We start from the raw sequence: 283,237 nt of genomic DNA, 5'->3' as shown, positions 1-283,237 counted from the left end.
GCAGAGTGCCAGATATTCCCCTCCCTCCCTTCACCCACATCTCCCCACGTTGGACACTTTTTGTTGTTGGCATTTCCTTTCCTTGCCTCACTATTCAACAAAACCCCCTGCAGGGACCAGAACAAGAGTTGGACACCCATCACTGACACATTGGGCCTGTTGTATGGGGGAAGATCCCATAGCCCAGGAGCTAAAGGCCTCCATGGAGGTTTCACCAACCCATCCTGACTGATATCTTTAGCTAGAAATGCTACAGATAGACTATTTACATCCATAATATGTATTGTAGCATCATACCCAGACACCTTCTGATGGTGTGTGGGGTGGGTGTCAAGCTGGAGCTGCCCTCAAGCTCTGTCCCTTTGTCCTGCCTAACCCACCCTCTTAATTAGTGTGTGCTTCAGTTAAAGCTTGTTAGTGGATCAGGGGAAGGAGCTGTGCCTGCAAATTAGCGTTGCCTGGCCCTTGGGGTGTTTTAATTCCACTCTAAAATGGGATGTTTTGCCAGGTAGGGGTGTGCTGGGGTTAAATTGTCCCCTGGAATGCAGCCAAACACCTTTAGATGGTAAATGCACCATCCCTTTCTGCATGGTCCTTAGCTGAGGAGAGGAGCTGAGCCCTTTAGCACTGCCCTTGCTGTCTGCTGATGGAAACACCCAGCTCATACAGGGAAGTCATTGCCATTAAGCCCAAAGGTTTGGCACCACTCTGTTAGCCAAGGAAGAGCAAAAAGCCAGCCTTGGGCTGGGAGAATCACTGTCAGCTTTGTAGTGACCTGTTTGTGAGGTTGTTTTGACCTCCCAAAATCAGCAGCACTGGGAATGATGTCACTGGAGTGAAATCTCACTGCAACCTCACACTCAGGGATGTGTTGTGAGCACAGCACCACATCAGGGAGGGGGGAGAAAAAGTCATCCCAGCTTATATTAATGGGCAAACTCAGGTGAGCTTGTGGCAAAACAATAGCTGCAGATGGCAGAGGTGAGTAACCCCTGCCACTGCTCACATCACAGTCTGAGACCAGCACAGCTCCTGACTTATTCAAGTGAGGTGTTTAAGCCACATTTTAAAGGCCTTACAAGTTATCCAAGAGGAAACTATGGTGCTCAGTGCTTTGGGTGCTCATAAGAAGGAGGAGATGAGACTTGCTTAGTGTCAAGTGTCAAAACCCAGTTACCTGTGGAAGGGGCAACCTGGCAGAGGACATTAGGATCAGCCTGGAAATGATCCATCCCCCCATTATAAATGCTTCTAGTTGTTATTAACATGTTCTTTTACATTTTCCCATCTTAATCTAGAAAACCTGGCAGCCCTTTCTATTGAACAGCACACCTTTGGTTTAGTCCTAGAGCACATCAGCAGGAGAAGCATGCCCAGAATTGGTTTTAATGTCACCAATAACTTCAGCTGAGATATTAACCTGGGTAGGGAAAAGCAGTTTATCAGCAGTTGAAGCTACTTGTTTTACACTGAGGCAAAGAAGTGTGGTGTGGTGAGTGCCCTGGGGAACATCATCTGCAACAGCTCCTTGGGGATGGACCAGGTTTGCTCTCCTGTTGGGTTTGAGATCACAGCTGAACTGAGTTTGTAGGGTCTCAGCTGTAAAACTTCCAGCCTGAGCTCTGGCAATCTCCCCTGCTTTCCAGCCACGAGATCACCTTCCCCCTGCATCTGAAAGATGAAGGAGAGGCAGGTTCTGAGCTCTCATTAACTGCCTGGGTAAAAGCAAAGCACTGAATACTCTGACAAGAGTGACAATGCTCTGGATTTCGAGGCATCCCAAAGAGCCTGTCTCTCTTTTTGTCTGCAGAGAGGGGAATGTGCCAGAAATGACAACAAAACACCCCAAATAAGCTCAAGAGACCCCTTGGTTTTGCTTCCTTCCATCTCCTAAAGGGGAGCACAGGCATATCTTCCAGCATCTTATTTCTAGCTGGTAGCCTACCCACCCTGCAGATGAGCCCTTGTTAGAGAAAATGGATTGAAGGAATGCTCCTGAGCTCCAGTTTCCACCCAGGCATGGTCAAGGGGGATCTCTGGGACTGAGATATTGTGCAGGTCTGGCTTTGCTGGGTGCTTGAGGAGATTTGAGCTTAGTTTGGGGCTTGATTTGTTCTCCAGCCACACTCAACAAAGCACCTTGGGCTTAGCTGGGGAATCCCTTGCCCTGTAGCCACCTCTTTGTGAATGCTCAAACAGCTCCTGCAGCAAAGCTTTGCAGCCCTGGCCCTGAAGGGTGGTTGCAGGGAGCCAAAAGCATGAGAGGCTTGTTGTTGTTATTATTTAAACTGCAAAGTAATTAATTGTAATTAAGAAAGGTAAAACTTGAGCAGGGGAAGCACAGCAATTCTGCTGCAGAGTGCTGGCAGCAGTGCCTTGCCTGCAGAACAAGGGTGTTTAATGCAGCTGTAATTCCTGGCTGGAAGCTTTTAACTCCAGGGAAGATGTGCTTACCTGCAATCATGGGCATCAGCTCCCATCCTCCCAGGGCAAGGGAGGGGATTATACTTCACCAAAAGGCACACAGGCTGGTCTTACTCATGGCATGTTACAGGAAGATCATAGAGTCATAGAATTGCTGCAGTTGCTAAAGCCCCTGAAGCTGCTGCAGTGCCAGCCCTGCCCTCACCCTGCCCAGCCCAGCACTGACCCACAGCCTCAGCACCTCAGCTCCAGGGCTTTTGGGATCCCTCCAGGGGCTGGGCACTCCCCCAGCTCCCTGGGCAGCCTGGCACAGGGCTCACACCCCTCTCAGGGAAACAGTTCTGCCTCAGCTCCAGCCTCAACCTCCCCTGGGGGCAGCTGCAGCCCATTTGCCCTTGTCCTGTCATTCATGGCTGGGGAGCAGAGCCCGACCCCCAGCTCCCTGCAGCCTCCTGGCAGGGAGTGTCAGAGAGTGCTGCTGGCTGCCCTCAGCCTCCTCTTCTCCAGGCTCAACACCCCCATTCCCTCAGCCCCTCCCCAGCCCCTTGTGCTCCAGCCCCTTCCCCAGCTCTGTGCCCGGCTCTGGCCACGCTGCAGCCCCTCAGTGTCCCTGTGGCAGTGAGTGAGGGGCCCAGCACTGACACAGCCCTGGAGCTGCAGCCCCCTCAGTGTCCCTGTGGCAGTGAGTGAGGGGCCCAGCACTGACACAGCCCTGGAGCTGCAGCCTGCCCAGGGACAATCCCTGCCCTGCTCCTCTTGTCCTGTCACTCAGTCCCCTCATCCAGACCATTGATAGAGATGCTAAACAGCCCAGGGCCCAACACTGAGCCCTGGGAAACACCACTGGAGCCAACAACTGGCTTTAACTCATTCCCCAGCACCCCCTGGGTTCAATCCTGACAGTTTCCCACCCACCAACATACCCACTGCTGCATCAAACAGGCAACACTTCAGCCCAACTCCAGCACATCCTTCCTCTATGATTTTTTTGCTTTTTTTTCTTTTTTCTTTTTTCTCTTCTTATTTTTTCTTTTTTTCTTTTTTTTCTTCTTTTTTTTTTTTTTCTTTTTTTATCTTTTTTTTTTTTTTTTTCTTTTTTTTTTCTTTTTTTTCTTTTCTTTTTTTTTTTTTTTTTTTTTTTCTTTTTTTTTTTTTTTATATCTCTTTTATTTACCCCCCCCTTTTTCCCCTTTACCCTTTTCTGCTTTCTTTTTTTTTTTTTTTTTTTTTTATTTTTTCTTTTTTTCTTTTTATTTTTTTTTCTCTTTTTATGAAAACCAAAGGTCTCTAGGAAAACCCCCAAGGCACAGAGCAGCCTCCAAAGCATCCCCACACCCAAACCCCTTCCCCCTGAGCTTCACTTTGAGCCAGGTACCTCCCTGCAAAGCCTCCCTGTGCCTTTAAAGCTGGCCCCAGCTGGGTTTGCCACCCTGCTGAAGAGGGTGCGAAATTAAGTTCGGTGAGGTTCCTGCAGCTGAAGCAGATGTGACTAAAAGCAGCCTCTTTATGTATTCATGAGCTGTGTGGAAGAGAAATAAAAGGATTCATTACCACGCAAAGTGGGTACTAATGACATGATACCTGGTGCCGAGCACCTCTGGAAATCTAATGCGACACACTAGAGGAGAAAATGTATTTGCTTCTCAGAGGCCAGCACTGAATGGAAAATTTCCCCTCCTTGGGCCCTTCCTCATTCTGCATTCACTCAAAGCAACATTTACAATTCTTCTGCCATTATGTCCTACCAGGGCCTCTGAGCTTTTTGTCACGACCTTGATATTAGCTGAAATTGGAAATTGGCTGGCATAGCAGAGGGTGGGGAGGGGTGTGCTCTGCCTTGTGGTGTGCCATGCACTGGGGGAGAGGGAGAGAAGGGGGAAGAGAGGGAGAGACAAAGGGAGAGAGAGAAAGAAAATGAGAGGAAGGAAAAGAGAGAGAGAGAGAGGAAGAAAAAAGAGAAAGAGAGAGAGAGAGAAAGAGAAAAGAGAGAAAGAGAGAAAGAAAAAAAAGAGAAAAGAGAAAGAGAGAGAGAATGAGAGAGGAAGAAAAAAGAGAGAAAGAGAGAGAGAGAAAGAAAAGAGAAAGAGGAAGAATAAAGAGAAAGAGAGAGAGAAAGGAGAAAGAGGAAGAAAGAGAGAAGAGAAAGAGAGAAAGAGAGAAAGAGGAAGAAAAGAGAGAAAGAGAGAAAGAGAGAAAGAGGAAGAATAGAGAAGAGGAAGAGAAAGAGAAAGAGGAAGAGGAAGAAAAAAGATAGAGAGAGAGAGAGAAAGAAAAAAGAGAGAAAGAGAAAGAGAAGGAGAAGGAGAAGGAGAAGGAGAAGGAGAAGGAGAAGGAGAAGGAGAAGGAGAAGGAGAAGGAGAAGGAGAAGGAGAAGGAGAAGGAGAAAGAGAAAGAGAAAGAGAGAGAGAAAGAAAAAAGAGAGAAAGAAAAAGAGAGAAAGAGAAAGAATAGAGGAAAGAGAAAGAGAAAAGAGAAAGAAAAAAAGAGAGAGAAGAGAGAGAAAGAGAGAGAGAGAGAGAAAGAGAAAGAGGAAGAGAGAAAGAGAAAGAGAGAGAGAAAGAGAAAGAGAGAGAGAGAGAAAGAAAAAAGAGAGAAAGAAAGAATAAAGAAAGAGGAAAGAGAAAGAGGAAGAGGAAGAAAAAGAGAGAGAGAGAGAGAAAGAGAGAAAGAGAAAGAGGAAGAGGAAGAGAGAAAGAGAGAAAGGAGAGAAAGAGAGAGAAGAGAGAAAGAAGAGAAAGAGAGGAAAGAGAGAAAGAGAAAGAGGAAGAGGAAGAGGAAGAATAAAAAGAGGAAGAGGAAGAGGAAGAAGAAAGAGAGAGAGAAAGAAAGAGAAAGAGAAAGAGGGAAAGAGAAAGAGGAAAGAGAAAGAGGAGAAAGAGAAAGAGAAAGAGAAAGAGGAAAGAGAAAGAGAAAGAGAAAGAGAGGAAGAAAAAAGAAAGACAGAAAGAGAGGAAGAAAAGGAGAAAGAAAGTGAGAAAGAGATAGAGAGAGAAAGAGGGAAAGATAAAGATAGAGAGAAAGAGAGGAAGAAAGACAGAAAGAGAAAGAGAGGAAGGAAGAAAGAGAGAAAAGAAAGAGTGAGAAAGAAAGAAATGAAGAGGAAAAGAGAGAAAGATAGAGAGAGAAGAGTGAGAAAGAGGAAGAAATAGAGGGAAGAAAGACAGAGAAAGAGTGAGAAGAGAGGAAAAGAGTGAAGGAAAGAGATAAATGGAGAAAGAGAAAGAGGAGAGAAAGAAATTAAAGAGAGAAAGGGAGAGAGAAAGAGAGAGGAAGGAAGGAATTGCTTCTAGAAAAGTCCTCCCCCTTTCAGAGGAGCTCTGCCAGACACCCAGCACGGACATTTGCTCACCCCAAGCTAATTCCAGACTGCTTTGCTCTTCTTTCCCCAGGCCTGGCTGCTCCCAGCTGTACTTAGGGGTCAGTCAGAGGCTTTCTACAAGGTTGGCTCATGGGTGGCTGGTGCATTCTTCAGGTAAGGGCTGGTGTGGGACTCTGGGGAGTGTGAGGAGGGATGGGAGTGTCAGCAGTGCTCACAGCGTTCCTTATGTCTGGGTGTGGAGAGTAAATGCCCCCAGACAGAGGAGAAGGGGCTTGTTAGGTCCTGTTCCTCATATCCCTTGACTCTCCAGAGTCTCCAGTTCCTTCAGATAGGTCATCACCAATGCTCATAAACACGCAAGGGCTGTGTGTCAGGAGGATGGGGTGACACTTCTCTGTTGTCTCAAGTGGAAGGACAAAGGGACTGTGCTGCAGCCTCCAGGTTTTCTTGTGCCAGTGGGAAGGGGCTGCTCTGCTGCCATCAGCCACTGCCTTTGCCAGGGACTGAAAGGAAAGCCCTTTTTCCCTTTCATCCTCCTCTCCTCTCCTCTCCTCTCCTCTCCTCTCCTCTCCTCTCCTCTCCTCTCCTCTCCTCTCCTCTCCTCTCCTCTCCTCTCCTCTCCTCTCCTCTCCCTCTCCTCTTCCTCATCCCCATCCTCTCCTCTCCCTACCTGTGCTTCCCTCACCCCTCTCCTCTCCTCTCCTCATCCTCATCCCCATCCTCTCCCTCTCCCTACCTGTGCTTCCCCTCACCCTCTCCTCTCCTCTCCTCTCCCCTCCCTACCTGTGCTTCCCTCACCCTCTCGTCTCCTCATCCTCATCCTCTCCTCTCCCTACCTGTGCTTCCCTCACCTCTCCTCTCCTCATCCTCATCCCCATCCCCATCCTCTCCTCTCCCTACCTGTGCTTCCCTCACCCTCTCCTCTCCTCTCCTCTCCCTATCTGTGCTTCCCTCACCCTCTCCTCTCCTCATCCTCATCCTCTCCTCTCCCTACCTGTGCTTCCCTCACCCTCTCCTCATCCTCATCCTCTCCCTACCTGTGCTTCCCTCACCCCCTTTTCTCCTTTCCAAACCTCTGGCCCTGCCTTCCTCCTTCCCTGCCTCTCCCTCACCAGCCCCATCACTTGTCAAGTTGCTTCTTATCCACTTCATTAGCCCTCTCTCCCTTGTTTACCGAGAGGCGTTTGTATTAGTTGGAGAGCTTTCTAATTTAATCAAGGTTAGAGATGCAATTCCAAGTCTTGTTTGCCCAGCATGCTGGCCCTGCTCTCTGATTAATTCACAGGGCGTCAGATGTGCTGTTCTGCTTTGTTTATCATTCCTCCCATCACATCCCACTCCATCCTCCCTACTCCAGGTGCACAGGGCTGGGAAAACACATTGCTCAGGATGAGGAGAGCAGACTGCACCCAAGCACACAAGGACAGGGCTGCTTGAGGGCTTCTGCCTCCCCTGAGGTGCAACAGCTATTGGAGGCAGCTTGAAATGAAGCTGGTGTAGAAGAGAGGAATATGGGACTCCTTGGTTAGGACTAAACTTGCCTCCATGGCACCTCCATGGAAACAAACCCTTCTGTTCACCTCCCTCTGTGGCAGGGGGGTCCATCCAAAATGGGAAACTGGGTGTTCTGAGATGTGAGCAACAAAGATTGAGCAGGGGAAAGCCATGGCTGAGAGTCTTGTGTGAGAGATTGGGCCAAAAAACCCCTCCTAGGCAAAAGCCAGGAGAAACAGAATCAGTTGCTCTCATACTCTGCAGGTCACAAGTGCCTGTTCTCCCCTTTGTCCCTCTCTTCTCCTCATTTCTGTCTGTGCTTCCCTTATCTCTTCTGCTTCTGTCTCCCCAAAATGACCAGCTGCCTGGACTCAGTGATCTAAAAGGTATTTTCCAACCAAAATGATCCTATGAATTACCTTTTCTAACCCAGCTTGTCTTCCTTGTGTGCAGGGAGAAGAGCTGGCTGTGAGATAAAGGGTCACCCCCATCACTGAGGGCTCCTCTGGGGAAGCCACCCACCCTCCCTGAGCCCACTGCAAAGACTTCTCCTCTTACAAGAGCAGGGTTGAGGTCCTCAGCAGCTGCTTCCACCTCTGTTGCTGTGATGTAAATGCAATTAAATGCAATGAAGGGGAACATAAATCTCCTGCAAACCACCTCTCCCAAGCTGAGCTCAGCCCACTGGCCTTCACAGCATCATCCTATTGCCTTCCCCCCCCCTCCCATAGCAGGTAAACTGGGGAGGGGAAGAAACTGGGTCTGCTGTGGTGTTGGTGTGTTTCACACATCAAAAGCAGGAGCAGGTTCCTCCTTTCTGGGTTGGTTTGATGACATCCAGCCCTCTCAGTCTTTGCCCCCTTTCTGCTTATCCCAAACACCAGCCAGACAGAGAGGGGAGAAGTTAATAAATAAATGCCTTGTGTCAGGGGTGGAAGAAGGGAGCTGGCAAGAGCATCACAGCTCTGATTCCTGTAGCATTTCACAGCTGTTAAAAGCTGCCTCCTCCTATTGTGGTGATTAAGCAGAACAGCAGCTTCCCAAACAAGGTACCACCATGGTTACCCTGCCAGGAGATGGGGGAAGGAGGCATCCAGCCCAGCCTGGGTGCTTTGGAGGAGCTGGTATCCTCTCTTTGGAGGAAAATCATAGAATAGAAAGGTGCAAGATCTCATCTCCCCCCAAATCCTTGAGGCTCATGTGACAGCAGGCAAAGGAGAGAGCAGAAAGCAGCTTCACCACAGCACCTGTGAGCCTCTAGTGCACGAGTGGATGGAGTGATGGTTGGTAAATAGAGAAGGAGGCTGCTGAAGAGCTCAGGCTTTGTCTTGAAGTTGCTATTTCCTGGCCTGAGAAACCTCCCTGCACGTTTCTGTCCCCCACCACCAAATTTATTGATAGGGTTGGGTCACAACTGCTGGGTAACAGCCCTCAGCTGTGTCTGAACCTGAAGCAAACCCTGAACTCTGTATGGTTGTCAATCCAAGCCTGAATCAAAGCCACACAAGTGAGGTTTCCCAGCTGTGGGTCTTTCCCATCGTTGAAACTCGATGAGTTGGGAGGGAGTTGTGACAAATTGCTGCTCCAAATCATCCACCACATGGGACTGAGATGCACATTTAACACTCCTGCCAACAGTCTCTGCTAGAGAGAAGGTTTAAACCTGGAAAGACACCCCCCCCAAGCCTCCTGAGCAGCCACCTCCCATCCTGTAGAAGAAAGAAAAGGAGGGAGAACATATATAAGAGGAAGAAGAGGTGAGTTATCTCAGTAAAACACAATACCACTCAATCTCCTTCCCAAACTGCTCAAGCTGGACCCTCTGTCCCACACTGTCCACCCCAGTGGGATGCAGCCACCCTTGTGTATGGCTGCTGAGTGCAGCCTGGACAGGACTTCATGCAGTGTCCACATGAGATGGCTTTATTTCCTCTTGGCTGCATCTTGTGGTGCAGCTTTCTGCAGTCCCAAATGGCTCTAAAGCCTCAGCACCCCAGTTAGGTGGCATTTTGCAGAAGCCTTTGGGGAGAGAACTGGGTCCTTTTGTTTGCCAAGTATTACTTTGCACAAAGAGCAGAGGAAAAGCATCACCTGGAGGTGCTGACAGAGGTTTCAAAGTGTTCACAGTCCATTTGCATGACCTATTTTGCATGCATTACCTGGGGATGGCTAATGCCAGAGAGTGGAATGTTAAATATGTGCAGAACTGGGGAATGTAGTTTGAAAACAGCAGCCCTGGCTGTCCCCTCAGCTCCCTGCTTGGGAACTAGAGCTGTGCACCATGGTTTCATGCCTGAACTTACCAAAATCACTCTCTGTGATGTGCTGGGGCAGTTCCTCAGTGTGAAACCAAGGTACCCAGTGGCTCTGGGGAGCTGTAGGAATTAGGTTCATGCCCATTGTGCACTCTATTGCACCAGCAACCCTTTTCACTTCAGTCCCTCATCTATAAACCAGGCACAAAGAACAGTTTGATCTACCAAGGAGGAACAGCATGATGCTACTGAAGACTGAGATGTCCTGATAGACCTAAGTGTTAACTGGGAGGTCTCAGAGATTCCTACCTGTGGGCTCTTTACCTGGGCATTGCAACCCCAAAGAACTCTCAGAACCTCTGCCCAGCAGCAGGAATGGCCTCAAGCTCACCTGGTTGGCATGGTTGCAGTGAGGAAAGGAGAGTGTGAGTTGAAGGACTGGCTTGGAATGGTTGGAACTGCTGTTTCCCCTCTCCCCAAACAAGGGGAAGGAATGGGTTAATGTTTCTAGGGCAATTGGATGTGGTGTGGCTAGGGCACTGGTGGTAGGGGATGGGATGGGTGGGCTGGTCTCACCATTAATGAGGGAGGAAGAGTGCTGGATTTAAGGGCTGTGTAGGTTTGGGTGAGAAAGAGGAGGGGAAAGGAAGGGGAGAAGGAAAGAGGGGGAGAGTGAGAGAGTTGGCCACTTGAATTTCAGGGCTCTCAGGGAAAAACCAGAGCCAGGAACTATTTTCCCAGGCTGTGAGAAGGCATCACAGCTGCCTTTCCCCCACCCCCAGCCCAGGACAGGAGGGAGAGTCTGAAGTGATGCCAAAGTCTTAGTGTTTGTAATGAAAAAGGGGGGTGGGGGGGTTACAGGCAGCCTCTGCCTGGCTGCAGGAGAAAGATGAGACTTTCCCTCCATGCAGCTGCTCACCACATTGCCCATCCAAGGCAAGTAAAAAAACCCCAGTGTCAAGAGGCTCTGACAAGTTATCAGCTGTGGTTAAAGGGAGCTGACAAGTCAGGGAGGTGGGCTGGGCAAGCAGAGCACAAATGCAGGTGTTCCTGAGGAATTATCACCTTCCCTGCAGGCTGGGCAGTAGTAAATCAGCCCTGCTGCCATGTCATCTGGGGCTAAGGATGCTCAGAGCCAGGGAGGAGTCTTGGTCCAGGATGTAGATCCCAAGTGATGCTCCTTGACGTGGATCACATCCTCTTCAGGGGCTCAGAAGGCATCTACAGCCTCTAAGAGGCTCAAAACATACCAGCTGGGGAAATAAAACCAACCCAGGCACTTCCCATGAGTAACCAGAGCAGAAGGAAAGGACAATGAGTTCATTCCCTCTTTCTCCTTCCATAGTCAGTCAGTCTCTGCTTCTTAACAGGGAACTGCTCCTGCTCCAAGGGCTGTTTGTCTACTTGATGTTAAACCTCCTCCCTCAGTCCTGTGCAGAGTGGAGAGAGGGATGGTACCCAAAAGGTGTGGGACAGGGCAGGCAGCTGGGCCATGGCCAACAAGCTCTTCTTGTTGGTGTAGACTAAACCCTTTAGTTGATGGCTCTGAGTCACAAGTAGATCAGTGAATGGGGAGGTTTTTAACTGATTCCTGCCCCCCACCCATCCCTCCAGCCCTCAGAAAGGAGGAAAATAGCCATCCTGACATCATGGTGACACAACATGTTTCTGTTGGAGTGACTGAGAAGCAACACAAAGGACAAAGCTCCTGCCCTAAGGAAGAGAAGTTGGCAAGTGTCTGTCAGCACAAATGCCCTGTGGGGCAAGAGCTCTGTGAGAAAAACAACAGCACAGTTGGCTAAACAAGTAGCCAGGGGAAATGAAGTTGTTTGCTGCCATCACAGAACTTGTGTAACTCCTCCCTAGGCACAGGTCACCTGCACATCAGGTCCTTCAGCTGCCCATCACAGTTATTAAGAGGGGTTTGATGCTAAAGAAGGACTCTGCAATGCACCCAGGGGAAGATGACTGCCAGGCATTTGTGCCATACTTCTCCAGCCAGTTCTGGAGTCAGCCTCTTGGCAATCAGGCCAGTTCCTATTTCTGAGGGGATGGGAACTGCCTCCAGCTCATCTCCCTTCACATGTTCCATTTCTTCCTTCAGCAGGTTTATTCATTTCTAATGTGCTGTTTGCTGGTGAGATCTCACTGAACACAGTGGGGCTGCAAACCTCAGCCACCTTTGGCATCTCAAAGAGTTGTGCCAAGAGAGCTCAGTCCCCTGGAGCATCCCAGGAGCTTGCCTGCACCTCAGCCTCATCCCTCTTCCCTGTGTTCACTCCCAGCAGAAGCTGTCACTTCTCCAGGTGCTTCCAGCTTTGGGAATCTAATCCCTAATCAGCAGCCCATCAGCCTGGCATGGCTGGGCTGTAAATAAAGTCCTTGAGGCCTCCTGAATTCTCCTGGTCTCAATAGCAAAGCTCCTCTTCCCTCTGTGGGGAGGATGCTCATCCCTTGGGGAGAGCCACAAAGCCCCCAGAGCAAGGGAACAGCATCCCACAGGGGAATGATGGCCAGGAACAAGCTTCCCCAGGAGAAGGGAAACAAAAGGACCAGGACACACTTTCTGAAGCCAGAGCTGGGCTTTGAGCTTCACAGCAGCAGAGTTTCTCGTGCCCACACTCAGAGAAGTGACTGGTGCAATATCTGTTTGAGCTGCAAGTCTGCAAATGCACTGGGAATAGTCTGAGCCCTGCAGCCAGGGCTGGGAGATGAGCAGAATGTGCAGCCCTGCTCCTGTTTGCTGCTGGGTTTTGGTAAGCCTGGGGGAGTGTGTAGCTGTGGGCTGTGTCTGGTGAGGGAAGGAGCATCTGTGCATGTGCTGCCTCTGTGTGTGGCACCTGCTTGGGCTGTGGAGCTGCTCAGGAGTGAGAGGAGGGTTTGTAGCCTCATTCAACAACACTCAGAGCTGCATCTGCAGCTTCAGAGGCTGAGGGGAGATAATCCCAGGTGCAGAGTAGCCAGGGCTGCTGCAGCATCCCAGCCCCAAGAACCCATCACAAGGGGTTAAAGACACATTTAGGCTTCTCCTTCCCCTCCCAAGGCAGCAACACTGTGGCTGCCAGGCTGAGCTTGGGTTTCACAGGCAACTCTGCCTATAAAATATGATCATGTCTCCTGCACTGATTGATGGTGCCAGTGAAAACATCAGGCACATTGGCCCAGAGGGGATCACATTTTCTAGGGCACAGGCAGCTGACATCCTATCCCCCTCCTTGCAAGCCCAGCAGCAAGCTGGGACCACTTGCAATCATCCCACTTATTACCCAGCCAGGGCTTGGGGGCAGGGGGGATGGAAAGGGAGTAGAGGGGAAGCAGCATCTCTCTGGGGTTTGAACATCATGCCCAGGTGGGTTATTTCTGGTCAGTCTCAAGCCATTAGCAGCAGTTTAAGGGAAGAGGTTGTGATGTCCAGCCCTGGGGCATGGGAAATGCTCTTACAGTGCAGCCAATTTGGGGTGCCAGTCAGCCTGCTATGGAGAGCTGCCTTCCCACTTCAGCCCAGCTGTCCCCTGTGGTGTTCCCAGTATGTGTGTGGCTTCCCTGTGGTGTCTACTCTAAAGAAAGCCCTTAGCCAATCCATTGAGTGTGCAGGGAAACCAGCAGCAGAGGTGCCAAGGTACAAACCCAGAGGAGTTACCAGGAGCTGGGAATCAACTGTTGGATGGAGCAGAGGCTACTAGCACACCTCCCTTCATGTCAGCATCCTTTCTTGGTGCAGCCAGACTACCCTGAGCCTTGTTTTGCTGGATGATGTTGATATATAACCCCTAAGCAGCAGCAGCCAGGGTTAAGAGCAGCAAAGGGAAGAGAGGTGAGGGGTTCAAGCACTTTTCTGAGTCTCCATCTCATGCAGCCAACAGAAACTTCCTTCCTTCCCTCCTTCCTCCTATTTTTGTTCCCTTGCTTTGAGGCACCAGCAGCTGAGACTTGGGGCTGAGGAGTCTCACAGCTGGATTCTGGGCAGCTGTGGAAGGGGATTGATCAGGGCAATGCCACAGGATGGTTGTGTGCAGCCCAGTGTCTGTGACAAGCAGGGACACTACCTGTGTGCCAGCAGTGGGGTTTCTGGGCAGGGATGGCTGCTCCACACACTTACCATCACAGAATCACTTTGGTTGTTAAAGCCCTTGAAGCTGCTGCAGTGCCAGCCCTGCCCTCACCCTGCCCAGCCCAGCACTGACCCACAGCCTCAGCACCTCAGCTCCATCCTTTGGGATCCCTCCAGGGCTGGGCACCCCCCCAGCTCCCTGGGCAGCCTGGCACAGGGGTGACACCCCTCTCAAGGGATAAGTTACAAGAGTCTTTCTCCTCAGGAACCAAACCACTCCCTGGAGCTTTGGCAAGCAGAGGGTCAAATCCCCTCTGCAAGCAGAGTTAAGGAGTGTATGAGGAGCCTCTTCTCCCCCCTCCCTTCCCCTGCAATCCCTTGCAGAAGGACTCCTTGGCCAAGGGAAGTGTCTTCATAGCTGCTGGCTGATGTCAGGGTGGTGGGGGGCCGGCACAGCTGTCTGCAGACATCCCACTGCCAGCCCGGATTAGGGCCAGAGGAGAGGGAGGGGGGGTCACATTCCTGGGGGATGGGAGTCACTCTGGCCCTCCTCTCCCTGCCTGGGCTTTTCCCCATTGATTGCTCTGTGTGGGTTTTAGCCAGAGCCCCTTCCCTCCCTTCCACTGCAAGCAGCACCTCTGCCCTCCCCCTACAACTTGCTCCAGCGTGGAGCTTGGCTGGGTGGAGAGGAGCAGGGGGTAAGAGCCCTGGGGAAGGAATTGGGGTGTCACCACTGCACAGGGATCTCAGTCCCAGGTTTTAGGCTTTAGCCCCTTGCCAGAGGACCCTTTGTTTGCCCATCACCATCCACAGCCCAACAGTGAGGGCAAGGGACTGGTTAGCTCAATGAGGGTTAGTTCTTGCCCAGGCTGGCTCCCAACTCAGCATCCCCAGGCACTAAATGGGATGGTGACAGCAGCATGCTGGAGTGAGCAGGGATTGTCTGCAGGAAGGGCTTTGGGGTACCTCTGGGGATAAGGAGCAGGCTCTGGATGCAGTCACTGCAGCCAGTCCCCTGGCAGAGACCTCAGCTGAGCATCCAGCCATGGCACCTAGGAACCAGGCTGCACCTTCTGATGCTCAGGGTCATTTTCACCCAGCAAGTCTCTTTGGGAAGCCCAAAATCAAGTGGATGCTGTTCCCTACAAGCCTCCAGACTCCACTGTGTGCTTTCAGGCAGACACTGGGCTGAGATCCCTTCTAGTTGCACTGTCTGACCCTCACCTGGCTGCAGATGTGACTCTGGAGATCCCACAGACCATTCCCACAGCCATCCCAGTGGGCACCAGTTTGCCCATAGTCAGGGCATTGTTTACTCCACTGTGACCCTATCATTTGGTCTACTTCAGGCTGACTCCTTCCCTTTCCCCCTCTCCTGGAGCAGGGATCACAGAATCATTTTGGCTGTTAAAGCCCTTGAAGCTGCTGCAGTGCCAGCCCTGCCCTCACCCTGCCCAGCCCAGCACTGACCCACAGCCTCAGCACCTCAGCTCCAGGGCTTTGGGATCCCTCCAGGGCTGGGCACTGCCCCAGCTCCCTGGGCAGCCTGGCACAGGGGCTGACACCCCTCTCAGGGAAACAGTTCTGCCTCAGCTCCAGCCTCAACCTCCCCTGGGCCAACTGCAGCCCATTCCCTCGTGTCCCATCCCTGTCTCCTGCAGGTGCTGCACAGCAAGACCTTCCCAGCTCTGTGTGGAAGTTTGCACAAGCACCTTAGATTCAGAGACTCATTTGGGTTGGAGAAGCCCTTTAAGATGCTCAAGTCCAAGCCTCACCCTGCCCAGCCCAGCACTAACTGACCCCCAGCTCCCTGCAGCCTCTGTCAGGGAGTGTCAGAGAGTGCTGCTGGCTGCCCTCAGCCTCCTCTTCTCCAGGCTCAGCACCCCCATTCCCTCAGCCCCTCTCCAGCACCCTCCTTTTTGGGGTATCACATTATTCTCCCAGGCTGGAGGGGGAAGGAAAGCAAGGAGCAGGGAGCTGCCAGAAGGGCTGATCCAGCAGCTGATTAAATGTTTTGGATGGCACCAGGAGACGACGTGGGGAAAATCGATTGTCGCCGGTACTTCTGCCCGCCTGGCATTGTGAAGCAGGCACCAAAATGTCAGCTTTGTGATCTCCAATCAGCCAGCACTATGAGGGGAAAGAGCAAACAAACCACACACCAAAAGGTGGGATGGAAGAGAAAAAGCTGCAGCAAAAACAAGGCCAGAGCTGGGGCTGCCTCTGTGATCACGTTAATGATGAGGCAAGGGGGGAGCAATGCACAGGAGGAGGCTGCTGTTTGCAAGGCATTTTCTGGGTGCTGTGTACATGCAGATGCCTTATCACTGAAGGATGAAAAATAGCAGCTGAGATGGTACTGCAGATACATTTTAAGCACCCAAATGAAGGGCCAGGGAGGGGGAGATGGGTTGTGAAGCTGGGAGGGTGAATCGCTGAGCAGAGGCTGCTGCTGAGGCTGGGGGGTGGGTTCTAGGGATGTAAGGGATAAACCACCCCTCTCAGGAGAGGGACTGTGGGTGCAGGTGGCCTTGGGGGAAGAAGAAATGGTGATGGAATGGAAAACTGTCCCTGAAGCCAGGGGGATGAGGTTTGTGCTTTGCTTTGGTCTGGAGGCAGAGTGGTGGGGATGGGAAGGGCCCTGCAGAGCTCATCCAGCCCCTGCTCAAGCAGGTTCCCCTGGCTCAGGGGGCACAGGAACGTGTCCAGGTGGGGTTGGAAACCTCCTGAGAAGGAGCCTCCACACCCTCCCTGGGCAGCCTGGGCCAGGGCTCCCTCACCTCAGCACCAAAGGAGCTTCTCCTCCTGTGCCAGTGGAGCTTGTGTTCCAGCTTGTGCCCATCACCCCTTGTCCTATCACTGGAGACAACACAATAAAGTGTCCCCCCATCCTCCTGACAGCCACCCTTTAGGTACTGATGAGTGTTGATGAGATCCCCCTGAGCTCAGGCTTCTGTTCCCCAGGCTGAACAGCCCCAGGGCTGCAGCCTTTCCTCACACACATGTTGCATCCCCTCAGCATCTTGCTGGCCCTGCCCTGGCCTCTCTCCAGCAGTCCCCTGATGATGGTGCTGCTGTGCCTGGACATGGGGATACAGCTATTTGCAGGATGGTCCCCACACTCGAGGTGAAGGGAGCAGTGAATTCTCCCCCTATGCCACGGAGCAGGGGATGGACTCAACTCCCTCCCTTGGGACTGGAGCTGCTGCTGCACCAACCACCTCACTCAGGGTGGAAGATTGGGCTTCCCCCTGCCCCTACCTCTCCCCCCATCACTCAGGAGCTGCTTTGCCCACACCAGGGAGGAGCTGGAGGCTGCAGCTGGCTGGGGAAAGGCTGAGGGAGGCACTTGGCACATGCAGAAGTTTGCTCTTAATCCCAAACCACCCCTGGGCCAACTCCTCTGTGCTGCCAGCAACCCCAGTTCTTGTCCTCTGGAGCCAAGCTCGAGGCTGTCAGACAACAGTGAGTGATTTATCTCCTTGGGGGGAGACATCCCCAGAGAGCCAGAGGAGGAAGGAGCCGTGGAGCCAGACCCCGCCGGCGCCCGCCTTCACCTGTTCCTCTCCTCAGGCAGCCTGGCTCCAAAAGAATTCAGCCTCCCAGACAAGCCTTCCCTGGGGTAAACTGAGAAATGCAGGGCTAGGTACAACCCTCACCCCCCCTGCCAGAGCTGCAGAGCTCCCACCAACACATCCTGAGGCCAGCTCGTGCCTCTGAGGGCTGAGGGAGCCGAGGCTGGGAGGAAGAGGAGGAAGAGGAGCCCTGGGGTGCTGTGGGGTGGAGGATGCTCTCCTCCACACACCCCCCAGTGTAACTGCACAGGAGATGGGGGGATGTGGAAAGAGACACTTTCTGCCTCCTGGTCTCTTGATTTGCTTTGTAAGGTACTTTGTAAAGGGCCAAAAGAAGAGGGGGAAGCCCATCTCCCAGCTTTGCTGTGTGAAGCTCGTCTCTGTTTGAGCTGGAAGCTGACATCCTGCTGGATTCTCATGACTCCAGGACTTGGGGGCTTTAGCAAAAAAATGCTAACTATTAGAAGACTGTGTGTAACTTTGCAGCATTTGTTTGTAGGGGATGGGACTTGCTACAGCCCTGGAAACCACCATTTGTTTGTTGAACAAGCCACACACACTCCAACTCTCTCCTTCTTGCCAATGTTTCTTTGCTCTCTTTCTCCCATCCTCACTGTGGGAAAGTCTGGCTCTTGAGCTGAACCCTGCAGCCCTCTACTTTCTCCTCACCACTTTAAATCCACCCTCTTGTTCTCCCCCAAGCCAGTTCCAAGCTGTTCCTCCCAGTCCCAAGCCCCTGTGGCTGAGCCATCCCCAGGCTGGGAGCTGTGGGGGTGCCTCTGGTTTTGGTGGAGAATGGGATAAAGACCACCATCTGCTGCTAAGTCCTTGTATTGCAAACGGCTCCTCCTCACACCCCTGAGGATTTCTCTGCTCTCCTGAAGCCACAAAACACTGGTGAGAAAGGGAAGGAGATGCCTCAAGCAGAAAAAGCAAGAAGGGAGTAAAAATAGAAGGTAGAACTAGAGAAGGGCCAGGTCAAGGGGGTCTCCATCCCTCTAGGAACCTGTTCAAGATGCTCAGGATTCCTGGCTCTCCCCTGTGTTGGGGTTTTTCTCTCTCTTGTCATTCCCCCTCCCCCTGCTGCCTCTTTTCTCCTCATCATCCTCTTTTGCAAGGGATGGAAAACCAGAAGGATGTGGTTCATGCCTCAAAAATCCATCCCCAGAGGTGTGGTGGATGATGCCAGGCTGTCACTACCCCAGACCCTAAAGCCTTGTGCAGGGAGGAATGTGAGGGGGGTATTTTTGAGGGATGTGAGATGTGATTAGGGGGATTTGTAAAGCTGAGAGCTGGTTTGGGCTCCTCTTTAAAGGTAAGATAGTCCCTTTATCTCACAACCATCCCCAGCATCCTACACAGCCCTTCACCCCTGTAGCATCTGTATGATGAGTTTCTTCTGGCTGCTTCTTGGGAAACAAGGTGAACACACATACCCCAAGTCAGAAACACTCATCCACATCCCCCTGGGTACCAGTAAAAGGTAAAAGCAGCCTCTGGGATTGCATTTAGTACCTGCTTCTTTATCTACAGCTGCTGCAATAAATGCACCTCATTTATTGGATCCTCAGGGAGGGAGGTAAGGGCTCTGCTCTGGTCACACTGAGCCAAATGTCACTCAGCACCTCTGCTGGGGTTTAGTTTTGGGTTTGTGTGCCGTGCTAGAGGGGGAAATTGATCCCCATCATGCTCAGGATGTGAGCCAGCAGCGTGCCCAGGGGGGCAAGAAGTCCAAGGGCAGCCTGGCTGGGCTCAGCAGTGGGGTGGCAGCAGGAGCAGGGCAGGGATTGTCCCCTGTGCTGGGCCCTGGGCAGGCTGCAGCTCCAGGGCTGTGTCAGTGCTGGGCCCCTCACTCACTGCCACAGGGACACTGAGGGGCTGCAGCGTGGCCAGAGCCGGGCACAGAGCTGGGGAAGGGGCTGGAGCACAAGGGGCTGGGCAGGGGCTGAGGGAATGGGGGTGTTGAGCCTGGAGAAGAGGGGGCTGAGGACAGCCAGCAGCACTCTCTGACACTCCCTGACAGGAGGCTGCAGGGGGCTGGGGGTCGGGCTCTGCTCCCCAGACATGAATGACAGGACAAGGGGAAATGGGCTGCAGCTGCCCCAGGGGAGGTTGAGGTTGGAGCTGAGGCAGAACTGTTTCCCTGAGAGGGGTGTGAGCCCCTGTGCCAGGCTGCCCAGGGAGCTGGGGCAGTGCCCAGCCCTGGAGGGATCCCAAAGCCCTGGAGCTGAGGTGCTGAGGCTGTGGGTCAGTGCTGGGCTGAGCAGGGTGAGGGCAGGGCTGGCACTGCAGCAGCTTCAGGGGCTTTAACAACCAAACCAATTCCATGATTGTACAGTTCTATGACACGGTGCCTGAGCTTTCCAGCCCACAGCCTGTCCTGAGCTGCAGCCACCTGCATTAGAAGAGGAGGAACTGCAGGTGTTCCCTTTAGAGAGTTAAACCTTTATTAAGAGGAAGAAGAAGGGGAAAGGCAGCAAAGGCAGTGCAGGGACCATCAGGGCAGCAGTTGCCTCAGCACAGCCACAGCCTCACCTCTTCTGCCTCCGGGAATCTCACGTTGCCCAGCTATCCAGGAGCACACTTGTTTAACCAGCTGGCTGTTGCTGTGCCAGTCTCTCTCGCCGTTTATCCCTCAGTGATGACCAGATCCGAGCTGCCTCCTTTTTCGTGCTGTGCTTTCAAGCCGGCAGCTCGCTGCCCGCCCATCCCCGCAGCCTCTGGGCGGCTGCTGTATTCTCAGCCCGGCTTGTGCTCCATCACCCCCCCCCTTCGTGCCTATTTACCTAACGCGGGGCAGCGGAGGGTTTGATGCCCCAACGAGCCCGGCTGGAGCCGTGTGTCAGCGCACAGGGATTCTGCCCCTTCCCCGGCGCGTCGGGCTCAGCTTCCCTCCCCCCTCCCGAAGGCTTCGGGATGCGCTGGATCCCTGCCGGGGATGCTTCGAGCTGTTTCCCCTCTGATGGGGTATCACACAGACTTCCCTCTGGCCTTCCCCATCCCCTTTTCCCCCAGCCTTCCCTCCTTCCAGCTCCCTTTGCCCCATCTGAGCAGGGAGGGGATGGTCCAACCCCCTACAGATGCGAGGAAGGCAGAGCCCTTAGTGAGATGTGAATGAGCTGATGGAGCAGCCTGGAGAGGGTTGGGGATGCTGTTTGGAGAGTGGGGGGTTGATCCCAAGCTGGGAGCTGCAGGGATACCCCAGGGACATGACCTGACCCCTCCTGCCCCAGGGGTTCAGAGACCAGCCTGCAGTGGGGGTGGGTCCTGCCCTTTCCTCCCTGCTGTGGGATTTGCTTTGGGGTTCTCTTAGAGCTGAAGTAGGCTCCTGGGTGCATGTTGAGTGTCAGCACCAGGATGCTTTGTAGCAACTCAGCTGACATTGAATTAGGCACTTGCTCAGTCATTCCTGCCCATGCAAGGGGAGCATCTCATTTCAGCAGAAAGCACACAGCTGGGGGCAGGTATTTGGGGGGTTTCCCCTCCCAAGCACACAGCTGGGGGCAGGTATTTGGGGGGTTTCCCCTCCCAAGCACACAGCTGGGGGCAGGTATTTGGGGGGTTTCCCCTCCCAAAGAAAGGCAGCCAAAGGGCTGATTGCTGAGGTCCTCTGCAGCGTGTGGCAGCCCTGCTCTGGCTGAAGCTGAGAGCAGAGAGGTGTGTTGTAACAGATGGACACAAGGCTTGGTGGGTGCAACAGCAGCATGAAGGAGAAAACCTGCTGTCAGGTCCCAAACTGAACAGAGCTGCTGGGACAAAGGCTGTTGAGAGCTGTAGTTTTGGGGAGAGCCTTATTGTTCCTGCCTTGCACTAAGGGCATGCTCAAGCTAGCTCTTTATTTGGCACCAACGTGAAGCAATAATTCCTACAAGGCCACAAAGGGATCTGTGATTTATTTCATTGCAGATTTGCTCAGTTAAAGCAGGATTCACAGGTATTAATGCAACTTGTCCGTGAGCTGCATGAGAAACACCCAGCCAGGCATGGGCAAGATCAATAACTTAATGCTTATTATAGCAGCCTTACCAGGGTTATCCACCCTATCTGCAAATCCTGATCACTGAGCACTTATTAATTGGGGGTATTACAGATGTATGCCTTTGTGAATGAGAAATGATCCTGGAAGGATGCAAGACTTGTGTCTAAACATCCCTTTCCCTGCAGGACTCTCTCCTGGTGAGACTTTGCAAAGCCCACAGCAACCCACCTCCACAAAACTCAGAACTAATTCAACTTGGCAGCTCACAGAGCCAGGGGAGGGATGGGCCATGGCTGGGAGCAGCTTCCCAGGAGCTCAGAGGGGTCCTGTACAGGGCAAATGCATCTTGCCTGAGTTACTGCAGCCCTCCAGTTGCTGACCCAGCACCTCCAGCTAATGTTGCAGCTCCTTCTTTGGGGTGCTGAGGGAATTGCAGCCACCTAAGCAGCTTGTGCAGCAACATCTCTGTTACTGACACACCTCTGAAAACCTTTCCAGGGGCCAGGCAAGGATGGGAGCAGTGAAAGCAGCTGACAATGGATGGGATGCACCAGAGGTAGCTTGGCCTCTGGTAACAAAACTAAGGGACCAAGTGGGGTGTTGCTGCTGCCCATTCCCGAGGCCTGAGCACCCCTGGGACCAGCTGCAAGGTGCCCTTGGCTTCAGAGGGGTGAAATAAAGCACTTCAACTGATTTCCAAAGCATCCCAGCACTCGCAGCTGCCCTCTCCTGGCACAACGTGCCTCCTGCTGGGCTCTGTCAAAAGCATTTGGGTGTGTTGGAGGCTTTGCTCTTGTGTAACAACAGGAAGAAAATACAACCCAGGGTTCTGGCACCACGTTGATCTCTGGTTTCAGAGAAGACAAGCTTCCCACTGCCCCAGGAAGGTGGCTACAGGCAGCCCCCAACTCCCAGGTGATGCTCTGATGGGACGAAGGAGGCTTTGGGGACAGGGAAGGGAAGGGAAGGGAAGGGAAGGGAAGGGGAAGGGGAAGGGGAAGGGGAAGGGGAAGGGGAAGGGGAAGGGGAAGGGGAAGGGGAAGGGGAAGGGGAGCACATTGTTTTGGGTAGTGACTGGGACAGTGACAGCCTCTCACTGCCCCTCTCTCCTAATTCCAGCACACTCAGCCCTGCTGAGAGAAAACTGTAGTGGAAACAATGGAGGGAGAAGACAACCTGGAGTCCAAGTATGTTGTGAAAGCAGCCCTCCAGCCCCCTCTGAATGAATGAACACAGCACTGGCAAAAAGCACATGGATTGATTTGTCTTTTCCTTTTTCATTTACAACTTAACATCAGAATTCTTCTCTAAAAGGAAAGCCTAAGGCAGGCCAGGGTGAGGATGAGTAGACTGCAGTGCTTTCTCAGGAGGTGGCTGTGAAGCCCCTGTGTGTGTTGAGGGGCAGTGGGCAGGAGGCATCACTGCATGTAGGAGTAACGCCAGTCCTGCAGGGGCACGTGGCTCTCTTTGATGGCCTGAGGGGATGTCCAGCGCAGGATGTAGTGGGGGCCACCAGGTTTGTCGTTGGTACCTGTTGCAGAGGGAAAGAAAAGCTCTGGTGACCATGAGATGGAGGATGAGGGACTTGGATGGAGGGGGATGTGGAGGTGGGGAGGGTTCTGTAGAGCTCATCCAGCCCAAGCCCCTGCTCAAGCAGCTTCCCCTGGCTCAGGGGGCACAGGAACGTGTCCAGGTGGGGTTGGAAACCTCCTGAGAAGGAGCCTCCACACCCTCCCTGGGCAGCCTGGGCCAGGGCTCCCTCACCTCAGCACCAAAGGACTTGCTCCTCCTGTGCCAGTGGAACTTCTTGTGTTCCATCACCCCTTGTGCCCATCACCCCTTGTCCTGGCACTGGGCACCACACAAAAAGTGTCCCCTCATCCTCCTGACACCCAGCCTTTAGGTACTGATGAGTGTTGCTGAGATCCCCCTGAGCTCAGGCTTCTGTTCCCCAGGCTGAACAGCCCCAGGGCTGCAGCCTTTCCTCCTCACACACATGTTCCAGCCCCTCAGCATCTTGCTGGCCCTGCACTGGCCTCTCTCCAGCAGTTCCCTGTCTCTCTGCAGCTGGGGAGCCCAGCACTGGCCACAGGACTCCAGCTGAAGCCTCAGCAGGGCAGAGCAGAGGGGCAGCACAACCTCCCTGGCCCTGCTGCCCACACTGTCCTTGCTGCCCCCACTGGCCCCTTACCCACGAGGGCACATTCCCAGCTCAGGTTTAACTTGTTGCCCACAACCAGTGTGTTTCCAGGCCCAGAGAGGAGGTTTTGCCCTCACCTGAGCTGCGGGAGCCTCCAAAGGGCTGTTGGGCCACGACGGCTCCTGTTGACTTATCGTTGATGTAGAAGTTGCCGGCGGCGTTGCGCAGGAGCCTTTGGGCTTCCTTGATGATTCTCCTGCAGAGAGACACAAACAGCTGCAAAACACAACAGCAAATACAAAACTCCTGCTGCAGAGACCTCTGCTCCTCCAGTGCCATGACAATCCTGCCAAACACAGGCTGGTGTTGCTCTGCACACATCTCCGGGGCTGCACAGTGCGTTGCCATGCTCTGAAGAGGGGGGTGCACACTTTGTTACATGATGCCAGCTTTGCTTCCTTTTAGTTTCTCTTTTGGTGTTAGAAAAGGAAGGTGATTATAACCAAAGGAGGGTCCCTCTGAGGTGACACTGCTCTTAGCTTTCATCCTGCTTCAAGGGGAGGTTCTTGTGCAGAGAGTGTGGCCAGAGCCGGGCACAGAGCTGGGGAAGGGGCTGGAGCACAAGGGGCTGGGCAGGGGCTGAGGGAATGGGGGTGTTGAGCCTGGAGAAGAGGAGGCTGAGGGCAGCCAGCAGCACTCTCTGACACTCCCTGACAGGAGGCTGCAGGGAGCTGGGGGTCGGGCTCTGCTCCCCAGCCATGAATGACAGGACAAGGGGCAATGGGCTGCAGCTGCCCCAGGGGAGGTTGAGGCTGGAGCTGAGGCAGAACTGTTTCCTTGAGAGGGGTGTCAGCCCTGTGCCAGGCTGCCCAGGGAGCTGGGGGAGTGCCCAGCCCTGGAGGGATCCCAAAGCTGTGGAGCTGAGGTGCTGAGGGCTGTGGGTCAGTGCTGGCTGTGGCAGTGCTGGGGGATAACTGGACAAAGCAGCACTCTCTGACACTCCCTGCCAGGAGGCTGCAGGGAGCTGGGGGTCGGGCTCTGCTCCCCAGCCATGAATGACAGGACAAGGGGCAATGGGCTGCAGCTGCCCCAGAGGAGCATGCTCCAAACATCAACTGTGGGGTAGTTTCTCACTAGAAAAACCAGCACTTTGGGGATGCAAAATAACACTTGAGAGGCAGAAGGGGAGATAAAAGCCATGAGAAACACTTTCTCCTTCCCTCCTTCCTATCCAGGGCAGGGCTGTGGGGAGCAGGGAGCTGGATGGCTCACCCCAGGAAGGGAAAAGCATCTGGGGTGGGTGTGGATGAAGGGAGGTGCTGTGGGTTTTGGGGACTCACTTGTCCTGGGCGTAGATCGCCCCCGTGAGGCCATAGGCCGTGGAGCTGTCGATGAGCTCCAGCACCTCCTGGAACCGCTGCTCGGGGTAGACGTAAACGGTGAGGACAGGGCCGAAGATCTCCTGTGTGTGACAGCAGAAACAGACACGTGCTCAGCGGGGAACAGCCTCCAGAAACAAGCCCTGGGTCCTTCAGCACCTGGTTCAGTAAACCGGGATGAAGAGGAATGTGGTTGGGGCTGGGAACTGCTGCAGGGAAAGGGCCTGGGGGGGTTGGTGCCAGGGGCTGAACAGCAGCCAGCAGCGTGCCCAGGGGGGCAAGAAGGCCAAGGGCATCCTGGCTGGGATCAGCAGTAGGGTGGCAACAAGAGCAGGGCAGGGATTGTCCCCTGTGCTGGGCCCTGGGCAGGCTGCAGCTCCAGGGCTGTGTCAGTGCTGGGCCCCTCACTCACTGCCACAGGGACACTGAGGGGCTGCAGCGTGGCCAGAGCCGGGCACAGAGCTGGGGAAGGGGCTGGAGCACAAGGGGCTGGGGAGGGGCTGAGGGAATGGGGGTGCTGAGCCTGGAGAAGAGGAGGCTGAGGGCAGCCAGCAGCACTCTCTGACACTCCCTGACAGGAGGCTGCAGGGAGCTGGGGGTCAGTTAGTGCTGGGCTGGGCAGGGTGAGGCTTGGACTTGAGCATCTTAAAGGGCTTTTCCAACCCAAATGAGTCTCTGAATCTAAGATGCTTGTGCAAACTTCCACATAGAGCTGGGAAGGTCTTGCTGTGCAGCACCTGCAGAAGACAGGGATGGAACACGAGGGAATGGGCTGCAGTTGGCCCAGGGGAGGTTGAGGCTGGAGCTGAGGCAGAACTGTTTCCCTGAGAGGGGTGTCAGCCCCTGTGCCAGGCTGCCCAGGGAGCTGGGGGAGTGCCCAGCCCTGGAGGGATCCCAAAGCCATGGAGCTGAGGTGCTGAGGCTGTGGGTCAGTGCTGGCTGTGGCAGTGCTGGGGGATAACTGGACTGCAGCAGCTTAAAGGGCATTTCCAACCTCAACCACTCAGTGCTTGTACAACCCCTGCACTGCCTGTGCATCTCATCTGTAGGTGTGCAGCAGACACTTCAGCATGGGGGGTTGATGGCTCTGCCCCTTCCCTGCAAGCTGCTCTCACCTCTTTCATGATGGGGTCCTGGGGGTCTTTGCTCTCCACGATGCAGGGCTCGATGAAGTACCCCACGCTGTCGTCACAGCCACCCCCTGCCAGGATGCTGAGGCTGGGAGACTTCTTGGCATGCTCAATCCAGCCCTTGATCCGTGCAAAAGACTGAGGAAAGGAAAACAACACCAAAAAAGTGTGGGTTTAGGGGTCTAAAAAGGAAGCTTGGGCAAGCCCTTAGTGCTCCTCCAGCTCAGAAGGAGAGGTGGGAGTTGGAAATACAGCCCCAGGCACTGAGTCTTAAACCTGAGAGAGTTTCTCAGCAAAAGAACACAGTTTTCAAAAGGGGCAGTGGCTGAGGCACACAGAACTCTGGGAGGGAGCAAGAGAAGGTGGATAAACAGCTCCCACTGATGACTGATGCTCGTGTTTTGCTGTAGGCAACACAAGGCTCAGCTCAGCAGTGTCACCCTGTGCAGGAGTGGGAAAAGGACAGGGCTGAGCTCACCTTGGCATCAATCACCGCTGAGAAAAACGTCCCAAAGTCCTGCACAGGCTGTGGGAGAACAGAAAGGAGTCAAAAAAGAAGCAAATGCTGATCAGGAGGAGCTGAGGCTTCCCCACAGAACCTTTCCACCCCTCTTGCAGGGCTCAAGCTGCCCCTTTTCAATTAGTCTGCAGCATTCAGCCATCCACAAGCCTCCCTGCTACAAGTTAATTTCTAGCCACTCAGGGAAAGAAAGATGAAGGGAGGGTTGGGAGGTGTGTGTGTGGGGGAGAGAGGATGGAGGGGTGGTGGTGCTGGGGAGAAGCAGTGGATAAAAAGCTCAGTTCAATAGGAATTAGTAGCCAGTTACCACAGTCTCTAATCCCATCAACCACCCGCTGAGCTGCAAAGCCCTTCAGCAGCCCGGCAGCTCTGCTCACGTCTCCCACTTTGATCTTCCCGTGCTCCTGCAGCAGTTTCTCTTTGATCTGAGGCCACAGAGAGGCCGGGGCGTAGAGGCGAGAGCAGGCTGAGCATTTCTGGCCGCCGTACTCGAAGGCTGAGCGCAGGGTCCCGTTCACCACGCTGCCCACGTCAGCGGAGCTGTGCACCAGGTGGAAGTTCTTCCCTCCACACTCTGGGGTCACATAAAGGGAGGAAAAGGTGTAAGGGAGGTGAAAAGGATAGGTGCCTCACCAGGGGCTTGGGTAGCACTTGTCCTGTGTGGTTGGAGCAGCTCAGGGAACAAGGACCATCAAGTCCTGAGCTGGAGTAAGCTCAGAGAACTCATGGAGAAAGGATGGGGCTGAGCTCCCAAAGTCATTGTGGAGGCTCTGTAAGCCCAGAGCATCACTCTCTCCTGCTCAGGTTCAGCTTCCCACTCAGAAACCCAGGCTGAGCTCCCAAAGTCATTGTGGAGGCTCTGAAACCCCAGAGCATCACCCTCTCCTGCTCAGGTTCAACTTCCCACACAGAAACCCATCCTGTGCCACTGGCAGGTGATGCCACGGGCTCCCCCACACACCCAGATGAACCAGCTTCTGACAGAGAGGGTGAAGAGGACACATTTACTGCATCATTTCATGAGCACTCTCTGACACTCCCTGACAGGAGGCTGCAGGGAGCTGGGGGTCGGGCTCTGCTCCCCAGCCATGAATGACAGGACAAGGGCAAATGGGCTGCAGCTGCCCCAGGGGAGGTTGAGGCTGGAGCTGAGGCAGAACTGTTTCCCTGAGAGGGGTGTCAGCCCTGTGCCAGGCTGCCCAGGGAGCTGGGGGAGTGCCCAGTCCTGGAGGGACCCCAAAGCCCTGGAGCTGAGGTGCTGAGGGCTGTGGGTCAGTGCTGGGCCCCTCACTCACTGCCACAGGGACACTGAGGGGCTGCAGCGTGGCCAGAGCCGGGCACAGAGCTGGGGAAGGGGCTGGAGCACAAGGGGCTGGGGAGGGGCTGAGGGAATGGGGGTGTTGAGCCTGGAGAAGAGGAGGCTGAGGGCAGCCAGCAGCACTCTCTGACACTCCCTGCCAGGAGGCTGCAGGGAGCTGGGGGTCAGTTAGTGCTGGGCTTGGCAGGGTGAGGCTTGGACTTGAGCATCTTAAAGGTCTTTTCCAACCCAAATGAGTCTCTGAATCTAAGGTGCTTGTGCAAACTTCCACACAGAGCTGGGAAGGTCTTGCTGTGCAGCACCTGCAGGAGACAGGGATGGGACACGAGGGAATGGGCTGCAGCTGCCCCAGGGGAGGTTGAGGCTGGAGCTGAAGCAGAACTGTTTCCCTGAGAGGGGTGTCAGCCCTGTGCCAGGCTGCCCAGGGAGCTGGGGCAGTGCCCAGCCCTGGAGGGATCCCAAAGCCGTGGAGCTGAGGTGCTGAGGCTGTGGGTCAGTGCTGGGCTGGGCAGGGTGAAGGGAGGGCTGGCACTGCAGCAGCTTCAAGGGCTTTGACAACCCAAATGATCCCATGATTTTCTCTCTGTTCCCTTCACTTCCTGAGCAGGGGACAGACTGAATCCCCCACCCCTTGCAGTCTCCTCACCCAAAGCAGGGTGTGAGCAGGGCAGTTACCTCCAGCCAGCCGGGGGAAGTTGCGGTACAGATCCAGGTTTTCCGACACCTGCTTCCAGAGGCGCTTGAAAGTCCTGCAAGAGAAAGGAGCTGCTCAGCTCACTCTTGCCCCTTGCACAGGGGATGGCACTTGGAAAAGGCACATCTGGCTGATGTGCCCTGCTGAAGGGGACCTTGAGTCTATCCCCAAAAGATGGGATGTCTGTAAGTTGTCAGCAGGAGCAGGGAGCTGATCATTGCCCTGGACTCAGCTTTGGTGAGGCTGCACCTCCAATGTGTCCAGGTTTGAGCCCCTCTCTACAAGGACATGGAGATGCTGGAGAGGATCCAGAGGTGGATACCAAGCTAGGAAAGGATTTGGAGCACAACTCAGATGAGGAAGGGCTGAGGGATCTGGGGCTGTTGAGCCTGGAGAAAAGCAGGCTCAGGGGAGACCTTCTCTCCCTACAACTACCTGAAAGGAACCTCCAGTGAGGTGGGGGTGGGTCTGTTCTCCCCAGTAACAAGCAATAGAACAAGAGGAAAAGGCCTCAAGTTGCCCCAGGGGAGGTTGAGGCTGGATGTGAGGAGGAATGTCTTTGGTGCCAGGGCTATCAGGCATTGGAAGGGGCTGCCCAGGGAGCTGCTGGAGGGGTTTCAGAGCTGGGTGGGTGTTGCACTGAGGGCAATGGGCTGGTGGGTGACAGGGCTGGGACAGAGGCTGCACTCCATGAGCTTAAAGGTCTCTTCCAGCTGAAACCATTCAATGATTCTATTCTATAAGTGGAAGAGGAGACTCTAAGCTGAGAAATGAGACCAAAGCAACAGGCAACCCCTGGCTTTAAAACACAAGTTGCAGTGTCACAGGGCAGAGCCCAGCAGTGAGCATCCAGCAGAAGTTTCTCATCTTCCCCTTTGCCCCCCCTTCCCTTCCTTTTGGTCCTTTACTGTGACAAACCCCTTGGCTGCAAAACAATAAAAATGCTAATGGCCCCTCAGCAGGAGGCACAGCCACTAATACTAATTTATGAGCTTCCCACCGGTGCTCAGCAGACCATGTCCTTTGCCTGAGGAGCTTAACAGCCCATTGCAGGGGTGCTAACACACCCCAGGGCATGGGCTGGGCACGGGGCTGCACACCTACCTGCATCTGGCATTGGCAGGGAGTGAAGCCAAAGCCAGGGTGTCCCCAGGAGACAGGGCAGTGGCACACATGGGTTTGTCTGTTCTCTGTGCATCGAGTTTAGCAACAGAGGCTCCCTGAAGCTGAAACCCTGGTTAGATACCTGTTAAAATCAGTTCTAAACACTTAATGACATGGTGTAAGGATGGTCAGTTGTCTGCCTGCTACACATCTGGAGTCCTGTGGCCAGTGCTGGGCTCCCCAGCTGCAGAGAGACAGGGAACTGCTGGAGAGAGGCCAGTGCAGGGCCAGCAAGATGCTGAGGGGCTGGAACATGTGTGTGAGGAGGAAAGGCTGCAGCCCTGGGGCTGTTCAGCCTGGGGAAGAGAAGCCTGAGCTCAGGGGGATCTCAGCAACACTCATCAGTACCTAAAGGCTGGGTGTCAGGAGGATGAGGGGACAATTTTTGTGTGGTGCCCAGTGCCAGGACAAGGGGTGATGGACATAAGCTGGACACAAGCAGTTCCACTGGCACATAAGGAGAAGCTCCTTTGGTGCTGAGGTGAGGGAGCCCTGGCCCAGGCTGCCCAGGGAGGGTGTGGAGGCTCCTTCTCAGGAGGTTTCCAACCCCACCTGGACACGTTCCTGTGCCCCCTGAGCCAGGGGAACCTGCTGTAGCAGGGGCTGGGCTGGAGGAGCTCCAGGGGACCCTTCCAACCCCCTCTCCAACTCTGGGATTCTATGAAGGGAAATGAAACTGGGAGTCAGGCTTCCTGGGAAGAGCATCACTGATTTGGTGGGCTGCAACTGTCAGGGTGTCCCCTTCAAACACAGCCCAGCAGCCCTGGCTTTCCCTGGTTGGGAACTAAAGGGCAGTGGGGGAAGAGGGGTGGATGTGATATGCCCCAGCACAGGCTGTGTTTGCCTCTGCTTGGTGCACAGGAGACATGGTGGGATGGGGATTTGCAGGAGGTCACATGTGGATGTGAACACTTGTTCTGTGTGAGAGAGGTGACCCACGAGCTGCATCCCCTCTGCTGTGGCTGCTGCATTCATCCCATCACAGAATCCTTTTGCTTGCAAAAGCCCTTGAAGCTCCTGGAGTCCAAGCCCAGCACCAACCCCTGGCCCTCAGCACCTCAGCTCCAGGGCTTTGGGATCCCTCCAGGGCTGGGCACTGCCCCAGCTCCCTGGGCAGCCTGGCACAGGGGCTCACACCCCTCTCAGGGAAACAGTTCTGCCTCAGCTCCAGCCTCAACCTCCCCTGGGGCAGCTGCAGCCCATTTCCCCTTGTCCTGTCATTCATGGCTGGGGAGCAGAGCCCGACCCCCAGCTCCCTGCAGCCTCCTGTCAGGGAGTGTCAGAGAGTGCTGCTGGCTGCCCTCAGCCTCCTCTTCTCCAGGCTCAACACCCCCATTCCCTCAGCCCCTCCCCAGCCCCTTGTGCTCCAGCCCCTTCCCCAGCTCTGTGCCCGGCTCTGGCCACGCTGCAGCCCCTCAGTGTCCCTGTGGCAGTGAGTGAGGGGCCCAGCACTGAGCACAGCCCTCAGCACCTCAGCTCCACGCCTTTGGGATCCCTCCAGGGCTGGGCACTCCCCCAGCTCCCTGGGCAGCCTGGCACAGGGGCTGACACCCCTCTCAGGGCAACAGTTCTGCCCCAGCTCCAACCTCAACCTCCCCTGGGGCAACTTGAGCAGGGGCTGGGGCTGGATGAGCTCTGCAGGACCCTTCCCACCCCACTCCCACCACTCAGGGACTGTGCAATACCCCTATTGATGGTGCCCTACACAGATGAGCAGGCAGCACTGTCTCAGCCAGCATCTCCTCCCTCTCCCCTGTCCCCACTGCTGCCCCCAACATACGGCACGCTGCCGGTGAAGTTGAGCCCACAGAAGTGCTGGGAGCTGGTGACAGTGTCTCCAAACACGGGTCCATCTGCTGGCACGAACTGCACAACGCTGGGAGGGAGCCCAGCCTCCAGGAGGATCTTGTAGACAGCATAGCTGGAGAGCAGAGCTGTGTCACTGGGCTTCCACAGGACCACGTTGCCCTAGGGGTAAGGACAAAGCCAGCACATGAGGTTTCAGCACGTGGCACCTTTGGATGCTTCACACCTGCCTTTTCCCCTGAGCACTGGGTTTCAAAAGCATTGCTCTGGTTAGCTGAGGGCACACAAATCCTCCCTGTTCCCCTCCCCTTCCCAGGCTGCTGAGGCAGCTGCTCACATCCCCTTGCAGGGACACACTTTTGCCTTCCCCAAGAGGAGCCACAAAGCAGGGACATGTCCCACATCTCAGGCAATGGGACAGTGCCACTAAGTGCTAATGACACATTCCATAGGTTGAGAGGGAGTGGAGATCTGTGTGAGGGCAGGAAGGGGCTGCAGAAGGCTCTGGCCAGGCTGGAGCCATGGGCTGAGGGCAATGGGATGAGGCTGAACAAGGGCAAGGGCCAGATCCTGCCCTTGGGCCACCCCAAGGCCAGGCAGCTCCAGGCTGGGGCAGAGGGGCTGGAAACTGCTGCAGGGAAAGGGCCTGGGGGGGCTGGTGCCAGGGACTGAACAGGAGCCAGCAGCGTGCCCAGGGGGGCAAGAAGGGCAGCCTGGCTGGGCTCAGCAGTGGGGTGGCAGCAGGAGCAGGGCAGGGATTGTGCCCTGTGCTGGGCCCTGGGCAGGCTGCAGCTCCAGGGCTGTGTCAGTGCTGGGCCCCTCACTCACTGCCACAGGGACACTGAGGGGCTGCAGCGTGGCCAGAGCCGGGCACAGAGCTGGGGAAGGGGCTGGAGCACAAGGGGCTGGGGAGGGGCTGAGGGAATGGGGGTGTTGAGCCTGGAGAAGAGGAGGCTGAGGGCAGCCAGCAGCACTCTCTGACACTCCCTGCCAGGAGGCTGCAGGGAGCTAGGGGTCGGGCTCTGCTCCCCAGCCATGAATGACAGGACAGGGCAAATGGGCTGCAGCTGCCCCAGGGGAGGTTGAGGCTGGAGCTGAGGCAGAACTGGTGAGAGGGGTGTCAGCCCCTGTGCCAGGCTGCCCAGGGAGCTGGGGCAGTGCCCAGCCCTGGAGGGATCCCAAAGCCGTGGAGCTGAGGTGCTGAGGCTGTGGGTCAGTGCTGGGCTGGGCAGGGTGAGGGCAGGGCTGGGACTGCAGCAGCTTCAGGGGCTTTTGCAGCCAAAACTATTAAATCAAGAAACAAGCAAATAACCAAGTTGCATTTCCCAGCTGCTTGAGGATTTCTCCCAGAGTTTGGAGCAGAAGCATTATGTGGAGGTGGGAAGGAGCTTTCTCCCTACAACCAGACAGACTCTGCAAACCCCTGTCCTGTGCCTCAGTGTGACAGGCACACAGGGGAGGTCACTGAGCCCTGTGGCTGTGCCTGGAGCCAAAGGTTGGATGGTGGCCCAGAGCCAAGGGGGTGGAGAGCTGCTGCCACCATCTGAGCTCTGTGTTTTCCTGCCAGTTTGAGATGTTGGTTGTGCACTGTTAATCCCTGCCAGGGTTTTATTTTGCTGCTCTGGGTGACACAAACAGAGGCCAGGCCATGAGCAAACCCAGCAGCAGGGAGAGACAGCACTCAGTGCTATGGAGTCATGGAATTGGTTTGGTTGTTAAAGCCCTTGAAGCTGCTGCAGTGCCAGCCCTGCCCTCACCCTGCCCAGCCCAGCACTGACCCACAGCCCTCAGCTCCAGAGCTTTGGGGTCCCTCCAGGGCTGGGCACTCCCCCAGCTCCCTGGACTCAGGGAGTGTCAGAGAGTGCTGCTGGCTGCCCTCAGCCTCCTCTTCTCCAGCCTCAACACCCCCATTCCCTCAGCCCCTCCCCAGCACCCTTGTGCTCCAGCCCCTTCCCCAGCTCCAGGCTCTCAGTATCTTTATGAGAGACCCCAGGTATTTGTGCAGCAACTGCTTCAGTCCTGAGGAAACAGCACTCACTGCTGTGAGGGCATTAACCACACTGACCCCTCTTGGCTGTTTAGGCAAGAGCAATATTTAATCCCCTGGGGTACACTCTGTGGTGCCTGAACACTGGGGCTCTAATTAATATCCACTTATTAAGCACCATTTCCTGCTAAATGTAACTCCAGCTCCCACCCACCCCTGTCTGGGCTCAGCAGGGGGGGTTCAGAGCACCACAGTAGCTCACTGGGAATTCATCCTCACCCTCCAGGAGGGAGAAGCAGATGCCTCACAGGATGCCCAAACCAGTTTGCCCAGACCTGCCAGCACAGGCTTGCCTCATCCTGCCAGGACTCACCCACTCTGGCATGAGTTTATCACCAAATGCCTCAAAGCAGACAACCTTCCTCAAATCCCAGCGTGGACACAACTCCCTCCCTCAAAAGAACCTCCCAGCTCCAAGTTTGCTTCACCCTCTTCCTTCCTCCTTCCCCTAAATCTGGATGTTTTGGACCATCTTTCATGTCTGTGGTGATCCAGAAAGTGTCACCCAAGAGGAACCCTGAGCCATCACACACTGATGACACTTTTCATGTCCAACAGCACCCAGCAAACCCAAGCCCACGTCCCTGCTGTCCTGCAGCACTCTGACCTCCTCTCAACCCAAAACCCAGCCTGGAAGAGAAAAGACACCTTGCTTCAGAACAAAAAGCCCAGCACAGTGGCTTTTCCCTTTTGTAACACTTCCCCTGGCAGTGGCTGGGTCTAAAGCCCATCCCAAAAGCTCCCTTCGTGTAATTAAAGGCAATTTCAGTGTAACTGCAACACAGCTGATGGAATTCAAGGGGAGCAGAGAGGCAGGACCACATCTGCTCCTGATTGATCCTTATGGATCCCAGGCCAGGCAAACCACAGCCTCACAGAGAGCAGATCCCCCTCCCAGCCTTTCTCCAGCCCATCCTTGGCTCTCTTTAAACCACCCCCACCACGACACTCACCATCAAGGCTGGAGTCCCTGCCAGGTTACCACCGATGGCCGTGAAGTTGAAGGGAGAGATGGCTGCAACGAAGCCCTGAGAGGAGGGAGAGAGGAAAAGGACTGGTGGGAACACTGTGTCTCCTGTTCCTGTGGTGGAATGATCACCCTCAGCCTTTCTGCTCACCTCCAGCCCCCGGTACACCATGCTGTTGGTGCTGATGTCCACGCTGAGGGGTTGGCTCCTCTCCAGCTCCAGCGCGTACTTGGCGTTGAATCGGAAGAAGTCGATCAGCTCTGCAGCAGCATCGATTTCTGCCTGGATGATGGTCTTACCCTGCCAGGAGAGGTGGCATCAGAGAGCTGGAGGAGTGGGGGTTGGTCTCTTCTCTCCAGTAATGAATGACAGGACAAGGGGAAATGGGCTGCAGCTGCCCCAGGGGAGGTTGAGGTTGGAGCTGGGGCAGAACTGTTTCCCTGAGAGGGGTGTGAGCCCTGTGCCAGGCTGCCCAGGGAGCTGGGGCAGTGCCCAGCCCTGGAGGGATCCCAAAGGCTTGGAGCTGAGGTGCTGAGGGCCAGGGGTTAGTGCTGAGCCCCTCACTCACTGCCACAGGGACACTGAGGGGCTGCAGCGTGGCCAGAGCCGGGCACAGAGCTGGGGAAGGGGCTGGAGCACAAGGGGCTGGGGAGGGGCTGAGGGAATGGGGGTGTTGAGGCTGGAGAAGAGGAGGCTGAGGGCAGCCAGCAGCACTCTCTGACACTCCCTGACAGGAGGCTGCAGGGAGCTGGGGGTCGGGCTCTGCTCCCCAGCCATCAATGACAGGACAAGGGGAAATGGGCTGCAGCTGCCCCAGGGGAGGTTGAGGCTGGAGCTGAGGCAGAACTGTTTCCCTGAGAGGGGTGTGAGCCCCTGTGCCAGGCTGCCCAGGGAGCTGGGGGAGTGCCCAGCTCTGGAGGGATCCCAAAGCCCTGGAGCTGAGGTGCTGAGGGCCAGGGGTTGGTGCTGGGCTTGGACTCCAGGAGCTTCAAGGGCTTTTGCAAGCAGAAGGATTCTTTGATTCGATGGATGCAGCAGCCACAGCAGAGGGGATGCAGCTCGTGGGTCACCTCTCTCACACAGAACAAGTGTTCACATCCACAAGGTGTGACCTCCTGCAAATCCCCATCCCACCATGTCTCCTGTGCACCAAGCAGAGGCAAACACAGCCTGTGCTGGGGCACATCACATCCACCCCTCTTCCCCCACTGCCCTTTAGTTCCCAACCAGGGAAAGCCAGGGCTGCTGGGCTGTGTTTGAAGGGGACACCCTGACAGTTGCAGCCCACCAAATCAGTGATGCTCTTCCCAGGAAGCCTGACTCCCAGTTTCACTTCCCTTCAGAGAATCCCAGAGTTGGAGAGGGGGTTGGAAGTGTCCCCTGGAGCTCCTCCAGCCCAGCCCCCTGCTACAGCAGCTTCCCCTGGCTCAGGGGGCACAGGAACGTGTCCAGGTGGGGTTGGAAACCTCCTGAGAAGGAGCCTCCACACCCTCCCTGGGCAGCCTGGGCCAGGGCTCCCTCACCTCAGCACCAAAGGAGCTTCTCCTTATGTTTCAACAGAACTTGTTGTGTTCCAGCTTGTGCCCATCACCCCTTGTCCTGGCACTGGGCACACAGCAGACAGACTGGCCCCATCCTCCTGACACCCACCTTTTAGGTATTTACAGGTATTGATGAGATTCCCTCAGTCTTCCCCAGGCTGAATGGTCCCCCCTTAGCAAAGAGGGAAGGATAAATCTCTATCTCCTCATGACACAGCTACAGGCACTTCTAACATGACAGCCATCCCATTGCCAAAAAATACCTAAGCAGCTCCTCCTGACATATTTCCCTGGCTGTCAGCTCCCCAGATCCTCCCCCTTCACCCCAGCTCTCTGCTGGGTCAATCCCACACCCCTCTGACCTGTCCAATCATGGTTTTGGCCAACACTTCTGCTCGCCTCGGGCCACTCAGCATGTCAGCTGCCTTCAGAAAGATCTGAGCTCGGTCTTGGACAGGTTTCAGGTCCCATTCCTTCCTTGCTGCCAAAGCAGCATTAATAGCTTTGTTAATGAGCTCCTACAGAAGAAAACAGGAAAGGCACCAAGGATTAACATCCCTTCCCAGGCACAAACCACAGTAGCTGCTTTCCCATCACCACACCAAACCTGCAGCTCTGATTTGGTCCAGGAGCCCTGGGGCTTGGGAAGCCAACACCCACCCCTGGAGCCACCCTGCTCACACTTTGTGTTTCACCCAGGACTTCTCAGAAGCCACCCCAAAGAGCATCACCCCACAAGCCCTGCTGAGCTTTGTTTAACCCAGGTGAAGTGCTGCTGCTTCCCTCAACCTCGCCAAGAAATGAGAGGCAGGGCAGTGAGGTGCACTCACCTTGTCAGCATAGCAGTACTTGGCCACCTTGTGTGCATGGTTAAACGGCTGCAAAGAGAAGAAAAAGCCTCTGTAGCTATCAGTCTGACAGATCTCCTCCCTTTCTCCTAGTGGAAACCATCCCTTGGGGCTGTTTGCTTTGATTGGAAAGAGCTTTTCCACCAAACCTCACCGACAGCTGGTACCGCACCGTGGATGTCCACACCTCCTGCCCCCCGATCACGCAGGGGATCGACTCGGTCTTGTCCTTCAGGTCAGCAAGTGCCTAAGAGAGAGGAGGAAAGCACTGTGCTGGGACCTCTACCAGCCATCCCCCTTCTCCACCATGAGCAAAGGGGAAGCTGGGGGTAAGGGGATGAGCTTCCTTTGGTCCCCTGGGTATGGGGCTGGATGGAGCGGGACAGGAGTTACAACCATCCCAAAGTGAAGGAGCAGACACTGGGCCAGACAAGGCTTCTCCTCACCACAGGAAGAGTCTGGGGCTGCAGAAGCACAAACCAGGACCTTAAAGACCCCCAAAAAGGTTGATTTCCCACGGTGGTACCTTCTGAAGTGCTGCTCGCTCGGGGCTCCCGGGCTTAAACTCGAGGATGGGCTCGTTGGTCACGTCGATGGCTGAGCCGTGCTGCCATCTCCGCCTGGCAGAGGAGCAGGACACAGGCTGAAACCCCAGCCCCGACCTCCCAGCACCGCGTTTCACCCCTCCCTGGATGAAACCCCCTGCTCCCCATCCCCTCAGACGACGCCAGAGCCGGGACCCGAGCCCAGCCATCGCCCCCGGGCACGGAGAAGGGATTTCTCGGGGATGAAGCGCAGGAAGGGCTCCGAATCGATTCGGTTTGACACTCCGAACGTTCTCCTGGCAAAGTCCAGGGGGCAAAAGCCGGGCTGTCCCGCTCCAGCGAGCCGCCGGACCTTGGCAGCTTCGGGCTGCGGGTTTCCCAACCCCGCTGGAGCACGTTTGCACCCAAAACGGGGTAAAAAAGGAGGGGAAACTCCAAAGAAGGGGAAGAAGCGCCTGGGCACGGCGTGGGGGAAGCTGCCCCGCAACAAGCGAGGGAGGGCTGGGCCGGTGAGAGCGGATAAAGGCAACGCAACGCGAAGGGGACCCGCACCCTCGAGTTTCCCACCTCCCACCCCCCTCCACGCTTCAAGACCGGGGTTTGGGGTGGGGTTCGGCCGCTGCCCTCGCTCCGCAGGGCAGGGGGAGCGGAGCGGGGACGGGGCTCAGCGCTCCCCGCGCACTCACCCGCAGCCCCGCAGCCTCCGCAGCGCCCGCCACATCCCGGCCCCGCCGCGCCGCCCGGCCGCGCCCCAACCACCGCGGCGCCCGGGGGAGGCACGCACAGAGCCGGGCTAGTCAATAATTGATAACCCACAAGAGAGGTGGCGAGGGAGGGGTTGTTCTCCGAGAGGCCGCCACACAGCCTCTCGCTTTCCTCTAATGGGAGTGGGGTGTCCCCCCTGTCCCGTGGCCGCCACACCCCCCTCCCCGCACACCCCCCCAGGGGACAGTGGTTGCGTCCGGGCCGGGGGAGGGGGAGCGCGCCGCGGCACGCGGGAGGGGGCGTGGCCTCGGCGGAGGGGGCGTGGCCTCGGCGGGAGGCACCCAAAAACAATCAACAAAGTTGAAAAAGCCCCAAAACAGCGCAAAACACAAACTCAAGGACAAGGATTGCGGCCGGGGAAGGGAGAAGGGGGTGTGGGCAGGGCAGGGAGGTGCGGGGGGCAGAGAGAGAAAAGCAGGTGGGATTTAGGAAGTGAAAATATCCCCAAAAAAAGAGGATTTTAACCCAAAATAGGGGCAGGGGGTGAATAAGGGAGCGGTGGTGCACAGAATACTTTTCTTTGTGTAAAGGATACTGGCCTCTGAAGCGGGCCTAAAGTTTTAAGGGAGCTGGGAGGAGTATGGCATCCTCTCCTCCAAGTCACTTTTGCCCTAAAAGGCATTTTCCAAGCCCAGAATTAACACACAGCACCATGAACCAGGAGTTTGGTCTTTATTTTATAGGTTTTTTTGTGTGTTTTTCTTTTCCTTGTAACCAGAGAATGACCAGAACCCGTTTTCATCGAGAAGCCCCCACACACACACACACTGAGACTCCCAGGGAGGGGGGTGTGTGTGACCAGGGGGCGAGCGCTGAAGGACGAACCACTCCGGAGGTGCTGAGGATGGACACGTGGGATGGGGAACCAGAACAGTTTATACATGAACATGAAGAGCAGAGCTGGTAAGGGTTAGAATTGTAGGGTTGGTTTTGGCACTAAAAAAAGGAAAGTGGAGATAAACAAGGTGGAAGTGAGAGGAGTGTGAACGCTTCTGCCTCTTGCCCTGGGTGTTTCTCAGTGCCCACGCTCAAGTGGATTAGATTTCCAAAGCCTTTGATGGTCCAAAGTCCATGGCCAGTTAAGTGCATGTACCATTTGGTCTGCTTGCAAATTGCCAGGAGAGACTTCCAGCCAGAGAGGAAATCGATGTACAGCTCAAGCCTGGGAGGCTGGTTCATCCTTTGTCCTTTCCTCCCCAGAGCTCACCATTAACATCAGCATCAGTACAGTCTTTTGTGGGGTTGGTTTTTTTCCTTTAAAAGAAGCTAATATACAGAATATAAAGCACAATATTTACAACAAGTAAACAGGGTCATTTCCACACTGATCAGTAGTCTGTTTTCATGTGTATAAAAGAAATTCTGACATGACCTAAGAGAGGAGGCTGACAAGAAGTGACACAGCATGAGGAAAGAGTCATCAATACCCTCCACTTAAACATGTTAAATAATAAATAACCAAGGGTGGGTTTTTTTGGCAGAACTCAGCTACACACACTTCAGCTGCAGATAGTGTTTTGAGGACTGAATGGTGTTGTCTCTTTTGGTGAAACCACATCACACACAAAGTGTGTCTAGTGACAGAGCTTTTAATCTTCTACCCCCTCTAACAGAAATAGAATCAGAGGATTTCAGGTGAAATCTGGTCAGGGGTTGCCAGTTTGGGCAGCTCACAAGCCACAGGTGCTGTGGCACAGCGGTACCATGGAAACAACATAGTCCTGAAGTCACCTCAGGGTTTGGTTTAAGCATTGACATCATTTCCTCCAAAGATAGAGGCAACCAGCCCTGCAAGCACCACCTTTGCTTGCAGAAATGCTTTGCTTGTTGGAGTGCCTCAAATTAGGAGGGAATTGTGATTTCTAGAAGTATCAAATACCACCCACTTCTTACACACAATTTGTTGCTTCCTCAAAAGAGAAGCTCCAAGAGGCTCCTGCAATCGCAGAAGGGTCTTTAAGACACTGAACTACACACACAAAAAAAACCCCAGACACAGAGAAATAATCAAGTGTTTCTTCCCTGCTCTGCCCAAGACTTGGTTTTGAGCCTTCAGTGCTCCCCTCTGTAGAAATGATTTGGCAAAGGATTGAATTAAGAATGTGGCAGGTAGTGTTTCTAGTCCACCTGGTTATTAACACCAGGATATTGTGTGTTGCCTACATGGGCAATTTCTTTCCTCATTTAAAACTCAAGCTCACAGAAGTGACACTCTACTAAAAGCTTCAAAATCCAGCATTTGGGGTGATTGATGGCAAAGATATTGAAAGCCAGGGCTAAAACACCACACCTGCGTGTTTCTCCTGCAACCAAGTCCTGGAGCAGTGCAATAGAATAAAATGAACCCCCCATAAAGTCCTTGAAGCACAATTTGGGCAATCATCCTCAGGGCATTTTTACCCCACACAAGCACTGTCATTTCTAATTCAGCTGTGGTAAATCCTGCTTTAAGCATCCAGCTCTACAATGAAACACACTCACAAATATTGCAACTCCCTTTTCCTCCCATGCTCCAACACAAACATTCTTCCACCTCTTTTTGTTTTGTCCAGAGCCAAAAGAAATAAGAAGGAAACAGCTGCTTTGAGAGTGCAGCACCGAGGCAAGGCTGTGAGCACCCACTCACCACTGTGGCTTTTCCTTGGCCAACCTTGGACTGATGGCCCTGCTTATGATTTTTGCTGGTTATGCAATAAAAGTCTCCTGCTAGCAGCTTGAGAGAGCTATATTCAGGCACAACTCTGATCTATTATTGTGTTGTCGTCAAGCTCAATCCAATGGACACAGCTGTAGACAAACATCATCTCTCTTACAAGCAGGCAGAAGACAAAACCCACTGAGGGGCATATTTGGAGGCCCCTGTGCTGCTATTACCCCCAGTATTTTGAGGAGCTGAGGGCATTAACTTCTCCAGCAGAATGCTTTGCCAGCAGGAGAAGGTTAAAACACACCCAGCAGTAACTCTGCTGTTAACCTGCTGTACTTTCCCCCCCTCCCTTTGCTCCATGGAAGCAATGAGTGAGTGCTTCACAGCCAGCCCTGTTAGATTTCTTTCAGCCTTGTAGCTTGAAACCAGTGGAGAATTTTGGAGCCTCATCAGAGCAGAAGATACTTTACAAGGGAATACATTGCCACAAGAATTCTGTTTGCACTTTAGAAACCCTCTAGGAAAGTTAGAGTATCTACTGTGTCTTTTCATAGATAGATCACACATTTAGCTCAGATGAGTTTCATGACATTCCCCCACAATGTGGCTTTGTTTTTAAAGGATTTTGTTCTTTCCATGTGTGAACTAATAGAACAATTACCAAGCCTTTGAAAGAAAACTCCCCAAACATTTGCAGCACATTATTCTTTGGGCATTTTTGAACAACATGCATCCACAAAAGCAATTGCCATTTGTTTACTGAAAACAGCTTTTGTACAAACTCAGTTTTGTCTTTAGGAATTTCCTCTATTATTCCACTGAGACCAAGCAAAACCAAAAATCATCTGCTCCCTTGAAATCCCCCCTTCTGAAAAATGAGAAACAATGAGGAGGGTTTTGTTCTGATTGCAAGTCTAAAATAAAGTGTCAATATGACACCGCTTTAAGAATAGAAAACAACAAGAAAGTATTTACAGCTTTACAAAGGAGGGGGAAAAAAAGAAGAGAGGTCATCAAAATCATTTTCCAGCATTTTCACCATGGGGTTGTTCTTTTGTCTGGTGATTTTTGTGATCTGGCTTTTCTACAGAGTGGTTACATGCACACAGAGCAGAACCACTGTCAGCTACATCAGCAGCATTGCTTGAAACTCAACCCTCGAGGGAAACTAACAAAAGACCTCTTAACTCCCAAAATGGTTCATCTGCCCAGTCCTGTACAGCCTAAAATGAAAATAAACCCTCAATCCCAAGTAGGAAAACACCTTTTTGTTCTTTAAAAAGAATGGATTACATGTGGTTATAAGGAACAGACACCAACCACCACGGTAGTTCACCGGCTTACACGTCACCTCCGTACACGTATTTCTATCCCCTCTACTATAGACCCACAACTCTTACACTTGACCAACAAACACAACCCTCTTACAGATGCTCCCTGTAGTTATGGCTGAAAGAGAAACTGTAGCTTACAGTTAATTGAGAGCTGAATTTCTCCATCCTCACGTAGCTCTCGCTGTCCAACCGAGGATATTCTTTCCTACACCCTCAGATACCAGCTACTAGTTTCAAGACCACTCAGCCTTTCTCCTACAAGGACACTGAGTCTTAAAGGAAAAAAACCCAATCAAAAAAACCCAACAAAACCCCAGCAGCTCAGGCAGATGGCCTTTAAAATTGCTCAGTTCCTCCAGTACCAGTTTTGTAATGGAGGAGAGCTGAAGGACAACCTCCGAGGAGGCCAACTCAGTGTGCAAGTAGTTTGCTTAACAACATCTCCACCACCCTCACTAAAGCATTACAAGACATTCAGCTTTGGCAAATGGTTTCTCAGCCTCCTGAGAAACTACTTAGTAGCAGCTGAAGTTCCTACAGGCTTGAAAACCTTAAAGTGTACTTGATTGAAAACATGCAGTCCCAGCCCCTTCAGAAAAAATATCCCATCTCTTGCCCCCCCACCTCAACCCACCCACCCCAACTTGCAGCCTTGTGAATGTGACATTTACCACTTTGGCCACCTAAGAAATAACAGGAATGAGCACTTTGGAATCAGGTTTCTTTTCCAGAGAAAAGTTATCTACATTTACATGATGAAATAGGCTTTGAAAAAGCCCCCAACCCCCACCACAGGAACCAAGCAATTGCCAGCTACTCTACAAATCACTGCACTGAGTATTTCAATCAGGAAGGAAACCTCAAGGATATCCATGGATCTGTTTTCTTGGACAGAAGCTACTGACTGTGGATCATTGCCTCCACATTATGGATCCAGAGGGATCATCCTGGTCCTCCTCTCTACTCTGAAAAGCACCATCATGTCCAAGCAGGAAATGGATCTGAATGGCAGCAAGGCAGCAACCTCAAAGCTGAGAAGATGTGACTGTACCCACAGTCACAGTGGGGATAAAAACCCTCTGAGGTGCTGCTCTTCTCCATGGCTGTGAGACAAGTGGCACTTCTGCCTTGGAATGTGCCATTTGGAGAGACACTTGTGCTCTTTTTGGAAGCAAGCAACACTGATCTACACTGGCTGGATGCTTACAATGCTGATTTCAGATCAATACCTAAGAAAGGATGGAAACAATACTCAGGAAGCTTAAAAAGACTGGCCAGCTGGCCTTTACATAACACTGAGAGGGTGCTTAAACTGGGTCTTTTTCCCTGTCCAGTCCTAGCACTGCTCCTACAGAGCAGTTTCTAAGCTTCCTGGCAGGGGAAACAAAACCACATTTGGTATTTACTTGCAACTGCTAGTTAACTACACAGTGACCTTTAGGTAGGATTAACTACACTTCCAATCTTGGTCTAAAAACCAAAGAAATTATTGTCTGAGGTTTATACCCTGTTTTAACCTGGCTGAGGTGCTACAATTCCCACTGCTAACCATGAACAGCTTGATGATGCCAGAGTTTCCTCAAATACCACCAAGTGATCTGACTTTTGATGTTGCTGTCTCCTGGGCAAAAAAAACCCAAAGAATACAGGAAGATTGACAAAGCCCAGGTCTTCTCACTTTCTCACAGAGAAAGCACATGGCTGTTCTTCCCCAAATCTAGGGCAGCAGTAGCTTGGGATTCATTTTACTGCTCCCTAAACCAGTGAAAAACAGTAGTCTGGAAAAAACTCTCCCCCATGTCACGTCTCAAGCCTACATCTGTACCACAGCATGTCAGTTCATCCTGATGCTTCAACTATCCCTCTCTAAACATCGTGAAAGCAGCATAAAATGGGAGTTTATCTCCCTGTCAGCAAAGGAAGATCTGCAAACACTGTGGCTTCCAAATTAAAACCCTGGAACAGAAGAAAACACAGAACCACACAGGAAGGATGGATTCCCCCTCTTAATCCAATCACTGGAAACAAAGGCATTGTAAGACATTCTTCCTCAAAAGAAGCTCTACAGGTAACTAACATGTGCAAATGTGGGTTTAGCTTTCCTTTCCTCAAGAGATAGCTGTAGCCCAGCAGGGACCAAACATTCCATATAAATAAGGCCAGCTTTTTGTTGTTGTTTTGCATAGTAGTTTGTCAGTGATAGTCCCACCCCACTGAACCCTCCCTCTCTCCACCTGCTTTGCCACCGAGCTGAGACCTGCTGCTTCAGATTCTGGAGTCTAGCAGAAAAAGCTTGTACAAATCTCAAAAGCTCCCTTCACCCAAGAAAGAGAGAATGAAGAAATTCCTTTGACTGTTGTATAAGTGCTTAATCCTAAAAGCTGCCCTTAAACCCACTATTATTTTTAAGTGTTTACAGTTCAATTTGGAGACATTCTTTTTTTTTCTTGTGCCAGACATTGGTAATTGTCCCATAATTGTCTTGGGTTCCTTTCTCATTTTGCCAGAGTTCCTTTTGCCAATCAGTGCAGCAGTTCAATAAAACCAGGAGCTTGTTGAAACACCCAGAGCCTTTGCAGCACCATTCTCTGCTGCTACCAAATTCATTTTGTTTGTTTAAATAATATATATTCTTTTCAATATAAAAACACCTGCTATTAATATTCCACTGGAGCTCAAAGTGGCTCAGCTTGGGGCAAAGGCACAATTAAAAGACTGTGTTTTCTTACAGGACTCTGCATTTATGATTTGTATAACAATAGAAGTTTACAGCACCAATCCTTGGGTGGGGTGGGGATGGTGTAGGAATGAGTCCTCAGAAACCCTTTAGTAAGGGCTCACAAAGTCTTTTTTGTTTTCTTTTCCCCCCCAACAGTGTATTTTTTTCATCTTTTCTTATCTTCCCTTTTATTGGAATGCTCCAGCTTTGTATCAGCTGACCATGGGCTCCACATCCGTCTCTCTGTCCAACTCATCCTGAATTTCATCTGTGTTTCCTGAGTCGCTGCTGGCTACAGAGCTGGGAGATGGAGAATTTCTGCAGAAAAGAATTCATCAGAGAAAGGAACTGTTAAAGGAAATGGTCACCTTCACTTCCTAAAACACTTTATATCCCTTATTGCCATTCAACTTTGGGTTTACTGTACATATCAGGAGTGCACTTGAGCATCCCACGTGCTGCCAACGCCACCCTTGCCATCTCCTACACAAAGAGAAAGGGGAAATGGAAACCAAGTCCAACGAATATCCTACAGAGACTCGCATCATCCACATCCCTTACAGGCTTGGAAACTCAAAATTAGGTTTCTCTTCTTGTTCTTTTCAGCCAGGATTTGTACTGGGGGCAAGCAAGAAGTAAGAAAAATCCCTCACAGTACAGAGTTCTTAACACACGAGAAGATTAAAAGCCAAAAGTTCTTCATCTAAGTTCACAGTGAAGATTCAATTTGGGCTGTTTAAAGTTCTAGGTCTATGATAAACTCAAAACTCCTTGGTTTTACCAATAGGTGTTGAATCCTTTGAAGTGTTAGTGTGTGTGAGGCTGTGCACTGTTCCAGGGTTCCTCTGAAGACTGATATTTGACTCTGAAGAAAACAAGATTACCTAAAGGACAAAGCTTTAGGACAAAATGATACTGTTGCCTTTAAAACAACTTGGCAGGAAACAAGAGCAAAATAAACTCTTGAAGCACCCCTGGCAGAAAGGTTAGATCTTATTACCTGTCAGCTGAGCCTTTGATAAGCCTACGACAGGTTTCCATTTGTACATCCAGGCCCCTTTTCATACTACACATTTCCATATATTCATGGAGGTGGCGATTCATGTCGCTCTTGGCTGTGGCCAGTTCCAGCTGGAAGAAAGAAATGTAACAAAATAAAGAGTAAATCATTAACCTAAAGTGAGTTGCTAGCAGCTTCTCTCAATTTGACATCCTGGTGAGGATGCTAAGGCTGCCCAGAGCCAAGACAAAACCACCACGCAGCACATGCTTAACCTCAGGGTTGTGTACTGCCAGTGTATTCATCAGCTCATTTTAATCAGAGCTCAACACTGTTTTTAAACAGCCCTCAAGTTTTATTTTGCTGCTGCTTGGCATCTTGTTTGTCAACACACAGTAATTAATGAAAGCATATTCTAGGCAGGGTAAAGACTTGGAGAAGCTACAGCTGTTGTGTCTGGCAACCTCCAAGGTCATGTCTGGTAAAGCATTTCCCAGTGTGATGTGGATATGCAAGACAAATAGTGGGAAGAAGAGTAACAGTGCATTTTTAGTCTCTTTGTTCTGAAGGTTCTGTCTCCACCTGCTACAGATTTATGCTCAGTTAATAACAGTGCTGTATGGAGAATGGTATTGAAAATCCCAAGGGCACAGCCTTTGGCTTTCTAGATATACAGACATCCCAACTTTCCTCTGTGGGTACAAGGGACCAGAATGTGTTTTCACCCTTTAGAAACAATTGTTACTGTACTGTGCCACTTCCTCACCTCTATCTGCCCTATTGTTTCTTGGTATTCCTTGTCTCTCGTTTTAAAGAAAGACTCTGTTTCGTTGATCAAGTTTCCCAGGTTCTCTTCCTGCAGGAGAAAAGAGGACAGAGAATCAGTAAGAGACTAACAAGGAATGCAGTAGCAGACTGAAGATTTTCTTATTTAACCTCACTCAGAAGTGTAAGCTGTCATGTAAAGATTTGGTTAATACATTTTTACACAGACAAAGAATATTCTGGTTCTTGAAATCAAGAAACACATGGTACCATGACCATGGCTTTGGAAGCACAAAGATAAAGTCTCTGTTCAAGCAACCTACAGAGCAGGGCTGCAGCAATTAAACAGATGCCCAATGCATGCCAGAGAATGCAAACCAGGGCTCTTCCTGAACCTTTCCCAGTCTGTGGCAAGGACCCTACAAGGACTTTTTCCTTGCAATAACCACATCCCAACTTACAGCTTGGTATGGGAATTCCCAATTACATATCATTTCAAGTCCTTTCCATCTCCATTTGCTCACATGTATGCTCTGCATGCATTGGTTCCTGCTGAAACTCTTCACTGCTGCATAAAGCAAGCTTTGGAAACTCATGGAAACACCACCCCCAAGAACACATGCTGTCCCAAAGGAAACATCCTGCCAGACAACAGCTCCTGTGTCATCACTGCTTTGGATTGACAGTACAGTCTGGCCTACACCACATTTAGTACTACTTCATGCTTGAAACATCATTGTTCTCTCTTTTATGTTATTACCTATCCCTCTTTTCCAGCTAAAGGAAAATAAAACATCTATTTAACACCGTCACACTGATGAGGTTTAATTATGTTTCCATCCTTTGGCCACACATCTGTGGCAGCTTTATCAGGATCACTGGTATCAGTGGCAGGCTAACCAGTCTATAGTTACAAGAATCATTCCACTTATCCTTTTATATGCAGAAGCTCTTTAAGGAGGAAGGTCATAAAAGAAGGTAGCTCGGGCACTGCGTAAGAACTTGAAAGGAATAAAGCCAGTGCAAGGAAGATTCAGGCATGTAAAGCACTATGTTAAAGACCAGGCACAGACAGAGCAGTCTTTATTCTGAATTTCCATCTACAAGCCAAATCTACCCTTTTCCTTGTATAATTTTCATTTAGAAGGATTTAAGCTTCTTAAAACCTTTAGAGTTTTCGCACGGAAGGTCTGAGTTCGGCAATATTCCTCTGATAGCTGGTGCTTAGACATGCACACATGGGTATATGCAAATCAATCTGTCACTAATTCCAGCACATGGCTACACATTATCACTCTCCCTGCTCCAAAGACGACGTGGAGCTAAGCACGCTGCTTTCTGCACTCCCAGCACTCCTGAATAATCTCCAGAGTTTCAGAGCAAGGCCAGATGATACATAAATGGGAAGATGTAAATTAACACACCCCTGGCAGTCAACACAAGAGAATGTTGAGGAGACTGCTGCCTCAGCATCTTTACACTACAGAGATGATGGAAGGAGGCAGGATTATTTCTTACCTACTGCTGTCGTGCTACTGAGTAAAGAAATAGGAGAGTCACGTATGAGACCTCTGGCACAAAGCCAGACTTTGCCATTTCAGTCTCCCTTTAGGCCTGCTTAAAAAAAAAGCTCAGGAGTCACTGAATAAGGCAGGATGCAGCCATTAGCTTATTTTATGTGGGATCTTAAGGATTAAAGGCAAGCTGTTTATTATCCCCTGACACCAGGAGATTCCTATTGACTGGGAAGATGGAAGCACAAGATTCAGGGGTTCAGAAGATCCCTGGGGCTTGATGCAGTCCTGCAACCACAGCTCCTTTGTCTGGATGGGGTACACAGACATACTTTCAACATCTTCCACAGGATAAAATAACTGTGCAATTCCATCCCCCACACTGTATGTCCTATTTTGGTAGCTGAAGTGTGAATGATAATCTACAGAGAAAGTGAGATGCTGCGTGGCAGATACAGGGCTTGAAAGAAACGACTGCTTAGGGTGACAGATTGCATGATGCTCCTCTAACAGCTACATACATTGGATCTTTTGACACTTCACTTGGTACTTTTAAATACTCAGTTTGAAAGAGCAGAAGAAATGAAGTTTGGCAAATAAACTGATTGCACGGACTGAGAAGCAGCCACAGAGAGAAAGCACTAAGAGGATTTTAATATCAAAGCGAGTTTGCGTGGCAAACTAGATCACCAGTCAAACATCCAAGGGCTCAAATGGCTAAAAGAGCAGCTGAGGGATATAGTTTCTGCAGAGAAGAGTTTGAGAAAATAATGGAAACAAGCTCACCTCTCCTTGGAGGTCAATTGAAGGATTGCAGTTTGTGAAGTCTTCCCAGAGAAGCAACGTTTCTTCATTCTCCTCCCACGTTAAACTATCACAGTCGTCATCAAAATCGAATGTCTCACGACTGTTAAGGTAAGAGAAAAGGCATTAGTGAAAACCACTGCAGCCCCACTCCCTCAACCCTTTAATTAATCTTCCAGGAAAACAACAACAACAACAAGGGACTATGAAACTGAATGAAGGAGACAAGGCAGCAGCTGAAAATCCTCAGTTTTCCCAACAGGCTTTGCCACTGTCCAAGTCCCTGGCTCCTGGGCTCTTTGCCACCCCAAAGCAGAAGAAAAGCTCCTTGTTAGCATTCCTGGTTGCAGCACACAGTCCTAGCTCTGCCCTCCAGATGGTGCTGCATATTAGTTTCCCCCCTGTTGGCAAAACCACCAGAAAAAAATGTTTTAAACTATTCTTTGTTATACGTGGGAAAATGAGCCCAAACACAGATTGAAGGATTGTACCAGAAACAGCCACCAGAAAACTCCCTGGTGATTTTCAGTGGAAGTTCAGCCAACATTTTCCCCACAGCACTGACAAACATGATTCTCAAACTGTGGAGAAAACAAAAAACTGAGCCCCTAAATGATGTGCAGGTGAGAATAAATACTTAGCACTGACCCTGATCACACTACAGCCACTTGAGACTGAGAACAAACAGTGGCAAGAGTGGCCTTTGACACTGTTATTTGGTCAAGCCCTTTTAGCACAGCCAGTTGTGCAATAAAGGAAAGTTTCAGAAGTCCCTTTTGGTTTGAACAGCAGCAGAGTGAAACACTAGTAGCTGTTTCTTGTCCATCTTAAGGAGGGCTGACAAAAAAATGTGAAATTGCTCCCAGAAGCAGGCTGCTCATTTCACACTGATGCATTTTTATCACTTTAGCTCACTTCCTTTGTAACAGATAACATCTCAGGCAGGAAGCTGAGTCCCACAGTGTCACGGGAGGCTGAAGGGTTTGGTAAAAGAGACAGGCTGTTTGTCTATACATAGCAGGACTTCCACAAAAATCATTACAAAAACCCCAATAAACTTGGCCATCCATGACTGTGCCTTTTGCAATTCAACTTCTTCAAATCAGTTTCCTTTCGCAAGGGCTTTTCCTTGTCAGAGCACCGAGTCTCCCAGTCCTGGCTGCTGGTTGCTTCAGACCCACACACTGCTTCAAGTCAACTGCCTTTTTACTACTAGACCCTCAAAGGTTAAGTTCCTTACAGATAAAATGCAAGCTGCTTTCAGTTTCTGTTAATAAGCTATTGAGCTATCTGTAAAGTATGACTTTCTACCTCACAAAGCCCCCAAACCCAGACATCCTTAGAGATGTGTTGCCTTCCATAAGCCACAAACACTGTTCTCAACCCAATTTGCACGTATCAAGATCCCTGCAGCACTCAGTGCCAAATAAGACAGGACCAGGAAAGAAGAATTTCATTAGCAGCACCAACACAAACTGGGTATCACAGGTTTAAGAACAAAACAAGAACCTAAATGCATTACCAACCTAGCAGCTACATTTTATCCTCTTGCTGTTCTCTAAACCCCACACTATCTGCCCTCACACTGAGTTCTAGCAGTGGAGAAGTCAAAAGTCTATATTTACTACACTGAATATTACTAAGGGCATAAAAGGCATCTAAACCAAGAGGAGTTGCCTACAACTTCTGCAAGAAAACATGCCCTCCTGTACATGAAGTTCAGGCAGACACACATCCTGAGAACAGAGCCTTTGGCAACAGCTGACAACAGAGAAGCTGGTGCTCCTTAGAGCATACTCCTACATATTAAATACTGTCCTACATTGTGTGGGAAAGCACTGGGAATATCTTCCCTCTGCAGTCACTGCAGAAGCTGGCAGAACACACTCATATTTAAATGCTTGGACAGTCAGATCTATGGTGCTTGCTGAGGCTTTCCTCTGGCCAAAGAAACCAGCAGAGACCCTCTAAAGTCTCACCAAGCTGCAGCCACAACTATCATTTCTAGAAGAAGAGGATGAGCAGAGCAGAGTACCTGAACTCTCTGAGTATCTCCCTGAACTGCTTTGTTCAAGGTGAAGAGTCTAATCACAGCTTCCTAACACTCCAATCTGGGGTAAAGTCTCAGGCAAAATAGACTGCAGTTCTTCCAGGTGGGGAGGATCAGAGCCTGTGGCAAGGCTTGTTGGACTCTATAAACTGTTGTTGACTGCTCCATCTTCTGGACAGATCCATCATTATCATTTCCCTTTAGCTCAGCTGAAAAATCATGTAAGGTATTACAGAAGCTTGTATCTGTTCTGAGCTTTCAGCAATGTTGCCAAATTCTACCCAGCCCCAGCAGCTGCAAAGTTCTCATCAAAACCCTAAAAATACACTATTCAAATATACAGAACCAGTCCAGTTTTGCACAGGGTGGGGTTTTTTGGTATGTTCTGGGTTTTTTCTTCCCCCCATGTTTCTTCTTTTGCTATTGTTACAACAGCATATAAACATCTGGGTTTACTACTGTATTCTCTGTAGTCTCTCCCTACCTAAGGGAGGAGCTAAAATCAGTTACTCTTATTTGAACTTTCAGAACACCTGAGTATGCACCATCCTGGCAGCTCAGGTTCAACTCAGTGAGCACCAGCTGGCAAAAAATACTACTTTTGAAAGCACACAGAAGTCAAGTATTGACTGTGGGATTAAGTCAGTTTTCCCCCACGGTGTCCACGATACTCACAGCTGATTAAACATACGCTTCATTTCATCTGTGATGTTCAGTGAACAGCTGACCTCGTCATCAGAGAACCTGCCATTGTCTCCATCCTGTTCTGAAAGGTCGTCATCAGACGTGAGCTTGCGTTCTTTCTTCTTGGAAGCCACCTTAATTGGAGAGAAGAGCAGTAACTAGAAGGTTCAACTGAGGTGCTGTGCCATGAGGGGCAGAAATAAAGAAGGAGAGTCATTAGGTTTGAGGGAATAGAATTGTTCATCAGTTCCCAGGCAGTTTAAGGACTCGTATTCAAGCCAGGAATCGCATCTGTTAATGAGTGGTGGGGACAGAGCACAAGGAAGCAGTTCAGAACGGCGCAGAGCAAAGCAAGCTGCAGGCTGCCAGAGCTCTACAGATGTTCATCTGTGCACTGCCACAAGTCTATGATCTGCCAGAGAACATGCAGAGGTTAGAATGATACAGGGTAAAAGCATAAGCTGGCAGGAGTGCCCAGGCAGCAGGCTTGAGAGCAATGACAGAACTCTCCCTCTCCTGCCACCACCACAGGCTGTTGCTCCCAAGGTTGAACCACCAGGAAAGAATAGACAGGAAACTTCTCAACAGCTTTCAGTTCACTCCCAACCCACAGCAGCAGAGGCAGGCTGCTAATCTTCAGGTTGACAGAAGAAGGGTTAACTGAACCATGGAAACACCTGGTCAGCCTCAAAGAAATGAAGTGCATTGATGTGCAGAGAACTCAAGGGATACCCCTGCACAGGGCACAGAGGATCACTTCATCTGAGGGCTGTGAACATAGAAGTTACTCACAGATGGTGCCACACAGTCACAAACACACAGTCTGCTCCAAACCTACTGTTGTTTTTCCTCTACTTGGCTTATAAGCCATCCCTTATGGGCATTGTTCTCCATCATGATCATTTTAACCAGTGCATGTTTGACTAAAGGGGCATTTTGCAGTTACCTTTGAGCAGAAAGACACTGCAATTCTACTCAAAGACCAGAAGGAACCACTAGCAAAATGCAATGGCTCAACATGCTAGAAAAAGAATTGTCTCCAATAGAGAGATTTGAGTCTTTCAGGAAAGACAAAAAACCCTCCATCAAACATTCAGGCAACTTCACTACAGCCAGAAAGCACAACCAGTAGAGACCACAAGGATCTTGTACATTGGTTTTGTACAGCATCACTATACAGAGAAAAGCATCAGACTTCTGGAAAGACTGAACAAGACACATATAGATCAAAGTAGAAGGGAAGCTGGGTTAATCACAGTTGAAAGTGCAGTTATGACAGAAGACCAACTGCATTGGGAGTTACAGGTTTGCTCCAGGCAAAGCTGTAAGTGCTTGCTTTTGGAGCAAATTAAATGATTTTCCTCCTAGCACCAAGGAGCCACAACAGCTCAAGGAAAGCAACTGTAGTTTCTAGTCTCACAAAGCAGTCATAGTTCACCACCCCAGAAGTGTTATTTCTGGCCATGGAGTTTGAGCCAGAAATAAGAACATCTCCAGATGACAGTTCTACAAGCTTAAAACCTCTCACTTGTGAAGGGAACAAATGTGAGGAAGCCATTTACACAAAACCTAAACCCTGCTTTCTTCCCCTGCATTGATTGCAGGCTAGCATCAGACTAACAGCATGTCTCAGAAGTCATCCTGAGACACCTTTTAAACTCCCTTTCAATGTTGTGCTCTACAGCAGCTTCTGCAGAAGAGCGCTCACACTCCAAGACCAAGTAAGAAGAAAAGAGGTCTACACAGGGAAATTTCAAGAAATGGCAAACTGGACCACACTCCTTGACACTTCTCCCTCTTGTACCCTCACTTCTTGTCCTACCCTATGGAAAATTCATGGCCTAATCACCTGGAATATCTTGGAAACGTCTTCAGAGTTGCGCTGCTGCGCTACATCACACAGCTTGGCTGTGATATCGATTCGTCGACAGATGTCCATGTCCACCTTCATGGCCTTTTCTTGAATCTTTGTGTCCAGGTCTGTCATGGGCTGCAGGAAGGATAGTAGTGATTATCTTCTATTATTATACAGTTTAGGAAAGAAGAGATACCCCATAGTATCTCTCTAACCCCAGGGTATCTCATGTTTAAACAGCATCACATGTTGTTCTCTGGGAGAGGCAGTACACACACAATCTGGACAGACTAGACAGCTAACAATTAACATTCTAATTCCAAGAAAATCTCAATTCAGGAGTCATTTGTCACCAAAAAACCTATACCCACCTGAAAACAACTGCTAGATGTAGCAGCAGTAAACTGTTATGAGTCAATAAAGCTATGAAAATGGAGGGAAAAAGCCCTGTTGGGCATGTGCAGAATAGAATGAAATCAAAAACCTAATGAGTGTGCAACACTTCCTCCCCTTTCAGACATAAAAGGTGAGCCTGCAAGGAGAAGTGGTTTTTGAAAGAGAAATCAGGCTATTCTGCAATTTTATATGTATGAAAAAACCCCATCTATGAAAACCTGAAATCAGGATTGGATCTAAAGAGATCCACAACAGCTTGTAACACAGCAAACACTCCTCGTTGGCATTAACCTGGCTTCCAGCCTAGCAAAACTTCTACATGCAAACTATTTTGTCTTGCCTCACTCTGGGCAGTAACTATAAACACCATTTAGAAGAGATACTTCCACTCAGACAGTACAGCTGGCTCCTTATGAAGAAACATTGTTCCATTTAAAGCATATTTTCCAGCCTTACTCTGTGAGGAAGTACCACTCCAATGGCTAGGCAATACTTCCACTTTGATCAGAAAGGCAAAAATCTCTTTGCAGAGCAATTCTTAAATACCAAGTGCCCTTTTCAAGCAGAAAGCTTTGGCCTTGGGTTTGGTTTTGTTAATTATTAGACAAGATTTCTTTTCCAGTCCCTAATCAACCACCTTTGGACAAGACAGAGATTTTTATTTTCTATACACAGTGAGCAAACGAAATCTCTACGCACTAACATATTCTAAACACAATCTTATCAATTCAACAGGTACCAGGGATTCTTATCTGCAGGAAAGCCCCATCTCACATGGCAACATCTTGCATTTCTCCACTCGAAATATTTACACAGTAGGATTGAAAACAAGCCTTCTCATTGCTGTCCTTTGGCTCTTCTCCCTTACACGGTTTGCAAAGCCTAAAGCAAACTTTCACTCAAGTTGAGGAGGAGGATGTTTGCATTCATACCTTCTTTGTACACAGGGAGAAACCTTTCTCCCTCAGCAAAAACAAGTCAGGGTGATGCAGCCCTAACAGGTTTCTCCCTTTCACACTGCCTCTAACCAAGCATGCCTGGTCTCGATTAAACACCCAAAACAAGAGCCAGTTAATTGCCAGATTTCCCAGTAACAGATCTAGTGGCCCTGAGAGAATGTATTTGACACCAGGGAGCAGGTTCTGCAAGCTTATAAAGAGACAGAAGGAAGCAGCTGTACACAAAATTACAGAACAAATAAGCATAACAGGACATATTCATTAGGCAACTGGCATCAGCACTAACGCAGTCTTAGAGGTACCTTACTTCATGTACACTTGGCTTATCTTTCTAGATACATACTCTCAGTGTGTCTAAGAAAAATTGCTCAGCCACAGTCTAAAAAGCCTTTGAAAGAAAGTCAGGAGCAAATCCCTGAGAAAACAAAATGCTCTGGATTTTCACTATTTGTTAAATTTAGGTCAAAGCAGCACTGGAAACAAAGCCAGATACCTCAACCACTGATACTGGGTTCATCTCTTCAGAGCTTTCATAGAGGGAGTTGGGAAACATATATAGAGTGTTCCTTTTTGAACGTGACTTGGAGTGATTCAGAGCTCAAACCCCCCTTTCAGCAGCACAAAGTGCTGCAAGGTGATGAACCCTTTACCCTAACCTGCGGGTTCTCCAATATTTTTTCCATGGCTGCAGTGAGGACAATGGGGAAGGGAGGGAAGAGTCCAAGTTATGGGCTAAGCAGCAAGTTAATGCATCTCTACACAGACCAGACAGGAAGCAGGGGGGAGGGTGATCTGTCTGATGCATTAGATCATAAAGCAGCACTCACTAAGACCATAACCTTTTTTATGAATGAAGCCATTGGCATGACACACACATTTCACAAAGGCAGGGGGGAGTTGGCCACTCTGCTTTCCAGTGTACTTACATCACTCATCAGACCCTTAAAGACCACAAGTTCAGCTTTCAGTCTCTCAATCTTTTCATTTAACTCCTCCTGGAGAGCTTCTGCTTCCTGCGCCTCCTGCGAGAGAAAGCACACAAAGAACTAGGATGGAACAAAGCGACATTTGCTTCCTCACTTCACCTGAACATCTCACCATCCCCCACATTCCACTGCCAGAAAGATTCAGCACCTTCCTGCTTCAGCTTCCCAACATTAACACAGTTTCCCAGCACACAGCAATGCAAGTCAGCTGCTCTGGCTAGAAAACAGTTTAATTAATGTCAAATAATTACTTGGGTAATAAAAAGTGCAGAGGAATAAAAAGAGATTCCTTTCAATACACACTCCTCCAAACTTACCTCTCGCAAGGTTTCCACCATAGATTCCAGACTCATTCTTCTTGTCAATTCTTCTTCCCATCTGAAAGACAAGATTTGCAAGTGTTAACTAAAAAAAAAACCCCAACTTGTTTTTTTCCCCCTTATCACAAGTCTTCTGATAGCTGGAGGATGGTGACAGTTGTATGAAATGTAAAGCAGATGGTCCCCCTCACTTGTACACCCCCAAACCAGCAACATTAAGTCTGTCAGAGAATAAAAGCTAATTCCACTTCTATTGGGATCTCTTCTCTCCTGTGCAATATTTGGTGGGAAGTTTTCAGTGCAAAAAGAATGAGCTGAAGGGACCTGAATCAGGGGTCTCACTATTTATCTGTTCAGTCCAATCAATTCATCTGCTTCTGAGCCTTCTATACCAAAATCCTTAACAATCTACATGCCTCAGTCACTTCACTGCACTAAAGGGAATTCACAAACTGGATAATTAAACCTCAGGCTACCAATATCACTATGTTTAAGTTCACTAACAGATTAAGGGTAAAAAATATTCAGCAGTTCCTTTTTCTAATCACCTAAACCCTTTAGAGAGCAAATCCCAGTATCTGACACTACTAACTCAAAAGGTAACACTTGAAAATGGTGATGACACAGATACATATGGGTTTGGTTTGAGGTTGGGGATAAAGTGCAATGTCTATGGTAACAAGAAGAAAAGAAACTTTGGATACCACAGCATTAAAACCAATCCTGTAAACACCATCTTTGATGATCTCTCTTGCTACTTCACACTTCTTCTAGTTGAACTGAAAATGGCAAAGCATGGGGCCCAGAAATCTATTAAATCCTGGCTGTGTCCACTCTTTCCTGCTATTGTGGTGCAGAATATCCAATGTAACAGCGTGTGAATTCTCTGTCGTACAGCTGAGGTTTGATCTATACAGCAAGACTTGTGCATCCTTCTACCAGCAAAGATTTACTGCCAAGCAGAGTAAAATATTTAAGCTGATATCTGCATTTGTTACCAAATGTTTTAGCTCCTGTTTCCACCTCCTGTTTGGTGTTTGACTACTAATTACATGTACATTAAAGTTACTATTTTTAATATTCAAGTCAAGAAGGTGACATTAATTAAAGCAGTCAATTACATTTGCAATCTGTAAGATGCTCTCCTTCTGTTGCAGGAGTGTTGCATGCTTGCAATCATTCCTCCTGGTCTTTCTACCAGCAGGCTGTCATTTATGGATGGAAGTCGAGCAGACGCTGCAAAAACTGATATGCTGCTTCTCAACGTTTTAGACTGTCAAAACGAGGAACACTGGCTGCACTCAGGATATTCTGCTGTATTATTTGCATCCCCACAGTGCACTGTGCATCCTGGGAAAAACAAAGGGATGTATTTTTGGATACATATCTCCATATTTTTACTGACTATGCCAAAAGCCATGGAAAAGGATTAGCAGCATTCCTCCCGAGCAGTTCAGCCCTTCTGGGCAGCTGCCAAAGTTACACATCTCAGAGTCTGCTCAGACTAACCTTCCTCATCCTGCAGAAATTCCTGTAGTTCCATCTCTTTCCTTTGTGCCAGCTGAAGTGTGTTTTGCAGAAGGGTGAGATTTATAGCCCTAATTCCCTTCCATCAAACTCATGGTAGTGTCTTCAGGAGAAGAGGAAAAGGATGCCTTCTTTCACACACATGCATTTCCCCTCCCCCACTTTTATGTTACTCTTAATTACAGGAATAATAAAGCAATTGGGTAATTTTTAACCCCAAAGTTCATGCCTAAGAGAAGGAAATTTACACTGGACTGGTATCAAGGGTCCTGCTAACCATTAATTCAGAGCACATTTCTCCCACCCACTACCAAGCTGATTAACCTCATTTAAGGGCTAAAAATGCCAATCTTACTTTCTCCTTGCACTTGAACCTCAGAAGACTATTTGTAGTTAAGAGAGAAAGGAGAGGGATAGGAAGGTAGAGGATAACAATGGAGCAGAGGATTAAATCTCCATTTAACTTCCAAGGAAGTGAGACAATAGGAAGATTGCTCATTCATACGATCATCCTGTATTTGCTGTAACACACAGGGCTTTAAAAGGGACCTTGGCAGCTGTGCTGCTCCAAATCCAGCACTGGGAAGATACTAACTATGGCTCTGACATCTTTAATATTCAACACACACTAAATTCTTGTCCCAGTAATCAACGTCTTTCTCTTCAGTTAAAAGCAGAAGACTTAGTCTTCCCCAAGTCTTAACAGCAGCAGGCTGCAGAGGCTCTCTGCTTCTCAGCAAACAGAACCAGTGATGTCACACGTGTGTGAAGCTTAAAGCAGTGCTTTAAGTGCTTTAAGGGACCAGAGCCTGCTGCTCCCTTCATCTCCAGGAAGGGGGAAATCCCACCAGATTAATCACCTCCACAGCATAAAGCAGGGCAGACAGGTAACTCCTTTGCTGCATAACCACAGGAGAAGCAAGCAGCAGGAATGATGTGGACTGTAATACCCAAAAGAGAAATGGTTGTAGGCATTATAGGCTAAAAATCCAGCAGACTTCACAGATTTGCTGCAGGATATTAACTAGACTGCTGCTGCTCTCAAACACACTTATATCTTGGCTCAGATGCATCAATTGCTATGATTTCCAGCTGTATCCAAAAAGCTTGCTTTCTGACCCAGAAAGGCAAATGTTGCCATCTAAATCTGTTAGACTTCAGGGTTCCTTATTGATTTTTTCAGTTATTGCTTTAAAAATAAATCAGCAATATGAATTTCAAATCTAACCAAGGTTTTTCCTTCTTCCCCACCTTCCAAGGATGTTTTACTTTCAGCCATCACCTTCCCAAGCCCTCAATAAAGGGCTAGACTGAATTTTAGAAGCTATGGATCTATACCCCTTTTACCAGATGTGAGACATTACATTCCAGCTGCATTCAGTCATTGCAGCTTCAGGCCCCAAACTCCTTCTGCAGTCGTGTCTGACATAGCTTAGAGGAGAACAAAGGATGCTGGCTTGCTTTAACGGGAATAGCTACATCACAAGGATATTAGACAAACAAAACACATGAATAGTCAGCTAGGATTAACGTTGCTTAAAGCACTGTTCTTGTAAAGCTGAGTCACTCAGCAAACTTGTGTGGTTCCTTTGAAATTGGAAGAGTAGCTACCAGTTCAGTGATACTAACATCTTTCCCTACACTGAAGAAAACTAATAGAGACATCTCAAGAACTTCATGATGTCCTTTAAAACCTTCTCTAAGTTTTCAAGCCTTAACCAAGCCTCAAACCACTTTCCCACCGGCGTCAACAAATGTACATCATCTTTTCTTCTCTCCTACTATCATCAAGTTGAGGAATACTGACCAGTGAAGGCATTTGCTCACTGCAGCAGGGCCACAAAACCTCTTCAGAACAGAAAAGGTAGTTTTAGAAACGTCTGCCTTTCCAAAAATTGTTCAGTAATGTTCTTTGAAACAAGCCAGGATTTTTAGATGAGTATGGTATTACTTAGACAACAAATAATGTGCTTACAAATCTACTCTGTTAAATATGGTTTTGCTCAAAGCAAAAAGGGACAAGTAGAACAGTTGATAGTTAGCGATGCCTGATGATATCAGCTGCACTATTTCTTCCATTAAAAATATCCCTCCCTCAAGGAAACAAATATTCCTCCAATAACATTTAACAACACATTTTTTTCCCATAAGAAAAACTCTTTGGGAAGACAAGACCCTTCTTCCTGATAGTTTTATACAGAGTCATACAGAGCAGAAAGCACCAAATAGCTGGTCTAAGCCTCTCCCCACTATTTGCTCAGGTACTGACTCTGAAACTTTTCACTCCATTTGTTGGAATGTTTCCCCACCAGTTTAGGAGATGAGCAGCAGTAGAATGGAAAGCCTAATAGTTCAAGTGCTTAAGGCCACAACAAGAAACTAAAGTGTTAGTTTGAACAATGACTGTAAAATGCTCACAAAAGCATTAACAGGCAACACTGAAAATGGATGGATGAACTACCAGTACTACTTCAGGGAACAGTACAGTTATTTTTTCATGCACTCTAAGACACCACTGTTCCAGTTTTGGCAGGAGATGCACCCAGCCTTGCTCAGCTGCTGGAAATGAAGCATCTGAAATACCTTCTCTGATGTACCACACCTGCACACAGATGGAAGTAACCCAAGTCATTACACCTCCAGTGCTGCCTGCCATCACAGGTTAGAGACACAGCTTTGTGCTCCTGCTCCTCTGCAGCAGCACTGCTTGTTCTTTTGGGAGCTGAGATCTCTTTTTTTTCCTTGACGCCCATACATTGTTTACAGGAACTGCAAATGGCAAAGCTGCTGCACTGCTCACCAGCACTGGCAGGAGATTTAACACTTCACATGCACAAGCCTAACTGATGTAATCATTTCACATTACTCACAGTCATTACATGCTGCCTCTCACTGTGGGTCTGTACTAACATGCCCACTAATCCCCTCTCCAACACCTAGATAATAACTATCAACATTACAGTTTATAACTCTGGTTATTATACACTGACTTCATTCGAGTTGACTGAACTCGATCAGATGTACAAACTTATATTCCCACACAAAAGGATCCACAGCATAAGCCTGTAATAGGCCAAGACAGAAATTTGGGCAAGGCATGCTGCTGGGGAGAAACATACTGGTGTAGTCTGGGGTAAGAAAACATCATGTTCAAGACTTTCAGGACACAAGTAGGGAAACTGCATTTCTGCTGCAGTGTCATACAATTAGAGAGCCACAGAATGGTGGGGGTTGGAAAGGACCTTTAGAGCTCATCCAGTCCAACCCCCCTGCTAAAGCAGGTCCCACCTAGATCAGGTCACACAGGAAAGTGTCCAGGAAGGTTTGAAGACCTCCAAGGAGCCTCCACACCCTCCTTGTGCAGCCTGGGCCAGGGCTCCCTCACACTGAGTTTTTCCTTATGTTTAAAAGGAACTCACCGTGTTCCAGCTTCTTCCCATCACCCCTTGTCCTGTCACTGGATACAACAGGAAAAAAGTGCTGCCCCAACCTTCTGACACCAACCATTTAGACATTTGTAAATATTAATGAGATCCCCTCTCAGTCTCCTCTTCTCCAGACTTAACAGCCCCAGGGCCCACAGCCTTTCCTCATAAGGAAGATGCTCCAAGTCCTCTGATCATCTTAGTGGCCCTGCACTGGACTCTCTCCAGCAGTTCCCTGTCCCTCTGGAGCTGAGAAGCCCAAATCTCTATTTAACCATTTGCAATGCTGTTTGGTAACTGAGAGAACCACCAACATCTGCAACCTCACCAAGGCATTCCTGACACAAGAAGGTGGTTTGGGATTGTAAATACAAATAGCCCAATCTGCACCTTTTCAGCAGCTCAAAATAACTGGACCATGCAAGATGGACTGTGTTTTAAAACCAAAAACAATTTATGGAAGCTTCTTTATTTTGTTAAGGAAAAAAACAGTGCTGCACCAACCTCTTTGCTTTTAAAATCCTTGCTTAAGAGATGATTTTCCTATCCAGTCTTTGTTTTACACTAAATTAAATCTAAGGCTGAATTAAGCAATTAGCTTATTCACAAATGCTACCTCTTGTTTAAGTGAGCATTTTTAAGATGCTGTAATACAGAGATTCTTCCAGATTATCCCAAGCACAGACCATTTTGATCCCACATGCCCTGACTTCTTATTGAAGCAAATTAAATGTTTGTTGATGGGCTCCATGTAAAACGTATTCATTCAACGTGAATGTCTGATTCCATTAAAGCCTGGCTGTAACACAACAGCAGCAGCACTCTTAAACGAAGTCATCTGTTGCTTACAGAACCTCTTTGCTAGAGGTCAGTCACTGCAGCATCAAATTTCCCAAACATCAGAGCAACAGAGGAGTTTGGACCCTTGAACCTGTAAGCAATGGTTTAGATGAGACAGGTAAATTCATTGCACAGCAGAACTTGTACCCTTTGCACTGTTAAAACTCCGGGGTTTCATTATATAGGAAAGGTTAATATCAAAAGCCCCGCTCTAGACTTTTGCTCAACTTAAAACAGCATGCAGCCCTTTGAACAGCAGCAATTGCTTGTGAAGAGAACTCTAAAAAAGAACTTACAATACAGAAAAACATTGCCTAATTGTGCCTCCTGATTACACACGCCTGGAAAGATGCTCCGGCCTGTTACTCAAACCACAATAAAAATCATCGGCAAGTTCATTTGTGTTTTGCTCCTGACCACACGAGGTGTTTAAACAGAAGCCATGCATAATGTCACAGGAGTTCAATGACTTCAAGTAGAAGCAACAGCCACACTTGCATTCCTTTCTAAAGGAAATTATGGTGTTTTTAATACAGCAGGAGAATTCACAGGTAATTGTGCAGTATTCACAGCAACATTAAACACATTTGAAGCTACACAGCTATAAGTCATATGGTCCTGCATGACTTAGTTCTTGCAAGCAACACTGCACTAAATAAAGGGCAAGTGTACATCTAAAGTGTCTTTTGATATTTGGATAAGCTGTGGATCTCTCCTTTGTACTTGCACCCAGCCCCAAACACAGAAATCCATCAACAAAGACAAGTGAAAATACATACCTATATATAGATATATAGATATATACACACACATATATATTGAAAATAGGTCTATCACAGCAGGTGAGGCTGCTGTCAGGTATCTTCACAGTATTTTATACAATGTCCTGACAGAGAAAGTACCTAAGAGATCTCCCGTCCTTGCAAAAGAAAAGCAGCAATTAGAAATGAGTTGTTCTCAATCTCCTAGCTAACCAAATGAAGAAAAATGCTTCAGTCTTCTACACATCCAAGTAGTCTATTTCCAGATCACACAGTAGCAAATCCACAGTTCCCCTAAAAGAAATAATGTTGTTTTTTACTGTAGGTAGATTGAGAAATAGAGTAAAACAGACAAAGCCACCAAGCTCACTGATGCCCAGCTTCCACTTTAAGTAATGTCAAGTTAAAGAGAACTGTCTCCCCCAATTGTCTAGCTGCTCTCGACTAAAGAACTTGAATTCAGCTTGCTCCCAGAAAACAGAGGTGTTAAGAGCTCTGAACTGAACAAGGGTCATGCAAGGAAGTCCCTTGTTTTCCCTTGTCTTTGTAACCTGACCAGTATCCAGGTTTCTAAGCTGTTCTGCAGGAGAGTCCAGAACTATTTTAAGTAGATAAGCTACTTTCACTGGAAAGAAAAGCTTTGTACAGCTTCCTCTTTCCCCACATACTGCCCACTCCTAAACCCACTTCATGTTCTCCTGAAGAGAAAGATCAGGCACGAGACAACATAACCCAAACCTACATATCACTGAGCTGCAAATGATTTCACACATGGTTAAACCCACGAGAAGTGTTCAAAGCCACAACTCCTACCAGCAGTGGCCAGGAGCATACCTTCATGAAATGAACCTGGTCAGGTAATTCTTTACAGTATTTCATGCAAGCTTGTAGCATCTTTACATTTCTGTATAGTTTTTTTGCTATTCCCATTCATGTCAAGCACATGAAACTGGAACTGCTTTGGAGGAATGGAGCTGTTGCAGCTTCAGGAGCAAAACCACAGAAGGCCTCTCCAGTCAATCTATAAGGAATGCATATTGTAGATTCAGAGTATAACTAAAAATCACATTTAATCACCAGTGTCCTCCACACCTTAATCCATTGTGCTCATCACAGGAACACAACCACTTCCTGCAGAGAAATGGATTTCTGGTTAGTCATAAACTGTTTCAGCCGATACCTTCAGATGGCGAGTTCTCAGAGCCAGGCTTATGATGTAACTCACGATACAATAACTAACACAAAGTAAACTAAAACACTGCTTTCTGTTTCTCCTCTTATGTTTACCGGCACGTCACAGCAGATTGACAAATTCATGCCCAACCTGTCCCAGCAACCGCAAACACATGAAATCATAGAGATCAAGCTGCATTCACTTCTCTGCAGCAGAGCGTTGCAGGCAGAACTAACACCCCTCATATTCCCCTCAGCACCAGCAACTTAAAATTCATTTTTCACTCTTGTCAAAATCTTCATGACAGCGTTTACAAGCCCTGAACAAATATATGTCTCTTAAGCACGTGCAAATAATTCTGCGGCACTGACCTACTGCAGTTTTTGACAGCTGAAATGCAGTTTCTTTGCTAGGTACAGCATACTCCAGGGAAGGGGAATTTGTTCAGTAACATGAGAAAGCAGGGATTGCCTGCCTTCCATTTTCCAGTAAGCTTAGCAGTGACTGAAACCAGCCCAGAACTCTTTCTAACAAAAGGGCCTTGTGAAGAAAGCGACTCTGGCGAATGCAAGGCCTACAAGCTTGGCCTGTGGGCTTGCTTTGGGGGAGGTCAAGGATTTATGCTGTACAGTAAGACTGAAGCAGCCAAGAGAACAAGATAAGGACAAAACAGTCTACAATTAGAAAAGTACCAAGAGCTCAAGGCTAGGCAAAGATTTATGAAGCAAAGAGGGGGAAAATGTGCAACACAAAGAAGAGGAACCACTCAAAAGTCTACCTCTGGGAAGTCCCCAGTGCAAAAGGGAAATGTTAACCATGAACTTTAAACTGCCAATTACTGAGATTAGCCCTTGGTTTTATTGAGACAGCCTTACAGCTATCAGAAACGTATCACAGATGTGTGAGCTGCAAAACAATTAAGTTAGCTAGGATATCAACTTCTAGCAAGCTGCTATCATTAAGACACACAATTACTATTCCCTTTGCCAACAGAATACTCAGTTTCTACAAGTGGTCTGAATTCAGCCAACTGCTGGGGAGTGGGATCTTCCAAGTGCCAGATCTCTGTGCCTCCAAGATACCTGCAGCAATGTTTGATTATGGAAGGAAAATGCCAGACAGTTAGTTTGCTTGACAAGCCAGCTCTGATTCCAGGAATATGATACAGCCCACACATGGCAGAGTAAATATGATTTGGCCTAACTACAAAACATCTGATAAGATTTATACCCAAACATCCATTTGACATAAGTCAGTATAGCATGACACTTTTGGCAAGATAAGAATCAGAGCTCTGCATCTTGGGGCTTCTTTTTAGCTCGACTGTTCAGAATTAAGTCATCTCTGTAAATATTTTATTGTAGCTTAAGTAGCTGGTACACCAGCCTTCCTGGGACACACTCAATTGATATGAGAGAGAACTGAGAATTTAAGTCCAAGGCATTTTTGTCACTTAGTAGGTATGTTTGCTTACTTTTTCTCCTTCTATATATATATATATATATATATATATATATATTTCTATTAACAATAAAAAGGAAATTTAAGACCATGGTCACATCCTGTTTTCACTGTATTGGAGCACTACATCCTATTTTCAAGGCTGTTTCCCATGCTGCTTATTCTTATTTACTTCTGACAGGCATTCATTGTGCCAGCAACCCACCAACAAGCACAATGAGGAACAGGAGAATTTGAGCAACGAATACAATTGGGAAGGGATCTCACGTCTGTAGAGATCACGCCAGGGGTCTCAAAAGCCACCATCCTCTGCTCTCATTTTCAGGTCGTATGCTTGTGTCAGTTCTGTCTGATCAAACTGTTTTCTAGAAAATAGCAGCACTGTGCTCACTTCTATACATTAACACTCCAAACTCTTATCTTGTTTGCCACTGAAGTACACAGAAGAGCTCTGTGTACTGCAGGCCTGCAGAAGTTACATACTCCGTAACTGCAAGCGCAGCTTATGAAACAGCCAAAGCAAAGAACATCCCATTCCTATAACACTGTTGTTGCAAGTGCAGATAAAGTAATTACTCTGACTCATTTGGAAACAGGTAATCTGAAAAGCACAGGATTACATTATAGTGCTGCTAGCTACAAGTTAATTATCAAACACCCTATTCCCATGTAAGGAAATCTCTAGCAAACATAAGTACTACAAACCTCATGAATTAAACACAGCTGATCGTGTATATACATTTCTTTCACAACCCTGCCTATCACAAGCTGTAATTTTGTGGTATTTAATATGTCAAACACTCAAGTGTTTTGTACTAACACTTTGGCACAGGCATATGTGTAAAACTGCTTTAAGATTCAGCTAACTCAGTCATCCTCATGACCATCCTCTTCAAAGAAAATATTACTGAAACACAATGAGGATGCTATAAAACGTAAGTGAAGGGCAGAGAACAGAACAGAAATTAGAAGACCAAAGAAAAGCACTGATTTCAAAAGAAGTTGGGGTTTGTTTACTTCCTGCAAGAGTCAAAAAGTTGCCCATTATTCTCTAACCCCTGAGAAACTCCTTTATGTTTATCTACCCACCTACACTATGGCAGGGGGATTAAATTTCATTCTGTGGGTCTGACAGACACATACAAGCATCCCTGAACAAATGAGAACCAGAAGTTGGGTATCTTGAAGTAGGGTTTTTTTTGCTAACCCTGCAACAGCAGGGCAGGAAACAGTAGCCCATCCAGTGCTTCTAAATCCCATTGCAATTACTTCATAGACTATTCATCATCTCAAATTCGTTTGGTCAACATACAGAAATAGCCTGGTACAAGTGCTAACGTGAGAAACTTGTGGAATTGCAGTCTCCTGCACTGAAAAGGTCAAAACAAGCTTTCAGAGACCCTGTGTAGACAAAAGGGAGTCTCTGCACAAGGAGGCTGAACTGGGGAACACAGCGTGCTATTATCCCGGTGTCCCAGTAAAGCCATGTGATTCCTTTGGACAGCTCATCTCCAACATCCACATCATTACTGGAATAAATACAGGCTGCAGTAGAACAGAATGGAGTGAGAAAAATTTCTGCTGCAAATTGGAAGTTGGGTTGTTTATAAGGGAGTTACCAACAATACTTTAGGGCTCAGGTTCAGCAACTGAAACTACAAGGGGAAAAGGGATTATTAGAACTGACTCATGTAATAATCACAGCAAAAATCCATCCATTGTTTAGGGGAAACTTTCTAAATTCTTTAATGCTCTTAATTTAATCATATGTATTTAAACAGCACAAGATAGGCACCAGCATGCCTGTCCCACAATCTGAAGCTTCCCTGGCTTAAAAGAAAAAAACCACAACAATGTAAAATCAAGATCAATCTTATTTCAGGCCTTTAATAGAGTTTTAACAGTCTGCTAAGATGCAAAGCTACTGACACGGGTAGTTCAGAAAAAAGAAACTCCTCCATGTCATTGTAAACTGCATGCTAGGTATGTAAAGCAAATATTTGCAATAAAGAAAAGCTTTCTGCAGCCTGTTACCAAATACGAGTTTCAACTCCTATCATCCCTGCTAAAAATGTAACTGGGGATCTGACCTTGCTCTGTTGTGGTTTCTAAAGCAAGTGGATACCATTCCCGTTTCTTTTCTCCTCAGCACGCTCACTTTAAACTCTTAGTCCTCTACCTCCACTTCAGCGTGTTTATTTTGGCATATAAAATACCCATTCATAAATCTAACAGGTCAGTAAAAGTTACCAGCACGGATGACCACGTCAGCCTTTGACGTGACTTGTTTCTGAAGCCAAGCACTTCAAAACCCTCACAGCTTCTACAGAGAAGCCATTACACAAGACCTGAGCTGATTTTCAAGGTTCTCCTCCTAGTATTCAGCAGCACAAGAACAATCCATATTTTTCCACAGACAGCTGTATTTCCCTTCCCCCTCCTCCCAAATTCTCAGTTCTCTTCCCTGTTTTTTTATCCCCAGAACACAAGAGACGATAAAAATATTAGTACGGAGGAGGGCTTTTGGGTGGGAGGAAAAAAGAACGAGAAAGAAAAAGGCTACAATAAACCAGATTTGAAATCTACTTTGAGTCAAGAACACTTTACTGTAACAAAGGCATATAATTCTATATGGTCCTAGCCTTGCAGCAACTTGAAAAAGATGTAACAGAAGCATGCTCTAATATACACCATCATTTAAAAAATACATTTGTATTTTTATGGTGCTCAGCACATCTCACTTGTCACTTCTCGCCTCCTACTGCTGCTAAGGCCTCTTAAGCAAAACGCAGACACCTTGCCAAAAGTCTGGCAGCTGAGGAGACAAGTAGTTACACAAGAGATTTAATGCCATAATAAGATCTAACTCTAAGCTGTCGGAAAGTACAGGCAAACTTCTGTGGCATGAATTTCCTTTCTCTTTTCTATAAACACCTAATGAAAGCTTTCATGAATGTCCTCTTGGAGGCTGCCAAGTTAAAATAGTGCATTATCTCAGCTGATGCACATGACTAGATGGAAGATTCTTACATCACAGCTTCTGAGCGAAGTAATCTAGCAGGAAATTTTTCCCATGTAGGGTGAGGATTATTTCTTTTCAGGACTGCCTTATGACTTCTGTTATGGAGAGAAAAACCTAGATGTTTTGAGCATTGCTGGTGCACTGTGGGTCTCCTGCTGTCCAGACAGAGCAGGGATTTCCTGGCACTGGAACGGTTACGCTCATGTTGTGTCTGTGGGCTTCAAGTTGAGCTCCACCAGTCCTCTTGTGAAGAGCAGTTTGAACAGTAGGGCAGCACGAAGCCTTGGATTACTCCAGAGAGCAAAACAAGGATGTCTGCCTGCTTTCCACACTTAACAGATCAAGAAAAAACACCAGTTAGACTGAGAGCCTTTCTGAAGGGTTGCCTTCAGGAATACATCAAACTAAAGAGCACGTGTCACATTTGGGCTAGCTGGTGACCTTAAAAGAAATACGTCACTGGCACAGCACAAAGTGATGAGAACATTATGTTCAACACCTACAGCAATCAGTATATTAACTTGTAAAGCCCACCTTCTTTTCAACAGATAGTCCCATCTTCTCTCATTTCAGCATTCAAGCAAATAATCCATTTTGGGGAAAAAAACCTAACCCATTTCTGTAAAGAAACACTGAACTATGTAATGAAATGTGCAACTAGCTAAGCTTAGCTATTAGAATGTAACCTAAGAATGTACTAAGTTCAAGAGACTGGTATTTTAATATCCTCTCTCATAAAAGGTCTTCACTTGACTTACTGATTTCATAAGTAAATGCCTCCTCCACTAGCCATGTTGTAACCACCCTGCTGTTATCACCTCACACTAATTCTGAAAAGCTCTGATAAGATCGAGCGATAACAGACCTGGATCACTCTCCTGTGGAAGGGAACCAGAGATCCTGCTGGAATGTATTACCACAACATTTTCATTCACTTCTGCAGTTCTTCAGCCTGAACTGCCAAGAATAACAAGAAGTTACTGCTAGAGCTATCACTGCTCTCTTAAGCTTGTCTTTGGGTTTATCTCCATCTGCCCTCCCCTCTTCCTTTACATCCTTTCCTGCAGTTTCAAACCTGAAAGCTAGAAATAATCTTAATCTCTGCCCCAATACTAAATACTTTTACTGGACCTATTCAAGACCAAGGAAACTGTTTATTAAAATGAGATAATGCTTATCTGCTTTCAGGAGCAGGGAGGCAGGTGGGATACATACACCTAGGATTAGGCACAGCCTCCCACTAGTGCTCCTAGACATCCATTATCTTATCTACATTTTAAGGGGTTTATTACCTTTGTAAAGGTAAATATACATAAGTGCAGCTTTTATGTGCACTATCAGGATTCTAAGAACATGAGTATTAACAAAGAGTAAGCAATAAACTGGGCTTCAAAGGCTCCTGTGACACTTGAGGAAATACACAGTACTCCTCACATGGTCCTTCAAGAACTAGAAGAATGCTCACACTGTTTAAGCTCCTTTAATCACTTCTACTACAATGGGCAGATTAATATAGTTTAGTATTCCTAGTTAATTATGGTGACTAGCCTTTTGCAGAATTACCATTAAACCACAATACTATACCATTTAGATGGAAGTGAATTAATAAAGATGACAGCTAGGAGGATATAAAATTCAAGATTAGGCATTTTTAAATATGTGTACAAAGGCAGATGAGCCTTAAATTCACACAAACACAATCGTTGTTTTTGCATAAAGCCCCAAGAACATAATACTTGAATTCACAGGCAAACAATGAAAAAAACCCTGATGAACACAGGCCCACACTGGAATGCCCTCAAAGATTCCAGTCCCAGACTTACTGAAGCCTCATCTAGACTCAAAGGGAGCAGGCTCAGCTTGCCTACTGTTGCAAAGAAAGCTGAAATTGCTCAAGAAAACCAATTTTCAGCCAGTCTGAAACACTGCAAATTGTTATTGTGGGGGGTACAAGCTACTGGCAGCAGCAACCCTCTGCTATTTATGGAGGGGAACAGATGGACAGCAAGAGTTTCAGGGCAAACTTGGGTTTAATGCAGAAGGCCAGTGAAAAGGAATAGACAGTGACCTCATTCCCCTGCCTTTCCACTGCCCTACAATTACAGGAGAATTGGGCTGAGTCATGGACCCAAATTCCACCTAAATGAAAGCCCACTCAAGGACAGAGACATGCTCACTCACCACGGGGAAAAAATCCCTGCTCATGAGCCTAGAGCTGTATCTCGCCATGAACTTTAGAGGAGAAAGATCAAACAGTAATTAATGCTTCACTGAACACTGGAGAAAGAAAAAGGCTGTACATTTGGAAATAGGATGACACTCTCAGGGCTGAAACAAAATGATACTAGTTCAGTGCATCAGCATTGAGTTCACAGCATTGATGGCAATATAGTCTAACATGACACGATGCCTGTCAGGCTCCTACACAAAATGAAGTAGAGAAGACAGTAAATTCCTTCCAGCCATGGAAATTTAACAAGGGAAGAGTCTAGCTGCATTGCCTGTAACTGGATAGAAGGCTCTAGCCCAAAAGGGGAAGGGAATCTACAGAGAAATATTGGTTTCTTTGCAGATTCATCACATGCTGCCTGGGAGCTTGCTGTCCTTCGGGGACAGCTATCACAACATGAGCTTACTTACATCCATAGCTATTCTTGAAAGGACAAAATTCTGTAGAGCATCTCTGCAAGTGAGACTTCATTCCCAGGGTCACTTTGTCCCTTTTAACAAGAAAAGCTGGTCTCCCACTGACAACAGGCTCTGGTTAAGAATACAGATTAGTGGAAAAAACATTTTCCAGGGTATTAAGGAGCTCTTAAGTGTTTTGCACTCATTTTTTTCTCCCTTTGAAACAAAAAGGAAGAGAAAAAAAAAACCCCAGAGGTTTCAAAACTGCATGGATGACAAATAATCAAAGGTGAGACTCCAGTGTAGTTTCTTAGAAAAACAAACAGAAAAGTTAAGAACAGAATACAGATTGCCCAATGCATCATCTAGTCAATGCCTTACTGAAAAGTGGAGAGAGGGAAAGAAAAGTTTGGGGTTTTTTTGTACCTGCAAGAGGGAAGTTTTCCTGTAGCAGTTTTAGTGGCAACAACTTTTTGAAATATCAAGATTCCATCACAATGCAATTGTTAATGCACTCGTGCCATTCTACAGCATTACACACACCAATACCTAGTATTCTTTTGAACTGGATTTGACTTGTCAGGGCTTGACTGCTATGATTGAACAGACATGGGCCTGCTAAATTGAAATTATCTTCTCTGTATCAGAGAAAGCATTAAAAAAAAATACATAGCAGCTCTATTTTCTACTCTCAAGAGACATACAGACCAATTCTACCTGTAAGAATCCACAGGCAGAAATTCATTTTCCATCAAAACCATTGATTTGGAATAAATACTGAGCCAGATTCCCTTTGATCTCTAATTCCAGCATGAGTCACTGCATGGACTAAACACATCTCCTGTATTTAAGGGCAAAGGGGGATCCAATCCTATTATACATCACCACTTCCTTCTCTATCCCTGTTCTCTGTGTTAATGAGCTATTGTAAATTAGTGAGTTTTCTTGCCCACATGAAGAGGACTAAGTTAATTCCTGCTCTTTTTAGTACAGGAACTGTGAGCTGTCATGTCTTCAAACCAGAATTGATCTCTGCTTACTCCCATCCATTTCAAAGCAAATAAAACTGGGTTTGTAATGCAGTGGGTACCGATAACCATACAGTACAGAACTTAATCAGAGGTTTACCTCTTCACAAAGGCTTTGTAATTTCTATTCAGATTCCTGAAGCCATTTAAGATAGGGAAATCAAAACATTTGGCTTTCCATAGCACCAAGAGATTTGTGAAGTTACACGGAGTTTAGGCTCTGGCTGTAAAGCCAAGTTTTGCTTTCAAATGTATTTCGGTGCAAATTCAGAATAAATCCACTGAAATTAGCATCAGATTGAAGATTAAACTCAGAGCCCCATTACTAACAGTAGCAATACAATCCCATCCCTTTGATCACACACAGCCAAAATCCCTCTCTAAAGCAACACACACCAGTGGTTTCCAGGATAAAAAAAGTCAAAAAAGGGACAACTGAATGTTTCTCCAGTGAGAACAAGCTCCAAAACTGCAGTAGTGGGTTTGTATTTGAAGCCATGACACACAAAGCAGACGTGACTAGGTTCAGTCCCAAATTCAACTTGGAAGAGGATTAAAATTAACAATCTTTTGGGGGAACCAAGATACATGGAGCCCAGCAGAATGCTTCCAAATTGAGTCCAGTAACCACCGAGTCACGTGTAGATGAGTTGGAGTGTGGAAACGCCTGAACAAAAGGCTGAAGAAATGCATCATCTGTGATTCACTTTCACACAGTAACAATGCAACTAGTCCATGTTCTGTGTCATTAACAAGGAGGATGCATCATTAATGGGCACAGAGCAGCATTCTCTCTGAGCTCTCTTGATGCTCTTGTTATTGAAGTCGATCCAGAGGCAGGGTTGATGTCATTTTTTTTGTACATGGCTCAACACCACTCACGGTGAATAAAACACAAGAGAAAGATTCCCACACATTTTAAGGAGGTGGGTTTTCTTAAAAACAAATGCAACTCATTTCATTTGTAAAAGGCTTTTGAAACTAAGCACTTTGTTAATCCAGTTGTGGAGAAAGTAGATGCCTCCAAGTTGCCAATTTCTGCAACAGTGTCAGACTAAGTCTGACATTTTTGCTGAAGCCTATCAGGACCTGTGCAATCCAGGTAACACATCAGCAGGCACTGCTACACCACCTCAGCTTCTGTCAAGTCTAATTTGAAACAAAGATCTGATAAGAACTGTTTTTAGACTAGGGGTTACGAAACACCATACCCATGACTTACTTCTTTGGCCTCAAAACCAAATCCCACCCTCCTAAATGACTCTTCTTTCATCAACAGGCATGGGCATCCCTAGGTCACTACACTCGTTCCTCTCTAACCCCAAACCAAGGCATTTCTACAAGACATTTGAAATTCAATCAGCTAGCAGTGTGTCCAAGCTATTGCCATGCTACAAAGAACTTATTTTTGCCTCCTGTACTAAACACATAATAAAGCAGAGGCAACTTCCCTCACTTCAGATACAAAAATGAGAGGTACATGCATCAAAACTTGAGAAATAGGGTAACACCAGCATGTGAAAACAGATGCAGAGAATCCATACAAGACAGTAAAACACAGAAAATAGCCTACAGAAGCCAGCTGTATGGTGGGGCAGAACAGAAAAAGGTTTGAAAACTGGTTTAAAAGCACAGCTGGGCACTATGATTTTCTTGTGCCTTGTTTACTAAGCAAAAGCTTGTCCCATTTATTACTTATTGGTTCTGGAAACGAGATAATTTTTAATCCAGTGAGGTCACAAGGCTGCAGAAGAGCTTCAGTTAACCTAAACAGCATATTGATACATACTGCTGAGTTTTTAAACTTCATTTAAAAGGCCAATCTGGAAGAAATCTCTTAATTTCTTGTACAAACAAAAAGGTTGGTCTTAAACGTTAAGATGGAGACTTGAACCATAAAGAACATCCCGTGAGTATTTCTAGCAAACTGAAAAAAAAATCCCAAATTTAGTCACAGAAAAGAACATGCAGGAAGCCAACATAAGACCTGGCAGAGCATTACCACAAAACCTTCACCACAAAAAAGCAGCTGCTGAGCAAAACGTGGGCTCAGTGCTTTCTTTAGCTACAAGCCCAGCACTCAAACTGCATTACTGCAACAAAAGCCTGCGATTACAGGTGATGAAGAGCTCGAAATAACTTGTTTCTGTGTTTGTTTTTACCTCAGCCCCAACTTGCAAGGGTCTCCAGATATTATTTGGGTTTAAGATCAAAGGTATTTTGAGGGGGGGAGATGTGCTCCCAGATTTACTCCAACACTTACACTGTGCTCTCAAAGTCTGCTTTCCTGGCTTCAAAAAGTCCAAAGCTTCCCACTGTGAGCCATGGGAGGAACCAAAAGGTAAATTCGAGATACACACTGAAAGTCCTGTGGTTCTCTTGCAACAGAGGAAGCTGTTCTTTGAAGAATACAGCACAGATCCCAACCAGAGTTTCTCCGAAACTCTCACCACAACACGACGTGGTGATTTTTCTCTCCACCACATGCAATCTGGTTCATCTGTGAATTCATTACTTTAATTAGAATTCAGAGTTAATAGCCAAAGATAAAGTTCAGAATAAATAACTAACTTGCACAGCCAAGACAGCTATTTCAAATCAGTCACAACATACTTTAGTTTGCTCCTATTAGAAGAAAGCTTAAGCAAGGCACACACAGAGATTTATCTGCTTAAATATTAATTAAGTATAGCCCCAATCCCACTGTGGAGCAGTGGTAGACAGCAAGATCAAAGGGAAGCATCCTCCCCTCCCTCCAAAACTTCTCCTACATTACAACAACCCCACAAGTCCCAGTTTCTGGCTACACCACGGGAAAAAAAACCAAATAAATCAGAGTTAGAGTGCTGCAGATATTCACATATATTGTAAACACGTGTCTTTGCAGCAGTATTTTAGAAGCAGAGATGACATCATTTAAACAAAAATCCCTGACACCCAAACAAACATTAGTCTTCTGGTGCTCACCAAGCTTTCCAAGCAGTGCAGCTTTCCAACCAACAATTATAAGGGATGTATATTTCTGTTCTGCAGCCAAGTTTCCTCACATTAGGCAATTTTATCCGTTCTTCACAAAAGAAAACTTAGGTCCTCTCAGTGCAAGGAGGGGGGAAAAAAAGCCTTTTCAACACACAGTCTCAGGTTTCACCAGAGAGAGCATTTAACATCAGACTTCATATCTTGTAAGGAGTAGCCAAAAAACCTTGAACACCGGGGCTGCTTGAGAAGCAGCAAGGGACATCGAGTTGGAGTGAAAAGCCACATTGAAACATAAAAAGGAAAACAGAAATACCAGAATTAAATATATATCTAGATGGCTTTACACAGAGCCTGCATTATTCCCAGCTCTGTAACCAATTGAAGCGTGGACAGAAGTCTAGCAGGCTGCTGACATTCTTCTGTAGGGATCAAAAAATTATTTGTTTTTTTATTGGGTCTATGAGTAACATTTGCATCTTGTTACCACTGATGTTTTAGCTTGAAAAGTTTTCAGACATTCCTCCAGGGTTTATCTTAAGCACACTTTTATTAAGTTCCCTTCTTTCAAAAAAAACAAGAGCCAGCTAGTTTTGACACACGTTGCTTCTGACAATGATAATCTTTGTCCTTTCCAGCTGCAGCAAATTTAAAGGTAATCTCTTTTTCAAGTGGACTTTATTAATCTTCCAAATGAAATACCATCCTGAGGTAAAACAATTCTTTCCAGTTCAACCCTTAGTAACAGTTAAGTCTCTGCTGGTAGAGACGACTAACATCTGGCAGGCTCAATATCTGCACCAATTAAGAGCAATTTTGAAACCATAATATACAAATCTATTCAAGTGTTCAGACTAAAGCTCTCCACAGACAGCTCAGCAGCCTTGTTGCAGCTAAAAAGAAAAAAAAGAGAACAGGGAATGACTGCAGAAGGTTTTCCTCAAGTCAGCAGACTCAGCTGGCCACACACAGCAATATTTTGGCTGTCGTAACACACAGCGATGTGTTTAGATCTTCAGGGGAGATCTCTGTGCAAGCCTGGAAGCCAAAAGGTGAGACAGCTCGCCTGGAGGAGTGGCCACTCACTAGATCTCTGCACTGTCCCTCTGCATCGCTGCCTGACATACTCCCTGTGCACCCATTTTGAGCTCCTGCCTCAGCCAGAAGACAGATCTTCAGCATTTTGTTTGGCAAAGTAACTTGACTATTTGGGGGGAGAAAAAGCACATTTGTTTCCCCCTTTCCCACGACAGAGTAGATTTCAATACCTGAGTGCACGCTCAACAGAGGAAATATGGGGCATCATCTTTCATTTGAGACTGAGGCCCCATTCAGCTCAGCTGCCTGGAACCTGAAGGAAGGACCTCAGAGCATGAACATACGAGGATCAGGCAGTTCCATGATGAGGGTCCATGCTGGCTTAACAGCCCCAAGCCCTCTTTAAAAAGCAGATCACGGTAACCCCAAGTCCCTCGCAAGGCAGCAGCACCATCCCATGCCTGCAGTTAAACCTGTTTATCCCCCTCCAAGAGGCAGGTTACCCACAGAGGGAAGGACAGGTCCAAAATTCAAACACTGGTCATTTCAAACCCCAAAACTGTTTAATCTCACCTTAAAGGAGGCAAAGCAGACACCTCCATTTTCAGACAACTGTCTCTGAAACTATTTTTATTGAGTTAGCTTGGCTGACAAGAAAGTGGGCAATTTTGTCTTCTCTTGTTAAAAAGGTAGCACAGAAAAAAAGTTACAAGGGATATGGAATCAGATCTGTGGCCAAAAGCTCTTCTAAAAACTAGCACAGAGAAACAAAAACTACAACACACAAAAGAAAGTGAATTTTACATTCATTTTTCCTGTAAGGCTCCTCCAATTTCTAATTCCCATAGCTAAAATCCTGAGATTCTGTGAAGTCATAATCCACAGTGTAAAATCATGACCATTACCAAAAAATACCATAAGATTAAGACAACATGTTAATTAGAAGAAGACTGAAATATGCACACCATTTCTGTAAAATAACATCACCTGAGAGAAAATAAAAGCAGCACAATTTTAATCTGAATTATCTGCTGGGCTCCTTCAGGGAAACATTTTCTCTTTTGTACTTCAGATACAAACAAAAATGTGAGTAAAATATGGTCTGGGTGCTCTACTGGCTCTGCACCCTAATACCTTTTAGACCTCAGAACTTGATTTTTTGTGTTAGGATGCCTCAAAAAATCAATTAGGTGAATGAACAAAGAAGATGAGAATATTTTCCTAAAATGAAGCTTTTGGTAATCCCCACAGGCAGAATTTCATTGGAAAGAGCATCTTAGATGATCTTCCACTATTACTTTTTAAGGTAAAAGTACCTTTAAAAGAAAGTAAACAGAAAGGATTATGGCACCTCTGAATTGCACTGTTGCATTTTTTGATTCCCAGGTATGACATCAATGAGTTTGTGTCATCAACAACAGACACACCACATATGAGCTCTGTGTCTTTGGAACTAGGTATTCACTTGAGCAGTATTCACTGACTTCACAGAATCAAGGAGTCTTAAGGGTTGGAAGGGACCTGGAAAGCTCATCCAGTCCCAACCTCTCTGCCAGAACAGGAGCACCTAGAGTAGGTCACACAGGAGCTCGTCCAGGTGGGTTTGAATGTCTCCAGAGAAGGAGACTCCACAGCCCATCTGGGCAGCCCCTGCCAGGGCTCCCTAATCTGAAGAGGGAAGAAGTTTTTCTTTGGAATGTCTTCTGTTCCTCTTAGGCTCTCCAGCAGCTCCCTGTCCTTCTTGAACTGAGGGGCCCAGAACCACTCACAATATTCCAGATGCAGTCTCTTGCTATCTGCCTGCTGTTTTCCTAGTTAGCTCAGTATTTCAAATAAGAAACATTTGGTAGCTGTGACCTTCCTTAATCAAGTGGTCAGCCTGGAAAGGAGAAAAAGCCTCCATTGTTTTAGGGCATAAATGTAACACATCACTATCTGCTTGTACCTTCTTGCATCTGAAGTCTGCAGTTTCTAAGCCAGATTACAAAGCCCAGTGGCTTCAAATAGGTCAAGCAATATAATGATTTTTCTTGGTGTGAAACAACAACAGCATATGAAATCCACTCTGGTACACCTTACAAACACATGGTGTTGCCAACACAAAGGTACCTGCAGTCTGGATCATACCATTTCCAAAGCCCACCCACCTGCTCAGGGAAGGGGCTGCCCCTCACTCTGTTGGCAAACACCTCTGCAGGAGGATCATAAGTCTTGAGTTAGAAACTTGTGCACGTGCTGAACTTTCTGCAGGCCTCAACAGCACCATCAGGAGATGGGCATGAGGCTTATTTTCCACTTGGAGCTCCTTTCCCTACATGAAACTCTATCAAAGTTTTACATCAAGATAAGGTAAACCCAAAGTGAGTATTTATGTACACAAACATACACACAAACATGCCATGACAGAGAGTACCTTCCCTGCAAAAACAAACAAGAAAACATTGCTACTAATCTTTACAGGCTTGCTGACAAACACTGCAACACCCCATTAGTTGATGGTAATGAACTCAAACTGACTAATGTCCTCTGCGAGAATTAAAACCAGCACAGTGTTGCTCCACAAGCACACAAAAGCACACTCAAGGCCACACATGAAAAAGCCAATCTACCCCAAAAGAGCTTCATGTGTGATGTCCACCAGATGACTGAAGGTCACAGAGGAGAGGAATAATCATTCTAATTCCACAGTAAGGAACGTGCCATAAAGGACAAGCTGCAGATATACAAGTGTGATACATGTTGATGTGTGTTTGTTTTTATTTGCAAGCATCAGGAGAAAAACCTGTTTCAAGAGCAGAAAGGGTGGTGAGATATTAAGTTGGTGATTGCCTACAGAGAGGATGCCCAAGGATCCTTGGCTCCATCAAATTTCTTTGGTTTACCCAATCCCCAGGAGTATGCAGGCAGTCACACCTCACTACAGACTCTGGTGTGAAGATTAGCTGTACACAGGCAAGTGAAAGCAGAACATAACAATCAAACTCAGGCAGCTCTCAAAGCCTTCTGTTCCCCCAGCATGAAAAAATAAATCACATACTCATTAAAAAGAAGTATCCTCAGCTTTGGGCAACGTAAGCCACACACAACACATATCTTCCTTAACCAAGCCACCACCAAGTGCAACTTCCCCTAAAGCATCACTGCTCCCATCTCCTTGGTGCCAACCACAAAAACACAAACAACCCCATGCCACGATGGCAGCCACTATTCTGGACTGAGAAAAGAAAGAGAAGCCAGCTTCTTTTTCCATCCACGTTCAGTAGGTGCTCCAGCCATGAAGTACAGAGCAAGCAAGACAATCTTTAAGAAGATGCCCTCAAAGAAAACAGTACTTTAGTTAAACAGGCCAGAAATGACTACTTGAACACAAATGCCTGTCTAGAAAAACCTCTCTAAACAGAGTTAATTCACAAGGTATGTTACAAAAGCTGATGAGGTATGCAGGGAGCACACTGCAGTCCTGTTACCCTGGACAGAAGAAATTCAGCTACGCTTCACAGGCCACTAAGCAGAGAAACACTGTCTGCCTCCAAAAAAAAACCCCTAAGAAAGGATTAAAATTGTTCTGCAGAAAAAAAAGACAAGGCTGGGAAAGGAGGAAATGCATTTTAAGCCTAAAGATGACCAAACGGGAGTGTCCACAGCAGCCCTAACGGACAGGCAGCTCATCAGACAATGCAGGAATCTCCCTGCAGAATCACAGCTACCTTTTTTTTTCCCTCCTCTGGCCTCCATCTCTGCCACAAATACACTGGGCAGGATAATACAGCAAACCAAAGGGAACACTATCCATCACCAAGGGGAAAGAACACCCTTTAAAACCCAGGGCTTCCCAGCTGGCTAAGAGATGCCTCCAGATGACCAGAGTTTACACAAGCTATCATTAGGGGTTTTTTTTTTGTTTTGACTAATTCAGAAGAATGTTTTGGAATGCAAACCTTCCCCTGCAGTATTTGCAACCCAAATATTGCAGCACTGAGCTAATTTCAGAGACCTGGCACACTAAATCGACTACTAGAGTGGTTAGTCCAGAAAATGAAGGCAAGCTAAATTTAGGAGTAACTATGCAATGCAATATTAATAACAGATTATTTCCCTTCTCCAAAAAGCATGTTTTAAATAATGTAAATTATATTTTTCAAGTCAAGTTGACAATGTTGACAATGCTCCTTTTAAGATCAAACCTCTCCAGCCTCCCAGAGAAGGGCCCTACAATTTTCTGGACCACAAGCTGAGGTGCAACCCCCTCCCTCCCTGATGCAGAGCTTGCCCTAAACCCATGGGAGCATCCCGGGAGTGACGGAGCCCTGGGGTGGGGAAAGGCCTGTCCCCATGGCTCTGTCCTCGCCCAAAGGACTCTCGTTTCCCCGCACTGCAGGACCAGGCGACCCGCATCCCTCCCCTCCCCATCCCCGCAGGCTCCCGTCGCCCTCCCCCGCCGCTCACTTTCTCTTGTACTCATCCCGCTCCCGCTTGACTTTGGCCAGCACGTTGTAGAGGGCGCGGATCTCGGGGGTGATGGTGTCGATCTGCACCCCGACGCCGTCCGGATGGACCCAGGAGACGCCGGGCCCCTGCACCGTCTCTAAGCCGCCGCCTCCGGTACGCCGCACCTGGGTGTAGCTCCAGATGGTACCCGGCAAACGGCTGTAGTGCAGCGGCGAGGCCAAGGCAGCCGCGGCCAGCCCGTGGCCGGGACCCGGCGGCGGCAGCAGCGGGAGGCTCCCGGAGTCGGTCTGCACGGCCTGGTCGCGGGAGAAGGTCTTGTAGCGCAGGCGGCGGTCGCGCTCGCTCTGCTGGGCCGCCAGCTGCTTCTCCAGCAGCCGGTTCCGCCGCTCCAGCTCATGGACCTTGGCCAGGAAGCAGCGGAACCGCACGTTCAGCCCCTTCAGCAGGTGAATGTTGGAACCCAGGTCGTTCCGAAGCGCCGCCGTTACCGGCGGACCCCCGGCCGCCGCCGGGCTCCCGGGGCCGCCACCGCCGCCGGGGCCCAGCGGGCAGGAGGCGGCCGCCGCGCCGGGGGAGAAGGCGCGGGCCATTTCCCCGAAGAGCAACGAGTTCATCGGCCGGCCGGCGCCGCAGCCCCTCAGGTGCGGGAGGCGGGGGAGGGGGACTGCGGCCGGAAGCGCTGCGCGAACGGCCCCGCGGCTGAGGCGGAGTGACCGCGGCGGAGCGCGCGGGCCGGTAAGGGCGGCCGGGGCGGGCGCTGAGGGGCGAGGGGAGGGAAGGGGGAGGAGGGGGAAACACGGGCACCGGTGCCGCCGCCGCCTCCTGCACACGCCGCTGCGGCTGCCGCCGGCCCGGGCACTGAGCGGCCGCCGGGGCGGGGCAGGCCCGGCTCCGCCTCACCGCGGCCCCGGCGCAGCGGCTGAGGGACGCGCTGCCGCAGGCCCCGCCCCGCCCGCGGACACGCACGTTTCCCCACAGCCCTGTCCCCTCACAGCCCTGTCCCCTCACAGCCCCACACCCTTCCCCACAGCCCTGTCCCTTCACAGCCAGGCATGCTTCCCACAGCCCTGTGCCCTCACAGCCAGGCATGCTTCCCCACAGCCCTGTCCCTTCACAGCCACGCATCCTTCTCACAGCCCTGTCCACTCACAGCCAGGCATGCTTCCCACAGCCCTGTCCCCTCACAGCCCTGTCCCCTCACAGCCAGGCATGCTTCCCACAGCCCTGTCCCCTCACAGCCCTGTCCCCTCACAGCCAGGCGTGCTTCCCCACAGCCAGGCATGCTTCCCACAGCCCTGTCACCTCACAGCCCTGTCCCCTCACAGCCAGGCATGCTTCCCACAGCCAGGCATCCTTCCCACAGCCCTGTCCCCCCACAGCCCTGTCCCCTCACAGCCAGGCATCCTTCCCCACAGCCCTGTCCCCTCACAGCCAGGCATCCTTCCCCACAGCCCTGTCCCCTCACAGCCAGGCATCCTTCCCGCAGCCCTGTCTCCTCACAGCCAGGCATCCTCCCCACAGCCCTGTCCCCTCACAGCCCCACACCCTTCCCCACATCCCTGTTCCCTCACAGCCATGCACCCTTTCCACAGCCCTGTCCCCTCACAGCCAGGCATGCTTCCCACAGCCCTGTCCTCTCACAGCCAGGCATCCTCCCCACAACCCTGTCCCCTCACAGCCCCACACCCTTCCCCACATCCCTGTTCCCTCACAGCCATGCACCCTTCCCCACAGCCCTGTCCCCTCATAGCCCCACACGTTTCCCCACAGCCGTGCTCTCACACACCCTTCCCCACAGCCCTGTGTCCTTACAGCCACGCACCCTTCCCCACAGCCCTGTGGCCTCATAGCCCCACACATTTCCCCACAGCCGCGCTCTCATGCACCCTTCCCCACAGCCCTGTGCCCTCATAGCCAGATGTTTCCCCACAGTCGTGTCCTCTCACTTCCACGCACGTTTCCGCACAGCCCTGTCCCCTCACAGCCACGCACGGTTCCCCACAGCCCTGTCCCCTCACAGCCACGCACAGTTCCCCACAGCCGTGCCCCCTCATAGCCCCTCACGCTTCTCCATAACTATGCCCTGATAGCCCTGCATGCTTCCCCACAGCCCTGTCCCCTCACAGCCCCACATGCTTCCCCACAGCCCTGTCCCCTCACAGCCCCACACCCTTCCCCACAGCCGTGCCCCCCTCACAGCCATGCATCCCCACAGCCATATCCCTCAGCCACACACCATAGGAGGCCTCACTGAGGGGGGGATGTGTGGTGATTTTTGGTGGGTGCCCGGATCCAACCACCTTCATAACCCCTCCACATGCCCCCAGATCAACTGTCTAACATCAAATAAAGGAGGAAAGCCTCGCTCTGCTTCCAGCTCTCAGGGAAACCACCTAAATGGATAACATCAAATTATAAGGGGCAAATTTTGTTACCCGAATGTAGAGTCCCGCCTAAAGTGGGAAATAACATTGATATTATAATAATTAAGTTATTTAATAAGCATCTCCCAAGTGCTGCTCCCAGGCCTCTGAGCCACGCAGCAATCAAAGGATATTGTTTAATTGAATTATGTGATTACTCCCTTGCACGGCCATGGGTTGGAATGATGCGCAGTGAGAAAGTGAAGTACACAGAAAACCCTCAGTAACAGTGTAAAGCTGTAGTAGTGCTCTTTACTCAGACTGCTTTTGAAACAAAACACCAAAGCTTTGCCAGGTGATATTTATATTCAAGTAAATGGGTGATATTTGTATTAAACTACACAGGCAACAGCATCCACTTATGGGAACTCCATCAGCACCTGTGAGCTGCCCTCAGCACTGCAACCAAAGGCTCTTCCAAATGCTTTGTTCATGTGTTACAAGCCCATGTTTTCCTGGCACCACCTGGAAAAACAGAAGTATAAATGTCCTGGGTGGAGGTGCTTTGTTAAAAGGGTGACTCAAAGAAACACCCCAAAAGATTATCTCTCCCTGAACACTGAAGCAGTTTAGCTGTGGTTTATGTAGCCTGTGTTCATTGCTGAGGTGATGGGAAAACACTGGGATGGTTTGGAGCATTGGGGCACGGCTGTAATTACTGATGTTGGGTCCTGTGGATGCACCAAACAGAGCTGTATTTAAAGAGAAAAAAAATGCAATTGAAGAGATTAAAAACAAGAGAGAAACTGCAGGAGGTGTTTGCATGGCATGTACTCCTCCACAGATTCACAGCAATACTTCCAACGTGCAAGAACAGACTAAAACTGCCAATAATAAGGTGATTATATTAGGGGCAGAGGCCACAAGAGCAGGTTTCTCCCACATGTGGGTTATTTGCCATTTTTTTAAGGCACAAGGCATCCTGGCTGGAAAGAGCTGTGTGATTTCAGAACCCAGACAGAAACCTCGTGGTCGATGGTTGGGAAAATCCTGTTGAACAACACGAGATGTTTTATTTCTTTTTCCCTTAAGGAAGCAGGAAAACATCTGAGGAAATGATAAAGAGACCAGTTAATTAATGCTTTTGTACCTGCCTGGGGAGACGATGTGTATCGTGAGCGCGCAGCACCCACTGCCACGGCGGTGAGGGCGATTCACTGGAGCCTAATCCAAAGGTCGTTAAATCGATGAGTCTTTTTTCCTAATTGGCTTTGGCTCATCCCAGGGATGCACACGCTCACCAGCAGCATCCTGCTCCTCTGCTGCCGGCCTACGGTTTCATCCCAGCCCCTGAAAGTGAATCATCCTGAATTAATCGCAACAATTAATTAGGGCTTATGCTCGGAGTAAATGGAAATCCCTCTTCCGCGAGGGCTCACGCAGCCGCGGAGCTGAGCTGCTGCTGACAGCACGTGGAGCAGCCAGGGATGGCACGGGGAGAGGAGGGGGACGCACATTCCTGGAGGGATTCCTCTGATTCCTGCTGTGGGAAAGCTCCCCTCTGCTTGCCAGTTGCAGCTAGAAAGAATGAAGCACTGATTAGCCCTTTCCTATTTGGACAGGGAGGAAAAGGGATGGGAAATGAGGCTATTTCTGAGCATAGAAACTATCTGGCAATTAAATAACAGTGACCACCCCCAGTGATGCTAAGAATAATGTGCAGGGTTTATTTTGGCTCGCAGTTGCTTTACCCAGACTCAGGCTGGAGTAGGGGCTGAGGAATTTAGACCCTTGGATTTTATTTTTACACTCATTTTTACCTTTGCTTTGCTCACAAACCTTGGCAGCTGTTTCAGGTCTGCTACATCTGCTTAGGTGTGTTAAATATTCCTTCCCCTGGGTTTGGTTATACATTGGAGCTTTGTTAGTCTGGCACTTGCAGAATGTTGTTTCCTTGCATCTATCTTCTTTCAAAACAACCATTTTTCATCCAAACTAAACCAAACTTGTCAGTCTCTCCCGCAAAAAATGTGCTGTGTGAAGTTACAGCAAACAGGTGACACTCCCCAGGGCTGATGTGTGTTTGATTCCCCTGTAGAATAAAACAAGCAAAACCCCTTTGGTTTAACAACCATAAAATGCCCCTGTCCAGCCGCTGAACTGTCAAATCAGAGGGGATTCCTCCTCAGCTCCAACTTTCCAACATCATGGCAAAGCAGCATCTCCACCAAAGCCCTTGGTGATCTCAGCATCCCTCTCTCATTCCCCTTCACAGAGTCCCTGAGTGGTTGGGGTTGGAAGGGTCCTGCAGAGCTCATCCAGCCCAACCCCCTGCTAAAGCAGGTTCCCCTTGCTTGGGGGGCACAGGAATGTGTCCAGGTGGGTTTGGAAACCTCCTGAGAAGGAGCCTCCACACCCTCCCTGGGCAGCCTGGGCCAGGGCTCCCTCACCTCAGCACCAAAGGACTTTCTCCTCCTGTGCCATTGGAACTGCTTGTGTTCCAGCTTGTGTGCATTACCCCTTGTCCTGTCACTGGGCACCACAGAAAAAAGACTGGTCCCATCCTCTCAATACTCACCATTTAGGTATTTATCAGCATTGATAAGGCCCCTCTCAGCCTTCCCTTCTCCAGGCTCTTCCTATCTGTTCCTGTTCTTTTGGGCTGCAGCAACCACCTGAGCCTGCTCTTTACTGACCTCAGTGGTGAACAAGGGTGGTTCATTCACGCTGGACTCTGCAGTAACAAGAGGAATCTTTTTTTCAGAAGCTGCCAACAACCAGCGAGCTCCAGTGTTAAACAGGGATTAGTGTCCCTCCCTGAGGCTCTTACCCATGCACTGCAGTTTGCTGCTTGCCTGAATAAGGGCAAACCAGGCTGCTGAATTCAGCAGCAATTTTAACAGTGCCTCCCCCAAAATAGATGGGTTTCAACCCAGACCAATGTGATGGTACATGAGCATCAGCAAGGTCATGGCATTAGCAGCTGCAACAACCCTTACCACATCCTGACTGCATTTTTGGCCAGCAATGACTCTAGCCAGCACTTTTCCTTGCACTCCTGTGGCTGCACCACCATTGGGGTTATTTCTTGAGAAATCAGAGCAAAAAACCATCCCTGCCCACCCTTGCCCTGCAACAGGCATGTGGGAAATGGGCAAGAACACACCGGCTGCCCCAGTGACTCCTCTGGTGACTCAGACCCCACCTAAGGCTCCCGGTACACAGAGGTGTCGCTGGTGGAGAGGGCCAGGGTTAGTCACCAGGGCTCTCCTTCGCAGCCGTATAAGGGAAGCCTTTGGATCACATGGGGAAGGGCAACACTCAGCACGTCATGCTGTGGAAACAAAAAAATATCTGGCAAGTTGGCTGCTATCAATAATGGGAGAGGAATGAGTTACATCAGCAGTTACAAAACCAGCACTTTTTCCTCCCCACCGGTTCTTTAATACAGGGTGTATTAAGAAGAGTGTGGGCAGCAGGTTGAAGCAGACTCTCCTCCCCTTCTGCTTTGTTCATTTGGAGTCCTGTGTCCGGTTCTGGGCTCCTCAGCTCAGGAGAGACAGGGAACTGCTGGAGAGAGGCCAGTGCAGGGCTACCAAGATGCTGAGAGGACTGGAGCATCTTCCTTATGAGGAAAGGCTGTGGGCCCTGGGGCTGTTCAGCCTGGAGAAGAGAAGCCTAAGGAGAGATCTCGTTAACACTTACCAGTACCTAGAGGGTGGGTGTCAGGAAGATGGGGTGACACTGGTTTTCTGTGGTGCCCAGTGACAAGACAAAGGATGATGGACATAAGCTGGAACACAAAAGTTAAACACAGTAAAAAACTTGTTTGATGATGAGGTGAGGGAGCCCTGGCCCAGGCTGCCCAGGGAGGGTGTGGAGGCTCCTTCTCAGGAGCTTTCCAAACCCACCTGGACACGTTCCTGTGCCCCCTGAGCCAGGGGAACCTGCTTTAGCAGGGGGTTGTGCTGGATGAGCTCTGCAGGGCCCTTTCAACCTCACCATTCTGGGATTCTGTGATCCTTTACTGCCTTCAAAGGAGGTTTCTCCTCCTCCAACAGTGGCATTTTCCCCCATCTATTTTCTACCTGTTCTGTTAGCTCACGTGAAATAGGTGATGCTGCTTAACTCCAGCACCTTCTCCTGTTGCAGGTCTATTCCTTTGCTCCAGCTGCTTTTTTTTTTGAGGTAAAAATCTAATGTTGCCACATTTGAGGGATTTAGGTGCAGCAGTACCACAAAACAGACTTCAGTCACAAAGAGAGGTGGTGCTCATGCACAGCTGAAGAGCTACATTTGTCCCCAGCAGAGAACTGGTGATGCAAAGGATGGACTCAGGCTGGTTGGCTTCGGCACAATCCCCATCCCCTCTCACCTGGGCTGGAGATGATATTCTCTATGGAGATGGTGTAAATATTTTGGCAACAAAAACTTCTGCATCAGGTCTGGCCCAAAAAACAAAAGGTGGTGAACTCAGGAGGTAGGGATGCAGCAAAGAGGTAAAGATGCTGAGAGGGACTGCCAGGCATCCACAGTGGTTGAGACACGCTGTGCTATTTCCTTGGAGACTGTGGCAACATTCATTGCTTCCTTAGTAACCAAATATTTGCATCAGTAGTGAGTAGAGCAGCAACTCTGCATCAACGAGCAAGCACAGGCCCTTCAGGGGTGTTTCAGGCTCAGTCCATTGCTTTGGCAGCTCGTTGAGGATAATTGCAGCACGCTGCATCGTTCAGCTGTTGTTGCAATCCAGGCAGTGCTAAGCTTTGCAGGTAGACCCTGATTCATTTCCACGGGCAAGTTTTCAAAACATCTTTTGGGAAAAGATTAGTTCTTCCTTGCTGTTCCCACACTGTAACCTGCCCAGGGCTGACCAGCGTTCAAGGCTCAGAGCACAGAAGAGGGTTAAGTTGAATTGGGATAGATTTTTAGCTCCCTACCTACATCTGTCTCTTCCAAAAGCCATTAGCTGAGGATTTGCATTCCTTGTACTGTGGGATTTTCAGCCTGATGTGCTTTGCAAGGATCAGGAAAAGCTGGAGGGAGGTGGTGATGGGGAGCCCTGGACCACTCCAGCTCTGTGCATCTCATCCTGAACACAAAGGAATGAAAGGAAGCTTGGTGTCAGCAGAGTGAGTCAAGGAGCCCAAGCTGTCAGAACAGCTCCCCTCTTAGATTTCCTAATGTCCTGGGGTGTTTCTGAGGGAGAGGTCCAAGGGTGGAGCACCTTGACAGCAAGACACCCACTTTGCAATGATTCCCAGCCCACGTGGCCTATTGGCTGCTAAATACCTTCCCACTGTGCCAACAAACAGTCACCCAGCTCCTTGTATCAAAACTGCTTACAAGAGGCAAAATACTGACCAAGGGAAGAGAAATAAGAATGACCTGGCAGTTGGGAGATGTGCCTTTAATGGCTCATCTCATCATTTGGGAATTAGTTTGTTGTCATCAAATATTAGGAATAATTAGAGGATGGCACTGGGTTACAGCACCTTCATACTTGTTCATTAAATAGGATCATTTGGAAAAACAATGACCTGGGAGAAGCTGTAGGGATTAAACACCCAAAGAATGGCTTGTGGGGTGTCCTGACACACAGATAAACACAAGTGTTGGTAAGGTCTCCCCTCAGGCTTCTCTTCTTCAGGCTGAACAGCCCCAGGGCTGCAGCCTTTCCTCCTCACACACATGTTGCAGCCCCTCAGCATCTTGCTGGCCCTGCACTGGCCTCTCTGCAGCAGTTCCCTGTCTCTCTGCAGCTGGGGAGCCCAGCACTGGCCACAGGACTCCAGCTGAGGCCTCAGCAGGGCAGAGCAGAGGGGCAGCACAACCTCCCTGGCCCTGCTGCCCACACTCTCCTTGCTGCCCCCAGGCTGCCACTGGCCCCTTGCCCACGAGGCCACGTTGCTGCTCATGTTGAGTTTGTTCTCCCCCAGCACTGCCAGGTCTCTCTCCTGGAGCTGCTCTCCAGCAGGTCACCCCAGCCTGTGCTGCTCATGGGCTTGTTCCTCCCCAGGTGCAAGACTCTGCATTTCACCCTTAACAGATACTGGTGTGTCAGGTTATCAGAGAGACCACAACAACAGATAACCAGAGACACAAACCCAACCCATCATCACCAAGAGCCATTAGGGTGAAAAGGAGATTTCAATCAGCCAGGGACACGTGCTGCCCTGGGGCACTGGTTTGGGCTTTCATTGCTACCCAGGGCTGTAATTTGTGTTCAAGCCTCAGAGGATCTCAGCCTTTGCAGCAGCATCCCAAGCCTTTTCCCAACCCAATTTCCCCATCTCAGGGTGAGGACAGCACTTACTTACCCCAGGGGCATGTGCTGAGGGTTACTGAGGTCCTGTTGCCACAACGCTTGGGAAAGAACAAAAGCTAAGCTGGATTATTATTAATAACAGTAATTATTTGGGTTATCATAATAAAGATGTCTACAGCTAAACAATTCGAGCCCAACAGCCCATTAATCAGTGGGTAGCCCTGGCTGCCCTGCCCTGCACCTCCTTCCCCAGATTAGAGCATCTCCTTTATTCCTCTCACACCTCCTCCAGCCCCTGGCTGCTTCCCCATGGCAGGGGAAGGTGCAAAAGGTGCTGGACCCAACCCAAGATCAAATGTGATGGCCTTGATATTTATTTTAAAAGCCCAGTTCAGCTACTAAAGCTGAACTTAACCCACAAACTGCTCAATTTTTGCAATTTCTGCTTAATATTTGTCTTTTTCTCTATCCTACACCTTCCCCAGTGGAGCAAGGCTGCAGGGGGGTGTTACTGTGCTTTCTCAAGTGCCATAAAACTAATGCAAAAGAAAATCAATGTGGAGCAGCTCAGGATAAATCACAGTGGCCCCAAAAGCAGACCTGGGTTCTCTATATCAAAACCATTTCTCCTCCATTTCTGAGCCCTCCCCTGGATATTTTCAGGTCACCGAGGACCTGCTGAAGGGATGCACCAAGTTTGGCTGGAGTTCACCCATAGCTCAGGCTATGATTCACCTGAAAGTGGTTTGTATTTTACAAGGGGGCAGGCTGAGTCAGGCCAAGGAGTGTCAGGGTGGTGGTGGCACGTTTCCAGAGAGAAGCCCTTGCATTTTTTGGGTGGGAAGTCCATTGTGAGGTGCTTGATGCTCCCTGGGTGGTGTAGGAAGGGGTAGGACTGCTCTGTGACATCCAGCTGCATGCATTATGCAATGGGGAACATGTCTGATCCCTCCCCAGTCTGTGGCAATTTGGGTAGAAGGGAAAAAATCATTGTGGGGCAGGAGAGGTTTGGAGAGAGATTTTAACTCCAGGACCTGCAGTGACAGAGCCTGGATGCAGGGAATAGCACCGAGCAGGGGATTATCCTGCTCTAATAAAGGCTTAATAAGCACTATGAAGAAAATCTTTCAAGAGGCAGCAGCCAGAGCTGCTTCCACACCTCAGAGGCCTGAAAGTTCCCCAGCCTGGTCTCTGGGGATGCTGCCTTTTGTGGGAGATGGTGCCCAGGGCCCCTAACCTGCCTCAGGTCTGGGTTAAAACACAGCACAAGGGCTTCCCCTCCATGTGTTATTTATATCATTTTCAGTTGAACCAAAAAGCATCTCTTCCTAGCAATGTATTTCCCTTTGGGAGGGGGAGAGGTACCTCTGCCAATCTCCAAGGTGTTGATAAAAAGGATACAGCTGACAGTTCCTCCTTGAGCTGAGCAGTAATGGGAAGGAGCAGAATCAATCCTGCCAAAATCATCTGCAAAGAGGGCTTTGATTATGGTATTGGAAACCAGCACGAGATTAACTGTTCCTGGAGGTCCAGGCAGTTGTGGCTGTACTATTCCTGTACTAGGGTGGGACATCCTTCCAGTGATTTTGTTCTCCTGAGCATCTGTTTCAGCTGTCCTTGCAAGCTGCACAGCTTGTTTTTCCCAGTGCCCTCGATTCTGTATGCCTGAGTTGTGAATCATCCCTGCTTGGGGTGATAACGTGGCCTGGCTGCACCCCAGCCATGTGCAGCAAAGAAATCAAGGCCAATCTTGATTTTCTGATGTGGAGTTGGACAGGGAGCAGAAATGACACCCAAGGGGTGGCTTCTAAATAAGCTCCCAGGAACTGTGGGAGGTCTGAGATGCACTGGGGATGTTGCTCCTTGGGCTGGCAGGGTGGCCACGCTCCGGGGCAGCTAAAACGTACCTGGTTTCACTTGTGTATTGAAAGGAACCTGGGTTTGGGGCTTTTTGTAGTCATTTATGTCACTCACCTGCTTGGAGGATGGCTGATCAAGCCCACAAGCTTGATAGGGCATAAGTCAGTAAAGGATTAAGCCTCAAAGTGAACACAGGGCTGGCCCAAAAGGCAAGGCTGAAGGGAATCTTGCAGGAGCTTGTAATGCCAAGAGGGTGATGAGAGGTGAAGTTTGCAGAGCCACGAGCTGATGAGGGGGGACTGAAATTCAGCCAACGGTGTTCCAGCAGCAGGAACACTTCAGCCCTCCCTTGTGCTCTTCAGGTGTGCAAACTGGGGGTCTTTCACTGGGAATTAGCTGCCCAGCATAGAGAGAAGCCTCTATGCTTCCCAGAAACAGTGGTTTGGGCACTTCAAGAAGCACTTTGGTAAAACAAACCCAGCAAATCCTGTTTCAGACACGACACTGACTTTTGTGTCAGGGTAAGTGCAAACGTGGCTGTAGGAGCTGTTTCCATGGGACTCCGTGGCACGGGGCTGACGTCTCTTTGTGCCTGTTGGCTCCTTGAGCAACACCTCAGCATGAAATGCAATTCCCATGGCAGAAACTGGTAATGGTTTTGTATGAAAAGGTGGTTTTTTGCTGTTTAATACTTTGTAGCCTTTGGTACAGTGTGCACTCCTTGTCCAAAGCTTTTGGGGAGCTTTGCTAATGGAAAAGAGACTTCTTGCTTCCAACTCCTCCATTTGGAGACTGCAGCCCTGTGCACCCATGTAACTGTTGAGGCTCCAACCACAGTCCTGCTGAATGAAGGTGATCCACGTGTCCTTCCCCTGCCAGTAAAACAAACCCTCCAGACATCTCCAGGGAGATAAATGACTTTTCCTGCATCGGAAAAAGTCCAGGGAATCTTTTATGGCATCAAAATGCTGCAGCTCACGGGGTGTTTATGCTCAGCAGCTCTAAGCCACTGCTTGTTTGAAAGTGCTTTCAGGCAACTGGGAGATTCCAAACACAAGACAAGAGAGAAACTTGGCTATGGAGGCAGTGGGAGGTGTGAAGAGCAGGGCAGAGTGGGAGGAAGGATTCCCATCCCGGTGGGACAGCTGTCACCAAGAGCACCCAACCACACAAAGCTTCCCCAAGGGCACCTGCCTGGCTCCAGAAAGGGAATTATGAAGGAAGGAGGCAGCAGGACAAAGGAAACCATCATTAAATACACAGGGGAAGGGTCAAGGGCTTCTCCCATGTTTCCAGAACCAGCCCCAGGAGGCTTTGTTCAGGGAGCACCTGCCTGCTGGGTTTGGGGGATGCCAGACACGAGCCGTGGCAGCAGCAACAAATGGATTCAGCCAGGGCAGGGGCTTTGTACACCCTGGGAGGTGTCGTTCCCAAGATTAATTAATACACACAATCACCAGAGTTTGACCCAGAGTGAGCAGCCACAGCAAAAAGCATCAGCTCAGCTCAAGGAAGCTCTTGCCCATGAAGTGAGGTTCAAAGCAGTCCCCGAGGTCACGCTGCCTCTCCTGCAGCACAAAGGGCTTTTTCTCCAAAAAACTGTCTTCTGCAAATAAACTACTTGTGTATTTTTTCCAAGAGGGGTTTGACTATTGTTCAGCCAGTGCTTTGGTTCATCAGTTTGAGTTGTTCCACCCATTTTGAGGCATTTCCCCTCAGTCTTGCTCCTCTCTTGCTTCTAATTAAAGCGACACATTTCCCTCAGAAGTCCCTGCTGCCTTCCCCAGCCCTGGCCCGTGGGGCATTCTGCAGCCTTTGTGCACTACTGCCAATGTTTGGGCCTCTGTGTGTGGCCTGCGTCAGCTGAAACTTTCCAAAACACTTTTCTTTTGTTCTTATCCCTCTCTAGGTCTTCTGGGGTTGTTATTGTCAGTCTTTAGTCCCTCCAGAGCTATTCTGCTCCACAGAAGCACCGTCGTGCTGTTTCCACCTTCTTTTCAAACGTGCCTTCCCCATAAATCACAGCTCTCTTGTGCTCCAGGCAGGGAGGCACTTGATACACCCCTTTTATATTCCAAAATACATCTCTGGATCTTTGCAAAACCCTCTAGAATAGCTCTGAGTAGTTTATTGCAACTGTGTTTCAGGACACAGCTCATGCCCTCCTGATTCTGCTTCCTCACAGCTGTAACACCACAAGGGAATGAATGGGGATGGTGTTCTGCTCCTGGCTAAGTTTAAGGATCTGCATGGGTAGAAAAATAACTACTTTACTGGCATAAACCTTTTCATTCCCTGCAACAGCAGAGGCTGTTCTTGCAAAAGGCTTGTGCCTGCACCAACAGAGCTACACCAACATCTGCATCAGCAAAACCTGGAGCGACGCTGAGGTTACCTGGTGAGGTAAAGCTGCACAATGGGACGTGTGACATCCTTCCTGGTGCCAGTGAGGCAACAGCTGGGAAGCAGAAGCTGAGGGACTGCCTGGCACGCTGAGGCTGAAGGGGAAAAGATGTATTTGTCTCTGAAAAAGACAATCAGCAGGTAGCAAGGCAGCCTAGTCTTCCCCTCCTGCCCCCAGCTTTCCAAACCACATGGATTGTTCTTATCTGGAGCTCAACCAGTCTGTTGTACACAAACACAGGGAGGCCTCAGTCCTGCACTTGAATTCTCCCTATTGCTGGAAGTGTTAGACTCACAGTCATAAAAACCTGGTTCCTTGTTGCCTGTTCACTGCTGCTTTTAGGAACCACACCAACCTGAAAGGGCATTTACTCCAAACAGGCTCTGAGTGTTGTCCAAGCTCCTGCACACCAGTGCTTGTGCAGCCACTCACAGGGATGTTACAGCTGCTTGGCTGAGAAGGCTGTTAGGTTTGACTTTACAGGGCTTTTCAATCAAGGTATGTTTTTATGTGGTTAAAAGGCAGGTGAAGTGTAACATCACTGGACTAAAGAGGAACCAGCTCCACACATCAGCCCCCCACCTCATACAAGAGCCATTTATTCAGCTGCCAAAGCAACTCACTGCCACATCCTCCAGTCCCTTGCAAGACACTAACCCAAACTTCTCCTTCAGTACTCCTCCCCAGAACCAAACCTGACTGCCAGGAGTGACATAAGCACCCACAGAAGAGAGAAGAAAAAACCCTGTGCCTTCACTCACTGGTAATTGCCAAATGGAGATGTGTGCTCAGTGCCAACAAAGGGCATCAAACAGGCTGCTGAGTTACCCAGCCTCTGAACTAATGGTTGTTGATGGGATGGGGCTGTGTTAGGATTGCGGAAATTCAAGTTCAAACAGAGACGAGGAAGCCAGGGAAAGCTTTATTAGATTCCAGCTTCACCACGTGTCAAGCTGGGTTACAGGACAGAACTGGAGGTGAAGGGAAGTTACCAGCATGCACGAGTGGGTGAGAAAAGGCAAGGCTGTAATCAAAGCAGGGCCTTGGCTTCAGGTCAGGGCATGCACACCGAAAGGCAAGCGATCCAGAGCGCTTCACAAGTGTGCAGTGTCTATTTCCCATGCATTTTGCTGAAGCTGAAACGTTTTACCAAGGACAGAAAAGAAGCCCCTGTGAGCAGCATCCCTCTGAGAAGTAACCTCACCCCTCAGTGCTCCACAACCAGAGGCAACGACACGTGCTCCGAGTACAGCCTTGGGGAGAGGAGTCAGGAAAGCCACGGTGCTATGCAACATGCCTGGGGGAGGGCAGCACAAGGAGGGCTTTGCTGGGACAGCAGCCCTCACCCCAGCTGAAGCAGGGCTGGAAGGAAACACCGTCCTTGCAGCCCACGAGTCTCTAAGGCTCATGTCCCACAAGGGGAAACCTGCTCTGCATGTGCAATCAGGAAAGACACTGTCACTTTTGCTTCCTTGCTCGCTACGAGCCTTTTGTTTTCTGTGTCTCCTTGTCCAGACTATGGGCTGGAAAAAGCAGCAGCTCTGAGCCCTGAGAGAAGGAGCTCTGAAAGAAAAGATGGGAAAGAACTTGGCATTTAGGCTCCTGCATGGTTCAAAGTACTAGTCAAACCCAGCTTACCCATTTGTTCGATTTATTTAACTCCAGAGGTGCACACTAAAGCATTAAGATTTACTGGTTTGGATTCCTCTCTGTACAAGTTCTTTCAACCAGCTTGAATACACAAGGCTTTACAGACAGAAGCACTGAAATACAAGATAAAACAAATCTAAATTCCAAAAAAAAAGAATCACTCCAAGAAGAAAAATGGTAGGAAATAAAAAAACCAAACCAACAAAACCAAAACAAATCCCCCCAAAAACTGCAGCACTCCTCAGGGAAGGGACAGACTGCACAAGGAGCAACACAAAGGGATGGAAGGCAAGCTAGTGTAGTCTCTGCACAATGCTTCTCTGTGCTGGTGGCTCAGGGGATGGAGTTCAACAGATCCTTGAGAAAGCTGTCGGGATCATTGATTTCTGATAAGAGTCCTTCAAACAAAAAGAAGACAATAGAGAATAATCAGATCCACGCAGCAGTTTCTCCTGCCCACATGAGGGATTTGTGCTAGGGCATGTCTAAGTTAATAATGACAGCTGCAATGTTATTTTAAGTATGGATAAGATGAAGATTAAACCCTCACTGGATGCACACACAGAGGGACCAGAGTGTGTACATGGAATCCAACAGAGCTGCTACAGGGACCCTCTGCCTGGCTGCCCAGCAGCTCCCAGCAGCACTGGGAGGGACTGGCCTGGGGCACAATGAACTTGTGACAGAATTAAGAGCAGCTTCTCTGCACGTTAATGTTCAGCATGTCCTGACTCCTGGGGATACCAAAACCCCTACAGCAGGAACCCTCTCTGCACTGAGCTGCTGCCTCAATTACACAGTCACATCTGTATCAGCTCAAAAACACCTTAAGTTGTGTGAGGGCCCTGGAGGTGTTGAGCCTGGAGAAGAGGAGGCTGAGGGCAGCCAGCAGCACTCTCTGACACTCCCTGACAGGAGGCTGCAGGGAGCTGGGGGTCGGGCTCTGCTCCCCAGCCATGAATGACAGGACAAGGGGCAATGGGCTGCAGTTGGCCCAGGGGAGGTTGAGGTTGGAGCTGAGGCAGAACTGTTTCCCTGAGAGGGGTGTGAGCCCCTGTGCCAGGCTGCCCAGGGAGCTGGGGCAGTGCCCAGCCCTGGAGGGATCCCAAAGGCGTGGAGCTGAGGTGCTGAGGGCTGTGGGTCAGTGCTGGGCTGGGCAGGGTGAGGGGAGGGCTGGGACTCCCAGGGCTTTTCCAACTGAAATGATTCTACAATTCTATAAGTATATATATTTCAGGTGAGAGGCATTTTCCCGTCTTGGGATGCTCAAGTCTGTCTCCCAGCTGTCTGTGAATGAGCTTTAGGCAGCAGTTGGAGTGCTGAGGTCTCCTCTTCTCGTACAGCAGTGTCAGGAATGCTGCTGTCTGGAGCACACAGCAGTCAGGAGTTGCATAAGAGCCTATAAAAGGGAAAGCAAACACTTACCAGCCACATCCAGAAACTCAGAAAATGTTTCAACTGGCATGAACTCCTCCTGGAAGGTTTTCAGGGCCTTGTCTGCAGCTTCGTGTATTGGCATGTCGTTGTGTCGTATGAATTCAGCAAGAGAGCAGGACCAGCCTCCCTCCGTGTTACTGGTAGGCACCTTCTGTGAGGGGAAAACAAGACCAAATCAGTCCAACAAATAACTATTTAGAAGAACAACTGAAAATCCTGATGCCTTTGCCTGTTGCTCTTGGACTTGCATCTCCTGCCTCTTGTGAACAAGTCACCTCATGTGTGACTTCAATGTTTGTACAGGTCACAGGCATTTTCTCACCCTCATTCTTTAACCCTCTCTGGAAGTTACAGGCTACTTTCTGGTGGGTGCTTCCACCTCCTTCCTTGCCCAACTGTTTTCCTGGTGCAGCTCTGAATATTCTTGTGTTAGTGAACCATGAGCAAAGAATAAGCAAATAGACAATATAGGAGGAGTGCTGCAAACTGGAAACATCTCCCAGCCCTTCCTTGCAAGGGGTTCAGGAAGCACAGGCAGCTTGCAGCCTCTTGCAGCCTCTCTGCTCACAGAAGGTGAAGTCTCATGTTTACAGGGACCTTGGAAAAAGGAGTTTCAAACCCTGCCTTCTATTTCAAATGCACAGAAGTTGTTCTGGTCAGAAGGCTGATACAGATGGACTTCAGTGGGTTTTTCCTTACCTTGAACATGTTGTAGATGAGATCTACAAGGGCCCAGAAGAGAAGGCCAGAGCGGTACGTTGCATATTCCTTCACTGTCTTATCTGCCAGTCTGGGAAGATAATGAAATCAATCTTTGAGTTAATCACTTTACTGTGCTTTGGTAAATGACTTGATGAAGAGTCCAAACAGCCCAAATGCCCATCAATAATGTGTGGGGAATGGCCTTCAGGAAGCTTTGCTGTGTGTTCTTGGACACGCTACAGACATCAGACATCCATGATTTCATGTTCCTAAGGCTAGGAATTTGCTCTGCCAGCTGTGCCAAGTCTAACCAAAGCAGTTAACCAATGGAACCATACTCACAGAATCTCAAGGGCTGGAAGGGACCTGGAAAGCTCATCCAGTGCAACCCCCCTGCCAGAGCAGCACCACCTAGAGCAGGGCACACAGGGACTCATCCAGCTGGGTTGGAATGTCTCCAGAGAAGGAGCCTCCACAGCCCATCTGGGCAGCCCCTGCCAGGGCTCCCTCACCTCAACAGGGAACAAATTCTGCCTTGTGTTGCTTTGGAACCTCTTCTGTTCCAGCTTGTGCCCGTTGCCCCTTGTCCTGTCACTGGCATCACTGAGCACAGTCTGGCTCCAGCCTCCTCACACCCACCCTTGATGCATTTGTAACATGAATGAGGCCATGGAGAGCAAACAAGCTCAGAGGGAAGGGAACCACTAAGACTGAGTAGGAAATGAAGAGCCAAGTCAGAGTCCCCATCTGTGTGTGCCACTTGCAGTACAGAAGACCCCTGAAGAAATAACCAAATCTCAGTTTCAGATGCTGTATCAGTGACAGGGAACTCACAGGAGTGTTTCTGAAAGACTGAGGGGAATCATTTGTCCTTGGAGGAATGGAATAATTCCCATGCAATATCTTCCTGGTTATTCCATCACCATGAAAGGACGTGGAAATTCAGCTGCTGGCTGAAGAAATGCCATAAAGGTACAGAGCTGTCCCAGGAGAACAGCTCCCAGAGTTTACAGGATTAATCACAGGACAGGTTCTGGCAAGGTGAAACCTCCTGCCAGCAACTCTAATGGGCTTGGAATTTTCTTGCATGTGTTTCTCAGGTACATCTGCCTCCATCACATGTCGCTTCCTGCTCGCCACTTAAAAGCTTTGCAACAACACCACCAAAAAAGCCCCTTTTTTATGCTTCCAGAACTAACTCAGCTGCCACAAGTCAGCACGACCAAGGGGTGTTCCTGTCTCACCACGGGCGCACGTGCAATCTGCTGCAAGCTGAGAGGATTTGGGGGAAATGATCATTTTGCTGCTCTTATTCTAGCAGGTTACCTTTGTGTGCCTGCCCTTCAACCAGCCAGCTTGGTAGGTGGCAGCCTGCTTGGGCAGCTAGCCTTAATTATTTAAAGGAAAACCAATTAGTAAAGGTGACTAAATTTCCACGGGAAGCAGCAGCTGAAGAGCGAGGCGAATTCCAGACTCCCAAATAGTGCCACACAAGAGTTTCTCTTTTTTAATGGTTTTGATCTAATTGGAGTCTGGCTCCTTTAATTGAAAACTAAAAGGCCCTTGTGGGTTAATTCTGGTAGCTACCTCCTGGAACAGCTACTTCATAATAGCTGCAGCCTTTTCATTAACGTAAGCTGGATCAGGCTCATCAGCCATGCATGGATTGCCAGCACAAAGTTAGACATTAACACTTCAGGAGCCTTGCTTTTCTCATGAATAAAAACATATCTATCAAAAGGATCTTTTTCTCCCAAACTCCAGATGACAGTTACACTTGAAAAGCCTCTGTAGGATGGTTCCAGCTGGAACCCTGGCTTCTGCAAGAACCAGCAGGTAATTGGGCACTTGATTCAGTTCTTTGGAATTTGTACAAAACAAAAACCAACCCCCAAACCCAAAGAACAAACCCAGAACTTCCACCCAGGCTGGGAATGTCACCTTTGGGTTGAAACACAAAGTGTCTCTAAAGCAGGGGAGGTGCTGAGCGTCTCCCACTTTGGTCTTGCGACAGGCTGCAACAGCAGCAGCTCCTGGCGCAGACACGGGACACTCGTGTGAGATCCTCCTCAAATCTGTCTTCCACTCACTAATCCAGCTGAGCAGCTGGATAAAACAAACCACAGGACAGGGCATGGGATGTATTTATTTGTTGCCTTGGCTTAAGTAGGAGGGAATGTCAAGTATTACGTGCATCTTCACTAAGAGGAGTTACAGGCCCTTTTTAGGGTCGTGAGCTGACCCTCAGCTGCTTTTCGAGGTGCTGGTGGTTCTTACACTGACTCCTCAACAGCAAGTCCTTGCTCAGCATTTAGTGTGATGCACTTTAGTCTGAGTAGTGGTGCTCCCTGTACTGCACCTAATGTGGAATGCTAGTGCTCATCTTTTGTATGCAGATGTATTGCTCTGATGATACAGCTATTGGCTTCACTCTTTGCTTTAGCCTACAAGTTCCAGGTACTGGCACTGTCTGCTGGGTATTTCATCCTCCATTGGCCTCTTCCACAGGAATAAATAAGCACAAAATTCTTCTTGAAAAGCTGAATTGCCATCTTTCTATTTCTGAGAGGCATTACCAGGGGAAGGCTTTGTGCTCTCTTAGTCTGCCAGGATTAAAGAAAGCCCTTGAACAAACCTTGACATAATTCCTGAGAACTCTGAGTGTTTTCCCCTGAAATCCCAAAGATTGGCTGGTTTAGCTGCAACTTTCTTGCTCCTCTCCTTTCAATACTCTTTCATGACACACAAGCTTAGAGATAAGAAACAAGAATCATTTACCAAGAGTGTTAAAAAAGCCCCAGCCACCCACAGTAAACCCACACAGGGGCTTTGCTTTACCTGTTCTCTTTTCATAGGCCACATGAAAAGCTGCACACCCTCGTGTGTGACAAAACAGACCTCCATGAGAACATCCCCCTGTAACTGCTGAACCCCCCCTTCCTCCCAGGATTCACACAGAGTGGTGGAAACAGGAGGCACAGACACAGAGCAAGCTGAGCTTCAACAGCAGAAACCAGCACTGAAACCAATGCAGGAGCCCCTTGAAGGGCTCTTTCACTTCTGATGGCTCTAATAGCATTGCTGCATGCTGTGTTGTGTGTTGCTACAATTGAAATGACTTTATCAAACACATAATTAATGTCATCAGAAGAAGAATTGCCCTTGAAAGCGACTTGGAATAATAATGAATGTATTGCTAATTGTGACAGCTATTGCAAATCATCTTTGCAGAAACTGGAATTCCCCTTCCTTCTCTGGAAATGTATCTTTTGTCAGGCAGGCACAGCCACTTATTCTTGTGCTTCAAGTGCCTGACAGCTGCTATTGATCTTTCTTCTTCTTTAAAAGCAATGGCATTTGATTTCTATTTCTATTTTGCTATTTAAGGAAGCTGCTGCACTGATCTGAGCACAGCCTCTGCAGGGAGACAAGCAGGGAGCACACAAGCAGCTCTGAAATGGCACAAGTTCCTCAAGTGTTTCACTTGAGGTGGGAGGGGAAACAAGCATCTTCCCATATTCCTCCCTTTAGCTCTACTCCTAGGAAAAGCACCGTTCAGCTGATTGCTCTGCTGTAAAACCCCTCCAGAACTGAGGGCTGCTGCTCATACCTGAGCACAAAGCTACACAAAGGGCTGGGATCTGCCCTAAAACCCACACGTGCCTTTGGCTCAGCTGCCAGCAGCTGCTGGGTGTGAGGAGGGAGCTGGCACTGACCTGCTGGCTCCCCCTGGTGACACCACTCTCGCGTGGGAGGTGACCAGGAGCCTTTTGAGGATCTCCACTCGCATGGTTTTCCACTTCTCAGGGGGTGAGATGTGCAGTGCCAGCACGGTGTAGTAATGGGGCCCATCCACCTCGTAGGCACTCTCCACCCACTTCTCTTTGGGGTGCTCCAGGAAGCTCTGGAGGTTCTTCTCCTCCCTCGAAGTCGCTCGAGTTCTGGAACACAAGAAAAGCTTCAGCAGCTTGTCTGGGATCTTACACACCAGTGTGCTGCAGCTCAGGGACTCTGAGGTACCCCTCATGCAGTGTGACCCAGGGGGAAGCAGTGCTAGCTTGGCATTGTCAGGCTTTCCCCCAGGTCACCCACTGGTTGAGTGTTTGCTCCCATACAAGCACACAAGCCTAAAGCAAACACTTTTCCTTAATCCTAGAGAGGCCTGCAAGGCACTTGGCACTGGCCCAGTACAGGTTAACACTTCTGTACAGTTACTTTTCCCTTTTCTAGAGGAAAAAGTAAAGCCAGGGCAGGCAGTGCGTGTGTTCAGATTGTACCATCTCCCATCTGACAGCACGACTGCAGCTCCTAGAGCCAGACCTTAGAATCAATGTATGTTATTCATCTACTGCACAGGCAATCATTGAGAAGACACAGCCCAATTTCAAACCCAAAGAGACAGTGTATTTACTGTAAGCCTACAGATAGCATTTCTTCTCCTCTCCCATAGCTCCAGTCTCTTCAGCAGTCCTGATATATCCCAGAGCTGGCCGTGCAAGCCGTGTTACAGTGGGCCCTGTGAAGATATATCACACCTGACCACAGTCTGTTGCTCTGCTTCGTCAGGAGGGGGCTGCCAGCCAGGTATGTCCCTCAATTATTAAGTTAGATATACTCTCCCTATCAGGAAAACACAAAGCAGCATCCTAGCAGATGAAGCTGTGTCTGGGTGTCAGCTTTGTGTGACCTTTCAGCCTGCCACATGCTGCAGCTGGGAGCCAACCAGTAGCTCTTGCTTTTCTCCATCTAATATTGAGAAATGATGTGTGGGAACTCCATGATGCATTTTTACACAAGAGCCTCACAGCAGGTTCTGGGCTCTCTGGTGCCAGTAAGCACAATGATGACATGAAAAGAATCGTTTCATTTCTGAGTCCCTTGGGAGACAAAGGAAACAACAAGCACTGGGATCTGGAGAGAGATACTTAACAACAATAGACAAATTGCATTAGAGCCAAGATGTTGACTAGTTCCAGGTGGGAAAGTGAGAAGAGATTTCATTGCACTCCACTTGGAGTGACTTTAGTTAAGAGCTGTGCATTTAAACACTTACACCCTCCCTCCTCTAGTTAGTATTTCTAACTCCACAAAGAGAAGGTGTTTGGACATCCCCTTTTTGCAGAGGGTGCTGTGTTATCACAACCAGCTCAGGCCCTCCCAAAGCACTGAGGTGCCTATAGATTTGTACACTTCAATGCCAAGCCAAAACACACCCTTCTCTTCCTCTGCTTTGCATAAATAAGATCTGACTGGAACACTTGAGCAGGAGTGTTCCTATGCTGCTGTTGATGGATTAAAACCCAATCACAGTTAAGAAACACATCTTTAAACTGTCAGGACAATGTGATGGAGCTGGCCAGGAGAAGAGCAGTATGTCAAAACTGGCAACAAAATGGATTGTGTTGTTTTAACACGGGATGGAAACGCCACCGGGGTTCAGTTTGCAGCTCACAACAATTACTTCACCGTAGTGTCTCTCCTGTCTGTTCCAGAGAAAATTAAGCTGGCAGCGTTTCTTCAATCTAATAACCCTGTTGCACACCTCAGAGGTAATAACTACATCTAGAATGGAAAGAGAAGCTAATTCCCAATGCTTTTACTCAATAGTTTCTCTGTTCTCCTGCACGTTCAGGCAGCAACGCTGCACCTCAAACAGCGCAAACCCGCTCAAGGGCTGCAATTTGCTTCCTCCCAAAAGCTCCTGGGTGATTCTCCACCCTTCTTGCCACATCTGTAACAAAGCCCAGACTGCAGCTCTTAGGGACTCAGAGAGGGACCTGAGAGTGGAAAGCAGTGGTTGCTGCTCAGGGAAAGGTACTGACGTGTTGAGGACGTAGAGCACCGTGTGGATGATGTATGGGATGAGGTGGATGTTGCTCTCCCTTCCTCCTCCTCCGGTGTCTACGCTGAACGATTGCTCCATCGCAAAGCGGAGAAACAGCAGCTTGATGTCGTGGACATTGAGCTGATAGGTGGGTTCCCTCTGCCCTGTGCATTCCTGGAGGTAAGTGTTGTGGCTGGAAAACACCAAAGGGTGTTACTTGATTCAAAAGCCTTTCAGAACACAGACTCACAGAACGGCAGGGGCTGGAGGTGACCTTCAGGGATCATCCAGTCCAGCCCTTCATGTAGTTTCTTTTTCTCCCCCCACACCTCAGCTCAGAGGCTGAGCAGTTATCTCACAGAAAAGCTTTGAAAGACTGAACAGGATACAAAAATACAAGCTGTGCTGCCTTCAGTTAACCTCCCCAAAGGGAAGCTCTCATCTTACTCTGGCAAATCCAATTCCATCTGCATACATGTCTATGCTCATCAACATAATTTCCCCATGTCCAGAGCTTGGGATCCAGCTCCCTGGCTGCACCCTGTTAAAGGTGGCACCACTCCTCATTTCTGACACTGCTGTATGAACCCAGCACAAGGTGGACCAGAATCTGGGCAACAGGATAAACCATCTCCATCTGCTCCAGGGAAGTGGTCAGGCTACTCTAACTCATTACCAGCCAACAGAGGGCTGGAAATCTACACAGGGGAATCTGTTGGTGTCAGACAGGTTTCCTTTGTAGAGCTGATAGTCACTGGGCCACAAATGAATCAACATGGTTACTGCAGACTGCACCCTCAGGATTAACTGGGGGCCAAGGAGGTAATGAATTTATGTCTTTATATGAAGCCAAGAAGGAGACAGACAGCTGCACTTGTGTAGGAGAGGTACCTTGATGGCAGAATCTGAAGTTGCTCAGGTTTATTAGGATTTAGCTGCCATCATCTTTGATTCCATGGTTTGACATTAGCCTGTCCCTGGGGTAACACCCTGACTCACCTGCCCAGCTGCACACCAGCCCGAGGAGCAACCATTTCTACTCACCGTGCCAGGCAAGTGGCAAAAGCAGATTCTGGCACATGAGGTCCCCAGACTGGCAGGAGCCCGTTACACTTGGTGTTGGCATTTTGTAGGGCTGCACTCTCCCATTCCTCACGGCCACGAGCGAGCCTGTGTTGGGAAAGCAAATCCACACCCAGGCAAGTCAGAAGGAAGCGAGTTCCTGACTGAGAAACCATCAAAAACTGGACAATTCCACCATCATGGAATTCACACCTCAGTGTCCAGGCCTGACAAGTTGGCACACTGAAGCAGACCACAAGAAAGAAGCCCGTGGCTGTGACCAGGCTGCAAAGTGATCACCTCATAAGCAAACACCATCCTGAGTGCCATGATCATACATCACCAGCAGCACCCAGCTCGTGCTCACAACGTACCTCACAGCTGCAAGGTGACAATCGTAGTGGACAATGTTGAAGTGAGAGACTGTGCTGTATCCCTGTTGTTTTCGGGGCTTGTTCTCAAACTCCTCCAGTGCAACACGTTTGGTGAAAGTATAAATACCCAGGACTTTAGTGGGCTGCAATGACACAACAGCTCTGGTAAAGATCACTCACACCTCTAACAGTTCACCCTTTTGAATGCTACACTGAGTATCATCTCTCCCACTCACTGCCTCAAACTTACACTAAGTCTTTTTTCCAGCTTTCCCTGCAAACACATTTCCTCTTCCCGACCACCTCTGGGATTAACTCATCCCAAGAACCAAACCTGAGAGTTCCTGATGTCCCAGAGCCACTGCACCAACCCTTGTGCAGCTGGGTACTGGCCAAGTGCCCTCAGCTGGTCCCAGAGCTTTGCCAAAGTATCTCACTTTACCTGGAACTTGTATCCTTCCCGGCAGATGCAGCAAGTCAGACCTGGTTCTTCTATAAGCTCTTCCATCTGTTTAAGCAGCGCAGTCTTGGTCACTACCTGACCCTTCTCATTTGTCTGAAAAGGAGAATGGCTTGAGCAGGTTACAAAGACAATGAGATGACACCAGCACCATTACAGGGATGCCCAACTCATGTCCCACTCTGCTATTGGCAACTCTATTTACCCTCCCAGCAGTGCTGGGAAACCCCAGGCTTGAGCTCTGTAATCAATTCACAGAATCTCAAGGGCTGGAAGGGATCTGGAAAGCTCATCCAGTGCAGCCCCCTGCCAGAGCAGCACCACCTAGAGCAGGGCACACAGGAGCTCATCCAGCTGGGCTGGAATGGCTCCAGAGAAGGAGCCTCCACAGCCCCTCTGGGCAGCCCCTGCCAGGGCTCCCTCACCTCAACAGGGAAGAAGCTTTTCCTTCAATGTCAGCAAATCATTTTACACAATTCTTTGTGTGTCAGTTTTGGCAGCCAGAAAGCAAAGCTCACTAGACCACTTGTCTGCCACCACTCCAAACAGACCTTACCGTCATGCCCAGAGTGCCCAGGGCCTTCTGTCTCATTGCCATGGCCATTCGCTTCTTCTCTGCACGTGTCTCCTTCCGGGCAGCATCAATCTTCTTATTCACCTCTGGATGTTCCCTTAGTGCCTCCAGAAGGTTCTCTGCTAACGTCCCAATCCCCTCATCACTAGACACCTGCTCCAGTTTGTGCAGGTTGGTAATTGAGTCTGTACCTATTAGCACCTGACAGGGATTGAAACACAAGCACCTTCTTCAGACAAAGGCTTCCCATGGCAGTAACTGTTCCCTCTGATCCCACCCACAACAGCTCAACAGAAGCTCTGACCTGGAACAATTTTTGCCAAGTGTCTTACTTTCTTTTACATTATGGACCCTGGACCCTAAATCTGCAGAGGAGACTGGGGCAATTTGCCTCTACACTGGCCATTGCTAAGAGGTCAGGTGTGGACACTGGATAAAAAGCATTCTGAAAGCAATAATCAAGCTCTGAGAAGCTTGTCAACACTTATACAGTTCACAGCCCTACACGACCTGCTGTCCACATGGGCAAGTAAATCTCCCACCACACAGAATGAGCAGATATTCAAGTCAAAATCTCTGCCCCACACACTTTTTCCAGCTAGCAGATGCTCCCTGAAGTGTGAAAAATCAGCACAGAATCAACTAGTACAGAGAAAAGCAGCAGTGTGAGAAGCTTGCCCTGTCCTGCTCGGATCTCAGGCCAGGCTCCTTACCTGGGTGGCAGGGTGCTGGGTGGCAAGTCCCCGCAGCAAGCGCAGGATAAAGGGAAGTGCAGGTCGAGACAGGAATTTCTTCCATATGTCTGCATCCAAACTGCTCAGAAAACAAGAGACAGCAGCTGAAGGGCAATCACCCATTTGGAAAAGGCCCTTGGCAGTCAGGCAGCAGCACAGCTTGCAGAGCCAGACAAGCCCCCTTGCCCTGCATCCCTCCTCCATCACTTAGTGAAGTGACAGTCACACTCCCGCTCTCAGCACGTCAACAGCCATGAGGTGGCTGTGGATGGCAAAAGCTCTGCTGTAGTGCAACAGGTAAGGAACAGGAAGGAAACACAAGTATTTTGATATCCAAGCTTGGATGGGCATCAAATGGGAAGGTTCCAAGGTTTTTAAGCCTATCCCTGTAGTAGCACTGGCCCACCAGACCCTCTGCAGCACAGCTGTACCATGTCTAAATGCATCTCACCGTGGATTTCTCAACAGCTCTCTTGGAAGACTGTTGTGGTGGTGAAATGAGAGAAGGATGCTCAGGATTATCACATAAATTAAAGAGTGACTCTTACTTCTTTGCACTGGGAATGTGCTTTTTCATGTAGTCCAGGGCATTCTGTGTAATTCCCTTCTGAAGGATGAGATCTTTCAGCTGATGGCCATTGCTGTTGTTCTTTATTCCTGCTGCTATTTTACAGAAGCAGTCTAGGAAGACTTTATCATCTCCACTGTGCTCCTCATCATACCTGAACAAAGAGAAGAAATGATAAACATGCAGGCTCTTTAAAACTCTCTGCCTGTAAATCTCATTGTATCACCTCTGAATGCAGGTACCTACCCTGAAAGCTCCTCAGGCCCCTGTCCCTTCAGAGCATACTCTAAAGCCCCATTTCCCAAGCTACATACTCTCTTTTTAGAATGGCTTAGGAGTGAGATAGGAAATTCAGCTTATGTACCAGGGACCTCTGGAGCTGGGTGAGGGGAAACAGGCTCAAGTTGCCCCAGGGGAGGTTGAGGTTGGAGCTGAGGCAGAACTGTTTCCCTGAGAGGGGTGTCAGCCCTGTGCCAGGCTGCCCAGGGAGCTGGGGCAGTGCCCAGCCCTGGAGGGATCCCAAAGGCGTGGAGCTGAGGTGCTGAGGGCTGTGGGTCAGTGCTGGGCTGGGCAGGGTGAGGGCAGGGCTGGCACTGCAGCAGCCTCAAAGGCTTTAACAACCCAAATGATCCCATGATCAATGAGCAAGACAAAAGGCATAGACTTGCCAACACAACTGATTTAATGTGCTTTTATAGCTGAAATATGACAACATACTTATCAAAGTTGCAGTAGGGCTTGAATCTATCCACCAGGATCTGCATCTTCTCCATCTCCCCGAAGGACAGGTAGGGGATGATGCGCAGGAGGCCCTGCAGGACGCTCAGGTTGGAACGGACAAAAGTGCTGTTAATCTGATCCAACAGCATCACCAGCTGATCTTTGTCACCAGTCAGGAGGAGGTTACCCTGCAAAGGAAGGGCAGCATGGTTGATGTTCAGTAACAGATCTGCAACAGTCAGGAAAAGCCTCACTTTGGTATCATAGGAGCGGCTGTTAGACTGCTCCAGTCTCAAAGGATAAGAGCTCTAGCTCTGGTAAGATAGCTTGATGATAACCAAAACCCTGCCTCCTTCCCATCTGTCTCATGGAATGGTTGTAACAACTCCTCTGGCTGACTACTGACCTCTTCCACTTAGTACTTTAATCAAAAAGGTCTAACAGTGTTAGCCCAAAGGATGTCAGACTCCTACACACCAACAGTTTCAAAACATGGCCAAGAAACTCTTCTCACTCTCCATGGAGCTGAGACACAGCTTCTGTCCTCAGCTAGCTGGGAGAAAATCAATCATGTTTTCATCATGTACAAAAACACTCGACAAAACAAGGCAGAGCTGTGTCTTTTCTTGTCTCTCCCTGGCCTGTGGCCCAAAGCAGCAGGAAGGGATCCAAGCAGTGCCTAACAGCTCCCACCCTGACTGTGCAAGAACCATCCTAAAGAAGCTTCCCAGTGCCTTTGGTTCGGGGCACTCCTCTCGCCCTGCCTCCACTGCCTGCTAAGACATGCCAACAAGCTTCACATTCAGCACAGCTCCTGTAGCTCAGTTATCACTTTAATAAGCTATTTGCAAGCCTTGAATCCCAGTCAACATTTCCATTGGTGCAGGGAGCCCCAGGCACTCACCTTGTCCTCGCTCAGAGGTTCTGCATTGGACTCATCCAGTATGATCTCCATGATGCTCAGCACTTGTTCTGCCACGGCCGCCCCGCCGCTGTCTTTACTTTCCTGCTCAGCCACCAGAGCCTGGAGAGGATGGCAGCAGGTATTGTTAACAACAGCAGGAACTGCTTGAACTGACCCACACACACAATCCCACTCACTAACACAGAAGGAATGGCCAACAGGTAATTTGCAGTGCCAGTCCAGCAGGATTTAAGATCTCCTCTAGCGTGACAGCCAGAGCTACTTGAAACCCCTTGGAGTCCATGGGAAGCACTTTATGAAGGTACAGGTTGTCCTTACCAGGTTAAGAGTTCCCAGCATGACATTCAAGGTGTTCATCTCTGGCTTCACCAACTGCTGACGATTTATTTTCACCTTCACACAGTAACTGAACAGTTTTAACAGCACCTGTAAAACACAGGCAGTGCATTTTCCATGGTGCCCTCCAAATGAGGAGGATTGTGCTGAAACTAAAAGCACTCAATAAATAAGTAGTTTCCAGACTGCTGGGGTAAAGTACAGGCTAGATTTTCAGACCAACATTAACCTTTTGAACTAAGGCCAAGGGAGAGAACAATCTATCTAGCAAGACAGGATTTAGCCTTGCTAACTCCTCAGCTCCTACACACTTCAATGTCTTTGTAAAGAATTGTTAACCAAGAAGAACGGGAGAGGGAAAGGAGAAATTGCTCAGGTTTTCATCAATTAGTGCAAAGAAACCTGTGCTCCAGTGCTTAAACAGTGCCACAAGGCAGACAACTCAACTTTGCCACTATTTGTGGTGTTTCCCAGCCTGTAACTCCAGAGCCCAAAGGGCAGAAGCTGAGACTCACAGTTAAGAGGTGCCGGCCTTGTTTGAAGTCCTTGATTCCAGTCAGCCTGTTGAGCATGCACTCCAAGCCTCCACACTGGGCCATGACTCCTGCCATCTTGTAAACTTCTTCCTCATCCTCCTCTTCATCTACAAGACAGATACAGCTAGTGAAGAGAGGAAGCAGCCACAGCATGGCAAGCTCATGCAGTGAAGCAAAATGGAGAGTCCAGTGGGACACATTTACCAGCAGCTCAAATCACTTCAGCTGTATTGAACTGGATAATAATTCTAAGCAGGAATGTGAAGAAGGGCCAGGCAGAATGGTCCCTGTGCCATGCAAGTGTTCACATTCCAAGTATAGACATAAAGGGCTGGGAAAACCCTCCCCCACACTTGGTGAAGCAGGTAAATGTAGCAAAAGCAACGTCCATCAACTCGAAGCTCGCTGCTGTCAGGGTGACAGTGCCACTGCTCTGCTGCTGTAAGGACAACAGTGCCACTGCTCTGCTGCTGCAAGGACAACAGTGCCACTGCTCTGCACCTCAGATTTCACATCTAATCCCAGCTTCCAGGAGACAAGGGTGTTACCAGTGGTGGAGTCGAGGGACTCGATGAATTCCTCGGTTGCATCTCCCAGTAACCCCCGCATGCGGTAAATGATCCTCATGGGCTCCCCCTGCAAGAGAGGGCAGCGAGCTACACCTCTGGGCCACTTACACACCAGCCCAGTTCTTGTTACAGCCTGTAACACACACTCCAGCCTCAGTTCTCCTTCCCAGTGTTCTGACTGCAGATGGTAACACAGACATCTTTCACTCCCTCCTTCTCCCCGTACTGCAATGAATCCAAAACAACAGCAAAGCCACCACCTGCAAAAACATCAGTGACTCATCTCTTGGTCTGTCCAGCTTTTCCTGGCATTGCCAATTAGATTGACAGGCTGGTAATAAACAGTCTCTTCCTCCTTACACCTCCTCCAACACTTTCCTTTAGCACCAGGCAAAGATCTAGGCAAGCAAGCTGTGTTCATCTAGAGAGAATGGCCTGCCTCCCATGGCAACCTCTCCCTCTGAGGGTGAGGCACAGCACACCTGGGTAACACAGGGATCATGCACAGCCCAGTGAGAGAAGCAGGAGAGGCCAACTGGGTGAGTGCATTCAAACAGATAAGATCTGTAAGGATGGAAAATGGAAGAGGAGGAGTAAAAGGCAATTTAATGAGCTTTCAGGAAGACAGTATATTACTAGAATGATACAGCCAAACCCACTGAAGCACAAGCTGTGCTTTTACCCTGGGAAAGGGTTGGTTTTCCACATGCATTTCCAGCTGCAAACACTGACAGCACATCATTAAACTTTCCATTTTAATCCATAGGTCTGAATAAAAAAAAGCAGAAAAGAAAAATCCCAGATTTGGGAGCAGGAGACCTTGTGAGAGAAAAAGCTGTCAGGCAGGCTAAGCCTAATGTGGAATAAGCAGTGCTTAATGTCACAGCAAATGCATAAGCACAGCAAAGCCCCGGGGGGAAGATCTGCTCAAAGGCCACGCTAGAGACCAGCAATTAACACCACAGGGGCCCTGGTAAAGTGGCAGATGAACAAAAAAAAGCCAGTGAGAGACAAGGGGAAACAAAAAGAGGCCTGAGGTTGGGTTCTTGTGAGCCTGTCTAACGTGAGCAGCAGCTCCAGAAGAGCTTTGGGGAGGTGCACACAAAGGAAGGCAGATGAAAGCTGTTCAAACCCTGCCTTTCACCAGCAGCACAGCATCCTGGGAGAGCTGCAGGCAGCACAGGGCAGCACCTGCAATCATTCCCCTCAGTAACCTGACTGGAGATCAAATCAGGTTTCATAGATTAAGACCAGCACCTCACTTCCATCTCCAACTTGGTACCTTACTAAAAAGTGAAGGCTGTCCCTTAGCTCTGGGCTTGGGCTTGCACTGCACTGAAAGCTGGATGAGAACCATTCTTTGTATCACAATTCACTGGAAACAGGTGTTTTGTTTGAATTCTTCCCCAGGGGTGTAGCAAAAAACTGGTTTGAGGAAACTGAGGTTCCACCCCAAGGTGACTGCAGCCCAGGAGTAAATGAGGAATTAACATGAAACCTTGGGCAAATCAGTCTTCTATGATCTCAAGTGCTACCAGCAGTGCCTCTGAAGAACATTTCTGTAACAGGCAAGATTTAGTCTGATGGATTCCCTCTCAGTGGGAGCTGATTTTAGTGTCTAGAAGGAAGGGAAGAGCTTGTTGTGGACCACATCCACCTTTGGAACAAGCTTACTGAGACACAGTGGACTAGTCCTTTAAGCCTGTTGGGTCCATTTCCTCCTCTGAAAAACAAGCAGTACACACTACCAAGAGCAAACTGGGAGAAGGAAATCTGTCCAGTTCTTGAGCTCCCTATATGAAAAGCACAAGAGTAATATGGAGAAATGCTGGATGCTCCCTCTCTCCAGAAATAACTTGGGTTCATCTCTTGGGTGCAGACTGATGGAGCAACGTGCTGTCCCTGTCTGTGCACACACATTGAAGCGTCACGTGCAGAGGGAGCGTGAAACGTGCTCTGAAAGGCAGGGACACAAAGGTCAGCTCTTTCCCCACAGGAACAGAAGGAGGTTTGTTCCTCAAGAAGAGAGTTCACACATCTGACAAGCTACACAGCCAAGTTCAACACACCTTGGTCAGCACTATGTGCTTTTACATCACCTATGTTGCAGAATTGAGTAATGGTCTGTCCTAAGAGAGCACAAAAAGGTGCTGAGCAATAACACCCAATTAATTCTGTGACAGAAGACTAATCCTGCCTTGTATTATTTGCTCCCTTTATCTGTCAATCCCAAGAGCATGTGCTTTGTGCTGTGAACAGGTATGAAGATAACACATACCTCATTAGTAGGACACCACACCTTCTTGTAGACTTCAGCCACAGGCAGATCCAAACTGATGATCTTATTGTTCACCAAAAGCTGAGAAACAGAACACATGTTGTGAAGAACAAGCTCACACAGCATCACCACTCCAGCAACCCCCAGCTGCCCACAAACACCCCTGCAAGGAAGCCACACGTGTGCACTCTCACCTCCATTCCACTGTCATCCTCCAGCAGAGCTACCAGGTCACAGTCCTGACAGATTTTGTTCTTGATGTCCCTCATGAGTGGCCCAATGCCAGGCTCATTACTGCTGTAGGGATTTCCTGGCATTCTGCCCTGTAAGAAGTCTTCCTGCTGGGGATCTTTCTCCAGAGTTACAAAGAACTCAGTCACTTCATTCTCTTCCTACAGAGCAGCAGAGACAGGGTGACTTTTCCTTTAACCACACTCTCAATCACAGAATCTCAAGGGCTGGAAGGGACCTTGAAAGATCATCCAAGTCCAGCCCCCTGAGACACCACATTGCCAGAGTTTTACACTGGCCAGTACACAATCATTACTGTAAAAGGTGTTTAACCAAAGTGCAAGGAACTCTTTGCTGAAGAAGTTGAACTTTGCAAACAATGCTACAGTCCCCTCTGTACTTACAGGATAGATGATGCTGCATAGTCTCTCAAAGATGAAGACTGGAGTCCTGTAGTCATCAAGGCTGTAACGTTTTGCAGTCTCTATACACACTGCCATAAATGCTTTGGTTTCAGATTCTGTGCCTGCCAAGAAAAGGGGTCATTACAAAAAGACAACACAGGAATCAGTTTTACAGGTTCCATTTTAACTCAGCATACACAATGAATCCTCCTGTAATAAGCACCATACTTTGTTGCCCTTTTCTTTTGCACATCCACTGCTCCAAAGATGAAAGGCTATTTATTGGTATGTTTCCTAGGAAAGCCCTTTGCATGCTTGAGCTGCAGTAAAAGCAATCCCATAAAAAGGAGGAGCTTTAAACTCCTGGAAAAGGAATGTGATTTACCTTTTCTGTGCCAAAAGGAAACTTAGGGAAGGTCCAAGCCACAATAAAACCCCTTTACTACAAGACAAAGAAGTCCTTCGTGTGGCTCTAACTATCTGCTTTTTCATCTTGGTTGACCCAGACTGTGGATTTATGGACCTAAGGTGGGTTTTACCTGTTGTCATATCTTCCAGCATCTCCAGCAGCATGTCCTGAGTTTCATCAATCAGTTTGGTTCTCTGTACCACCAACTTCCTCAAGCACAGGTAACCGTTCAGGACCGTACCCACCAGGCGGCTTTTGAAGTGCCGTTTGATGGACTCCACCTCCACGAAGGATGAGAGGAGACCTACAAAGCAAGGAGATATTCAGCAAGTGTGCTTTGTTAGCTCAGAATGTCATGTGGCCAGCAAACAGGGAGCAGCAGCATGAAAGGAGGACAATGAAATGGCTGGTTACAGCTCCCACTGTCAGCCCGTGGTTTGAGGCTGGAGACAAAAAGCCTGGCTTGTGAGAGCCACCTTGTAAATGGTGTGGGACTGTGGGGAGGGAATGAGGAAAGGGATGGGGAGGCTTTGCAAGTGTTACATACAACACTCTGCACTTTTGGGCATGTCTCATATTCCAGAAGCTGGTAAGTGCTCCCCTTACAACATCAAAGCTCGTTCAGATGATGTGACAGCAAGTGTGACCTGTCAGTAACATCATCAAATCAGTCTCTGCTACAATACAGAATCACCACATCCTTTGCTCCTCATTATATCTTTATCAACATGCTTTTTCTTGCAAGAAGCCAGGCTTTAGAGTCCATTACTTTCTGAAGAACATGACAGAGGATACACAAAGGAGTGACCTCGTTGAGGATGTGTTTTCATTTCCCTCAAGTGTCTCAACAAAGTGTACCACAGATGATCCCAAACAGAAAAGCTCCCATAGAATAGGTAGGTAGAAACCAACAGGTAGGAATCAATCAGCAGTGTTTAAATGGTCCCAGGAATGATACTGTACAGTAAGAGTAATTGTGGAGAAGTGCTGGGATGAGGTTTGCTCATGGCATGTTGCCACAGTTCAAGTAACTAAAACTTCAAACTGACTCCAAAAAGATGGAAAAAGCCATTTAAGGGTTAAAATCCAACACAGGGAGTTGCAAAACACTGACCCACATCTCTCTGAAAGTCTGCTAAGTGGTGGTAGAGAACAAAGACCACCCCATCTCTAATCTTGCAGTTGATGCCACCAGGTACCTGTGAGACTCTTCAAGGCATATCCCTGCTGCAAATCAGTGCTGAGAGTTGCTTCCTCCAAGGCAAGTAAACGAGCTATTTCCTGAAAATAATTAACAAGCCTATTAGGACAAGAGACTACAGTGCCAAGGACTAGCTGGCAAGCTCACACAGGGTGCAAAGGAACACAGCAAAGAAACAGAGCCAGCCACAGGGAAAGCAGAACTGCAGTCTAGCAGTGGGGAGAGAAGGTGGAGAGGAGGGCAAAACTGCCCCAAACACCCTCCTCGTGTCAATCCAGACCTATCTGTTACCACTGACTTGCTCCAGTGGCCCTCCATGATGGACTCAAGGCCACCATCATAGGAGGGTATCATCTGCCTCCTTGGAGCTCACCAGGGACCAGCACAGAAAACTCACACTTTGAAGACTGCAGGTTAAACATGGTGCTTCTCCAACAGGCTGTAATTCCCACTCAAGGAATGGCAGCACATCTAATCCTCCCTTGTCATTAAGGGCCTTTGGAGACCAGTCTGGCAGCTAAGACAGCTTCCAGCTTGGAGCTGGGGCCAAGTCAGTGTGACATTACTTATAGCCCTTAGCACAGCTGCCCCCAGAGCAGTTAAAGTCTAGCAGGGAGTTTGTGCTGAGGAAGGCTACAGCTGGGGCTAAAACCACTGTAGCTCCTGCTCAGAGGTGACAGTGTGCAAGTGTGAACTTCCTAAATCTGCCAAGAGTCAGCAACAGGGCACTGAACAGAGAGATGAAGATTTCCAAGCAAAAAGACCCAAATGACAGGTCAGGGCCAAGCTCTCTGGGGCTACCTAATTCCTCCACTCAAGCCCATACCTTTGTGATGAGGCTGCCAACGTAGGGCAGAACCCCCCGGGCTGCCAGGTAGACCTTCCAGTGAGCTGGTTTGATGAGTTTCTGATACAGAGCCAAGTACTCAGCAGCACACTCCCCAGCAATGCTCAGCTCATCCAGGTAGCTGGTAAAGAGAAACACATGCTGACAATCATTTCACAGTAACAAGAGTTATTCACAGCTTAAAGGCACCATGGAAAGAAAGAAAAAGCCTCCAGGAATCTGTCCTGTTGTCCTCCTTGCTAACAGCTGCTCAGTGGTGAAAGTGGCATTTTGTCCCCAAAAGAAGTTGCCCAATTATGCTACCAGTGTCAGCTGGGGTAAGTTATGTCACAGGACATAGAAGTGAGTTCCCCCTATTGTTTTTGTTGTCTAAGAAGCAGGGGAAATGTCCACAGAGCTGAACAGCACCTGCTTACCTCTGGCACAGAACTGGCACAGCTAATTACTGGGCAGCAAGGGAATACTATCCCAGCTCATTAAGTTTTAGAATCCAACTCAAAATGATCTGTGAAGCAGAGGTGTACAAGGGAGAGGTAGAAGGGAATGGTTCTCATGGGAATTAAAGGAAGATAATCCTGGAGCTGCCAAGTGTGGCACCATGGAAATACCTCGTCAGGAGATCCAGCACCTGCTGCTTGCGGCTGGGGATGGTGGCCAGAGCTTCCACGATAGTGCATGCAGCCTGTCTTGCAGCTTGAGTGGCAGGAGTGAACAGCACCTAAGGGGAGAGCATTAAAGGATGGTTCACTTGATGTGCACAGAGAAAACAGTGGTGTTTTCACAGAATCATTAAATCGTTTTGGTTGTTAAAGCCCTTGAAGCTGCTGCAGTCCCAGCCCTGCCCTCACCCTGCCCAGCCCAGCACTGACCCCCTCAGCCTCCTCTTCTCCAGGCTCAACACCCCCATTCCCTCAGCCCCTCCCCAGCCCCTTGTGCTCCAGCCCCTTCCCCAGCTCTGTGCCCGGCTCTGGCCACGCTGCAGCCCCTCAGTGTCCCTGTGGCAGTGAGTGAGGGGCCCAGCACTGACACAGCCCTGGAGCTGCAGCCTGCCCAGGGCCCAGCACAGGGCACAATCCCTGCCCTGCTCCTGCTGCCACCCCACTGCTGAGCCCAGCCAGGATGCCCTTGGCCTTCTTGCCTCCCTGGGCACGCTGCTGGCTCCTGTTCAGCCCTTTCCCTCCAGCAGCTTTCCAGCCCCTCTGCCCAGGGGCATCAAACTATCAACAATCTCTGCTGTTTAACTCTGCCCAGTGCATCCCACTGGAGTTTTCACCCAGGTTCACCTGGCGCAGCCAGTTGTTGTGTCCCAGTTTGAGATCCAGGGGACAGGTTCTCTTCCCTCGGCGACTCATGAACTGTTTCCATTTCCAGACGTATTTTTCTGACAAGTAGAGCTGGTGAAGCTCAGCTTTGCTGGGAGATTTCCCATTGGCATCTATACCTGCAATATTGAACCCAGCTCAACACAACTGTCAGCAGCTGTTAACTGCATACTACTATTATATTTCTTTATACTGGAACTCTCTGAACTCCAGCTGAGAAGCTGAGTAGCTCCTCATTTCTCTCTGCTGCCATGTTCACTTCCAAGCCAGATGCAAATCCCACAGCCTCTCAGGGGATTCAATCAGCTTTTCAGTTGGCTGGTATCATTTTAAAGAGATATCTCATTTTTTTCACCTTCTCCTGATTCTCTCCAGCCAGAGTGCAGAGGGCAGAGGGCCAGAGTGCAGAGGGCCAGAGTGCAGAGGGCCAGAGTGCAGAGGGCCAGAGTGCAGAGGGCCAGAGGGCCAGAGGGCCAGAGGGCCAGAGGGCCAGAGGGCAGAGGGCACTTTCTGCTCAGGGCTTGAGCAACACAGGCTAGAAAAGTCAGTGCTACAACTGTAAGGACTACACAGCTAAGTGGGAAGATGACATCAGATGTCATGTGACAGAAGACAACACAACTCAGTGCAAGTAGACCCCTAGTGAAATCTGCAGGGACATACATGTTCCTTCACACAACTGCATAGAGCTAGAAAAAGCACAGGACTACCTCTGGCAGGGAGGCACTTTTTCCAAGCTTCATACGATGCTTTGGGGTCCCTCTTGAGCCACAGCTGAGCTTGTGCATGGATCTCATTGCTGTAAGGCTTCACAGTGGTGAGAGCATCCACAGGCACATCCTAATAAACAAAAACAGCTCTATGATTCTTCAGAAAGCTGCAGCCTGTTCCCTCCACAGGAACTCCTGTAGGAGAATCACTGGTTGCATCTGCTTCGGTAACAGGTAAATGCAGCTCTTGGACAAGAGCAGGGTGGACAGTTTCTGTTAATGATGATCTAAGAGAGATGCCTCCTTCCAGCTACTGCTGAAATATCAGTAAATCCATCTTTGACATCCTTCTGTGGTGATCAGACAGATCAAAGCAGAAACATACCTTCTCCCTTGCAAATGTGATCCTGGCTGACAATCAAGGAGCAGCACCAACATCACTTTTATCACAATTGTAGTTCTGTACTTAAAACATTTAGGTGCTTGATTGACAGAACACCAGAGTGGTGAGGGTTGGAAGGGATCTCCAGAGACCATGGAGTATAAAAGCAGTTACCTGTAATCTGCACAAGTCCCAGGGCTTGTGCCTCACTAGCAGCTGTGACCAGGAGAAGCAAGGCCTGGCTTCATCCCAAAGTTGTTAAATCACTGAGATCAGTGTGCCAGACTTTAACCAGCACATTTCCAGATGCCTTGCTCAGCATCTAAGGCAATACCTTGTTTTTCTTGCTGGTTGGAGCAGGTGGCTTGATCAGCTTTTGAAGAATGCGCAGGCACATGAGGGTGATGTTTTCAACAACCACTGGAGTCTTAATGTTCACTGCCATCAGAAAGAGGCTGAGAGCTGAAAGACAGGCACCCATTTGCATTCCCCTGTAAGATCTGCAGCTAGCACACCTTCACAACTCTAGACAGCACATTCAGTGTTCAGAGTTAGGCAAGACTTCACATCCTCAAGCAAAACTACCACATCCCCATGCAGCCAGGGACTACAGCAAGAGACCCTCGCCATCTCGCCCTTCACGCCTCCATCGTCCTGTTTCTCAGCACTTCTGTTCCAAGACAAAGCTACTGCTAACTCCATTTTTTTACTCTCAGTTCCCTTCCTTAAAATCTTTAATTACAGTGCATGGCTCTGGGTATAGCACTTAAAAATGAAGCCTTGCTGTGAGTTGTTTGAACTCACCACAGCGCAGTCGGAGCTCCCAGCAGCTGTCATCCTTCGAGATGGAATCTGTTAGCAGCAGCATTTCATACTGGAGGCTGCTTGCCTGGAACACAGACACATGTTCAAAGGCTTAAGAAGTCTTGGTGATGCAGCAATCCTTTTTTGCCTTCTGATATTTAAAAAAACACAGGTTCAAAACACATCCAAGTAAATTTAATCCCATGCCCATTTAAGATGAGTGGCAATCAATTTGGGACAGCTGCAAGCAACAGCAAGAGAGGCAGAACTGCCTGAGGAAACTTAGGCCTCTACCTAATCACATCATTTTGTACTTTATCTCCTTCCTATCAAGACACAAAGACCTTCCCCATTACAAACAGAGCATGATAATAGAAGAGATGCCATGATTAGAATACACCAGCAGTTGCAGAGGGGCAGAAAAAGGAAACAGAGAACAGTGGAGTCTCACCAAGTCTGGATTTGCCCAGTGTCCCTTGAGAGCTGCAGAAACCTTCCCAATGATTAGGTCATTCATTTGTTGTGTGGCCTCTGGATTGTCCCTAATTCCAGAAGGAAAAAGAGAACACTGTTATGCTGTGCTTGTACTAAATACCAAAAGCTCCTGGGATTTCAGCTTAGTTGATAACCAAAGTATAAGCAGTCACAGTCTGCTGATGTAAGGCATCTCCCCAGGAAACTACTCACAGAACCCCAGTCGGTGGGGGTGGGAAGGGCCCTGCAGAGCTCATCCAGCCCCTGCTCAAGCAGGTTCCCCTGGCTCAGGGGGCACAGGAATGTGTCCAGGTGGGGTTGGAAACCTCCTGAGAAGGAGCCTCCACACCCTCCCTGGGCAGCCTGGGCCAGGGCTCAGCATCAAACCAGTTTTCACTTGTGTTCCAGCTTGTGCCTGTTACCCCTTGTCCTGTCACTGGATACAAGAGAACAAAGACTGGCCCATCCTCCTGCCCCCCACCCTTTGGGTATTTATAAGTGTTAATGAGCTTCCCCCTCAGTCTCCTCTTCTCCAGGCTCAACAGCCCCAGGTCCCGCAGCCTTTCCTCAGCAGAGAGAGGCTCCAGTCCCCTGACCATCTCAAGAGCCCTCCCTTACCCTCTGATCTCCTTTCAGATCCAGTGTTTCCAAGCTTGCAGCTTCCCAGAGCCCAGCACAGGGCAGAGGGCTGCCACGAGAGCCAGGCCTCACCTGGTCAGAAGGCACATGAGCTGCCGCACCTCCTCCCGCATGGCGGCTGCGCCCCGCCGCAAGTTGTAGTCAAAGAGCTCCCGGATAAGGCCCTGGGACACGAGGATATGCCTGATGGCAGGGTTGGTTGCCAGAGCCCTGAGCAACGTTATGCAGTGCTCAGTGACAGCTGAGGCACAGCCATAGCATTTAGTGGATGATGTGTGGCCACAGCCTAGAACAGACAAGGCACGGTACTGGCTGGCAGTAAAGGTGGGTTGGACAGAGGTCCGTGAGGACTTTGTTGCTGCCTCTCTCTGTTGAAGGTCGTACTCCAGCAGCTCTTTTCGAGAGGCAAACACTTTCTGGAAACAGAAGAAAGAAGAAATGGAAGCTGTGGACTTGTGAGGCAGTAAATAGTTGCTAATCCCACTCATAGGTTATTTTCCCCTGTGTGTTTTGTGGGAAATACCCCTTTACTAACCAAGTATCTCAGATCTGGAAACCCTCCTGTCAACAGCAGATCCATGAGAAACATGGGAAGGTATGAGGAATATCAACCTAGCTATCAGTCATCTGCCCTGTTGAAAGGCTTCTTGTCTACATGACATGCAGGATAACACTGGGAACGTGACAAATCCATGATACTCATGGTAACCATAGCTTCTAGAAGTGATTCTTTTGTTATTTCCCTGACAACACACAGCTGATCACCTATTGTTAATGCCACCATTAAACACAGAATGGCACAACATCTTACTTCCCAGTCCTGAAATGCACTGTGCCTGGTGACAGGAGAAAACACATGGCCCAAACTCAAATCAATGACCATCAATACCTGGATGATTTTGGAAAGTTCATCAAAAGAGTTCTTGCAGTCACCACAATACTCCTGGGCTAACTGGAGTATGTATCTATTCACACTAGCTGAGGTAGAGCTTATGCCTCCACTACTACCAGATTCATCCTGGAACAGAGGGGAAAACAAGAAGGAATCACATATGGAGGCTATACACCACAATAACTAGTGCAGAGCAGCACCTGAGGCCTTGGGTTGCTCATGGCAGTACAAAGGCCAGTGTCTCTGTGCAGGATGCACCTGTCCCTTGGTACCTGGGGCTTTTCAGGAGCTGCCTCGTTCACTTTGCACAGAAGGTTTTCCAGCTGCGGTCGGTGGCCCATGAGCTGGTGATACACTCTGTCAGCCTTGTCCAGGAGTGTGTTGATATTTGTTACTGCCTAAGAGTTAAACAAAAAAGGAAAGGAAACACATATTTTTCATTCCACAGGACTACAAGCACCAAGCTCCAAGTTTCCTGTCTCCTTTGCCTTTTTCTTACACAGCAAGGCAAAGAGATGCAGTGCCACAGAGATGGTTGGTGAGCAAAGCACTGACTTCTGTCTTTATTTAGTGGGGCAGGACAGCAAATAAGGAATACAGTAGTCAGTGAGAAGCCCTGAAAGAACACTGCTTGCCATGTTATTCCCAAGAGGGAGTACTCTGATGTCCCTACACTGCTGGCCTGGCCAAGAGATGCACCTGGGAGGCATCAGGAATAGTGTGGGCAGCAGGGCCAGGGAGGTTGTGCTGCCCCTCTGCTCTGCCCTGCTGAGGCCTCAGCTGGAGTCCTATGTCCAGTTCTGGGCTCCCCAGCTGCAGAGAGACAGGGAACTGCTGGAGAGAGGCCAGTGCAGGGCCAGCAAGATGCTGAGGGGCTGGAACATGTGTGTGAGGAGGAAAGGCTGCAGCCCTGGGGCTGTTCAGCCTGGGGAAGAGAAGCCTGAGCTCAGGGGGATCTCGTTAATATTGACAAATAGCTAAATGATGGGTGTCAGGAGGTTGGGGCAGCACTTTTTTCTCTTGTATCCAGTGACAGGACAAGGGGTGATGGAAAGAACCTGGAACACAAAAAGTTCCATTTGAACAGGAGGAGAAGCTCCTTTGGTGCTGAGGTGAGGGAGCCCTGGCCCAGGCTGCCCAGGGAGGGTGTGGAGGCTCCTTCTCAGGAGGTTTCCAAACCCACCTGGACATGTTCCTGTGCCCCCTGAGTGAGGGGAAGCTGCTTTAGCAGGGGCTGGGGCTGGATGAGCTCTGCAGGGCCCTTCTAGCCCCCACCATTTGGGATTCTGTGAGACCCAACAGTTCCTTCCTGAGTGCTGGGGTTGCTCTCACCTTCTTCCGATCCTCTTCGTTCTCTATGGGATCCACTGCACAGCAGGGCTTGGCATACAGCATGAAGTCAAAGCGAGCGTATTTACAGAACCCACAGGCATTGCACAGGAAGGGATCCTTCTCATCATAATTAATGGATCTGAAAGACAAGCCAGAGAGGACAAAGAATGCACAGCTGAGCTTTATTAAGGTAACTCCCACTCAAGTGCCCTGGGGAAGCCACGGAGTGAAATCCACAGGGTACCAGAGAACCAACACCTCAAGTCAGGCAACTAATCCTAACAGAAGCAGTGGCACGTTCTGGCTGGAAGAAGCAGAAACAGATGTGAATTGCTCCTAAAAAATGGCTACTTTAGGCCCAGTTACTCCCAGCACTGAGCCCTTTGTAAGAACACAGACAAAAGGAAACCGTTTTGTTTTGTGAGGTCCAGGCTTACAATGGCTTTCCCTTCACCCAGTTGCAGTGGGACTAGCTACAGCACACTTATTATCCCACTGCAGACCAGAGCAGCAAGACATGAACTGATTTATAGCTGCCATAATTCAAGAGGGGATGTGAAAACCTTTCAACATCCCAGTAATCACCTGATCTATGGAAAGAATCTGCTAAACACCTTGAATCCCATGAGGATAAGAGAGGAACATGGGACAATAAAGGGAGAAGAGGTATCAGATAAGGAGACAAAACTCACAAAAGAGAAGGATTTATAATACTGTGGTGAAAGCTTGAATAGCTCACAGTAAATTACACCCTGAGCCTTTCTCTGAATGAACAGAGTACAACAAAAGCTCTGAACAGACAGAGCACTGTCCCTGCAGCACACTACAGCAGAGCTCCTGCAGGGAAAGCCCCCTGCAACCCTGTAACTGAACTCCAGCCTCATGCCCTGCAACTGGCCAAAAATAACCCTCTCCTGGCAATTTTCCTTTCCAAACTTCTGAGGGCTTGATCTGAAACTTCTGTGCTCTTTCAGCATTGTTATATCAGGTTTCTTTGTTAGCCTGCATTAACATTAAATCCCTGTAAGCCTGTTTTATACTTCTCAACTAATTTGATTGTGCAGTTGTATTAATGAGACTCGTGTATTGAAATAGCAGGGTGTTTTGTTGAACATCCAACATGGGCAACAGTACAAGGGCTCTGTAAGCCCCTGCCTCTGGCTCCATGGGGAGGAAAGCTCAGACAGTGTGGGCTGGATGAGTGGACAGTGAGGTGGACTGAGAGCTGGCTGAATGACAGAGCCCAGAGTGTGGTGATCCAACAGCACAGAAGGGAGTTGGAGGCCTGTGACCAGTGGAGTTCTGGGGCCAGTCTTGTTCAACACCTTCATGAATCACCTGGATGAGGGCACAGAGGGACCCTCAGCAAGTTCCCTGCTGGCACCAAACTGGGAGCACTGGCTGATTCACCAGAGGCTGAGCTGCCAGTCCCTGAGAGCTGGGCAGGCTGAGAGTTGGGCACAGAGGAACCTGCTGAGGGGCACCAAGGGCAGAGTCCTGCAGCTGGGGAGGAACAAGCCCATGAGCAGCACAGGCTGGGGGTGACCTGCTGGAGAGCAGCTCCAGGAGAGAGACCTGGCAGTGCTGGGGGAGAACAAACTCAACATGAGCAGCGACGTGCCCTCGTGGGCAAGGGCCCAGTGGCAGCCTGGGGTATATAGTGTGGGCAGCAGGTCAAGGGCAGCTCTGCTGTCCCTCTACTCTGCCCTTGTGAGGCCTCATCTAGAGTCCTGTGTCTAGTTCTGGGCTCCCCAGCTCAAGAGAGAGCAGGGCTATCAAGGTAACAAGGAGACTGGAACATCTCTCTAATGAGGAAAGGCTGTGGGATCTGGGGCTGTTCAGTCTGGAGAAGGCTGAGGAGGAAGCTCATCAACTCTTGTAAGCACATAAAAGGTGGTTATCAGGAGCATGGGGTGACACTTCTTGCTGTGACAGGACAAGGGGTGATGGACATAAAGTGCAACACAACAAGTTCCACTGGAAGACAAGGAGAAAGTCCTTTGGTGCTGAGGTGAGGGAGCCCTGGCCCAGGCTGCCCAGGGAGGGTGTGGAGGCTCCTTCTCAGGAGGTTTCCAACCCCACCTGGACACGTTCCTGTGCCCCCTGAGCCAGGGGAACCTGCTTCAGCAGGAGCTGGGGCTGGATGAGCTGTGCAGGGCCCTTCCCACCCCCAGCACTCAGTGACCTGTGAGTGAGGATGACACACCTGCACTTGTGGCACTGGTAGACGTTCTCGCCGCAGTTGCCGCAGACGCCGGGGTTGGCCGGGACGGAGGCGCTGCACCGCGGGCACTGCAGCGTCTCTGTGGAAGCCTGGTAATTCTCATAGAAATCTGCAAACTCAATCATCAGGTTGGAAGCCACGATAGGCAGTGGCAAATCAATCTTCACCTCTGTCTGGCCTGGGGTCAGCTGCACTTTTTTAGCTTTGTGCCAACGAGCCGGCCTGGGGAAAGGAAAGCAAACGGCAGCTTGTCGGCGGGGAAGGACCCAGAGCACAGAACCAAACACAACCGTCTCGGCTCCAAATCTACTTTAAATGGGCTGAATGGAGAGCAGTGCTAGGATTCCTTTCCTTAGCTTTCTGTATTGACATGATATGTAGCCAGAAATACATTTTAAGCCTTTATCCTCTTCATAGAGAGACTGTTTAGGATTAAAGAGCTGTTGATGCCTCATGGAAAAAACTTTAATTCTACACAGACATTTTCGAGGGATTTTCACCCTGTTTTTATTAGCAAGGACATTTGCATGAAAACAGCATCTTTATTTCTAAAGATCTCATCTACTCCTACTGCTTATTCTCGATCTGAAGTCAGAATCCTCTCTTTGTGACATCATAATCCTCTCCACAGCAGCCACTTGTGATGTCACAGAGGATTAAGACTTCAAATAAGCAATAAGCAGCAGGCACAGATTAATCCTTAAGCCAAAGAGATCTGATTCTGGTGAGAACATCCCAAGAAGGGAAAGCATATAAACAGAACTGGCTCCAGACTGAGCAATGTATTGAAAAGGAGCCATTTGTTTTAGATGGAGGCCATCCACTTCCAATCTTAGTTCTACTATAAGGCTTCAAAAGAGTAATGGTAATGCTTTCTGCACTTCTGGACATGCTGGAGGGTTCAAATGCCCTTCTAAGTCCAACTCTCCAGGAAGGTGCTCTTGGTATTAAGAATGGTTTCCACACACTGAAGTTAGGTGCTTAAAACTGAGCCTGTACAAAGCCTGCACACACCCATTTGACAGGCACATTTCAAGCTCGGGCTGAAACATGGATCTTCAACAACTTATTGGAGGAGATTCAGAACAATCCCATCCAATCTGGTCTGACAGTGATGAGTAAGAGTTTAAAGAGGAATTTCTTCCCTGTTGAGGTGAGGGAGCCCTGGAAGGGGCTGCCCAGATGGGCTGTGGAGGCTCCTTCTCTGGAGACATTCCAACCCAGCTGGATGAGTCCCTGTGTGCCCTGCTCTAGGTGGTGCTGCTCTGGCAGGGGGGTTGCACTGGATGAGCTTTGCAGGTCCCTTCCAACCCGTGAGATTCTGTGACTCTGTGATCTCAGCAGAAGCCACAAACTTGCAAACCCAAGACATGAACACACATACTTGTTTTTCAGCTCCACTATGGCTTGCACTGTCCTGTTGTTGTAGTAGAGGTTGATGGTTCGGACCATTTTGGTTCGTTTCAGGTCTCCTATCTTCACTGTCACTTTGCTGATGGTGTGGCTGCCAATGAGCTTCACCACTTGCTGGGTGGTAGTGTACCGTGTGTCCACTTTGATGGAAGACAGCTTGATGTACTGAGGACACAAAAGAAAATGACACACTGTCTATATGGTGACATCCCCAAAACCTCAGGGTAGGAACCTCAGCAAATCATGCTGCTGCATATGGTTGGGATCCCTACAATTGAGAAGGGTTTAAGGACATTAGTTACTTACACAGAAGGGCACCTCTGGATTGTTGCAGACAAGGCAAGGATCACTCTCCAGGTAATAGCCATCGAATTCCACCAGCCCAGACAGCGTGCTGGAATGAGGGGAAGGACACTGTCAGATAATTTGGCATTCACTGTGTTTTAAACACCAACCATTCAATCAGAACAGTTTATCTCTAGTCCCCCAGTCCCAGATTTACTAACAGAAACCACACAACACAAAGCACGCTGGAAGCTCCTGTTTTTCACCAGGCAGCATCTCAGTGCAATGATTAACTCCCAAGGTATGACTGAGAACACCACACTTAATTCTGCAAGTCCACATCTCCAATTGGTCCTAACACTTTGTAACATAATGGAAGCAAAATCAAGCTAAAGCCAAACTGCTGACTGAGCATCCAACTGCAGCTTCTGCAAATGGCAGAAAGGAATCTGCTGCTCTCTCCAGAGCAGCTGCAGCAAGCCTGCAATCTCAGCAGGGCTCCTTCCTCCACCATCACTTCAGTTGTATTCCCCTGTGGACAGCAGCTCTTCTGCTGCAAAGCTCTGTAGTGAAATGGATCACAGTCAGAAGTGTCTCACTTGTAAATGTTGGAGTTTGGGTGGTTGGTGAGAATGTGGTTTTGAGTCCGGAGGATCTCCACAGCCTTTTGGGAGTATTCCTTCAGCTGAAATACAAGTGGAAAAAACACTGTCTTCTCAACATTTTGTTGCTGTGGTTGTTACAAAGACATACAGGTTTCTCATCTTGTGGCATTCCAGGTCCCCCAGAAGTTGCACCCACTATTCCCACAGGAACTTATGTGGTTAAATCATTCCTCAGGAATGTCACAGATCCTAAAGTGAGACTTTTACCACAACAACAGTGCTATTTGTCAGCCAGTCACTGTAAATGTCTGTCTCTCCTAAGGCATTTCCAGCTCTTTAAACATACACATGCAAGTACCAGGGCTTCTATTAGCCTGCTGGGCCCCTGAGGAATCCTACCACTTCCCTTGCTCAAAAGCCATGGATACAAAATGTTTCTAGGAGACAAAATGTCAAAAACCTATAAGTGAGAGCTAGCAAAGTATTTTCCCACAAGTTTTCTTCTAAACAAAGAAACAGATAAAACACCACAACAAACCCAACAGCCATCTCCCCCCAAAAACCCCAAACAATCTCACAACAAAATTCCCTACTTTTTTAAGGAGATGGCCTTTGTTAAGGTTCAAATTTGGGGAACAAAAAAGATCTCCACCAGAAGCTCTTTTGACAGAAGATCTGGCCCAGTTGTGTGTCCCTTCCAACCCCTCCCACTCCATGATTCTCTGATAAACAAGCACTAACATAACTCCTGGCAAGCAGCAGGCCCTGGGATGCTGTAGCCCCTCTTCTGAATGACACTGTACCTTTTTCTCAGTCTGCTGTGTTTTCAGAGAGAAGTATCCCAGGAGATCTACAAACTGAGCAGCTTTTCTTCCATAAGCTGGAAGTTCTGGCCAGATTGACCACATGAGATCCAACAGCAATTCCTGCTGAGATTTGTTGGAGTTCCTGTTGGATGGATGATGTGTCAGTTAGGTTTGTAATAGCTGCACAGACAGCAAGACACACAATCTCATTCAAAGAGAAAATACATGTCACAGTCCACCAAACTTAGGTACTATTATCTTGCTATAGATCAGAGTTGACAGTTAAGTCTCATGGCTTCTTGCTACCAGCTGTTTCCTAGAACTCTCTGAAATGAAAGCAACTGAATGGAGTTCTGAAGGAGTTCAGCACCCTGAAGTGTGCCTTTCCCTATGCGACTCCCAACTTTTTACCTGAGTATGTACCTGCCTCAGAAACTCACTTGCCCACAAACCTTTACTCCCATAGATGCCAGGAGCCAGTTTCTGTAGACAGAAATACTTCCTGCAGATAACTCAAGTTGATCAGTAACAAATAAGTCACAGCTTCTACTTCTAACCCAAATAACTGCAACACAGCATGAGGGGACACAACCATCTACAGTCTTCAGGACAGAGGCTCCAGCATTAACTCTTACACAAGGATAGAGTTGAGAAGAGCCAGGCCAGAGATCCCCTCCCAGCTCACCTGTAGATGTGGAGAGCAAGGCAGTGAGCCTGCCATCTCACAGAGGATGAGTTGGACTCCAGCAAGAAGCAACGCAGGAACTGGATGAGGGTCTCCTTATCAGCAAACTTGTTCAGCTGGTTCACCAGAGCTGTACACAGTTGGTCCTCCTGACTGCCTGAACTCTCACCTAGGGTGGCAGAAAACAAGACTTAAGAAGGCAGATGAATGGAGTACAACACAGGCAGGGCAGCTTCCTATTCTATGGATGGTAAGGTGAGGATAATGGGGACAAATTGCTGTGTTTCAAGCAATGAGCAAGTTCCATGTTCCTTTTTCTCTTTGCAAAACATAACCTAGCACTCCTGACTAAGGCAGAAGAGAACTGCTGGAATACTTGGTCAGTAAGGATGTGAGAAATGTGCTACACCCTGATAAAAAGAAAAGGATCAGCCATGGGGCAAAGGAAAGACTAACAAAGAATGGCCTGATAAAGCCAAAATCGTTCCTTGAAGAAAAGCCAGGAGAGAATTTATGCCCATGACTTTTATAGGAAAGCTTAACTACTTTCCCAGGACTTTGGATACCCATTAAGCAGAAGCCCTGGCTCCAACATAGCTTACAAGAGGGAGGAAACAAGTCTGAACACAATCATGGAAGAAGAGATAACTGGGTGTGCATCTCTAGTTCTTGTTTTAATCCTCATGAACATTTCAACCTCCTACAACCCAGGACAGGCAACGTAGGTGGAAGCTGCTTCATCACTAGAATAAGTAACTTCCATTAGACAAAGCCCACTCAAATTAATACAGTGGCTTTGGGATATACTCAGCTCTTAATTTCAGCCCCAGTTCTTAGGGCATACTGCTCCATCTTTGCCCCTTTCCAATCCACATATGGTAAAATTGCTCTTCTCTCCTAAACGTTGTTGCAGTTTGCAAGTGCCCTTTCACATGACCCTTTCACAACAGTGCTATTGATCACAATGAGAAGCAAGTAGTTCTCTTGAAACAGAACAAGAAAGGCTGAGAGGAGCAGACTTCACCCCTAAACCCAGCACAGAACAGGGCACAGCTGCAGCTCACCCTCTCGCTCCTTTTCCTTTTCTTCTTTCTTGCTTTTTTTAGTGGAAGATTTGCTCTGGGTTGCTGGCTGCCCAGAGCCTGATGCTGCAGGAGCAGAGGTGGATGAGGTGCTTGATGATCCAGAGGATGAAGCCACAGACAGCACTTTACTGCCACATAGAGCACAAGACAGCAGCTGCAGCAGAACTGGTGACACTCCTTCATCTACCAGGAAGCTGACTTGAAGGAGGAAATAGAGAACCGCTGCAGAGAAAAGAACAGCAACCTTTGAAGCCTGAATTAAAAGAGCAAGCAAAAACCCCTCAACCTAAAACAAAAACCCCTTTGAACATTTTAAGGACCATCCCACAAACTCACAAAACCTTCCTGTCCCCATGCTACAGAAGCACTACGTTTGGGTATAGCGAGGGAAAGTGTCTTCAGCCCAAATTACACATTGGAAGAAAATTTCTTCAGTGTGAGGGAAGGGGCTGCCCAGATGGGCTGTGGAGGTTCCTGCTCTGGAGACATTCCAGCCCAGCTGGATGAGTCCCTGTGTGCCCTACTCTAGGTGGTGCTGCTCTGGCAGGGGATTGCACTGGGTGAGCTTTCCAGGTCCCTTCCAACCCTGCAGATTCTGTGTGAACAGCAACTCGAGCAAGAGGAGACAGATCTCCCATTCCTGTTCTAGTAAGTTACCCACTACAGAACATTGAGCTCTTCAGCTCACGACCAGATGCAATCAGAGCACTGTGATATTCAGTACTGGGAACAGTTCAGTCCTACTCAAAACTCTCAGCTGTGTCTCCCTTTCTCCTCCTCTGCTGAGCTTCCCCATCTGAGAAGTCTTGATTCAAACCAAGACATAGAACACACCCTCTCTGCTCCCTCCAACACTCAGAGAGAGAACTCACAGTCATCTTTAATGCAGAACTTCTGCCAGTTCACTGTTCTCTGCGTGGCAATCTCTGCACAAGCCTTTAAATGTTCCATCTGAAAGGCACAATGGGACAGGATTAAATGCCAGGTCAGCATTTCTCTGACGCCTCCCAGGACACTTTTTCCTAGTCCAGTGGCACACTTTTCCTTACCAGGCTGATCAATGTGTCATACTGCAGGGCAGAGCCTGAACTTGCTGTGACCACACTGGCACGAAGGAAGATGCCTTGCTCCTCCAGGAGCTTTTTGATTCCACGAACATGAGAGTCCAAGGTGTGCAGGTCTCTGAGCTGACGGTATTTGTCCTTTGATCCACAGATGAAGAGCAAAAGCTTGCGGACTTGGCGACGCACAAACGGAGTCTGTTGGATCATCAGGTACTAGACAAAGGAAAACCCACAAGATCAGCACTGTGAACTCAGCAGGAGGCAAGCTGGGCCAACAAAAATATGCTGTGTTTTCTTACAGAAAAAGAAAGGAGAGATTCACTGGTGTAAGTCAGTCACAGGCAGGAGAAGCGCTGCACAGAGACACTGCAGCAACCTGAGCTGTGCCACTGGGAAACTGCTGCTGGAAACTATTCCTTGTCATCTGTGACCTCAAACAAAATGCTACAGAGAGATCCCACCTCACACTTGTGCAAATGTAACAACTTGGCATTTCAAGTAGGAAGCTGTACAACCAGAGGAATTGAAAAGATACATTCCAAGTATCTTAGTGATTCCCTTTCTATGGACTGAGTGAAGCACCGAGAGCTGAGCAGGATGTTACATCTCAGACATGGTTTTCTATCCGAGTTTTCAAGTAGCAAACAGGACACAACAGTAGGCTTATTTTTTACATATGCTTCCCTAATAGATCCCTGTCCAACAGGAACAAAACAAAGCCAACAGTTCACCCTCTTGCAAGGAGGATTAAAGATCAGAGATGGATCTGAGATCAGCTCTGCAAAAGCTCATCTCTCCCATGAAAGGTAACACTACTGTTTTTGTTGTTAAAACCACAGGTGTATGACTTTCTGACTTACCTCAGACAAAAAGTAGAACCAGGAGTGATCAAAGATGGGAGGTGGGATGCGGGAATTTGTGTCTGCGATCTTCTTGATCTGATAGGGCAGCCGCAGCACCATCTCTGTCAGGAGCTGAGTGTAAGCCTCAAACACATCTGCAGCGTGACCCTGAAAGCAAGAGCAATCAGCCAGGCTCTGGCACTGAACACTCCCAGTGTGGTGTCATGACAAGCTACAAGGGGCATTTCTTCATTATCTAAACCCAAAGCTTTTCTTCACCTTTGCAGCCAGAAGAAATTCTCCCAGCTGACAAATCACACCAACAAACCTCCACGAGGACTTTCACTGGATGTCAACTATTAGGATCACAGAATTGTTTTGGTTGGAAAACATCTTTAAGACCAGAGTCCAACCATTAACCTAACACTGCCAAGCCCACCACTAAACCACGTCCCTGAACAGATGTCCCTAGAAGCATGCAGCAAGCCAGTCTGTTGTTACAAGGCATTTTAACACATGAGCTTTCAACTTAGGAGACATTTTTACATTTAACTAGGCTTTTTTCATTGCACCTGGGTGTATTTCAAGTGTCCCCTTCCCCCTTCCCAGCAGCATCTGAGCATGGAGGCACCAGGGTGGTTGCACAAGTGTAGGATTTAGTGTGGAAATCCCCACCAACTGTTAGGCTCCTTTGCCACAGTAAGGAGTGGTGGTTCAGAAACTCTGCTTGCCAAGCTAAAAAGGAGTCAAAGGATGGAGTGACTTTCTCCTTCAGGAAAATTACCACTTCAATCAGAAACAGCGAGAGCAGCTCCACGGAACTGCCTGGTTTGTGAGTGTATCAGTGGATACAGCAAGCTGAGCTGCTCTGAGAGAACCCAGAGCAATCCTAATTGTAACTTTTAATTGCACTACTAAGGGAAAACCAGTTCTGCAAGGATCCTTTTAGTTGCTTCTGTGCAGCAGCTTTGTGAAGTCAGTCATGTAAAGCTAACACATAGGCTAGGACTCACCTTCACATACTGGCGCAGGAAAAAAGGGCTCATGTCAGGCGGAGAAGAAGTAGTGTGAGGTTTCAGGAGCTGGCTGGTGGCTACAGGCTCCTCATCATTCTGCTGGCTTTTCCAGTACTCCAGCAAAGATTTCAGCACGTGCAGACAGTAGTCAACAGCACCAGAGCTCAACAACGCAGCAGCAGTGGCACTAGAGATGAGGGAGGAAGACTGGAAGAAAGAGGAGCCGATTACTAATGCACCTGAGAAGCACAGTGTTGGAGCAGCAGGGGAAGCTGTGAGAGTCAACAGGGTGAAGAGAACAGGTTTGGATGAAACTTTACAGGCAGCTTTTAAGTTTGAGGTTTGTTTGAGGTTGAGGTTTTGGGGGTTTTTGCTGTTTATGAAAAGCAACTCCAATATTTACAGAGACTCTTTTGAACAAGCGCTTAGTAAAGGAAAACAAATGAAATCTCCTCTTAAGTCTAATCTCCCCTCGACACATGTGCCAGAGGCCACTCTGCCATGGATTAGACAACTAGGGCTTTTTTTTCCCCCTTCCTTCTCCCCCTCCAACCCCTTCTTTTTTTAAGTTGGGATTTCTATTTTGTTTTGCTGGGATTTGGGCAGCTGGGTGTGAATGTTGGTAGAGAAAGAGTCCCTGTTGCAAGATGCTGCTCAGAGGCTTTGCTCCACCCAGGTATTGCTCCACCTGCATTCTGCAAGACGATGAGCTTTGATTTCTGTGGGAAGCTCAAGTGAATAACAAAGGCTGGAGAAAAAGCTACTGTAAATAAAACTATTAAAGCAGCCCTGTAAATCCAAACAAACCCCACAGCTCATAAGCTCATTAAAATTTGATGCAGTTCAGACTAAATTTTTTAACCTCTATGCTTTTTTATTAATCTCCTTCCCACCACACACACTGCTTTTTATGCCTTATTACTGTACCTTTTAGCAACAAATATCTAAGGAATCCTCTTAGCGACTTTTACGTTGACACAGCAGCATATTGCTTTCCAATAATCACATTACAAATCCTCTTTAACCCCCTCAACACCAGCAAGATGTAAGGCAGGGGAAAAAAAAGATCCTCTAGACACTTTGTAATAACATCATTAATGTATTGCCCTTAGCTGGGTCAGAAACAGGGCATCAAGCAGTGAATGCAGTTGTCTTTGCATGTTGGTTGCTTCCATTGTGACTCTTTCCACAAGAGTCAGGTAACATCACAGACTCATCATCATCTTTCTTCCAAAGTGCTTTTAACTGGTTTTCAGTTTTGGATCATCTTTGGTGAACAAACCCCTCCCCCTCCCCCCAACCACATCATCCCCTTGACAAAGCAATTTGAAGATTGTACCTCACAAATAGAAGACTTGGATCCTGACTTAGTTCTGGACATGAACACACTGAGCAGCCTCATCACCACCAAGTGCACTTCGTTCACTGCACAGCGTTCGTTTTTCTTAGACACATCCTGCAAGGAGAGAGTTTGTTTGCTTACTTACAGAGCTGAGCACAATGTCCTAAGCACCTACATTTCAGTGCTCTGATCCTCAATGCAGCATTTCTAGTTGAAGTTCAAACAGTAAGACAAAAAAGCAGCACAAATTCCTCGATATAAGGGTAGGCAGTGGCCTGGGTGCCAGAGTATCACACAAAGCAAGGCAATATATGTCAAGTGTGCATCACTGATCAAGTCTGAAGAGTTTTATATAAGCAAACCAAATTTTCCTGCTCACTTGTGGATGCCACAACCAGGAAACAGTGGGAATTACATTCATGTTGTTTTCTACCTTATGTCAAGTGAGCCAAGAGAAATAAAACTGCCTGAATCCATCCACACAGCAACATGCTGCTGTGACTCCCATGCATTCAGCTGCTCCATGGAAAGAAATTCTGCCCAGAAGGAGCAAATCAGGGAGGTGTGCACATACTCCAGCTTACCTTTTTGTCCATGCACAGTTCTGCAATCAGTTGGGACAGAAGGTTATCTAAAGCTCCTTTATCTTTCTCATCATCTCCATCTAAGTCTGTTGTGAGCATCAGAATAACCTGGGAACAGAGGTCAGAGAATTAGTAGAAGGCAGGTTCCTGATTTTCAAGACAAATACAGATTATCTTGCACAAAACATCACAGATTTCATCTTGAGTCATCTGGAGTTCAAGGATTTTAGCCCTCAGGCTCATCAGCCAGCTGAGAGGCTACACTGAGAAAGAGTCCAAGCCTAAGAAAACACCTATGGATAACAACTGCTGCACTACAGATCAAACACTTTAGAGATGGACTCACACAGGAAAGAGAAAGGGAAAAGCATGTGCAAATAGAAACCTGGTGGTAGCAGTGATGAAGTGTTTGATGAAGGCTGAGCTCCTGAGTCCCCTTCACTCACCTGCATATAAGGAATGGCTCGGACTCCTCCAACATTCCTCAGCTGAGGTAAGTTTTGCAGCAGCCTCTCCAGCAACATCAGTCGGACCATGTGCAGCCTGGGAAGTCAGAAGCCAGGAATCAGACATAAAATACTTTCAGACACATCAGATGAAATATTAGACCCAGCAGATTCCTGTCAGAGCACTGCAATTTGCCACAAAAGCTCAGAGCATGAGGAAATCCTAACTAAGGGCATCAAATCTGCAGAGAGAGCAGCAGACTTTGCTCAGACTTCACAGTCAAGTAGATGCAGAGCAATTCTGACAACAGATGGACTTACTCACTTCTTGAAGAGAAATACAAAGCTCCTTGCCTGTTGCTGGTGTGGACATCTCCCTCTGCCTCCCCTTCTCCCTCTGAGCCATCTCCCTCTTGCTGGCCTGTGGTAGTGCTGATAGCTCCTGTGCTTGAGCTGACGCTGCCTGGTCCAGCAGGATGTCCCTCAGCTGTCGTGTCCCCATAGGCACTGCTACGGCCAGACACTGAGGAAAGAAAAAGAAGGGAAAAGCAACATCAGCACAATGGAACAGGCACCTTCCCTGCTTCACAGCAACTCAGATGAGCTACACCTTGGAATTATGGTTCTAATGATGCACAGTATCATCTATTTGGAACTAAGACTTCTTCTTTTCCAGTATTATCCACACCCCCTCACTCTAGTGAAGTCCTGTTACAGCACCACAGAATCCCTGAATGGTGGGGGCTGGAAGGGCCCTGCAGAGCTCCTCCAGCCCAACCCCCTGCTAAAATAGGTTCCCCTGGCTCAGGGGGCACAGGAACGTGTCCAGGTGGGGTTGGAAACCTCCTGAGAAGGAGCCTCCACACCCTCCCTGGGCAGCCTGGGCCAGGGCTCCCTCACCTCAGCACCAAACAAGTTTTTGCTTGTGTTTAAGTGGAACTTGTTGTGTTCCAGCTTGTACCTGTTACCCCTTGACTTCTTGCTGGATACTACAGAACAAAGCCTGACCCCACCCTCCCAACATCCATTCTTTGGGTATTTATCAGCATTGATGAGGTCTCCCCTCAGGCTTCTCTTCTCCAGGCTGAACAGCCTCAGTTCCCTCAGCCTTCCCTCCTCACAGAGATGTTCCCTCAGCATCTTGAAGGAATAGCCCTGCACTGGCCTCTCTCCAGCAGTTCCCTATCCCTCTTGAGCTGAGCAGCCCAGAACTGGACACAAGACTCCAGATGAGGCCTCACCAGGTCACAGCAGAGGGCAAGGAGAGATCCTCCCTTGACCTGCTGCCCCTATGAGCAGAAAACAGAGTAAAGAAATTGGTGCAGGGGGTACTTACCACTGTGCTCACCAGCTACAGAGTCCACAGCGCTGCCGCCGCTCTCTGAGCCCACGCTCCCGCCGTGGTCTGCAGGCGACGTCCGAAGGGTTGAGCCATCAGTTGCCGCTGTGCTGCCTTCATCATCAGACGCTGGAGCTAAGAGAATGAAGAGAGCTGTTACAAGTAAAAACACTGCCTTGATACAACTTCAAAAGATGCTATAAAAGAAGAGACACGAATCTTTATCTTTGGGTTTTGTGACAATTTTTAACTACAAATCGAAAGGGAACTTAGAAGTGTGTCCATCAGCATGTTTGAGCCTGCTGAAGGCAGTGGAGAGGAGACACCCTGAGAAGGAAACCTTCCCATCAAACAGAGAACCATGCAAGTTACTTGAAGAACAATGTCTGGTTGTTTATAAACACAATGGGAATACAAGTACATGGTTTATTTTGTTTCCTTTAAGGAGAGCAAATAACTTCCTTGGAAGCCTACAATTAAGCCAAGAAAGCAGGAAAAGGCCATAAATATGCTAACAAAAGTATCTGAGGCCAATAGTAACAATTGGTTCTTCAAAACCACATTTACAGACAAATTCTAGGTGGTTAAAGCTTGATTCCTCACAGTGAACAGTTACCTGATGCTGTTGTATCTGAGAGTGTTCCAGCATCGAGGGATGAAGAGCTGGGTGCTTGGCCTGAGAGTCCTAAGCTCTGAAGTCCAAGTGCACTACTGCTGCTCCCTGCAAGAAGAAAACAAATGATGAGTGTCCTTCTGTGAAAGAACTATGTTACCTCTCCCCTTCTCTGGATTTCAGAGTTCCATTAACTTTGCTTTGTTGGTGGTGACTTCAAGAGCTTCTCCATTGTTTCTTCCCCATTTCCTCATATCACCTTTTTGACTGCCACTAATGCCTCCATCTCACCTTGCTGATCTTGTTGCAGGCTCAGGGCAATTGCCAACTCCACCATTGTTTCATCATCTGCATCTGGAGGAATATCCAGCATAGGAGGGAATCCCTCTGCTCCAGCCAGAAGAGCCTCCAGGGGAGAAGGGTTCCCATTATTCACATTTTCAGAAGTCTCCAGAACCATAGATTCAGACTACAGAGAGGAAACACAGTGAGAGCTTTCACCAACCAACCACCAGCTCATGGAGCACTACACATGGATAACTAAATGAAACTCAAGTATCTAAGATAAATACTGTAGAGAGAAGCACTCTGGACTCACCACCATCTCAAAGTCCCCATGATCAACTTCACTTTGCTCCTGGCTTTCCTGTCGGATGTGCTCCCCATTTGCTATCCCAGAACTCTGCAGCTTGTCTTCTGCGTCGTCATCGTCATCATCATCCTTATCTCCTGAGTTACAAAGGATGAATCCACAAATATACTTACCTCACATCATCATGAACAAGGCAATTAATGCTGGGAAATAAAATCTCAGCTTATCCCCAGTGACTGAGAGATTTCCTGACAGCTACAATTCAGATCAATGCTAAAACATGTCTCAGATGGAGACCTGATATTCTAACTCTGCTCTGCACACACCTTATGGCTGATTTGTGAGGACTTGGTAAGATGCAGAGAAATACTAATTCCTATATGGGATAGTATAAAAATACTGGATTCCCACCCCCTGGATAAAATAATCAGGTTACTACTGAAAGGAAAAGAACCCCAGAACCTTTGGGGGAGAAGAAAAGAACTAAAAGGTTTTAGGGAAGCAAGAGAGAGAAAGAAGACAGACTGGTTTTAGGGTTTTTAGTCCAAATTTATAAGATTACTTTCTTATCTTTTCTGACCAAGACAGTAGGTCATGAAAAGGCAAAGAATGGAACTTGCATACCCATGGGAGTATTGCTCCGAGGGGAGGATGGCAAGGTGACGTGTCTCCGCTTGTTCCTTGGTCTCAGCACTCTGATCAAAGCTTGCTTGCAAGAGAAGCTCACAGAGGGATCCTAGAGGGTTAACAGTTAATCGTTACACTTCTTAAGCTTTAAGTGCTTATTCACAATATTTGGCAGGACAGCTAAAAATACACTTGTGACTCTCTGCTGGTCATGATGTCACTACCCAGCTTGTAAACGTCCTGTTTCTCCCAGCAGCCACGGAGCAGCATTTGCCATTCCACATGCAGCACATAACAAGCACTACTAAAACACAAGGAGAAATTTCTCCTTCATTCACTTCTGACTGTATGTTTTTGTCTGCTTGCCTCTATTTTGTATCTCTATTACATCTAATCAGAAATTCTAACTATATTTAATTCTCTTCATATTACAGGGTAACAGAAGGAAAAGAGCTTTAAGATCACTGAGGCCAGGCATAAACCTCACACTGCCAAGTCCCCTAAAACGTGTCCCTCGGTGTACATCCACACATCTTTTAAATCCCTCAGGGATGGTGACTCTACCACTTCCCTGGGCAGGCTGTTCCAGTGCTTGACAACCCTCTCAGTGAAGAAATTTTTCCTAATATCCATTCTAAACTGGGTGAAGAAGAGCAGAGCACAATTACACACCGGGCAAAGTAACATCTGCATGTAGATTTTGGAAGCTGTATGGATACAATCCAGTTCACACGTGCAGTATCCATGGATAATATCCACCAAAGCATTGACTGTAGCTTCAACGTGAGTGAGACCTAAGGAGGAATAAAAGTAGGACTGTAACCAACTACCTTTGCACTTCAGCACATCAAAGGAGATGCTACAGGAAGCATCTTTTGTTGGTAGACTTCAAGACACAGTGTAAGCACCACAAAATGTATTCAAGCTTCAATTCAAAGTGAGCTTACACATGAGTCTGGTCTGTCTAATGGAATACTGTGCACACCATGTACCAGCACCACTGAACAGCCTCCAACACCACCCAGGAATAAATCAATCACCAGTCTCTTTTTACTGACACAACACACCTACTGCTGAACAAAAGCATTAGAGCAGAATTTAAAGGCAGATCTTAGAAAGCACAAACTGTACCATCATCATCTTAAGAATAGTTTGGAACAAGTCATTTTCTCTGTTTACAAGTTTAAAAGAGGATCCTTCAAAACACACAAGCTTGGAAACAGCAAATGAAGAGCTGGCACACCTGGCAGGCAGGCAGGGGCAAGGAAGGCATTTTTGGGCTTTGATGCATGTAGCTTCCAGAAGTGGTTAACCAGCTGGGTAATAAAGGTGCAGCCATCTCCTTCAGCATGTTTCTGGGCCTCCTGCCCTTCTTCACTCTCTGCACAGATTAAAAACCAGTTGTCAGACACGTGCAGGGGAAGCACTGACAAGCAAGGTAACATCAGGTTTACTTGAAATGGCTCTTGTTAAAGAGGTTTCAATGTCCTAACAATTGTGTCAAACAGTCCCTGTCACATTGAACCAGATATCCCAAGACAACTTCAGTTATCACAACAGAAAGTTCAAGGAAATTACAGACTTATTTACCTGTTTCCAGCTGTGGCAGCTTTGACTCCGTGTAGTGCACCAGATTGTTGGGTCTCATAATAGCAATGGATCGAGCAGTGATGACCAGCCTCTGAAATACCTCAGGATCAAGGTCCTTTCCTTCTTTAGTTGAAGAACTCAAATACTGAATGGCTTTACTTAGCAATGCTTGATCCTGTGAAGTGAAAGACTATATAGGCAAAGAAAAACAACAGACAGCAGCACAACAAAGCAACTGAAGCACAAGTGCAGGACAGACCCTGGGGAAATCTGACATCTGCTGCTTTAACTCTTGGCCAATGTCACCTAGGAAGGACAACTACTATGAAAAAGTGACTCTGTAACAAAAGAAATCTAGCTTGAGAACAGATTTTCACATTTGCTTCCCCTCAGGCTTAAATGTGGATGGAAGACCAGTGTATAATAAACACAGTCCCTCAAGTGCTTAGCGAAGGCTAAACTGCAGGCATCTGCATTTACTGCAACCTTGTCAGCACACAGTCTGACCACCACTTGCCCTGGTATTTCCCCATCATCCTAAGCCAAATGCCTGTGGAAATGGAAATCAGAGCTATGGACATAGTTTGTAAACAATCATGTGCTTTGAGATTCTGATTTCTGACTAACATCAATTACTTCCCATGAAAAGCTTCAAAAATCATTGTAAGTAGTGAAGTTGTGGTGGAACACAAGAGCCAGCAAGGGAGGCAGCAGGAACTGAAGGAAAACTGGCCAGCAGGTGTCTGCTGCGTGGAGGAAGGGTTTTCTAGGGGAGTGTTAAACCTCAGTCATGAAGTGGTGAGTTAGAGGAGACACTGAAATCCTTGCACCACGTTACCTTGTGGTTATGGTATGCTGAGCGGCTGGTGTGCAAGCTAGCCAAGAGGCTCTTGGTTTGCTGCTGGACACTGGAAGGAGCTGGCATGGACAGTAGCACAGTGGCCAGTTCCTGAGCTGCCATCTTATTCTTCTCCTGCTCCCAAGAACAGACAAAGAAAAAACCCAATCACATTCTGCAGTACATTTGCCACTGAGGTGATGCATGAGGCTGATCTCTCAGTCCACCTGCAGCCCCCTCCCCTCCTCACACCCTGCATGCAAGTTTCTGCCTTCCTTCCATGCAGTCTGACAGCCTCCTCCATTTATTATTTGACATTTAAAGAACATTTCACATGTCTACACAAGAAAAGTCCCTCTGGAGATTTATGGGCTTGTACCCTGCTGTTTTTGTAAACGAGGTCACTCTACAGCACAAAAATCCCACCAGCCAGAAATGCAAATGCCAATTGTCATTCTAAACTAGTTGCAAATGCTTTTCACTAAGTCAACTTTCAGATCAGCCCTTGGAGCAAAAGGGATGCAGCTCTCTTCCCTATCAGGCCCCCAGGGCTGCAGGAGGTGCTGTTGATCTTGCCCCTCCTCCCCCATCTCTGAAAGCTCAAGAATGTATTCAGAAAGTTACTTGCCTTCTCGTTGACTGGTCCCACAGCAAAGCAGCTTTCCAGCGCTTCTAAAGAACTCACTACTAGCCTGAAGGGAGAAAGGAAAGCAGGCTTGAGTACAGCAACCCTCCTCTCTCCTTAGCACTTTGCTTTATGCAGGCTACAGTCATGAGTGGCTCAGAGACAGCTAACGAATGCCAAGTACAAAATCAAAGCATGATAAAACCTGCCACAGGCACCATGCATATCATTTCATTGTGTTACAGACCAGAGTTAAACCTGGCTCACGCTCACAGACAAACTTAGGACTGCTTTAATAATCCACAGCTGAAAGACAGAGGCTTTTCTCTCCCAAAGAGGATAAAACATTTCCTTACGCAGCCTGCAGCAGGGATAACTTGGATTGTCTTGACAGTAGCAATTCACCATGGCCCACAGACGTACACATGACTGCAGATCAAGGCTTGGTACGACACTTGGGAAAAAGCGGAACCGACTTTGCTAAGGGAGCAAGATTCTACTCTTGCTATTTTCACACAGGTTGCTTTTTCCAGTTTGGGAGTTTCAGAGTATTCCAGAGAAGAATTAACTTGGGAGCACTGGGTATGACCCAAGTGAGAGATGTTGAAGCCCAAACTTGCGAGCAGCAGTGAGGCAGGCTGGCAAAACACTCGCCCCAAGGGAAAACCTCACTGCCAACTTGCTGCAGAGTGCTGAATTTCCCTTGCAGCACCACTTTGTGCCTCGAGGTACAACTACCTGAAATGCCATCTGACACACCAAGTGTAGTGCAAGAATAAGGGGGGAAAGGAGGGAAGAGATCACATTAAGGGGAAAAATAACAGCATAGGATTGGACAGGAGGTAGAAGAAACAATTTGTCTGGTGGTGATAAATAACATCACATTCTTTTACCCACAGCCACTCTCTATAAAGCTATTAGGGGAATATAAGTGGGATAAAGGAGGGAACAAAGCGAGGAGTCTATCAAACAAGCAACAGTTATGCTGTACCCAGCAGGAATCTGCAAACCACCTTATCTTTACAGATAAACCATCTGCCATGCAAGGACCAGAATGTAAAGAAGCAAATGTCACTTGGAAAACAAACAAACCAACCAAAAAGAAAGCCCAACCCTCAGTTAACAAAAGCCACATCATGTGTCTCTGTCTCCCTGACACACACTCATTCGTGCAGAGAAAAGGATGGCATACTAACCGGTCCAGGGTGGTAAGGGACTCAGTGTCTGAACTTTTGGGGGAAGCAAAGAAAAAGGAAACAAAAAACATAAAAGAAAAAAATGTGTAAAGCTCACAGAAACAAAACAACTCCCTAAGAAGACATTCTAAGCAAAAGGCAAATTAAATGGGGCAATCAGGAAGCCGGGAGAGCGCTAGAGACGGTAAATCTGAGCGTGGGTCCTTCTATCTGAGCAGCAGACACTCGCCTAACAGCAAAGCAAAGGGGATTCAGGCCACCTAGCACAGAGAAAGAAGCCAAGCACATTGCTTAAAACAGCACTGATGGTTAAATCTGAAGTGCAGACATGAAGCTTCTGATAGGAAAGCTGCCTCCTGCCATTCCTACTCAACAGGCCCTTTACTAGGGAACCTTGCTGCTTCCTGGGATGGGTAAGTGAAAAGAAAAGGAACAGTATCTTGGTTCTGAGCTTTTAGAATAGAATCCCAGTGCTTTGGAAAACCAGAAGGGATGTCTGGACTGAGAGGGCCATCTTGTGGAGATGCCACAGCAAGGGAGGGGAGAAAAGAGAAAATAAGCACAGGAAAAAAAATCCCATCAGCTATCAGCCAGTATATGAAAGGGTGGTCAAACAGGTCCTTCCACTGAGCATAACTGCCACTGCAAGTCCTGAACCTTTACCTGAGAATTTCAGTGAGACACAACTAACCACCATTTACTCAGTCAAGCAGCATATCCCTTACAATGCTCCTTTTTCAACAGTGCTAGTTCCTCTTCGATCTATTTCCCACCCACCCTAGCTTGCCAGGCTTTCTACAGCCCTTTATGGTGTGAGCTTCAGAGGAAGAACACAAAGTAGACATTAAAACAAATCATTTCTCTTTCTTCTGCTAAATATATGCCCAGCTTACCCCTGTGGTTTGATTCTGAGTGGAGGTATGGGGAGGAAACACCACCTTCTTCACCACGTTAGATGAGCGAGCGACAAGCTGAGTCGCTGGGAACCACTAACTGTAAAGCAAACTCACACACAAAGCCTTCCTCAAAACTGAACTTGATTTCAGAGAGACCTAACCTTTGGGAGCTCTGGAGAACGAAAAAGGACCAGCTTGAAATGAGAAAATGTACCAAGAAGGCAGAAATCTCTTTCAGGTCTTCAAGACTGCCATAACAAATGAACTCAGCAAAAAGGGAGCACGCACACAGACCTACCCAGCTACTCCAGCAGATCAATCAACAGTGAGCACAAAGCCCACCTTAGAAGACTTTTCAGTTGTTGTTTTGTATGGCAGTGAGAACAACTCACTAACTTCCTTCAGTTCTCTCAGTCAGGAAAGGCACACAAACATTCCTAAGTTCTCTCTCTAAGTCCAACTACCATCTTTAAGGAGAAAGAAAAGAAAGGCTGCAGAAATACCTCTCCAGGACAGTGCCACTGGCAGCAGCAGGGGCAGCTGACTCTGTGTCTCCAGTGCCATTCCCTTGATTCAGGTTTGGAGGACAGACATTGCTCACTGAAGCAGATGGGAAATCCTCAGGGGGTTCATCAGGCCATCCAAACTGCTCTTTGGTTTTGCCATAAATTTTTATGGAATCCATCATTGTGACTCCAGCAGGATCCACAGAGGCCCCAACTGCAGGGACAAGAGAAATGTCTTAAAAACAGTTTCTGTGAACACAGACAAGAACAGCCTCATAAGGTCAGGGACAGTGGTTATACTGTGACACTCTGACAGTTTCCTCTCCTTTCCAAGGCCACTTTCCTTACCTTAACACAGAATTATTGAGCTGAGCTATTACATATTTATCCACTGCAGTAACAAACTGGGACATAAAGTTATTACATGTTTAGGTTCCACCTCTCAAACTGTTTCTGTAGACAGGTCAAAGGAAGAGATTGTGGAAACCTTCCCTCCTGGGAGGTGAAGCACCCAAGAGAAACAAACAGGAGGTGAAAGCAAACTATTAACAAAGACTTACTGAAGATGGTTAGTTTTTTGTCAGCCTGCAAGGCTTCCTCTCGAGTGAAAGGGAAGTCAAACCAACGAGCCCTGGTCATGTTCAGCTGCATGGTGCGACCAAAGATCTCCAAGTAGGAGGGTGCCCTCTCTATTGCCTGTGTGCCAATCTGGATCCTCATGCCAGTCATCACCATTGTGCTGTTATTGTTTGTCACTTCGATGGTGAAACCTCCAGGCTGCAGAAAACAAACCCCAGCGCAGAAAGGTGAAGTCAAAAACTTCTGAAGGCTGTCTGCAGGTGCCTCCACTTTATTTAAGAGCCTCACAGGGTTTGCACATGGTCATTTGAACAAAGCAGACTTCTAAGAAAAGGCATGTTCTCAATCCAGACAATAATGTCACACAGAAGCCCCAGAGGATCCCCAGATCTCCCCATTTACCTTCGTGTTGGCCACATACATGCCAGTGGAATTGAGCCGGTGCTTTATCTGCTGAGCATTATAAACCTGCAGGAGGTCATTGCCTCCAAATTCCACATCTGTGAGTTGCTGGTTGTGTTCAAAGAAGTCAATAGGGAAGTTCACCTGGCTGGATGTGCGAGTTGCTACAAGGGAAAAGAGATGTTTTTGACAAAATACATTCTTAAAAGGCAAAGCTGTGGCAAAAAGAAGCTGCAGAACAAACTTGCCCGTGTGTCACTTCACACACATTTACACAAACATTTTAGCCAGATTTAGGTACTTATCCATGAGGTAACTGTCAGAAGTGGATATCTTAAGTGTCTACAGGATGCTGACCAGTCTTTGCATCTAAACTTGCCACTGCTACCTTGTACCAGGTATGTATGAGAAGTCTCTTACTAATAGCAGCCGCCTTGCGCTTGCGAACTGGCTTCATGATGCTGATGACGCTGCTGGGCTGGAGAGAGGGCTGGAGCCAGTAAGAGGTATTCTCTACATTGGCCATGTAGATCCTCAAGCTGCCATCTTCACACAGGAGGATCATAGTGGTCCTCTGCTGCTCATTGCAGGCTGTGTGGCGGATGGCCACCATGTCTTGGATCTGCAAAGGCAAGCAGTGAAAGTCAAGGGATTGAAGAAACAAACTTTGCATTAGAAAAGCTGCAAAGACTAGAGATCTTATTGATGGGAAGACAATAAACCACATTTTAAGGGCTAAAAATAGAGAGAATTGTGACTAACCTTGGCTTTGGCTGGCAAGGTTTTAATCTCCTGGATGAGAAAGGTGTCTGGCTTCACCATCACCACCAGCGGGACACCTGTGGTTTGCTGAACACAGCACACCAAGCCAGGATGGTTCATCACCTCAGACCACTGACACAGTGCTGGTGAAGTCTTACTCCCACCATTTGAACTGCAAGAGATGAAGGGCACAGTGACATTGATTTACATGAACTTCATCACCCTTCAAAGCAGTTAAAGCTCCATCCTCAGCAGGACTTCACAGCGTTAACAACCAGCCAGGAACATCAGTGCCTAGTTTACAGGTGAGAAACCTGAGAGAGTCACTTGAGGAGGCAGAAGACACAAGCATCCCAATCCACAGCTCTGATCTCTACCCTGAAAGCTCAAGGAATGACACTTTTTATGCCCCAAAGAAAGGGAGTGATTTAAAAATGGCTTTTAGCTGTCTATTTTATCTGAAGCATGGTTCCACATCTCAACGTGCCCAGCAGCACTAAGGAGAGGCCAATGAAGGAGGATCTGTGTGACTCTGCTCACTGCTGTAAAAAGACTAAGCCAAACTTGGCTTTTGGTAGGAAGCTCTTGGAACCTGACTCTTCTGGAGAGCCTACTCATGACAGTGGCTTTGTGTCAAGCTAGTGAAGAGTCCATGGCCTAAATGCCCAGCTCTGCTTGTCCGAGCAGATGACAAAAGAGCTTTTTTCTTGACACACTGATAGCACAAGAGACTGGTTTCCCTCAAGGCAGTCTGAAAATAAGCCTTGACTTGCACAATACACAAGGTCCACCGCAGTACTGGTGCTGAAAGGAAACAAAAGGCTTCCTGTTCTGCAGCCTCCATGAGGGTGGGTAATCCCATCAGTTCCAGCTGCTGCACCAGTGGCAGCTCCACACTGTGCAGCAAGACTGCTTTGAAGCCACCTTTCTGCTGTGAAATTCTAGGTGGATGATAAAAAGAAGAGTTCATACATGGTCCCACTGCAAAACCAGACAGCTTTGGCTTTAAATCATTCCACAATGTGGGTAGAAGCACCATGAAAAGTGGCAAGAAACCATCAGTCAAAAAGGGGATCTTCATCACAAGCTTTGGCCATTCAGAGCTGGGATGGTAAGAGCAATTGGTAATATTTATTACTAATAAACAGACATGGAAACTTCAGGGGAGTCTTCCACAGGGGCCTCACCTCTTTATGTTAATTGGGAATAGCCTCTGCACTTCCAGATTGGCCCGGCTAATGGTGGCTGCAAAGGATTTGCCTTGACAGTAACTGAAGAACAGCATCTGTAGCACGTGGGAGTAATACACAGACACACCACCTCCTGCTACCTGACCATTACTGTCCTGTGGGGTCAAAGACAAACAACAGTGAAGAAAAACACACATCCTCCAAAACACTCTGTCAAAGCTTTTAAATGTCTCATGATGGAATTATTCCAAAAGCAGCTTCTTCATCCCCTCCCCATCACTGAGAGGACTCAGCCCTGAATGACAATTTTCTAAGCTGAACTCCTTGGTAAACTCATCCATCAGACACTTCAAAGGCTTCTGAAGGGGATGCTGAGATTGCATCCCCACAGGCTGGAGGTAGTGCCCTAGGCTACAGCATCTCTGCGCTTCAACGTTGTACGACAATCTCACATGGAGCACTCCCCATGTTCCCAGCTCACAAAAGAGCTTTCCTGAGGGCCTTCTTCTCATCTATTCCCCTGTTTTGGAGCAAGTTGGGGTAAAAAACATCGAGCAAAAAGCATGGACAGATTTTAAAAGTCAGTCCCCAGACTACAGAGCTGCTATTGACCAAAAGCAAAGGCTCACTGCACCTCTGCAGCCTCAGCAATGGTCAGTGACTCTATCACTCTGCTTACTGCACCTCTGGAGTGCCTTGCTCTGAGAACAACACTTCTCTGAAGCCATTTCCCTGCTGAGAAATCCTGCTGGGCATGACTTCAGAGCCAGCCATGGAAAACATGCTCTATTTTCTGGATGAAAGGATCAAGGGGTTTCATTTTCACCCCCAAATCCTTTTTACTGCAAGGATACTTCTCTCTTTAGAGGAACAGCAAGCTCATTGATCTAGAACAGGGGGGTTAAAAGGAAAGAAAAGGCAACTTCTGTCTTCAAATGTAAGACAAACCACAGAGAGAAAGTCACTGCAGCCCACACTACAAGAGAGGGAAGTCACCAGCACCTTTAGGTCCTCATGGTTGACCTCAAGCACGTTGGTGACGTAGAACGGTCCGTGCTGGGCGCTGCTCGCCTCTTCCATGAGCTGTGTGTAGATGTACCCAGCAGAGGACATGATCACTATTATGTTCTTCCCCTCTTCGTTGAAAAGGAAAGTGACATCCCTGATTTTGGAACTCGGTAGAAGGAAATAGAAGGTTGGACTCAAGGCATCCACAGAGAGATCGTAAATCTGTGGGGAAGAATGAAGGAAACAAGTAACTACTATGATACAGCACAGTGCAAACAGACAAGAGTTGGGACAAGGGAAGAGCCATTAGATGTCACAGTGTTTCTTTTGCTCTTTGAGTTCTTTGGGTTTGCTTTTTCTCATAAGAGTAGCCAATTATCACAAATGTGTATGTCCAAGTTATTTCTAAGAACATGATTCCATTCATCCACATGCAACTCCACAAAGAAACAGACTCCAATGTCTGAAAGAAGACCTAATGTCACCAGCTTCTGAGCAAACATACCTTCACAAAGTCTGCAGTCACAATAGCAAGTTCTGTTTGAGATCCTGGCAGCCACACAGCTTTAATGATAAAATTTCCAGTGGCTAGTTGGGGATGAAGTACCAAATGATCAGAGACTGACCCAGAGCTGCTGAATGTTAATACATGGCAGTCCTGGAGTGATGGAAAACAAACATGTTCAAGTAATAGGATAAAACATTTACAAACATTTCAAGCCAAGGAGAGAGTCAAAGCCAGCACTGCTTTCAGGCCTAATCAGTCATACAACAAGCATCTAAAATTCTTGCATTGAAGATAAATGATGTGAAAGTTTGGAAAGGAAAAAAACAACCCCATAAAACTCAAACCAAAGCCAGACAGAGTCCAGCTGCTTCTTGGCTAAATAACAGATTTGTGGATTTTGAGCTGTGAAAGTTGGGTCTAAATTTAGGAGAATACAATAAAGAGGAGTCCCTGGTACAAAACACTAGTTGTTACAGACTAACTCGAACTTTCATGTGACTAAACATTGACTCCTGTCTTAAAATTGGCCTAAATACAATAAGAAGTCTTATTTTAAGGCACTGTCTCATTTATTGTATTATTCATACAGGTCCTACTTCTTTCACTTCATATATCTCATAGGAAAATGATTCACTGATTAGTGACAGACCTCTGGAGCCAGCTCTGCCAGCTCCTCAGGAGAAAGAAATGCAGCTGGTTTTGAGCTGCTGCTGTTTCCAATCACCGAGAAAAAGGTTTGTCAGGCACTTACTTTCAGTCCACACACAGCCAGGTAATCCTCCTTGCAGGGATTGCCAGTGAGGCTCAGGACAGTGAAGGGAACAGGTGCAGATGCAAGGCGAGTAAGGGTCAATTTTCTTTTGCTGGAGTCTGCTTGTTTCAGTAATGCTGAGAGCTGAAGGACTGTGATCTGCAGAACAAAACCAACTTAAGTTACCAAACTTTGCTACTGGGGAGAAAAAAGCATTTTGATTTCAGCTGTGACACTGTCAGAGAATCATGGAATTGCTTCAGTTGTTAAAGCCCTTGAAGCTGCTGCAGTCCCAGCCCTGTCCTCACACTGCCCAGCCCAGCACTGACCCACAGCCTCAGCACCTCAGCTCCACGCCTTTGGGATCCCTCCAGGGCTGGGCACTCCCCCAGCTCCCTGGGCAGCCTGGCACAGGGGCTGACACCCCTCTCAGGGAAACAGTTCTGCCTCAGCTCCAGCCTCAACCTCCTCTGGGGCAACTTGAGCTCATTTCTTCTTGTCCTGACAGTCATTACTCAAACCCCTCATCCAGACCATTGGTAAAGATGTTAAACAGAACCAGGCCCAACACTGAGTCCTGGGGAACACCACTGGTGATGGGATTTAACTCCATTTCCCATCACTTTCTGAGTTCAACCATCTTGACTGTTTTCCACCCAAAAATGGACATACTGTTGCCTCAGGCAACGTTCTGGCTGAACTCAAGCACACCCCTTCCTCTGTGCTGAACCAAAGGATGCCTCATCTTTCGGACAGGGGCTGGTAATGCTCTCAGGGAAAAAGTCCTTCCCAATCTCCAATCTCAGCCTCCCCTGGCACAACTTCAGCTCCTGCAGTTTCCACCATTTGTGCCTCAGCAACTCCGAGAGGCTTTTCTCAAGTTCTGTTACTACTTGACAACAAATCCAGATCTCAGCACAGGCAGAACAAATCCCATTGTGCTTCCTTCTCCTTTTCCAAACCCCTCAAAGTCTCTGCAGGGGCAGAGAACCCACCTTGCCCTTCTCGTGGCTGACGGCGAGGTGCTGGCGCCGTCCGTGCGGGGAGGAGAGCACACACATGGCCACGCGCCTCAGCACGTGGGCGCTGATCAGCTGCCGGATGGTCTGACCCTGGTCACCGCTGTAGTTCATCCGGACGTTCTCAAAAGCACCTTCCTGAGAGCCAAGAGTTGGGACCTGAGGTATTAATTAAAACACATAAAGAAGTGTCAGCAGTTTGCTGTTTAAAGAAAGTGATCCCACGTAGCCAGGATGTCGTCAGTGCCTTTAGGATCTTACCATCAGCTGATCTGTCATTTCGACTGACTTGTCCAAAGTGTGGAGCTCGTTGAGGGCTTGCTGGGCACGACTGCTGCTCCCCATGGCTGAAGCTTGCTGGAAGTTTATCTGAATAGCATCCATCAGGAAGTTGAGCATCTCCAGCACCAAAGGTGCGAAGGAGAAGTTGGCCTGTAAGAAATGGATGATGTGAGTGAAGCACAAGAGACCCCTGTTGGGAGTTTTCACAAGAGCTGCATGTCAACTTCTCTTTAAAGCCTGTCACCATCTTTAAGATCTCTCTTATAAAGAGAAGCATAAAAATCAAGCAGCTTGGCTGATAACCAACACAGTCTGCCTGAGAGCCTCATCATAAACCAGCTTCTTTTAACTGCTAGCTGATAATCACAGAATCATAAAATCCCAGAATCTTAAGGGTTGGAAGGGACCTGCAGAGCTCATCCAGTCCAAACCCCTGTCAAAGCAGCTCCCACCTAGATCAGGTCACACAGGAACGTGTCCAGGTGGGTTTGGAAACCTCCAAGGAAGGAGCCTCCACACCCTCCCTGGGCAGCCTGGGCCAGGGCTCCCTCACTGAAACACTGAAACAGTTTTTCCTTATGTTTCAATGGAACTGTTTGTGTTCCAGCTCCATCCCATCACCCCTTGTCCTGGCACTGGAAACAAGTGCTGCCCCAACCTCCTGACACCCACTATTTAGATATCTGTACATACTAATGTGATCCTCCCTCAGTCTCCTCCAGACTAAACAGCCCCATGTCCCGCAGCCTTTCCTCATAAGGAAGATGCTCCAGTCCCCTCAGCATCTTGGGAGCCCTGCACTGGCCTCTGTCCAGCAGTTCCCTGTCTCTCCTGAACTGGAGAGCCCAGAACTGTACACAGGACTCCAGATGAGGCCTCATCTGCTGCCTACACTCTTCTTGATGCATCCCAGGATACCACTGGCCTTCTTGGCCACAAGAGCACATTGCTGGCTTATGTTTAGCTTATTACCATAATAAATCCTACCTGAGCCATTATAACCATACCTGGGACTGCAATTCCTCTCGACAGCCCTCAACATTTCTACAGAGGCTGCTCTTCTTGGGTTTTTCCTCATCAGGGCCCTTCCCCTCACTGATGGTGACCTTGGCTTTCTCTGCAGGAGAGGTGCTGGCATGTCGAATGACACTCTCAGGCACCCTGGGCTCACTCTGGAAGGCAGACTCTTTCATGGTAGAGCTCATCCCACTGCTGGGAGTTCTCTTCACCAAAGCCTGGAAACAACACAGCAATGCTAAAAGCTCAAAATCAGACTCAATTTTACCACTGACAAGACTTGAGTTTTATCCCTGATGAGTACAGATTCCAACAGCAGCAAAGATTAACACAGCTTTGAAGAAACAGGGTGCAGTTCTCTTAGACAACTTTAAAGAAATAACACAACAGCACCTGGCATGTCACTGTCCAGCCAAGTGTTAGAAACACTTCCAGATTGATGATTAAGTGATTTTGTTTGCTGCTAGTATCTGAATGCTGAGTAGATGAAGTTAACTTGCAAATTGTGTAAAAGTAGGTGGAATCCCAGTAGTCACCAGGGCAGAGATTTATCAACATGGTGAACAAAAAACAGCTCCCAGGCAAGGTGCAAATTAAGAGGGTTCATTATAAAGCCAAGGCCTTTGTGTCTTGGTACCCTTACACACTTCTAACATGATGTAACTTATTGCAGAACAGAAACCTCTGCAAAAGACCTCAGGAACTCCTAAACCCATAGCTTTTGTGTTGACATGAAGAGCATTTACCAGGCAACTGCCATCTTCCTTGGCTCCACAGTCACAGAAGAACGACCCGTACTTGGCGTAAGAAATCTCATGATCCTTGTGACAAACTTTAGCACAAACTGTGCAAACACCAACTCCATCAACCATCTTGCAAGTGTGACAGTGATACCTGCACAAAAGAAGTCAGATGAGTTAACAGAGTGCCTCAGGAAGGCTCCAAAGACTGCATTTGTCTCCATCTCAATGGCCAGAAATATCAGGTTGGAGCTCTGAACACAAGTTTGAGATTCTTACCAATGCTGGTTCATGAACTCTTTCTGTGTGATGGTGAAGGTACAGAGTTTATTACAAAGAGAATCTTCATCCTGTCAAGAAGAAAGTTGGTTTAGAAAGGTGTTGTAACTGCAGCTACAGTGAAGGCACACAGTACAAAATATGCCTCCACAGACACTAAATGCACATTTTAAGGACAGCAAGTTTCAGCACTACCAAGCTCAAAGAAAGCAGCTGGTATCAAACCTCATGGAAGAGGAGATGGCAGCATTTCATAGCAACTTGCAAGAGTGAACAAAACAAAGAAAACGTGACCAAAAATAATGCACTGGGGTGACAAATATTAAAGAGTGCATTAATAACAGGGCTTTTTCCACCAAACAGCACTTGAAAGCCTTATCTAACTTGCTTGTTGATGTAAAAACTAGTAACTGATAAAAAAATAGCAGGAAAACCCATCTTACTCCATTTCTCCCTTTTTATCTTCTAAGAACACCTTTCATCTGTTGTTGACATGACAAAGTCAACAGATCTGTGCACAAACGACAGATATTCAATTCTCTTTCAGATCTGACAATAAGGATCCTTCACTCAGTCTCACATCAAGAAATAAACACCACCAATAAAAATCTCCATCTATAACCTGAGTACTTCTCCTCTGGAAGCTGTAAAATAAACCTTCATCTCACTTGCAGCACTAACTGTGACTATTGCCTACCGAATCTTCAGCCTGAGAGTCCTCCTCCTCCACTGCCAGCTCTTCCACCCAGTCTGAATCCACCTCGATGGCTCGCTCCTCTCCATCAACAGACAGATGACTTGGTCCTTGGCCACTGGTCTGGCTCAGGGCATTAGTGACATCAGCCAGGTAAGAGACGATGTGGCATGTACACTCCAGGATAGTCACATGCTATAAAGCAGAGATGAATGAAAAATGAGAGGCAATACTTAAATCCCATAATAACTGCTATAAGGCAAGAAATGAGAACACTCCCTCCTGATCAAATTGCTTTAAAACCCCCACTATGAAACCAAACCAGCAAAGGAGACACCTGATTCCATGTTTGTGATTGATTCCTGCCAGTGAGGCAATAGTCCCATGTCTTACCTTCCCTTGCATGACGTTTGCATTCATTTTTTCTACCACATTCTTTTGAGACAGGTATTTCTTGCTGTAACACAAAACCATGGAGAAGGCAGTTACAGCTAACAGTCTCTGGGAAGCACAAACTCAGTTCTCACCAAGTTTCAAGCATTCAGTTTGCTTTAGATTAACAACAGGAGATGTATAAATGCAGTGATTAAACCTTCACAAAGGGAAAAGACAAAGACAACACACAGTTGTTCTTGAGGAGAGGACACAGATCAGTCTCCCTCAGACACTTCAGATTCCAAATATCAAACTAAACAATAAGTGTGTATGAGTAAACATCAACTTCTGTCCCCAAGTCACCAGGATTATTTGTTTTTAAATCAGGTCCAATGAATGCAAATGAAAAAGCAGCAATAAACAGTTTGCTCTTACCATCTGCCCAGCCAATCAACAGCAGCACCATGAAGCTGGAGGTGGCCTGCACCTTGCCCTGCACTAGCCAAAGTGGCCATCACAACCATCAGTTCAGGGAAACCTGTGCCATCCCCATTGGCCAACATTTCTGTTGCCATTGGTATTAGAGTACTCAGTAGAACAGTACACACGCCTTCTCCAACTTGGCTAATGGGAAAAGAACAGAGTTTCAGACAGGGTTTGAAATACAGCAAAGCTCCCACATTGCAAGAGCACTTCAAGGCAAACAGCCATGCCCCATCACTGCATAGACTCACAGAACCTCAAAGGGCTGGGAGGGATCTGGAAAGCTCATCCAGTGCAACCCCCCTGCCAGAGCAGCACCACCTAGAGCAGGGCACACAGGAACTCATCCAGCTGGGTTGGAATGTCTCCAGAGAAGGAGCCTCCACAGCCCATCTGGGCAGCCCCTGCCAGGGCTCCCTCACCTCAACAGGGAAGAAGTTTTCCTTTGTGTTTCTTTGGAACCTCTTCTGTGCCAGCTTGTGCCCACTGCCCCTTGTCCTATCCAGACGTGGTCTCACAACGGCAGAGGGGGAGCAGAATCTCTCTGATCCCACAGCCCTTCTAACCCACCCCAGGATGCCATTGGCCTTCTTGGCCACGAGGGCACATTTGGCTGTCTCGTGCTCATCCTGCTGCCCACCAGGATCCCCAGCTCCCTTTCCCCTCTCTAAGAGTTCATTCCCCAACCTGTACTAATACATGGGGTTGTTCTTTCCCAGATGTAAGACTCTACAACTCACAGGTAATTTGCATGTTTAGTGCACACAAGAAATAACCAGCACACTAAAGAAATGACAAAAGCTGTACTTTACCTGTTTTCTCGGACAATGTAAGTTGTCAAGAGTTGCAGCAGCTGCCTGTTCTCTTGCACAACATCCAGCTGATCTGAATCTTTGGGTGGGGACATGGTCATCCTGGTTAACCAGGCCTGGAGACGTACAGGCTCCACACAAGCCAGCTGAGCCAAAGAGCCACAGAGTCTCAACAGGCTGGGATTGGGACTCTTCTCAGCTGGTGGAGAAAATCACTAGTGAGTGACAAATGCTACAATGAACCTGTTTGAAAATGGCTTTCCACTAAAAGTGTGAAGCTGTTGCACCATCTCCTCTTATAGTTTTTCCTTCATGCATCTTTATATCACAGCATACTACAAGTATAAGGTGGACAGAGGCAGGACAACAGAGATTCAACAATCACTTACTTAGCTGGAAGAGCTTGGTGAAGAATTTCAGCACCCTGTTACAGAACTTTGCTGAGAGGTTTTCATTGGCTGTTGCCATCATGATCTGGACCAGTTCTCCACTATATGGAAAAGGAAATTAAGTCAGCCTCATTCATTTTTTTCACTTGCACTTACACCTGCCCTCACATTTAAGATTGGCACTAGTTTGTATTAACAATGCTCAGCACCCAAGCCACAGAAATGGCTTTCAGACAAACAGCAAACTCTCAGCTGTTTGTAAACATCATGAGCTCTCTTCAGAACACTCTTGTGTTTTGCTGTTTCCATCTCAATTTGCCTTCATGATCCTAAGTCAGGTTAACACCCCAAATCCACCCTTAAAATTGACAACCTGTTGCCCCAAGGAAGCACTAAGAGAAGTTAGAATTCTGTAGTTGCCTCATAAACATCTCTCAAAAACCTTATAAACACCTCTCAAGATCTCCTCTTTTGACCAAACAGACATCTTGCAAGATTCCCCACTGATGATCACTATGAGGGCTCTCTGAGTATTTTATTTGGAGTGACAAAGGCCTGGGTCCTCTCCCACACAGAAAGTCTTTTCACACTCTCCTGCACTGCTTGAAGGGCATCCTGTCACTACACAGTGCTGTATCTTCCTGTGCAATTGTATTAACATCACTTAGGTGTTTGACAGTGACAAGCTAAGAGAAAATGGATGAGAAATAAAGTTCTTGGGATGTAACCTTCAGGATGACTTCACCTTTCTGAAAAGAATTCCTCCATGGCTTTTCGGGCCTGGCTGCTCTCCAGCTGCTTCTCCAGATGCTGCAAACATTCCTCTAAGATGGACTCATCCAGGCCACTGAGGATCATGCAAAAGATGGATATTAGAAGAGAATATACAAGAGCAATTTCAACAATTCCAACAATTCCAAGAGGCAAGAAGTGATCCATCTTGCTAATACAATGCTAATAAACTTTGCACTAACTGAAAGCAGCTCTCCTTCCAAGAGACAGGAGGAAAACAGCTGATGAACAAATAAACACCAATAAACCCACCATATGTTCAGAAAAAAGGTGGCACATGACACATATAAGTCCCACATTCAGAAACCTCGAGTAATCTAGACCTTTCATAATCCTCACTTTATAGATTCCTGTAAATGCCTGCTCTTGTTATACTTTAAGTCTCTTTTAGTGTTACTCTTCCCCATTCTCTCCTGTGTTCATCCCTACACTGCAATGCATTCTGCAATCAAATCCAATTACATTTACACTCTCTACCAGAAGGCACAGTAGATCTCCCTCTGAATATCTTCCATCCAGAAAGGATCAGTGTTAAAAAGATGCAACATCATCATGCCTAATGATGGGTTTATGTTTCAGAAGGGCAGAATCAACATCTGTGCATTAAGCTTATTTATTCCCTCTCTAGACACAGTGAGTACAGGGTGGGAAGCACAAATCTGGTTAGTTTGCTATGATAAAGCAGGGATTAGCCATCCTTACAAACAGCAAGAGCAGAGACAAAGGAATATAAAGCAAGTTAGGTCAGCATCCTCAGCTTGTGTTTACATAATTTTCTATTTGCTTAAATAAAAAACTATTCAGATTCACAGATGCTCCCATCTGGAGTGACAAGAGCTGGTGAAAATCCTCACTGCTTGAATGGCAGTGCTGAAAACTCTGGTCATATGAATAAAATATCTCATCTTTTCAGCCTACAAGTTTAGATGCCTTCAAGGGATAAAAATAAGCTGATTTTTTTTGCTTTTCTGTTGTGCTGTTGAAGAAGCAACACTGATGTATATCTGTAGTAATTCCCTGTACATAGCTTTGTTGGAGGAGAACTACAAGCTACCCAAAGTTACCTGTTTGGATCAGAGTGATGAGCCAGTATGTTATAGCATCCTGTGATCAACTTCTCGTAAACACGTGCCAGGAATTCGTCTGATTCTGCAGGGCCCAAGATCCTTTCTAGGGAGTTGCTGCTTATCTCTGCCACACTCTCTGTGCTGGTCTCCAAAAGGAGGGGCAATAGGGAATGAATCACCTGTGGTGGGTTCAGATCATCTGACCAGCTTGAAAAGAAAACAAAACAAGTTCATTCTCTGCTTGATGTATCAGAGGGAGTTCTTACTGGATAAATCACACAAGTAAGGCACAAGTCTGGATGGAAGCCTATGATAAAATCCCTTTTTAGAAAGCCAGGATAGATGCACTGACCCAGACACTTCCCCTCTCTGGAAAACTCTACCTGTCACTTTTGCATATGACACAGCTACAACCCTTTCCCAGACAGTCACAAAAGGTTGTTGCTTTTGGACTTGTCTGCAGTGGCATCAACTATTTTTCTGTTTCAGAATATCTTCCAGTAAGCCCTTGGGAAAAACATTCTTTCATTTCACTTTTTCCTTGTGCTTTGCAAACACCACACAAGTGAATGATAACAAAAGCCAAATGAATTCATGACATCCTGCCTGTCACAGTTCATATTCCAGTGTCTTCATGTCCCTATTTGACAAAATGGACTAAAGGTCTCTGGGAGACTGATTTTAAGAGATACCAGACCAAGTTAGAAAGGTTGTTTCTCATTCATTTAGAACTGTAAACTGAATATAACTCCATGAAAGGATTAGTTCAAAGCACATCTCCAGTGTTGCATCCAAACAGTTTGATAAAGACATTCAGAAGAGAAGTCAGAATGTAATTCAAAACCCATCACTTACACAATGAGATCCCCAGTGAGTCTGACCAGGGACAGAAGGGTGTGTTTTAGGGAAGCTGCAAGAGGTAGACTTTGGCTGCAGAGAGTACCGAGGTGGGCAGCCTGAACGGCACTGATGTAGCTTTCTGCTGGGATGGTGTCATTCGCAAAGGCGTTGCGCTGTGGATGGAGACACACACACACAGATCAGAACCACTTCATCTTCACCAAAAGACACACTGCCATTCCCAGCAATGCAAGGAGTTAAGATCAGATGAATCCATGAAGCTGGACTCACCCATGAGCCAATGTTTGGAAACTCGTTTGTATGAATGTTGTTCCATGACTCGCATAAAGTCTGCACGGCTGACGGCAAGTTCTGAACAAGTGTTGGACCTGCAATTAATATGGAATCATAGGTCACTAATTTCATGGGTCCTAATGAAAACAGGGATGCTTCTACAACACTGTCTCAAACTAGCTTAAGACACAACTGTAGCTAAGTTGACCTGTAATTCAGGGCTAAATTGAGAGCTCGTTTCATGCTTTTCTACAAGTCCCAGCTACCCCTAGAGTTTCCAAGAGCTTCCCAACTTCTGTATTAAATCACTACGGTAAAAACACTGATTCCCAGCAATCTTCAACACATCAACATCTCACAATTCCCCTTATATTTCCTAGTTCAGGAAAACTGAACTATCCAGCATCCCTCACCTAGAGTATTAGACTTGCACCGGCTGGATCCAATGGCCAGGACAGCAGCATAACCTCGGAGCTTCTCTTCAGAGGGTTTGTTCTCAGAGGAGCCCTCTTCAGAGAGGCTTCGTAGCAAGTAAGATCTGCATTCAGGAGGAAAAGGATTTGTTTGAGGAAACAGCTCTGCATTTCAGAACTGAAGTGTGTCCATACAGTGACAGAAAAGAGAGCTAACTTCTCGAGTTCTGCTCCAAGCTTCATATCCTATCACTAAAAGAGTTCTGAGCTTTTATCCCTCTCAGCTACTTACCAGGAGCATCCACTCAAAACAAAAAAGCTGATTTACTTTCTTCTGCATAGGTTCTAATAAGAGACTTCAGAATTAACCCCCCTCTCTTTCTTGATGGTCTGACAGTCTCAATATTATCTCAGTGAAGTAACCTGAAGTAGCACTATCCTAGAGAGTGGCAAGAGGAGGTCTCATCTTTGGAGGAAAAACTCATTCTGCAAGCTTGCAAAAAACTACTTAGAAACTACTTCACAAACATGGCTTGAGAATATACTTTTTATTCTTTTAAAACATGGACACTCTACAGAATATAAATTAAGAGAATTACACTGGACTACAAAAAAACACCTACCTCCAGGAAAATAATAAAGAAGATGCAAACAAAGTCCTATGCACAGAAGAAAGCTCTTTTCCTACAGCAATCTTAAGGACTCTACCTGGTAAACGTAGCATAAGTGTCAATAAGCTGTAGAGTAGCAGGCAGGAGGTTCTTGGTTATCTCTGAAGACTTGTGTGGATCAGTTTCTGCAGCTAGTTTGGAAAAGTGCTCATCTAGAGAAACCTGAATCTTGGAAATTGCAGCATCAAGGGTGTAAATGGATTGTAAACTGGGAACTTCGTGCAGTTGGAGAATAGTTGTGCAATCAACACCACAGAAAGATGATATCTTAAAATACAGAAAGGGATGGAACAATAAGTGCAAATCATTCCACAAAAACAGAAGCTCCACGTTGTACAATTGCAGTCACAGCATCTTACCTGTCGAGCAAAGTACTCCTCTGCTATTTCCACATCATACTTCACTGAGCTGCACTTGCTGGAGGCCAACTCAATGAGAGAAGCAGCATGGTCAGCTTTCATGCCCTGCTTAACAAGGTGATCCTACAGATGCCAAAAAAAGACCTGTCACATTTTAAAAGTGCTCTATAATTAACCACTCTGTCAATTATCAGGCTCTTGGAACACTTAAGAAAACATGGACACAAGTTCCCATTTCTCACCACCATGCCCACACAACAAATCCCACTTGCAGTCAGCATGGAAGAAGAAAAAGAGACTGATATTCTTACTGTCAACAGCACTACACAGAATCCTAAAGGCTGGAAGGGACCTGGAAAGCTCACCCAGTGCAACCCCCCTGCCAGAGCAGCACCACCTAGAGCAGGGCACACAGGGACTCACCCAGCTGGGTTGGGATGTCTCCAGAGAAGGAGCCTCCACAGCCCATCTGGGCAGCCCCTGCCAGGGCTCCCTCACCTCAACAGGGAACAAATTCTTCCTTGTGTTGCTTTGGAACCTCTTCTGTTCCAGCTTGTCCCCGTTGCCCCTTGTCCTGTCGTTGCCCATCACTGAGCACAGCCTGGCTCCTGCCTCCTCACACCCACCCTTTATGCATTTGTAACCATGAATGAGGTCACCCCTCAGTCTCCTCCAAGCTGCAGAGCCCCAGCTCCCTCAGCCTTTCATCAGAAGGGAGATGCTCCACTCCAGCATCTCTGTGGCCCTGCACTGAACTCTCTCCAGCAGCTCCCTGTCCTGAGGCTGTACCTTGATCCATGTGACATAAGAGGTGATTCGGAGGCGTGAAGACCAGCGCAACGTGTGTAAAATATCACATTCACTCATCTCTGGTGTGTTTGTAGCCAACTGGTTCATGTAGTTTTTGGAGGGAGGTAAAATCCCCAGTATCCTCCACAGTATCAAGAAATAGTACTGAAGAGCACAGGCTTCCTAAACAAAAGTACAGTTGGACAAATTAATAAGGGTTGCAGTTTTGATCATTACAGCTACTGAAATGATCTCATAAGAGACTCTAGACTCCTGTAGATGTGCCAAATCAGATGAAGACATACTGTTTCTGTCATATTATACAAGAGAATATGCAACAAAGAGGACTGAGACAAAAAGATTATGCAAACTTGCTTTGCTTCATCATATTCTCCTGGAATTATCAGGGACCTGCAGCAAGTGTAAAACATGTCAGGAATTAAACACTCTTATGAGATGTCAAGAATACTTTGGTTAAATACTTTGAAAACAGTAAGTTTGAAAGAATACCTCATCACAGACAACATTACAACAATACAATCTTACCAGTGCAGTGACATTTTTGTTCTCTTTCCTCCTGAGTGTATCAAACTGTGACCCTGCTGCAAGTAATGATGTCAAGGCTGTGTAAAGCTCATCATACTTCATAGTCCTAGAGAAAAGGACCTCACACACCTGCAAAAGATGACAAGCCACAAGTGTTGCTTTGCAAATTGCACAGCATTTATACACAGCCAAGCTCTCCTCTTAAGTATTCAGAATACACACAGACCAAAAGGACCATCAAGGAGTTAGTTCTGTTGGGTGTTTCTCTCCTCAGCCAGAGTATCAATGAATTGGTTAGAAAGGAGCACACATGAAGCAAGCTCATAACCTTGATGACAACGACTTCAGTGAGGAAATAAAGGCCAGGAGGAACACTGAGCAAAATGATGAGAAAGTAACTGTAATGCTCTGTGTCTGTCTCAGATGAAAATTAAGGGTGGATCTGATGGGGTTCTCTGTCACAGCATACATATCAGCATCACAAGCACTGCTACAAGTAGTCCAAAACATCTTCCTAGATTTTGCATACTGACTTCCCTGACACAAAATTGGGCACAAGAAATGAATAGTCACTATTATCTACACTTGGTGAAATATTTCTGCTCTAGCTGCTTCATCAAATCTTTCTTCTCCTCTGTTTTCCCTTGACTTGCACTTATCAAATCCACGTGGCCCTCCGAAAGCTTACAGAAAGGTCTTTCAAACAGAAAAGCCCATACCGTGCTATCTAGCCGGTTGAGGTCATCTTCAGAAGCTTCTAGAGACAGGATGCAGTAGAATCTGGGCTGTGGAACTGTGTCTGGAATGTGAGGACAGAAAATAAGGTTCAAGGTGTCAGTTTTAATAAGGCAGTATTTCATTATTCTCTCTCTTCCATCCCCACAACCTTCCATATTTTGAGGCTAAGGTCAGATTCTACTAAGCTAGCTCCATGACACAATACATGCTTTTAACCTAATGCAGTCTCTTCCTACTCATACAATCCTGGCATAATAAACACACACTTATTTTTAGTGACTTGTAGCACACTCCTAGATAAACAATAAGTTTGTTTGATAAACCTTTTCTTGCATTACATACAATTTGATCTGTTGGAACTATGCCCATTTGAAACACAAAAAGTTCCTGAGGTCAGGGCACAGGAAGAGCTTTCATTCATTTACAAAAGCAAAGCTAGGAATAAGAACTTCCTTCCATTCTCTTTCTTACCTGATGAACAGTGTTTGGTCCAGTTTTCTTCCACTTCTTTAAACCCATGATAAAGTGGGACAGATGTCCGCCTGCTACTGTCCTGGGATCCACTCACCCAGCCAATGGGTGGTGTCAGCAAATTATATTGCACCTAAGTTAAAGAAACAACCAAAAAACCACCTATAGTATCCTTGTTATTAAAGGGCAGCTGGCAAAAGTACCATCACTACCACCACCACGAAAAGAGTCATAAAATACACAACAACCCTGATGCTAAAACACAATCCCAGTTTCTGAGGGAAGCTCTGGACCCTATCTGATGATTTTTATTCTGGAGTGAGCAATTGAAATCAGTAATCAAGCTTGCAACAACTGAATCCCACCCCCCACACCCCCAGAACACTAACAGCCCATCACTGAGAACAGTGCCAAAAACCTCAGTGGTGCTAGGAACCAGCAAGGGCGGTTCATCATGCATTGTAACTCCAAAGGCTGTCAACAACATGAGAACTGATTTACCTGCAGAAGCCATGAAGAGACCAGAACACACCAAATGATTGCCTGTTAGAGATTTCTGCTGGGCAACCAGTTAAAATACCCAGAACCTCAAAATCTTACCTGTTCAAATAGGTACATGGGGGCCTTGGAATACTGATGGAGTAGATAGTCAAACACCAAGAGCAGACGTGCCACGATAAGTGGCACAGAACTCTGCTGGGTATCCATGTTCACAGTCAGCTCCACAATTGTCTGGATACAGAGCATCATGATAGACCTGCGGCCTCTCTCAGAGAAATTGTGAAAAATAAGCAGCAGCAGCTGGAGATGTTCAACATTCAGATCTTCTGTGTCACTGGGAAGAGTCCCCTGCAAGGCATTTTGCTTCAGCGTGCCCACAAACCTGACAACAAGAGAGGAAGTTCATAAAGGTTTAATTCTCTCCTTGCTTAGATCCCTCTAAAATCTCTTTAAGTAAAGCTTAGAGAAACACTTTCACAATTATCTTCTCCTGTTCATTCTAATTTTGGCAAGTTCACACGTTCTTCACTACGTTACGTACTGGAGTGAGACTATGGAAACAGTAAACCAGACATTCAGATGCATTTGATGGCAAATATGAACTAGCATTCAAAAGTATCTCACCTTTCCCAAACTTTAAGGCATTCTGGAACATCAGGATCTCCCTGGGCAGTGGCTTTATGCTGCCAAATCAGGAGAAGCCGTGAGAGCACCGACAAACTTTGCGGATGGATGTAGAGAGGCCATGGACCCTCAGAAAAAGGAGCAACACCGAGCTGCTGAAGAAGTGTGTTCTGGAACAAAGCAGAGACTTGTTGAAAAGGGAGGCAAGTCCTGGCTGGTGCTTTCATTAAAAGCATGATTTGAACAAAGAGATGGCAATAAAGATCAGGGCTCTCAGAACTTGTTCATGCAGTAATGTCTCTCCTATCTGAAATATAAGGCACAGCTATCGAGGGGCAGTTACACTGTCACTTTGCCACCTGAAACACAACTAACTTTGAACTTCAACACCAATGCAGCAAAAATGGCATTCATGAGCTCTACTCATTTACTGTAGTATCACAGCAGGAGACCATGCTACTCTGCTCACTATCTAAGGATGTGGAAGATGATCCCTTTGACTGATCACACCAACGCTTGCTTCTTCTCAAATGTAACAAAAAGACAGGTGTCTGAAAAGTCCAACTGCTCTTCAAGAGTGTTTTACATATAGTAGAAAACACTCAACAAAAAGTATAGGGATTGAATTCAGTGATGGGTAAGCAGATTTACAACCCCTGCTTATAATGTTAAGTCAGGTCAGCCCATGACCTAGCAAAAAAACCCAGAGGCTACAAAGTCAGCACATGAAAGCAAAAGGATTAATTGATTCTCTCCTGACAGAATTCCAAGGCCTTTTGGCATCACTCCTGATAGCAAAGTAAACATGTAGGAATGCCTCTTGATAAACAGCAGCTCTCCAAAATGAAACATACAAACTCATTTCCTTTTCAGCTATCATCACCTTCAGAGTTCTGTGGATTAATCTGAACTCTACATGCCAAGTTTACACTCTACAGGATGTTTTGTTCTGGATGACTGCAAAGGTCATCCAACTCACTGGATCCAAAATATTCCAAGCAGAAGAATATACTCTAGTGTCAAATGGCATCAACACACAGCTCTAGGTGTGAAGAATCCATGTGGAGACATTAACAGACACCAACACTTCCTTCTTTCGTTAACACACTCAATCACACTTACCTGCAAGGCAGGGGACTGAAGGTCTGAGGTCACCAAGGAATGGTTGAAGTGATACAGTGCAGCAGCAAACTCCTCATCTGATGTGCCTGTAAGACAGGGAATCAAGCCATTTATAACCATTGCTTCCCTAATGTTTAGAATTTCCACATGAAACTAAGGAAACATACACCTATAAATCCTAAAGAGTGTGTTCTCTAGCAGAGAAGTTCTGCTCACTCACCCTTAAGCCCATCCTTATCCACCTCCTTGATGATGCTAGCCAGAGTGGCCATGTGTTGCTCTGACAGAGACACACTCAGGTAGTTGCGAATGAAGTTATTCCTGGAGTTCAGCATAGAAGATGTGATAAAGTTCAAAATGTTTGAAGCTAGGCTCAAAAACTGAAAAGAAGAGAAACATGCTATAGAAGCAACAAAAGCAGAGGGGCTGTAAGGCAACATTAAACAAGAACTAAACTACCAGCAAAATAAATCCAGCCCCCTGCCTCCACCCCAGCAGCAGAGTGCAGGTTTGCTCATCGCAACCCAGCTGGCTGCACTCTGTGTCACAGCTGACTCTAGAACTCTCTGCATAGGCTGCAAGTCTCTTACTTCTCAGCTGTACTATTTATTTTTGTCTTTACCCAATTGCTGCTCAAAGGATTCTATCAGCAAGTCATTTCACTTATAGTTCTGCCCTCATTTTCCTCCTCCCTCTGTAACCCAAATAGACATTATCCCCATGGCACTACCAAATACTGTCACATTCCACCTGACAGAGGAGTAGAGAAATAATCTTCCTTCAAAGCCAACACAGTCACTGATTCTCCACCAGCAATACACTTCCAATACCTGACATTTATCATGATATCTATCACTGACAAGTAAACAAGTAGCTCTTCCATTAAGGCTGAAGCCCTTCCCATACCAGTTCAGGGTCTTTGCGGCTGGCCAGGATGTTCCCATTCTCGCCAGCAGCCTGTTTGTTGGGGCTTTTCACTCGAGGAGAGCTCTCCAAAGGGGGTGGTGGAGGGGGAGGTGGTGGGGCCACTTTCTCTTTGCTTGGAGAGATTGTCTCTTCAAACCACTGCCCAAGGATTGGTTCACTGTCGTCATCTAATACAGGAGGCAGGAAACACAAAAGCACTATGAACAAATACCTCATGCAAACTACTCAGTTTGGAAAAGGTCTGTTTCAGGGAGCAGACAGCAATGCTATCTTCATTTTTCCTTTCCAAAACACCAGGCTAAGCACTTTTACAGCACTCCAGCAAGAATTTACAAGAAGAAATTATTTCCACTCTCCTCTTACACCAACACTGCCAAATCCCAGCCACTCTGGCTTTAGTTCACACAGAAGAGTGCAGCCAGAATGACTTCTGCCCAATAGATCTTACAAACTGTTTCATACTTTCAGCATTCCATGTCATTTCCAGTCCAGCTTTCCACTAAATGCTGAAAGACAGCATAAAATCCTAAGTTGAGTTGCTTGCTGGGAACTCTGTTACCTTGGCTGCTGTCCTCCTCTGTGCTGCTAAAATCATCCTCATAGTAAGTATTGGAGTCAGTGGAGGCACTTGCATCACTGCTCATGGAGCCTTTCCTCTGACGCTGCAAGACACAAGCCTTAGAAGAACAGCAGAACAAGTTAAATTTTAAGATTATGAAAGCTAAAACAAGAGTAACTTCCTAATGCATTTTCATTTTTTTCAAGCAAATTTGTCTCAATTAATTTATCAACAGCTTTTCAAGGTTCCTCCCCCTTCAAGCTGTATAAAAAACTACACGAGATGGTTGAAAACAAATAATCTACACCAAACTTGTAAGCAACACTGCCAAGTAACAGCTCTGACATAAAAGCATCTGGTTTGAAAACAGCCTTTCTCACTTAACTCAAAATACCACTGAGCTTAGAGAAAGATTTCCTTAGAATAAGTATGTCAACTTAACAGTCTGTGCAAAGAGGAAAGAGAGAGGCCCCAGCTGACAGCTTTGGGAAGATTTCTGAATTCTTCTGAGCATTGTCACAGTTTGTAAAGTGAGAATTTAGTAGGAGTGCTGGAGCTACAGAAGTTCTCTAGCTGTATGCCAGTTCCTACCTTTCTGTAAGAAGTAGATAGCAAAGTCAGCAGCAAATTAGTGAGTGGTACAGAATCTATCAGGCGCTGAATTCTCTGGATGGATGTGCTTTGAGCCATGATATCCAGAACTGCTGGTGGCCCATCGGTCTCCCAGCCCTGGAGGGTGGTATTGGAAAGAGAATTTAAAGTGTGTTTCGGTGGAGAAGGCAAAATGTCTCACAGGAACATACATGCTACCTCCATACCTTGTGCAATGCCTCCACTTGCAGATCTTGAAAGAGGGATGAGAGTAATTTGATAGCATGATTTGCTAGCACCACTGACAGAACACCAAACCCTTGATGCCTACAGAAACATAAAGGACGGGATGTAATTTCAGGAGGAAAATAAATGTGTGTGTGTATATATATATATCTATTTAAATGAAGTGACTGCCTGGCTAAAGTGAGGACAATTTCTCTTTCCCAAGGCTTGAAGTACACATGGAGATAAAATGTCAAAAGACCAAGAAGACTCTGTTCTAGTTGCTTGCTGGACATGGTTAGACACAGGGGCAATCATTACCTCAGAGGGGTATTTACATACCCTTTCCCAGGTCCTAGTTTGGGAGACCCAACACCCTCCTTGGTACGAGCAATGATGTCTCTGACACGAAGAGCAGCCAAGGGATCTTTCTCCTTTCCCTTATCAGCCAAGGCTGTGGGGCTGAGGTTCAAGATGAGGAAGAGGCTGTTTAGCAAACACCAAGCCCCGAGCAGCTGGAAGTTCTGATAATGCTATCATGCCAAAAGTGAAGGAAAGTGGAGGGGGGAAAGGAACATAAAAAAGACAAAATAGTGTCAATCCAAATGCTAAAATATACCAGCACAAAAACCAGTGAGAAAGCTTCCTGAGAGGCAAATCTTACCTCACCCCCTGCACGCCGTGAATTGCTGATGGCTTGTCCAATCATTTCATAGATTTCAAGCTGCAAAGAAATCCAAAACCACAGCACTGTTTAAGCACTCTAAAGAAAACCCTCTAAATACAATTTTATTTGGACCTCTACAATTAACCATCTGATTAATTCCTTTGTCAGCAAGTCTGATGCCCTGGAAATAACAGATATTGCGATCCAAATAAATACAAATTCTGTCAACTTCAGCTGTCAAGAATGAAAACGACTAACAAACACATTCTCTCATCTACTTACACACTTCTGTACAATAGTAGCAGCATCATTTTCATAATCTTCTTCTTTGGAACTTGTTGACCCAGTTCGTACCTGTTGAGTGCTACCCACATGTAGGATGGCCATGCAAGTCGCCACGCTCACACCTGAGTGAAAACAAGTTGGAGTAACCTTATTAAGAGGCAATCTCAGGACTCAATGTTCCTACTTAGCACATTAAAAGAAGTGGTATCAAACATGCCCATAAACTTGATGGAGCTGGGAATACTAAGTATTATAGCTGATAGATTAAAAAATCTGTCTGAAGGACTCTCACAAGAGTAAAGTTTTGTCCTACACAAACACATGAGAGTAATTAAAGGAGGGAATGTTCTAGCAATAGCATTTTTCAGGCAATCTTTATGCTCAGTTGCCACAACTCCTTAAACATACCAATTAAACACTCAGGATTCGGGTGTACTTAAACCCCTCCTGGGAAACAAGGTTGATTTGGAGGTATAACCAATGAAGCTGAAGTCATATGAAGTGCAGCATTGTATTATGCTCTGAACATTAAAGAAAAAGAGGGCAAAAATTACAGGCTATTAAGATGTTGAGTCACTCAGTCTTTCTCTCAGCTGCTGACAAGGACATTTGCAAAATACATCACAATTTCAGTACCACTAGAACAATTTTCATATTGACCCAGTCACACTATGCAGTATGCTGCACAGCTTCAGATTCATCAGAAAGAAAGAAAGGTTCCTTGTGGGCTGAACCTCAAAGATGCAGGTAACAAAGCAGAGCTAAAACAAAGACAACTTCAAAGCTCCCAAGAAGATAAAGGAAATCCATTTACCTGCATAAAGACAGCTGAGAGCAAGAACAGTCACATCTTGGAGACGTGTGGGTGTCAGGGGTTCCAACACAGGCAGAGACAGAGTATCCAGTGCCATGGTCACATCTATCACCAGTGAATGAAATCTACAGTGACAACACACGTTAAGGTTCAGCAATGCAACGTACACACCAGATGGCTCACAGGAACTGATGCTGCAGAGCTGGCACTGTTTTCTCTCATACATTGTGCCCAGCATGTACCAAAGAAGAGCAACGGCAGACTCTTACCCGTTCCGAACAGCGGTGGCATCTGCCACCGTGGCTGGCATAATGAAAAAGGAGTTGGCTGACACTGCATCCTGGAATCGATTTATGTAACGCAGGAAGTAGGGGAGGTTCAGGCACACCCTCAGGAGCTTTTCAGAGCCACCTAGCAAATAAAAAGAGCAGTGTTATTTTTTACTGCTCCACGGGACAGGCTCTAAGCACAATGGATCTAACAGTCATTAACAATTGACTAGTCTTTGTGGTGAGAAGACATCATCACCGATGAGGTAACGGGATAAAGACTAGTTCACAACACATACACCACATGGTAAAGTTTTTAGCCAGTGCTCATGTTTCAGCCCTGTGTGCATGTTAGATGATGTCACACCTGCTCAGAAATCAGAGTGGTAGGGTTGGAAGGGACTTTTTGAGATCATCCAGTCCAACCCACCTGCAGAAGCAGGTTCACCCAGATCAGGTCACATAAGAGCATGTCCAAGTAGGTCTTGAAGACCTCCAAGGAAGGAGACTCCACAACCCCTCTGGGCAGCCTGGGCCAGGGCTCCCTCACTGAAACACTGAAATAGTTTTTTCTTATGTTTAAGTGGAATTTTTTGTGTTTCAGCTTCATCCCATCACCCCTTGTCCTGTTACTATCTACTATAGAAAAGAGGGATGTCCCAACCTCCTGACACCCACCCTTTAGGTATTTATAAACGTTAATAAGATCCCCCTCAGTCTCCTCTTCTCCAGACTAAACAGCCCCGGTTCCCGCAGCCTTTCCTTGTATGAAAGATGTTCTATACCCTTGATCATCTCGGTGGTCCTGCGCTGGACTCTCTCCAGCAGTTCCCTGTCCCTCTGCAGCTGTGGAGCCCAGAACTGGACACAGTACTCTAGATGAGGCCTCACCAGGGCAGAGCAGAGGGGGAGAAGAACCTCCCTTTACCTGCTGGCCACACTCTTCTTGATGCATCCCAGGCTGCCATTGGCCTTCTTGGCCACGAGGGCACATTGCTGGCTCATACTAAGCTTATCAAGACTCCCAGGTCTCTCTCCTGGAGCTGCTCTCCAGCAGGTCAATCCCCAGCCTGTGCTGGTGCAGGGGTTTGTTCCTTCCCAGCTGCAGGACTCTGCACTTGTCCTTGTTGAACCTCATGAGGTTTCTCTCTGCCCAACTCTCAAACTGGTCGAGATCCCGCTGAATGGCAGCTCAGCCTCTGGTGAACCAGCCAGTGCTCCCAGTTTGGTGCCAGCAGGGAACTTGCTGAGGCTCACTCTGTCCCCTCATCCAAGTGGTTGATGAAGATGTTGAACAAGACTGGCCCCATGGGATCCATCCCATAGGCTATTTTATATTTCCCACCTTCCCCCCCCCCGCTACTACGTTGAAATACACTGAGCTCATCTCCTCTGCACTGAAAAAACCTCCATTACAGCCACAACATCCCTCAGTAACATCAGCATGCAACTGAGTGAATCCTTTAGATCAGAAAATGTCTTCCCAGCACCTATTTTTCACCCTCATGTTAGAAAGACATTTCTCACCCAGTTCTTGCAGGCTGGCTACATTCTGAGCAATGAATATGCTTTTTGTCTTTGCTGCAGAAGTTTGATCTGTGGAAGTCTGATCCTCGCTCTCTCCTTCCACCTAAAAGCAAGCACAGACTCAATGTACTAGGGAAGCAGGAAAAATACACAGTATTGCAGTAAGTCTCTGCAGATGAGCAAGTCACATGAGCAGCAGAACTTGAAAGAGTTGTGACTATCACTCAAAGTTTGCTTCCACAAAGGAACAGAACTACTACTGCCAACATAATTCTCCAACCATCAACATACAAGTAGGATTTATATACTTAGGAAAGGTTTTCTTTACACCTGTATTAAAAATCATCAATGTTATTGATGTTAAAAGTCAGATTGCTTCTGCTTTAGGGCTGTTGTTTACCTGTGTCTCTGGCATGATAGATGGTGATGATGAGACTCTGGGGTTAAAGACTGATGTCAGCTGATTAAGGAAGTTCATCTGCACTTCTTTCTGCCTTAGTTCTGGGCTCACTGGGGAGGCCAGCTCCTTCTGGTCCTCTACTGCAGGGGAAACAGCAAAATATCATTTCACACATGACTTCACAGAGTCACAGAATCTCAAGGGCTGGAAGGGACCTGGAAAGCTCATCCAGTGCAACCCCCCTGCCAGAGCAGCACCACCTAGAGCAGGGCACACAGGGACTCATCCAGTTGGGTTGGAATGTCTCCGGAGAAGGAGCCTCCACAGCCCATCTGGGCAGCCCCTGCCAGGGCTCCTCCACCTCAACAGGGAAGAAATTCTCCCTTGTGTTTCTTTGGAACCTCTTCTGTTCCAGCTTGTGCCCGTTGCCCCTTGTCCTGACACTGGCATCACTGAGCACAGTCTGGCTCCAGCCTCCTCACACCCACCCCTGATGTATTTGTAACCATTAATCATAGTATTTCCTATGCTTGACTCGAGTGTTGCAGGGACAGAACTACAAAACAAAGCACCAACCATCAGAGAGGGTTTTGACAGTCTGAGGCAGTTTGGCTGATTTCATCATTGCTGTGAAGGTAATAATTTCAGTCCGATCCAGGCGGCTGCAGCCCGTGCACAGCCCCTTTATCAGTAGGATTAGGTGTTTCTACAAAGAAAAACACATCAAGCACAATTTAAACTCTCTTGATTCAAATTATTCCTCGACATTATTTCTTCCAGGCAGCTGCATTACTAGTACTGCAGCTTCAGCTAGTAAAGCTACTGCAACACCTCGAATTCACTAACCCACAGCACCTCAGCTCCACGGCTTTGGGATCCCTCCAGGGCTGGGCACTGCCCCAGCTCCCTGGGCAGCCTGGCACAGGGGCTCACACCCCTCTCAGGGAAACAGTTCTGCCTCAGCTCCAGCCTCAACCTCCCCTGGGACAACTTCAGCCCAGTTCCCCTTGTCCTGTAATTCATGGCTGGGGAGCAGAGCCCGACCCCCAGCTCCCTGCAGCCTCCTGTCAGGGAGTGTCAGAGAGTGCTGCTGGCTGCCCTCAGCCTCCTCTTCTCCAGGCTCAACACCCCCATTCCCTCAGCCCCTCCCCAGCACCCTTGTGCTCCAGCCCCTTCCCCAGCTCTGTGCCCAGCTCTGGCCACGCTGCAGCCCCTCAGTGTCCCTGTGGCAGTGAGTGAGGGGCCAGCACTGAGCACAGCCCTAGAGCTGCAGCCTCCCCAGGGCCCAGCACAGGGGACAATCCCTGCCCTGCTCCTGCTGTCACACTATTTATGATGCCAGCCAGGCTGCCCTTGGCCTTCTTGCCCCCCTGGGCATGCTGCTGGAAGTGTGTCAGAAGATCCAACAGATATTAGTCTACCAAAGCAATAGATCTTAAACATTCTACAAACTTCAGTAATTTTGGTTTATGCAACATTAGAGCAAACATTCCAGCAGCAGAGGCCAAAGGCCACTTCCATGCTGGGGCTCACCTGTGAAACAGCACACGCTTCATCGGGGTTCTCAAGACGCAGCAGTGAGAATTCAACCAGGACTTTACAAGCAGCTGCCACCGACTGCAGTTGGTTTCTTGGGACTGCAAAAAGCAGATGCTTGGACTCAGCAGGTTTTAACTAATTCAGTGTAAGGTTTCCTTAGTGCTTTCTATAAAAACAGAAGGCTATGCAACAGGGATGCATACACAATGTATCATGCCTAATATAAACTCAGTCTCATTAAAATGTAACACAAGAGATGTTAGTAAAGCACAGATAATACCTTTTATCCAGCCAAGGTAATTCACACAGATACAACAGCTTCCCCAGCAACATTATTTAATGCTGACAGAAGCTCAGAAGAACACAAGTTGACCAAACCCACTTTTTTTATTAAAATGTCATATTCTGAGAGCAAAACCAACAGCAAATACTTTGAGTCACAATGTTTTGATCATTAATTCCAACTGAGTAACATGACTGCTAAAGAATAATCTAAAAATCCTGAAAACTGGTTTAAACCCTCTGTTTGACCAAGGATGATTTTCCCTAAATGAAGTCAGGCCAGTGAATAAACAGCCAAAAAGTCAATGCTGTCCAGGACTTGGTGGGCAAACACTGCTATATTTTCCCTTTTATGAGAACTGACATTTTGCCATAAAAGCTGGCAACACTGGCCTGGTGTCCTCTGTCTTCCAGTGAGATTCAGAAAGAAGACTCTAGACAAATACCGAAAGGAAGATAGCTCTAGTTTACTTTTACTCTATTCTAGTCATAACACGAGAGCAAGAGAAGCAAAGGAAAGGAAACACTTACTTTGACCACACACAGTAGTGATGTAATGTGTAGAAAGTGCAATGAAGGAAGAGTAGAAAGGCTCATATTGTTTGTCATGATGCAGGATTTCAGATTCACTACAACAGAAGAGGAGATATGTCAGTTGGATCCAGCACGACAGCAGCACCACCCACCACTCGAGGTATGTCTGATCTATTAACAGATGTAAGACAAGGTCATTAAAATCTCCCAAATGCTCTTTCCAAGTCAAAGTTTTGAGAATGAAATCCTTTCCCTCATGTCCCATTGCCCACGTCCTTAGGACAGAGTCCTCCAGCAGCAGACAGATCACAGCACCAGTATCATTATCCCTACAGGAAATGTAAGGACATAATTCCAATACTGCCAACAGTTGTCCTGTCCACCATCAACAGGTCAGTCTCTTTAATAATCACCCTCATTAATCTTTAAGTTATTCTAAACTCAGTTTGGGCTGTTTGTTCTGCTAACATTAGGCAGGATTTGCCAACAGGCATTCCCTTCTTTCAAGGCAGAGAGTTGAGTGGAGTTTATGCAGTTCTGCAAAACAGAAGGATCAAAACAGGCAATTGCATAACAACAACAAATACACAACAGCAGTGTCTGCAACAAGCTGGGGAGTAAAGAGTTTTGGCAGGTAATGCACAACAGAGAAAAATGCATCTACTGTAGCCAGACCCATGGGTAGGGACTTGCCATTTCAGAGATCTGCGTCATTTTGCCCCACACACAGATCGAGGGAAAGCTCAGTGACTGAAAAAGTCATGTCACCTCCAAGCAAAAGCAGAAATTGTAAAGCAAAATGTGCCTCAGCAGACTGAAAGTCAAGCCTCTGTGGTTTCTCAGTGAGGTTCACTGGCCATGGAGAACTACTCATGCTCAGAAGTGACACATTAAAGGCTGCTGCAATGAAGTGTCACACAGCATCTCGTTTGCAAAGAAACCTGAAGGCAAACACCTCAAGATCAGAAAGAGAGCTCTGTCTCCATAGCTGGTTTTGCCCTTCATTCTTCCTGCCACAAAACTAAGGGACACATGGTTATTAAATACTTAAATCCTTTCACATTTTCAGATGATAAAACTGTTTTCAGTTTCAGAAACTTTGAATCCTTGAAGTCAAGGAGTAAGCTGGAAGAACAGATGATGGGACTGAGCTTCACTAGCCTCTACAGCTCCCAAGACACAGCCTTCTGCCACCACAAGGAACACAGCAGAGGGTGTCAGCTGATGGTAGCACTCCATACCCAACCAAAACGATGACTTCTCAACTTTGGCAATGACTAGCAGTGCTGCAGGGTATGGTTAAATGAATCCACATACTCCCTTCAGTCCCTGGCACACAACCATGCCAGCTTTAGCAAAGGACAAGGCCACATCATTCCCCACTGACCTAAAGAACCAAATCATCCTCCTCTTTTCTATCCTAAGTCACTGTTTCCAGCCGTAACACGAGAAACAGAAGAAACTGCACAATACGTCATTTCTCCTGAACAAAAAATTAACAGACAGAAATATTCAAGAGCTTTGTAGAGTGATTTCCTAGTCATGAGATTTGTACTCTTAACTCTACTCTGGCAGCTGAAACAGCAAGGTAGCTGCTATGAGGCCAGAGGCTTTCCTTGAAGATACTCAACAGCGTAATGTGGCTGAGTGTCAACATTTTGCTCACCAGGCTTCACCTCACTGTCTGCTGCCAGAAGTGCACTGATGGGTAACAATCCCAGAGAGTAACCACGCAGAAACATTCATAGAATCACAGAATCCCACAGTAGTGGGGGCTTGAAGGGCCCTGCAGAGCTCATCCAGCCCCAGCCCCTGCTAAAGCAAGTTCCCCTGGCTCAGGGGACACAGGAACGTGTCCAGGTGGGGTTGGAAACCTCCCAAGAAGGAGCCTCCACACCCTCCCTGGGCAGCCTGGGCCAGGGCCCTGAACATTCTTCTATTCAGACACCAGTTTGCTTACCAACTTCTTCATGCCCAACTATAAATTCACAGCAGTAGGTGTATGCAATGTATTTGAAGAGAACAAATGAGAACAACTTAGGAACCACAGAGCACAGGAGAAACTGGCAGCTCCTCAGTTATTGTTCTGCTGTCCAGGTCAAGCTGTGGAAAACACAATACCCAGAAGCTGTAAGAACACTCAGAAGAAGATAGGGAATTCCATCTGGATTGGGCAGTAAGAGGCTTGATCTTTATTAAAACAAGTCATGGAGCTGTTATGGAATTGAAAAGTAGAAAGCATCTATCAACTAACCATCAAGTACTCACAGATAACCACAGATTAAAGATAACAGTTTAATCTATGATGTGTTGTTCTGCATATAAAGTGAGATTTAATAATCACTTTCAGCTTTTGTGTTGTGATTTATTGCTTAAATACCTTTTGCTTCCCAGGGAAGCTCATTAGTCACACTCACTGAGAAGGCTCCGTGTCAATATCAAATATAACACGTCAGCAAGAAATACCACCTCCTTTCTCACTTCTGCTTCCAAATTTCAAACAGGCCTAAAATAGACCCTTTATGTAAGGCAGCAGGCACAAAAGCAGCCTCTTCCTTGCAAAGGCACAGGAGCAGGAGTTGTCCCCCAGTGGAAAACCCTTCCCTGAAACTCAGTCTCAGGCTTTGTAAACTCTGAAAGATGTCAAAATTATGTCAAATCAGAAGCCAAAGTGACAGAGTCACAGAATCTCAAGGATTGGAAGGGACCTCGAGAGATCACCCAGTCCAACTCCACTCTCAGAGCAGGACTCCTAGAGTAGGTCACACAGTCCATCAGTTCTTGCATATACCTGCTGACAGGGAAATGGCAGAAACTTGATGATGCTTAAGCTTCAAAATGAAATATAAGACTTGGAAAGGAGCTTGTTACTTTTATTAAACACTAATGTCAGTGGCTTTGCTGTCGTTGCACCACGTGTATTTAATAAGAAATCAGCCACTCTGTGGATGATGCCAATCATCACTCTGAGAGCTAAGAACTCCCTTCTAAAAACCAATCTGAACAGATACAACAAGATCATTTGTTCAGCATAGAAGAGCATGGCTCCAAATGTGAATATGCTTTATTACCTCCTCTGGGATTTGCCACATGTTACACCAAGGCATTAAAATAAAAAGACACTGTCCTACAAGCCTTGTGCTGACACTAAAACCTGCAGGGTTTGAAACACAGTCAGCATCAGGCACACAAACCTCAGGGCTTCACTACTTAAAGGCAACAAACTGCTGTCTCAAGTGGAAAATGGAACCATCATCCTCACTAATAGAGGGAAAGGACTTCTCCCAAAAGTCAAGTGTGCCCACTTGAGTGTTTCTGTGATATTCTTCTGCCACAACACTCCGATAATGAACTTTGGGCATGGTCACAGGGGAGCTCCACAAGGAAAAGCAAAGCTGAAATGGTCTCTAAAATAAAGATTAGCCTAAGGACTGCCCAAATCACAGAAATACTGACTACATGCAGGGTTCCTGGTGACTGCTACTGTATTTACATAGACACAGAACACTAATTTGAAGCATCCACTGTATGCTCAGACATTCTGTATGAAGCAAAGCACCACAAGGCTTTATTTTATTATCTCCCTTAGTGCTGTGTTTGGTTTTTGTTTCATAACAATCTATTGTGGTCGGGGTTATATCTCTGTAACTGAGCATAACGTTGTGGCATTCATACCTAGTGTTTTAGACCATAAAATCAGCTTTAACTTTAAATTAAATCGCTCCAATAAATGCTCTCATGATCCAAGTCAAACCTTTCAGGGTAAGAAAAGGCAGACTTGGTGTGCTTCAGCTTTATTTCTCCTTAAAATGTGAGCAGTGTTTCACTGGTTCAAACCTACAAGGAAGGCAGTGCCGTGCCAGGACCCTTGCCTTGAGCCTGGCACCAGAACCACAGGACCATTTTGGTTAGAAATGACTTCTAAGCTCATCAAGTCGAACCATTAACTTCACGCTGCCAAGCCCACCGCTAAACCACGTCCCTAAAGAGAAGAGGCAGGCCAGGCAAGACAACGATTTTCACCGCACAGCCTGTAAAAACCGTGACGCGCTTCCACAAAAACCCGAAACAACCAAGAACCGTCCCGAAACCTCTCCGCGGGGCAACTGTCAACGCGGCCGGGGCGGACAGCCGGGCGTGCACCCTCAGCGCCGCTTATTAAAGGTCCCAAGGGCACCACCTCGAGAGCCTCCCAGTCCCCAGGAAACCGGCTGGGAGTGACTAACTCCCCGGACGCTGCTCGGGGCTCCCTTTTTTCTTCCTTCGGTAGACCCAGCAGGTGGTGGCCACCGGCCCAGCACCGAGCAGGGACTCTCCTTAGCCCCACATCGGTAGACCGTCTCCTTTCAACGCTAATTCCCAGGGGTTTGCCGCCGCAGGGCACTCGCGCTGAGGGGTGAGGGGAGGCTGAGGGGTGAGGGGAGGCTGAGGGGTGAGGGGAGGCTGAGGGGTGAGGGGAGGCTGAGGGGTGAGGGGAGGCTGAGAGGAAGCTGAGGGGTGAGGGGAGGCTGAGGGGTGAGGGGAGGCTGAGGGGTGAGGGGAAGCTGAGGGGTGAGGGGAAGCTGAGGGGTGAGGGGAAGCTGAGGGGTGAGGGGAAGCTGAGGGGTGAGGGGAAGCTGAGGGGTGAGGGGAAGCTGAGGAGTGAGGGGAGGCTGAGGAGTGAGGGGAGGCTGAGGGGTGAGGGGAGGCTGAGAGGAAGCTGAGGGGTGAGGGGAGGCTGAGGGGTGAGGGGAGGCTGAGGGGTGAGGGGAAGCTGAGGGGTGAGGGGAAGCTGAGGGGTGAGGGGAAGCTGAGGAGTGAGGGGAGGCTGAGGAGTGAGGGGAGGCTGAGGGGTGAAGTGAAGCTGAGAGGAAGCTGAGGGGTAAGGGCCGCCCCCACTCCCGGGACCCCATCCCCGAGCAAGACTGAACCCTCACCTCTCGATAACCGAAGCGAGCAGCTGCGGGAGCTCCTTCATCTCAAAGGCCGAGTAGGAGGCGGAGAGCAGCGGCCGCACGGCCACCTCCCAGCCCGGCTCGGCCGCGGCCCCGGCGCTGCTGCCCGCCGCCATCTTGCCGCTCCGCTCGGTGGGGGGGGGGGGCGGCCGCGGCGGCGGCGCGGGAGTGGGGGGGGGGGGGGTGGCCGGGTGGGTGACGGCGGACCGGAAGTGCCTCCCCCCCACGCGCCGCCAGGCAGGAAGAGAAGCCGGGGCCAGGCGCGCGCCGCGCCTCCCGATTGGGGGAGGAGGGGCCGGCGGCCGCGCGCCTGCGCAGTACATGAGTCAGCAACTTTGGGAGCGGCGCATGCGCAGAGCAGCGGGTGGGCAGCGCGGCCGGCGCCTGCGCACTGAGGGACCCCCGTCATGGCCACACACAGACACCTTCCCCGGTGTTCCTCCTTCCCAGCCGTGAGACTTGCGCTTCGGGGAAGCCAAACGTCTGGCTGCCACCACTCCGTCACTCCTCAGCTGGGCCGCCCACAGGGGCTGTGCAGGCTCCTGCTCTGGGGACATCCCAACCCAGCTGGATGGGTCCCTGTGTGCCCTGCTCTGGGTGCTGCTGCTCTGGCAGGGGGCTGCACTGGGTGAGCTTTGCAGCTCCCTCCCAGCCCTTTGAGTCTGTGATTCTGACAGTTTAAATCCACATAGGAAAGAGTTAAAAGCTGTTATCCCCCAGGGGATAGACCTGCTTCAGAGGTCTTGGCTCCTGCCCCCATGACACCTCAAACCCCCTGTTGTGCACCAAATATGGGAAAAGTAAACAAATGAGAAGGAATTAATATCATCATCATCATTATAAATAAAGAGCATGGAGAGAGTCAACTTTAATTCCAGCCACAGCCCTGCCAAGTCCCTAAGTGACGTGACAAGGCCGTTTCCCACCGACACCCACCCCATTTCTAACCTCTTGTTAACAGCGACCTGAAGTCTCCTCAAGCCTCACATACAGTAGCTCATGCATCACCCAGTCTAGTGATCACACCACAGCAGCTGACAACCCCTCAACCCTCCTCTTGCCCAGCCTGTAGTCATGGCTGCTGCTGAGGAAGATGTGAGGATCGAATATTATCTTCACTAACGTCAGTGAGAGGATGTGATGGCAGACTTTAGGGCTTTAGTGGAGGTTTAGGAGACTCCTTTTTTAGTCAAAACAGACCAATATCTTTTTCCATCTCTCTTCCATCTCCTCTCACCAGGACACAGGCAGGCAGCATATCCTTTTGTTGAATTAGCAGCTTTTCCTCCCAAATATCTTCCATCAAAAATGTAATATAAACATTTGCATCTCTGTGTTGTGCAAGCTGGAATTCCTAAGCAAACCCAGCAGCAATGCAGGGTGGCAGATGTTCAGCCAGTCCAAATCTCAGATACCTTCTCCAGCCTCAGCCTTAGCGCCAGGCCCGGTTCAGCAGCTTCACCTGAGCGAGTCTCTTTGTGATCATAGTAGCAAAAACCAGCCCGAAAAGGACACTGCTGATCAGTACATAGTCATAGTCATCCTTCAGGACATCAAACTGCTTCGATGGGTACACTCGAGTCTGATAGATGTCCAGGCCATAGGCAACAACCTAAAGAGATGAGATGATAAGCTGGTAATGCAGCTTTGGGCATAAACCCATCAAAAACGATTGACTTGGGTCTAGTTGTGATGAAACATGTTTAAGCAGTGAGCAGACACTTTGTTGTAAGTTACAGCCCTCCCTGACACAGGCTATGGTGTCACACTGCTCTGCTCACAAACTCCACAGCCCTATGCTGAATGCCCTGCCCTGTACTCACCAGGCAAGTGGACTCGAGGCCAGAGGGGGCTGTATAAATGCCTCTCATTCGGGATATGGTTTGGTTGTAGTTGATAAACCTCTCAGCATGGATCTGCACATCAGGGGAGTATGGAATCAGGTTCTCTTCTCTGAAAGGCATTAAAAGGGAAATGAAAACCCAACCCAACAGTACATGAAGGACAGTATCTGTTTCCTAGGTTGATTATCACTAGAAACAACAAATTTAGCAGCTTTTTTTTCCCAGAGCAGATTCATTTTTGCTGCAGGATGAGACAAAATCAAACGTGGCAGCTAGGTCAGACTACACTGCAGCAGAGTCCCTTCAGGCTTCTGAAGTTTGAAAAGGAAGTGTCATTCTAAAAACTTCACAGAGCTACTCAAACTGCTGCTTCTTAAGAGTGCAGACAACAAGCTGGTTTTGCTAACAGTAAGACCTGCTGCATTACACACAAATTTGCTCCATTCCTCACAGATGGAGAACAAAGAAACCTCACTTAATTTCATGCAAGAATTGCCCTCAATCAGCCCAGCACAAGTTGTTCTACTTCACACTGCTGTATCACAGTGTCTTAAGGGTTGGAAGGGACCTGGAAAGCTCATCCAGTGCAACCCCCTTGCCAGAGCAGGACCACCTAGAGTAGGGCACACAGCACTACACACAAAATCCCTCCCTCTTCTAAGTTTCACAGGAACAGCACATTTAATAGTGCTTTCCTCACCTGCTTTGTTCTGTTGGGATCTCTGGGCGACGAGGATCCAGCAGAGCCTTTGGGAGAGAGAGGATGGCTCCGGAGGGAAGCCCAACTGTGCATGGAAACAAATGCATCTTTAAACCAGCCACTTCTAACAGCGTTTTCTAACACCTAACATACACATTCTCTTGATGCTCAGCTTTGAATTTGCAGGGCAGCCCACAGGCAGGACTTTTTGGCAGCAAGTTCCCTATTACTTGGTTTTTAGTGTGAAAACTGGCTTGTTCTGATAACACAAACACATTCAGATCAGGGCAGCACGTGCTTACTAAGCAAGTGACGGCTGGTGATGCCTCTCTCAGTGATGGTGGCCTCCATGGCACTGATGGCAGATGGGAAGATGTAAGATTGCTGCAGAACCTGAGGTAAAATCGGGCGGTCAAGGGAGCTGAAGGCTGTGGCGTTGTATTGTTCCGTCCCCTCGTACAGCTCCAGCACAGTGAACTCGTTCCGACGTGCCTTTGTGTTCCAGTACTGGTACTGAAAGGAGAAAGGGATAAGGGGCAAACTGAGCCAATAATAGAGAGGGAGCAGGAAATGACAGGGAATGGTCAAAAAGTCATAGAAACACATAGAATCACTTTGGTTGTTAAAGCCCTTGAAGCTGCTGCAGTGCCAGCCCTGCCCTCACCCTGCCCAGCCCAGCACTGACCCACAGCCCTCAGCACCTCAGCTCCAGGGCTTTGGGATCCCTCCAGGGCTGGGCACTCCCCCAGCTCCCTGGGCAGCCTGGCACAGGGGCTCACACCCCTCTCAGGGAAACAGTTCTGCCTCACCTCTAGTCTAAATATCTTGAGCCCATTTGCCCTTGTCCTGTCATTCATGGCTGGGGAGCAGAGCCTGACCGCCAGCTCCCTGCAGCCTCCTGTCAGGGAGTGTCAGAGAGTGCTCCTGGCTGCCCTCAGCCTCCTCTTCTCCAGGCTCAACACCCCCATTCCCTCAGCCCCTCCCCAGCACCCCTGTGCTCCAGCCCCTTCCCCAGCTCTGTGCCCGGCTCTGGCCATGCTCCATACAGGTTCAGCAACTGCGCCCTACCTCCCAAACATAAAGAGTGAGCAGATAATCACTTCTTACCACCACCCAGTTCTCTGAATGAACAATGTGGACAGGTCCCTTTGCTTTCTTCTGTACAGAGGAGTGGATGATCCTGCCTGTGACTCCATCAATCAGGTATATTCCAATGAAAGTGCGCTCATGATGCGTATCTGTGCTCTCTGTCACCACAGCAAGCAGGTTGGGATTCAAGGACTGGAGAAAAAGGAAAACACAAAACCAATGGAGACCCCCACTTCAGTGCCCCAGGCACCTCATTTCTCTGCATTTCTTCTGGGACTAGGCATATAATCAACAAAACATCTTCTTGGCACAAATCACCTGAAGAAATCCAGCAGCTATTTCCCCATCATCAGATCTTACAAAAGAAACCTCCACCAAAATCAGCATCTACTGCAAAGGATTATGGACAGTGATGCCCATACAGAAAACAGGGCAACTGATCTCAATGTAGTGCTTTGAAAGGCTGCTGAGATCTTCCTGTGAGATCATGAATCAACCAAAAACATTCCAACAGCACCTTGTAGAGAACGCTGCGGTCTCCCATCACACGGCCCTGGGAGTGCACGTGCTCGTTGGACCTCTTCCCTTTCACAGTCACTATCCTCTGTACTTCAGTGGGGATAATCACCTCCCAACTCTCTTCTGTTGTCAGATCCTGCAAGAGAAAAGCAGCACATAGGAGGTTTTATGTTGTCCTCTAAAGACATCTGGAGCTTTGTTTCTTTTTGATGTTTAAAAGCTTCTTAGGCATGTTTTGAGGCTGAATTGTTTCTATCCTGAGCAAAACTCCATGAACCAAATGAAGAAGTGTATCATTATCCAGAGGACACTTAGGAAATTATGTCACCTGGACTGTAATGAGTCTTTCACACCTTTTTGAGCCTGAATCCAGAGAGTTTTCCCTGCTCAGCATCCACTAGATAAAAGAAGATAGAATGGGCTATTTCTTCTAACTGGCGAAGGACATTTTTAGTGGCTGGGAAAGCTGTAACCTGAAAAAGAAGAATTGAAACACAGGTCAAAAAGCAATTGACACACAGAAGAAAAACAAACCAGAAAGACAGAAAGATTATTTCAAACATGTTTACCAGGACAAGGTCTGTCTTACAGGAATAGTCTCATAGTTTTGTGTGAAATGTGACTCAACAGCATTTTTCTTCTATCTTGCTCCAAAAGGGAGGGGAAAAATTAAGCAGAACATAAAGAAAACTGCCTCCAGGCAAAGCAATTCACCTTGTACTCATCATCAATCAAGAGCAGCACTTTGGCATAGTCCTGATCCATAATAGGCAGAAGCAAAGTCTGAAGGATCGTGCGCTTCAAGACAGGGGGAGCTACTTGACTTCTCTTCCCAAAGATGGGGTTGAAGACATACAGAAAGCTCATTTTGGTTTCCTGAAAAACAAACCAGATGCAATTTTTTATTCTAAGGTCAAAAAGAGAGCTGCTTTTCTACCTGTTACTTGCTGCTGTCTACTACTCATACCCTGGATTCAGCTACTCCATCCTCAAAGTCTTCTGTCTGGACACAGATATGCTCCATCCCACATTTCTCTATCAAAACCACACCTCGGTATACCACAAGGTTCATGGCTTTAACTAAATCCTCCCTATCACCTGCTGAGGCAGCCTCAACACATACATCATCCCTCACATATGGAGTGCAAAACAGCCTGCAGCTAAAGGACAGTCACTGTTGCCTAATGGAAACCACACATGACTTATCTCACATGGCCAGTGAAAGTGGATGAAATAATTTCTTGTGTTTCAATAAAAGGCTTCAAAACAAGCATCCTTAATTTTTTTAGGATGGTGTGTCTACTTCTTTCAGCTCTCAAACTCCTCCTGTTCCCACATCAGTGATAACCAGGCAAGACCTAAAAACATGCTCTCTCTGCCCTTTCAAAGGGCACATTTCCATGCTAAGGAGGTTCAGTGGAGGGACAGAGGGAAGGGACTCACCTTGTCCTTAACAAGCAAGGTGCATTGTGGAGGGTGGGGGAAATGAGCTGTTGTTCTTTGGACCATCAGCTTAAAGGAGGAGCCTGGTTTTACATCCCTGAGATATTGCTTCCACAGGATGGTGCCAGAACTGCTTTCAATACCAAAAAGCTGAGCAGAAAGACATGGTAAAGCCAAAGTTTAGAATAACACAGTCAAGCACTACATTTTAATTCAGCAAGAAGAGTCTTAGTCCCCCTCCAAAGCAATCACAAAACATTCTGCACATCTAATGATGTTCTGCCCAAAGCCTGGCTAAAAACAGAGGTGGGAATTCACAACTGAGACTCTCTGCTATGGTCTAGAAACAGACTCTCACCCCAGTTTCCTCACCTTCCCTGAAGCAGTGACCATCACCATCATTTTCTGGAGGTTGAATTCATCTCTGGCCAAGTTATCAATGTTAATCTCATTTTTAATCTGGCTCCTGGGTTTCCTGGCATCGTAGAACATCTTCCAAAGATGAGCGGTCCAGGCTTGCAGCAGGATGAGTTGGGAGGACAAACGCTTCAGAAACATCCCCAGCAAACCATCTGCAAACAGGCCAACAGTGATAACAAGAGGGGAAAAAAAACCCCATGATGTCCCACTCCATCATTTAAATGACAGTCTCAGCCAGCTGAAGAAATGTTGCCATGCACAAACCTATGATGATTCTTTGCCTCTGCCTCCCACTCCTGGATAGCAGAGTTATAATTATCATTTCTATGACAGACACTGGCATTTACCAACCTTTTCCCACTCCACACTGGTACAGCTCATTCCAGAAGACACCCTCATGAACTGAAAGCAAATCTTCTTGCAGAATGTATCATCTCTTCCTTTGTATTCCTTCTTCCTCACTGGTACACTTACAGCAAGCACCCACCTAAAGCTAACCCTACTGTAAGGTCTACATCTCCCCCTGCACTCCTTACTCAGAGCGAAAGAAGCCCTTGAAGTAAAAAAATCACTTGATTCTGCCCAGTCAGGATATATTTAGCTTCTTGAACTAAGCAAAACACCAGCCATCACTCGTGTTTCACCACTGAGGACAGCAAGCAAAGAGATCAAATCCAACTAGGAAGCATTAGTCAGAAAGATTAGAAAACACTGCATGCAGTCTGAGGTTACCTTGAATGGCTGCATCCAGGACAGCAAGAAAAACAGACAAACAGAGAAAGCAGAAACAACAGCTATTGCACATGAGCCTTCCAGAAAAAAGTCAAAGAGAAACATTTAGAAGAGATGGCCAAAAATCACTCCTACCACTGCTGACTACTCTTTTTACTCTAACAATGTGATACACATGCCCTGCATTTCACACAGTCACAGGATCTGAAGGGCTGGAAGGGACCTGGAAAGCTCATCCAGTGCAACCCCCCTGCCAGAGCAGCACCACCTAGAGCAGGGCACACAGGGACTCATCCAGCTGGGTTGGAATGTCTCCAGAGAAGGAGCCTCCACAGCCCATCTGGGCAGCCCCTTCCAGTGCTCCCTCACCTCAACAGGGAACAAATTCTTCCTTGTGTTGCTTTGGAACCTCTTCTGTTCCAGCTTGTCCCCGTTGCCCCGTGTCCTGTCATTGGCATCACTGAGCACAGCCTGGCTCCAGCCTCCTCACACCCACCCTTGATGCATTTGTAACATGAATGAGCTCACCCCTCAGTCTCCTGGGCTTATTTCTGTTCATTTTAAATGGCATCAGTAGAAAATTTGAATCCTAACACTGATCTTGGGGGAAAAAGGAAACAAGGAAGGAAAAGAAAGTCACAAAGGTAATTCTGTTAAATCTATGGCTTACCTGCTTTCTTGCCAAATTCTCCTTCCAGCTCAGCCTGTGCACCTGTCAGAGGCAGATCCACCATCTCCAAGCTCACCACTTCTGCTAGTGACTCCTCTCTACTCCACACAACTTTTCCTGGAAAGAAATAAGAGCAGAACACTGGGGAACAATCAACTTAATATCTGGGAATGGCCTCACTCAATCTAGCAGCATTTTCCATTGGACTCTTCAAATGCAAATAACTGTTCTTAATTAAATGCAAAATAGCATAGATAGATCCACTGTCTATCTACTACAGATCTACTGTCTATCTACTATAGATCCACTGTCTATCTACTATATAGATCTACTCTATATGTACTATCATGCAATTAGCTACTTTAAAAAGGACAAACACTTGCACAAGTGCAGTCATTTTTGGGACAAAAAACCCCACAGGATCAGTAAAAGCAGTGTGGTGTTTTAAAAGGGTTACAGTCCTGAAGTCTATTTAAAGAAACAGATTCACAGTGTGAAGATCTGGATTCCTTTTCAGCTCTAGAAAATTCACATCACTGAGATGAAATTTTGACACTCCCTGCAAATGAACACTTTGGTGATGAGCATCTTTTCTGAAAGGACTTGGAGGAAGATCTACAACAGGACTTAAGACTCTCCAAGAGAGAGTTTTGGAATCTGCAGAAAACCCTGAAATTCAAAGGCTCTGTCTACACAAAAAAACACTGCAGAACCATTTCCTCAGATGAGATGTCTCCTGAGAGTTATTACATGGGATTTAGCTCAGCACAGTTAAAATCTATTTACTGGCTTCTAAAGAAAGCAGTGAGAAAATATTATCTCTTGAGACTCTGTCTTCTTGTCCTACAGTGACAAGATGTGCACTGTCAGAAATGGAGCAGGTTAGCTGTTTGCCAGTTACCTGGCTGCTGGAGGAATATTAGCATGTGGTCTTCTGTTTGCACCAAAGCTCGATAGCCCACAGAGTCATCCTTCTTCAGAAAAACTTGGATGTATAGCTGGAAAAAACCCAAAAGTGGAAGCAAAACAGGGAGGTTAATGATCATATCATCTCCTTGGAGAAAACAGAACTCTCAGGTGAACGAAGAGCAGAGATTACTGTATGCTGCTGTGTGTGCAGAATGCTTTTCATCTCGTCTGAAGGGCCCTATCCCCATATCAGGGCAGAGAGAAGCCTGAGAAATGACAGGACTAAAAGAATCTCTCCCTGCTCACCTGCTGTGGCTTGGCACCACTCGGCTCCAGGTTAAAGGTAATTGTGGTATCCAACAGTCTTTGCCCAGTTTCAACCAGGTAGAGATTAATATTGTAAGTTTGATTGGAGCAGGTTAAAGATTCCTGTAACAACAAGCAGGAAACAGCTGAGTCAAACACACACCCCACACCAAATCCTGCAGAAGGATTCCATATTCAGCAGCAACTCAGCTTCAAGGTATTTTTAGGTTATATGCATCTATGGAGCTGCTACAAAACATCAGTCTCCAACAAGATGGTGTGACACCTTTCTCTGTTTCTGCATGCAAATGAATAAAATGGACTGTCAAGAACTTCTGCTTGAACTTTTTTCTTGGGGAAAAGTTCACTTTGTACCTGCTTCTGGGAATCCTCCAGAGTACTTCCAGCATGAAGGCCATCAGAACCTCCAGGTTTCTGAAATAAGCATGAGAAAAGAGAACATGGCTTCAGACCCCAGTAAGAGTACTAAAAAAGACACATGTTTGAGTGCCTGAGAAGCCTCAGCTTGACTCTGAGAACAGGCAGGAAATGATTATGTTGTATTCTATTCCTGATAGAAATGAAACCTTAAGTTTGGAATCCTTAAGATCTGAAATCCTCTAGAGATCAGTCAAGGCAATTTCTGGGTTACACAATACACAAAAACAGGCTGCACAGAGGACACCACACTCCCTCAAGCCACACACAGCCATAGCTGGATATAATCAAGACCTGTTTGCATTAATGTTGTCTTCATATGTCTAAGAAGATCATTAAATCTTCCAAGTTACTACCCATCCCTGGGCCTGTGAAAGAAAACACTGGTGGAAGCCACCCCCAGCACACATCCATGTGTAACCACTGTGTTGGTTACACAGTGCAGACAAATTGTACTCACCAGTTCAGTCCTGCAGGTCAGCACAGCAGCCACAGTTTTCTCCCCAGTTGTTGCGAAACTCACCAGAGCTGCCTGAAAGGAAGAAAAAATAGCAAGAAATAACAAAAACAAACAAGAAAATCTCCAACTCTCACAAAACCCCTACCCGGGCAGCAAACTGGGCCACACTGGCGGGTCGGTGCCAGGGGCTGAACAGCAGTCAGCAGCATGCCCAGGGGGCAAGAAAGCCAAGGGCATCCTGGCTGGGATCAGCAGCGGGGTGGCACCAGGAGCAGGGCAGGGATTGTCCCCTGTGCTGGGCCCTGGGCAGGCTGCAGCTCCAGGGCTGTGTCAGTGCTGGGCCCCTCACTCACTGCCACAGGGACACTGAGGGGCTGCAGCGTGGCCAGAGCCGGGCACAGAGCTGGGGAAGGGGCTGGAGCACAAGGGGCTGGGGAGGGGCTGAGGGAATGTGGGTGTTGAGCCTGGAGAAGAGGAGGCTGAGGGCAGCCAGGAGCATTCTCTGACACTCCCTGACAGGAGGCTGCAGGGAGCTGGGGGTCGGGCTCTGCTCCCCAGCCATGAATGACAGGACAAGGGCAAATGGGCTGCAGCTGCCCCAGGGGAGGTTGAGGCTGGAGCTGAGGCAGAACTGTTTCCCTGAGAGGGGTGTGAGCCCCTGTGCCAGGCTGCCCAGGGAGCTGGGGCAGTGCCCAGCCCTGGAGGGATCCCAGAGCCGTGGAGCTGAGGTGCTGAGGGCCGTGGGTCAGTGCTGGGCTGGGCAGGGTGAGGAGAGGGCTGGGACTCCAGCAGCTTCAAGGGCTTTTCCAATCATAACAATCTAAGTGCTGCCCTAGCAAGGATAAATGAAATCAAATGGCTTTTCAGTAATGCTTAGCACAGCAGTGTTTTAAGGCTTTAAGCTGCAGTTGGCCCTCTTGCTTGAGGCCATTTCTCTTGGGTACCTGCTGGAAGTCCCGAAGGTGGCTGAGCAGCCCGTGTTTGTACTGCAGCAGAGAGAAGTGGCTTGGAGACAGCTGCAGGAAGAACTGAGTCCGTGAAGCACTGGTAACACTGGGCTGAGTGGCCAAGATCTTGGGCTGGAAACCATCAGCAAACTCCAGGTCAAGTGACTGTGAAAGGGAGACAAATATATGTGTTCATGAGAACTTTTTCCTTGCTGAAACTATTACCTGCCTGTTACCAGCAGCACTGTGAGCTTTATGAAGAGGTTGCCCATGTCAGGGTAAATAAAGCAGAAGCAAGGAGTACTAGGCCCTTCCTGGAGCAGAGCTCTGAAGAGATCAGTCCAGAAGGAATCCTTAGACACACAGTTTTCTTTGCCTTCCCTCAATTTAAGGATCACGCTCCCTCTCCACAACTCTTCAATCATTCTGAAGTTTGCCAACAGGAGAAGCTCCCAGGCTCAGTCAGGCACCAAAGCAGTTGGACAAGGACTTACATGCAAAGCCCTTTCAGCACTTCTCACCTGCAGAGGGATCTGCTTCATCTCCTGCTCCCCCTCCAAGGAGCAAACGTAGAGCGAGTGCGTGTCCACGTCCACACACACCAGCACTGCCTCCCCCACCACGCTGCACACACCATTTAAGCTCTTCAGCCATGGAGCTGACACTCTGACCTACCAAGCAAGACATAAACAAAGAGATTAATCTTCCAAGAACCAGCTAGAAGCCAAGCAGGAATTTCAGTCAGAATTATTTTGACCCACAACCCTGGGAGAAAGTATTTATCAGCCTGAGCTTTCCAGGATGGTCTTGACTAAGAGCTGCAAGTCTAATTCAGGTTTGCTTTCAGGGCATTTGGCAGTGAAATCCATTTGTTGTCCATAGACACAATGTTTATCTGTGCTACAATAACTAATTTCTCTGCACACCACAGCCCATCTGGTTTGAAGCACATTTGTTAACATCAAACTTGGTATTTTGGATCCAGAATGGAGTCCCACCTGCTTTGTAATTTCTCCATCTTCTACACTGAAGGTTACAATGTTCAAGTGGCTCTGGGGAACAATTCCAAGCACATGGATCACTCCAGTCCCACGGGAATACAACAACTGGTACTGAGTAGTGTCACTGCAAGAAAAGCAGCAACCATGAAGCACTATCTTTACACATTAGTGGCTTCAGACAAGACAAGTACAGCATCATTTCCTCTCCAAAGCCACAGGCTCTCTGTCACAAGTTTATGCTTCCATTTAAAATATGTTCTTACCTTTCTGGCAAGTATTCCACCCATTTCTGGTGCCCATTGGAAAGGTAGTGAAGAGAGATGGCTGCCTTCTTCAGGACTGCCACGTATTTCACCACGTCCTGTAACCCCACCAACCCAGCCACCTGGAAACTAAGCACAGGTCAGAGACAAGGAGTTAGGAAATTATTCTCTTCTAGGAAAAAAACCCCACCACTCTGAAGAGTTTCATCCTAGACATCACATCAATCTTGAAGTGTAATTTATAGCCCATTTCATCTGTCCCTGCAGACATGAACAGAGAGCATTAGGGTGGAATCCAAACACCCCAAACCAGACACAGTGCATATTTAAAGACAAAAACCCATCTATGAAAAATGTTTGTATGTTTTACTGGTTTGCTAAGGAATAGAAACAACATCAGATTTAACTGCAAGGTACAAGCACTCATAAAGAACTCATCCAGATGTTAATCTGGAAACTTTACACCTAACTAATCTTTCTCCATCACTCAAAGCAATCCATTTCCTCCTTCCCAGACCACTATTACAAACTGAAAAAGCCAGTGCAAACATAAAAGCCTACCTGCCAGTGTCAAGGGATGTTTCCCAGTTCAACCCCCCAATGTTGGTCTCCCAGGATCGCAGAATACGGCCAGCATTGGACACCGTGATGGCATCTGCCCAGGAAATGGAGACAAGGAGATGGACACAGAACTTGGATCCACCAGGGATCAATAAGGCAGGGAGTGCTTGGAGTTCAACTTGTGATCCAACACGTGGTTGAGACCCCACATACAAGGACAATTGTAACCCCCAGCACACCATCTGCACCTTGTCCTTACCCTGCCCATGGATCAGCATCGCATCTATCGCTCCTTCAGCAGTTCCCTTGTCCACATGGCGCCACACTGAAAGAAACAGAGAATGGTGGAGTCATAGAATGGTGGGGGTGGGAAGGGCCCTGCAGAGCTCACCCAGCCCCAATCCCTGCTAAAGCAGGTTCCCCTGGCTCAGGGGGCACAGGAACGTGTCCAGCTGGGGTTGGAAACCTCCTGAGAAGGAGCCTCCACACCCTCCCTGGGCAGCCTGGGCCAGGGCTCCCTCACCTCAGCACCAAAGGAGCTTCTCCTCCTCTTCCAATGGAACTTGTTGTGTTCCAGCTTGTGCCCATCACCCCTTGACCTGTCACTGGCCACTACAGAACAAAGACTGACCCCATCCTCCTGACATCCATCCTTTAGGTACTTGTAAGTGTTGCTGAGATCCCCCTGAGCTCAGGCTTCTCTTCCCCAGGCTGAACAGCCCCAGGGCTGCAGCCTTTCCCCCTCACACACACGTTCCAGCCCCTCAGCATCTTGGTAGCCTCCCCCTAGACTGTCTCTAGGAGCTCCCTGCCAAGTGAGAACAAGATTTGCTCCCCTCAAAGGCGTTTGTTACTGTTTTAAAGCCCAGGCTCTTTATGGCAATAAGCAACTGCCAGCTGACCCCTGAGTCCGACCCAGCAGCACCACCGAAAACACGGCACAGCCCGTCTGCCAGGCGGGTCCCGGCACAAGGGCCGCAGCCCCCCCAGGCCCCGCTGCACTCACGGATCTCGCCGCTCCTGGAGTTGAGGGCGGCCACCACGTTCTTCTCGGTCGCCACAAGAAGCTTCTTCGAGCCCTGCGAGGCCTCCAAGGAGGCGAACTTGAGCTTCCCCACGTACCGCTGCCTCCTGCGAGGGGGAAACGCGAGCGGCGCTGAGGCGCGGCGGGGAAGGCCCGAGGGGCAGCCGCAGCGGGAGGCGGCGGGGAACGAGCCGGGGACCGGACCCCAGCACGGCGGGGGCCGCCCCAGCCCTCCCCCAGCACTCACCAGTCGAACTTGCCCACTTGATCCTCGTAGACGGCGGCGGCCAGCGGCAGCAGCAGCGCGCAGAGCCGCGCCGCCATGGCCGCGCCGCGCTGAGGGGAGGGCGGGGGGAGGAGCCCGGGCGCCCGGCAGCCCGCGCGGTCCCAGCGCCTCACGCGGTGTGCGGGCCGGGGCCGTGGGAGCACGCGGAGCCATGCCCAAATCCAAGCGGGACCGCAAAGGTGAGCGCCGGGGCTGTGTCTCCCGCACCTCCCCGCTTCCCTGTCCCCGCGCTAACGCCGTGTCCGCTCCCCGCAGTGTCGCTGACGCGGACGCCGCGGAAGGGCCTGGAGGCCAAGCAGGCGCTGATCGCTGAGGTGAGTGTGTCCCGGCTCCCCCCCCGCGCTGCTCCCGGCCCGCACTAACCGCTGCCCCGCAGCTGCGGCGATGCGTGGACACCTACAAGTACATCTTCGTCTTCTCCGTTGCCAACATGAGGAACAAGCAGCTGAAGGACGTGCGGAACGCCTGGAAGCACAGCAGGTGAGGCGGGGGGTGCGCGGCGGGGGCGAGCACCGCATCTTCCTCCTCCTCCTGCTCTCCTCCTTCCTCCTCATCCTGCTCTCCTTCCTCCTCCTCATCCTCCTGTTCTCCTCCTTCCTCCTCATCCCGCTCTCCTCCTTCCTCCTCATCCTGCTATTCTTCCTCCTCCTCATCCTGCTCTCCTTCCTCCTCCTCATCCTGTTCTCCTCCTTCCTCCTCATCCTCCCGCTCTCCTCCTTCCTCCTCATCCTCCCGCTCTCCTCCTTCCTCCTCATCCTCCCGCTCTCCTCCTTCCTCCTCATCCTCCTGCTCTCCTCCTTCCTCCTCATCCTGTTTTTCTCCTTCCTCCTCATCCTGTTCTTCTCCTTCCTCCTCATCCTGTTCTCCTCCTTCCTCCTCATCCTGTTCTCCTCCTTCCTCCTCATCCTGTTCTCCTCCTTCCTCCTCATCCTGTTATCCTCCTTCCTCATCCTCCTGCTCTCCTCCTTCCTCCTCATCCTGCTGCTCTTCTCCTCCCTCCTCCTCATCCTGCTCTTCTCCTCCCTCCTGCTCATCCTGCTCTTCTCCTTCCTCCTCATCCTCCTGCTCTTCTCCTTCCTCCTCATCCTCCTGCTCTTCTCCTCCCTCCTCATCCTCATGCTTTTCTCCTTCCAGGATCTTCTTCGGGAAGAACAAGGTGATGATGGTGGCGCTGGGCCGGGAGCCAAGCAGCGAGTACAAGGAGAATCTGCACAAGGTAAGGACTGGGGTGTTGTTCTGTGTGTCGTGAAGCATCCCCTTGCTCGTGGTGACTGAATGAGGGTGAGGGCACAAGAGAGATGCCTCGGGTCGCTGTTCTGGGGGTGTCTGGATTGCATCCAGACATAATGCAGCATGAAAGCTCTGTTGTTAGTGGAGCTTTTGTAGCCGTGGGGCACTGAAGCCTCATCTGGAGTCCTGTGTCCAGTTCTGGGCTCCCCAGCTGCAGAGAGACAGGGAACTGCTGGAGAGAGGCCAGTGCAGGGCCAGCAAGATGCTGAGGGGCTGCAACATGTGTGTGAGGAGGAAAGGCTGCAGCCCTGGGGCTGTTCAGCCTGGGGAAGAGAAGCCTGAGGGGAAGCCTCAGCAACACTTACAAGTGCCTAAAGGGTGGGTGTCAGGAGGATGGGGTCAGTCTTTGTTCTGTACTGGCCAGTGACAGGATAAGGAGTGATGGGCACAAGCTGGAACACAAGTTCCAGTGGAACCCAAGGAGAAGCTCCTTTGGTGCTGAGGTGAGGGAACCATGGCCCAGGCTGCCCAGGGAGGGTGTGGAGGCTCCTTCTCAGGAGGTTTCCAACCCCAGCTGGACACGTTCCTGTGCCCCCTGAGCCAGGGGAAGCTGCTTTAGCAGGGGGTTGGGCTGGATGAGCTCTGCAGGGCCCTTCCCATCCCCGCCATCGAGGGGTTCTATAAAACTTAGAAGTCTCTGGGAGCTGGCTGAGTGCCATGGATGGCCTCTTTCTTTCAGGTCAGCAAACACCTGAGAGGTGAGGTCGGGCTCCTCTTCACAAACCGCACCAAAGAGGAGGTGGACGAGTAAGTACACACACTTTGGCTTTGAAATGCAGAGCAGCCTTTTCCCCACTAACTGCTTCACTTCCTGATGTTTCTCTTAGAGCAGTGATGATCTCAGGAGGCTTTTCTGCGCTCTCACCTCTCTGCCACCCTTGCAAAGCAGGGAAGGGCTTACAAGAGACTGTATAACCCCTGTCTTAGCCACGGGACCTTCTTTCTGCAGCTAAAGCTCTTCTTGCCTGTCTCCATCTCAGGTGGTTCTCCAAATTCAGGGAGGTGGACTTTGCCCGTGCAGGGAACAAGGCAACGTACGGGGTGAGCCTGGACACGGGGCCCTTGGAGCAATTCCCCCACTCCATGGAGCCTCAGCTGCGGCAGCTGGGGCTGCCCACGGCCTTAAAGAAAGGTAAGTGAAGTGGCCAAGAGGATGAGCTTTGGTGTCCCTCTGTGTGGATAAGATCTCTTAAGGAGAATGTTAGAGGGTTGTTAAGCATTGGAACAGGCTGCCCAGGGAGGTGGGGTGCCCTGTCCCTGGGGAGATTTAAAAGACACATAGATGAGGTGCTGAGTGAGGGCCATGGGTTAGAGGTGGGCTTGGCAGGGTGAGGGGAGGGTTTGGCTCAATGAGCTCAAAGGGCTTTTCCAACCAAAATGGTTTTATTCTATAATCATATAGAACAGGCTGCCCAGATGGGCTGTGGAAGCTCCTTCTCTGGAGACATTCCAGCCCAGCTGGACGAGTCCCTGTGTGCCCTGCTCTAGGTGGTGCTGCTCTGGCAGGGGAGTTGCACTGGATGAGCTTTCCAGGTCCCTTCCAGCCCTTGAAATCCTGTGATTCTGTGAAAATACAATGGTTAATTTTCTCCTTGTTGGGCTGGGGTAGAACTTGTTCTGTTCTTGCACTGTTCTTCCCAAACTGACATCAAAGGATGAGCAGAACAACCAACTTCCTCCAAGGTATCAGCATTTAGCAGTGGAAATGACTCTTCCCTCACCCATTCTGAAACCAGATGTGAGGGCTTTTGGCTGTTCATCTCACCTGCCTTCCTGGGCTATACTAACACTTGCACAAAGGGGCCTGAGCCAGGCCAGGCAGGGTGTGAGAGCCTCAGCTCTGCAGCCCACGTAGCAGTGGGCTCACCCCAGACCTTGAGCCTACCTCAGGAGCTTCTGTTCTGCAGGAGTGGTGACGCTGCTCTCGGATTACGAGGTCTGCAAAGAAGGGGACGTTCTCACCCCAGAACAGGCTCGTGTCTTGGTGAGTGACATCACATCATCTGCACCAGCCCCCATTTCCCTTGATGATCAGTCATTAAGTGTAGGGTTGAATTCCATCTCTGGGATGAAGGTGTCAGTCAGTGGGGTGCAGCAACCAGCCTTACACATCCCTAAGGGCAGTGCTAAAACTCTGCAGCAGTTATGGTGGCTCCTGCTTTGCTGCTGTTCCCATCTGGAAGTGGTATTCACTGGAAGTGGCTTTGCTAGACTGGCACTGGAGATGGGGAAGCAGGAATGACAGACTTGTGTCCTTTCCTAGAAACTCTTTGGCTATGAGATGGCCGAGTTTAAAGTCACCATCAAATTCCTGTGGAATTCTGAGACTGGCGACTTCCAGAAACTTGTGGGAGACTCAGTGGAGGAGGAAGCAGAGGAGGATGGTGATGATGACAGCGAGGAAGACTAGCAGCAGTCCTTGTACTTGGACACCAGCCAATTCTACTCTATTCTATTGAGAAAAAGGATGTTCCCTGTTTGCAGCAGGAGGATGAGGCCGATCAGCTCCAACATGCCCATCATGAAAGATGACCCAGGTTTTTTGGTTTGGGGTATTTGTTATAACATAAATCTTTATATAAAATGTGAGATGGTTGTTGTTGCTGCTGCCTGTTACTTTTTGAGCAGGGTCTGAGGAGAGGCCACCTCAAACATGAAAGTAGAAAGCACGTGAATGTAGCAGGACTTGGACATGACACGGCTGACGCTGGGCAAGATGCTGAGGGTTAGTTTTATCTCCTGCTGAAAGCATCAGAAGCAGCTAATTAGCTCAAAGTTACCTTGTGCTGATGAGGAGTCATAGAATGGTGGGGGTTGGAAGGGCCCTGCAGAGCTCATCCAGCCCAACCCCCTGCTAAAGCAGGTTCCCCTGGCTCAGGGGGCACAGGAACGTGTCCAGGTGGGGTTGGAAACCTCCTGAGAAGGAGCCTCCACACCCTCCCTGGGCAGCCTGGGCCAGGGCTCCCTCACCTCAGCACCAAAGGACTTTCTCCTTGGGTTTAAGGCTGAACAGCCCCAGGGCTGCAGCCTTTCCCCCTCACACACATGTTCCAGCCCCTCAGCATCTTGCTGGCCCTGCACTGGCCTCTCTCCAGCAGTTCCCTGTCTCTCTGCAGCTGGGGAGCCCAGAACTGGCCACAGGACTCCAGCTGAGGCCTCAGCAGGGCAGAGCAGAGGGGCAGCACAACCTCCCTGGCCCTGCTGCCCACACTCTCCTTGCTGCCCCCAGGCTGCCACTGGCCCCTTGCCCACGAGGCCACGTTGCTGCTCATGTTGAGTTTGTTCTCCCCCAGCACTGTCAGGTCTCTGTCCTGGAGCTGCTCTCCAGCAGGTCACCCCCAGCCTGTGCTGCTCATGGGCTTGTTCCTCTCCCCCCAGGAGGTTCCAGCCAGGTGACAGGTACCATTCAGAGGTAGGGTCTGCATTAGAAAATGTTTTATTCTTGTACACAATCATATAAGTAATCACACTGAAGTGGGGCCTTCACCCAGTTACATCTACATTTTCACCCATCAATCACAGTTATGTGCTGTGTAGAGCTGAGGGGATAAAGACTAAGGTGCAGCCCAACAGGGTAAGTGCTCAAAGCATTAGTGCATCCTGCAAAGCTTCATTCATCCAGCACAATCTCAGCCCACCTGCAGCCAATGAAAGGAGCAGGGTGGGCAAACAGCTCTGCTGTTCTTCCAGAGCCTTGTGCTGGATCATCCTCCTCTGTGGCAGCCGCTTTCTTGCCCAATCCCTAGCGGAAGTAGTTGGGGCAGTCGTGTGCAGACAGCTTCCAGGCTTTATCAAACGCTTCCACCACAGCTGGCAGCAGGGGACCCTCTTCACTGTAGTCAAGGTTCTGCTTTAGCTGCTCCAAGCTGGACATCCCAACAATCACTGTGTCTCCCAGAGAGCCCTGGAAAGCAAGAGTTGCTCATCCTTAAAGAAATGTTTACCTGCAAGGCCACATGTGGAATGTTTCTTTCCAGTCAAGAAAAGCCAGCAGCTCACTGACACCACAAAGTTCTGTGCAAGGCCAGAACATCTCCCAGTCAGGCCAACTCAAAAGCTGCCAGATCTTTTCTGTGGGGAGATGCCAACATGTCTGAGATAGGGAACATAGCCATTAATTTCCTAGTGTGATGAAAAGCAAAGTCCTTTCCTTGCAGGGCAGCTGTCTGGGTGGGAAGCCAAGACCCTGCTATCTGGCATTTCAAATCTTCCAATCCCCTGCATACCGTGGGGAAATGCAGAGCTGGTTCATTCCTGCAGGCTGGCAGGCAGAGCCTGGACAGCAATACTCACTCTGGAAAGCTTCAGATTCAAAGAGAACTCTCTGTACACGGCCATGACCCCGTTTGTGTGCTGGTGGTGCTCACCTGCAGCTGGGAGTGGTGGTACATCCAGCGGAGGGCAGCAGAGGTCAGGCTGGGCGCGCTGGAGCCATAAGCATCTCGCAGAGCTTTTTCCACTAGGGCAATTCCTTCGAAGTTGTGTTTCTTCCAATACCTGCAAGAAGAAGAAATGCTGTTGTTGCCCTTGGGACCTCCAGTGAATCACTCATCATGCAGTGAATCTGTGGGAAGAGCCTCATACAGCTCTTCATAGCCTCTGAGGGCTTCTGCAATCCCCCACTGCAAGCCAGGAGGAAGCTGAGCCTAAAAACCACTCTGCAAAGCTCAGGCACAAGCTGCAGCCCCAGACACAGGTATAATTGTTTACAGAATCCCAGAGTGGTGGGGGTTGGAAGGGCCCTGCAGAGCTCCTCCAGCCCCAGCCTCTGCTACAGCAGCTTCCCCTGGCTCAGGGGGCACAGGAACGTGTCCAGCTGGGGTTGGAAACCTCCTGAGAAGGAGCCTCCACACCCTCCCTGGGCAGCCTGGGCCAGGGCTCCCTCACCTCAGCACCAAAGGACTTTCTCCTCCTTTTCCAGGGGAACTTGCAGTGTTCCAGCTTCTGTCCATTACTGTCACTGGAAACTACAGAAAACCAGTGTCCCTCCATCCTCCTGACAGCCACCATTTAGGTATTTATCAGCATTGATGGGGTCCCCCCTCAGCCTTCTCCACCTTAACAGCCTCTGGGCTCGCATTGCTGTGCCAGTTTTGGTCAATTCTGCTTCCACACAACCAATTATTAGTGTGTTTTATTTATGTAGCAATTCCTGCTGCATCTTCCTGCTCTTCTATCAGCTCCAAACTTACCTGTCCCTATAGGCTTGAGCCCAGTCATTCCCAAAGAACCTTCCAGTGGGCTGGGGTGTCTCTTTGTCCTCATACTTGTGCTTGCCCGTCAGCAGCCCTCCTGCAAAGAGTCCACACTTCATTTAGGAACAGGATGGTTCTTCTACAGCCCCCCTTATGGTTTTGTCTCAGAGCTTCACCCTTCCCCTGCCTGTACCTGCAAGTGGATTGTAGGCATAGAACCGCAGCCCGTAGTACCTCAGGCAAGGGAACAGCTCCGTTTCCACCTGGCGAGTGGTTGCGTTGTACATACCCTGCACAAGGAGGAGGGAGACAAAGAACTTCAACTGTTAGCTCAGGGCAGTGAGCAAGAACACCTGAAAAAGCCCTTTCCCCACCCTTCCCTAACAATACTCTTATCCAGAGGAGTGGTGTTGGGTCACACAAGGTTATCTGCTTAGGAACAGGTTTATATAGAACTTTGAAGTTCTATATAAAGAGTCACTGACTCAAGGGACAAAACATGCACTCAGCTTGTTCTGAGTGGACACAACAGGACAGCAATGGACAGAAGCTGGAACACAAAGTTCCACTGGCACAGGAGGAGAAGCTCCTTTGATGCTGAGGTGAGGGAGCCCTGGCCCAGGCTGCCCAGGGAGGGTGTGGAGGCTCCTTCTCAGGAGGTTTCCAACCCCACTTGGACACGTTCCTGTGCCCCCTGAGCCAGGGGAACCTGCTTGAGCAGGGGGTTGCGCTGGAGGAGATCTGCAGGGCCCTTCCCACCCCCACCACTGCGACACTGTGATTCTGAGATGTGATCTCACTCACTTTCTGGTCACTTCTGTCCTGAAAGGACTTCCCAGGCTAACTGCAGCAACTTGCTTTTCTGTGTTTCTATCTGGCACAACTGGGGGCTGACCTGAGCCTGGGGCTCCCAGCTCCTTCCCCACAGTGACTGTCCATTGCTGTAAGGACACAGAGTGCTATCTGTACGCTGTTCTGATCCGAAGCCTTGCATTCTTTCTGTGTGTTTCATCTCAGCCTCCACAAAAGAGCATGGCAAGGCCCCATCCCTCACCTGGTACACAGTTGGCATCACCCAGTTGTTGTATTTGCACATGGTGCAGATTTCTGCGACCTCCCACGCTGCATAGTTTGACAGACCGAGTTCTTTAAACTTCCCCTGCAGATAAATGAAACAGTCCCAGTCTCTCAAAGTGCATTTGTACTCAGTGCAAGATGCAGTGAAGGGGACAGCCACCAAATTTTAGTCCAGTTCCCTGCTCATCTCTGTCCACCTCTTCTAGATGACTGTCAATCACAAGGCCTGACAAAAAGACTTCCCCTGTTTCACGTTCACATTACACAGCACTATTACATTAGTTCAATTCAGGAATTCCTCACCCATTACCAGCACTTATCTAAACTTAGTCACCACATCTGAAAGCAAAGTTCAGGTATTGTTAAGGTTTCCAAGAGCTTTTGAGAACAAAGGCCACGTGAACATGTGACAGAGTTGGTCATTTGGCTTTGCTGTTGCCCCTTCCTAGTGTTGCACAATCCTGAAGCCACAAAGGGCACAACAAGCAGCCCTTGTTTCAAAGGCACGGAGCAGGGAATCAAAGGATGGGCCAGGCTTGGATTTTGCACCTTACCTCTTTGTGCAGCTCATTGCAGGCACGCAGTGTCTCCTCCACAGGGGTGTCATGGTCAGGAAGATGGAGGTAGAAGAGCTCCACACTTGTCCTCTTCAGCCTCTGCAGGCACGTTTCCAGCTGTGATCGCACACTCTCAGCCTTCAGCGTCTTCCCATACATAGGATTGGCCTTGGTGGCAATTTCCACTGGCAGAGAGAAAGAAATAATGAGCAGGGACATTTCCACCTCCATGAAGGCAACAGGGATAAGGGAGACAACACAAGTATTGCTTGAGGTGTTTCAGGGATGGCCTGTCTCCTTGAGAACCACATCAGCCTACTAGGGGAGACCTTTCTCCTCAGGGACTGCACATCTGCCCTGCAGAGGCTTTTCTCCTCAAGGCTTGGGGGTCACCTTCCCCTCAGGGGTTGCTGCCAGCCTGGCAGGGAAGACCCTTCTCCTCAGGGAATAGGTCCTGGGGAAGATCCTTCACCTCAGGGAATGGGCCCCAGGGAAGACCCTTCTCCCCAGGGAATGGATCCTGGGGGAAGTTTCTTCTCCTCAGGGAATGGGCACTGAGGAAGACCCTTCTCCTCAGGGAATAAGTCCCGGGGAAGACCCTTCTCCTCAGGGAATGGGTTCTGGGGAAGACCCTTCTCCTCAGGGAATGGGCCCCAGGGAAGACCCTTCTCCTCAGAAAATGGATCCTGAGGAAGACCCTTCTCCTCAGGGAATGGATCCTGGGGAAGATCCTTCTCCTCAGGGAATGGGCCCCAGGGAAGACCCTTCTCCTCAGGGAACAGGTCCCGGGGAAGACCCTTCTCCTCAGGGAATGGATCCTGGGGGAAGTTTCTTCTCCTCAGGGAATGGATCCCAGGAAAGACCCTTCTCCTCAGGGGATGGATCCTGGGGAAGTTTCTTCTCAGGGAACAGGTTCTGGGGAAGACCCTTCTCCTCAGGGGATGGATCCTGGGGGAAGTTTCTTCTCCTCGGGGAGTGGGCACTGAGGAAGACCCTTCTCCTCAGGGGATGGGCCCCAAGGAAGACCCTTCTCCTCAGGGAATGGATCCTGGGGGAAGTTTCTTCTCCTCAGGGAATGGGCCCCGAGGAAGACCCTTCTCCTCAGGGAATGGCTCCTGGGGGAAGTTTCTTCTCCTCAGGGAATGGGTTCTGGGGAAGGCCCTTAGGGAATGGATCCGGATCCTGGGGGAAGTTTCTTCTCCTCAGGGGATGGGCCTCGGGGAAGACCCTTCTCCTCAGGGGATGGGTTCTGGGGAAGACCCCTCTCCTCAGGGAACAGGCCCCGGAGGCACTTTCTGGGGGTCGACTCCCTCAGGGGTCGGTGCCAGCCTGGCAGCCAAGACCCCTCCCGTCAGAAAAGCCCTTTCTCGCCACAGATCGCCCCACCACGACCATACCGGGCTCCTTGCTACCCGCCAGCAGCGTGCCCAGGATACGTTCGGACTCTCCGTCGGCGTACATATGAGCGGTATCGAGGAGGCGATAACCCCGCCGAAGGAACTCCCGGAGCATAGCGGCACTGGCCTCAGGCCCGGCCCGTCTGCCCATCTCCATACAGCCCAGCACCACTCCGGGCCGCGCTCCCGTGGCCGCCATCGCTGCGTGTGCGACCCCCCCCCCCAACAGCCTTGTGTTCCCGCTCTGCGCATGCGCGGGTCGCGGGGACGCGCCTGCCCCCCCACAGACACACGGTGTGTGTCTGTGGGGGGGCAGGCGCGTCCCCGCGACCCGCGCATGCGCAGCAGCGACCGGCGCCGGCCGCCTCACGCAGCCTTCGGTTGGGCCTCAGGCACCGCGCGGGATCTGCCCCAAAACAACCGTGTTTGCGGGGAAAACAACAGAACAACCCCTTCCCTCAACGGGCAAGCTGGACAAACACCCAGAAAAGCTCATAAAGAAGCAACGAGTTTCATTTCCTTCCAAAACAGCGCGTCAGCAAAAACAACCCCTGGCAGCTCGCCGAGGAAGCAGCTGATGTGAGGGGAAAACAGCGAGTTTCGCCCCAAAACCACCCTTCTCCTGGAGGAAAAGAAGAAAAGCTACGGGTTTGTAGAGGGAAAGCAGCGGGTTTGAACTGGAAAGTGTAAAAAGCTGAGAGAAAAAGCGGGGGTTTGGTGAAGAGCGACGTGAAGGCGCGGGGGGGGGGGTTAGGCCGCTTCACACCGGGCCGGGGGTTGTCTCTGCTTTAGGCCCCGTTGTGCCGGGCTGCCTGCCACAAGCCCTCACCCTGCTGCTGTACAAACACCTTTATTCCCTCGTGTCCCCGCAGCTTTGTCGCCGTGTCCCCGCAGTTCGGTCCCCGCTCGGAGCCGGGCGCGATGGAGGCGCGGCGCTGGAGGGATGAGCCCCGAGGGAATGTGTCCGACTGCCCCAACGGCTCCCGCTGGGTGATGGAGGTGTTTGATGAGTGTGCTCAGGACGGCCGGGACATCGCCAGTATCGTGCTGGGGTTGGTTTCCATCCTCTGCTTTGCGGCTGCGTCTTTTCCGTGAGTATCGCTCCCCAAAGCTGGCCGAGCCCTTTGCTGCGGCAGCTCCTCTCCCAGCATCAAACCTGCCTGCATTTATTACATCCACCCGGCAAAAACAGTGTGGGCTTGGGAAAGTGGGGGTTTTATAGGAGCAGAGGGTGCACAACAGCCCCTGAGCCTTTGTTGCACTTGGCAGCTGTAATAAGCCACGTAAGGCAGCTGCAATGCTGTCCTTGCAGGTCAGACGGGTGCAATAAAGGTTTCCAGGAGCTTTAGGCTTCTTGGAAGTGCTGGGACAGCTATGGCAGATGTGGGGAGTCATGCTCAGTCTCAGTGGATCATGAGATGATTTCGTAACCAGAGAGGAGGTTTCTGCAACTGGTGCTTCTCCTCACTGTTTCTGCCTCCTCCCCAACCTCCCCCTTCCCTGTGCCTGCTGTGGGTTGGGAGCAACTGGGGAAAGATCCAGGTGGGAGCAACAGGGGAACCTGGGGATGGTTCCCAGGTAGTGCCAAACTGGCTGGGGGTTATGGTTTATGTCACTGCTCAACTCTTCTCTCTGCAGGCAGTTTTACCAAGCCTGTAAAACAGGCATCATGGACCAGGCTCTCTCCATATATTTCCTGCTGGGATGGCTGGGTGGAGACCTCCTCAACCTCATCGGTTCCTTCCTGGCTCATCAGCTGCCACTGCAGGTACCAACCGACTCACTGGGGCTGGGTCGTCTCTCCAACATCCCAGCCTCCAGGCAGGAGGGATGAGATGGGTGCTGTTGAATTCAGCACTGGGAACCAGAGACCCAAACAGCCCAGGGATGCTCCCTTCTCTCCCAGGGGTGCTGGGTGATCCCAGCCATCAGCTGGAAGCCTTTCAGCAGGCAGGTCCAACCCACCCTTCTCCCCACAGGTTTACACGGCTGTTTACTACGTGCTTGCAGACCTGCTGATGCTCTCTCTCTACTGCTACTACAAAGTGAAGAACCAGGGTAGAGGATGTGAGTTGGGGTTCTGAGGGTACTGGGGCTGTGTGCTCCTCTTGGAGTGTCTTTTGAGCTGCCTTGTGCTTGGCTGCAGAGACAGGAGGGGAAGGAATCCCTGGGGGAGATGCACTGGGGCAGATGCTGCAGATACATCCATGGAGCTATTAGTTTGGAGCTTGCTGGTGTGGTTTGGGTAACCTGAGCACCTCTGCAAGCCAAAAGAACACATCTGGGCAAGTTCCTGTGACTCTGAACACGTTCCTGTGCCCCCTGATCGAGGGAACCTGCTTTTAGCAGAGGTTTGGGCTGGATGAGCTCTGAAAGGCCCCTCCAACCCCCACCATTCTGTCATTCTATGAAAAGCTTTCAGACAGCAAGGGCTGGGGGGTGATTTTTAGGAGCCATAAACCCAAAGAAACCCAAGTATCTTGGTCTGCTGAGATAGGAGCAGCTTCCTTCCTGATAACTTACAGATTGCCCATATCACTGTGAGATAAAGCTCCCACAGCAGCTATTGCCCGAGTTATTTGGTGCTGCTGTGCTGCCACAGAGATAAGAGAGAGCTGGAGGGTCTCTTTACCCAGGGGGAGTCCTGGCACCCACCAAGGCTGTGGGGCTGCACTGGGGAGCCCTCCCTAACCAACCTCTGCTTTGTTCCCTGCAGTTGCTGCCCAGATCAATGCAGTTTTCATCTTCCTTTCCCTGGGGATGGTGTCGACTGTTTCCTTCCTGGGCAGAGGAGCTGCCATGGCCCAGGAGCCAGCAACATTTAGAGGGAGGTCTCTGCTGTCTGCTCACGTGGATGAGTCTGGGTCAAAGGTGAGCTGGTTCCTAAATCTGTGTGATGGGAGGACAGAAGATAAAGTGCCCAGCGGGGTGGGCATGGCCAGCGTGGTCCTGCTCAGTGCTCAGTGGGGTGAGGGGGAGATCACAGGCTGTGGGAGATCACAGGGCTGATGGGGAGTTCTTGGAGTCATGGTGTGGATGGTGAAAGCATGGGACTCCCCCTTTGCCTTGCAGCCTTTCACCAGGAGCGAGATCGTTGGGTTCACCATCGGCTCCGTCTCCTCCATGCTGTACCTGTGCTCCCGAGTGCCCCAGATCTACACGAACGTAAGTGCTGCCCCGTGAGCAGGGCAGGACAGCAGCCCAGGGCAGGACAGCAGCCCAGGGCAGGACAGCAACCCAGGGCAGGACAGCAGCTCAGGGCAGGACAGCAGCCCAGGGCAGGACAGCAGCCCAGGGCAGGACAGCAGCCCAGGCCTGGGCACCCCCTGGGCTCCAGACATTGAGAACTGAAGGGAGGCTCTGGGATCATTGTTCTCCTCATTCCTCAGAGGTCTCCATCTCTGATCACTTCATAAGGGACTGTGTGTCTGCATTTCTGCTACACAACCTGATTCATTTTCTCCTCTTCCCTTTAACATACCAATATTTTGAAGGTGGGGCTTTCATTTGATCTTCATTTACAAGCAAAAGGGGAACTGAAAGGCTCTTGGCATTGAGTCACCAGCTGTTTTCTTCTGGTTTTGAGGAGAGGGTGACTAACACTGCTTTCTAGTGAGGCATCAGAGACCTGCACCCAAGTTCCTCTCTCTGTCTCCTCTTCTTGCAGTACAAAAGGAAATCCACCACTGGGGTCTCCTACTCTCTCTTTGCCCTGGTGATGCTGGGGAACTCGCTTTATGGCCTCAGTGTCCTCCTGAAGAACCCTGAGCCGGGACAAGGGGAAGGTGACTACGTCCTGCACCACTTCCCCTGGCTGGTGGGCAGCCTGGGTGTCCTTGCCCTCGACATGGTTGTATCCTTTCCCCCGTGCTTCTCTCTGGGATTGCACTCCACCAGCTCTGCAGGGAGTGATCCCACCAGGCAGGGTTAGGCTGTAGCAGGTAGGTTGATGCTACTCACAGAATCTCAGAGTGGTGGAGGTTGGGAGGACCCTGCAGAGCTCATCCAGCCCCAGCCCCTGCTAAAGCAGGTTCCCCTGGCTCAGGGGGCACAGGAACGTGTCCAGGTGGGGTTGGAAACCTCCTGAGAAGGAGCCTCCACACCCTCCCTGGGCAGCCTGGGCCAGGGCTCCCTCACCTCAGCACCAAAGGACTTTCTCCTCCTGTTCAAATGGAACTTGTTGTGTTCCAGCTCATGTCCATCACCCCTTGTCCTGTCAGTGGAGACAACGAATTGTCACCCCATCCTCCTGACACCCATCCTTTGGGTATCTATAGGTGTTGCTGAGGTGCCCCTTCAGCCTTCTCCAGGCTGGACAGCCCCAGGTCCCACAGCCTTTCCTCCCCACACATGTTCCAGTCCCCTGATCACCTTAGTAGCCTTTGCATTAAGCTCATTGTCCTGTTGCCACTTCTCCTGGCACAAACAGCCTGTTTTTTGGGTGGTGAGACCCAACATGCCCCGCAGATCTGCTCATGCTGGTGTGAAGAGCCTTAACTTCTTCTCAGATCTCCTTCCAGTTCCTTGCTTATCAGAAAGGAAGAGCCAGTACCCACGAGGAGAGGGATGCTCTTCTTGGTGAGCAACGTGACAGCCTGGAGAGCTGACAAAGGGACCTGCCCTAGAGAACAGGGTGATGCTGATGAGAAAACGGGGCTTAATGCTGGACAGTCCAGCCCCTCCATCCTGGTGCCTTTGGGAGAAGACCTGAGCCCGTGGGTGAGGTGTTGTGCTGCTGAGACATTAAGCCCAGGTGGCAGAGGATGCTGCTGAGAAGCCTCCTGCCTCTTTGGTACCAATGATGTTATCAGGATAATCAGGGAATTATTTGATACCTCAAAAGATGGCTCTTTGCTGCTCTTACACCCAGAAGCTCGATCACTTCTGCTTTATCTGCTGCCTCTCAGGGGTGATCTGGAGCTTCCTCAGTACTGGCAAACCTGAGAAGAGCCTGAGGGGCTGCAGGGAGGGGACAAAGATGACTGATCTGCCATGAGCACCCTTACCTCTGTGAGCCTCACATCTCCACCAATGGGCCCTTTCTGGAAGATAAAGCAGTGGCTGGAACCACTTGAGCAGGAAGGAGCAGCGTAACCAAAGTGATTCAGTCCACTCATACCGGTTTTAATTAGCACACTTGCAGGGCTATAAAACAAGTCCATGCCCCACGTGCTTCCTTTGCTTTTATTTTGCTGGTTCATCTGGCAGCTCCTGCCTCTTTCTTAATGCATCTCATAGTCCCCATGTCCCTGACCTCTGGTTTTTTGCCTCACCCATGTTTTAATTGTGTGGATTTCTCAAGGGAAGTTGCTCCTTTGCTTTCAGGTTGCCTGGGGAGGCAGTGACCCAGGCAGGGAGTGCTGCCCTCTCTTGTTGATGAATTTATCCCCAACTTGATGAATTTATCCCCAACTTGATGAATTTATTGCCTTCTTGAGGCCCTGCATACCACCACAGTGGCTTCTGAGACTAAGGCAGTCCTGTTCCTAGAAGAGCCTGCAGTTTATGATCTTACAGGGGCTCTAGAAGAGAAACAGCTTGTTCCAAATGTGACTTGGTGGTAGGCTCAGAGCTGTAACAGCCCAGCCAGATTTGTACACAAACCCTCAGGTCATGGGGCTTTGAGAACCCCAGAGTGCTGGGGGTTGGAAGGGCCCTGCAGAGCTCCTCCAGCCCCAGCCCCTGCTAAAGCAGGTTCCCCTGGCTCAGGGGGCACAGGAACGTGTCCAGGTGGGGTTGGAAACCTCCTGAGAAGGAGCCTCCACACCCTCCCTGGGCAGCCTGGGCCAGGGCTCCCTCCCCTCAGCACCAAAGAGGAGAATAACGAAGTGCTACTGTAGGTTCATGGCTCCTGCAGCTCAGGCCTGTAGAGCTGCTCTGCAGTGAGGGCAGAGCCCTGCACACAACCAGTTTAAAGTTCCTCTGAGCCTTTTGTGGCTCATGTGCAGCTCCTTTCTGAGCTTCAAGAGTTCACACAAACTTCTCTCCAACTTCTAAAAAGGTTCTTCCTTGGGCTGAACTGAGACACACCAATAAAATCCCACTGTCTTGCTCCTCCTTCCCCCAGCTTTGAGGCACATGGGTGCCTCTCCCCAGCCTGTGTCCTACACACACTGTTAGCAGAGGCCTCATGGTCAGTACCCCAGCATGGGACCCTCATGGCCTGCAGCTGGCTGGGTGTGGAATAGCTCATGTTAGAAAAGCAAAACTGGAGCCTGTTGATCATTTCTGATACCAACAGCTTCAATTGACAGTTTCAGCCAGAGGTTAGTTCCAAGGGCCATGTGCAGCAGAGCCCAGCAGCTCTTGGCTTTCTTGGCTTTGCCAAAGGCTGAGTTTTCCCTCAGCCCACCCAAAGGTTAAAGCAGGGGAAGGTCTGGGTGAGGTTCACAAATCCCACTGGGACTGACCAGAGAAGGAACTTTTGGGTCAGCACTGATGGTTGGAACCATCCACCTCGAGCTGCCAAGATTACCCAACCCCTCTCCACTTCTGACACACCCAATGAACCCTTCTCCTTCCACTCCATCAGTTTCACGGTTGCTGGATGCCTGAAGAACGATCCCAACCCTGCTGCCTCCACCCCCCTGTGCCCATATCACAGCAGGGTTTTGAGTAAGCCCCATGTGCAAGAGCAGCAGTACCTGAAACCCTCCTGAAAACAACATTCAGCTGCTCTGGATGCAAGAGGGGGGAGGAAAAAAAGGGCAAAACAAAAGCTTTCTTCATTTCTGTGGAGTAGGGAAGGGATCATTGCCCTGGACTCAGCTTTGGTGAGGCTGCACCTCCAGTTCTGTGTCCAGGTTTGAGCCCCTCTCTACAAGGACATGGAGATGCTGGAGAGGATCCAGAGGTGGATACCAAGCTAGGAAAGGATTTGGAGTACGACTCAGATGAGGAAGGGCTGAGGGATCTGGGGCTGTTGAGCCTGGAGAAAAGCAGGCTCAGGGGAGACCTTCTCTCCCTACAACTACCTGAAAGGAAGCTGTGGTGAGGTGGGGGTGGGTCTGTTCTCCCCAGTAACAAGCAATAGAACAAGAGGAAACAGCCCCAAGTTGCCCCAGGGGAGGTTGAGGCTGGATGTGAGGAATGTCTTTGCTGCCAGGGCTGTCAGGCATTGGAAGGGGCTGCCCAGGGAGCTGCTGGAGGGGTTTCAGAGCTGGGTGGGTGTTGCACTGAGGGCAATGGGCTGGGACAGAGGCTGGGCTCCAGGGGCTTACAGGTCTGTCCCAGGCAGAACCATTCTGTGACTCCCATGCAGGGGCTGCTCCCTTCCCCACGTGCTCAGGGTTGCAGGTTGTGCTCTGGGAGACACCCACCCGAGCTCCAGCCGCTGCCAAGGGCCCCGAACAGCACAGAGCGCAGCTGCCACGGCCAGGAAGAGGAGAGAGAGAAGAAGGACACCAACTGCACACACTGCTTTCTGGCATTTTAGTTTTTATTATTTTTTTATGTTGTTTTAGCCTTTTTTTTCTCCTTTTTTTTTGTTTTTTCCACATGGAGGCTCAAGTATCAGCTGGAGATTCAATTTAAGCTTTACAAAAAAGAAACCCAAAATCAAATCAAAACCAAAGGAACCAAAAAAAACCCCTTTTTGCATTCCATCAAAATCGACAGGGAAAAAAAAAACCCAAAAAGCTCCTTGGAACCAGGCTATAGAAGAGCAGAACTTTTCAGCAGGTCTCCTAATGAACCTTCTCCTTGCAACTCTGGCTTCATCAGCACAGTACAAAGGGAGGAGCAGCCTCTCTTCCCTCCCTCCCCCCAGGCAGCCCCCTGCCCAGCCCCCTCAGACATACTTGGAATAGAGGTTTTTTTTGTTTATTAACTTCTTTTTTTTCCAGTTCTTCCTCTTTCACACACCACAGTATTTAATAAAGTTTTGTTTTACATTTTTTACACCAATGTAACAAAAGGGCAGGAGGGAGAGGGGAAAGGGGGAAGGTGGGGAGGAGACAAACAGTGATCCATGGTGATGTGTATAAATGGGGGGGTGGGAGAGAGAAAGGGGAGAGGGAGGGTGAGGAGGGTGAAAACAAAATAACATGGACTTCTACAGAAACATAGCCTAAGGTCTCAATAGGAAAATGTGGTGCAAAGTAGGCCTCAGAGACTGAAAAAGTTTGTACAGCTTTATTCATGGGGGAGGATGGCGTTGCATGGACAGTACTGAATGCAAACGGTGACTGACGTAACAGAAAAGGGCAGAGGAGAGGAGAGGGGAGGGGAGGGGAGGGAGGGACATGAGTCTTCTAAAGAAAGGAATCTAACGAGTGCATGGCATGTCTTGTTAGCATGAAGAGTACTTTAACTTTGCTGCTTTCTCTTCAAAGCCTCCACCAGGTCGTTTTTAAGAGCTTCTTGTTTTGATTTGTCTGCAAAAGTCTGCACAGACCTGCGGGGAGGAAGGAAATGCGAGTCAGAGGTGATGTGTTCTGAGAGAAAAGGGAGGGATGCAACCAGTTCATCTGGTGTGGGAGTGAGTAGGAAGGAGAAGCACCTCAACCCAGGCTCAGAGGAAACAAAACTCAGCTTGCCTGTTTGAATAGGGAAAGCAGAAGGCAAAGTGAACGCTCCAGCACGCTTCCCCAGAAGTTCCCCTCAGCCTCCAGTTGCTGGAGGGAGATTCCCAATTGAGGTTTTGGGGTGGTTGTTTTAGGTTGCAGGTTGAAAAAAAAGCCCAGTGTCCCACCAGCAAAGGGTGTTAGTGCTCTCACTCTCCAAAGAGCCAGGCTGGGAAGGCAGAGAACATCCAACCTCTACCCAGGGATGTGAAAAGGGCCAGGCTGAGGGAGCTCCTGCACCTCCTTTGCAGACTGTTCACCCAGGGTCCAGCAGCCACGTGTCAAAACTTCCCTCCAGTGGGAGAAGCAGCCAAGGTTTCTGTTCTCCAATTGGCTTTTCCAGTTTCATACCTTACCCAGAGTAATTAGTGAACCAAAGCAGCTGAGGAAGAACAGAGATCCTGGCAGCAAGACCCTCACAGGGGTTCCCTGTGGCTAAAAGTTTGGTTAGAGAAGAGCTTCAGCTTTTAGGAGCCATCTCAGCTCACAGCCTTTGCCAGCTGCTTGTGGAGGGATCTCCCTTTTCAGTGGCACAGTATGACATTCCACTTTCAAAAAAGCCCTCTTCAGTGTGCTCTCTGACAGAGTAACACTGGTGGGCTTCTGTGGAGTTGCTGCCAGGGTTAGGATCCAGTTTGGTGGGATTTCTCCCCATATAAACCACATTTGACACCTTTTTTGTTCCCAAGCTGCCTCACTGTGCCTGGCTGCTGTCTGCTGTAAACAAGGCAGCTCTTTGTGTCACTTATTTTCCTCATGTTTTTGTAACAGCTCTCTCCATTCCCTTGTCTCTGGAGGCTTCTGCTGCTTTAATAAAAATACATATACATTTTATCTTTGCATTTGACACGGGCTGAAAGAGAGAGAGAGTGGTTCTTGGCCATTACCAACAAATAGTGCACTTTCCCCTTGGTCAGCTTGATGTGTTTAAGACACCATCTGTACCTCATTATGAACTGGAGTGGAAGGTTAAAGTGGCTCAGGGTTAGTCACTGCTAAACATTCAGAGCTCCAGAGCAAATGAGAGCATAACCAACAAATCCTTTCAGGGGCTGTGCAGAGCACAGGCAGAGGGTGGAAGCGTTTCAGGAGAGCTTGGGCAGAGCTGGATTTCAAGCTCCAAGGAGATTCAAGATACACCAGGCAAACAAAGGGACATCCACATGGGGTGAGCTCACGTTTACTCAGGACTCAAGTATCAGCCTTTTTCAAAACTGTGACACTTGCAAGGTTTCATTCCTCTCTGCAGGGAGGACACCAAGATTACAAGGAGCTTCTGCACTGGTGTACCACAAAGGACAGAGTCCTGAGGGCTTCTGCATTGAGTCAGGCCGAGATAACACGGCTTTGGGTCGGTGCCCACGTGCTCCTTTCTTGCTCCCAAGCTGGAGTGCAAAGTGGTACATCCTGCCACATTTCCCACAGTGACATCTCAATCAGGGAGAAGGTGTGCAGCAACACTTCAAGTTAAAATCATTTAGTTGGCCTTATAAAGAAAGAACCCTTGGGTGAAACAGGGATCAAATGTCCTCTGTCAGTCTGCGAGTTAGGGGTTAGTTCTGCTCTCAGTTATCATGCAGAGGTCTTGGCTGGGTGAGTCCTGGTTTAGTGCTGGTTGTCACACCTCACAGGCAGGGGGTACCTGGATTGGTTTAGTTATCAGGCTGGATGTAGATCTGGCGCTGGGTCAACACTTGAGAAAGCTCCCTCTGCAACTGCTTATACTTTTGGTTGTCGGGGATAGCATCAATAGATCTACAGAGAGCAGTTGGGAAACGAGGGAAGTAAACAGGGAAAAGAACAGTCAGAAGAACTCAGTAACACAGAGCTGGTATTCTGGAAACCACCAGGAGCACGTTCAGGAGGAAGAGTAAGAGCAAATACGTAGGGGGGAAGAAAGAGGGGAAAGGCTGGAGGCACAGGCAAAGGCAGGGGCTGTGTGTTACCAGTGCTGAGCAGATCACAAACCCAGCAGTGGGGAGACAGAGGAAACACATTCAATTACAAAAGCTTAAGGCAATGTTCACAAGGAGAAAGATTGTGTTACATATTTCCTTTTAATGTTAATAAATGCTTCCTGGCTAAACCCCTGCACACCACAAATGAAAACAGGAGCCTGTTATGAAAGCTGGGCTTTGGAAAAAGAGCCCAGAGCAGCTGCTCTCTCAGACATCACTGACTCCCTCTGCCCATGCAGAGGCAGAAGGCAGCACAAATACTGAGTTAGCACCATTCTTATACCTTCTTTCCCACTTCAGCACCACACTTATTTGTGCCACTGGTCTGTTTTACCATGTCACATTGTGCTAGGAGGTCTATCTGTACGATCTGGCATCACAGCCCTCTACTTTATGAGCATGAAACTACCAGCTAGGGATCTCCATGTAAGACTCCTGACCAGAAGTGAGCAAGGGTTGGAAAGCAAAGTACAGTTTCCCTACAGAAAGCTCCAGGAGGTTTATTCACTTCATCTAGTCTAGTACACTCTATTTTGACTGGCTGTGGCGAGATAAAACACAGAATTAAAAGCAAATACTGCAAACCATTAAGGTCAGGAGTTAATTCTGGGACCAACTGATTGTTTTTAAGACTAGCAGAAAGAGAAGTCAGAACTGAAGTACAACTTTTAGGACAGTGAAGAATGAAACTCCTAATTAGTTCTGAAACACAAGTGTTGCTCATTGGGCCATTTTCTTCCTGGGCAGGGATTAAAACACTGCTTCAAGTTCCTACAGCTACAAGGTAGAAGTGTTCCCTAAACTCCACACAACAGTGAGGTGAGCAATTAGGGACATGAAAAGACTTTGTGTAGCAAAAGGGGAGTTCCAGCAAACAAAAGCAGATCAGCACAGCTGGAGGCAGAGCCACAGGCACTGCAGGGGAATGCAGGGAGTGAAGGGGGGCCCACAGTCAGCTCAACAGCCCCTTACCTCAGCCCATTCACGATGTCCTTTGTTTTGCCAAAATAAATCTCGTTCAGTGTACTTCTGATTTTGTTTTCCATGTCCTAGAAAACAAAAGAAGTAAGAAATCAGACCTTTAGTCCTGTCAGCTGGCTTCAGGAACGGTGCACTCACACTCTTCTGGGCACTGGGATGTGTTCTCTTGACATACAACACACCAAAGTTCATCCCAGTGTGGTCCTGCTACTCAAAGTTCTCACAGAAGGCTGTGTGACCCTCTCTCTCTGCTCTTATCAAAGAAGTCAAGGCTTTGCTCTACTCCTGCCCTCCCAAGGAACTCCTCCTGCCTGTGAGATGTTGGTCTGGACCACGAGAGGGCACTTTCTGTCCAGATATCAATTTTCCTGCAGCCAGTTGCAGAAAAGGAAACTGCATCTCACCCCAAACTTACACTCAAATTTCCTGGCACTGGACAGGCTACAAGTGGCAAGTTCAGTCATTGAAGCATCAATGGCAGGCCAATAGTTTTGTGCTTATGGGTTGCTCTGAATTTGAGCTGGTGGCTTGAATTAAAACCAAGCAGCAAAAAGCTCTGAGAAAGGTCTGGTAAATAAGCAGGGTATTTTTTATCAGGTGGCTTTCACTCCAGCCAAAAACTTAGAAAAGGGATCAAAAAAACCAAGTGACCTGCCTCCCATTTCCCACCTCCTTCAAAAGATGCATTAGAGTTCAATTTCAGTTGAGAATTGCCTCCTCTCTTGCCAGAGTGGCTATGAAGATCAAGGAAATCAAACACTTTGGTACAGGACAGTGCAATGAAACAGTAAACTAGTGCTGAACCAAAGCTCTTCTGAGCAGCTAACACAATCACATCCTCCACTCATCACCTGAGCTGACATGACTGGCAGCTACCATACAAATCAAACAGTAAAGCTCATTCCAGTGGCTTTAATTAGCACTTGATACACACTCAAGTCTCAGATAAAGGGACAGTCTGTGTAACACAACCTGACTCGAAAGAATTCTGCCCAGGAGTGACTCCAGTGGTGTGGGGGCAGGAATGGGGGCAGCAAAGTGTTAACTACTTCTGAGGAAAGGGCCTCTTATTTTACAGAAAGCTGATTGCTGTAATGAGGAGCAGACAGTGCAAGAGTGAAGCTTTGGTGTGTACAAACTGCTGGAAGACAATGCTGAGAGGAGTACTGAGCCATCAAACACTGAGCAACATCAGCACCATCAGGCTCAACACAATCTAAGGAACCTGCTTGTAAAGACAAAAGGTGGACAGCAAAATTCTTAGACATGAGACCTAAGAGGGGAAGAGAACTTGGCACAGGCTCAAGCTGCAGTGGCTTCACAGCACTTACCTCTACCAAGCGTCCAATATTGGCTATGTGTGGAGAGGAGTCACTCACAGTCTCATCTTTCTCCATCTAGAAAGGAAAGGCAGAGGTCCATTGGTAACACAGAAACCTGATGGCAGCTGTATGGCAGCTTTCCTTATCAAGAGAAGGGATGGAAGAAGTGGATCACAAAATCCTGGAGTAACTGTTCTTTCAGTCTGCAAACAGATGAGTAACATCCAGAGCAGTTCCCAGGAGGAAAGGCTGACAGGAAAGGGTAACAGGAAAGCAGTGTAACAAAAACAGAGCATCAGACCCAAACCCTGCTGTAGGTCCCTGTGTAGACAGGCCCTAGAAAATTGTCAGTCCCTGCCTGCTAAGGGGCTGGAGGAGATCTATGAGAGTGAACAGGTAACACAACCAGCAGCACAGCACAGCTGCTGTTGAGGAGATGCACACAAGGATGGGGCTGTCAGTTCAGCAGCTGTGAGCTTATCCCTTCAAATGCAGCTGCTTCTTTCATCTTCATCTGAAATGCTACTCCCAGCCACACCTGGGGCACATTCTTCATTCTCAGGACTCTCCTGAGACACCTTGGGCATCATTTCCCTTCCAGAAGAGAGGGAAAGTGCAAAGAACACAAACCCCAGAGCTACCTGCGAGACTGGTGATGATTTCAACTACTGCAAGAACAGGGAAAGAGAAATTAACAGCTCATAGTTCTTTTTTCTTTGTAGACCAAAAAGCTGAACCAATGTTTGCCTCTTAGGGGGAAGGAAGAAGAAAGCTGTAAGCATGCAGGGAAAGAAGCAGACAGCCTTTTGCAGTACAAATGCAGAGACTGGGTCAATGACAGTATACACTGATACCACACTCTGTGGCATCACAACAGGAAACAGGTACCTGAACTAGGTGAGATTTGTTTCATCACCAAGATGAAAAGCTGGGAGCTGGTACTGCACAATGCAATACTTGCTTCATTTCACCTGACTTTGCCTCATGTAATGTCCATGCAGAGGCTGTGGCTGACCATCCATGAGCTGTGCTGGGGAAAAAAAACCCATCTTCCCAAGTTCTCATGATGGGAGATTCTGGCTGGACACAGACAAGCTGTTCAACAATGAACATCAGTCCCAGGCACCTCAACTGATACAACAATGTGCTGAGATGGCATGAAAACAAAACCAGGAGAAAAATGTAGTGGGAAGAACAGTCTTCAAAGGGTTTTACTAATCCCACTGAATTCTCTTATCCATCTGTTCATATCCCTGCCTCGGGGTAGAGCTTAAAAATCTGGGCCAGCTACAGGTTTCTCCTAATAAGCCAAGTCTCTAACAGGCTTGGGGAAGCATGTAATTTAGTTGGAACCCTGAAGGCAAAAGATAACCTAGAAGAGGGGGAGAAAAGAGAAGGAGGATGTTTAACTTCTTGCCTTCAGATTGCAGGCAGATTGTTTACACGTAAGGGAGACGCTGCCTGCAGAACGGGGCCAGTTGCGGTACAGGGAGGGTATAAATCTCCCCTACACAAATACACATCCACATGTTACAGTGAGGTTGTGAGCTATCAGCAAATGGAGCAAATCTGGGGCTGTCAGGGAGCTGGCAGTGGGTCATTTACTCCCACAGCTCCTCCACACCTGGACAGACAGAGCACGTCGGGAAGCGGCGGGATCTGAAAACAGAATCGTTTCCTTTTTGGGGCTTTTTGTTGGAAAAGAGCTATTATTACATCTCCATAAAAGCTGCTGCCAGAAGGAAAACATTTCTATGTGCTAGAGAAGCCCAGATGTTACAAGAGGCTGTTTCAATGGAGTTGAGAGCAGTAAGCAGCCATGTTACACAAACAGCAGAGCTGTTGGGGGTTTTGAAGGTTCCTCGCGGTGGCTCTCACACACGGACCGAAGCACAAAGCCTAGAGCTGCCTAAAGCCAAACACTTTCATCTGCTTTGAAGGGAAATTCCATTCTCTAAGTTGATGTTAACAAGCAGCTCATCTTCCCACTGTCACTCCCCATCTGCCATTGAGCTCAGCCAAAAGGTTCCAGGATGAGCCAAGTCCAATCTACACGGCTCAGTCGCTCCCCTCCTGTTCAGAGATGCTCTGCTTGGCTTCCTTGCCTCGTTTCCCCAGCCATCTGCTGCAAGTCTGACTCAGAAGGAAACTCACTCTCTTCTTGGGTGTATTAAGCTCTCAATGGCTGGCTGGTCACTTTGCATGTTTCCTGCATGGAATGTAGCAGCTCTTTGGGCTTTCTGCAAACGTTATTTGGAGGGAGAGTTAGTACAAAGAGAGAAACTGAAGCTGGATAAACATTCTGGTTCACCATGAAAGGTGTCTAAAAATACAAGATAAGAAGGAAACTCATCCCCCACTTTGCTCTGAAGAGCTGACAACAACATCTGCAGCTGCTCTGGCCATGGAGCAGTGTGAAAACAGAGCAACACGAGCCAAAGGCTCCCAAGCCACAGGCAGTGGGCAGACTGGAGCCTCCAGGTGGAAAATATGTGGAATTATTTGGATATCAGTGAGGCAAAATTTGGCCTCTCTCCCCAGTGCCTTTGTTTTTCAAACTGTAACTAGATAAATGAAGTTTGGGAGCTCTGAGCTTGCAGCTTTGTAGAAATCAGTTAAGAACTTACCTTGTATTTCATGGCCTTCATGTGTATTTACCCCAAGCAGTGTAACCAAAGATATTCCATATCCTTTGACCAAACTGTACATTCCAAAGCATGAGCAAATCTGGGGATGTCATATCACCAGTCCCCATTATATAGTCCCTGTCATGGTCCATGTAGCCCATGCTGTGTCACTAGTGCTATGCCACTAGTCCATTTGTGCTCAAACCAGCTGTTAAACAACTGAACTGCTGTAAGATCCATATGTTCACATGAAGCAGAAATAACTTCTTGGACCATTACAGCTCAGTACATCTCTGCTCTTCCCTGTGCCCCAAAACACTACTCAGTTAGCAATTAAAGAGATAGTGCCTCCAGGAAAATGGACAGCTACTAAGGTGGAGCTTAAGGATCACAATAGTTATAACTTGAAGATCCATCTCTGGTGGAAAAATCAGTCCCCAACACCTTCCTCAGTGCTACAACATCTGGGAGTTGGTGGGATGGGCCTCTACATGAAAGCTCAACTCGATGAAAATGTGTCATTCTCCTAATTGCAGAGCACAAGCCTCAGAGGATTCATCTGTTATGGCAAATGGCAGAACACCTCTGCTGCTGTTTCATTGGGTAGCCAATATATCACTGGGCACATCTTCCTGTGAGCACAGGGAACACTCCATCTGCAACAGACCAGCCTTCATCCAGCTCTGCAAAACATTCCACCTTCACTAGAGAGTGCCATAAGTAGGAAAATAAGCACACATCTGTGCTGCTTTAAGCTGAAATCCCAGGCCTCACTTCCTCTACAACTCCATATTCTCCCCTTCCCACACCTCTGTGGGTAAATAAACTCCAGGTTTTGAGCCAACTTCTTTCTCAGCAAACTTGCACTTTCTCACAACATTCATCCTTGGCTTAGGAAACACACACACAAGTTCTTTGCATGCAATGAGACCTCAGAAAGGCACCTGTTAGTTCTGCTTTTAAAAGAAGGGGCTCCAGAAATCTGTCCCACAAAGTGCAGTTCTGATGGTTTGCCAGAAAGGCTACATCTACTTTGCATAAAGTGAAACAGGATCACACAGCTGCCCCTACCTTAAATAAAAGTGCAGTCTAATGAAACCTCCAAATTCAGCCAAAGCAACAGAGCACCCTGACAAATGACACAAGTCATTCCAATGTACACAAAGAGGACTGGACCCTAATGTCTGTCAGGGAGGAAAACCATCTGCCAAGCATCTGGCTTGAATCAGGAGTGAGGTGGGAGTTACCTGCAGTCACTGTAGAATGTGCAAGGCAATCGAAAAGCTGCTGGCATTTTTTAGTTCCCTGCAAGCCTTGCTCCCTTGATTGTAAATGGAAGGTAGCTTGTCCTTTCCTCTCAGATGTGCAGCACTTCAATCTGAGACTCCTCATCAAAGCTTCAGCAGCCCTCTTGGGTTGTATCCAGGCTCCTCTCCAGAACAGATTGTCTGGAAGAGCACACTTGTTTAGGCAACTGTAAAAATAGGAGTTCTCTATCTGACATTGCATGCCTCTTGGGGGAGGGCAACAGCAACAGAAATAAAAACCTCATCCATCTCCTTCCAGTTTCACCAAGAAGTTCTGTAATATCCTTGAGTCAAAACAGAGATGGCTACACACTGTCAGTACTGATGCAGAACAACAGACATTGCTGAAGACTGGAACAAAACCTCCAAGGCAAGTGTTCTTCCATACAGAAGAACTGCTTCAACCATCATCTAATGAGTCTCTAATGTAAAGGTATCACTTGAGCTTTGGTTCTCCCTAAGTTTTCAGACCAAAGTTGTGATCTATGGATCCCACACACAAGGAGCTGAGAATTTCTCTCATCTTCTCAAGTGAAAGCTGAAACATGCACCTATATAAATCAACTGTGCATACACATAAATCATGTGAAGAAATACATATCACAAAGTGTATGGGTCTGTGTTCTACACCTGTGAGTGTACATACACACACATACACACACACTTCTCTTGCATCAGGATAGAATCTGAAATCCTACATTTAAACACAACCAAAATCCAAAATTCCATTCAGAGCACATCACTTGGCATTTTATTTCAACTGGTCTGTAACTCCAACCCTTTAAAAGAAGCTTCCATCACTGAACTGATAAAGCCTGAAGTTCTCATTTTGGGAACCACCAAGTCAAGTAAATCAAAGCTACACAAAGGAGGATTTCTGCTTCTCAAAACAGGCCGGGTCCTCCAGGTACCACATCTCCCTCTCTTGCCTTAACCAGTCCACTTAGAAATCCAAAATGCTTGCACAGTTACTTTCCAGAGATGACAACTACTGCAGCACATGAACAACTGCACTGGGAAGACCATTAAAAAGTAGTTCAATAAACTGAAGGACAGACATCAGCTCTCACTGTGTGACATGACAGCAGACACAGGCTTGGGGCACAGCTTCTAAGCAGCATCTGCCTAGAACATCCTATCAGATAATCCCAAGCCACATGTAAAACAAAACATTCTTAGAAATTCAGGGTGACATTTAGGAACAGCCAAAGTGGGAGCCTTGTAGTAACCTGGGGACATTCCAGAAACAAAGATGTGTTTTTCCAAGTAGTTTTGACACAGGTACAACCCCCCTCCCCCTGTTTCTGTCCAGTGCAGGGCAACAACATTTCAGCAGTGGGAAACGACAGCACAGCAGCTCTTACTTCCAGATCCAAGCTCAGCTCCCCATGTTGTCCATTCACAGAAGAACAAATAGGATTGCTTGATTACTTACACCAAGTGTAATCTGCAGACATCAGGAAGGGGAATTACTGAGCAAGTGTTTCCATACCAGGCTGCAAATGCTCCCCACAGCATTGCTATGCCCAGCTCTTCGTCGCTGCCAGAGGCAGTGAATTAGGAGGCATTGCATGAGCTGTTCCTTTGCTCCTGCTCACCAAAGTTAATCATTCCACTCATCACTTGAAAAATACCTGACTTGCAGCTAAGAGGCAAAACTGGTTTCAAAGTAATGGCTCTCAACAGACTTTCCTTTCAAAGCATCGAAAGGCTCTCGGCCATCACTTTATAAGCCAGGATATTACAAAGCTCGTGAACACTTCAAAAGCTTCCACTGAGGCTCAGGACATCTGCTATTCACATTTTAGGATCAAAGGTGGTTAAAGAGCTTAAATGTTGAGTTGACCAAAACCACAGGCAGTTTACCATGGCCAAAATGATTTAAAATGATGGTTAGGACACCAGTTTCCTGATACCATCAAGGTAAAGCTGTAACATACTATCCAAGAGACAACTACAATCTACTTCAGGTGCCTAAGCTTGCTGCAGACTACAAAAAGCCTACCAAAGAGTAGAAATGAAACCTGCTGTCCTTAGCTGATGGGGTAAACTGGATTTATAGCAAAGTAAATGCTTTGCACTCAGGAGTTTAGTCCAGCTACAGCTAAAGAAGCAGCTCAGAACAAAGAGCTCCTCCTCACATAGTACACCTCAGGGTAGCATGAAGGCTGTAGTTTCCTGCCATGGGTTCTGCTGAAGCCTGGCCCATTAAAGCCTGCTATGGCATCTGCACATAGAAACACTCAGGCCCAAAGCTAACCTCTGAAACTCGAGTTTCCATTGTTTGTGCAGAAGCAGAGCATCATTACCCCAGTGGCTTTTTTATGGTTACTTACATTGGAAGCAGGCCCCTGCTTTAATGCATCACATATGAATTAAATGATCTGCTGTTAAAATGATGACAGAAGCATGAATCTCCCCACTACAGCTTAGAGAGTGAAAGTCAAACTAAACAAGGCCTAGCAGTTCAGGCCAAGGTGTACTGAGGACACCCATTCTCAACAGGCTCCTGTTTTCCTTGGCACAGCTCTCACACACCATAAGGCCATGGCCAGAGTCAAGCCCTTGGCCTCCACTTCACAGCTATGATTTAAAGCCTTAGGAAGGCCTGTGATTAAATATTTGTCAGGGTCACCATAACTCGAGTGTAATTACTGCAAACACTGTAAAAGAGTAAGCAATGCTCAAAACTGTCTCCAGATGCCTTTTCATCCCCCCCCACCTTGCTTTTCCATCAGCTCCTTCTGTAAATCAACAACATGGAAAGAAAAATCACCTAAGTCAAGGCCAAGCTTGTGTGACTGCAGTACTAACACAATTTCAGTTCCTCTGTGCAATCACAGATCCCTCTTTCCTTCACCTGGCTCAAACCTGTACAAAACCATGAAGTGTTTAACAGAGTCTGCATTGTCCTCTGTATCAAAAGCAACAGTCTGCCCTGGGAAGTCTCAGAAAGGAGCTTTAGCTACTACCAAATCTCTCTAGTCACTCATGACCATACAATGTGCCTCCTGTCCTCCAGAGTCACTGATTTCCACAGTCCAGATCTTAAGCAATCACAATTCACCAGCAGCATGAAGATAGGAGACAGCAACCTGTGGCAGGTGGCTGGGGCAGAAGCACGTTCACCCAGTGAAGCCAAGACCAGCAGATCCTGCCTGTCAGAGATTAAGACAACAACACTGCCTGAGCAGTCATCAGCCTGGCACTTCCCTTGCTAAAAATGGTGCTCTCAAGAGGAAATCAAAGTAATTAAAACTGGCACAAAATCCCTGACTGCTTAGATTCTTTTAAAGAGATTGAAGAGTCCTGGTACTGCAGGAAGAAAACACTAAGGAAGGATACAAAAAGATATCCTATAGTCAGTGTAAAATACAAGTTCATTCACAGTGGTCTAGTTGACTTTTAAGAGAGAGACATAAAACAAGGTCATCTTGTGTTTTAATAATCCTGGTGGAATCTTCCTGTAAAAGGGGGAAATGTTACCAATAGAAATATCATCTGGGTCACTCATATGGAAGCATAAAAACTTAGCAACACCAAAAGACAAACTAAAAGCAAGTCTGAACTCCTACTGCATGCTTTGTATTTTCAATTGAAAGCTCTACTGCCACGAAGCAAAGTTCAAGGGGCTTGCTGGTAATTACACACTTATGCATTAACTGTTTCACTGGGCTGCAATACACAGCAGGAGAAGAGATGTTTATACAACACCTCACAAAAGCAACTTTTTTTGTGCCTGACTGGGGCTACTGGGTATATAAATAAGGAAAGGTATGCCTTGGGTCTGCAGGGTACACTCCTGCCAATGGACAAACATACCTGTCTGGTAAGGCTCCCTCCAAGATTCATGGTTCCAGAACCAGTTTTATTAGTCTGCAGCCACAGCATCACTGTGGAGGTCAGCTTGTAATGAGCAGTACGACCACTGGATTTCTCCTAGAGGTGGAAGGAGAACAACAACAACAAAAAAAAGGGGGATAGAGGCAAAAGGTTAAAATCCCTTCAAGAACTAAATGACAGCTGGGCTTGGAAGACCCCACAAGCAACAGGACAGGTATGTAACACTCTGCTCATGTAGCACAGTCTGTTCCTTAAAAGCAATTGTAAGTGTGCACATTCCCCTCATTTTCCAGAGCAAACGTGGTTAGAGCAATTTCACTTCCTATTACCTTGTTTTTATTACCTAATTAGTGATACTTATCTGTAGACCTTTATGTTAAAAAAACCCAACTCAGTATCACATGCACAGAAAGGAAAATACTTTCAATTCTTCTGGGATTCTTTTTGATTACAGCCCTGACTTATCTCTATCCAAATTGCTGCAGGGAATTCCCAAAAATTAACAGGGGAAAGGAGTTTACAGCCCCTAACACAATATTGCATTGTTCAGTGGAACACCTGTGCTCGTTAATTGTCTGGAATTAACTGGGGTTTGTTTTCACTTGGGTGTATCAGCTGCCCCCAGAGGCTGTACCTGAACCTCCACCACGTGGATTGAATCCCAGCATCCCTTAATCTTCTTTGATCCATCTCCAGCTTTCTTAATGAGGATCACTCCGGCAAAACCATGATCCAGATCCCAGAGGTAGACAGAGGAGACTCCACCTTCAAAATACCTGCAGGATGCAATCCAATAGGCATGTTAAAAAGAAGCAGGATCCAAGCCAGAGTCAGCTATCAACTTAAATAAGCACCATCTCTATTTCCAAGTAGACAGTTGTTTTCCTTTAAGATGGCAAACTGTCACCAGTTACAAACCTAGAAACACGGCAGTTTACATCAATTTATAATACAGAGACTTTAATTACAAAACACTGCACATTTCTCTAAAGGAGAATAAAAGCCTAGTGAGAAGTAGAGCCAGCTACAGATTTCTACAGTACTTGAGCAAACAATTCCTCTGATTCCAATTAACTACAGCAGCTGGTAAAAGCACAAGCTACAAAGTAGCCTGAGAGCAAGGCTTTATTTTACAGTTTGGGGGGTTTTTTCCCCTCTTTTCTCTCACTAAAGTCTGGAAGTTCTTTACAAAGTCCACTAATTAAGACAAAAGGGAGCAAGTAAGTAGCTTTATGCTGCTGTTTCAAAAGTTGGCGTGAAGCTGATTTATTGCAAATAGAGTTGAACCGAAACCAGGGCTCTTAGAAATGAATGCATGCTGTTGAGGTTTACCTGTTATTGCAGCTTCAGAGATGATATACAACAGAGAGTAGGCTAGATGACCTAATTCTCAGGTTTCTAGTAGCAAAAAGTACACTCTTGATACACTTAAAAGTCAAGGTAAAGAGCCTGATGCTGTAGGAATCACAGAATCTGAAGTGTTGGAAGGGACCTGCAAAGCTCATCCAGTGCAGCCCCCTGCCAGAGCAGCACCACCTAGAGCAGGGCACACAGGGACTCATCCAGCTGGGGTGGAAAGTCTCCAGAGAAGGAGCCTCCACAGCCCATCTGGGCAGCCCCTGCCAGGGCTCCCTCACCTCAACAGGGAACAAGTTCTTCCTTGTGTTGCTTTGGAACCTCTTCTGTTCCAATTTCAGTTTCTAGAAAACTGAAACTACAACCCAGAGCATTTTGCCAACTGCATCCATTCCCAAATCCCCAAAGAGCCATAAGGAGAATGGAGCAGAAGGGAATACTCTTTCATGGGCTTTCCAACCTCAGCAGTGAACTCATGTTGTGCAGAATCACCATCTCCTGCAAAGAACTAAAGAAAGGAGAAGCAACAACTTCAGCTGAACCAGCAGATTAATGGCAAGTCAGACATTTCTGCTCTCTTCTGAGCACTTATGGCTCTTCTGCAAGTACATACATAAAGCAGACAAAACACCTGAGAATTCATTGTTTGGAGGAGAGCAAAAACTCATCATCCAAAGGCATGAAGAGCTGCTATGATTGACAGTTCCCAGCAGCTAAGCTGAGAGAGTCACACAGATCAAACCCTTCCTGCCTCTTACTGTCATGAAATGATCACATACATCTGCAAGTGACTGCATGTTTCTCCTCTTTTGCAAGAAAGGAAGGTATCAGTCATCATCAACATGAAAAACTTGTTGAATCCTCCCACCTTCATGCTCTCCTCCTTTCTGAACACAAGCCTAACAGTTGTTAACGGCACTTAAGGTTTGATTTACTGTGCATTTTGGACTTGAAGTGTTGTAGATTCAAGATCACTCATCCATCCTTTCTTCAAGTCAGGAGGAAAGCTCTTGGGAAGTTAATGCAAATAACACAGGTTAATAACATATTCTCTGTGCTTGCAGAGCTAAGATACTGGACTTATCAAGAATCATCAAAAGAGCCCCACTTCTTTTTAATTGCATGCATCCAAGTCTGTATCAAAACCAAGCTGACCCCAGGAGGGGTTTATGATTTCATATTAACTCAGCAGACCATTTTATTTTCAATGGGTAGCCACTGCTACTCATCACCAAGCTCAGTCTTGGCAATGAAGTACCCAACATCCACAGCACTGTCCTGTAACATTTGTTGAGCCGCTGAGAATCTACTGTTAAAAAAGGAAAGCCCTTTGCTCCACAGGCACTCTACAGCCAGGCTTCCAGCAGACAATTTAAACCTAACAAACCAACAAACACCTTTTTTCACATCCCCTGGGGAATCCACAAATGGGTTTTGGTTAATGCAGTTAGTGGGAATTTCGGCCTCGCAGCAAACCTCAGCTCTGATTGAATCGAGGACGGCATGAACCAAAGGCCAGAGAGCAGAAGCTAGTGCTCATTTGCAAAGTTTGCTTAGAAAAATTGATCTATAGAATAAGTGAATTCACTCCAAATGAACTGGCAGCCACTGAGATACAGTGTGTACAGACAGCTTCCCCATTACCCACTTTATGGGCTTGCTACGAGCACGAAACGTTAATTAAGAGAGGGGACTGAAACAAGGTTTTGGGAGGTTTATTCTTACCTACTGTACTTTGATCCTAATGCCATGAAACAGGAAAACAAAAATCATTTTTATGTGGTTCACCTTTATGAGATTTTACATAAAGGCTTTTGTGGGTATTTTAAGAATGTGCTAAAATGTTGTCTGAAACCACATAAAACCACGTGAAGAACGTCCCGCCAGAACTAACAGCGCACACATGGAAACGCTTTAACTCGCCTTTGTCTGCTTAATGAATCAAATAGGGGATTAATATTGTTTTAAATACCAACATGCTATTTCAATAAAGTGGCTTTGCCATAGCCAGATCCAGTATCTTCAGACTCAGACAACAATGCCAGTGATTGAACTGTTAGGAATTCAAGGCAGACCGGGGTATGTATTGGCCAAAAGGCTCCCCTTTGCTTCAGCAATATATAATCACTCCAGAAATTGACTCCTCTTTCATGGGGAGAAAACATGTATCACTGATCACTACATCAGATTTCATCTTTCCTCACACAGCAACCAAAATGCACCCAAGTGGGATTTCTGAAGGCCATCTAAAGCCAGGAAAGTCGTGTTTGGAGAGGGGAATATTCCTTGAAACTTGTTTTCTTCAAGAGAAGTAAAGCAGTGCTACAGGTTCATGGGCTGCTACATAATAGAAACCCAGATGACAGACAGATTGGTAGGAATTTAAATTGACATTCATGGACTTGGATTTGCTGCAAGAAGGCTGGACTGCCTCCAAGAAACCCCTTCACCACAGATTAAAAAGCAGCACTTATTAAAATCCAAGCAGGAGAAGTAACCAGCTTGGAAAGAGTTCCTGGAAGGCATAAGCTGATATATTCTCTGTTAAAGAAATGGATAGGCAATGCTCAGGTCCATCAGTTATATGCAGCAAAACACTTTAAAAGCAGTACATAAGTCCTGGATCAATCCTCATTTTCTTTGCTCATTTGTTCTGGATACTGCTGCTCTGTGCTTACCCCCCTGCACAACAGCCTTGGCAAAGATCTGCCTTCTTTAGAAACTTGAGTCCTCTCCCAAAGCACCCAACAAGCAGATGCTGCTTCTGAGATGCACAAGAGGTCTGAAGTAGGAGGAAAACTCCCAATTCCTATTGGATATCTCAGAAGCCTCCCTGCAGCATAAACCATTATCAAGGGACAGGAATTGAAAGCAAAGCAATTGCTCCTCTTGTCCTTAAGGCCACGATGCACTCTGGGGTCACCTACAGACAGAAGTTTGTTGTGAAACGATGGAAAACCATCTCGTGGTTGTCATGTCCCTTTACCAAAACACTGCCACAAGACACCCCTGTCCTCTCCAAGGACAGACAGTGTTCTTCCATCTGCATGAAAGCATGAAATCCCTTTGCATTAAAGTTGCCCAGGAAGGTGACTAAAAGGCAAAAGGCCCAGTGTCATCATTCCTTCTCTTTACCAAATTCAGAAGAGCGTTCCACTCAAAGCCAATTCTAGTTTTAATGTCATGATCAAACACTGAAGTTTATATTCGTTACTCATCAACCACAGGAGTCCTGGAAAAAGCTGTTTTACACAAAAAATGTCACACTTAAGTCTGACCTACTTTATGAACACAAGAATAAAAGAAAATATTTAAGCTAAGAGTGATCCAAAGCTTTATGAAGTGTTTGAAGTTTAAGCGGGTGGAGACACAGGATGGAAACTTAAGGAACTCATATCCATGAAATAGGGAGACTGTGGCCAGAACAAAGCCATAACTTGAAGAAGGATGTGATAGGGGAGGAAATCCCAGCACAGGCCTTAAGAAAGGAGGACAGATTAATCACTTTGTTTTAGGACTGAAGGATAGACCAGAAAAAGCACCACAACTTTCCTAATAGCATTCTGCTTCTCACAAGCCTTGCAAATGAATGCTGGACCCTATACTGAGAAATGAGTTTCCACCACACAGCAATAAAAACAAGCTATGACTTTCAATTACACTTCAGAACCAAATCACTCATCCATAAAAACACTTGTGTATTTTCCAGTAACTGAGAGCCAGAGACAAAAACCCACCCAGTGCCTCTGGTTTATGGCTCTCACAGCCCTAAGCCACAAAACCCTGATGCCAAAGTACCAATACCTGGAACCTCAGACTGGCTATGCAAACCTTCAAAAGAGATGAATAGTTTCAAATTGGCTCATTTAAAGCAGCAAAATGTCTTTTCCTTCCCCCCCTAAGGTTGCATAGCTATTTCTTCCAGCTACAGAAGTTCAGCACAGAAAGAGGAACGTCTCCATCTACTTATAACAAGACTTCCAAGAAACCTGCCATTTAAAAACCTTACCCCAAAGGAAAACATTGAGTTTTCAGCTACAAATGTTTTTACAAGAGTGACAATGGCTAAAGTGAAAATCTGAGAAGCTAGTGTCTAGCAGCAACCCAAAAACAAAGGCTAGGTGAGGAAGCAGAGGTTTCAACTGTTATTAAAACAGATGGCTGTAATGGCAAGTGACTTGGCATGATCTTCACTAAGCCCTTCCCCTGTGCCTGCCCCCTGTCAAGTCAAACCAATACATAAAGAGCAACAGAAATATGAAGGAAATGGCCAATCTCAGCAACCCACACTTCACCAAACCCAAACCACTGCTAGGGTGTTCATTCATATCACCTGCAGTCTCATAGCTCAGGTGAGCAGTGGGGAGGGGGGGGAAGTCTTCAGGACAGCATCAAGAGATCAGAACTGTCAGTAAATAATTCTGTTGCCTGTGTCCTCCATTCAGTTTCCCAATAATAATGCTCAGGAGCCTGTTCTTCACTGACAAGGACAGGTTGGTACCAGGAACTAAGCAGGATGTAACACTTCTCCCACTGGCATGAGTGCAGATGATTTACAGTTCCTCTCTCTCCCCTTCTGTCCCAGGAGTGCAACTGAGTAACACTTGCAGAATGTTACCTAAATACTTAAAATGAGGAAAGTAAAATGTTTGTGTATCTAGACCAGCTGTTTCTCACCACACTTTGTGAATACAGCCCAAAGTTTGCTCATGGACTCTGGGCAGGTATTTGACAGAAATTCTTTCCAGCTACACAGGTGTAAAAATCCCTCAAGCAAACATACCAATCCAGTTAGGTATGTGTCACTTCAATGCCAGCCCTGCTTAAAAGCACACATCTGGACCAGGGTGGGATGACTCAAGCTGCAAAGCAGAGCTGTGAAGCACAAGAACCCTGCAAAGAAGGAAAATAGTACCCAAACAATAGGATCCTGAAGGTTACAAATCTCCCAGGATCTCTCATTTTGTGCTTTCCAGTACCTTCCATCATTTGGTTTTTAAAAAACCCATACTGCTTACATTTTCCTTACCATCCAAATGCCTCAGCAGATGGAAACTAATGACCAAATCCCTTTTGAGAAGTCACCTGGAAACAGTTCGATTAACCACCTAATAAGCAAGACAATAGGTCACTTTGTAACATGTCCAAAGGAGTAACCGGTTCATTAACCACCAGGAAGCCCCAACTGCTTACAAATCCTTCAACCATACCCATCCCTTCCACCAGCCTGCTCTGCAGAGACAGCCCACTGCTTCATCCACTGACAGTCTGACACATTTCAGACTCTGCCAGCTAGGATTCAAATATGGGGAGGAGGGGAAAAAGACAGCAGCAGAAGTCTTCTGTGTCATGTATTAAGCTTGCCAGAGGCTGTGCACACTACGGATTTCATGTGACATGTTTCTTTCTTCAGAGGGGCATGTATCAGGTATGCTACAAGATGGCTATTATTTAAGTTAGTGTGTCTTCTATTTTCCATCATTAACACACTGTTCCATTGTGAGAGCAGGAGGTAAGTCTCTGTCAGTGCAACCACAGCCCTGTATTGTTAATCAGTTCAAAAATTCCTATCATAACAAAGCAACCTTTTAAAATCCAGTTGCATTCCATTTTGTAAAGCATAGAAGTGATTTCTTACTAGGGATTTAAAGCCTTCAGAGAGAAATGTCTGAGGACAGTGCTGCATCATCAGTGCTGACCTCCTAATACAAGCTTTTCCCTCTCCAGTGTTCAGATTTTATGTAATCACAGAGAACTGTGGGAACCCAAGGGAAAAACTCCTCCTCCATCAAGTATCTCAGATTCAGAAGATAAGAATGCAGCCTGTGCAGAGCTGCTCCAAGAGGAAGCACCAAAAGAAAAACCAGATGAAAAGCAACTGATTTTGTTTCCACAGCTTGACAATGTTTAGTTTTTTCCTCTCTCCTTCTAAGTTTGCTCTAATCTGTGTAATATATATCAACAACTTCAATATTGATTCTGTCCTTTGAGCTGCCCGAGGGCCAGTTAAGGAAGGGACCCCAACACTGTTCTGTTTACTCTTACATCTAAACAATTTCCTTGGGAAAACATTATGGCTGTCATTTTAAAAGCACATGAACATTAAAGGAGTGATCATCTTGGCAGTTTAGGTCTGTCTTAGGAGACTTCATCTTGTACTTATCAGTCTAATCCGGAGGCAAGAACCTCACAGATGACATAACCCTGATGTCACACCCCATTGTGCAAAGCCCTAGCCAGCAGTGAGATGGAAAGTCAGGTTTCCTTAGTGCTAAGATGCATAACAAATGCATCTGGATTCAATCTGCAGGGCCCTTGCTGTGAAAGCCACAGTAACTATCATGCCCAAGAGAAAGCCATCACAAAGGGCTAGTAACCATTAATGAGGAACAGTGAGCTAATGGCAATAAAGTCACTTCAAAGCTTTCCAAGGGTTTTTAGTTTAGGCAAACTGGGTTTACATCTAAACACAGACAGAATGCTCATATAAAGAGCTCACAGCTGCCTAATCACTTTGCACTGCAGGCTGCAGGAATGGAAGCTCAGCCACTGCTCCCCCATGGATACCTACAGGCATGAGCACTGGCAGGCTGTGCTACAACCAACTCACTACACCTCTTGCATCTGGTGGAATCTGTGCTGTTCCATCCACAAAGTCAGTCAAATTCTGTCAAACACACACAGCAACTGCTACAAACCTGGAGAGAAGTTCAAAGTGCTTTAAAAATTGGAGAGGAATGAACTCCATTCAGAGGGTGTTGTGGTCAGCCAGACCTACAGGGATGGATCAGACCAGGTAGTAGGAGAAGGGAATAGATGACAACCTACAGCAGCACACTGAAAGAGTTAAAGTCTAAGTGGGCACTAACAGAGGATGAAGGCTAGGATCAGAGGGGGTTCAAGCACAGTCCAAAAGAAACTGAGAAGAAAGGTAAAAATTACTATAAAGGGGAAATCTATTCAACAGCTCACAGGACATTTGAACATACTTGGTAGTGGAGATGATGGCACACAGTTCAATGGTCAAAGTAAAACGAGACATGCCTGAAGCTCAGCAGATCAAGGCTGTTCAATGAGATTAAACACACTAATAATGAGGTTTTTTACAAAGTAGTAAGGAGCCCTGAGCACTTGAAAAATTAAAGGGTAAACCAATCTGTCACTGGGACTTTGCTGTTATACCTGACCAGCAGCCCCTTCAAGCTCTCTAGTAAAAGGTTCCTGAAACTACACATTCCTGAAGGCACATGCATGCAGGAAATTACTGCAGCCCTTCCTCTCAGAGCTGAAAAGAGAAAGGTGGTGGATGTTCAGTTTAGGCACTCTCCATGCTGCAAAGAGTACTGCAAAGGCTTGGTTGGCAGGAGTACCATCCTCAGTGCTCCCAACACCATCAAAGATTTGAGTAACTGACTCCAGTTTGGACTGGATTTCAATCCAAAATTCAATAATAAAAGGATTACAGACAATGAAGACATTTCAGAGGTCAATCCTTCTCCCAGTCCTCCTTCCGCTCCTCCCAAATTCCCTGTCCAGAGGTCTAATAGAACAGATTGAAAATGGATCAACATCAAAACACAGAGAGAAGCAAAAGTTCAAAAAGCTTCCTTGCTCACTTTGTTGATGGAGCTCAAAACCTTAATCAATAAAAACATTCACAGGAGCAGAATGATTAAGATGAGCATTTTGTCTTTTCCTTTGAGGTTGTTAAAAATGAAAAGCACCAGTAAATCCAACTTAATCTGAGAAACAAACTAAGGGAAAAGCCTTCTAAACACATGGCAGCTTACTAACCAGTCCCAACTTCCAAAACTCATCTTGTTTGTAGAAACACTCAGATCAGCATCATCCTTCCCCAGGGAGGTCTATTTAATCACTTCAGAAAAGATTTCTTCCAGACAACAAAGAGTGGTTAGATGACTTAATTAAAGCACTGATTATCTCCAACCCAAAACAAGGGAACACTGAATCTGAAAGAGAGAGATTTACCCAGATGCCCCGCTCCTCGTTACGCTTTGATTTCAATCAATCGCAGACACACGTCAAGCAAAGGGCAATAAATCACAACCATGTGTTTGAAGAAATTATCTTCACCATATTGGAAGTGGAAAGCCAAGACTCAAACTGAATGGTGTAAGATATTAAGACTTCCATCTGGGAATAATAAGTACTGAACAAAAACATACCAGGGCATTAGCTTCAGGCAGTGCCCGAATTAAACCTGGCAGCGGGAGATCAGAATGGAACAGTTGTTTTTTGGGCAAGTGACATGCAGTTTGGTAAAACAGATCACCAAGAAATATGCTTGTTGCTTAGTATAGATAATAAAGAGGGAGTTAAAACCCAGTATAATACCTTTTTCACCCAAAAAGATGTGAACATGCCTCCAGAAATAACAGGCAGACAACTCTAAAGATACACAAAGGCAGTTTGCATTAAACCTGATGCTGACAGGGAACAACTCAGCACTGGTTAACAAGCATCAAAGATACAGAAAAGTGTTTCTTCTTAAGCTTTCATGACTTGAAACAACACCATGTAACACCACAAGACTTCTCCAAACTTATTTTCACGCTACAGTCACTCAAGTGTGCTGGCCAACAAGCTTTTGGGGAGGAAACTCCAATCCAAGACCAGTCACCAGGAAGCAAATCTGAATGGTTTATTTCACACAATTGTTAAGAAATGCTTAACAGGCTGTTTCCCTCAAAACACCCACGCTAGCAGGTGCCTTGGGAGATGGCAAATACATGCCAGTGACTCACTAAATGTAGGTGGATACTTACCACACCTGATTAAAAGAGAAATCTCAAAAGGAATGGTGTGCAGGCCAAATGGAACTAACACAAGGGAAAACTGAAACTCTCTGAAGCCTGGGAGACATCCCAGATGAACTCTGGGAGATGTTATCACTTACTCTGTGTGAAGGTAAAAGAGGAGCTAATCCAGAAGTTTAGATGACATGCTGAGAGCAGAGGGGGAATAGCACATTCTCAGAAGTGGTTTTAATGGAAAGGAAACACTCTCCTCTTCCACTCCCCACTGGAAGATGTATTTTAAAGCTGAAGAGGGGAGGGGACACCATGCAGAGCAACATCTCAGAGAGAAGTGCTTACAAAGTATTAAGATACACAACATCCCTCTGCATGGGCAGTCCACACTGGCTGGATAACTGCAAGCACAAGATCCAGCAAATGAGCCCAGCAAGGATAGAAATAAAGCCACAAACTGCTTTGAAAAATCTAGCAGAAGCCCCATTATAGGAACAAAATGTCCAACAGCCCAGGAAATTCAAGCACTCTGGGGCCCAGTGTTTTCTTTGAATTAACTGCCTACATAAGATTGTTTTTGTATTAACTGTTACCTCTCTGCCATAAAACACAGCATAGCTGTGGTTAGAGGTGTAGCTCAAAAACATTCTCTACCCTGTGGAGAGGGACAGAACAGCCACTTAAGGGACTGCTGTATGAGAACTTGATGTGTCAGATCTGAGGCTTCTCCCAGCACCATTTTCATCCTCTTCATCTACAGCCTAAGCTGAAAGTCTAACAGTGCAATAGTCACTGCACTTCAATCTCCATTTTTTTAAGAAAGGGTTTGCAACATGAAGTACTGATTAGCTTGGTGGACAGACAATTCCATCAGAGTGAACACAGACCATGAAAATCTCTGCAGGTCAAGGCAAGAAAGCTTATTTCCTCCCCCTTCCCCCCACTGCCTACAAAATTAACACTTATTGCAAGGTGGATCTGTTCTAAATGTTCCCATAAACCAGAAACCATTTCCACAAAAGATACAACACTGGTACCATGCTACTTCTTTTGTTTTGATTAGTGCATCAAAGCTTTCAGCTGAGTCTGAAGTATTCCACAATGCTGGAAAACCTCTGCTGTTACTGCCTCCAGAATTTGAAACAACACTGATAGCTTAGTCCTGGAGCTGATGCATCGTGCACTCCATTCCCTGCACTACAAGCTGCCAAACCAGAAGGCCAGTGACACCTTTAATTGATATCACATGGCTCAGACCTACTTCTGGCTTTACAGTGGGGATACAGCATTCGTTTCCAGCTCTAGCAGAGCATGAAAATTACATGGTTGCAATTGCCATCTTGTTCCCACTACAACCTTCCCCACACTTCAGACTCCCATGTGGCTTCAGCAGCTGTTATGCAGTTAATTGTTACAGCCATTCCCAACTCAGTGTATGTTGGCAAGACCAGCAAGCAGCAGTGAGAAGAGCTGGCACTTGTCACCCCCACCTCATTTTTTTCCCCCCCTCAGTTCAATCTCAAGTTAAAGTTAAGCTTCTGCTGTGAAAACACAAAATCCAATTGTCTTATTAGGGAAACTGCAGAGTTCAGCTACTAGAACAAAAGCATGTTTCTATCCAAATCTCTGTTGTAGGTAAAGTACAAATCATTTCCAATTTCAAGCATGAGGAACCCTTCAAACTGTCAGGTTAAGTTTCCTTAACTTAGCAAATCCTTTCCAAAAATGCCACCATTTTTACACCACTCAGCAAAACATGAGCCACCTTTCTCTTTTTCTGACACATTTTTGAGATAACATGCACCAAAGGGTCCTGTGCTGACAGATGTGCTTATCTAGTCTGACTACACCACAGGTCACCGTGCCTCCATCCTTCTTGGCTGATGACAAGAGAATGAATCCTTTGTGAGCAATCCCTCCCATATCCTGAACAATGTGTCACCTATAAAACTTGGCCTGACAATCTGAAAGGTGAAATTCGATACAATCTCACCTTTTACTTCCATACAATCTATTAAGGCTGCTGTTGTATCACATGCTGAACAGGGTTCAGCAGATTCACCTGAACCAGCAGCTGAAACCTCATTTAAGTTAGTGTACACCCAAGCACAGACATGATGGCCATCTGATCACAGAGGCATTTAACAAGACATTTTTTTCCCCCCTGTACTCAGCTTTAGTGAGGCTTCACCTCCAATATTGTGTCCAGTTTTGGGCCCCTCTCTACAAGAAGGACATGGAGGTGCTGGAGAGGATCCAGAGGCTGCTACCAAGCTAGGAAAGGATTTGGAGCACAACTCAGATGAGGAAGGGCTGAGGGATCTGGGGCTGTGAGCCTGGAGAAAAGAAGGCTCAGGGGAGACCTTCTCTCCCTATAACTACCTGAAAGGAACCTGCAGTGAGGTGGGGGTGGGTCTGTTCTCCCCAGTAACAAGCAATAGAACAAAAGGAAACAGCCTCAAGTTTCCCCAGGGGAGGTTGAGGCTGGATGTGAGGAATGTCTTTGCTGCCAGGGCTGTCAGGCATTGGAAGGGGCTGCCCAGGGAGCTGCTGGAGGGGTTTCAGAGCCGGGTGGGTGTTGCACTGAGGGCAATGGGCTGGTGGGTGATAGGGATGGGACAGAGGCTGGGCTCCAGGGGCTTACAGGTCTCTTCCAGTTGAAACAATTCTATCATTCTATTCTATAGTTCCACAAACCTACTCATTTTCATCTTAGTGTATTTGGTCTCTGATCTGTCTGTACCTTGAGAGTAATTGCAAACCTCTCTTGGCTGCATATGTGAAATTCCTTTCTCCCAGTGAGTCCAGATACCAACTTTTACCTACAAGAAGTTGGGTATCTATGAAAATAATGCATGAAAATAAATAAATATTTGGTCCCTGTAACAGAAGTGTGACAATTACACATTTGGACAGGCAACAGCAAGCCAAATTCTAAAATAAGCAGAAAACCTAGCAAGAACAGTACCTTCAGATTTGCTTTTTTTAGCCTTGTAATAGGACAGTGACACATGACAATCTCTGGATGTGTTTTATCTCCATTTTTGGGCAATGTAAAGAAGCAGGGAAGTCTGTTCACTTTTTTCATAGTCATTAGGCATCTCCAGTAAGAAAGCATCCTGTTACTGGATAAAGCAGTAAGTTCATTTTGCTCTGCATCACACTTCATTTTTAGATACAGCATTACTAGTTCCATCCCATCACCACTTAGGAGACCACAATCTATAAAGACAACAGCTAAACTTGATCACATCTCGAGACCTTGAGTGTGAATGCAGTGTGCAAGAACAGTGCGGTCTTCTCTTGGAGATAAACTGTTCAACCAACAAGCCACATGGACAGATTCCCATTGCTGCTTTAAGAAAGACACTGCCTAATCTACATTTACATCTTACCCATGCTCTATCCTTTACACTTGTTTTACAGAGCCTGAACAAGCATCAGGGAACGGTCCTTGCAGTGGAAGTACATTAATGCCCATACAACTGCTGCATTTCTGTGTATTACTGCCTGTCACTTCACTGGAAGATGTCAAAGTCACTGCTATATATATATAACTTCTTTGAGAGAGCACAGTGTAGAGGGAATGGAAAAAGCAGCTGGTTTAAGACTGAATCCAGTTAAGATCAGAGAAAACACAGGTCACTTCAGGACAAAGACACCATTATTCTGTTAAAGGTGGGGAGGGAGGCAGGGGAGCACCTCAGCATCTGCCTTTAACATCAGCTGACAAATGTGATCATCTTTTCATACATGAAATCACAGTGGATCCGCGTCCCCACAGATCAGGGCTGCCTACCCTTCTTCCTCTTCTATACACTGGTCTGTCACTTTCAGAGGCAGCTAGCGAGCATATTTTAGACTCATTGTGTGTATTGCACGCCTGCTGAAGGAAACAAAGAAAACAGAGGGCTCTGTATGGTAGAACTGACATACAAGTCTCTGTACTGGTCAAAGGCATTGTTGGCTTCCACCTCCAGCTTGCGCAGGCGAGCAGATGGCATGGCACCGTCTTCCAAGGGAGGGTCGTATTTGTTACTCCATGGTGATCTGCCAAAGAGACAAGGAAAGAGACAGTTAAACAACAAAGACAAACTCTGAAAGGTTTGAGATTGGTGGGTCTGACCTGATTAACAGATGATGAACTTCCAAAACCACTGAAAAGTCAGGAGAGCAGTCTATGGGTTTAAGCATTTCACCCTCAACAACCAAACACAGACCAAAAGTGGACACTGACTCTTCAAAGTTTACAGTGTACTTGGGAAACACTCCCTGTCTCGAGGCATCTACTATACAAATAATCATGCTTGGCTTTGAATCTATTCCTTCTCAAACACTCAAAAATGAGGCCTCAGCTTTTGCACATGACATACTTAGATTTTTCTTACAACTACAAACAGACTGTGTGGTTTATTTGGGCTCTGACAGTATTTAAGCCAAATGCTGCTCTCTGTAATTAAGGTCCAATTTTTCCTCCCCTATTTTGCTTTGAAATAAACCCTACTTTTAGTATAACATTACAAAAACATTTTAACAGCTCAAAGGATTTAACAGGGTTTGTAAAGCTGCAGGGTTTACTGTGATTTCTGCAGGTGTGGATGAGATTTTGTGCTCTTAATGAAAGATTTGGTATTAAAAGATTAATGGAACCCTTTGCCCATCTGCTTGAGACTTTTATAATTCCCATTCTGTAAACCTGCATTCTCCTTTTCATTTCCCCTGTGAATAGCCAAGTTACATATATCACTGCTAGTTTAAGAACAAGGTACTTCTACCCTTTACCTACTTGCTTTCCAATATACTCCAACCTACTAGCACCAGGTTTTAATGCAGTCCATACGTAAGGGCTTTTTCCTCAGTGGCCATTTGTAACTCATTTCTTAGAAAGGCATCTACTTTTGACATCTGTTTAATGCAAAACACAAAGAACAGGCTCTGCTTCACTCTGGCTTTGCACTTTCATAACACTTCACTCTTCTCTACCACATCTGACTCAAAAGGTGAGACACCAGGAAAAGCTAAATCATTATGTCACATTCCCCCGGAGCAACGTTTTTCAGCTGGTGGTTCTCAAATTAAGCCAGTCTCTTTGGAGAAAAGTCAACAGCTACAGTAGTGCACCTTCACCTAACAACTCTCTTGAAATCTGGAGAAGGTTCACACGAAATCCCCATGGGTGCTGCCTGCAGGCTTCCCAGATGGCACATCTACTCCCATCAGGCAGCACACACACAACCCAAAGCATCAAGTTCAGACAGAGCATTCACCTTGCTGTCGTGATGTCTGCAAAAGCAAAGCCAGGGTTCATATGCCAGGCAGTGCAGAAGTGTACTGCCACCTTAAGAGCAGCATTTGGTAGGATGTGCTTACTTTTTCTTCCTCTACTATACTTTAAAGGGTAGATTGCAAAAAATTCTACTGTTTTCTGTCAATTCAGAACACTGTGCTTTATCAGTTACAAGCAGCTTGGTGAGTAGAGAGCTCTAGTTTAGTCTGGAGCAGGCTGCAGGGGGATGTCAATATTTACAGATATCTCAACGGTGGTTGTGTCAGGAGGTTGGGGCATCCTCTTCTTCTGTTGTACCCAGTGACAGGGCAAAGGGTAATGGAAAGAGGCTGGAACACAAAAAGTTCCATTTAAGGGAAAACTTCTTTACTGTAAAGGTGTGAGGGAGCCCTGGCCCAGGCTGCCCAGGGAGGGTGTGGAGGCTCCTTCTCTGGAGCTCTTCAAAACCCACCTGGACACGTTCCTGTGTGACCTGATCTAGGTGGGAGCTGCTTCTGCAGGGGGTTGGACTGGATGAGCTCTAAAGGTCCCTTCCAACCCCCAGCACTCTATGATGATTTTATGATAAACACATGCAGAAGCCACAGTCAAGATGCTTTAACTGTAAACATTAGATGTCTTTTGCAGGCTGCAGAAACAGGACTTAAAGGAAGCCTAATAACATCGATTCCTCTAGCTCAGATTGTGGCATTTTCAACCCATTACATTTACAGCCAGCAGCAACTTCACCTATAAAAACAAACCCTTGTAACAACTCTGTCTTTTTCTTTTCCTTTTGTAGAAGAGTACTCACAACACATTTAAAAACTTAAATGGAGACTATATTAAGACAGACAAATAGACAAGCACTTAAATTTCCAAAGTCAGACCTCTAATTTCCCTAAAAGAAAGAGTTTTTTGTTTCAGGTAACAGGTTTCAGCAAGCAGCAGTGCAGAGATTCAAAGAAACTAAAACCTATCTATTTTTGAAGATCAAGACTGTCTAAATATGAAGAAGGAGTAAACTGTGATGAACTAAGCAGCTGGATACTCATTTCCCTGTGTGTTGCCCCATGTAACTGGTGGAATTACCACCTGACCAGCCAAACACCCTGCAGCAGCTTGTTTTCAAAGCTAAAGCCACTGAAATTCCCCCCCAAAACACTTGATTCCCAGTGCAAAAGCCTGACTACCTAGCTCCATCTTTCCTGCCAAAGTAGCATGAGGTTCAGTCATCTGCAGAATGCTTTGAAATCTTTGGATTAGTATGAAAAGAAATGCAATTAGCAAGTTTCCCAATAAGAAGAAAACTGGTGTTCAGTTTCAAGTGTGCAGTCCTTGGGGATGCAGCATGTTGCAGGCAGGGAATAGTATTTCCTGAGACTTCTAATCAAGCATGTGCTTCTGAAAAGTCTTTGTGGAAATATCAAAAGCTTTTAAAAGCACAGTAAACTCCTCCTAGATTTTGGCCTAAATGATTAAATTAGTGTAAGAGGCACTTCCTAGCAACAACTTCAGATTTTATGAGGTATGAGTAACAGTGTCTGAACACAGGCACAGAAGGGGATTAGCACATGCCCACGTTAGTACCGCTTGGTTTTCAAAGGCTTTTGCTTTGTGCTGAAGGAAAGAATTTACTTCACGAAACAGAACTGAGACCAATCAATTCCAGAAGGAAGAATCACTTCAATCCAGAACACTTGCATCAAAAGCCTTAAAGAACAGCATTCTTTAATGCCTGCAATTAACACATTATGCCTATTCTGTATGAACAAATGAAATGACTTTTCTGAAACCCCATTACTTAACAAGTCCTGAAGATTTCAAAGTGATTTGAAAAGATTGAAGCCCTCCTGCTTCCTTGTAACTATTCAAATATCCTCTCAAAAAAGGAGACTGAGGAAATCTCAGAGGCAAGCATGAAACTAACCTTGAAGAAAGGGCTGCCACGTGCACTAATGAAACACGGAAGGGCAGAGGGGAGCAAATGTTATTAGTTATTGAAGCATGTCACAATACTGTTTAACAAGTGCCTTTTCAAGTTTCCTGTGCCTCTGGTGATCCAGATGCTCACATCAGCAGCCTAAAGAGGATGCAAGGAGACTACAAGAAATTGCATAGACTCAGTGAGAAGGCATCTCTTGAAATACCCACAAGAAATACAGGATCTAATCCCTTCTCTTGCATGTGCCAGAGAGAATGCAGCTGAGTGCATCTTGTGGATGGCAGAAGCTGTAAAACTCTATTCTAGCTACCAATTTAGAACTGATTAAATGCATGTAGCTGCTGCTAATGTAGATCTGATCAACTTACAAGCTGAATGTACAAATGCTTTTAAAAGGAGGTTTTGTAGAAAGCTGAACAAAGTTGCAGTGTTAGACTAGCACCCCAAAGAATACGAGTGAACACTTCACCTCAGAGACCTTCTTACTCTTGGCCCACTGCAGGAGGTTTTATGAAAAAAAAACAAACAAATCTCTTTCAGATTTTCACTCAGCCATAACCCAGGTGCACTGTCAAACTCTGCAGCCATCATCAGCTTCTTCCTATTTCTAAGACAAAAGGAATCTCAGCATGTTCTCTGTGTAAACCATTCACAGACTTCATATTCTTTCAGTTTAGACAAGTACCTTTCCTGCAACTCAAATCAACTGAAACCAACTCATCTAGAATCCTTTCTGAGCTTACCTGCTTCTGCAACAATAGCCTAAGCCAAAGAGAAAAACAAAGTATTTTCTGAAATTCCTCTTTGAAATAGAATTCTTGAAACATTTTGGCCAAAACACTTGCAAATCTGCACAAAGCAAAGCTAAATTCTTACTGTAGATCAGTTCCTACTGTTAGCACTAGGAATGTAAGCTACCACACTGAAGCTGCAAGGAGAGCCAGAGATGTAACCCCTATAATCATAACCAGAAACTACAGAATGGCTGAGCTGGTAACTCCAGGCAGTAGATGGATTAATGGTGGTGGTTACTTCACAGGCTAGCATGCTTCACTAAGAGCAAATAATAAAAGCTAGATGATGCAATGTTCACAAAGGTTTCTGGATTATAAGCTTTATGATTCTTAAGATTTGGAACTACGCCATGGTCACTACAGCCAGGAAGATAAGGCAGGCAATGCAAAAAAGGCTGGGGAAGGATGGTGCCACTCACAAATTGAGTGATTACAGTCACTCAGCTGTAATCATTCTAATGGCAAGGTACAGAATGAAAACAGGAAAAGACAGATTGCATTCAAAGTGGCAGCCAAAAGACTGGAAACTCATTGTACCATTCCAGTATTACAGCCCCTTCTACTTCAAAATTCATTGTAATTACACAGAACTTGTATTGTTCAGTTCTTTTCATTGGTTTTGTCTACAGTCCTCAGAATAAATCAGCTATTTGAGTAGAGGAAGATTGCTTTTCTTTGCTAAAAACCTGGGCCAAGAGTTTCACACAGAACTGATGACACTCCACATCCAGAGTCAGGCTCAATCCCTTGCAAAACATGAGTGAAAGTGTCTTTCCCAGCTGGCAAGTCTGCCCTGTTTTGCACAAGCAGAAGATGGATCTTGTTTGACCTGCTTGCATCATCTCTATTCTGTCATTATCCATTCCAAAGATTTCACAGTCTTGCAACAATAGATGGTTTAATTTCATGCCAAGGCCACCAAAGTCATCTCTCCTAGAGATCCAACTGGTTTAAATTCTCCAAGACATAACTATACTTCAGAAAATCAATGAGAAATGCTTTAAGTCATCCCTTTAACAAGATAACATCATATTTTAGGTTTTGGCAAATGATTGCAAGTTACAGTAAAGAAAATGTGCAGAAAGACTGTGGTTTCTAAGATAAAACACATCTTATTCTGGAAAGTGACAGTGGAGACCTGCCTTGCAAAGGTCATCAGACTAGTAGCCATACAACCATGTTATCTGAAACTGAAGAACTCCATAGTGACCTGGAGATGATGTTTATACCCTTTCACATTAGGGAAATACCAGGAACAACTTCCACAGTCAATGTCTTACTTGGGGGAAGAAGATTTCAAATGGTCCCAGCTGAGAGAAGTTTAATATGACATTTCTTCAGCTAAGAATAACAGGGAGATAGGAATGTAATATTTGTACACAGCTCATTCACAAAGTAAATCAATTAGTTCCTTGCTTTGGATAGCAGCTCACCTGTATGAGTCTCCATCTCTGTTGTAGTCACACAATAGATAGTCTTTTCCTACCACCTTATCTCGTGCAATCTTCAATGGCTGATCAACAGAGGAAAGGAGATCTTCACAGAGGCTTGGGACCTGATGGTTTGGAGAAAAAAACAACAGGGAGGGAAGAGAGAATTATGCATTAAGGTTAAAAGAGACTGGCATTCCTAAGAATAGATTTAGTTATTAATAGCCCACATCTGTCCCAAAGCCAGAAGCCCTTTTAAAAACAAAAAAAAAGCAAGTTGCACTTAAGCTACAACACAATCCTATGCTCACACCTCCAATCATTTCAGGTTTAATTACCTAACCACTAGTGTGGTCCAGTACACTTAAATATATACATTCTCAATGTTAACTTCTTGCCAAAGACAGCCAGTAAAGTGATTGCCTAGGACTGATGAATAAAGGTAAATATTTATAATGGACTGGAAATGAGGGAGCTGCTAAAAGAATACGCCATCCATACACTACAGCGTTATTTTTCACAAGCTCCCACTCTACCCAGAGTTTAGAATAGTTTCCAGGCAGCTGGCCAAACATTACCATGTTGGCTAATAAAAATATGTGTGTGTGTGTGTGTATGTGAACATATAAAATCAAACACATCTCCTACACAGGTAGCTTTTAATGGATTCCTAATCCCAGCTGTCTCCCCGGGCTTCACATTGAGAACAACTACAGAATCTGCTTTTAAAGGTGGCAGAGAGGCTTTGATGTACTGCAAAGAGATGAGATGACATTTTGCAGCCTGAAGCTAGTGTGAATGCAAGCACAAGCAAATCGAGCACATTTCATCCCATGGCCTCTTGCTCTGGAGCTGACAGCAGCCTCCTTATCAACACTAATATTCCTGTACTGCAGGCTTTGGCCACACTAGCAGCTTCCTCCAGGAACTCCATCCCTCCTGTATCTCTCTCCTGTGCACCAATCCATCTGGTAAACAATCAACAAATCATTCCTGGAGCTGGTATTAAACAATTACTGTGTTGTGTTTCCCTCAGGAAAAGCATTCCCTTGCAGCAAAGTCTGGAAAGGGACTGAAGCAAAACCCCCTTTACCAATCAAAAGTTGGGAACACAACAGGACACAGGAAAATTTGTAATCTCTTGACTATATTATTGACAACATGCTAATGCAGGCAATGAGAAGAAATAACCATGTAGAAACTCTTTTACTTTTCACTCTCTACTGTAGAGATGAAGCCTGAGAACATGAAGACAAAAGGCAATAGAGGGTAAAATTAATGGTGATTAATTCAACTGCACAAATGAAAAGAGGAGGGAGGAAGGAATAAAGAAAATAAAGAAATGTGCTTCAAACCATTGATTCAGAGTGTTATCATTTCAAAGGCAAGAAGTCTAGAGGAGAAAAAAACAAGCAGGGGTTCAACAGCATAAATGTACACAATTTTAATGCACTAGATGCAATGTAAGAGACCATACTGACTGAAATGAAAACATCCCTCATTCAAGTACAAGGCAGTGACATACAGAAGATATTAACTCAAAGTAATTAGGGGCAAGTTTAAAACAATGTGACCACAAGAGAGAAAAAAAATCATCCCAGAAAGGCCAAAGGCCAAAACAAGATGTGGCTATCAACACCCAGCCCACACAATCACCACACAAACACACCAAGAAAACCAAGAAATGGTTGGTAAAGTTAACAACAGTGCTGAAAAAGCTGAAACCTTAGTTTGAGAGCTTTTGCTTTGGTTTATGTACACTGTAATGTGGTAAGGAGTGATAACTGAAGAGGCTAGAGAGCAGGGCAGTCAAGTATTATATAAACTTAGCTGCTTCTCATAGGAGTTCATCATTTGATACACAGCGACCTGGCTGGAGCAACCTCAAATCCATTAAGCATTCACTGAGTAAATAAAAGCAGACAGGAAATAAGGCAGCTTATAGAAAAATCTTTACTCTTTCTGCAAACAGACAACTCTAATACTCCACAGAGCTGATAGAAATCAGCAGGGATGTGGCACAAGTGAAGCAAACTGTATCTGTGTTCACGAGCCCATCTGGTTCCACTTTGTCTCTTCCTTCACTTCGCCACTAGCTAATAATTTTTGGTTGACTCTTGAGGCAGAGAGCAACTCGAGATGACTGCTTCAACTTCAGATGCACACACAAACAAGACCCAAAGCACCTCATCATTAAGAGCTATGCTCCATGTCATTCCTAAAAGTGACCAGCTGAATATATCTATTCCTTCTCCTCAGCTGCTCCTTGGCCTGCAGCCCATCAGCAGAGAGGTAAGTGTGTAGGAACAGACTCACTGTGACGAGCACTTCAAGTGAATCATAGTGATGAAAACACGATTCAGAGAAAAATGGGTGTTTGTCCCAGACTGTTTCTATATCTTTGGGAAAAGCCCTGTGCTACATGTGCAGTAAAGAAGCAAGAGAGCTCTTGCTCTCCAATTCTTTAAGAACTCCTGTATACACACAAGGCATTTTCAAAAGAAACCTCAAGCTCAAGAAGGAGTCGATTCCCCTGCAGAAAAGCTTCTAAAACCAGCTGAATTTACAGCCCTCACAAAAAGCAGCACAAATAACTTCTAGCTTTAACTTCCTCCTCAAAATAGCACATGCTCTTTTGCACATGCACATGGCCACCCTGCTTTGTGGGAGAGCACTGTCTCTTCTTCACCAGAAGGAACTCTGAACACTTTGTTTTTAAGATGCAATGCATTTGATTTCCACACAGTAATATTGGACTAAACTTATCTCTGGATGACTTGGTAACAGATATTCATGAGCACAGTCACTTTGCCAGTTCCTAAGAGCTGTGGCTAGTCTTACAGCCATAACAGTGAGTGTATTATATCACACACTTACTAGAACACAATGCTACATACTCCATTGTAACAGCATGCTAGATATCCATTGTCTCTTTGGTACAGACACTACAGGACTCCAGGCAATACATTCATTTCTCCCTCTCTCAGAATAAAACAAGGGAGAACACTCACTCATCTACTTCAGAAGTATTAGAAACTTTCAACAGTGTTTATAAAAAGGAGATATTCCAGCTGATGGAACTACTCATGTAATTCTAATTGTCAGAAAAACATCCAAGTGTGCCACAGTCACTGCAAGAGAATAATTTTTGTATCATTTGTTACATCAGCTTTCAACAGCTGGTGTACTTCCTTGCTAAGAACCAATTCCCAAGATTTATGCATACTGATCTTCCTCTTCTACCCTAGGAAGCTGCTTACAAGGGAAACGCAGTAATTTGAACAAAGTAATTTGCAGCTTTAAACACTTCAGCTACATATTCATGAGACTATTTGATGCCTTCTGAATTTAAGTCCTTTCCATTTCAGAACATGGCAATATTTGGCACAGCCAGGCTAAGCTAGCTGCTAAAAAACAAGCACCAAGCAATTACTTCACATTATACAAACACCTTGCTTTAAATTCTTCTCCATGTCAAGTATTGAACCTTCCTAGAGCACTTAAATTACGTGTGTACATTCAGACTCTTGCAGAATTCAGTTTATTTTTGGCAAGAAAACACCAAGATCTTCTGATCCCACCAAAGATAACTCTACTTAGGAGACCAACCTGAGATTTCAGTCTGAAACAGTGCATTTGCACCATTAATGTTTCTTGTTAGCTTGTTCTATGTTAACTGACACACCAAAATGTACTTAGATGGATGAGTGAATGTCTCCAGCAGTCATTATAGAGGGAATTTTTACTTCAATTTAGAAAAGCAAAAATTATCCTACTCCTCAGGACAAATATTGAAATGCCAAAGCATTGGTTTTGTTCAATTCATCACTGTACTATAAATAAGTGTCACTGTGATGAAAACACTGAAACTAGGAGGATTGTTTCATAAGCAATGACTGGGGTTCCATCTTTATCTCAACACAAGTTTTTCCCCACTCTAAGCAGTGGAAGGTCAACTGTAGAATACAATGTTAACCTTGTATCTTTAGCTAAAGGCCATCATTCATTTAAATCTAAACCCTAACGCACCCATGTTTCCACAAATAAGCACTCAATCATCTGTTGTGGTGTATGTATAGCCACAGAGTGAGACCACCCTCAATGTAAATTAGAAGAGAAAAAGAAGAATCTCTGGGGGTCCAGACTGGCTGTTCAGCCTGGGACTGAACAGCAGCATCATTCAGAAGCACACACCATGCAACAGGGCACTGTTTGCAGGATTTTCTTTTTCCTTTCCAAGCAGAAAGACAATGAACACGTAGTCCAGAGGAAAGAAAAACTGAGGTGAGTTAAGCATACTCTCCTGCGTGTTGAACAAGGATTCTGTTGTCTCATGTAACAGTATTCTCCATCCCAGCAAGCCAGGTATGTGGACAGTGTTTTAATTAAGTCAACTGCTCTGCTATCAAGACAAATAATCACTTGTGCCAAAGCTGAAACTGTACACTTTTTGGAGTAGCTAGCTTAATAATCATTCCTTCTTGACTTGCCTCTTGGTTAAAGGAACTTGTTATCAACTAAACCATTGTTTCTGATTTATTTCTTAAAGTATTACTAACAAGCAGCTAAAGAAGTGTAGAGGAAACAGGAGTAGTACTTCAGCTCTGTATATTCTACGTGCACTCCCCATCCTTGCTTTAATCATACTGGTTGAATTGCATTAAATTCCTCACTTTACATATCAGGACTGTTAATATTTAGGCTTATTAGCCACTCAGTTGGAGCACATTAAGGTGGTTGTTTTCTTCTACAGCCTTGACTGAAATGAATCATGTTTATAATTGGAACAGCAGTATTGCTAGTGTAAGGTCCTATCCTTGCAAACAGCCTTTTTCCATGTTTATTCAGAGGTCAGCATGTACTGAACTCCACAGGAACCTTACACACTGGAAAATAACTTTCCTGCATTTAGCACCAAAGATGAAATACTTTTTTTTTCCTTAAAGAACCAGAAGGAAGACAAGGCTTCAAAAGCTTCAAGAAGTCATTCAGATCTATTTGTCTTTTGAATTTGCATCTGTACCATGCAGGTATCTGACCATGCATGCAGCTAGAGGAGTTTTTCATTCAAAGCTACATCCAAACAGGAAATCAAATATTTTAATTACATGTGAACTCTTAAGACCTGGCTTTTCTCTTTTTAAGGCAATTTACATCATTACAGAAGTGGACAAAAACCACTGCCCACATCACTTGGGGAAATCACCTGAATGCAAAAAAAGAGCCCACGGAAGTTACCCAGCGCTCCTGCAAAACAACCATTCTGGCACACAACCCGCCTCTTCAGCTCAGATTCTTCCCCTCTGAGGCAGCATCAAATAAAATATTATTATAATTTCTCTGAGTCATTCCTCAGCCTCAGAATTTCCTGTTCCTGCAGAACACTGCCATAGCCTAACGGATGTTGTGGAAACTCAAGAAGGAAGCCTGGCTCCACTCATCTCGGACCTAAAACCACCAGTAAAGTCACTCCCACAAATCCACACATTGCTAAACTTTAATTTGATCCATCAAATGTCCAAGGGCCACATATTCTTCAAGCTTTGTTTATTAAATGACACTTAAATGGACTTTTGTGTTCAAGACCAGATGTAATTGATACTGGGAACAGCTCGGATTTATTCATGTCTTTGCACTGAATTCCAGTACTGGAAGAATTAGCAAAAACAAAATCAAAATCAGTCGACTTTTCTGGAAAAAAAGGCAAACATTAACAAGGTTGCAGACCCAAGTTTGTCTGGTCAGCTAATGTCACAGCACAAACGTTAACATTAAGGATAGAATTGCTTAAATCAGCTTGAGGAACGGCATCTTTAAAACTCAAAGCTGACTCTCGTGCATAAAACAGGATCCCTGGCACTCTTCCCATGATTTGCTGGATACAATAGGACTTGTGCTGGATTCACCACTCTGCAGCTTACTGAGAAACAAAAGCCAGCCATCTGGCAAGTACAACTTGAGTGCCCTAGACTTTGACTAGTGACCTGCAGGTGAAGGCTTCTGTATCTCATTACCAGTCACGAGTCCCATGAGCCATCACAGTGTATCAGTATCTTGGGAAGTCTTGACTATTTGTGTCAAGAGCCCAGCTAGTGCTGGAGATAACCAGTAACAGGTATGGGACAGGCAAAGGCATACTCTCTTCAGCAATGTTCCTACATCCTAGCTTTTATCATCTTTAGAAGAGGTTAGATAGGTTGCTAATTGGGATTCAAGTTCACCAACTGATCCTCATTCACACTCCTCCAGCAAGATAGTTTAAACAGGTATTTTAAGGGTCTCTGACACCAGGAATGCAGTGGCAGGAGGCTGGAGGAAAAAAAGGCACAGTTTCAGCTTTAAAAGAGTAAGTGATTATGAAGCCAGAAGCAAAATTCCCTTTTACAGTCTCATGTAAGTAAGTGGGGTTGCTAGCCCTAAGCCAAGCATCACATTAGCAATTTGCATATATTAATTGCTATCTCCCGTTACTATCAAGATATCCAGAGGTAATCTTTTCTAGCTGGAAAAGCTCCTACTTACAGCTACTCACCAAATAGAAAACTGCCTCTCCACAAACTGTAAACTTATCCAGAGAGGCAGAGTCCTTTTTCTTTAGCCAATAATCCTGGCATTAGAAACCTGTCTGGCTGCTGGTGTCTTAGAGCCTATCACACAAGTCTACAAGTCCAGGAAGAACAGCAGGTTAAAATCTCATCTTTGAGGCTGTGAGGCTGTCAGTGCAGTTCTGCTTCCACTATTTCCATTTTATGTCTTCCTTGGGTCTGAGTTTTGTTTTTTAACACATCTTCCACCCTCACTAGATATTCAGCTGAACATCTGCATTCAATTATTTTATCTTTCTCCTCAATACTGCATACTGCTTAGTGTCTTGGACTCAAAATACAAAAACTTTCAGTCACATTCTCATGTTCTTTATGGTCTGTGCAGACCAAGCAATGCAGTTTGCCTGGGGATAAATTCTCTAGCTTCATATATCTTCAGTTAGGAAAGGCAGACAAGCAGCTTTGAGACTTGCCCACAAGGGACACTAGCTGCATGAAGAAAGGTCCTCAATATTCTTCACATATTTCAAAATCTTAAGCTTATACATTTTCAAATCCATCATTTTAAGACTTTTTTAGAAAGTAACACATGCTGCTAAAAATGTTTAAGCATTCTCCTGTGATGAGAAAGCACAGATGATCACCTCCCAGACCTATAATTGCAAACAGAGCCTTGAAAAATAACCAGTAAAGTTACTGACTGCTATATCTATAAAGAACTCTAGCTCTCCTTCCATGGCAGCATAGCTTTGGGGAATAAGTTGAGTATTATTTGAATATCAGTCTTACTGGCAAAGAGAGGAAGAAACTTGCTTCTGTGAGCAAACTCCACTCTCTTGGCAAGTCCACTTGTCCCTTCTGCAAGCCAGTTTTGTAAGGCTGATTCTCCATCCCCACTTTATGCCAGCCATCTGATTTTTCTGAGTCAGCTAGATTTTTCATCTAATTAATATTATATACACACAGGCAAACATCCAAATTAAACACTCAGCAGGAAATCTGTACTTGCAAAAGGAACCTGCTTAACTTTCACCAAGACTGAGATCACATCAGCTTCCATATTCAAGTCAAAGTCATCACAGCAATCATGTCACAGATCCCTTATTTGCTGCACATGGCCAATAAATCCAACTTCCACTTTTCCCAGACATGCACCCTCTAAGACACATCAGTGGAGATGTCTTGCCAAAAAAACCCTAAAAGTATTCTGATCTCAGCTATCTCTTATGTACCTTCTTATGTCTCCTGTCAAGGCATCCTAGGAAGAGATCCTCCACAGCAGCACAACCTGAAAGTTGATGTCTTCTTTGGGGTTTCTCTCAGAAAAGACACAGCTAAAAGTACACAGGGACTGACTTATTGTACAACTTAAGGGAAAGGAAGCAGAACAACTCTCAACTATCCCTTTCAGTTGAGCCACTCAGAAGTGAGCTTTACCAGCCTTACTTCCTGCCACTGTGTGATTTTCATGAGCCAAAACAAGACACTGACTATAACTGATACCAAGAAGCATTTCCATCCAGAAAACACCCTTAATATACTGCTTTCAGTAAGCAATGAGATGAGATTCCCAGCTGCCTTCTACAAGAAGGATAGTGTATCAACAGCAGCAACTTCTGGACAATAAGGAAGTGAGGCAGTATTTATGCTATGCAATTAAAACCTGCATTAACATTCAAGCACTATCACTTGGCCTCTCCTCATGACAAATCCATTTATGAGCAGTGCAATCACCTTTAGTGCTCCTCTATGGGAGCTTTTACAGCTTGGATTTGTCTTGACAGGCAGGTGCTCTGAAGTTGCAGTTATCACAGTTTCCAGAGGAGCTACGTGGAAAACTGCTGTAATTCAAATTAGTTGTCCTTAAAAAGTTATGGGTCTACACTAAACTCTTTTGTAGAGATTGAGAAGTCCTCTTGTACCTTTTTGATGGCCTCCAAGTAGTCTATTTACAAATAATGACTGAATTCCATTCCATGCCAAGGCACATTACCAGCACCAAGCACAGCTTCTTTCAGGCAAGACTTCTGGAGTCCTATGATTGACAAGGTCTCTAATGAACTTTAATTGAGGACTTGGCACTCTGAAAAATGCAACAACAGATGTGGTAAAAGGGCAAACTACAAACTGTTCTACTAATGAATGCAAAGTGTCTGGTCTGATGAGGGCCAGTGACCCAAAAATTCTCTTCTTCCACCCACCATTTAATTCATGTTCAAGTTTGGACCCTTTCTCTTGTCAGTCCAACACTTGGGGGCAGTAATGTACAGTCTCGAACATATGGACTCATATTGGCACCAAGACAGTCTGATTAAAAAGTAACAGCAAAGCACAGCTTTGACAGATTAAGAGGGACCTGAGAGCAGTTACCCTTCCCAGCATGAACACAAGCCTGTGAAGGACATCTTAGTTTTTCACTATATTAGTTTTAGAAAATACTTTTTACATACAAAGACACCCTAAGTTATTGTCATCTCCTTCCAGTGGCTCTTAAGTAAGCATCACAAGAGCAGCCACACTCATCAGCCTGGAGATCAACTCATATGAAAAGACTACAGCAAGCTGAGCTACAAGCTGACTTAACAACAAACCACCACAAAGATGTGGGCTTCTGCTTCACATTTACTCCAGCATGCCAGTGTAATGAAGCAAGGAAACCAAGTTCAAAAGGAAGTAGAAAACAAGGTGCCACCTTTTGTAATTTTGTCCCAAGTTTAATGAACCTGCTCATGCTTGTCATGCATTTGGAGTCTGACCTTTTACTTCAAGCAGGTTATTGTCTGGTAATGGTACAGGAAACAGAGTTAAAACATCAGCTGTAAAGATCTGGATGAAACTTGCCAAAAAAAGGTCAAAAAACTACTTGCTTGAGTCTGGCTTATGATGTTTTTGGAACTATTACAGTTCCAAAACTGTATGCACTGCTCTTCTCTAGTTAGAGTGTAGACTCTTGTGGAGGTCAGACTGCAAGTGGCTGCAGAAGAGGTCTACAGATGTCTCAATAAAGAAAACATACTGGATTTCAACAAATTATTTCATCTTTATCCCAGAGAAAGGACTGCATTGCCTAGTGTGGGAATCACACAGACTCTCCTTCTAACAGCCATCATTCAAACTGGTCCGTTTCATGTTACACTTTCAATATGAAAAGAAGCCCAGCGAGCGTGTTGCTGACGGAAAGCATATAGAGCACTAATGAGCACCATCTAAAAGTCATTCCAACATTTAGAGGTAACCAGCAATTTTCTGAGTCATTAAAAAAAACAAAACCCTCATACCAATTACACAGTCAAGCCTATCATAACTTCCCAAACAACTCATGGTTTTGAATGATCCTTGGAGCTGTTCAACCCCTGACAACCATTCACTCCTCCAAATTTCATCAGAAAAACAATGTCACACCAGATCGTATCCATTACTTTGTTATTTAGTGTCCCACCTCTGGCAACAGCCACAAAAATGATGCTTTAGGCTGCCAATAGTTTTGGTGGCAGATGTAGCCTGTTACTAAATGGTTTCAAGGAAGGGAAATAATCCCTTCCTGCAGGGAATCATTTCTTCCCTGATCCACGGGTACCTTGGCTTGTGTAACTAAAAGCAGCAACTAAGAAGAGTTTGATAAATTTAAGACAGCCACAGCTTTTTGACTCTTGTCTCTTCCCAAGTGGCTAACAGCAGGTTCAATTCCTCTTACCAACAGATCCCCTCAACTAAACTTTTACCTTGTAAGCAGCTGCTCTTCCGCACACAAAGGTGACAAAAAGCTCAGACAATTTCAACAATGCAACGAAGAGGCACAAGTTCAAATAGCTGCTATGTACAGAAACATCAGATTTGTAGGCTCTCTCAGAAAAGGTTTGCCAGCATCAGGTATAAAATTCAGACTTGCCACAGAAAAGGAATGTAGTTTCCACTACAGATAAGAGGAAAGGCTTAATTCAAAGCTTTAACAGCTCTGTTAGAGGCAATTTCCTTTCTCTGCAAACAGGTATGAGGCTTATTTCTGATCTAAGCTTCTATTTAGACTGGACAAGAGAAATAAGTTTTCCCAGTCATCCAAACAGTAGATTCTATACAGATCAAACACATTTTTCAGTAATACTTTGAGACAACTGTGCCCCACACTGTTTTAAACGACAGCTCACACTTTGCTGGCCTGTTGTAGCCCAATTGCACATCACAGGACATGCAACAAAAATCCTCTGTGTAATGAGCATACACATCCTTCTTAGGTTAGTTTTCTTCACTAGCAGTTTATAGAAGGAAAACAAATGTTTTGGGGGGAAAGTGGAAAAAAAAAAACCATGTCAGGCAGATGATGGTTAGCCAAGATTGGGCTTTTTTGGACATTCACTGGACTGCAGAATACCTGATATAGAAACAGATGTAGGTGCTGTCAGTAACATCTTTGATACATGTGCTGTAGCACATCTGTTGCACCTACTGCACAGGGGGGTTGGACTAGATAGTCTTTTGAGATCCCTTCCAACCCTTAAGATTCTGTGATTACCAGTAGACAATACACACATATGAGGTGGAGGAATGAAGGAAGGAGTGCTGCTAAATGAGTGCACACTGTAAAACACAAATCAATAGTTATAGGAAACCCAGTGAAGACAAATCAATAGTCACAGGAAAACTAAAGATAAATAAGAGTATACTGTGATTGTATGAAACATAAATCAATAGTTATAGAGAAACTAAAAGTAACAACAGTTATTGTATCAACCACCTATTTTATAGTTTGCCAAACATCATATCCATGGCTAAAGGTCATCTCGCTACGACAGAGGAATCAAACCATGAAGGGTCACTTGGCAAACACTATGAGGAAGATGAAGAAAGACCAGAAGATGAAGAACCACCTAAGTGAAAATCAAGGACATTAAATGGATGGTGGATGGCAGTAGGGCACTGTGGAAGTGGCAATCTGAAGAAACTAAAATCACTGAAATTATGACATGATTTGTGAGTGTTGGGGAGGGAATGTGATAAATCTGATCATCACTTTGGAAATTGTGTTAAATAGGGGGTTGTTATTTAACTTAGTTATGTATGCTTGGTGGAGATATCTCCCATTCATCAAGAATATCTGCTTGCAAACAACTTTGTTGTTATTGAGTCCTTATTCCATAGTCCTTACCCAGCTGCATCTCACCTCCCACTCTTGGTGAGAGTTAGAAAGCAAGGGGGTTTGGAAGTTCTGGCCTTAAATCAAAGGAGACACATCAACCTTGTATGAACTGTTCCAAATTACTTCTAGCAAATAGTAGCCTCTAAAACTGGTGATGACTCCATCAAGAAAGCTGCTAATGACCCTTCATCCAAAAGCATGTTCCATACATACACAGTAGTACCTGCTGGCTTGCCCAAAATAAACATCTGGATTCCTCACATTGTTGGAGCACTTGCTGTATTCTTCAGTCTTGCCAACAGACAAGGACAGAAACAAATCATCACACCTCCAAGATGCTTCAGAAAATGCTCTTACATACCAGATGTTCATTACACCCTCAACTCAGGCATTACTCAGACAGACCATCCAATACTCACCAAGTCAATGAGGTCACTGAGATTCTTCTCTATCTGCTGTGGAGGCAGACGCCTCATCAAATCCAAGGCACAATCCAGCTGCTGGTCACTCTGTAGAAACAAGAACATCCCTCCATCACAAGATGTACCGATAATACATCACATTCACAAATACCCCACAACTGCAATGCCTGTTGACTCCTCTGATAGGAGACACAGCTTCTAGATCTAAGTAGCAGCACGTTTTCTATCAATACAAAGTTATTTTAGCAACATTTGATCACACATTATTGACTTGGTATTGCAAAAAGCATTCTAGACTGGAGATTTAAGAGCACAGCTTTAAGTGGAGTCATGCTGTCAAATTTACATGGTGTTGTTGATGGAAAGGAGTCCAGCCCTTACCTCACAACTGTTTCCAATGTTGTGTAAATGTTTAATGCATTGTTTTTCCATGCTAACTCAATCTGCTTTGGGGAACTGAAAGTTCCCTCTCCCAAAGCAGTTTTAACACTTCCTCATTTGTAACATGCCATTCAGATTGAGATAAACTCTTATCCAAGACAAATTCTGTTCCAACACAGAGCTAGAGCTCTCTCCCTCCTTCAGCTTTATTAAAAATAACAGAACGAAACACATAAAGTATGCTCCATTATTTCCTTCTTGCTGCAACAAACACACCAAAGTCTGCATTTTTCTGAGAAATCTGGACTTTAGTTATTTCAAGCAATCACTGCAACACACTCCAAGGGGCTTAATGCAGCTGGTCTCATATCCAATTGACATAAAACCCCTTAAACCTGCCTTCAGAATCTGAAAATGTGCAACAGACATTATCACAGATACCTGATGAGCTGAACTATGCCTTTGACACAACCTTTAGCTCTTCCCCTCACCAATAGATATAAACAGACACCTTCCTGCAAGACAAACAGTACCCAAAACCTGCACATATTTCTTTGACCAGCAGATCAGCAGGCAGCTGAAGCGTAGCCAGTTTGTTTGCACTGCTGTTTCTCCTCCCTTTTTTCTTTGCCATTTCTAGCCACTCCTATACAACCAGCTTAGCTTTGATTTCTCCAACTGTTGCATTCTGCCAAGCTCCAAAAGCTTTATTTAAGAAAGACTTTAGAACTAAAGCAGTTACATTATTACATTATACAAGTAGCAGCTCCCAACTCAGGGAGAAACAAGCAGCAAAGTTTCCTGCAAATAAGCTATACCTTAACATGGAGGAAAGGAGGGAGCTCTCAGTTTATGAAAGCTGCTCTGTGAAAGGTCCTACTCATGCACTAGCAGAAGAGAAATATTTTACAGCCAGCAAGTCAGACAGCCTGGGCTGGGGAGATGATATATTTATTTCTCATGCAATTCGAGTTCTAGGACACCATCTTTGCAAAATATTCCAACTCGACAGACATTTATATATCAACTCCCACATAGCTGCAATAATCTCCTGAAGATCTGAGCCTTCAGCCTGAAAAGCAGGTTGCACAGACACCAAGAACAGGAGTTTATGACAGTCAGCTGCTGTCATTGAAGGAGGACGCATTCGAGTAACATCCATAAACCCCACCATGCCCTTGAAACATTTGGATAATGTAACAGGCAAATCCTTGGCTGAAATGAGTCCAGAGTGAAGTCATTTATCTTGGAAAATGCCTCCAAATCAGTCACTGAATTACCATCATATTCATGTCCAAAAGTGACAGACAAGAGTTTGAAAGCACTTCATTTGATGTTATAAGGAAGGGAAAACTACTCAGTTCTTGCTACTAACCTTTCAGTCCCCAGAGAAAGGTACTGTTTAGATGGCCCATGCCTGTCCAGCTCCAGCAGCCAAGCTCAGGCAGGGGATCCTTCTTACCAAGTATTGTCTTTACCTCCTGCTATCTCTTACATCCAGGAAGTGAAAGCTGGTACATGGTCACAAGGTCGTGCTCCTCACTTTCATATCGTGGGAACACTTAGGGAAATGCTCCATCCTTCTCTGCCAGCTGGAATGGTTTAACAGACAAAAAAGCCTAGGGAAAGGTGATGTTAAACACCACAAAGGCTGAAACCCCAGATTGTTTTGCAGTGCAACAACTTGGAAATAATATGATGAAGGAGTATCCACATTTGCAGTGTTTTATGACTTAACCAAAAGAACTTGGCCTGACTATTTCTATAAGAATATATTCAAATAACAGCTGTAAAAAGACAGAAGTAGGACTGTTTAAGGCAGAGATTCTTAAAGGGGTTCAGACACAGCTGGCATACATGCTGTGTGCAATACAAAGACATTCACATACTAACCATATATTTTTCTGGTATCAATGAGGTAAAAGCAAGGCTGAGGAGCAGGACTCTTCAGGGTTCTTGCAGAGCATTTAACTAAATGGCTTGCCAGTAGATCTCTTAAAGCATTGTTAATAAAGGCAAGTTGTGTCATATTTCTGTCCCCAAATCTGTGCTTATACAGTCACTTTAATCCAGTATGAATCCATGCTGGCACAGTTAGAAGGCAACAATAAGCACACAGATTACAGAGCAGAGTAGTACCTTGGGCTATTGGATGCCTCTGGTATGTCCTATTTCAGAATGAAATGGGTAATTCTACTATAACTTTTGTTTGTTTTTTTTTCACTGTAAGTGATGGGAAGTTTTAAAAACCAGATCTATGGCAAGCACATCCTTTGGCTCCAGACTCTTGCCCCAGATAGAGCATATAGAGTAGCTGTAGGTACTTGCATACAAAGAGATAGGAACTACATCCAAGGTGCCAGAACTAGAAGCACAATGCTCCCTGATTTTCCATAAGGCTGAACACTCCCAGGCATGCACTACTAGTGCAATTTTGAGAGTGGCACATTAATAGTGGCACTTAAAAATCCCAAAAAGCCTTCACACAACTTATGTAAGAAGAAGGTGCTCTTTGGGAACTCAAGATCTATGCCACCTACCTCACTACAGTTGGCCCACCTTACTTTACCTCTTTTGGATTTCCACTTGCTTAATTCTCTTGTAAAACGGCTCACTGAAGATGTGGTTTCTGAACAGACCTCCAGATAAACACATTTCTACAGAATTCTTGCCTTTAGACATGGAGAGGCTTATAAATGCCTGCTCCCTGAGAAGGTGATTAGACAGGTTGTCTCCCAGTCTGGGCTGCTCTGGAAGCCAAGTTCTTTGAGGTTGCAGGACTTAATGAGCTTAGTGTGTACTTGATATGAGGCCGTTTTTCACCACTCCTCTGTTTCATCCAGCACTGAGCTCCTGTGGAGGAGTAGGGAGTTCAGACAGAAATTCTAAATGAAGTTTTATTACAGCTCAAGTCACTGCAGGATTTAGAGATCACAGAAATCCCAAAGACTGAAAATATTAGCTTAGATGAAAGCTCCTTAATAAGTTTCCTCTAAAGATGTTTGGCTATCTAGAATCTCCACTTCAGCATCTGCTACAACATTCCCATGGCACTACCACAGGAAAGATGTTATGAATATCTCTATAGGAGTAGTTATGTTTGTTTAGCTTCCTTTGCCTGCATCTGCTCTTCTCTTCAGTCTCTCCACTGTACTTAGCTTAACTTCCAAAAGAAAAACTCTCTCAAAGCAGCCACAAGTTTCTGGTCATCTAGGCACTGTGTGTTGAGGCTCAAATAGAAACAAACAGTGCTGAAAAAACCCCATGGTTGTATAAATGTGTCCTTGCACAAAAGCACAGCTGTACACTTGAATTCCATTGACACTGTGAGAAATATTGTTTGCAGTTTGAGTATGGGCAGATGTCATTCCATGCAAAAAACACACATAAAATCCCCCAGGAAGTTACGATAAGTATGCAAATTGCAAAACTGAGAACAGGCAAAGCACTGAACTTCCTTTTGACTCCACTCCTTGTGTCCCCTAAACCACATAGCTCCCAAGGCTGAGGGGAGCAGGAAGAGCTGGTATTCGTTAATGGTCCCCTGGCCAGGATACTGTACACTGAGAACACCAGGTAACAAGAGATGACTCAAGACTATGCAAACCTGCAAGTGAACTCACGTAGTTGTTACAGTTCACAGCACCCAAACATGTTCTGCCAGACCAAGGTAATAAACCACATTTACATTATGTTTTGCACAGAATTGTCACCTGATAAATGAGGTTATTATAAGCAAGATGTATCCCTAAAGCCTTTCAAACATCACTGTCACTGGCAGAACCAGGAACACTCCACAGAAGCTATACTTGCTAGTGTCTCTAGAGAAAGAGAAGACAAGCTGACAAGTTACCACCTACAAGCATTTTGTGCTTCTTATTAAATTGGATTTTTACACTTGCATTCACTATGTACAATTAAAGAAATTCACAGGCTTTATTCCTCAGTTTTGATAACTCCATCACTGGTTACCTGATACTTAACCTACATACTGGGTTTTAAGGAGAGTCTACATAAACCTGCAGCTCTACTCATTTCAAAGGCTAAGCCATCCCACTTGAAAGGAGGTAAAAGATTTCACTGAGAATTCCCAGCCTTAGAGGCAGCAGGAATTTGCTTCTATTTATCACAAAGACCTGAAGGGTTCATCCCCTGGTCTTCACAGCTTTGTTCTGCTCATTTGACTATGATATTGCTGAGCATAAAAAGAGTCAGGCGTTTCTTTGGAAAGAAAAGCAGGCTGGTTTCACTTCTGTATTGTATTTCTATATTAACACTACCCTGAGCTAAACTCCTGAACCAAGAGAAACCAGCTGAGGTAGTTCAGTGCTACTGCAGTGGTAGCTTCTCATTAATTCAGCTCTTTCTGAGAAATAACCCACTTGGGTCACCAAGTCTTTCCCACCAGCAAACCAAATATAACACTTCCACTCAAGTGCTACCTACCCACTTACCCATCTGTGATGCCAGCTGAGGACTGGGTGACCTAAAAACTACTTGAGTAGTTTGGATTAAGGTAAAACAGTCACACTCATACAGTAAGGACATTCATTATTTGGCCCATGCTGCCTACATTTGGCCCTGAAATGTTGCAGTTCTTAGGACCTTGCAATTGGATTTTACAACAGATAAAACAAAGGTCTTCGAGCTGCTTCACACGGTGGTTTTGCTCAAGACTGGCATCTGAAGAGTTATCCCAATCTGAAGTGCAAGCTGGCATCTCAGTTTTCAGAAAGCAGAAATATATAATAAAAACCTGAAGGGGCATCAAAAATAGAACATTTGCTCAAGTTCTGCAATTTGAAGCAATCACACATCAGATTGCTTTGGTTGCTGGTCAGTTTACAAGAAAAATATCTTCATAAATTAATCCATGGCCAAAAGTACACAAGCAGCAAATAACTTTTTTTTCCCCTTCCTTTTATGTTGCAGACATACTCCAGATTGTAAATCACATTATTTCCTGTTAGTTCTCCCAACAGGAATGCCTGACTAATGTTTCAGCTTTGTGGTACTAAAACACTGCATATTTTTCTAATTGAAACAGATACACAGCTCCCCTCCTTGCTTGCCATTTTAATCCTTGCCAACATCCAGAGCTCAAAAGGCAGAAGATTCCCTTTTCAAATTAGACAATAGGATAGTATTACTGCTAGAAGGTTTAGCAAAGGATTGAATTATTGTGACCCCTGTGCAATAAAAAGTTCAATAGGATGTTAAGTCACAGGATTCCCTTCTCAGCTGTCAGCTTGGACTTTTTAGGATATTAAATGGGAAAGGGAATAACTCTGTATGGGCGATGAATCCCAGAGAGGTTCTGCACTCATGACGTTTACATCAGCTGCACAAACTCCTTGTCATCTGTTTTTCTGCATTATTTTTCTCTTGACTCTTCTGACAGATCCTATCTAAACTCATTTGTAACGTACTTCTAAATCACAGCGTCCTGACAGCAAGGTGTACTAGTGGGAGAAACAGTGAGAGCATATTTAAGAACCAATCAAACATAGTAAAAGCTGACACCACACTACACTGTAGATAGCTATAAAACAACAGGTCAAAGGTTATTAAAAGATCATGACACTGACTCAGACTACACCATTTGTCTCTTGAACTACTTGTAGCTTTGCCTTTGCTGGTTAGGATGCGATCCAGTGGCTTTTATTATCTCAGATCCTTATTCCCATGTTGTATGTTCAACATGTTTAGCTCAATTTGCTGTGGTCCCATTACCACTGTGGTCAAGACCAAACCAACAGACCAATTGCTGAGAGTGTTCATTCTGTGAATTACAAGGGAGAAGGATTAAACTTCAAAATAAAAGCAAGAAGTGATGAATTGGAAGATTTCAGCAGAAACTGCTGTACTCCATCTCCTACAGCTGCCCAGTAACTGGTATTTACTTAGAGAACAATTGTGTAAGTCACATCACAGCCTTTGAGTCAGTGAATCCTTCTCAGGGATGCTCTTCTGCAGAACATTATTTCTTTTCTTCTGCTCTTCTGTAACTTCTAAAACAATGCAGCATGCTGTGGAGAAGCAGTACTAGTCCCAATTAATGATTGAAAAAACACACATTCATGGGTTGTTTCCTAGACACAAGTCTAGGTGTGGTACACACTAACCAATGCACCTGCATGCTTGTCAAAAGGTCTATTCTAAACCTGAGTTAACATCCATTAGCTTTTGTTCTACCTGGGTCCAGAAATTTAAGACATACTAACTTCAGAAAAGTAAGTCCTCACAAGGGATCTCTTCTTTAAAGAGGTTCTATAGGGGAGAGTAACTTATGCATCTGCTCCAAAGACTCATGCAGTGGAACTAAAATAATCTGTGGGAAGAAGAGCAAATGAGGCAGCTCAAGTTTCACTGCCACCAGCATGCTGATGGTATTGGATACTTCTCACCATTTCAAGCTGACAGCACAACTATGGCAAGTCCTAGACAGATTAAAGGAGTGACAGTGGTCTTTTAGGAGCAACTACCAAAGAGATCTTTTCCTCCTTTCAAGCTCAATAAGCACCTCAAAGCTTGCAATTAGTGTTTTGCTAAATCTTTGTTGCTTTACCTTTAGACAGATGCTTTCAAGCATCCTTTCAATCAATACCTTATTTGACTCCACTTTACCATTCTTACCCTCAAATGAGATAAGCATTGTTCACTGTTCACTGGATATTACCCAACATCCTAGTCCAACTCCACAAATCATCAGGTGAATTATAATACACATGAAGACATTTCCATCCATTAGTTTCTAAATAAACCAGAGCTGCTTGTGTCACTTTATTAAGAAGCTCAACCTCATGGAAAAACTATTTGTTAAAATGTTTTAATCTGTTGGGAAAAAAAAGCCTAACAACCCCTGATAGCCTGGTGCAAGCCATTTGACTGGAATGCTCTGTTTGCTTTAGTCTCCAGCACCTCCTGGAATACCTTCTACAGCTAATTCACTCTCCTCTTAGCTATTTTTCAACTAGATGCATTGTTGCTCCTGCTAGCACACCTACAAAGGTGTATAGTACCCAGTGAAAAAAAACCCACAACTTCTCCTAGGCATCTCCTCCTTAGTAAGGATCATAGAATCATAAGGTGGTGGGGTTGGAAGGGACCTTTAGAGATCATCCAGTCCAACCACCCCTGCCAAAGCAGGTCCCACCTAGATCAGGTCACACAGGAACATGTCCAGGGGAGTTTTGAAGACCTCCAGAGAAGGAGCCTCCACATCCTCCCTGGGCAGCCTGGGGCAGGGCTCAGCATACATCCAGAATCTGTGCTGAGATGGTAAATACTACTTCCAAAACTAATTTAACATCTATTGCTTTAACTTACATGAAGTCCAGTGCAATTCTAAGTCACCCCTCTAATGAAAAGAGCCATCATATAGAAAGAGAAGAGCAGGATGGACCAGCAACAAGGCTTTCTGGGAACAGGCTATTCATCTTGACCTTTGGCCACAATCACTAATGATTTCTGTATCAGTGTTTGTCTTTTGGGTAATAGAAACAACGTTTTATTTATTAAACTTGTCATTAAACATGACAATGTAATTTACCAGCTTTCATCTGGTGCCAAGAATTCCTGTGAAGCATAAACTTTGTAAAAAGTCTTTTACCAATAAATCATGGCATGAAGTGAATATGCAATCTATTAGCCCCACATGAAAGAGTAAAGTGGGGACAGTGGTAAAACAGCTATATAGAAAAGATGCCCAGATTGAAAAAAAAGCATCACTAACTTTTAAGAAAAGGGATTAAAAGACACTGAAAGCTGATTACAGAACTGATCACATTTGTCAGTTAACATTAAGAGATTTATTTAGACTAATAACAGGGTGCATTTTTGTCCCATTTAAGGATTTCACACAAAACATTGTTATATGTAACTAGAGGTAGGAAATCTTAGCTAAGGAAAATGAAGAAAACAACTGTCACAGCACAGCACTGCAATAGGAGAACTTGTCTTGATTTTGCAAACACTTCAGCAGGAAGCCTGTAATATCTGCCTAATAGTTTCACTACCAGAATAGATGTTGGCTGAAGCACAAAGATGCATGTACCCTAAAAGACAGACACCCAGACAGCTTTACTGACAGTGGAACCATTCAGCATTACTTAAAGCATCAAGTAACTTCAGGTGCCTCTCAATATCTCCTCGTGACTCTGGTCAGCATTCTACAGCACTCATGCTCTGTAGGTTCACAAATACTTTGGCACATACTAAGGTGGTGTGCAGGCAAATAAGTCTTGCTTTCTAAAACTGTGAAGCTACCACCTAACCACCCTCCTTGCCCCATTGGCTGGCTCACTCTGACTCAAATCAAACAGAAGATGATTGCCTTTGCAACAGGAAATCATTCACAGGATCTTCTTCCTGCACTTGGTAAGCCCTTTTGTGACAGCTGCCACACAACTTACCTCTGCAGACTCTGTTTCTGTAGCTCTTACCATGAACCCTTACAGATGTATCCCAAATTGCTGATCAATACACTCTCATCCCCATCCTCCCACTTCATTGCTTCATTCTTTCTCTGTAAATTTACTACTAACTGGCTAACTGGGTTAGTTCAGTCTTCAAACCTAGATCAGTCTCTAGGGAAGGACTGCCCAATTTCTTCAGAGGTCTTCTTTGTTTAATTAAAACCATAATTAATACAAATACAACAGCAGAGGTTCACCACTGCCATTTGTCACCCTCAATACCCACAAATGTATTGTTTCTGATGCCTTCTTTTAACCCTGTTAATGCTCAATGATCTTTTCTTTCACTCTATGTACTGCTTGTTTCATGTTCAAATCAGCCTGGACACAAGAGAATCAGAAGAGGAACTACTCAATTGTGCAAGAAAAACAAAATGTCTCCATTTCAAATAGTTACTTTAGCAAGCTGAGTCTGGCCCGAGAGATCCAGGTTCTCCTTCCACTCAACTGCAGCCTAGATATTTTCTACATAGGAAGTTAGTTACACCACAAACATTTGATAAAAGAGGCATATCTTCTCTTACCAAGGTGACAACAAACACTGATGTGCTTACTGACAGCATAACTAACACACTCAGCAAAACACTTTACATCAGCCTGTCTGTGGAACCCCCCACCCCAGATAAGCAGCCCCCATGCTCACAGCTGCCAGGATTAATATACAAACTCAGCACTTTCCAGCCTCCTCCAGTCTAGTAGCCAGGGTTGTAAATTCACAAGATAACTCTGGCAAGTAATCGGATGCCTGGCAAGGCAGAGAGGAGAGAGAGAGAGAGGTTATCTAATTAGCCCTCATCCCTGAATGTTATCCAGTCGCCTAAAAGGTCAAAGAAGTAGGTTAATATGCCTTTTGCTTGTGTCTAGCATGACTTACCTTGCTGACTACACTGCAAAGCATGCAAGGCAGTTTGGTTTTGTCCAAGGGATTCAGTGCTAAGGATGTCAAGTTTTAAACTAGGAAGCTAATGGTTTGCCTATGTTTAGGCCCTAAGATTATCACATCTCTACCCAACAAGATATTTATGCTCCTTGGAACTCCTTCCCTTGCTGTAACTCCCAGGCTTGCCTGTCTTTTCACATTTTCCTTGCTGCTTCTGAACACATTTGACCTACCTTCAAGTCAAGACTGTTAAGAGACAGTGAGTGATCTAACAATGCCTGTAAGTTCTGCAAAACTTTCCAGTAGTGAGACAGTTTATGCAGGAGCAGTGCTTCATGTAACACACATGCCACTTTCAATCCATGTCAGATTTCTCCTTCAACTTAATACTTATTCCATTTGGCCAGTTTTCACCTTACCAAGCTCAGAAATAGCTTTGCCTGTACTAATGGCTATATCAAAGTTCTATTTGACCATCAAGTGGGACACTGTCAATACTGAGCCAAGATCACGCTCGTTCTTAGGTGTTACATCCAAAACTCTCCGCAATGACCCCTAAATTTGCACAGTGACAGGACTCAGTGGATAAATACAGCTACTAACTGCTGCAGTCAGCATAATGCAGATGATATTTTAGCTCATTCCTCCATTTCATGTCTCTCTCCTCCTTTGAATTAACTCACCAAAAGACCCATCTCTTGTTTCTTGAGCTCGTCTCAAATTGCAAGCACAGGCTATCAGCCAGCCACCAAGCACCTTTGCTAGCAGTAAGCTTTTTTTAAATCCTGATATTTACCAAAGCAAAAAATAACTGGGGAAGGCAGGTAACAGCACATCACTTTCAACCTCAGCAGTTTGTCTAATGGAAAAGATAGAAAGTATCACCTGAAGAAATGCAAACAAAATTCCCCTCAGAGAATAAAGAGTATTTTATTTATGGTGGCTTTGATTGGTGGCTTAAGGCAACCACTAAGCTGATGTCTTCAATGCAATCTCAACCCTTTCTCCCTCCACACAAAATCCTCTTACTTAAGCACTCTTTTCAGTCTTGCCTAGCTGATGCTGCTAAAATTGTTAGATCCTGGGTTCTGCTTTCACCCAGGCTAGTTACCCTCCCACTTTGCAACAAGGACGTGATTGAAATTCCAAGTCAATGCACCAGGAGAGGACTCAGCTTCATTTTCTGTAACAAAAAGACACAGAGGACATCCTCTTGGTACTCAGGGAAACAGCAGCAGCAAGGACATGCTCTGCAGCACGGCTGCAAACACTTTGAGTGTTTGCACTCTCATGGGTTTAACCTAGAGTCAAGACTTCCAAGCCAGTCCTGTGCTGAAAAAAAACCCCACAGGCTATGCCAATGAGATATAAACCAGTAAGGTATGATTTGCATATAGCAAGAATAAAGCAGGTAATTTATGAGAAGGGCGGCCAGGTAACTCAAGTGTGTGCAAATCCATTCTGTAATTCTCCAGTCCATCTTGGAAGCATCAGCACAAAGACCATGGGCTCAAAGCACGCTGCACATTTGCCTTCTAAACCCTAGAAGAAGATTGTGAGGCAAAAGAACAGCACAGATGATACATGAAAATTAATCTTACTGTTGATGCAAAGGCTTGGGCCAACACTCTAGGAAACAGCACAAGATACCACCTAATGTAAAAGAAGTAATTCCAAATAGAAGCCTATTTTGGGCACAAGTAAGAAGTAGATCCTGTTTCCAATTCCTCATTCCAAACTTAGAAAAATGCCTGGATTGCCACTGCCTTTGGCATTACCCAGAGAGCACCTATTCTGGAAAATTACAACATTTGAATTAGGAAACAAACAAAGCACCTTCCTCAAGTACACTGCATTCTTCCCCACAGTAAATCATCTCAGCTCAACTAAATGGGAAATGTCTTTAAAAAACTTACTCAACCATGGTTCTCCCTCATGCCCCACAATGGAAGCTTCAAAAGCAAATCTCTATCACACAGGCAAGAGCTCAAACTTCCCAAGACAATCTGTTTGGAAGTGTATCCCATCACCCTGCTTTAGGACAACAGACCACATCATTTTTGGCCACTTAGTCAGGCCCAGGTGACAGGAGCCCCATATTATTCAGCTCAAGTAAGTCACAACAGCTTAATGTTCTCCAAATGCATTGCAAGTTTCAGATACAGTTCTCAGTCTGGTATCCACTCACAGTATTTGGTGACAGCAGGATGAAGCCAGGCTCTTCTCAATGATGTCCAATGATAGGACAAAGGGCAACAGCTACAAGCTGGAACAGAAGAGGTTCCAAAGCAACACGAGAAAGAATTTGTTCCCTGTTGAGGTGAGGGAGCCCTGGCAGGGCCTGCCCAGATGGGCTGTGGAGGCTCCTTCTCTGGAGACATTCCAACCCAGCTGGATAAGTTCCTGTGTGCCCTGCTCTAGGTGGTGCTGCTCTGGCAGGGGGGTTGCACTGGATGAGCTTTCCAGGTCCCTTCCAGCCCTTGAGATTCTATGGTTCTGTAATTCTCACATCCCTGTCAACATGGCCACCTCATTCAAGGACTACTGAGTATTTAAGAAGGCATTACATGAAAGAAAGAGAGAAAGAAAAAAGTGAGTTTATACTCCAGCTCACAAAGGCCACACTTCCATTGCACTGGCCTGAATTCTTGATCTTTATGTTGAAGTTTGAAAAGCTTTTTAATTAACACAACCTATTGTCAAGGAAACACTGGGTTACAGCCCAGTCAGAGAAAGCAGGAAACTCAGGAATGACTCAAGTTATTCAGATGTATTCACTGCTCCCTCACACTACACAGGTTTCATCCATAAAAGAAGCTCAAATTTTAAGTCCCCTGTTTTTAAGTGAGGTGTTTTTTTTTTACCTTTCTTCCTGGAAATGGCAAAGGATGAAGAGGATCTGAAACACATACATACTGTGGATATTGTGCATTAAGGACAATGATTTGGTTGAGGCTTTTTAAATTCTCAGGACTCCTCATATAAACCAACAGGAACGTGGGAAATGATAATACAGTTACTTAAAACAATATTAAGAAAACCAGAAGATCATCATGTTCTGATTATCTTATACTTCTGCAATCATATCCTTTGAAAAAGAACCCTTAAACATCAAAGCAGGGTAAAGAAAATGAGGCTTAACATAGACCTAAACTCCAGCTTATGCTGCCTGTACAGGCACCTTTCAGAATTTCACACTTCTCCAGTAAAATTCATAGCTCTTCAGCAGACACTGAAACACATTCACTTTCATTTCAACTTGAGGTGGCACTACTACAACGTGTGCCAGCTCAAAGAGCGGGCAGAAGGGGGACAGGACACCAAACAAACAACAAAACACCTCTCAAAGTTTACTTAGTCAAGTAAAGAGCCATTTGGACTACACCAGACATCCCTCCAAATGGCAGGCAGCATAACAAACAGACACCTGCACTCCTCATCCGAATCTTCAGAAGTATACAGCTACCCAAAGCCAAACTGGCTAAGTACACAGCACTGGAGAGTCCTGCAGGATCATGCCAGCCCCCAAGTTAATCAGCTCTTCTTCACACATGAAAGTCAATTGATGGAAAGCATGGCTGACAACTGTAGAAGTAGAAATTGGACAGAACAGCAACATCTCTTTCCCAAAGAGAGTAATGTCTCTACTCAACTACGGCAATAAGGGCTAAAAATAGTAATTCAAAAGAGTTGAACTGTGTTTTCATTTTGTTTTACTCCCAAATGTCAACTAGTAAGGCATCAGCATGTATGTTTACCATATGAGGAAATCCTGTTTGAACAACTTCAGCTTGAGAACATTTTCCCTTTGTTACTAAACCACAAGATTAAGCACCACTGCAATGGCACTATTCCCCATCCCAATGATATCCTTTAACTTGATTATTTTGGGAATTTGCCTCATATACTTAGCTAATGAAACATGGACTCTACAAAACAGCTGAAGTCAGTGTTTCTCAGGAGACATAGGGTGCAAAGGACTTGCTGTGGACACCGAAAACCTGCCCTGAGCTCTGAGGCTCAACGGCAGAGTTTCAAAAGTGACACAATCAGCTGAGAAGATAGATGGGCTCAGTGCTCATGTGCTGGAAAAGCACTGCCTTTAGCTGATCAGCTTCACAAATCATTTTTATATGATTTTGGCAGAATCAAACCAAGTTATTTATCAAGCAGCAACGTGCCTGCCCAAGGCAAATGGCCCTTACCTTGAAAATAACAGTTACTCTGAACAGCAGGTGAGGTTTGTGCATCGAGTCTCAGTGTCGCATCACACATCCTTGCCTGTGCTTCAGCACTTTTTAGCTGCCTCACAAATTGTAACCAGGTGATGTGCAGCCTGTGCTGCACCAGACAGTGTGAATTTATGGTCAAATTATAAGTTTTGGTTAAGTAGTCCACCTTTTCTTGAACTGCATGGCAGAGAAAGTACTTGTTCATGTGGTCAGGACAGTTTAAGTAACCTGGAAATTAAGACTTATTTATTTTACAAAGAGCAACTGGATTCCATCCATTCACAACCCACAATTCCAGGAATCTCAGCAGATTCACTTTCCCAAGTCCTGCTTTGCCCTGAACAGTACAGTTTATTTTTAGCACAAGAGACAGCATCCATGCAGGCAGTTTTCAAGCTTCATGTGTTGCCCTGCCCTGTTTCACCAAGCACCTGACTTGTGGACGCTCTAAGGAGCAATTCAACCTTGAGCTGGCACAGCTCATATCTCTGTCCTAGGTAGATAGTGGTAACCCAATGGTACCAAGAAGGCATTTGACCAAATATCCTCTATCACACCAGCTTCTCCCAGCTGCTGGCTTCAATGAAAGGGCTATGTCAGTGTTTCAATGCTCTATTGCAGCATTGTGTTTTCATACCCACTAAAATACAGACCTAGGAAGTACTCTAAACATTGGGTTTGCAATTCAGTTGAAACTGGATGCTGCCATTGCACCATCTGCATAATGTTAAGGTAATTCTGAGAGTCAGTAAAGTTTTAAATCACCACCACAGGTCATTTGCCTTCTGCAAACAAAACCCGTGATTCATCTTGCACACTCCTACTGGACCTAGAGAAATCACACTGCAGTTACCATGTTGTTGGAGCAAAGCTTCAGATGTGTACACAGCCACCACGATGCATGAATAATGGAGTGGCAGGTTCATCCCTACAGTCCACTCAACATGACAGACTAGCACATAGTGCTGGAAGTTCTCAGCAAATTTCTCCTACATCGAGTGGTCTCCATGATTCAATGTGAAACACGAACACAGCAGAAGCTTATAAGACTCAGGAGATAGCTAAAGGATTTGTGCTCTACCTCCTTCAAAAAACTGGTAATAGTTACATATAAACTTTGACTGGATTCTTCTTATAGCATGCTTCCATAGCCTCTCCTCAAAAGAAGCTGTGTTGTTTTACTTGAAACCTATTTGTTTTCCTTGAACTCTTTTCCTGGGGGGATTTTTGCCATGGCAGCAGTTAGGATAGTTTGTTGGAATCCCAGCTTCAAATTCTGCAGCCAGGTCGCACACACACACGATGGAGCATCTTACTTATTTCAATTGTGTATCTTAAGACACTGAAATCTGTCACCTCACACACTCAGAAGTCAGGTACAGCACCTTGTTTCTTCCAGCAAGAATAGAGGGGCAAAACCTTCATTTTAACTTCCTTCATCTGCCACCAGAAACTGATGATCTTTATCCTGCATAATACAGGTAGCAGGATCACCTGATCTTCAGCTCTGAAGAAGAAAGCATAAGGTACTGCCTTTGAAATTCTTATGTTTGAAGATAAAGGATTACACTTCCTTGCTTAACCAGCCTTTATATACAGTCAGGTACTAAGTCATTCTTTTTTGAATCTAAACACATTTGAACATTCTTCAGTTATTACATATCCACCCAGGCAGAGCTGGAGCAGCCCAGGACCTCCACTCAGTCCCATTTTTGTCACTGCAATTGTTCAGAGCTAATGAAATCTCCTCCCTTTATACAGAAAAGAAATCAAAAGGTCTTGGGAGCTACACTAATCCATTCAGCAAACACACTACAAGATGGAGATTGTTTTACATGATTGAAGAAACTGAAGGCTCTCCTCTGAAACATGGAAAGTTCTCATCCATGCCAAAGAGTCGCACCCAACCCGCTGCAACATCTACCTGTGCTGACTGTGCTTTGACTTCCTGTATTTTGCAGATTCCACTAGATCTTAGTGCACCTTAACAAGCAGGTCCAGCTTCCAGAGGAAATGCCAGACCACGGGTAATGATTTAGGGTTCGTGAACGGCAGCGATAGCAGGTTGGGCCCTCATTGCCTTTAAGAGCTGCTGCATTCGTTCACTCACTCCGTTTACAAGCACATCAAGCGGTAACATTCACCGTCCAAAGCGGAAGCATTCCCTCTGTAAACACCACCCCAGGTATCAGGCCCAGAAACCTGGAAGTAACAGGACAAGGGAGCAGGCGAACGGCCCTGGGCGCCCCGCGCCCCCCTGCCCGCCTCCGGGCCCCCTGGAGCCCCGGCCACCGTCCCCCGCCGCCGCCTCCGACACCAGGCCAAGCCACCCCTCCCTCTCCCCGGGCACCACCGCCCCGGGGAACACCGAGCGAGGCCCACCCGCCCCGCCGCCCACCCATGAAGCCACCGCGGGGGTGGCAGTGAGGGGGAAGGGGGGCGGGGGTGGCGAAGGAGCCGCCGGGGTGCGGCACCGGGGGGATGGGAGGGGGCAGCACGGTCAGGAGGAAAGTAGGGGCGCGAGGACGGGAGGCTGGCAGCGGCAAGGGGCCGCCCCCCTCGCCCTTACCATGGCGGCTCGGTGGGGCTGCGCTGGGCGGTAGCAACGGCGGCGGCGCCTCCCGGTCCCGTCCGGTGTCCCTCCGAGGCAGGCCGCGGCCCTTCCACTTCCGCCGTTGCCTAGGAGTGAACATCCGGGTCAGCGCCGCGCCGCCCCGCCCCCTCGGCGCCGCGCCGCCAATCAGCGTGCGGCTCGCCGGCCATCGCCAAGTATGGAGCGCGGCGCGCGAACGGGGTGGGGCGGGGCAGGAGGGCGGAGCGGGAAAAACCATTTCCCCGCCCCGGGAGGGGGGGGGCGAGGGGGGCGGAGCGGGCGAGACGCCGGCAGGGAGCAGCGCCACTGGCGCGAGGGCGGCGGGCGACACCAACGCCAGCGCGGGGAGCAAGCCCAGCCAATCGGAGGCGGGGGCGGGGCTGTCGGCGGGAGCCCGTCGTGCCCTCCTCTGAACACCTCTTAGTCGCCTAAATGAGCTTCAGGGTTCATCGAAAGGCAGGCATTTAGGAGGGGAGAACGTCAGCCCGAAGAGGTAACGGCTTGGTAACCTCATCAGTGCTGAAAACTGGACTTCACAGAGGTAACTATTGGAGCGTCGTTACCGGCGCCGCCTGTAACGCATCTGAAGTAACACGGGGAAAATAATCAGCCTCTGGGTGTTTAATTAATTTGAAAAGCAAGTGTTCAGCCTTCTCTGGGAGCTTAGGCTTTGATTCGGCAAAGCGTGTAGGTACCTGCTGCAAGCTAAGCAGATGCTTACATCTTTTGATGACTCCAGGGCTCAGACAGCTGCAATAAGGCGAGATAGAAATCAGCAAATCGGGGTGGCTGCACAGATAAAACATTTCTGTTTCCTTCAAACTGCTCCAGAAAGAAAGCACTTTCTTTCCCTCTAATGCACTAACTCAGCATCTGAATGATCTTGGGCAAAACTGATCCCGATTCCAAGCTCCAGGCTTCTCAAGACAGAGCTGTGAATTTAAGAGCTGCAACACACTCAGTGACCCCCGGAGAGCACCCGATTCGTTACGTGACACCACTTTACTCTGCAGCTTTTATAGAACAGTTATTTGGCCCGTGTTTCCCCAGAGTTCTGCTGCCAGGATGCTGAGAACCCTCCACTGATGCTCTCTGGCTCCTGCACTGCAGCCTGGCTCCTATGAGCCAAATGCCCTTTTGTTGTTCCATTTACTTCCCTTATTTGCTGTAGAAGCTGGAAATGCTGACGAAGGGAGTCGCACCCGGCTTAATTTTTCCCTTGGACGTAGCAGGAGGCAACCAGGGCCAAGCTCTGACTTTTCACTGAGACATTATCACCAAGTCTGTGGCTCGACTCTACATTTTCCTAGCTATCAGACACCAGACAGGACTTTCTAAGAGATAAACATCTCTGTTCATTTAAGTTAAGAGCACAAAGCAGCCATAGCCTCCAGTTTGGAACAGACAAGCTCTGTTTCCAGGAAAGTGAACTGCTCAGACATGCATCCAGTTGCAAAGGCACCCAAGCATAGCTGTTCACTCTGAATTTGCACAAGACACACACAGCTATCACTGCTCATGCCACTGGGAGAAAAAATACCAAAGCTGCCCTGTGTGTTAATGACTTCTGACAATCTGCTGTCACCATTGTCATTGACTTAGCCTTTATCTGCTTTTTTCCATTCCTTTCTTGCCATTTTTAATCCTTTGGTTTTAGTGTAGGAGCAAAATGAACCTGGGAAGCCAAAGACAGAAAACAGTTGGACAATCTCAAGAAAAGCAGGAGCTGTATTACTTCACAGAAGAACAAAAGCACATAAAACTCCAATAACAAGCTACAAAGTACAAGCAAAGATGGGAAATAACTTTGTCATGTAGTATAACCTCTGAAAGCATTTGCTGCTCAGTGCATTGCCCATACCAGTCAGCCCAACCCTCTCAAACCAGGGTTATAAAAAGTGCTTTGTAAAATGCAGCAATCCAAAGTGGCTTCTGTTTTGCAATCCCCAGATCCTTCCATCCCTATATTCCCTCAGAGGTGCCTACCAGAAGTAGTGAAGGAAAACAAGTCTGTTTGTTACACTGGGCAAATTTCAAGCTGCTTGCTGAAGAAGCAGAGTAATAGCACAATTAGGCAGCCTAGTATAATTTAAACAATTTGAGATCCAAATGACTGTTGAGGCCAAGAGGATGTTTTTTTCTGAGCGGAAGAAATACGAGCATCCTGGATTTTGTTTTCTTGCTAATAGGTATAAAGAAGAATAAACAGCTGCTTTTTGTTTCCCCAAAAATATTTGCATTAAGAAGATCTGCAGATGCCTTTTGCAATGGATGTAACATCTTTTCAAATGAGGACCAGCTGCTTGCTTTGCTTGTTTATAGCAGGACATGCTTACAGGAATTTTTTTGTTGTTTGTTTATTAAGATGTAGGAGCAGACTCTCCCTTGTAGGCTGCATTTTGCAATGTGGAGTGGATCTCAGCAGCCAGAAGGCTCTGGGTTTGTACCTACAATTGTAGCCATCCTGGTTTCTGTTGCGATTCATGCAGCGGTAGACACCAAATCCAGCTAATTCAAGGCCACTGGATAAATCTGAGTGCTGGGTGGTGGTGGTACAGGTTACAGGCATTTCCCACACCTCTTGATGTGAATTGCTCACCTAGACAAGAATGTACTCAGAAGGCATTACACATCTTTAAAATAAGGGTCTATAAACAAAGGAAACAAACAATGATGTCAGTTGATGGCTTAACGGCTCTACAACATTGGATTCATGTGTAATTAATAACAAGGCTTTTGATCTTGCAGTCAGCAACTATAAAATACATGTGCTTTCCCTGTATGTTTGATTGTATTCAAGGAAGCAAAAGGATAAATACTTGTTAGCATCACAAAGTACTTTTCACATTTAGCCTGAACTTCATAAAGCAGTTGTGGTCCCACACAATGTGGTTTTTATTTCATCCTCCTGCTTGCATGCTGAAATGGTATTTATTTTGTTGGTTCCAGTGTTTAGCCAGGACCATGGGTGACTGAGAACATGCTTAGAAACAAGGTCCTAGAAAAAACTTTCATGCTTTACTGAATATTCATTTTTATATTAAAGAAAAAGAGATATCTTGAGCTTTTTTTAAGGTCAGATTGAACATTTTCTTTCATGTCAAGCTTGTGGCACTTGAAAGATATGTAAACTTTTATTAGAGGTTCTCATAAATTAAATTTACTGCTGCAAGAGTCTTCCAGCAATGGTAAAGTTGAGCTTGCTGGGTTTTATTAGTCAGAGTCAGTAAACCAAAAGCATCACTTGATTTGAGTCTGAAAACAAAGTGTTTCTTGGAAACTAAAATAGGAAAAAGGTACCTACAACACTACCAAACATCTTGGAATTCCATATTCAAGCCACAGATAGTTCTCACTATGGAGATCTTTGTACACACTGTCAAAATAGCACACAAACAAGAAAAAGGCCTCTTTCCCATTCCAATTCCAAAGCAACATCGTTGAAAGTACTCTTGGAATATAAAGGTTTTAAGAGTTTCCCCATTCACTGCAGGAACGATGAGTAAATTAAAATACCATATTTAATGAGAAACAACATATGCCCATGTAGTGTGAGGTTTGAGGCATCCCACATATACCCTAAGAATGTTAAAACCAGACTTTTTTTCCACTTCATTATCACCCAAGCAGATCTGCTCATTTGAGTAATGTAAAATACAATAAACCAGCAGCCCAAGACACCCATATACTCGCCAAAACTGAGACATTCTACTACCAGTGCAGCACCATCACAGTAACGGCAGAGAAAGTAAAGGTTCCACATCACTCAAGCACACGTATCACTAGATGCTTTTGACCATGATCTTCTAATTGCTTTGCCTAAATAGATAAGACCACCTCATGTCTCATACCTCTCTTTCACAGACTGAAGGGCAGACTCAGCCACTCATCTGAAGCCAATATCCACACAGAGGGGATTTAGCAGATAGACATGTTAAAAAGTCACATCTCTGCATTCTGAGTCGAAATACTAGACATAGAAGAATTTCTTCTTCTCCACATACAGAGTACCATATTCATCCACTAACAGCAGTTGCTTTATTTCAATCCAAAAGGACCTGCCCACATTTTGGGAACACAATGGCTAGACTTGGAGTTGATTTGAGTTGATTGCAACCCCACGCTGTTTTCACATATCCTGCAGATTTCAATCCAATTGTCTTCTACAAAATGTTTAATATAAGACAGGCAAATGTAACCTAGACACATCTGAAGTCCCACCTCAACGAACCCAGCAGTGCCAGATGGGTTGTTGAGTCTCCTTCCCTGGAGATATTCCAAACCTGCCAGGACGAGTTCTTACTCTAGGTGGTCCTGCTCTGGCATGGGGGTTGGATTGGATGAGCTTTCAAGGTCCCTTCCAACCCTTAACATTCTGTGATTCTGTGATTTTTATACCAGTCTAGAATAGTGGACTGCAAAATTACTGGGATTGCTAGTTTTCTGGCACATTCCACTTAGTGGCATATCCTAGGATGTTCTTTATTTCTGTGCTTGCAACTGTTCTTTTAACTTTCTATTTTAAGACCAGAAAGCTTGATACACAGGGGCTTTCAGAAATGGCTTTAGCCTGAGTAAAGAGAGTATTGAGAACATTCATGTTAAACTTGGTCATTAACTGTAGTAATAATGTCTACAGCCTGTCATTAAAAAAGAATCAAGGAGAAGCTGATTAAATGCACTAGAAAGAAACAAAACTTTCCACTCCTCAACATGTTGCATTTCATTTGAAGCTTGCTAATATACCAGCCAGAAGAATTGTAAGGACCTGAATTCCTTCTTAATAATAATGGTTCACTAGTTTGAAGCTGTATAGAATTAGCCAGTGACATGGATGAATGGAATAATATACTTAAAAGAGATGAAAAATGGAACTCTTTTTGCAGGTTTATTCATTAGAAATACTCTATCAATAAAGTGCATTCATTCTTTTCCTATTTCTAAACTAAAAATGATCACAAAAGAACACACATCAAAGAAAGATGAGAAATGCCACAGTGGTGAACATAAGAGCAAGAAACTCAGATCAGTCTTTCCACACAAGTGCTTCTCTCCAGAGATTTTTTTGGGCAAACTTCATATTCGCAGCTAAAAGCAGAACAAGCACAACAAGCTGTGACACATCTTGTTCAATTTCTCAAAGGCTCACTTCAATCAGCCCTACCTGATGACTGTAACCAGCGGTACCACGCTGCAGAATATAACATTACCTCAGCTTTGCAAAACTGGCATGAAAATACATTAGCACAGACACAAAATGGACTTTGCTTATTAACATGAATGTGATCACTGTAAAAAGACCAAATTCTTTCTCTCTGCATCACACACTGCCTCTCCTAATGCAGGTCTATCTCAGCCTTTAGACTATTGTTCATCACCACAGTACCCAACTGCCTTCCACATAAAGTCAGTAAGAATAGCACAGTAGACCTAATGGAGTCTCTGGCACTTTTCCCATTTTAGGGCAAAGTCCTGCTGAGGAGAGGTTTCTTTTTCCTCAGATTTTGGCCTTAAGACTTTTTTTTTTGTCATTGCTTGAATAGCAAGAAGGCTTTCAGAGAGGAAAAATAAGCATCAGTATCTACTGGTGAACACAGCTTGCATCTGTGAGGAAAAACAACTTGATAAACTGAAGCTGAAGTTTTATACCCAGGTCTGATTCTCTCTGTAACATGCAAGAAGCATTCTGGAAGTACAGACAGCAAGGTGGGGGCCAACTACCAAGGCTGTGGCAACCATTTCAAGCAGATAACTCCTACCCTGCTGTCTGCCTATGCAGATCACTGCTACTCTTGGCAGAAAAAAATTAAAGTAATAAATGATTGGGGGAGGTGATTTGTGTTATTTAAAACTATGGGAGAACTTCTATGTGTGTTCTTTGGAAAAGACAAGTTCAAGATCACCTTCGTATCCAGTGGGGAACTGACAGGAGGGATGCTATAGGATTCATTGAAAAAAAGGAAAAGAAGTGATATGCTTATCCTGAGGAAGGATCAAGATTTTAAACCAAAAACTATTGGGGTGGAGCTGAACCATCCTATACTGCACTATGTAAAAACATGGACAAACAGTAAACATAAAAGAACATTGGTTATGTTGAAAAGGGGCTTTGGATTCTGGCTGGTGCAACCCCAGAGAAGCTCCTCAGCTCCATGTGCATGTACAGACATGCCCTCTACATGGCTTCTTCCACAAGACACCAGGGAAATAACAATTGTAAAGAATAATAGTGCTACTTAATTCATCCTAGATTCTCAGTTCTGCCTCTGGCTCGTTTGATGGCTGTCTATTGAAAAACTAACCAGCACTTCATTTAAGTGAATCCTGAACTTTTAGTCTGTGAGTAGTCTTACTAACTTAACACACAACTCAAGTTCGGTATGTAGTTTAGAAAACTGGTGATAGAAGGTTTGAACCTAATAAAAGCTGACTTCCATCAGAGAAAGGCAGGGCTTTTTTAAAGCTTTCTGGCTTCATTTCAGCCTTCTCTAGTTTTTAATATATTTATTTACTGGAAAGAAAGAAGAGAGTGTGAGGGGAGAAGGGAGGGAAGGAACCCTGGGACAGCACATGCTGGGCTATAAAATGCAAAAAAAAAAAGGTTTTTTCAAAACTGCATGTTCTAAACATCACCTTGGAGTCATATGATAATAAATACTCAATATTACACTGAGAGGGTCTAATTGCCAAGTAACTATAGCAATGGAGAGAAAAGGCTGTCTTTGGACACATTCCCTCCTGCCTTAATTTTTCCCTGGGGTGAGGAAGGGGTACAGAAAACGTGCTCTAGATCCTTAATGGCTAACGTTTTCCAGAGCCCCTTCTGATCCCTCAGTGACTCTGGGATTTAAAAGAAGCAGACTGATTTCTCAGAAAGAAGCTGGACATTCAACACAATTCACTGAACTGTTCCATCCCTTTAGAAAGGGTTGAAATGCACCAGGTTCCTGACACAAGGCTGTCAAAATATATTGGGACCTGTTACACAGCAACAGGATCTTTTATGAAGCAACCATAGTCCAACAGCTCACCACTGCTTCCTTCAGCCCCAAAGAAACAGCACTGTTCAGTGAGCCTAATGATCTGAAAATGAGTAAGTGTGAAGTGACACTACACATTGGCCAGCATAGGGTATTTGGTTTTCCCAAAGAGAAGACCACACTCCTGCCTTGTTTTTAAACACTGATTTCTGGAATTGAATTTTTGAGGAAAAAAAAAAAAAAAGAAGAATTATCTGGCAGCTTCAAGTATCTTTCCTCTCCTGATATTTTCCAGAGCTGTCTGGAAATGGGAGGGTGGAGCTGGCACCCTGGGACGTACCACTGGGTCAGTGGTTTCAGAAAACACTTCTTTATCCAGACAGGGAAAAAACTGCTCGATTCTGTTGGTATTTTTATAAGTAACTTGATGCACAGTTCTATTTTTTGATACCAAATATGCAGCAAGGCAAACTGATTTGGGTAAACTGCAGGGAGAAGAAGAGAAAAGGAAGCTTCCTTTACAGAAGAACAAGAGCTGCCTTCTCTAGGGAAACCTCTTGAACCTGCAAGGTCTTAAGTTTAAACATGTGCCTTCCACAAAGAGATTTTTAAAAGGCCAATTAGATAAAGGCAAAAGAAAAAAAACAAACAGGCAGTTGTGATTTTTCAGTGATATGTAAAGGAGTTCAGCTAAACCAAATATAGGGAAAAAAATCTTTAATTATTGCTCTAGCTCAGAATCTAGGTCAAATACTTTTAAGACAAATCAAAGACCACAAACATAATCACTTCAGAATTTTTCTTGCCAGCTTTAGAGAGTTTTATATTCTATTTGTTGCTTTAATCTTTAATTGACTTGTTAAAGAACTTTCAGTATTATAAAGCAGTAGAGCCTCCTCCTCTTTGAGTTCATAAAGAAAACTGTCATAACTTGAAGAAATCAAAACAAGTAATTGCTGTTAAAAATTGCCTTGCTGACTGTGAATGAGGATGTTGTTACATACAAAACACTGTATTTTTTTCACAAGGCTTCTGGAGAATGCTTTCCTGAAAGCCTACACAACATTTGCAATATAAAACTCGTTACAGAAGTTTGACACAATTCACACTTACATTCCTGGTCCCACCACACTGCAGCACATTTTGTGATGTGACAAGGACCCAGAAATATTTAAGATCCGTTCCCACAACTCCTTACTCTAATATTAGTATCTCATTGCATAGAATAACTTCTTGAATGTTACTCTTCCTGATATTATTGATTTCTTTTACCCAATTGAACAAGAAAGTGTGGGGCATAGGTTGCTATCAAGAGGTGATCCCTGAGACAACAATAAGGATTAGCAGTGGCTGTTTTCACACACTTGTACCTCATTCCAGACCTTAAAGAGAAGTTGAGTACAGCCAGCAAAGATGCAAGACCTTTGAAAGCTTTAGTGAGGGAAAACCTACATAGGAATGTGTGTCCAGTGGGACATACCCAGCCCTGCAGTGAGACACTTTACAGTACAGATGGCTCACCAAGGATGAGGTGACAGCTCTGAGGGGACCAAGTCAGCAGAGGAAGGCCGGAGTCCCTGGTCTGTGAGAAGATGGGAGATGCTGCCTTAAGCTGAGGGAATATCAGGAGTAACAAGGATACAACAGGAGCTCTGACTGAAGAAATGGGACGCAGGAAGGGCTGGGACTGTGGTGGGCCGGGTCCGACGAGGAAAACCAGGGTTTTGGGCCTGACCCAAGGTCGAGCGCGGAGGCCATCGCGCCCTCCCGCCAGTAACCTTGACAACGGCGGGCGGGCCGGGCCGGAGAGGAAGTCTCGCGAGATCTGTGGGCTCTGCCACTTGCCGGCGCTGGCAGATCTCGCGAGAGTTGCTGAGGGAGGAGGTGAGGGCACGGCGTGCGGTGGGAGGGGACGGCCAAGATGGCGTCGGAGGGCGAGCTGGGCAGGAAGTGGGACCGGTGTCTGGCGGACTCCGCCGTTAAGCTGGGTAAGGGCGGGGAGGGCAGGGCAGAGGGGGAGGACCCAGGGAGGAGCGGTAGCGGCCGGCCGGGCGCCCCAAGGCTGGGGAGGCCGCCGCTCGCCTGGCCCCGCGGTGCGGCCGAGTCCGTCAGGGGAGAGCCCTGTGAGGCCCGATGTCCTCAGCCGCTGCGGGCCCAGCTTGAGTTGGTGGTGGCCTCCGCGCGCTGTGAGCGGGGCTGGGGCCGTGGGGTGTCCTGCGGCTTCGCCCTCAGTGCAAGACAAGCAGTGCCCCCGGGGGTCGCGGACCGGCGCAGGGGGAGGGAGCCCGGGCTGTCCCGGATCTGGCAAGGTGACCTTGGTGGCGGGCACGAACCCCCGCCGGGCCCGCTCCCATGGGCTCTTCTCAGCGGCCTGGCCGCGTCTTACCTGTGATCCTTTAGTGGACGGTCTGTCGGTTACCCCGTCGGTTAAAGATGAGAGGTTTCCGTGAGAAATCTCCCTCTGCGCTGAGCTCCGCGGCCAGCGGGCTGCCTCCTGCCTAGAATGAATGGGCTCCGGGTAGGCACAGCCCGGTCCTTCAGTGCCACGACCTTTCTTTTCGGTATGACGGCGGCTTGGTTTTCGAAATGTGTTTCTACAGAGCTGTTCACATCACTCAGTGTACGAGGTGGGCTGCGATTATTAAAAGCGCTACGCAGCGTGACACGATGATAGCTTTGGCATGTGTTACTTAGCACAGTGTGCACGGTTTGACATTGAGGAGCTTTCTGTCCCAAGGCTGCAGGCAGTTGTGCCTTTTCTTTCAGTAGAGGAACACATGTGTTGATTTTCTTACATGTTTATTTGTCCTTCAAGTTAGGACTGTGCAAATGCTTGCAGTGCTTCAGATCTGCCACACACCATTCATAACATTTCACTTAGAACTATGCGTTTTATGAGTGATTGTAGTTGTGTATGCACTGTTCAGTGCTCTTCAGACAGCCAGGTTGACTAAACAGAGGTTGTGGCTACATGAAACAGATCTACCAAGGTAAATCTTTTAAATGCAATGTGTAGAGCTAGAAGTGAAGTATCAGACACAAAAAGTGCATGTTCTTTGTTGGTACAGAAAAGGATGTTTTAGAACCATAAATAATAGCTGAGAAACATGAGTGTTTATTTCTTGTTACTGTAGTGGTTTTTGTGCTTGAAAGCTGACGGGAACTTGGGTTTATAGTTGCTTAATACTTTTCCATTAGAAAAGATGTTTAATAATTTTAAGTAAACTGAAACTTTCATAGTTTATAACTGGCCTTTGAAAAGTGTCAAGTACTCCAGAGCAATGTTTTGCCTTATAAAATTCTATTCAGGTTTGCCTGACAAACTTATCCAGATATGTTTATGTTTCCATAGCATTGGTTGCTTTATCATAAAATATTAAGTATACTAAATTACAAACTTGTTCTGTGCTACGGATGGATATGTACTTGTAGGTATCCTGTACATGGAGAGCCTCTCTGGAGGAGAGTGGATATGGGATTGATGTTGATACAGTATGTCTTTTCAGCAGGCCTTTCATTTTAATTTTCTGCCCTAGTGTTCTAGACCAAGGATTCTCAGTGTTAGCTTCATGACAATGAGCAGTAGTGGTATCAGTAAAATTCATGGCTTTTATCAGATTGACCAAAAAGGGCACATGATCTGCACCTCTTTGATTTTTATCCTTAGCCCTAAACCTGGTGTGATGGCCTCAGACACATTTCACTTTATGTATGGTAGTGTTTCCCTGTTTTGTGTGCTTTTATGATTGATCCAGTAATTGAAATTGTTTGTGCTGCTGACCTTTTGTTAATGTGTTAATAAGTGACTTTGTTAATATGAACTTTGGAGGTGGGAACAACTCAGAAGTTCATTCATGCTTCAGTAGTTGGTGTGTTTGAAGATGATGATGACTTTTAAGTACAAAGTGAGTTGGTGGCCTTGCTATGCAAGCTCTTAACTGCTGCTGCCAACCTTCTCAGACTATTTCAGTGGAAAATAGATTGTTTTCTCTTTAAAGACTTGCATGATTTGATGATTGTTTCTGTAACATCACTACAAAGTTTACTGGAGTTTCCAATAAACTGTCAAGGGTAATTGTTATACTGGATAAAAAAGAAAGCAATTAAACTTTTTTACTTGAGAATCTTGTTACTTGTCATGTGGGATGTAGAAGCTTACCAAATCCTTACTACTTTGTTGGACTTTCCATTTTGTGGCCAGTTTCCTTCCTGTACATTCCTTTACTTCCTTCCTGAGTACTACAGCAAGAGAACTCCTTCCAGCCAGTGGCTGGGGAAGAACAAACATTGGGATTAGCCCTGTGTTTTCCCGTTCCAGACCCTGTAAATAAAGTACTGAGACCTTGCACACCTGATGGCTTTCTGCTGTCTGAGAGCTGTAGAGACAGATAAAAACCAAAAAGTTCCCTTTAAACGTAAGAAAAAACTATTTTACTCTTGAGGTGAGGGAGCCCTGGCCCAGGCTGCCCAGGGAGAGTGTGGAGGGTCCTTCTCTGGAGGTCTTCAAAACACACCTAGACATGTTCCTGTGTGACCTGATCTAGGTGGGACCTGCTTTGGCAGGGGATTGGACTGGATGATCTCTTAAAGGTCCCTTCCAACCCTACCATTCTGTGATTCTATAACTCTTGTGGATTCGTTTAAGAGCTGGAGGGACATGGGAAACAGAAGAGAGTGAGAAGGGAAGGTAGCATATATCTATTAGCAATATTATGTTTTTAATTAGTAGCTGGGGGCTATGCAGCCTGCCCTGTCTTGTATTAGTTTGTCAGGCTTTCCACTACAGTTGCGTAAGCCCTTATATTTGTAGTTGGCTATGTTGTTTGTAGTTGTGCTGTGCTGTTTTAGTTGGAGATCAAGCTATTGGAAGAAGTTTGATCTCCTGCCACTAAAATGGCCAAAATACATATTTATCTGACACTACATCTTTTGAAATTCTGTATTCTGTTTTTTGCTTCTTGGTCATTACCTGTGTACATCGTGTAATATAGTATTAAATCTCTTTTGCCTGTTAGTTCAAACCAGAGTGGATTGTCAGACACTGTTAAGATGGTATTTCATTTCAAAGAGTTCAGTGCTGTAAACCTCTGTATGTCTGCATAAAACATCAAAACGTTGCATTTATGTACTCACCTCCTTTTTATTACGACTGACATTTATTTTGATAATGATGAGAGTGGGTCTAGCGATTTTTATTCTTCTGGGGAAATCTAGCTAAATCATAACCCCAGTGGTGTGTGTGTGTAGTGGGCTGGCTTATGCTTTCTTGGCTGATCAGGCTCTTTCTGTGATGGGTGATCCAGATCAGGCTGGCTCTGACATCACCCAGTTGGGAAGGACAGTCAAACTACAGTGCCCTTCTTTCTCTTCCCAGCTTGCCAAACTTCATAAGCTCCTGTGTCACCAGCCTTCACAGCCATTTCCTTGTTTTTATCAGTGGACCTTGTCAGAGATGGGATGGGGAAGTAAATAGTATTGTGGTGTTCCTCCATTCTACCAGCCTCCAACCTTATTTAAAGGGTTGGTTTATTTGTTTAACTAATTGATAGTTCATGCTTGTTTATTTGGAAAGACAATTACTCAAGAAGGCCTGAGTTGTTTTTTCTCTGTGAGGCTATAATTTTGGACAAATTATTCTTATTATTATGACATTTCCAGGGAACAGAGGCAATAAAGACTGTGTGTGTAAGGAGAGGGAGATTTGTGTGTCTTGGTTTGTTTTGAAAGTTGTCATTTTAAATGAGTTGAGTACTGTCATTTACCTGATATTGAAAGGCAATCCTAGGAATGCTTCTTGACTTGTGTGTTAAGTTGCTATGCTGAAGTTCATTTTTTTGCAGGATATAAATGTTTTGATGTATGTCTCTGTGATTGACCAAAATTCAGCCTGGGAGCTTGTAAATAACCCAGTGTAGCAATGTTCATTTTCCTCTAATCCTCTGTTATGACATCTGAAAATAACATGCTTCTAATTTCCATTTAATAGGAATTTTTAAGAGAACAAAGTGCTTTCAATTCTCCTGTAACTGTTAGATGATTTCTTCTGGCTTGTATCATCTGGCCTGTTTGCATAGCTGTTTCTGTTAATGGCAAGGGTGAAATTGTTTTGTTTGTGTCATTCCACAGATTGACTATTTCAGAAAGAATCATTGTATGAATTACAATGTCAGTATTTTTAAATAATCCTTCACATGGTTATGAATAGGATCAAGTCTGTCTGTGTAATGATAAAACTTGGTTATGCTTTCTGAAAACCGGATCAAACTTTCTCTAAATATACAACAATCCTGAAATTCCTGTTTTGAAGGATTTGGGGTTTTTTTTTAGCTTGGCAATTGTAATGTGGCCAACCAGTCTTGGCTACCCGGTCAGGAGACTTTAGTTTCTAACTGGAGAACACAAATATTATGTGAGCACACAACTGCTTCATTATGTGGACTTTGTTTGTAACCTCAAGTTATTTTCCTTTGTCATGCAAGAAAAGGTCTAATTCTACTAGTTTTATCTTGTAGCAGACCAAATAGTGTAAATATTAACAGCTTGGGGCTTAAGCCGTGCAGGGAGGCAATAGAGCAAACAAAAAATGTTTTATTTGGAAGAGGTGGACAAATGTTATTCTGAGAATAGGCTTTTACTCAAGAATCTAACAGCCCTATTTAGTTATGTTAGTGGAGTTCTGAATACAAAGACCATCCACAAATTATGGGTCTATTACTTTGTTTTGGAAGAAAGAGAGAGGAAAATCTTTGGGAATCCAAGTCTAAGTGCATTGTGTCTTGCTGTTCCTCTTGGCTGGCCGTTTGACTGAGTCAGGAAACACTGCCCTGCCTAGGTGTGCCTGATCAGCTCACTAACTGAAGCTGTGAGCCAGGCTGGGGGAAGCCCTGCCCAACCCTTGTTCCAGCCTGTTCTTGGCAATACTTCTGGCATGCAAGAAAATCTGAAAGAAGAGCTGGGATATCCATCCGAGTGCAGCCATTTATAACCCCCAGACCATGTAAGACCTTCTCTGCTTGAAATGAATCCAAATGCCCACTGACTTCCTTATCTTCTGCAGTAGTGCATTGATAAGATGCCAGCTCTGCCCTCTTTGGAGTTACACACAGTGGCACTGCCTAGGGGAAGGGGACTCTAGCCAAGCAATACCTTAAACCACTCGTTTGGTCCTTGAGACGTTACAGCAGTAGGTGGGAACAACTGTTTGTTATATCAGCTGTGGTTTCCTGAGAGAATCCTTTCAGGGCTGCTTGCACATCCTTGATAATAAAATAGTAGTGAGAGTTTTGAGGATTAGGCTTCTTTCCTTAGCGTTGGTGCTAGTGAGATGTTCCTGTAACACTTCTTGCTCTAAACTGCCTCTATTTCTTAGCTGGGCCAGTAAACATCAGTAATGGTCA

At 47.0% G+C, this 283,237-nt stretch overlaps 9 protein-coding genes and 1 long non-coding RNA gene across 13 annotated transcripts in view; 3 read left to right on the top strand and 7 right to left on the bottom strand.

The window, feature by feature from the left end:
- Window positions 1-22,341: 22,341 nt before the first annotated feature.
- On the bottom strand, window positions 22,342-37,933 carry ALDH4A1 (aldehyde dehydrogenase 4 family member A1). Its single transcript, XM_062012907.1, has 15 exons — window positions 37,884-37,933; window positions 37,179-37,272; window positions 36,807-36,899; window positions 36,635-36,682; window positions 36,167-36,322; window positions 34,414-34,563; window positions 34,249-34,323; window positions 31,223-31,410; window positions 28,260-28,333; window positions 26,644-26,840; window positions 26,225-26,272; window positions 25,732-25,884; window positions 24,578-24,699; window positions 23,375-23,493; window positions 22,342-22,628 (listed from the first exon to the last, which is right to left on the bottom strand). The coding sequence occupies exons 1-15, from the start codon at window positions 37,916-37,918 to the stop codon at window positions 22,516-22,518; spliced, it is 1,665 nt and encodes a 554-aa protein (XP_061868891.1). The 5' UTR covers window positions 37,919-37,933; the 3' UTR covers window positions 22,342-22,515.
- A 4,663-nt stretch (window positions 37,934-42,596) lies between these two features.
- Window positions 42,597-80,938, bottom strand: IFFO2 (intermediate filament family orphan 2). Its single transcript, XM_062012959.1, has 9 exons — window positions 80,322-80,938; window positions 55,993-56,053; window positions 55,616-55,711; window positions 53,329-53,469; window positions 51,471-51,613; window positions 48,728-48,848; window positions 46,429-46,518; window positions 45,663-45,793; window positions 42,597-44,980 (listed from the first exon to the last, which is right to left on the bottom strand). The coding sequence occupies exons 1-9, from the start codon at window positions 80,936-80,938 to the stop codon at window positions 44,875-44,877; spliced, it is 1,506 nt and encodes a 501-aa protein (XP_061868943.1). The 3' UTR covers window positions 42,597-44,874.
- A 2,063-nt stretch (window positions 80,939-83,001) lies between these two features.
- Window positions 83,002-85,405, bottom strand: LOC133627469 (uncharacterized). Its single transcript, XR_009820232.1, has 4 exons — window positions 85,266-85,405; window positions 84,527-84,779; window positions 83,838-84,265; window positions 83,002-83,212 (listed from the first exon to the last, which is right to left on the bottom strand). It is a non-coding gene; the product is annotated as an uncharacterized LOC133627469 (long non-coding RNA).
- Window positions 85,406-94,853: 9,448 nt separating this feature from the next.
- On the bottom strand, window positions 94,854-177,061 carry UBR4 (ubiquitin protein ligase E3 component n-recognin 4). Of its 2 annotated transcripts, none has more exons than XM_062013092.1 (106): window positions 176,887-177,061; window positions 171,968-172,065; window positions 171,149-171,252; window positions 170,192-170,321; window positions 169,616-169,755; window positions 169,216-169,318; window positions 167,689-167,830; window positions 167,420-167,544; window positions 166,603-166,727; window positions 166,318-166,377; window positions 165,996-166,186; window positions 165,656-165,755; window positions 165,429-165,566; window positions 164,838-164,955; window positions 164,258-164,445; window positions 163,572-163,731; window positions 163,352-163,437; window positions 162,230-162,399; window positions 161,705-161,987; window positions 161,105-161,237; window positions 160,615-160,694; window positions 159,896-160,024; window positions 159,350-159,532; window positions 158,561-158,683; window positions 158,239-158,468; window positions 157,531-157,655; window positions 157,115-157,212; window positions 156,839-156,996; window positions 155,981-156,190; window positions 154,870-154,971; window positions 154,125-154,225; window positions 153,736-153,934; window positions 152,876-153,064; window positions 152,459-152,522; window positions 152,069-152,260; window positions 151,372-151,442; window positions 151,099-151,246; window positions 150,343-150,570; window positions 149,315-149,485; window positions 149,030-149,212; window positions 148,035-148,193; window positions 147,281-147,433; window positions 146,770-146,997; window positions 145,765-145,922; window positions 144,578-144,749; window positions 144,236-144,437; window positions 143,816-143,979; window positions 143,395-143,611; window positions 142,832-143,048; window positions 140,240-140,303; window positions 139,612-139,746; window positions 138,774-138,948; window positions 138,427-138,564; window positions 137,856-137,977; window positions 137,181-137,292; window positions 136,563-136,693; window positions 136,256-136,433; window positions 135,968-136,072; window positions 135,349-135,486; window positions 134,367-134,535; window positions 134,013-134,109; window positions 133,567-133,674; window positions 132,980-133,096; window positions 131,638-131,847; window positions 130,643-130,792; window positions 129,768-129,995; window positions 129,591-129,669; window positions 128,698-128,940; window positions 127,634-127,802; window positions 126,946-127,090; window positions 126,137-126,222; window positions 125,559-125,646; window positions 125,224-125,417; window positions 123,822-124,061; window positions 121,616-121,754; window positions 120,556-120,681; window positions 120,281-120,409; window positions 119,464-119,807; window positions 118,730-118,820; window positions 118,279-118,363; window positions 117,809-117,936; window positions 117,093-117,222; window positions 116,344-116,501; window positions 115,669-115,778; window positions 115,040-115,181; window positions 114,212-114,293; window positions 113,143-113,316; window positions 112,604-112,725; window positions 112,163-112,360; window positions 111,969-112,049; window positions 109,670-109,757; window positions 109,101-109,228; window positions 108,568-108,675; window positions 108,229-108,348; window positions 107,322-107,512; window positions 106,585-106,758; window positions 106,016-106,115; window positions 105,285-105,503; window positions 104,711-104,824; window positions 104,269-104,411; window positions 103,877-104,002; window positions 102,831-103,025; window positions 100,725-100,949; window positions 97,006-97,096; window positions 96,295-96,457; window positions 94,854-95,267 (listed from the first exon to the last, which is right to left on the bottom strand). In XM_062013092.1, exons 1-106 carry the CDS (start codon window positions 177,018-177,020, stop codon window positions 95,203-95,205), a joined length of 15,492 nt encoding a protein of 5,163 aa, XP_061869076.1. In that variant the 5' UTR covers window positions 177,021-177,061; the 3' UTR covers window positions 94,854-95,202. The 2 variants fall into 2 exon arrangements, with proteins under 2 accessions (XP_061869076.1, XP_061869077.1); XM_062013093.1 differs by having other exon boundaries at window positions 135,349-135,480.
- A 662-nt stretch (window positions 177,062-177,723) lies between these two features.
- On the bottom strand, window positions 177,724-190,590 carry EMC1 (ER membrane protein complex subunit 1). Its single transcript, XM_062012880.1, has 23 exons — window positions 190,478-190,590; window positions 190,213-190,337; window positions 189,466-189,531; window positions 189,207-189,300; window positions 188,646-188,774; window positions 188,380-188,506; window positions 187,903-188,052; window positions 187,379-187,546; window positions 186,435-186,506; window positions 185,912-185,971; window positions 185,537-185,659; window positions 185,223-185,319; window positions 184,322-184,438; window positions 182,872-183,071; window positions 182,500-182,649; window positions 181,771-181,932; window positions 181,410-181,529; window positions 181,055-181,192; window positions 180,556-180,729; window positions 179,751-179,961; window positions 179,449-179,533; window positions 178,728-178,857; window positions 177,724-178,516 (listed from the first exon to the last, which is right to left on the bottom strand). The coding sequence occupies exons 1-23, from the start codon at window positions 190,552-190,554 to the stop codon at window positions 178,337-178,339; spliced, it is 2,955 nt and encodes a 984-aa protein (XP_061868864.1). The 5' UTR covers window positions 190,555-190,590; the 3' UTR covers window positions 177,724-178,336.
- On the top strand, window positions 190,573-194,401 carry MRTO4 (MRT4 homolog, ribosome maturation factor). Its single transcript, XM_062012882.1, has 8 exons — window positions 190,573-190,695; window positions 190,772-190,830; window positions 190,893-190,996; window positions 191,651-191,732; window positions 192,486-192,553; window positions 192,787-192,938; window positions 193,714-193,790; window positions 194,070-194,401. Exons 1-8 carry the CDS (start codon window positions 190,668-190,670, stop codon window positions 194,214-194,216), a joined length of 717 nt encoding a protein of 238 aa, XP_061868866.1. The 5' UTR covers window positions 190,573-190,667; the 3' UTR covers window positions 194,217-194,401.
- Window positions 194,402-195,226: 825 nt separating this feature from the next.
- Window positions 195,227-200,371, bottom strand: LOC104561929 (aflatoxin B1 aldehyde reductase member 4). Its single transcript, XM_062013260.1, has 8 exons — window positions 200,368-200,371; window positions 200,033-200,305; window positions 198,633-198,820; window positions 198,056-198,160; window positions 197,195-197,291; window positions 196,999-197,098; window positions 196,174-196,303; window positions 195,227-195,710 (listed from the first exon to the last, which is right to left on the bottom strand). The coding sequence occupies exons 1-8, from the start codon at window positions 200,369-200,371 to the stop codon at window positions 195,549-195,551; spliced, it is 1,059 nt and encodes a 352-aa protein (XP_061869244.1). The 3' UTR covers window positions 195,227-195,548.
- A 10-nt stretch (window positions 200,372-200,381) lies between these two features.
- Window positions 200,382-205,200, top strand: SLC66A1 (solute carrier family 66 member 1). The gene is made up of 8 exons (XM_062013193.1): window positions 200,382-200,680; window positions 200,905-201,123; window positions 201,671-201,800; window positions 202,012-202,099; window positions 202,749-202,903; window positions 203,105-203,197; window positions 203,700-203,885; window positions 204,541-205,200. Exons 2-8 carry the CDS (start codon window positions 200,954-200,956, stop codon window positions 204,637-204,639), a joined length of 921 nt encoding a protein of 306 aa, XP_061869177.1. The 5' UTR covers window positions 200,382-200,680; window positions 200,905-200,953; the 3' UTR covers window positions 204,640-205,200.
- Window positions 205,201-208,150: 2,950 nt separating this feature from the next.
- On the bottom strand, window positions 208,151-268,950 carry CAPZB (capping actin protein of muscle Z-line subunit beta). 3 transcript variants are annotated; one of them, XM_062013195.1, is made up of 10 exons: window positions 268,837-268,950; window positions 252,295-252,384; window positions 240,200-240,321; window positions 234,698-234,811; window positions 221,269-221,410; window positions 220,614-220,730; window positions 212,867-212,932; window positions 211,527-211,603; window positions 210,239-210,351; window positions 208,342-208,427 (listed from the first exon to the last, which is right to left on the bottom strand). In XM_062013195.1, exons 1-9 carry the CDS (start codon window positions 268,837-268,839, stop codon window positions 210,249-210,251), a joined length of 834 nt encoding a protein of 277 aa, XP_061869179.1. In that variant the 5' UTR covers window positions 268,840-268,950; the 3' UTR covers window positions 208,342-208,427; window positions 210,239-210,248. The 3 variants fall into 3 exon arrangements, with proteins under 3 accessions (XP_061869180.1, XP_061869179.1, XP_061869178.1); XM_062013196.1 differs by lacking the exon at window positions 210,239-210,351 and having other exon boundaries at window positions 208,151-208,427; XM_062013194.1 differs by lacking the exon at window positions 268,837-268,950 and having other exon boundaries at window positions 252,295-252,402.
- Window positions 268,951-277,732: 8,782 nt separating this feature from the next.
- Window positions 277,733-283,237, top strand: part of MICOS10 (mitochondrial contact site and cristae organizing system subunit 10) — a 15,126-nt gene continuing 9,621 nt past the window's right edge. Inside the window, exon 1 of the mRNA XM_062013138.1 lies at window positions 277,733-277,828. Coding sequence (XP_061869122.1) covers window positions 277,762-277,828 — 67 coding nt within the window. The 5' untranslated portion in view covers window positions 277,733-277,761. The remainder of the gene's footprint in view (window positions 277,829-283,237) is intronic.

The sequence above is a fragment of the Colius striatus genome, chromosome 21 (genome assembly GCF_028858725.1).
Source record: "Colius striatus isolate bColStr4 chromosome 21, bColStr4.1.hap1, whole genome shotgun sequence".
NCBI classification, from domain to species: domain Eukaryota; kingdom Metazoa; phylum Chordata; class Aves; order Coliiformes; family Coliidae; genus Colius; species Colius striatus.
This window is presented reverse-complemented; position numbering and strand designations above follow the sequence as displayed.

Bases quoted from the DNA above. Each gene is read 5' to 3' on its own strand.
- ALDH4A1 (XM_062012907.1), bottom strand. From the start codon at position 37,918: ATGTGGCGGGCGCTGCGGAGGCTGCGGGGCTGCGG. The intron at 36,323-36,634 runs GTGAGTGCACCT...TTTCTTCTGTAG, and splicing joins AGTACTGCTATGCTGACAAG to GAGCTCATTAACAAAGCTAT. The intron at 26,273-26,643 runs GTGAGCAGAGCT...GTTCTCCCACAG, and splicing joins GGAAGATCAAAGTGGGAGAC to CCTGTGCAGGACTTTGGGAC.
- IFFO2 (XM_062012959.1), bottom strand. From the start codon at position 80,938: ATGAACTCGTTGCTCTTCGGGGAAATGGCCCGCGCCTTCTCCCCCGGC. The intron at 56,054-80,321 runs GTGAGCGGCGGG...CTTGTCTTTCAG, and splicing joins CGGGATGAGTACAAGAGAAA to ATGGGAAGAAGAATTGACAA. The intron at 51,614-53,328 runs GTGATTAGGCCA...TCTCCAATTAAG, and splicing joins ACGTTTCCAAGATATTCCAG to GTGGCTTCCAAGAAGAAAGA.
- UBR4 (XM_062013092.1), bottom strand. From the start codon at position 177,020: ATGGCGGCGGGCAGCAGCGCCGGGGCCGCGGCCGAGCCGGGCTGGGAG. The intron at 157,213-157,530 runs GTGAGGGATGCT...TATTAATTGCAG, and splicing joins GTGCAAGTCTAATACTCTAG to GTCCAACACTTGTTCAGAAC. The intron at 144,438-144,577 runs GTTAGTCACAAT...TTGCCTTTGCAG, and splicing joins CCTTGCCAGCCAAAGCCAAG to ATCCAAGACATGGTGGCCAT.
- EMC1 (XM_062012880.1), bottom strand. From the start codon at position 190,554: ATGGCGGCGCGGCTCTGCGCGCTGCTGCTGCCGCTGGCCGCCGCCGTC. The intron at 185,972-186,434 runs GTGAGTACAATT...TGCTTATTTCAG, and splicing joins TGACCTGCAGGACTGAACTG to AAACCTGGAGGTTCTGATGG. The intron at 181,933-182,499 runs GTGAGTCCCTTC...TTTGTTTTTCAG, and splicing joins CCTTGCTTGTTAAGGACAAG to GAAACCAAAATGAGCTTTCT.
- MRTO4 (XM_062012882.1), top strand. From the start codon at position 190,668: ATGCCCAAATCCAAGCGGGACCGCAAAG. The intron at 190,696-190,771 runs GTGAGCGCCGGG...CGCTCCCCGCAG, and splicing joins ATCCAAGCGGGACCGCAAAG to TGTCGCTGACGCGGACGCCG. The intron at 190,831-190,892 runs GTGAGTGTGTCC...GCTGCCCCGCAG, and splicing joins AGCAGGCGCTGATCGCTGAG to CTGCGGCGATGCGTGGACAC.
- LOC104561929 (XM_062013260.1), bottom strand. The intron at 197,292-198,055 runs GTGAGGGATGGG...CTCCTTGTGCAG, and splicing joins TGATGCCAACTGTGTACCAG to GGTATGTACAACGCAACCAC. The intron at 197,099-197,194 runs GTACAGGCAGGG...GACTCTTTGCAG, and splicing joins TGCCTACAATCCACTTGCAG to GAGGGCTGCTGACGGGCAAG.
- SLC66A1 (XM_062013193.1), top strand. From the start codon at position 200,954: ATGGAGGCGCGGCGCTGGAGGGATGAGCCCCGAGGGAATGTGTCCGAC. The intron at 201,124-201,670 runs GTGAGTATCGCT...TTCTCTCTGCAG, and splicing joins TTTGCGGCTGCGTCTTTTCC to GCAGTTTTACCAAGCCTGTA. The intron at 203,886-204,540 runs GTATCCTTTCCC...ACTTCTTCTCAG, and splicing joins TCCTTGCCCTCGACATGGTT to ATCTCCTTCCAGTTCCTTGC.
- CAPZB (XM_062013194.1), bottom strand. From the start codon at position 252,402: ATGTTCTTGTTTCTACAGAGTGACCAGCAGCTGGATTGTGCCTTGGAT. The intron at 240,322-252,294 runs GTGAGTATTGGA...CCAAACCATCAG, and splicing joins TCAGTGACCTCATTGACTTG to GTCCCAAGCCTCTGTGAAGA. The intron at 221,411-234,697 runs GTATGTCAGTTC...TGCATCCTGCAG, and splicing joins TTTGACCAGTACAGAGACTT to GTATTTTGAAGGTGGAGTCT.